Below are 288358 nucleotides of genomic sequence, written 5' to 3' on the forward strand. Positions count from 1 at the left end.
TTCGCCCGCACTCTCATCCATGTTATCCTAAAAGAGACTTTCCAAAACAATAGAACACTCTCAGTAGCAACTTACCAGGCATGCCAGAGAAACTACTAGACACCATTTTGACACTGTCTGACACACCAGGGCCCAGTTTTTCAGAAAGTATCTATTCGGATCGACTATTGGATATGATTAAATGCAAAGAAATAAATAGAACGAGAGTCCCCATTCAAGGCAATGATTTGTCCATTATATTAATTATATTTCTATACATTTCATCCTAAACGATAGTCGAAATCCAGATAGACAACTTTTGAAAAACTTGGCCCTGGAAATTCAACAGTATGAATAACAGGTAGAGCCTGATAGTAGTAGCCAGGCATGTACTTACAGTGTTTAGTTGGGAGCAGCTGTAGTTGTTGAGATGAGTTCAGGTGGCTTCGGACCTGTGTTTCTGTGAGCTGGTGTGAAAGTGTTCCTCTCTTCCCCTTTACAACAGAGTACAGAGTCTGCTCTCAGGGAGTGCCAGCTTAAAAAGAACAAACACGCTCTCTGAAATTACTTCACCGCAAGAGAAAAAGCAAGTGAGAGAGAGAGGGGAGGAGAGGAAAGAAAAGAAGGGGAGGGAAGAAACCACAGCCTTAAAAGGATATGGGCTTTTTTCCTCTCGGTTTTTCTATGAGCTTCTAGTCTTATTTCATTCTATGACACACCCTTTTTTCTTTCTCTCTTTATCCCCCTGTAAGTGTACCTCCTTATTTGGGAGCAGGACAGAGAGAATGAGGGACCACTGCCAAAGGGCTTGGTTTGGTCAGCTATAGGAATTCTCCAAATATCTCCCTCTACCACTTTGTCTAGAAAACATAAGGAGGGACCCACTGGGCGCAGACGTCAATTCAACGTCTATTCCATGTTGGTTCAATGTAATTTCACTGAAATGACGTGGAAAGAACGTTGATTCAACCAGTGTGTGCTCTGTGGGGAGGGAGAGAGGGAGGGTGAAAGTAGAGAGTACGATGGTTTAAGGGGACCAGGGGAGGGAGATGCTTTCAGTAATTAGAGAGGGTCAGGAAGGAGGCACTGCTATAGGGAAGTTGAATTTATTGCCTCTATATTAATTTTCTGTTTTTTGTTATTCATTATGTATTTTTTTTAATAAAAGATCAAATAAAATGTCTGGGAGCCATGGAATCACTTTTGTTCCATGAGATAAGTACAGTAAGATAAGTATGTGAGGGCATGAGTGAATGAGAGGAACTAGAATGCAAGCGCGTCAGCCAAAGTGCCAGTAATGCTGATTTGTTTTGCTTTGTTGGGTGTTCAGTTAAATTCCTCATCCTTTTTTTAATTTTTTTTTTTTACATTTTCCTCTTGGCTCTAAAGAACATACACCCCCTCGCATATAAACACACCCATGCCAGTGGTACATGACATCATTACATTGACAGCGAAAGCAGGGCATGCCATAGCTTGAGAGGCCATCGAGGTTAAACATTGACAACACAGATGACATCACTGAGAGGAGTCAGCATTAGAAGGAAGTAACTGTCTGACCCCAAAGGTCATTCCAATGAAAGGTATTGGGTAATGTTGTATCAGTGTCATATTAGCCTCTAGGCCATTCTGTTTATAGGTGCCAGGTGTGCGTTGTGTCTTTATTGTCAGTTGTTCTCCATCCAAGGGCACCAGACTGGACTCGTTACCCCTGGCAACAAGGATATCTCTTTAGCCACCAGACCTTGGGCTACTGAACTAGTAAACCTTAGACACACATAGCTATTGAATCTGCAGGGTTTAGTCACAACATGGTTTAATGTCCTAAACTGAATTGGTCCAATGAAAATGCACAGCTAGAGGAGAGAAGCAAAACAGTTTGTGTGAACATGGCCAACTAACCTGTGAAACTGTGTGTGGTCCCAGAGCACACCAATGTGTGTATGAGACCTGAGTCAGGGAGAAGATAGTAAACAGTCCTTTCACATACACAGTTCTTCTGAGCTGGTGGTAAAAGAGGGTTTCTGCAAGTTAATGATTCAGTTTAATGGTGAACATTTTACACAGTACATCATAATAAATCACTACAACCTTTTAGCCTAAAAACACAGCAGTCGCTTTGGTGATGACTGTGAAACTAAACAATATAAATAGTTGGATTCTGCTTCAGTGAGAAAACCTTTTTTATGAAAAAAATACATAGATTTCTTTTTTAAGGAGAATGATCAGAGTTGACTACAATTTACATGTGCTTTTAACTGTTCAGTACAGTTTTATGTCTCATTGGATGTACAATATGTCTGTTTATGTGTTTCAGCCTCCACACAGCTGTCTTCCAGAGAGCAGCTCCACGTACATCTGGCTGCCTCTGTCCAGCAGGACCAGGACGGTCTGTCTTCCGAGTCCTCCCGGTTATCCTCCCACGTGGACACCACCTCCCCGTTCCTCATCAGCTGCAGCTTGTGGTTCAGCCTTTGGTCTGCCGCGCACACTTGGAGTGAGAGGAAGCAGAGGGATGGAGTTATTGAAATGGATGAATGCATGTCCAGGATAGGACTATTATTGAGTGTATTGTCTGTGGAATATGTGTAGTGGGTTTAAGGTTGGTGTGTATGCATACCCAGGGCAGGGTTGTAGCAGTTGCCGTGGTTGAGGGAGATCTCGGTGTAGGGAATCGGCACATTACTGGTGAAGGGGCCAAAGCAGCGGCTTTTGGGACTCATGGTGGCTGTGAATGCCACCCGCATTCCTCCTGGAGAGAGAGAGAGTCAGTTATTCAGTCGGATAGAGATAACCCATTGGGCACAAACTGGTTGTACCAACGTTAATTCGCCATCTAAAAAAAGTCAATGTGATGACGTTGAGTGGAAAGGAATTTCTGGAATGCTTGTCTTTTTTATCACCCAACTTTAAATTCCAATGACATGGTTAATGTTTTGTTAATTTCATATTGAGTTCACGTTGAACTACGTGAGCTCAATCAAATGTAAATCAAAATTAGACATTAAACTGACATCTGTGCACAGTGGGAAGTACGTGTTTTGAGGCGTATATTATTAGCAGCCCTGGCCTCTGTTAGCACAGAGGTCATCCATAGAATTAGAATGAGGTCACCCCTCCCTGGTCTGTCTGTGTACCAGATATAATGTTTCTATAACGTTGGTACCTGTGACATCCTGGATGCTATTGCCCAGCTGGGACGAGCTGTGCCACAGGGTCATCATCCTGGTGGACACCTGCTCCTCCAGTTCATGGAGCTAAACGCACCCTCACAGTCCCAGCGGCCACACGGCAACACACCCTCCCACGCCACTGACCACAGGCAGGGAGAGGACAGAGAGGTGGAGGGACAAGGGTAGAGAGAGGAGGGTTAAGTACATGCAAAGTGATGAAACGTAGCTAATTCATTCATGTCAACAAATGTGTTGATTTGTACTCCTTTGTTAACGTATACAGTGATTTCAATTCAGGTTGGCATTTATTATCATGAATCTTGCCCTGGAGGCAGCTCTGCAGAGTGGTGCCTAGCTGGCACAGCCACAAATTCATACAATCTTTTTAAAAACCTAACCCTAACCTTAACCACACTGCTAACCCTAACCAAACATTTTTGTTTTCATGAATGTTTACAATATATCAAATTTAGATTTTGCAACTGGCCCATCTAACAGAAATCGCTCAGTTCTGCCTTCAGGGCAAGATTCATGACAATAAAGGTCAGACTGCGAGCAATTTCAGTACTAATATTGTACAGTGTGTATTGTAAAGGCCTAGAGTTCAGAGATTCTCGTAGGTATGAAGATGATGATGATGAATGCTCTACCTGCTGCTTCCCTCAGGAGGGAGGCATGGACTGTCACACTGAGATGCAGCGCCCCAAGAGGAACAGAGTGGACACCCAAAACTAGGTGTGAAGGCAGGATCCAGACCGGAAGGAGACGGACAGCACTTGGAAATCTGAGGGGATAAATATCCATTTTATAGCCCTGGAATACAATGTAAACTTCCTTATAATATAGAGTAGAATAGCTACTAACGCAGCATCCATTTAACATGTACAACACAACAAAAACAGTATCACAAGTAATGTTCAGCAACATTTTAATTGATCAATTGAGAGGTAATAGTCCATTTCATTTATACCATACATTATCCACTTTTTATTATGGGCATTACTTTCCATCATTTCATATATTTTACTCACCCAGTGTCCATTTTTGTTTGGTGTCATAAGGCTATTAATAATTGTATTGTGCAATCATAGTCCATCTCCTCACTCCACATCAGTAGTCCAGATAGATATCTCTGTGACAGAGATTAACTAGCTAAACAACAGCTCTAAGTACTGTACATACTGTTTTGATCCCAACTTCATATGTCTGTCATCACTGTACTCACAGTGTCAGCAAGAACAAACCAATCCTCTGGTCCACGCCCAAGTCCTCTAGCCCTCACCTCTGTAAAAGATAGGCAGCAGCAGCAAACTCCAGTGCTCAAACACTCCAACACTAACAGGAACCAGCGCTAACAGACACACAGAGAGACAGGATGTACAGTACCAGCAAAGCCAACACTCAGCTTCTTCCAGGTGAGTTTTATTGTAGGTGGACAACCCTATGGGGGTAGGGGGGATCTTCTCCGACTCACCCCGACACTGCCAGCACAATTCCCCAAACTCTCTCCCACACACAATTCCAATCCCAGGTCCCTGGGCAGGACACCCACACTAGGTGTGAAGGCAGGATCCTGCAGGGTCCACCCAGATTATCAACCCAAGTGTGTAATGTGTACATACAGCTACTGTAGCAATCTGTGTGTATTGTTAGGTCACTGGTGTCAGGTGGACTGATGGCATCAGTGAGGTTGTTTATTCTTCCTGGTTGTGTCTCTGCCCCAGTGCTCTTGGAATTCAATAGAAGACTGATAAAACCTGATCAATGGGAGGCCTAGTTTGGGCGATTGTCCTTACCCCTTCCCTGTCCTCCTCGTTCATTGTGTGGTGACATACGGTAGGTAGTGAACCTGACAGTGAAGGTGTCGTGGTGTGTGTGAGCAGGTAATCTCTCCATTGACTTTTCATCTCCTTTCTCACGGGCCATTGTAGTAATCAGTGTCACAACATCTGATTCACATCAAAACGGTTCTGAGTGACACATTGTTCTGAGATTGGGATCTTCTGAAAGCTGGCACAGCCTGCGCTAGTACAAGAATGCTTGTTCTGGGGCAAATCCAAAGTTATGGACACCAAGCTCTCTGCGCTATAATCCCCTTACCATTAACTGAGAACACAGGACAGACAGAAGAGTTGAGTCACAGGAGATTGGTTGGTGATGTCTTCTATAACCACCAGACCAAAAGCTCCAACACAGCTTTGATACCAGCTGCATCTAAGCCTGAGAAGGCAGTAAATATTGTTAATATTCCTCTATCACATGGTTTAGTCTGTGGTTTTCCAATTACTTATCTGTATATCTGATCTTTCTTGCTGGCACTGACCACAGGTCAAATAGTTCTCTGTGAACCCAAGAGTGACTTTGTTGGTGTCATCTTTCAAGGTGTAACAACAATGTGAAGTTGTGACACACTGTATAGGCCTGGTGCCTGGCCGGCTGTTGTTGTTATGGAGGACACAAGGCTGCAATGAAAGTGTTTTTGAGTCTGTAAGGAGGCGTGTTCTGGTTCATACTCAGGGTTCAATTTCAGGATATTGTGCCTAGTTTTGGGTATCTTAGGTATAATTATGTGGTTAACACTAGCCACTTTATAATTTAATGATATTGCCAGAACAATATAAAAGACCCATCACTGACATCTATCTGAAATAAACAAAAACAATTAACGCTTAAAGATTTTGTAAGTAACAATGAATCACTGTGGCCATGGTTGTGTCATTATGAGTGTTTGTAACTGAAACAGAGACAATAATGGAGCAATCAGTCTGATATTTCTCATCACTGCAATGTATTGTTGGAAAGTTGAAACCACTGCCACACATTATACATACATGACAGTAGGTCTACAGTTCCACTGTGGGTGGGTGGGTATGCAGCCACCCTGAGATGGTCACATCTACTTTTCTCTTCAGTCAGCCAGCAACCTGTATGTACTTCTACAAAACACCTGCTCTTTCCATGACATAAACTGACCAGGTGAATCCAGGTGAAAGCTACGATCACTTATTGATGTCATTTGTTAAATCCATTTCAATGAAGAGGAGAAGACCGGTTAAAGAATATTTTTTTTGCCTTGAGACAGTTGAGACATTAGGAACACCTTTCTAATATTGAGTTGCACCCCACCCTTTTGTCCTCAGAACAGCCTCAATTCGACAGGGCATGGACTCTACAAGGTGTTGAAAGCATTCCACAGGGATGCTGGCCCATGTTGACTCCAATGCTTCCCACAGTTGTGTAAAGTTGGCTGGATGTCCTTTGGGTGGTGGACCATTTTTGACACACACAAGAAACTGTTGAGCATGAAAAACCCAGCAGCATTGCAGTTCTTGACACAAACCGGTGCACCTGGAACCTACTACCATACCCTGTTCAAAGACACTTAAATATTTTGTCTTGCCCATTCACCCTCTGAATGGCACACAATTAATGTCTCAACTGTCTCAAGGCAACAAAAAAAATATTCTTTAACCGGTCTTCTCCCCTTCATTGAAATGGATTTAACAAATGACATCAATAAGTGATCGTAGCTTTCACCTGGATTCACCTGGTCAGTTTATGTCATGGAAAGAGCAGGTGTTTTGTATACTCAGTGTATTTTACTAATGATTAGTTGAAACCCCAAGTCTGGTGAACATAATTAGAGTAATATGCCGTTAACAATATTTTGAATCCCACAGGCCTTGTTGAGCAGGTGATAGAGCTAATACAAGCAGAATCTGGGACAAGAACAAAGTTAGAGAGGGAAAGACAGAGAGAGAGAGAGAGAGTGACTGTAGTCATGACGATGAGTGAGCTCCTAGTGGTCAGTCTGTGGTGTAGATCAGGAAGCTGCTGAAGTTGTTGTAGTGACTCTGGTCATCACAGAGGAAGCAGCCAGGGGGCAGGCAGACGGACACGGTGTCCCCAGGCTGCAACAGCACGGTGCTGGCTGTGTCCTCCCGGTCCTCGTGGTTCTTCTCCTGCAGTGTGGCCAGGCTCTGGCCATCGTGTTACAGGCTGCCAGCAGGGCCCCCGGGGAGCCTGCATCGCTCCACACCATCAGGGCTAGACTGTAGACCCCAGAGAGGTGTGCGGTGAACACCCCTGAGGACACGTCGTAAGCCTGGTCCAGGTTGATGAACACATGCTCGTATGCTACTGTGATTTGCTTCCTCACTGGACCCACGCACCAATGTCAGTGTGCCAACGCCACCAAAAACACTGTACGGCTCTCTAGACAGGAGAGAGAGGGAGGGAGAGGCAGGAGGGTAGAGAAATGGTCAGAGATTTACAGGGAAGAATGAGTTGTGTAGGACCTAGAGAAGCTATAATGGGTCACATTTCAATAGTTAAGTTCCCACTGAGCACACAGTGGTTGAATCAACGTTGTTTCTATGTCATTTCAACTAAATGACGTTGAACCAACGTCGAATAGACGTTGAATTGTGTCCAGTGGGTTGTTATTCTTTCTACTAGAGCAGTTACAATAGGGTCTAGTCACATTTATAGGGACTTGGATCGTCAATAATCTGATAGTAAAACACACAGATAGGTCATAGAGAAGACTAACCTTTAATGTCAATCAGTGCAGTCTGGGCTCTATCCAGGTGTTTTTCTAGTTGGGTCAGAGTAGTGTCAAACGATTGATGCAGCTGCCCTACCGGTCTCTGCATCACACAGTAGCCACAGGATGCTGGGTCTGTCATACACACTAGACACACTATACACACACACACATCCTCATTGAGACTCAAACAGACTATTCCAAACACTGAAATCATTCCAGCTAATAGAGTCATTACGAACGTGTGTGTGTGTGTGTGTGTGTGTGTGTGTGTGTTTGTGTGTGTGTGTGTGTGTGTGTGTGTGTGTGTGTGTGTGTGTGTGTGTGTGTGTGTGTGTGTGTGTGTGTGTGTGTGTGTGTGTGTGTGTGTGTGTGTGTGTGTGTGTGTGTGTGTGTGTGTGTGTGCGCGCATGCATGCGTGTGAGAAGAATACTCTTTCACATGGTCTGAATTGCTGCTCAGTGATTTATTTGAACATATACATACTCTTTTATAGCTTTTCAGAATAGAGGGAGACACAGCTAAACTGTACAAAACACAACAGGCTGTGATCAGTAGGGACAGAACAACAACCCAATAGGAGACAATGCAGTGCAGTCAGGAGGCTCCCAGTCCTCCAACAGAACAATTCATTTAGTCATTCCTCACTGGAGGAGTGGAGGAATGTCCTCATCGGTCTCTTATTCTCTCTTCATTTCTAAAGCACAGGCAAAGCACTACACTGTACAGATACAGTGTAAATCTCTTCTCATTTAGTCACCATTCATTAATCTATTACATCATCTATCCATTTGTTTATTTATTCATTCATTCATCCATTCAACTATCTATATTTACAATATACAGTTATTATAGCAGAGCAGATGAAAGCTAAGGACATCAGTAGAGAAGGCTACGTGAAAGCAGTGCATAATACCAGGGTATTAGTGTTAGTAGCAACCTCAATGATAAGGCAAAATGTGTGGTAGTAGTGTTAGAGAACTAAGAGAGTTCCTGCAGTATTAGGAGTGATGACTGAGGCTGTAGGAGGCGTTTTGGCCTGCCTATATACCATTTCATGTGTTGTATATGTTCTGTCTAGGGATGTTTTAACTTGTTTTGTACACTAGAGGGCACTAAATGTTGGGTCATGGGTCACTGGTCACAGAAAATATAAGCGCAACAGCAACAACTTCAAAGATTTTACTGAGATACAATATAAGGAAATCAGTTAATTGAAATGAATTCATTAGGCCCTAATCTATTGATTTCACATGATTGGGAATACTTTACACCTACCTACATGTACATACCTCAATTACCTCGACTAACCTGTACCCCCACACACTGACTCGGTACCGGTACCCCCTGTACATAGACTCGTTATTGTTATTTTATTGTGTAACTTTTTTTTAACTTTAGTTTATTCAGTAAACTGTTTCTTAACTCTTATTTTCTTAAAACTGCATTGTTGGTTAAGGGCTTGTAATTAATAATTTCACGGTAAGGTCTACACCTCTTGTATTTGACGCATGTGACAAATAACATTTGATTTGATAGATATGCATCTGTTGGTCACAGATACCTTAAAAAAAAGGTAGGGGCGTGGATCAGAAAACCGGTCAGTATCTGGTGTGACCACCATTTGCCTCATGCAGGGCGACACATCTCCTTCACATAGAGTGGACCGGGCTGTTGATTGCGGCCCGTGGAATGTTGTCCCACTCCTCTTCAATGGCTGTGTGAAGTTGCTGGATATTGGCGGGAACAGGAACACACTGTCGTACACGTCGATCCTCAGCATCCAAAACATGCTTAATGGGTGACATGTCTGGTGAGTATGCAGGCCATGGAAGAACTGGGACATTTTCAGCTTCCAGGAATTGTGTTCAGATCCTTGCAACATGGGGCCGTGCATTATCATGCTGAAACATGAGGTGATGGCAGCAGATAAATGGCACGACAATGGGCCTCAGGATCTCATCACGGTATCTCTGTGTATTCAAATTGACATCGATAAAATGCAATTGTGTTCGTTGTCTGTAGCTTATGCCTACCCATACCATAACCCCACCGCCGCCATGGGGCACTCTGTTCACAAAGTTGACATCAGAAAATGGCTCGCCCACACGACCCCATACACGTGGTATGCGGTTGTGAGGCCGGTTGGATGTACTGCCAAGTTCTCTAAAACGACATTGGAGGTGGCTTATGACAGAGAAATGAACATTAAATTCTCTGGCTACAGCTCTGGAGCATGTTCTTTCAAAACTTGAGACATCTGTGCCATTGTGTTGTGTGACAAAACTGCACATTTTAGAGTGGCCTTTTACTGTCCCCAGTACAAGGTCCACCTTTGTAATGATCATGCTGTTTAATAAGCTTCTTGATATGCCACGCCTGTCAGGTGGATGGATTATCTTGGCAAAGGAGAAAAGCTGCATGGCTGCGCCCCTGCCCATAGATTAGGGCCTAATGAATTTATTTCAATTGACTGATGTCCTTATATGAACTGTAACTCAGTAAAATTGTTGACATGATGCGTTTATATTTTTGTTCAGTATATATTATACACAACACATAAACAAGCCAAAACGACTCATACGGAGGCATCTAGTGAAGCTGGGAGGGATAGGGTCAGGGGTTGGAGCACTTGGGAAGCTGAATATATCTAAATATTATTCACGTTTTTATTGACATAGAATTTGGTCACTGTTTTGTTTTCTATTCAGGTTTACTCCTCACCCTTATACCTCCCCTCTCCATCATAACAACCACCACCCCAACATGCAACTTTAAAGGATATATAATACTATGACGCCCAGTGACCGACCAGCCCATCGTACCTGCGCAGTATGTACATTAATATACATTTACACAAGTTATCACTTAAATTACACTATTTGGGGGGGGGGGGGGGGGGGGGTCTTTGGGGTAAATAGTGGGGTCTGACTGAGCATATCTCTCTCTCTCTCTCCCTCTGTCCTGCCTATGCTTCCTTGACCTTATCCTCATAGGTGCCCTTGCCCTTGTAGGCACCCACATAGCCACTGGCATCTGGAATGTCTACTCGCCCGGCCTTGCCCTTCCCTTTGCCCGACTCGTCAAACCGCTCCTTGTGTGCCCCTGTGAATTTGGTGGTGTCTGTCAGTCTGTCCACCGCCGCTGCCTTGGCCACTTTCTATGAGCAGGAAAAGAGCGAGGGAAAGAGAAAGGGAAAGGGAGAACGAGAGATGGGGATACAAAGTAAGAGATTACCCACCACACAGATATGCACACACACAGTGGACACATACATGCACACACACGCTCTCTCTGAGACTCTAATATTATCAGGCTGTGTGCTGCTGACAGGTAGACACTCACGGTGACGCCCGCGTTGGCAGGCTCCTTCCCTGCTATGAGGCCGTAGAGCTGCTGCAGCGCCTCCTCCTGGCACTTCCCTTTAAAACGCTTCGGGGCCAACTCTGACAGGGCCTGGCTGAACTGCTCAAAGGCGATCACACGAGCTGTCTTCGCCCTAAAATACACAGAAAAACATTTTGAGAGTTTTACCTTTACTCATGATATGGTATTCTGAGGGCCTCTGGCCGTATTCCCTCTTTCACTAGAAAGATGACTGTAGATCTGTCAGTGTGGAGGTTTGAAACTGGACCGAGTCTCACTTGACTTTAGTGAAGACAATGTCCACATCGGTGGCAGTGACGTTCTTGCCGTCGATGACCCGGCAGTCCTTGCAGAGTTTGGCAAAGTTCTTGCCGTTCATCTCCTTCCCAGTAGCCTTGGTGTCCCCATGAATGGCAAACTTCTTGAAGGCCTTCTCCACCTCTGCTAGTGATACGGAGCCCTCTGCCATTCTGCCGTATAGATAGAGAGATGGAGATAGAGAGAGAGGTAAAACATTAAGGATGGGATGCAAGAGAAAGGCATACAGTCGAGACTGCTGTAGTTTCTCACACTAACAGCAAGTGCACTGCCATAATGTTGAAATAACATTGGTAGGACACCGAGTCCACGGAGACAGGAAATGAGGAGGTATTGGGAGAGATTGGTCATTAAGGCGATACATTCAGCACACCACATCCTCTGGGCATTTTATATATACACACACACACACACACACACACACACACACACACACACACACACACACACACACACACACACACACACACACACACACACACACACACACACACACACACACACACACACACCACACGTTCGTAATGACTCCATTAGCTGGAATGATTCCCTGCCCAAACAAGAAATGGCTGCTGTGGCCGCTGATTTATGATGGACACACACACACCCATGCCCACACACATATATTCATCCATCTCAAACTGTTACAGTTAGTTCAGCTCCTCTCTGAGAGCTACTTAATTAAATATCATTCCATTATGTATCATTACTGGAGAGCAGCCTGATGTTGGGTAAAAATATCACAATTATTTTCAGAGTAAATGAGACCATGGTAGGACATCTCACTTTCATTTATAGTGGGTTGTTTTCAATATATATATTTTTTTACATTTTATTAATTTAGCAGATGCTCTTATCCAGATCGACTCTTATCCATTCATTTTAAGATTATCCATTCATCTTAGGATACACTACATGACCAAATGTATGTGGACACCAGCTCGTCGAACATCTCATTCCAAAATCATGGGCATTCATATGGAGTTTGTCCCCCCTTTGTTGCTATAACAGCCTTCACTCTTCTGGGAAGGCTTTCCACTTGATGTGGGAACATTGCTGCAGGGACTTGCTTCCATTCAGCCACAAGAGCATTAGTGAGGTCGGGCAATGATGTTGGGCAATTAGGCCTGGCTCGCAGTCGGCATTCCAATTAATCCCAAAGATGTTCGATGGGGTTGAGGTCAGGGCTCTGTGCAGGGCAATCAAGTTCTTCCACACCGATCTTGACAAACCATATCTGTATGGACCTCGTTTTGTGGATGGGGGCATTGTCATGCTGAAAAAGGAAAGCCCCTTCTCCAAACTGTTGTCACAAAGTTGGAGGCACAGAATCAGGTCTCTCCAGAGATGTTAGATCGGGTTCAAATCCGGGCTCTGGCTGGGCCACTCAAGGACATTCAGAGACTTGTCCCAAAGCCACTCATGCGTCATCTTGGCTGTGTGCTTAGGGTCGTTGTCCTGTTGGAAGGTGAACCTTCGGCCCAGTCTGAGGAGCAGGTTTTCATCAAGGATCTCTCTATACTTTGCTAGGTTCATTTTTCCCTCGATCCTGACTAGTCTCCCAGTCCCTGCCGCTGAAAAACTTCCCCACAGCAGGACACTACCACCATCATGCTTTACCATAGGGATGGTGCCAGGTTTTCCCCAGACGTTACGTTTGGCATTCAGGCCAAAGAGTTCAATCTTGGTTTCATCAGACCACAGAATCTTGTTTCTCATGGTCTGATTTGTCCTTTAGGTGGCTTTTGGCAACCTCCATGCTGGATGTCATCTGCCTTACTGAGGAGTGGCTTCCGTCTGGCCACTCTACCATAAAGACCTGATTGGTGGAGTGCTGCAGAGCTGGTTGCCCTTCTGGAAGGTTCTCCCATGTCCACAAAGGAACTCTGGAGCTCTGTCAGAGTGACCATCGGGTTCTTGGTCATCTCCCTGACCAAGGCCCTTCTCCCCTGATTGTTCAGTTTGGCTGGGCCGCCAGCTCTAGGAAGGGTCTTGGTGGTTCCAAAAATCTTCCATTTAAGAATGATGGAGGCCACTGTGTTCTTGGGGACCTTCAACGCTGCAGAAATGTTTTGGTACCCTACCCCAGATCTGTGCCTCAACACAATTCTGTCTTGGAGCTCTACGGACAATTCCTTCGACCTCATGGCTTGGGTTTTGCTCTGACATGCACTGTCAACTGTTGGACCTTATATAGACAGGTGTGTGCCTTCCCAAATCATGTCCAATCAATTGAATTTACCACAGGTGGACTTCAAGTTGTAGAAACATCTCAAGAATGATCAATGGAAACAGGATGTACCTGAGCTCAATTGAGTGTCATAGCAAAGGGTCTGAATACTTATGTAAATAAGGTATTCCTGTTTTTAATTTTATACATTTGCAAAACTTTCTAAAAACATGTTTCCGCTTTGGCTTTATGGGGTACTGTGTGTAGATTGATGAGTAAATAGTTTAATTTTGTAAATTTTTAGAATAAGGCTGGAAAAAGTCAAGGGGTCTGAATACTTTCCGAATGCACTGTATAATGTAGCTAGGTGAGACAACCACATATCTCAGTCATAGTCAGTACATTTTTCCTCAAAAAGTAGCTATCTGCAAAGTCAGTGCTAGTATGATAAGTTCAAGAAAGGCAAGGGTGTTAGTTGTTATTGCTTTTTAAGAGGGGGGTGAGGGGAGGAGGGTGTTGTGAGATTAATCAAGTAAAGTAATCAATCAATAAAGTAATGAAGGCTTGGATCAAATAGATTAATTCAGCACACTTGCATTAATTATTAACAGACCAGAGAAAGACACTGGGCCATGCAGCATCTGATACTCAAAATGTAAAGAAACATTAACATATGTAAATTCATATTTACATACATTCCACAAGTTAAACACAAACATCATGCAATATTGCCCCATGATATATGTTGTCATGACGTTACCCTCTTTGGGTAGAGCGAGCACCATCCCCCTACCTCTCTCTCTGTTACACTCAGGCTGCTCTGGTCAGAGAGGTCGTAAATTCCTGGAGGAGAATCCTGCCTCAGGGCCAGACAGTATAGAGAGAGTGAGTTTCATAGAGAGAACAAAGGAATTTCTTCCACCTCACAGAACTGGAGGTACGAACAATATTTATGTTCTGGAGAATGTATAAAAGATCGGTGAAGAATCCAGCTACAAACTGAAACTCATGAGAGACAATACGGCCACATTACCATAACGTTGTTTCTACAATAGCCTCAGTTATGAGGCTTACATCTAATTGTTGTATAAAATGAATGAGTAAAGATGATACTATTTGTGAAATGATGTGATGCTATGTAATGATGTTGATGTGAGAGAATTGCATTTCTGTTTAAAGTTTCACTAAGTCATTGGCACGCCCCCAGGGGCACAGACAGGACCTGGCATCATGAGACAGCCCTTTTCGATGTCCCGAATAAAACCCCCACCTGGGTTTTCTATCATGAGACCGAGCTTACCTCAATTTCGAGGGGGCTAAGGGTTGAGACGAGACCAGTACCTCTATCATAGAGGGAAATAAGGTTTAAGTAGATTGCTGAATCTTTTAACCATCCCATGTGGTTAAACTCTTAGACTATCGATACCGACAGAATAAGAACAAGTCTTTCATATTAATTACTAGTCTGCAGCTAGGAATTCGGTATCATTGAACGCGAAGACCGACAACCGTCGAAACATCTATTCTATAACGACATGAATGGATGTCACTCTGAACTATCCATTCTAACCACGACAGAGAGAGAGAGAGAGAGAGAGAGAGAGGAGAGAGAGAGAGAGAGAGAGAGAGAGAGAGCGAGAGAGGGCGGACAAACTCTCCAACAGAAACGCACTTTTCAACAGAGATCCCGACGACACACTGAGCGTTAATATATATATTGATTGCAATTATTCCCGAATGAGTGAGCGTTCATGTACAAAGGATTAGCATTTCAATTGTTATAATTATCAACTTTGTAGTGTCTCTTATCTTTCGCACCCTTATCAGTCCCTCTGTCTAACAAGCCGCCATGCCGGTTTATCCCACTAGGGCACATTCCCCTATAATTTCTTTGTAACCATATCTACTTTGTTTGTTTGTGTTATGTATTTCTGTGAGTACTTAGTTAGTAAATAAATTATTTTAAGACAATTGATGTATGGATGACAAATAGTGAAGACTGGGTCACTAGCGCTTCTGGGGGGGGGGGGGGGGGGGGGCAGTGCCCCTGTCACAACAATTTTGGACCCCCTTGTGGCCCCCCTAAATGTGGAGTATTAAATCATTTCTACATAACACATTTTTGCTATTGTTCTTTTTTTACATCTGTTATTAGACAGTGGCAACGATGATGATTATGAACATGGTCTTTTGCCTGCTAATGCCTGCAATGTAGTGAAGAAAATGATATGACAACAATAACGTGTAATGTAACTGGCCCCTCTAACAGTACAACTGGCCCCAGCTTGGCCCCCCCAGTTGAAATGGTCTAGAACCGCCACTGGACTGGGTTCGTGCAGATAACAAACAATTTACGACGTTTGGAATGAGACTAACGTGAGGTAAAGAATAATTCATTAATCAGAAGACTAAGTGATCAGATATTAAAATATCTGAAAGTTATATCAGGAAAATTATAACTTTGTAATCGGAATATTTTCCTTGGTGCTTCCTAGTTAATTACAGTTACATGATTAAGTAGTTTAATCACGTAATAATAATTACAGAGAATTTTTGATAAAGATTAATCTTCAATTTAATGATGCCAAAGACACGACAATGTACAGTACATTTCAAATATAGTATGATGCAGCACAAAATAAAAGTACACCAAAAAGAGGACAGTGAGCGTAATAAATTATGTCAAATAGATGGCTTAGCTCATTTCTATGATTTGCTGTCATGTATTGTGTTTTGACCTCTTTCTTACTGGTCCATACATAGACTAAAGTACAGGATAACTTTAAGTGTAGACATGTTTACCTGTTAGGTGAAGGAATTCTGAGTGACGATGATGTTGGGGATGCCTGTGCTGATGCTGCGTGCCTTCCTCCTAGCCCTGCCACTCACACCACCTTCACAATGATGATAGCGATGTACAGAGAAGAGATGGAGAGCAGAAGGTGGGGAGGAAAAGAGCGAGCACAGACCAGCACAAGCCATGACATCATTTGCTGCCTCTCTCGTGAGCATGCGTTCTTGTTTACTCCCCCCTTTCTCTCAACCCTACCCCCTCCCTTTCTCCTCCTTCTTGGCTCCTTCCCCCTCCATCCTTTATGATTGGCTCACAGCTGGTGCTGCAGCGCCCTATCCTCTGTCTGTCCAGAGACTAAAGGCTTTTTGTATTAACGAACATGAAGAAAAGCCTATAAATGAGGACAGCATTATACATGAACAGTTAACATCTAAAAGAATTCCATGATATAGATTTCATGTTTATATCTATTTGCAACCACAGTATTTTCTGTCTAATATTCTGTACATGTCTTTGATATGAAGCATTTTTTTTTAACTCACTCATTCATAACCCTTCCCTCATGTTTGACACATCTTAGAAACAAATTGACATTATCATTGAAGAAGTGAAACCCATCAGTTCCATAAGAAAGGATGTTGATGGAAACACAGTAATGGCTAATCTGGTACTAGCACCACTAATATTGTGTCAATAATGTTCTATTCTAGAGAATTTACAGCATAACCACACATGGAGTGTTTAACTGATATTGTGACACAGAGGGCATGTTTTCCCACCAGAGGAACTTGCAGGGATTTGACTTTGCCCTTTAGGATATGTTTACTGTAAGGCCCTGTCCCCATGTTGTGTGGGTATACACCAATGACTGTATATGGTGTACACATGCTGGTGCAGTGTCCTATCTCTTATACGGAGAAGAAGCAGGGCAGGCTGTTTCGACATCATCAGCCATCATGAAACCTACTACTGCTGTGTCAACAAAAATGCTGTACCAACTTGCCTTTTCAATATACTGCAATATTAAGTTGTATCCCTGTTTACAATCACTGTTCCATTACATGCTTTCAATGAATGGCAAGTTCATCATGATGATCAACTCAAAATCAAATCATATTTGTCACATGCGCCGAATACAACTGGTGTAGACCTTACAGTGAAATGCTTACTTACAAGCCCCTAACCAACAATGCAGTTAAGAAAATACCTAAAAAAGTAACAAATAAAAAAAGGAACAAATAATTACAGAACAGTAGTAAAATAACAATAGCAAGGCTATATACAGGGGGCACCGGTTAGTCAAGATAACCGAGGTAATATGTACATGTAGGTAGTGTTATTAAAGTGACCATGCATAGATATTAACAGAGAGTACAGCAGCGTGGGGGGGGGGGGGGGGTCAATGCAAACAGTCTGGGTAGCCATTTGATTAGATGTTCAGGAGTCTTATGGCTTGAGGTTAGAAGCTGTTAAGAAGCCTCTTGGACCTAGACTTGGCTCTCCGGTACCGCTTGCCGTGCGGTAGCAGAGAGAACAGTCTAGGACTATGATCACAGACATTTCGCCAAAAGAGAACCAACCAAGAGTGTCTGTTGCTGGGTGGTATGTGGGTTCATTCCTCTATGGTCACATTCACTTCCCAGTTTCATGCAGGTTGTCTTTTCTGTTTACACTAAAACACAGCCTCGCCTTTAAATACCAGTGGAAGGGAACTGCACTCTTGCTTTAGTCTCACTCCCATTTAATACAGGTCAGTGGAGTGTCATTCTATACTTCTACTGACTGGTTATCTCCTTGTGTCTCAGTCTGACCCAGCAGGACCATGGCTGAGCCGAACTTCCCCCTGCCTCCAGATGGCTACACCTGTCTTCTGTGTGCCGATGTGCTGCGAGACCCTGTTACCATCTCCTGTGGAGACACCTACTGCCTGGAGTGCATCAAGGTCTACTGGGACCAGTATGACCACCTGGGGGTGTACAACTGCCCCCAATGCCGGGCCACCTTCACCCCTCGCCCCGTCCTTAGGCGCAACGTGCCCAACGTGACCCAGGTGCGCCGGCAGCTGCCCGAGCTGCAGCCCTTCCCTAACCTCCAGAGGGATTCGCTGTGTGACTTCTGTGTGGGCCGCCGCAGTAAGGCTGTCAAGTCCTGCCTGATGTGCCTGGCCTACTACTGCGAGACACACATCAAGCCCCACTATGAGTCTGCCACCTTCAAGAGGCACAAGCTGGTGGATGAGACGGGTCACCTGGACAGGAAGATCTGTCCGCAGCATGAGAAGGGCCTGGAGCTGTTCTGTCGCTCTGACCAGATGTGTATCTGTGTGCTGTGTACCGTCAGGGAGCACCGCAGCCACAACATCATCTCTGCTGAGGAGGAGCGCGCTGAGAAACAGGCAAGACTGCTCTTACACACTGGAACAACCTACCCTCACTAATCGCTCTAACAGTACATGACAACTGCAATGATACAGCGTAACTCATTTGAAACTTCTAAAGACAATGGGGTATTATGGCCCCTCAGTTTACTAACCATCTCTTCCTCTCCTTTAACAGAAAAACCTGTTGGTGACCCAGTCTGAGGTCCAGCACATCATTCAGGAGCGGATGAAGGAACTGCAGGAGTTGAGACACAACGTTGACGTTCTCAAGGTTAGGTCCATTTCCTAGGTCAATTTCTGGTACTTTTTATGTGACCACATCCCTTCAATTTAGCACCATAGTATCATTCATTATACATTTCTTTGGACCATATATTGCCATAGAGGCACTAAATCAATCATTACAATTGTGTTTGCAATGTTTTGTTTTTAATTATATAATAACACAATGATAATTGTGTAATTTGCAGTATCTCCCTCCCCTAACTTCAGAGCAATGCCCAGCGGGCGATGTCGGACAGTGATAAGATCTTCAGTGAGATGCTACAGGCGGTGGAGCGCTGGCATGTTGAGGTGAGCCAGCTGATAAAGGCCAACATGCAGGCAGCCATGTCACAGGCCGAGGGATACGTGGAGCGGCTGGAGCAGGAGATTCTGGAGCTGCAGCGCAGGGACGTCGAGCTGCGCCAGATCCTCGACACAGAGGACAACATCCACTTCCTACAGGTACTGGACTGGAGGGAGGAGGGACATCGGGGCTGTAGGAACCAGGATCAGTACTGATAATAGACTGGTAGAAATATGAATCTATCATTGGCATTACGATACTGATACATTTATTTTGTGCTGTGTAGAACTTCCCCACACTGTGTGTTCCTCCTGAGCCCATGGTGCCCAAAGTCCTAATCAACCCTCAGTTCTCTTTCGGAGAGGTCACCAAGACTGTCACCGGTATGAAGGAGCATCTAGATGACATCTGTAAGAAGGAGCTGAGCAAAATCTCCAAATTAGGTTAGTCTATTAATGTGACTAAGATGCCTACAACATAGCTTTTGTACAGCAAGTGTTTAGTATTGCGATAACCAACTATAATTTTACATTTACAGTAAGTGATATCCCTGTATACATACTTTCACCAAGAGGTGGCGACAAACGATTCAAAGGTACATATTTATGAAGTTAACATTGGTTTATTATCTGTGAAAAAATATCAAGTTTTTAATCTGAATATCTCTGGTGATAGAATCCATATTTTGTTCTAATACAGCTCCCACCAGGGCAGATTTTCAGGAACCCAAAACTAGAGCAGACTTCTTGAGATGTGAGTGGTCTGTTCTTGTCTGTTCTTTATACCAACTCAAATCATATAATTTTCTGATAATGCCAATAAATGTTTATTTTTTTCAGATTCCTGTCCGCTCACCTTTGACCCCAACACAGCCTACAAAGAGCTGGTTCTGTCTGAGGGGAACCACAAAGTGATGCGGAAGAAGACAGTCAAGTTTTACCCGGATCACCCCGAACGCTTCGATGGCTTCTCCCAGGTTCTATGCAAGGAGTGCCTGGGTGGGTTCAGGTACTACTGGGAAGCAGAGTGGAGCGGGGAGTTCTCCATCGGAGTGGCCTATAAGAGCATCAGCCGCAAGGGTAAGAACTCTTATAGTCTGCTGGGCTACAACGACAAGTCCTGGAGCCTGCTCTGCTCTGACTCTGGCTACTCCGCATGGCACAACAAGATGGACAAAGACCTGCCAGAGGCCCCACGGGCCACACGGATTGGAGTGTACCTGGACTACGCTGCCAACACGGTGGCCTTCTACTCTGTGTCAGAGGCCATGGAGCTAATCCACAAATTCAAGGCCCAGTTCTCTGAGCCTCTGTATGCAGGCTTTGGAGTGGGCTCCTCTGTGTCCCTCTGCCAACTAAAGGAGAACCTCCAACCTTACTGAGAACGGTGATAACAGACTGAGGGGAATCTACTCAATGTAAATAGGACTATGTAAACTACACAATGCTAATGTTGCACACAATCATTATGAATCATTTAAATTCAATCATTTTCAATAAAAATATAAAACTGTATGAGTGAAGTTAGGAATGATTCATAATGAGAATATGCCTTTGACTTCAATACTGTGACATGTGATCTTTGTAAAAATGTTTACCTATGTTGGAAATGTGTCAAAGATATGATCTTGACCAATCTGAGAAAAAATCAATATTTGTGATTAATTTTCCATCTATCCAGACAATTTTATAACATGACATGTTCATTGCAAGACAATATCTGTCAAAGGTTCTCTTTCAAAACTGTGCAAGTTAAGAAATATGCACATCCTCCAGCTATAGTATCTGCAATATACACTACTGTTCAAAAGTTTGGGGTCCCTTAAAAATGTCCTTGTTTTTAAAAGAAAAGCACATTTTTTGTCCATTAAAATAACATCAAATGGATCAGAAATATAGTGTAGACATTGTTAATGTTGTAAATGACTATTGTAGCTGGAAACGGCAGATTTTTTTTACTGAGGCCCATTATCAGTAACCATAGCTCCTGTGTTCCAATGGCACGTTGTGTTAGCTAATCCAAGTTTATCATTTTAAAAGGCTAATTGATCATTAGAAAACCCTTTTGCAATTATGTTAGCACATCTGAAAACTATTGTCGTGATTAAAAAAGTAATACAACTGGCCTTTAGACTAGTTGAGTATCTGGAGCATCAGCATTTGTGGATTCGATTACAGGCTCAAAATGGCCAGAAACAAAGAACTTTCTTCTGAAACTCGTCAGTCTATTCTTGTTCTGAGAAATGAAGGCTATTCTATGCGAGAAATTGCCAAGAAACTGAAGATCTCATACAACACTGTGTACTACTCCCTTCACAGAACAGCGCAAACTGGCTCTAACCAGAATAGAAAGAGTGGGAGGCCCCGGTGCACAACTGAGCAAGAGGACAAGTACATTAGAGTGTCTAGTTTGAGAAACAGATGCCTCATAAGTCCTCAACTGGCAGCATCATTAAATAGTACCCCTCAAAACACCAGTCTCAACGTCAACAGTGAAGAGGCGACTCCAGGATGCTGGCCTTCTAGGCAGAGTTTTAAAGAAAAAGCCATATCTCAGACTGACCAATAAAAAGAAAAGATTAAGATGGGCAAAAGAACACAGACACTGGACAGAGGAAGATTGGAAAAAGGTGTTATGGACAGACAAATCCAAGTTTGAGGTGTTCGGATCACAAAGAAGAACATACGAGAGCGACAGAAAAAATAAAAGATGCTGGAGGAGTGCTTGATGCCATCTGTCAAGCATGGTGGAGGCAATGTGATGGCCTGGGGGTGCTTTGGTGGCGGTAAAGTGGGAGATTTGTACAGGGTAAAAGGGATCTTGAAGAAGGAAGGCTATCACTCCATTTTGCAACGCCATACCCTGTGGACGGAGCTTAATTGGAGCCAATTTCCTCCTACAACAGGACAACGACCTAAAGCACAGCGCCAAATTAAAGCATAGCGCAATAACTATTTAGGGAAGAAACAGTCAGCTGGTATTCTGTCTATAATTCAGTGGCCAGCACAGTCACCGGATCTCAACACTATTGAGCTGTTGTGGGAGCAGCTTGCCCGTATGGTACGTAAGAAGTGCCCATCAAGCCAATTGAACTTGTGGGAGGTGCTTCAGGAAGCATGGGGTGAAATCTCTTCAGATTACCTCAACAAATTGACAACTAGAATGCCAAAGGTCTGCAACGCTGTAATTGCTGCAAATGGAGGATTCTTTGACGAAAGCAAAGTTTGAAGGACACAATTATTATTTCAATTAAAAATCATTATTTATAACCTTGTCAACGTCTTGACTATATTTCCTCTTCATTTTGCAACTCATTTCAGGTATGTTTTCATGGAAAACAAGGACATGTCCAAGTGACCCCAAACTTTTGAATGGTAGTATATTATATATATACACCGTTGAAGTCGTAGGTTTACATACACCTTAGCCAAATACATTTAAACTAAATTTTTCACAATTCCTGACATTTAATCCTAGTAAAAATTCCCTGTTTTAGGTCAGTTAGGATCACCACTTTATTTTCAGAATGTGAAATGTCAGAATAATAGTAGAGAGAATGATTTATTTCAGCTTTTATTTCTTTCATCACATTCCCAGTGGGTCAGAAGTTTACATTCACTCAATTAGTATTTGGTAGCATAGCCTTTAAATTGTTTAACTTGGGTCAAACGTTTCGGGTTGCTTTCCACAAGCTTCCCACAATAAGTTGGGTGAATTTTGGCCCATTCCTCCTGACAGAGCTGTTGTAACTGAGTCAGGTTTGTAGGCCTCCTTGCTCACATACGCTTTTTCAGTTCTGCCCACAAATGTTCTATGGGATTGAGGTCAGGGCTTTGTGATGGCCACACCAATACCTTGACTTTGTTGTCCTTAAGCCATTTTGCCACAACTTTGGAAGTATGCTTGGGGTCATTGTCCATTTGGAAGACCCATTTGCGACCAAGCTTTAACTTCCTGACTGATGTCTTGAGATGTTGCTTCAATATATCCACACCATTTTCCTGCCTCATGATGCCATTTATTTTGTGAAATGCACCAGTCCCTCCTGCAGCAAAGCACCCCCACAACATGATGCTGCCACCCCCATGCTTCACGGTTGGGATGGTGCTCTTCGGCTTGCAAGCCTCTCCCTTTTTCCTCCAAACATAACGATGGTCATTATGGCCAAACAGTTCTGTTTTTGTTTCATCAGACCAGAGGACATGTCTCTAAAAAGTACGATCTTTGTCCCCATGTGCAGTTGCAAACCGTAGTCTGGCTTTTTTATGGCAGTTTTAGAGCAGTGGCTTCTTCCTTGCTGAGCGGCCTTTCAGGGTATGTCAATATAGGACTCGTTTTACTTTGGATATAGATACTTCTGTACCTGATTCCTCCAGCATCTTCACAAGGTCCTTTGCTGTTGTTCTGGGATTGATTTGTACTTTTCGCACCGAAGTACGTTCATCTCTAGGAGACAGATCTCGTCTCCTTCCTGAGCGGTATGACGGCTGCGTGGTCCCACGGTGTTCATACCTGCGTAATATTGTTTGTACAGATGAATGTGGTACCTTCAGGTGTTTGGAAATTTCTCGGAAGGATGAACCAGACTTGTGGGGGTCTACAATTTTTTTTCTGAGGTCTTGGCTGATTTCTTTTGATTTTCCCATGATGTCAAGCAAAGAGACACTGAGTTTGAAGGTAGGCCTTGAAATACATCCACAGGTACACCTCCAATTGACTCAAATGATGTCAATTAGCCTATCAGAAGCTTCTAAAGCCATGGCATTATTTTCTGGAATTTTCTAAGCTCTTTAAAGGCATAGTCAACTTAGTGTATTTAAACTTCTGACCCACTGGAATTGTGATACAGTGAATTATAAGTGAAATAATCTGTCTGTAAACAATTGTTGGAAAAATGACTTGTGTCATGCACAAAGTAGATGTCCGAACCAACTTTCCACAAATTTCTTGTTAACAAACCATAGTTTTGGCGTGGTTGAAAAACAAGTTTTAATGACTCCAACCTGAGTGTATGTAAACTTCCGACTTCAACTGTGTGTATACAGTGAGGGAAAAAAGTATTTGATCCCCTGCTGATTTTGTACATTTGCCCACTGACAAAGAAATGATCAGTCTATAATTTTAATGGTAGGTTTATTTGAACAGTGAGAGACAGAATAACAACAAAAAATCCAGAAAAACACATGTCAAAAATGTTATAAATTGATTTGCATTTTAATGAGGGAAATAAGTATTTTACCCCTCTGCAAAACATGACTTAGTACTTGGTGGCAAAACCCTTGTTGGCAATCACAGAGGTCAGACGTTTCTTGTAGTTGGCCACCAGGTTTGCACACATCTCAGGAGAGATTTTGTCCCACTCCTCTTTGCAGATCTTCTCCAAGTCATTAAGGCTTCGAGGCTGACGTTTGGCAACTCGAACCTTCAGCTCCCTCCACAGATTTTCTATGGGATTAAGGTCTGGAGACTGGCTAGGCCACTCCAGGACCTTAATGTGCTTCTTCTTGAGCCACTCCTTTGCTGCCTTGGCCGTGTGTTTTGGGTCATTGTCATGCTGGAATACCCATCCACAACCCATTTTCAATGCCCTGGCTGAGGGAAGGAGGTTCTCACCCAAGATTTGACGGTACATGGCCCCGTCCATCGTCCCTTTGATGCGGTGAAGTTGTCCTGTCCCCTTAACAGAAAAACACCCCCAAAGCATAATGTTTCCACCTTCATGTTTGACGGTGGGGATGGTGTTCTTGGGGTCATAGGCTGCATTCCTCCTCCTCCAAACACGGCGGCGAGTTGAGTTGATGCCAAAGAGCTCCATTTTGGTCTCATCTGACCACAACACTTTCACCAGTTGTCCTCTGAATCATTCAGATGTTCATTGGCAAACTTCAGACGAGCATGTATATGTGCTTTCTTGAGCAGGGGGACCTTGCCGGCGCTGCAGGATTTCAGTCCTGCATGGCGTAGTGTGTTACCAATTGTTTTCTTGGCGACTATGGTCCCAGCTGCTTTGGGATCATTGACAAGATCCTCCCGTGTAGTTCTGGGCGGATTCCTCACCGTTCTCATGATCATTGCAACTCCACGAGGTGAGATCTTGCATGGAGCCCCAGGCCAAGGGAGATTGACAGTTATTTTGTGTTTCTTCCATTTGCGAATAATCGCACCAAATGTTGTTACCTTCTCACCAAGCTGCTTGGCGATGGTCTTGTAGCCCATTCCAGCCTTGTGTAGGTCTACAATCTTGTCCCTGACATCCTTGGAGAGCTCTTTGGTCTTGGCCATGGTGGAGAGTTTGGAATCTGATTGATTGATTGCTTCTGTGGACAGGTGTCTTTTTTACAGGTAACAAGCTGAGATTAGGAGCACTCCCTTTAAGAGTGTGCTCCTAATCTCAGCTCGTTACCTGTATAAAAGACACCTGGGAGCCAGAAATCTTTCTGATTGAGAGGGGGTCAAATACTTATTTCCCTCATTAAAATGTAAATCAATTTATAACATTTTTGACATGCGTTTTTCTGGATTTTTTTGTTCTTATTCTGTCTCTCACTGTTCAAATAAACCTACCATTAAAATTATAGACTGATCATTTCTTTGTCAGTGGGCAAACGTACAAAATCAGCAGGGGATCAAATACTTTTCCCCCCCTCACTGTATATATATATATATATCCTACGCATAAAACAACAAATATATAAAGCAGTACAGTACATTGTTACACAATGTTCTGATCTCTGCTGTTCTGAAGAATTAAATGAAATAGAAAAAACGATTCTGCATAATAAAGAATTATTCAAGAGTAACTATCACAATATCCAAATGCATGAAACACCTCTAACTTGGACCATGGCAGGGCATTCTACAAAAACAAAAAGCGAGCAATGAAACAAGTAATTTGAGCTTGTTTACATGGAAACATTGGAGAGATGTTCCACCAACCAGTTCACCTGTGAAATCCAAAGCAGTGTCCTCTGTTTATGGAACACGTTAACAGAAAACACTGGTAGCTTTCTCACACAAATCTACCTATTTAGGACATTTACAGAGAAAGCCATTTGACCAGTCCTACTTCAAGTCCTTGTTGTGTGCTGATTACTACGAGGCCTCCTCTCAGCCAGGTGAAGTGCTGAGTTAGCAGCTAGCTGCTAGATAGAGTATCAGGGTGAGTGAGAGAGCTGACGTGCCCCTGGCCCTGTCACTGGCCTGCTGTGGGACACCTGGTGCCTCTTCATGGTGTCTTTGAGTTTGAAGGTCTGTCCACAGTCAGTACATTGAAAGGGTCTCTCCCAGGAGTGGATACGTGTGTGTTTGTTCAGAGTGCGGCGGTGGCAGAAGGCCTTGCCACACACCCCACAGACGAAGGGCCTCGCCCCCGTATGAATGTTCCTGTGCTCCTCCAGGCTCCTTTGCTGGGTGAAGCAGCAGCCACAGTCTGGGCACTGGTGGGAGGGTGAGGGGGAGGGCGGGCGAGTGTGGAAGGAGGGTGAGGGAACCCTCGGAAGGGTCCCCCAGGTCAGCTGTCCATCTTCAGAGATAAGCCCTGTGTACCTGGCAGTGAGCTCTGTCTCGTCACTAGAATGATTGTTACTCTGCAGTCTGTCTGTCACTGGGCTGTCCTGAACATGTGGATGATAGACATCAGGAGCTAGGGATGGAGGCGACTTTGGGGAGGGGATCTGACTGGACACTCTGGGTGTTGGATGAGTGTACATGGTGGAGGAGAGAGAGTTGTGTCTGGGAGGGGAGATGTAAGGTGTGTCCACTGACATGCTCTCATGTCCTGTTGTGCTCCCATACATTTGGATAGGCTCTGGAGGAGCACTCTCCTGATGCCAGTCAGGGTCCTCCACTTCCTGCTTACACACAAAGATGGACCCTTCCTCTGGGACCACCTTATGCTCATCCTTTTCCTCCTGGTAGCTGGCTACTCCCATGTCTGGAATCTCTAGACTGAAATGGGCAGACTTAACAGTCTCCAGCTGGTTGAGAAATGACTTGGTCAAAGCATCTGGGTGATCACTGGTGCTCTGCATCTTGACACTCCTGTAAATTCAAAAAATTAGATGAATCATAGTGAATCGTTCTTGGGATCTGCATGTGACTGAACAATTAAACTAAAGACACTGAGGATGATAGAATAACTGCAGATATGATTAGTTCAATAGCTGCCACACATTAACCTACCCTTGTGTCTCTGTTGAGCCCTGTGCTGTGTTTGTATGTGTACGGTCAGGGGAAGGCGAGGAGACGGTGAAGACCCCAGACCCAAGCCGCTGCTCAGCCATGCTGATCGCTTCCTCCATATCCCTGGGCTGCTGCTTCTGCACCCAGGCACCAGCCTCCTTTGGCAAGAGGGACAGAAACTGCTCCATGGCAACACACTGCTCTACCTGTGCAGCAGTCCTTATGTCAGGCCTAAGCCAGTGCTTAGCAGCTGAGTCAAGCCTCTGCCCCAGCTCTCTGGCTCCCTTCTGGGGTTCGTACCGCAGAGACAAGAAGTCCTGCCTGCTCTGGTCCTCCACAGTCCACATCTGTCCCAGTACCCTGGTCTGGAATGCATTAGACAACCCCTGGGGTCTGATCAATTGATTCTTCTTCTGTGTCTCCTCTTGCAGCAGACCATCAAGCCTAGCACCCCATTCCTCCGGGTCTTTATCTCTCCCTGGTGTCATCCTATGCCTTCTCTGTTCCTCTACATCCTGGGGCGAAGGCCGGTCAAGGGTTCTGGTCAAACCATCCTTGACAAGCTGGCTGAGGACCTTGGCCTGGATCTCCCCCTGTCTGGTCAGCGCTTTCAGCTGTTGTTTATGCACATCCAGCAGGGACACCAGGAACTCAACCACATCCATATTGATTGCAGGTGCCTATGGTGAGGGCAGTAAAAAATACTTTTCACTAGCTGGCAGGGTCAGAATGGCCAGCTCGATCACAAAGGCATCTAATATCACTGGAAAATAATTGTTAGGTAATTATTTGAGACTAGTCAAATTTCCAGTACCATCACTGAAACTTAGCTAGTAGCTAGCTAACGTTAGCAAGGTGGACAAACGTTCCAGGACTCGGGAGTTAGCTGGGTGGGTGATTTAAAATAAAAAACGCTATCAAAATGAACAAATCTCAAAATTGATTATCAAAGAATGGAAAATAACTAATAAATGACTAGTTACCTGTTATGGTTAATTACTCGCCGTGGACGTTTCAATAGCTAACGTTAGCTAGCTACATATAATGTTTGGACAATAGACGACGGGAATGCTTATCATGTTACGCACAGCAAACTCAGACGTTGTCACAATCAAATGGTACCCCTGGAAACAACAATAAAGAAACTGTGTACGTAGCTAGCTTGCAAGAAATACAATACGAGTAAAAGACAAAAAGACGCCCAGTCTCTCGGTAAGTAACGTTATTTTTCTACCTGTGGTTTTGGTCAGCTTGATAATCACATTTTATGGTGGAATTTGTCTATTTTGCCTAGATTGTCAGCTAACGTGGCTAGCTAGCCAAGTGACCTAACGTTAGCTAGCCAGCTAGCCCTCATCCAGAGAGAAAATGAGGCACACATCTGAACGTGGTGCCAGACAGATTAACAAACTAGCTAGACGCTATAATTTAGATCATAGCTACATGTACAGCCTTATAAACACAACCTCGTGGATCACGTGTTAGAAACGTCATTGAGAGTTGGCTAACAACATATTTTATTTTCACAGGATTTATTATACACCCAAATAGCTATCTTCATTGCCAAGTGGTACTGTCATTACCATACTTTTATAATCATTTCATATTTTACAGGCCGTTGCTAGAGACTCCAAGAGTGGAACCATGGATGTGGTGCGGTTATTTACAAACCTACTAGCAGTGCACAGACAGCAGCTACAGGCCCTGGCTGTACAGGGGGAGATCCAGACTGAGGCTCTAGCACAGTTACTGGAGAAGGAGGAGCTCAGGAGAATGGAGCCAGATGTGAAGCTGGAGGAGGTGAAGGATCCTGAGGCCTACCTGCTGTTTTTGGAGGAGGCAGACTCCAACTCCAGGCTTTCTAATGTGAAGTGGGGGCTCCTTGGTGGGGAGTGCCTCAGGTCAGGCGAGCCAAACTACGAGACACTGAGGGCCAGCCTGCAGAGCCAAGTCAGGGCAGAAGAGAGCCGACGGCAGGAGGACTTCAGCTATCTGAGGTATGACCCTGAGAGAGGGCCCAGGGAGTTGGGGCAGGGACTGGAAAGTGCTGCACAGCACTGGCTTCGGCCTGAGAGGAGAACGGCTGCGGAGGTGGTGAGGTGTGTGGCCCTGCAGAGGTTTGTGTCACTCCTGCCCACACACGTTGGAGACTGTGTGCTGAAACAGTGCCCCCAGGACATGGAGGAGGCTATCTACATGGCTGAGGAGTACCTGAACAACACACCTGGGGATAAGTGCAGTGAGATGGAAAACCACACAGATGGTGAGGGATACCCTGCAGACCAACTGAGAGAGGAAGAAGCAGGGTAGGGCCAGATCATGTTTTGAGTGTTTCTTTCTTGCACATCCAAAGAGATTAAGGAAGTGCTAAATATGTTGACTACAAATAGTGTGTGTTTATTGGAATGCATTTGTTGATATGCTGTCTATTTCTGTTTATTTTCAGACCTGCAGAACATCAAGTTGACAGTGAGAAGATGAAAGTCACAGGACCAGGGTTGTTTCTGAAGAGGATAGAATTTTCTAAAGTCTGTCAGTCCAGTACTTTCAATATAGATGCCAGACATCTGGAGGACATTTACAGTGAGGAGAGGAGACTTGATGGGGAAGATGATTTGGTTGAGGAAGACAATTTTGCTGAACATGAGGACTGGATTAAGGAGGAGATAAAATACAATAACCAGGCTGAGGTAGAGGGTGAGATCAGGTCAGCCTCTGAGATGGGACAGTCTGCTGTGGCTAGAAATACTGAGAATGTTGAGAGAAGTCAGCTTAGAAACATAGCAAATCAGATGCCCGTCTTTGGAAGGGCCAAGAGAGGTGTATCTTCCCCTGTCATCTCCTCGTCCAGCCCTAACACCGCCGAGACAGAGGGAGAAACACCCTGCTGCCTGAAGCGGAAAAACAAAGAAGATCCCTTCCATAGACCAAGCCACTGCTGCCATGACTGTGGTAAGAGCTACAAACGGGCTGCTTTTCTCAGCAAACACAGTTGCAGTGCCTTCCCTAAGTTCATCTGTCCTGACTGTGCCCAAATCTTTGCCTCTCAGAAATGCCTGACCCACCACCGCAGGAGCCATAATAAGGCTCTAGGCTGCTCTGAGTGTGGAAAGCAGTTTAGGGACAAGTATAATCTGAAATGTCACATGAGGACCCACACAGGTGAGTCCCCTTATACCTGTACAGACTGTGGGGATGTCTTTGCTCAGCTGAAAGGGCTGCAGGAGCACAGGAACATCCACACAGAAGAAAGGCCATTCCGCTGCAGTGTGTGTGGGGAGGGCTTCCACCACAGCCACACCCTAACAAAACATAAGCTTCTTCATTCCCAGGAGTCTTTCCTCTGTACTCGCTGTGGAAAGAGCTTTAAACTAAATGACGACTTGCTAAGGCATCTGAGGACGGTGCATGATGAAAGCATGTACCTCAATGGAGATCAGAGTTTTCATAAGAATGGAGATATTTCACCAAGGCCCTATTGGAATTGACTCTATTTAAAAGAGTCCCCACTCAAAATCTTCAACATACTTCTTATTATTGGTGAGACTTGCGACGCAAACGTCCCAGTTTAAATCTTTGTCATAATAAGTCTCATTAGTGGGGCTTGCGAAGCATTCTTCTACATTGTTTAAGCTAGAAACATCATTCAAACTTTAAAATGTGCAGAACAGTCAGGACCAGTGTGCTTGCATTCAAGTTTTTGATATATTTTATTATTTTTAAACTAAGCTTTTTGTCCTTTTTTACTTTCATGGGATTTCTTCAACATTCTAAGTGTCCCATTGTGACATCAACTCCCAGACTTCCAGCATTCCATTTACTGTGAACAATGCAACTTTTGACACAAACCTGATACCACTTTCCCAACCATTTTGACAAAAAGTTAGAGCATATGAAATCTTCCTCTACTTCTTTGCAATTCAAATCTGAAATTCGAACAACAATCTCATACCGGTCAAACAATACAGCGTTTTACTAACTGCATCAATGACATTTCTATGAACTTTTTATAAACAACTTAAATTTGGACCACTTTCCCAACCAGTTAGACAAAAAGTTATTGTATGAAATCTTCCTCTACTTCTCTGCTATTCAAATCGGAAAAACTAAAATATCTGATACCAGTCTAACGATACAGCTGTTTTAGTAACCACATTGACATTTTTTATAAACAACTGACATTTTGACCACTTTCCCAGAACTTTAGACAAAATCTTAGAGGGTATGACATCTTTGTCTACATCTTTTGTTTTCAAATCTGGAATCAGAACAAAGTTATTTACTACTAATCAAAAGTTACAGCTGTCTGAGTTTAGAGTGATGAAAAGCAGCAAGCTAACGCCAGCTAACAGCTCTCTGTTTCGTCATTGAGCAGCCCAAACAGCCATTGCTATGGATACTTGCAAAAACTTAAAGGTTTTGATATCTTGGTCTACATCTCTGCTATTCACATTTGGAATCAGAACAGAATTATCTTCTACTCGCAAAAACGTACAGAGTTTAACATCTTGGACTCAGCTATTTAAATCTGGAATCAGAACAGAACGATCTTCTACCAATCAAAAGTTACAGAGTTACTGCAGTTTGTCAGAGTTTAGAGTGGCAAAGTAGCTAGCTAACATCAGCTAAAAGCTCTCTCATGTCTCATCATTGAGCAGCCCAAACAGAGCCGTTGCTATGGAAACCAATGCATTTCAATGGTCGAAAAAGGGCCATAGACTACAATGAAAAAAGACCTAGAATGTATTATCTCCTCTTTCACTGTTTAAGCTATCGACTCCAAATCAACGTTGAGATGTTCAGACTGACCATACTTAGATTGCTTGTCAAAAGATTTTGTATACTATATACATACATTTTTTTTTTACTATAACCATTAAATGTGCATAAATTACATTGGTTTTAATGAGAACCATAGGAATACAGAATGGTTTTGCTTTTGGCCAATTTAGCTACAAGACCAACTTTAAAACAGTCAGGCTATCCTAACTTCAAATTCTTTGAAATGTCTAACTACATACATTTTTTTATTAATTTGCATAAAATAACTATTGAACCATTCAAGCTAGAGAGAACAAACCAACTTTCACATGTTCAGGCTATCCTAAATTTTAAATCTTTGTAACTATATACATTTGCATAAAATAACCCACCAACAGTAATTATTGAACCGTTCAAGCTAGAGACATCTGTTGCTATGGATACTCACACACAGAGGAGCACATGGGGCAGCGCAGGGAGCAAAGGACAGACAGAGACAATTCTGCTATGGATACTAGCGGAGAAAGTTATTGTATTTCTAATTTCGGGTTGAGCAATCAGGCCAGGGTAGGGTAGGGCCTGAACGTCTACGCCATGGGTAGGTTTCTGCTTTTTTTTCTTTCAAACTTCTAACCACTTTCCCATCAGGCTAGACAGGAACTTAGTGTATAACATCTTCCTCTACGTCACTGCTATTCTAATATGTTCCCAGACTCTGCAAATAACATCGACGAGCTAAGTACCACCGTCACTAGCTTCATAAGGAAATGCATCGGTGACGTTGTCCCCACAGTGAATATTCTTCCCCAATCAAAAGCCCTGGATTAACACTGAGGTTGAAGCTAAACTAAAGGACAGGGCTACCACACACAGGGCTATCGCAGACAACCCTGGGGCTACGGCTAAGGACAGGAACAAGTTCAAGTCCCGCAATGATATAGTAATAAGGTGGAATCATACTACACAGGCTCTGACGCCCACAGCATGTGGCAGGGGCTACAGTCCATTACAGATTACAAAGGAAAACCCAGCCGTGATCTGCCCAACGATGCCTCTCTTGCAGACAAACGCCATGGATTTTATGCATGCTTTGACAATAACAACACTGTGCCTGAGGGCCCCCACCAACCCAGAGGACTGGGTGATCTCGCTCTCCGAGGCTTACGTGAGGACGGTCTTTATTCAGGTCAACACTCGCAGGGCTACGGGCCTGTTCGCAGAGCATGCACAGATCAGCTTGCAGGCATATTCGCAGTAATTTTCAACCTCTCCTTGTCCCAGTCTGTAATCCCCACGTCTTAAGATAACTACCATTATTCCTGTTTCCAAGAACTCTTAAAGCTTTATGCCGCAATGACTACCGTCCTGTAGCACTCACATCTGCAATCATGAAGTGCTTTGAAAGGTTATTCATCCCAGACACCAGACATACTGCCCCAACAGATCCATAGACGATGCAATCTCATTTGCGCTCCACACTACCCTCACCCACCTAGATAAGAGGAATGCCTATGTGAGAATGCTGATCATTGACTACAGCTCAGTGTTCAACACTATTGTCCCCTCCAAGCTCATCACCAAGCTTAGGACCCTGGGACTGAACACCTCCCTCTGCAACTGGATCCTGGACTTCCTGATCGGCCAGCCCCAGGTGGTGAGGGTAGGCAACATCGCCTCCTCCACGCTGACCCTCAACACGGGGGTCCCAAAGGGGTGTATGTTAGTCCCCTCCTGTACTCTCTGTTCACGTACGACTACAACACCATCATTAAGTTTGCTGACAACACGACGGCGGTAGGCCTGATCACCGGCGACAATGACACAGCCTACAGGGTGGAGGTCTGTGACCTGGCAGTGTGGTGCCGGGACAACAACCTCTCCCTCAACGTCAGTAAGACCAATGAGCTGATCGTGGACTACAGGAAACAGGGCTGCAGTGGAGCTGGTCAAGAGCTTCAAGTTCTTCTGTGTCCAAATCACTAAAGACTTAAAATGGTCCACTCACACGCACAGTTGTGAAGGAAGCACGACAGCGCCTCTTCCCCCTCAGGAAGTTGAAAAGGTTTGGCATCAAATCATCAAAAAGTTCTACAGCTGCACCATTGAGAGCATCTTGACAGGCTGTATCACTGCTTGTTATTTTACTGTAAACTTTTATTTAATCAGTGGAGCCCAATTGAGACCAGGGTTTCATTTTTAATGGTGCCCTGAGACCACAAAGCAAAAAGATATTGCAAATTACAAGTACACTACACCAGAACATCACTGACATCACAGCCATCATAAGCAGGTTACTAAATCAATCAATCAAAACAATTGCACACCTCTGTGAACTAATTTATCATCAGGGTTTTAAAATACCCTAGTGGCACCAGGGAATCCAAATGTAATGAATTTTCTAAATGCTTCCAAAAATGTGGAGCGTGAAAACTAAAAGCAGATTCACCTAATTCTGTGGAGATCTAAGGATTCTGAAGAGTTAACCAACCCTGTAAATGGGTTTGCTGTCTCATTCTTTTATACGTTAGCAACGAAGTTAGGTAAATTGGAAGCTTGTGTGGTAGGGCTTTGTGAACAAAAAGGGAGTAATACATTGATCTACGTGACTTTAATGAGGACCAGCCAATCTATTTATAAAAAAGTAGCCCACATTAAATCTTAGCTTTTTAACTAGGTCATCCGTATGCGTTTTAAACATTAAGTCTCTGTCAATCCAGGTGTCCAGATATTTGTAGACGGGAACCCGATCAATGGGAGAAACATCCAATTAATAAATATGTAGTCCATCTGAAACATTCTTGCGAGAACTAGAGAACAACATGTATTTCGTCTTGTTCGCATTAAGTACAAGTTTTAAACCAACCAGGGCTTTCTGAATGGTAACAAGGTCAGATTGCAGCTCTAATATAGCCTGTTCAACGGTATGGGCATTGGTATACATAAGTGTCATCTGCATACAGATGAATATTACATGTTTTAACAGATAGACTATTATTTAAATAAATACTAAAGAGAACAGGTCTTAGTACCGACCCCTGCGGTACACCTTGTGTAATATCCAGAAAACTAGACATAACACCACCAGAGATCACACATTGAGTCCTGTCTCAGAGATAGTTTTCAAACCACTTGCAAGAAGCTTGATCCAGGCCTATTTCAGTCAACTTTTGAATAAGAATGTGATTGTCAACAGTATTGAAGCACTTGGAAAGGTCTATAAATAAGGCAGCACAATTTAACACATCATAAACAAGTGTAGAAGCTGAAACTGCTATGTCCAGGTCTAAAACAGGATTGGTGCACATTAAAAATAGTGAGAAGTTCAAGTTTTTGCTGAAAGTTAGTCTGGGATTCTAAAACTTTGGAAAGGCAACATAATTTGGAAATTGGACGGGGGTTAACTAAGTCTAAAGGATCTCCTCCTTTATGTAGTGGGAGGACATTTGCCGCTTGCCAGATCTTAGAGATAACACCAGAAACAATTGTCAAGTAAAACATATAGGTCAGTGGTTCTGCAATAAGTGTGGCAGAGAGCTGCAATAAGAAGGGCTCAAGTGAATCAGCCCCTATGTTTTTTTTTTAGCGAAGTACATCATAGACATCAAAGGATTGAAATGAAAATTAAGTATGAGTCTATTCGTGCATCATCTCTACAATCGGTTCTGAGGTGACTAAAGAACTCCCTCTAGTGGGATGAGATGAATTTTCAGAGATGATCCTTTCAAACAGGTGGCCAGTTGAAGCAAAATGGTTATTAAAAGCATCATAAATTTCCATTTTGTCTAGAATGGGACCAGAGGCTGTCAACCTGCTGGGGCAACGAGGGTGTGGAGTTTTGTTTAAAGGATTTGACCACTTTCCAGAAGTTCTGGATTACCACCACTCTGAAAAACAATTCAAGAAATATAATGATTTAGCTTTTTTAACCAGGGATAGACATCTGTTTCTCAAATGTCTGAAGGACTGCCAATCAGATGTAGAATCAGTCATCTAACCTTAGCCCAAGTTACATTTCTTTCCTGTAATTTCTCTGACAATTCATGTGTAAACCAAGGATTACATGTCTTTTACCCTTAAACAGGGAAATAAAAAAAATGAAGGGTTAAGGGCCTGATCCACATCAGTGATATTTGACACTTTTCCCCAGTCACTCAACCCCAGCTCAGGAAAAAAAATTGCTCATTAAAATTCCTAAAATGTATCTTTATAATAATGTGAGCGATATTTAGGTAGTTTACATATTATTACAAAGAGACATTCTCGGAATTTTAATTAGCAAAATGTTTTGTCTGAGATGACAATGGCAACAACACCACCCTTGATCGAATGGTGCTACAGAGAGTGGTGTGGACAGCCCAGTACTTCACTGGGGCCGAGCCCCCTGCCATCCAGGACCTTTATATCAGGTGGTGTGAAAGGAAGGCCCGGAAAATCGTTAAAGACTCCAGCCACCCAAGCCATAGACTGTTCTCTCTGCTTCTGCACGGCAAGTGGTACCGGTTAATTAAGTCCGACACCAACAGGGTCCTGAACAGCTTCTATCCCGAAACCATAAGACTGCTAAATACCTTACAGAATGGTTACACGGACTATCTGAGTTGACCCTGGTATGTTATTTTTGTAGTCTATGCACACTCACAGGATTCTACACAGTCATTCACACTGACAGTCCAATACAAACATAACATGCACACACATTTATACTGATGCCACACACACACGCACTCCCATACAATCATAATTTATGCTGATACTACTCTGTTTATCATATATCCTGATGCCTAGTCACCTTACCCGATACCTACTCTATATAGGACCAAAAGTATGTGGACACTTTTGTGGTGGAAAAAGTACACATTTGTCATACTTGAATAAAAGTAAAGATACCTTAATCGAAAATGACTCAAGTAAAAGTGAAAGTCACCCAGTAAAATACTACTTGAGTAAAAGTCTAAAAGTATTTGGTTTTAAATATACTTAAGTATCAAAAGTAAATGTAATTGCAAAAATATACTTAAGTATCAAACGTACAAGTATAAATCATTTCACATTCCTTAAATTAAGCAAACCAGACGCCACATTTTTCTTGTTTTTTTATTTACGGATAGCCAAGGGCACACTCCAACACTCAGACATAATTTACAAACCAAGCATGTGTTTAGTAAGTCTGCCAGATCAGAGGCAGTAGCGATGACCAGAGGTGTGCCCTTGAGAAATGTGTGAATTGTACCATTTTCCTTTCCTGTCAAGCATTCGAAATGTAACGAATACTTTTGGGTGTCAGGGAAAATGTATGGAGTAAAAAGTACATTGTTTTGTTTAGTAATGTAGTGAAGTACAGATACCCCCAAAAACGACTTAAGTAGTACTCAAAAGTATTTTTTACTTAAATACTTTACACCACTGGTGGACACCAGCGAACATCTCATTCTAAAATCATAGGCATTAATATGGAGTTGGTCCCCCCTTTGCTTCTATAACAGCCTACACTCTTCTGGAAAGGCTTTCCACTAGATGCTGGAACATTGCTGCGGGGACTTGCTTCCATTCAGCCACGAGCATTAGTGAGGTCGAGCACTGATGTTGGGCGATTAGGCCTGGCTCGCAGTCGGCGTTCCAATTTATCCCAAAGGTGTTCAATGGAGTTGAGGTTAGGGCTCTGTGCAGGCTAGTCAAGTTCTTCCACACCGATCTCAACAAATCCTTTCTGGATAGACCTCGCTTTGTGCACAGGGGCATTGTCATGCTGAAACAGGAAAGGGCCTTCCCCAAGTTGGAAGCACAGAATCGTCTAGAATGTTATTGTATGCGTGGCATTAAGATTTCCCTTTACTGAGCGTTAAGATTTCCCTTTACTGGAACTAAGGGGCCCGAACCATGAAAAACAGCCCTAGACCATTATTCAAACTTTACAGTTGGTACTACGCATTCAGGCAGGTAGCATTCTCCTGGCATCCGACAAACCTAGATTTGTCCGTTGGCGTGCCAGATGGTGAACCGTGATTCATCACTCCACAGAATGTGTTTCCACTGCTCCATAGTCCAATGGCGGTGAGCTTTACACCACTCCAGCCGACGCTTGGCATTGCGCATGGTGAACTTAGGCTTGTGTGCGGCTGCTCGGCCATGGGAACCCATTTCATGAAGCTCCAGACGAACAGTTCTTGTGCTGATGTTGCTTCCAGAGGCAGTTTGGAACACGGTTGTGAGTGTTGCAACCGAGGACAGACCATTTTTACGCGCTTCAGCACTCGGCGATCCCGTTCTGTAAGCTTGTGTGGCCTACCACTTTGCGGCTGAGCCGTTGTTGCTCCTAGACGTTTCCACTTCATAATTACAGCACTTACAGTTGACCGGGGCAGCTCTAGAAGGGCAGAAATTTTACAAACTGACTTGTTGGAAAGGTGGCATCCTATGACGGTGCCACGTTGAATGCCACTGAGCTCTTCAGTAAGGCCATTCTACTGCCAATGTTTTTCTATGGAGATTACATGGCGTGTGCTCGATTTTAAACCTCCTGTCAGCAACAGGTGTGGCTGAAATAGCCGAATCCACTAATTTGAAGGGGTGTCCACATACTTTTGTATATATAGTGTATCTACCTCTATCACTCCAGTATTCCTGCACATTGTACATATGGTATTGGAACTGACCCTGTATCTAGCTTCTTACTTTCTCATGTTCTTATTTTTATTTGTGTCTTTCTGTTCTACCATGTTATTTTTAGTGCTACATTGATATTGATTACTGCATTGTTGGGTTTAGAGCTTGCAATAAATGCATTTCACTGTACTTGTGCATGTGACATTAAAAACTTAACTTGAAAAACTATAATAAAATGTTAGTTTCTATCTGACCTTGAACAGCAGACCTATGAATTTCCAACAAAACTGTTTGATCATTACATCATCATTCAACTAAAATCAAACTTCATTTACCTAGTACGTTTTAAAAAAGTGAAACATGCATCTATTTAGATGAGACCCACGGGATGAATGATTCAGAGTTGCTTTGCTTTCCTAAGTGTTATAGAAATGGAATTCATTATATTTCTGTGGTCCACATGATCCTGCCTTTTATTGCTGCCCATCTTCTGACAGAAGCTTGCTTTGTCCAACTGTATGTCTTTCTTCTTTCCATTTTCACACGCAACACACTGTAGCTCAGACATTTTGGTGATTTAACTGTCCCACAACCCAAAGTTATAAGGTTGATATACTGTAGTAGTCTATCGAAGTATTCAGACCAATTATTTTACTCAATTTAACTTTGACTATATGTAACTGCTTTGCTTTAAATAGTAAAGTAAACTTTTTTTAAACTTCTTCCAATTCCACAAAAATACTTTTAAAGCGGTAAAACAAGTCCCACAACTTTACTTCATCTAAAGTTACCATCTAGTTAAAATAATTGGTTGCAAAGAAAGTCAGTACCACGCTCAGAGTAGGAAAGGCTCTTTCTAGAGCGCCTGGTTAGATTGTGCAAAATATTATTTTTTAAATCTCAAAAATGGTTAAACTAAGAAATATGTGATTATTGAAAAAAGTCTGTGTTTGCTTCATTTACTATCATCCTTTAATTAAAGGGACACTAGGGGATTTTGTCAATGAAGCACTTTATCTACTAGAGTTAGCGCAATGGCTGGAAGTCTATGGTATCTACTAGCATGAAAAAATGCATGAAAATAAGTTGTCTCTCGTTGAATGGCAACAAACACTTCATTATGTTTCCACTCCTGCTATGAGTAGTACTGTTGACCAATAACGACGAAGGGACCTAGACTTCGGCTACCGAACTTCGACTTGCCTCAAAAATAAATCATGAACAGTTGTAAAAAAAAAACTGCCGAAGACCATAACAAACAAAAACATCACAAAATGTTGTCATAATATCTGCGCAAACTATTTTGACTGGGAAGCATACCGTAGCTTCCCAGTCAAAACAGTTTGAGCACGGTAGACATACAGTAAGCTTTACCGTGTGCATCCTACTCTAAACAGTTTGAGCATTTATTTATTTTTGTTTCGTTTTGGTCTTCGGCAGGGTTTTTTTCTGGCTGTTTGAGCACACAACCGTTTTTCTCGAGGCAAGTCGAAGTTCGGTAGCCAAAGTCTATGCCCCTTCATCGGTGATTTATCAACAGTACTACTTTTGCACATGTACAGTATGTGTAGATAGTACATTTTATGTTTAGGTTTTCAATATATGACAAACCATCACTGCATATTGGTTATTGATTTGGACACGTTAAAACCTTTTAATTGTAACTATATGCAATTTAAAATGTAATCTACGTTACCCCGAAAGTAATTACTTATAATGAGAGGACTATGAACAATAACTAGTAATGCTGCATACTCCAAGAAAGGTTCAAATCTCACCTTTCTGGTAAAAATAGTTATAAATTGCTGCGGTGTAGTGACTTTTGAGGACACAAGCTCAAGTACACAGTACAAATATGATAAAAATAGGAAAATGTGAAATATTTTATGACGTGTTTCCTTTTCAACAACTGTATGAATAAGGCTTAAAATGACTTATATTCTTTCTAAATATAGTACAATCAAATTATAAACTCCTAACTATAAGATTTCACCATCCTTATAACTGTAAAATGCATATATGTTTAGTGTTAGAGAAAATGTACATTTTTTCTAAAGGTCTCTCTTGATCAAAACACCTGCCCCCACCGCTGTGAATGTCACACAGAGCTCTGAATTCTTTAGGAACTTTCCTTTCATATCATATTATTCTTGTCCATCTAGGACAAACAGAACGTCTTTTGGGGGTCTTAAAATCTATGAATTGGCCGTGCTGCTGCTCCAGTTTCAACTGTTCTGCCTGCGGCTATGGAACCCTGACCTGTTCACCGGACGTGCTTGTTGCACCCTCGACAACTACTATGATTTTTATTATTTGACCATGCTGGTCATTTATGAACATTTTAACATCTTGACCATGTTCTGTTATAATATCCACCCGGCACAGCCAGAAGAGGACTGGCCACCCCTCATAGCCTGGTTCCTCTCTAGGTTTCTTCCTAGGTTTTTGGCCTTTCTAGGGAGTTTTTCCTAGGGAGTTTTTCCTAGCCACCGTGCTTCTTTCACATGCATTGCTTGCTGTTTGGGGTTTTAGGCTGGGTTTCTGTACAGCACTTTGAGATATCAGCTGATGTACGAAGGGCTATATAAATAAATTTGATTTGAATAATTTTTTATTAATGCAATAAAGGATTGCAGGCATGTGCTTTGTCAGTGGCTGTGACATAGGGTTCAGCCAGGAGTTGAAGGAGAGTCTGAAGAGCGAATGAAACGGTCGGAAGGACATCCCAGCGTCAAGTTGTTTCAGATTTCACACAGGCACAAAAAATATACAATACTACTGTGTCCGTGGGAACCAGGGCAATTGCTCAATGGTGTTCACAGATCGATTTATAAGTGAAAATGTTGAACGGAACTGGTACCAGAACTACGCAGGTCCCCTAAATAGGGGACTTTACATCTAAGAGGTTTTTAAAGCTGTGTTTTGACATTGGTCTATTTATCAAAATGTCTTGTCAACGGGAAGCAGCTTAAGCATAATTTTCTATTTATGTTTAGGAATATTAATAGAACTTTCAACATTAATTTCCCATGTATTGTACTTAAGCAGGTAAAAACTACTGAATGAGTCAAAAAACGTGCTGCAATTGATTCATTTTGAGGATATGCCAGAAATAAACAAATTGGGTTTGCCCTGCCTACTCAAAGCATTCCATATTTTGTAACTATATAAAACGTTTTCATCTGTTCCCAAATGTAAAAAAAAACTGTTTAAAAGGGACTTTTCGAAATTGTTGACCTTCATATTAATCTCCAGTACCACCCCAACATCCAAAAATGTATATATATTTTCACCCATCTACACACAATACCCCATAATGACAAAGTGAAAACATGTTTTTAGAAATGTTTGCAAATAAATGCAGAAATATCACATTTACATATGTATTCACACATCTGAGTCAATGCTTCGTAGAAGCAGTTTTTCTGGTTAAGTCTCTAAGAGCTTTCCACACCTGGATTGTGCAACATTTGCCCATTATTCTTTAAAAAATTCTTCAAGCTCTGTCAAACTCTAACTGTTTTTAAGTCGCTAATGGTGAAATCCCTAAACGGTTTGCTTCCTCTCCGGCAATTGAGTTAGCAATGAGGCCTGTAGCGATTGGGTGTATTGATCATCCGAAGTGTAATTTTTAATTTAACCATGCTCAAAGTTGTATTCAGTGTCTGCTTTTAAAAAATATATATTTTATTTAACCCATCTACCAATAGGTGACCTTCTTTACGAGGCATTGGAAAACCTCCCTTGTCTTTGTGGTTAAATATGTGACTGAAATGCACTGCTCGATTGAGGGACCTTACAGATAATTGTGTGTGTGGGTTACAGAGATGAGGTAGTCATTCAAAAATAATGTGAAACTAATATTTCACACAGAGTGCATGGAACTTATATGACTTAAGTAAACATTTGCTTAACCTGAATGTATTTAGGCTTGCCATAACAAAGGGGATGAATACTTATTGACTCAAGACATTTCAGCTTTTCATTTTAAATTAATTCGATATTTTTTTTTTTAAACATAATTCCTCTGATATTATGGGGTATTGTGTGTAGGGCCAGTGTAAAACATTCAGGCTAAAACACAAATTTTTACTTTACGAACTTTTGCCTGCTCATAGTGGGGCGGCAGCGTAGCCTAGTGGTTAGAGTGAAAGGTTGCAAGATCGAACCCCGAGCAAACAAGGTACAAATCTGTCATTCTGCCCCTGAACAAGGCAGTTAACCCACTGTTCCTAGCCTGTCATTGAAAATAAGAATTTGTTCTTAACTGACTTGCCTAGTTAAATAAAGGTAAAATTAAGAAAATTGTTGGTTAAAATCGCAATGCACACCAGATTATTTCAAAAGTATTTCTGATATCATCTGGCGTGCATCTGTTTTACTATAAAACATCGAAACACGCCATTTTCACAAAAATGGATGTTGGGATGATGAAAAATAGTGAAATTCTGAATTTAAATTATAGGGTGTTTGCCTGGCTTACTTTGAATGCTGCCGTTTTCAGCTAACTAAATGACAATACATTTCAACAATAAACATTTAAAAACAGGCCTGCTTGAGTGGACATGATTTATTCTCCAAATGAATCTAGAAACATTTTGAGCCAGGTTACCACACCAGCTTCCCCATAATTAAAATGTTAATAAGCACAGACTCCATTTTTGATCCAAGGACAAAAGGGTCCCTGACGAGTGTGACAAATGTGAGTGCAGGTACCATATGAGATTGTAAAGATGATTGATGATCAGAAGCAGCCGAATGGATTGTACAATAGCCTGCGAAACTGTGTCAAACACTTTGCAAGTTAAACCATGAAAGTATGCATAACGTAGCCTCGGCTTCCGGATGCTGTAACTGTATCAAATTAGTGCATGGAAGTAAAGTTAAACTACAACAGATTCAGAATCTATACTTTTGCATGTTCAGTGAGAATAAACAGCAGACACTGCATAGCCTCTTAATACTGTATTTATTTTAGTTTTAATTACAATAATCATGTAGACACCATGCTCCTGCTGACGAGCAAACACAGAGGCGTCCTAGCCTGTCAAATCACAAAGCGAATATACACCAGATTCTTTTAGACCAGGGATCTCCAACCCTTGTTCTGGGTGGGTCCCTGTGTTTGCTTCTTGTAGTTCCGTCTTTAATTGGTGAACTGTACATAAAATGGACTGAATGACGACATCACTCCAGAGACAATCAGGCCCTGGTTAGAGCACTCCTATTCAGAGATTGATTCATTACTGAAATAGTTGGATCACGTCACCCATGCGGTAGGTCAAATATCAATTCATGTAAATTTGCAGGGGTTCTCGAATACGTGAAATTATCATTTATTTTTCCGACTGGAAGCAAAGATGATTTAGTACCAATGTGTTGAGTTTGCCCCTCCTTTCTCTTTCCATCCCAAATGAACTACTTACCTTGGCATGCATTAACCTCTACCTGATGTACATTCACATCTTCCCCTAACCCTGAACTGTTAATAATGCAAACATCTCAGATAATCCAAAACCCACATCTCTTATCTATAGCCTAATTTCACGATTAGCATTGAGAAAAAAAATGTAATAAATCCATGCAGCTAAAGATCCCCATCAGAGGCAAGAAAATCATAATCAAGTGGTTATTTAAACAGAGGGAAAAGCTAAAAATAAATAAAAATAAAATTCAAAACAAGTACCCAAATGCCAGCTATATCTGCCCCTTAGCAATAGCTTGAACTTAAAACATACAGTATGGGTCATTTGAGAACTTAATCGAGCTGCAATTCTTTAGCTTATAGAGACATATTTAAAAAAATAAATAAACAAATCCAATCCAACTGGTCTGTTTTACAGCACACTGCAGTATAAATGTGTTACTGGGTATTTAGACATCAAAACCTTTTCTGAAGAGGGGTATCAGCAGCCCATCTGAGCAGTGGAGTTGAATGTGAGCGAACGGTGGGGTGGGACATGTACAAGAGATGTGGCCACTAGTGGGCGGGGCCATGATTTGAGTTTGACAGCACACAGCTGAGTCCATGGTTGGATCATTCTCCCATGCTTAGAGTAGGCAACACTAGTCTTGGCAAGCTTAGCTCCAGACAGACACTAAAACCCATGTGATCCAACTAATATTAGCTTGCCCTCTGCACAATTTAAGGGAACTAATTTGAAGCAGGAACAACTGTGATCAGCTAATTCAAACAACTTAGTTCCTGACTGGGTTGAGAACTGGAGTTCCCCAGCAGCCTTGATATATACAATTTACAGGCACACATACATACATACATACATACATACATACATACATACATACATACATACATACATACATACATACATACATACATACACGAACCACACACACAATCTACATCTATAGCTTAGCCCAACAGCAGTGCCATGACTCCATGTGGCTTAGTGTCCATGTTCATGGTTAGTGCACTCGTTGTCCATTGATAACAACGTCATCAAACTCTTCCTACAGGAGGAAAACAGAACAGCAGAGTTAATCGTCATAAAACCCAATAATAACACTTACAACCATGATAGACAATGTGTGCTCAAACATGTACAATGCTAACTGTAACTGCCCCAGACCACCCTCACATCTTCGCTCTCCCTCTCCTCTGCTTCCTCGTCCTCTTCATCCCGGACCTGTGTGTCAGAGGCCCCTCTAGCCTTGAGCAGGGCCTGTACCTCCTTGTTGGGCCTGTGCAGAGCGCAGTAGAGGGCCGTGTGGCCTGCATAGGAGGGCTGGTCTACATTGGCCCCCCCCTGCAGCAGTAGCTGCACCAGCCTGGGGCTTTGGGACTCCACGGCCCAGTGTAGAGGGGAGCGGCCTGAGCCCAGGTCCTGGAGGAGCAGGAGGGGAGAGAGGCATCATCATAACCTTTAAGTGTAATTATCTTGCTCATTAGGTAAGGGGACCTTTAATAATGAGTTTGATGGATGAAGTACTGAGGCATGTTAGAACCCAGCGGGCATAGAGGACCCACCCTGTCTTCATCAGTCTGATACAGTAACTAATGTGGGCTACTCACCCTCTGGTTAACATTGGCTCCTGCATCAATCAGCATGCTGATTATGTCCTCTTTGCCCCGCTGTACTGCCAAATGCAGTGCACTCACCCCTGAAAGAGAAGAGAGAGAGAGCAGAAGGGAGGGTGACATTACAAATAGAGAAACAAAGGTAAGCAGGGATGCAGAGTTTCTAACGGTAAAATAACTGGCTCCATGTCCTCGGGGTGATCCGTGTACCCGAGTAGTTGGTGACATGCAGGTAGTCAGTGCTCTGGCAGTTGGAGGTGATCTCTCGTACACAGTCCTGCCTCAGCTCCCTGACAGCCAGGTGCAGCGGTGTGTTCCCTCCCCTCTCCTGGAGCTCAGCGCTCGCAGCACCCCACAGCAGCCCTCGCACAAACTGGGACTGGTCCACTATGACAGCCAGGTGAAGGGCAGTCTGACAGAGGAAGAAAAGTGGACAAATAGTAACCAAAAGAGGAGATTTAAGAGGGACAGGAAAATGGAAGGTGACGTGTTAATTACATGTTAGTTTCAAGTTTTATTGTCTCGTGTGCACGCTCTTTCCCAACAATGCAGTAATCAATATCAGTAGTAAAAATAATAAAAATACTATAAAATAAAGTAGAACAAGAACACACGAGAAACATAAATAAGAACATGAGAAATAAGAACATTAATATAGAGTTGGTCACCCCTTTTCTGCAAAAAACAACCTCCACTCTTCTGGGAAGGCTTTCCACTAGATGTTGGAACATTGCTGTGGGCACTGATATTGGGCAATTAGGCCTGACTCGCAGTCAGCGTTCCAATTCATCCCAAAGGTATTCGATGGGGTTGAGGTCAGGGCTCTGTGCAGGCCAGTCAAAGTTCTTCCACACCAATCTCAACAAACCATTTCTGTATGGACCTCGCTTTCTGCACAGAGCAACATTGTCATGCTGAAAGAGGAAAGGGCCTTCCCCAAACTGTTGCCAAAGATGGAAGCACAGAATCATTTAGAATGTCAATGTATGCTGTTGCGTTAAGATTTCCCTTCACCGGAACAAAGTGGCCTAGCCCGAACCATGAAAAAACAGCCCCAGACCATTATTCCTCCTCCAAACTTAACAGTTGGCACTATGTATTGGGGCATGTAGCGTTCTCCTGGCATCCGCCAAACCCAGATTCATCCGTCAGACTGCCAGATGGTGAAGTGTGATTCATCAGTGCAGAGAACCACTGCTCCAGAGTCCAATAGTGACGAGCTTTACACCACTCCAGCCGACGCTTGGCATTGCGCATGGTGATCTTAGGCTTGTGTGCAGCTGCTCGGCCATGGAAAACCATTTCATGAAAATCCCAACAAACAATTATTGTGCCGACGTTGCTTCCAGAGGCAGTTTGGAACACGGTAGTGAGTTTTACAACCGAGGTCTGAATCCATTCTGAATGCACTGTGTGTGTGTATACACACACACTACCGGTCAAAAGTTTTAGAACACCTACACATTCAAGGGTTTTTCTTTATTTTTACATTTTAGAATAATAGTGAAGACAAAATTATAAAATAACACATGGAATCATGAAGTAACAAAGTGTTAAACAAATCAAAATATATATTGGAGATTCTTCAAAGTAGCCACCTTTTGCCTTGATGGCAGCTTTGCACACTCTTGGCATTCTCTCAACCAGCTTCACCTGGAAAGCATTTCCAACAGTCTTGAAGGAGTTCCCACATATGCTGAGCACTTGTTGGATGCATTTCCTTCACTCTGCGGTCCGACTCATCCCAAATCATCTCAATTTGGTTGAGGTTGGGGGATTGTGGAGGCCAAGTCATCTGATGCAGCACTCCATCCCTCTCGGTAAAATAGCCCTTGCACAGCCTGGAGATGTGTTGAGTCACTGTCCTGTTGAAAAACAAATGATAGTGGGACTAAGCGCAAACCAGATGGGATGGCGTATCGCTGCAGAATGCTGTGGTAGCCATGCTGGTTAAGTGTGCCTTGAATTCTAAATAAATCACTGACAGTGTCACCAGCAAAGCACCCCAACACCACCTCCATGCTTCACGGTGGGAAATACACATGCAGAGATCATCTGTTCACCCACACAGTGTCTCACAAAGACACAGCTGTTGGAACAAAAAATTTCCACCGGTCTAATGTCCATTGCTTGTGTTTCTTGGCCCAAGCAAGTCTCTTCTTCTCATTGGTGTCCTTTTAGTTGTGGTTTCTTCACAGCTATTCGACCATGAAGGCCTGATTCACACAGCCTCCTCTGAACAGTTGATGTTGAGACGTGTCTGTTACTTGAATTCTATGAAGCATTTATTTGGGCTGCAATTTCTGAGGCTGGTAACTCTAATGAACATCCTCTGTAGCAGAGATAACTCCGGGTCTTCCATTCCTGTGGCGGTCCTCATGAGAGCCAGTTTCTTGATGGTTTTTGCGACTGCACTTTAAGAAACTTTCAAAGTTCTTGAAATGTTTCCTATTGACTGACCTTCATGTCTTAAAGTAATCGACTGTCATTCCCCTTTGCTTATTTGAGTTGTTCTTGCTAGAATACGGACTTGTTTTTTCCCCCAAATAGGGCTATCTTCTGTATTACACCCCCCCACCCCACCACCTTGTCACAACAACTGATTGGATCAAACACATTAAGCAAAGATATTCCACAAATTATCAAGGCACACCTGTTAATTGAAATGCATTCCAGGTGACTACCTCATGAAGCTGGTTGAGAGAATGCCAACAGTGTGCAAAGCTATCATCAAGGCAAATGGTGGCTATTTGAAGAATCTCAAATATATTTTGATTTGTTTAAGACCTGTATGGTTGCTACATGACTCAATGTGTGTTATTTCATCATTTTGATGTCTTCACTATTGTTTTACAATGTATTAAACAGTAAAAATAAAAACCCTTAATTAGGTGTTCTAAAACTTTTGACCGGTAGTGCGTATACATTTTTTTTGTAAGAAAAAAGCTTTTAAATAATATGAATCTCAACCGTTTATCCATTACAGTGGTGAAGACATGGATGTTTCATGGTATGGTGGGGTATGCAAAATGGGTCAACTTCAACCACCTTTGTCTCTTGAATGTTGACATTCAGGTCCAAAAAGTCACTGTTCTGAGCACTTCTACAATGGGCAAATATGTATAGAAGGTTTTGTTCAAATCAAAAGGGGTGCTGTCAAGTGATTGAATTCAAATAGATTTAACCTACAGCGTTGCTCCCTATTGTATTGAGTTGCACAATAACAGTCTTTGGGAAGCCAGAAGTTAAATAAAATTCCATTTCAACTTACTGTGCCAGTGGGCAGGATGGTTGGTCATTAAAAAGGGGGGGAAAATCTGTTAAAATATCTTAAAGGAACATATTACTTAACAGACTTTCCAAATGTGGGTCTGTGGTAGACCCACTTCCTCTCTGCTTACATCATGTCAAAATAAGTCCCCCACAAGGTATTCATTGATCGTGGACTTCAGGAAACAGCAGAGGGAGCACCCCCCCTATCCACGTCGACGGGACAGCAGTGGAGAAGGTGGAAAGTTAAGTTCCTCGGGGTACACGTCACAGACAAAGGGAAATGGTCCACGCACACAGACAGTGTGGTGAAGAAGGCCTCTTCAACCTCAGGAGGCTGAAGAAATTTGGCTTGTCACCCAAGACCCTTTCAAACATGCACAATTGAGAGCATCCTGTCGGCTGCATCACCGCCTGGTACGGCAACTGCACTGCCTACAACCGTAGGGCTCTCCAGAGGGTGGTGCGGTCTGCACAACGCATCACCACGGGCAAACTACCTGCCCTCCAGGACACACACAGCACCCGATTTCACAGGAAGGCAACAACAACAAAAAAGGTAATCAAGGACAACAACCACCCGAGCCTCTGCCTGTTCACCCCGCTACCATCTAGAAGACGAGGTCAGTATAGGTGCATCAAAGCTGGGACCGAGAGACTGAAAAATAGCTTCTCTCTCAAGGCCATCAGAATTAAACAGCCATCACTAACATAGGCTGCTGCCAACATGCAGACTTGAAATCATTGGCCACTTTAATAAATGGATAACTAGTCACTTTAATAATGCCACTTTAATAATGATGTTTACATATCTTGCATTACTCATCCCATATGTATATACTGTATTTTATACCATCTTGCCTATGCCTGCTAAGTCATTGCTCATCCATATATTTATATATTCTTAATCCATCACTTTACTTAGATGTGTGTATTAGGTAGATGTTGTGGAATTGTTTGATTACTTGTTGATATTGCTGCACTGTCAGAACTAGAAGCACACAAGCATTTCGCAACACTCACAATAACACCTGCTTACCATGTGTATGTGACCAATAAAATTTGATTCGATTTTTTGTCCACATATGGCACACTTGCAGGACTTTTATTTTGACATGAGGTTAGCAGAGAAGAAGTGGGTCTACAACAGACCTACATTTGGAAAGTCTTTAATAATACGTTTCTTTAGATATTTTGTCTCAAATTTCACTGTAAATACTCCAGTGTTGCTAATGCAGCTATGTGTCCTTGTGCTTACCTGTCCCAAGTGGTTCTGAATGTCCAGGTAAGGCACCCAGCTCCTGTCCAGCGCTATCACCCCCAGAAGGTACTGTACGAAGGCCCAGTGCTCGTGGATAAGAGCCAAGTGAAGAGCCCTATGAGCAAAGGAGGTGTTTGAGATAAGTACAAACAGCCAACAAACTGCTGTTCACCATGTGAATAGTAAGGAGAGGCTTCTCACGTGTCTCCATCCTCAGACACAAAGTTCAGTGTGTTGAACATCTCTCTTCTCCGTCTTTCCTCCTCTGGGATCAGTGCTGCTTGCCTCCCACTGTCATCCACTGTGTCACTGATAACTGGTTCATTCAGGTGCATGGTCCCCAGCCCCTGTGATATACTCCCCATAGTCTCATCTGTAATTGAGTCCCCTATAGCCGAGTCCAACCTCTCTTCACCCCCCGGTGAACTACAGTCCATGGGGCGCTTGTCAGTGTCATCCAGTGATGGGTAGGAGGTCGTGTACAGAGGGGAACCGGGCCCCCATGTTTGGGATGTCTCGTTGCTGAAGGTGTCATCCAGACTCAGCGCTGCTCCACTCAGACAATCTAGCCCACTGTCGCACCAATCCTCCGGTCTAGAAGTACCCAGAGCGTCGTGTTTTTCAAGCCCGAAGTGAAGTTCAGGCCGTGTAGGCGGCTTTCCAGAATCGCACCTGGGCTGAATACCAGCCATTACGAATACCGTTGCTAGCTAGCTATGCACTTTTTTTTTATAGATTCCTCTGCAATAATGGCAATAACAGCTGGTTAAAATTAGTGTATATTTACTTTTAGTAGCTAGCCTGATAGCAAACTGTCTAAAGAAAAGTAACAAGCTAACGTTAGCTGTGCTGTCAAGCTGGCAACTGTCTGCAGTAGCAGTTGGCTAGCTTGCAAGCAAAAGTGCTAGGACCAGGCTAAGAAAACAGCGCAGCGCTGCACCTAAGCTCTAACTGATAAAGTTAATCTTTTAAAAGGTTATTTAAGGAGTAAAATAAATGTTACCGTCTTAAGTTGTTTTCAAGTCAAGGCGTCTTGCTAAAATAGTTGTCCTGGGGAATTCCCAAGCCTCTCCAGTCTAATGTTAGAAGGATCAAAATACAGTGAAAGTAGGTTCTGCGCGCATGCGTGTAATTGCATATCCGATTGGTCCTTTATTACTGTACTGCCACAGACAAAAAGGGAAACCTGGTTAGTTACCAGCAGAGCTCTAAATACTGTACACGGCCTTTTCATATGTACAATGAGATAGTCAGATAATACATTATTCATTTCATTTTTGGCTTCATTCATCTCAATAAATATATTACTTTACAGACAATTGCTGGGTTTGCTCTGAAAGCCTGCTTTATATTGCATATGTGTGTGTCTTCTTAAGCGCATAATAGTCCAAATGATCTTGATCCTTGATACCACCATCAATTCATTTGATTGCATTAACTGTTATAATCACTGAATGAACAAAGATCTGGAGTAAAAAAAAAAATAACACTAAAAGTCAGATGGATTTTAGGAGGATATCGTATCCACATCCACAGGATGGCGCCAGAGGTGTACACGAAAACCACGTTTTAATTTCTCTGTTTTATCTGTAAGCAGATCATTTCTCAGGATTCATTACTAATTGCAACTAATTTGTTGAATGCAATAACGGTATGAAATATTACATTTCAGAAAAAGGCCAAAATGAAAATAAGGAAATTCAGCAAAGAAAGATGCTACATGACATGATTATGTTATTTCATGGTTAATTTTGTGTGAAAAGGTGTTCAAAGAAACTTAAGGAATACCTGAGTGTCAGAGAATGCAGAGGGTTGTTTGAAGGTGAGTAAGGTGTGTGTGTGTGTGTGTGTGTGTGTGTGTGTATATGTGTGTGTGTGTGTGTGTGTGTGTGTGTGTGTGTGTGTGTGTGTGTGTGTGTCTGTGTGTGTGTGTGTGTGTGTGTGTGTGTGTGTGTGTGTGTGTGTGTGTGTGTGTGTGTGTGTGTGTGTGTGTGAATCAATGAGAGAGGCACTCAAATCATAACACCTTAATGAATTCTCACCTCCAGTATCACCATCCAACAGAGGTGAAAGAAGTGATAGAGCGAAAAATGACATGGTCTGACAGACATTATGTCAGTCTGAAAAAGAAAGAGGACCAACCACTGCCATAACCTGGCATGCAGGTCCTCTGTGCTGCTCCTTCTGCTGCCCGTGCTAGTGGTACTGCTAGCAGTAGCACAGGGCTGGTGGGTGGCAGCAACCTGCTGTCAGGGGCAATTAGGAAATAAGATTAGCCCGCATCTTATTTATGCAGCCAGCTTCCATCCATGTATTGATTTGGAAGGTGAATGTATGGGGCAGAGGAGGCTGGTGGGAGGAGCTATTGGAGGACAGGCTCATTGTAATGGCTGGAATGGAATAAATGTAATGGAGTCAAACATGTATTTTCCATATGTTTGATACTTTCCCTTTATTCCAATTCAGCCATTACAATGAGTCTGTCCTCCTATAGCTCCTCCCACCAGCCTCCTCTGGTGTGGGGGGATGGTTTTAGTGATTGGAGGGAAAGGGTTTAGAAAAAAATGGCAAAGTAAATGGATTTCAACCAGCTAGTGGCCCATGGAAAGGCCTGTGTACTGTATAGAGATGCTGGAGGTAGCAGGGTTTAGTTCAGCACAGCAGCATGTGGCCGTGCCAAAGATGAACTGCTGCTGCAGATGAACATATGGATAATTAGCATGGGAGCTGAACTCAGCCTAGTCGTCCTGCTCTGTATGTGAGGGGAGAGGAGGCGCTTCCCATGGGAAGCCCATGATTTGGTGCTGATGGGGGAGGGAGAGATCACCAATCTACACTACAGCAGCTCTCTGAAAAGTGCTGGCCTGTGCTCTTCTGTGGACATTCTTCAATGCTGGCAGCAGCACAAGAATCCCCTCCCCACCCACCCCTTCCCCATCCTACCTCGACCACCCTTTCCCCAGATCACTGTGGTGATCTTATTTACAGTCAGTGGAAGATCTTACAGGAGAGAGATAGTGAGGTTAAAGGAGAAGTTGACTTTATTTTAACCAAATCTATTTGCAATGTAAATGTAAGTTATATTCCATTTTGTGCAACTCGCGTGATATTTCTCTGTGTAGCCCACAATACTTTCCCTGCACAAAATTGAATATAACGTTGCTGATAAAGTTAGCATTACACAAGTTCATGTGTACAACATTTAATAAAGACCTGCATCACTATACTGAGAGCGTTGTCATTTCTTAAAATGATGTATGTGGGTGTTTTTGGAGCCTTTGTTCGTGTTTTTCTGTGCCCCTTCAATTGCTGAACAAGCATGAAGTATATTGCTGATGGGGTACGTTTCTCAAAAACAAGTGTCTGGGCACTTCTATAAACATGGCATTTACATCGAAATAGACATTTCGTTCAAATAAAGTTAACTTCTCCTTTAAGTAAGCACTGACTATTTTAACAGCAGTACTAACAGATTACTGAGTTCTACAGGGGTGCTCATCTGCTGTAACCCAATATGATGTGTGTGTGCGTGCTTGTGAGGTTCTGTTTGACCTCTCCTCTGAAACTGAATGTGATGAAGGATATATGTGCTCCTACTGTAACTGACTCTACACTGCTCAGGCCTTCTGTGTTTTGATTCATTTAGGCACTAGCAGACATGAAGATAACTCTCCAGATGTGCCTTAAATCAAGCATGGAGGACAGGAGACAGAAGGGTATTTTGGGAATCAAGACTACTTGCAAAAACAATTTTTTTCAAGGTGAGAACTTTGAGACCAGTTGTGTTGGCCCGAAGTGCTCCCTTATTGAATATCACCAAGTATACATCTGTGTATGAACGACACTACTGTAGAGTGTATTATCTGTAAGAGTCACAGTAGAAACGATCAGTGGTGGAAAAAATACTCAATTGTCATACTTGAGTAAAGGTAAATATACCTTAATAGAAAATGGCGCAAGTAAAAGTCACCCAGTAAAATACTATTTGAGTAAAAGTCTAAGTATTTGGATTGAAATGTACTTAAGTATCAAAAGTAAATGGAACTGCTAAAATGTACTAAAGTATCAAAAGTAAAAGCATAAACCATTTCAAATTCCATATATTAAGCAAACAAGAAGGCACAATTTTCTTTTTTTTACATTTTTTTTTATTGATGGTTAGCCAGGCGCACACTCCAACACCATTTACAAATGAAGCATGTGTGTTTAGTGAGTCCGCCAGATCAGAGGCAGTAGGGATGACCAGGGATGTTCTGTTGATAAGTGTGTGAATTGGACCATTTTCCTGTCAAAATGTAATGAGTACTTTTTGGGTGTCAGGGAAAATATATGGAGTAAAAAGTACATTATTTTCTTTAGGAATGTAGTGAAGTAAAAGTAGGCAAAAATATAAATAGTACAGTAGAGTACATATACCCCCCAAAAACTACTTAAGTACTGCTTTAAAGTATTTTTACTTAAGTACTTTACACCACTGGAAACTGTTATTGTATCTCTAGCAGGAGTCTAGGAAATTGATGTTGTTGAATATCTGAGCGTCTCTGCGGTAATGATATTATTGAATATTTCTGAAAGTCATAGAAGTAGGAGTATTTAGAATATTTATGAGAGTCAATGTTATTGTATGTCACCTCAGAGATAATGTACCAGGAGTCTGGGGAAATAGCTGTTATTGAATATCTGAGCATCACTGCAGTAATGATATTATTGAATATTTCTGAAAGTCACAGCAGTAGGAGTCTTTAGAATATCTATGAGAGTCACGGCAGTAGTGTGTTAGGAGCCTTATTGAATAACTGCTAGGCTGTGTTATATGTGGCATTGGGAAGCTGGTCTGTTAACAGAGTGTTTTAAACCAGCCTATGACATTTTCTTCTGGCTGTAAATCACAGCCCTGTGAGATGGACTGCCTGAGGTGGGTGTGCACTGTGTAGCTCTCTGCATCCACTAGACACACAAGCACACCAAACGGAGCAGAGAGTTGACCTGGATTAAGGCACCATGATAGATGTCTCCTACATGTCATAATCGGAGGCAGTCCAGGAATTCAACGTTAATCCAAGCTTTGTATAGCTGTTGGCATATGCTAAAATCCTTTTCACATCTTAAATACATATAATGGTATGAGGGTAGCATTTGATAATAGAATGCACACCCACTCAGTTTAAAAAAACAAAGAATCAGCAGAAATTAGCCATGACTGCTCTGATCATCCTCATCATGCAAATAGTCAGTCAATCTCTAACCACAAAGTAATGAGGAGAGACTGTTCTTTGTATGCTGCACATAGCCAGTCAGTATTAAATACACTGGCCATTTATTTGTTTGCTGTAATAGCTGTATTGGGCATAAACCAGAAGATTATGTCCACTTAATTAAACCAGACTCATTATGGATGAAGAAGTGTGTGTGTTTTACATTTTAGTCATTTACCAGACGATCTTATCCAGAGCAATTTATAGTTAGAACATTCATCTTAAGATAGCTAGGTGGGACAACCACATACAGTCATAGTAAGTACATTTTTCCTCAAAGTAGCTATTAGCAAAGTTAGAGCTAGTAAAGGTGGGAAAAAAGTGAAGTGCGAGTGTTAGTTCACAAAAGGTATTATTTTTTTGAGAAGGTGGGGGCACTGTGGGATTATTTAAGATACTCTTTGAAGAGGTAGGGTTTCAGATGTTTTCGGAAGATGGGCAGGGCGTCTGCTGTCCTAGCTTCAGGGCGAAGCTGGTTCCACCATTGGGGTGCCAGGACAGAAGAGCTTGGACTGGGCTGAGCAGGAACTGCCCTCCGTAGGGGTGGGAGGGCCAAGAGACCAGAGGTGGCAGAGCGGAGTGCTCGGGTTGGGGTGTAAGGTTTGAGTATAGCCTTAAGGTAAGGAGGGGCAGTTCATCTTGCTGCTCTGTAGGCAAGTACCATGGTCTTGTAGTCGATGCGAGCTTCAACTGGAAGCCAATGGAGTGTGTGGAGGAGTGGGGTGACATGGGAGAACATGGGAAGGTTGAACACCAGGTGGGCTGCAGCGTTCTGGATAAGTTGCAGGGGTTTGATGGCACAAACGGGGAGCCCAGCCAACAGCAAGTTGCAGTAGTCTAAACGAGATATGACAAATGCCTGGATTAGGACCTGTGCCGCTTCCTGTGTGTGAGGTAGGGTCGTACTCTACGGATGTTGTAAAGCATGAACAAGTCACTACTTTGATGTTTGCAAAAACCGACAGGGTGTTGTGCAGGGTCACGCCACGATTCTTTGCATTCTGGGAGGGGGACACTGGAGTTACCAACCGTGATGGAGAGGTCTTTGAGCAGTTAGGCCCGGGAGGAAGAGAAGCCCCGTCTTGTCGAGTTTGAGCTTTAGGTGGTGGGCCAACATCCAAAAAGAGATATCTGCCAGGCACACAGAGATGTGTGTCACCACCTGGGTGTCAGAAGGGGGGTGGGGAGGAGAAAAGTAGTTGAGTGTCATCCGCATAGCAATGATAGGATTGACCATGTGAGGATATGACAGGACCTAGAACAGAGCCCAGGGGACACCAGTAGTGAGAGTAAGTGGTACAGATCCTCTCCACGTCACCTGGTAGGAGCGACCTGCTAGGTAAGATGCCATCCAAGAGTTTGCAGATCCTCATACGTCAAGCCCTGAGAGGGTGGAGAGCAGGATCTGATGGTTCACGGTGTCGAAGGTGGACGAGAATAAAGGAGAGAGATTCAGCTTTGGCAGTGCGGAGAGCCTCCGTGACACAGAAGAGCAGTCTCAGTTGAGTGACCCGTCTTGAAGCCTGACTGGCTGGGTTAAGAAGATTGTTTTGATAGAGAAAGCAAAAGAGTTGGTCAGAGACATCATGCTCAAGCATTTTGGAAAGAAAAGGGATACCGGTCTGTAGTTGACATCAGAGGAGTCCAGTGCTAGTTTCTTGAGGGGAGTGACTCGGGCCATTTTTAATTCAGAGGGGACACAGCCAGTGGTCAGGGATGAGTTGATGAGAGAAGTGAGGAATGGTAGAAGGTCTCCAGAGATGGTCTGGAGAAGGAAGTAGGGGACGGGGGTCGGGCGGGCAGGTTGTCAGATGGCTGGACCTCACTAGTGTGACGACCCTCCCACTCTGTCTGCCGTATTCTCTCTTTGTTCTTGTTTCCTTATTAGGATGCCGGTGGGCGGAGTTGGAAGGGTCGTCAGCTAAATGGGAAGCACCTGGGCCCGGCTGTGTCCCAGGATAAATAGACCTCTTCCACAGTCATTGGGAGACTCTCTCCATGCAGACACCTTGTTGTTTTTGGTTGTGCTAGTTGTGGTATCTAATAAATATATATTTTTGATACTCCTTGTCTCCACGTTGTCTCCCTTTTGTTGCAAACTCGGAGCCGGGTTCGTAACAAGTGGGGGCTCATCCGGGATCTTGAACTTGTGTTTGGGAGAAAACATGGAGGTATGTTAAATTCTGTAGGTGCTTTGTTTGCATATTTTGTTAGTTTGAGTTTGGTGCTCAGTACTGGTTGCCTTTTTGTTTGGTTTGTGTGCTGTGTTGGAGAGAGTACATTGGTTAGTTTCCAGGCCCCTGCCCAGCCTGGAAAACGCTTGTTTTACTTGCTGTTGGGACATTGGTCTGAGGAGGTGAGTGCAATCAGCTGTGTACCTCAGTGGGAGATTTGGATAGGGTAGTGAACCTTACCACCCGGAGCTATAGCCTTTTTCCCCTGATAGGCTTAGCGATGTGTTTCATTTTGCAATATGTTGGGCATGGTTAATGTTATTTTTGTGTGGTGTCTGTGGACTGAGCAGTTGTCTCGGGAGCACATCCGTGGCTTGGTGGAATCTGCTGGGGGTTACTTCCTTGCCAGCGGGCTACAGTGCATAATTACCCACCGCAAATCTGCATGAAGACTAGGGTTGAGTTATTGTAGGTTTTGGGGAAGCTCCATATCTCATCTCTTTTCTGTGGTGCCCGGTGTGATTGTATTTTCTCTTGTTGTGGTCTGGTGTGCTCAGCAGAACCGTTGGAGTGACTATGAACCGTTGGAGTGACTGAACCGTTGGGAGATGTTTGCGTTTGTAGCTGATGCGGTCTCTTGTGTGCCCTGTTTCTGAGTGTTATGTGACTGACCATTGTTTGGTTTTGTCATGTTCTAACTTTCCTGTCTGTTCCCTCCTGGTCTTGTGTTCTTCTTTCCTCTTAAACGTTGCTTCCTGTGCACAAAGGTTGCTGAGGTCTGGGGAGAAGGAGGTTGGCTGGGGCAAGTGGAAGGTGAACATGTAACCCCTCGTCAATTTGGGACGCAGAGGGCTGTGTCAATTTGGGACGCAGAGGGCTGTGTCAATTTGGGACGCAGAGGGCTGTGTCAATTTGGGACGTATGTTGTTCCGGGGCCCTTGTTGGTCCCCGGTTTTATGGGGGAGTGTGTGACGACCCTCCCACTCTGTCTGCCGTATTCTCTCTTTGTTCTTGTTTCCTTATTAGGATGCCGGTGGGCGGAGTTGGAAGGGTGGGAAGCACCTGGGCCCGGCTGTCCCAGGATAAATAGACCTCTTCCACAGTCATTGGGAGACTCTCTCCATGCAGACACCTTGTTGTTTTTGGTTGTGGTATCTAATAAATATATATTTTTGATACTCCTTGTCTCCACGTTGTCTCCCTTTTGTTGCGAACTCGGAGCCGGTTCGTAACACAAGTCACAGGATTTCATTTGTAGAGAGAGGGGAGAAAAAGGCAAGGTGTAGAGTAGTTGTGTGAGTGGGACAAGTGAACGCAATAGACTGAGTGAATGAGGAGCGGATGTCGCCAACCTTTTGAAAGTGGTTGACAAAGTCGTCCACAGAGAGGGAGGACAAAGGGGGTGGAGGATTACGGATGCAGGAGAAGGTGGAAAAGAGTTTCCTAGGGTTAGAGGCAGAAGATTGAAATTTAAAGTGACAGAAAGTTGCTTTTGCAGTGGATATAGAGGAAGAGAAGGTAGAGAGGAGGGAGTGAAAGGATGATAGGTCCTCGAAGTGTAGTTTTTCGCTCAGCTGCCCGCAGCCTTGTTCTGTAAGCTCGCAATGAGTCACTCAGCCACGGAGCAGGACGGGAGGGCCGAGCCGGCCGGGAGGAAAGGGGACAGTGCAAGTCATAGGATCCAGAAAGGGAGGAGAGTAGGATTGAAGAGGCAGTCAGGAGACGGAGGCAGAAGGATTTAGCAGAAGGTAGAGCTGACAGGATAGAAGTGGAGAGAGAGTGAAGGTTGCGGGGTAGGGGCTGAGTGGCTAGGGTTGGAGGAAAGGGAGACAGAAGAAAACAAAGTAGTGATCAGAGACCTGGGGGGTGGCATAAGCAGTAAGATTAGTAGGCAAATAGAGGGGACTGGAAAAGGGTATTGCCTGCCTTGTGAGTGGGAGGGGACTGGAAAAAGGTTAGGTCACAATAGGCAAGGAGGGGAAAGAAAGAAATGAATCGAAGGCAGACGTCAGGAGGTTGAAGTTGCTAAGTACAAAGAGCGCGAGCCATCGTCTGGAAATTGCCTTATCAAGGTGTCAAGCTCATTGAAGAACTCTAAGGGCACCTGGTAGCTGATTTGTTGTCAGATATGTTAAGCTTGAGTGGGCAAGTGGCAGTGACACAGTGGCGATATTAGCATGTAAATCTTGGTGGGCCAAAAAAAGTGTACAGTACCAATCAAAAGCTTGGACACACCTACTCATTCAAAGGTTTGTCGTTATTTTTACTATTTTCTACATTGTAGAATAATAGTGAAGATATCAAACTATGAAATAACACATAGAATCATGTAGTGGCTCAGTTGGTAGAGCATGGTGTTTGCAACGCCAGAGTTGTGGGTTCGATTCCCACGGGGGACCAGAACGGAGAAAAAAATATATGAAATGTATGCATTCACTACTGTAAGTTGCTCTGGATAAGAGTGTCTGCTAAATGACAAAAAATATATTTTTTAAATGTAGTAACCCAAAAAAGTGTTAAACAAATCAAAGTATATTTGAGATTCTTCAAAGTAGCCACCCAAAGCCTTTATGACAGCTTTGCAGACTCTTAGTATTCTCTCAACCAGCTTCATGAGGTAGTCACCTGGAATGCATTTCAATTACTAACAGGTGTGCCCTGTTAAAAGTTAATTTGTGGAATTTCTTTCCTTCTGAATGTGTTTAAGCCAATCCAATCAGTTGTGTTGTGACAAGGTGGTGGGGGGGGGGGGGGGGTATACAGAAGATAGCCATATTTGGTAAAATACCAAGTCATATTACAGCAAGAACAGCTCAAATAAGCAAAGAGAAACGACAGTCCATCATTACTTTAAGACATGAAGGTCAGTCAATACGGAAAATTAAGAACTTTGAAAGATTCTTCAAGTACAGTCGCAAAATCTATCAAGCACTATGATGAAACTGGCTCTCATAAGGACCACCACAGGAATGGAAGACCACAGACTTCAAGTAACAGACACATCTCAACATCAACTGTTCAGGAGACTGTGAATTAGGCCTTCATCATTGAATTTCTGTGAAGAAACCACTACTAAAAGGACACCAATAAAAAGAAGAGACTTGCTTGTGCCAAGCAACACGAGCAATGGACATTAGATGGAAATCGGTGAAATAGGTGGAAATCTGTCCTTTGGTCTAATGAGACCAAATTTGAGATTTTTGGTTCCAACCCTCATGTCTTTGTAAGATGCAGAGTAGGTGAACGGATGATCTACGCATGTGTGGTTCCCACTGTGAAGTATGGAGGAGGTGTGATGGTGTTGGGGTGCTTTGCTGGTGACACTGTCAGTGATTTATTTAGAATTCAAGGCACACTTAACCAGCATGGCTACCACAGCATTCTGCAGCGATACGCCATCCCATCTGGTTTGCGCTTAGTGGGACTATCATTTGTTTTTCAACAGGCCAATGACCAACACACCTCCAGGCTGTGTAAGGGCTATTTTACCAAGAAGGAGAGTGATAAGTGCTGTGTCAGTTGACCTGGCCTCCACAATCCCCCTACCTTAACCCAATTGAGATGGTTTTGGAGGAATTGGACCGCAGAGTGAAGATAAATTAGACAACAGCATATGTGGGAATTCTTTCAAGGATTCCAGGTGACTACCTCATGAAGCTCATTGAGAGAATGTCAAGATTGTGCAAAGCTGTCATCAAGGCAAAGGAGGGCTACTTTAAAGAATCAAAAATATATTGACGTGTTTAACACAATTTTTGGTTTCTACATGATTCCACAGGTGTTATTTCATAGTTTTGAAGTCTTCACTATTATTCTACTGTAACGTCTGCTTCCAACTCACACTCTCAAACATGTAGATCCCCTGAACGCAGCTCACTCTCCAGATCCCAATCACCTGATGTCACGACTTCCGCCGAAGTCGGTCCCTCTCCTTGTTCGGGCGGTGTTCGGCATGATGTCGACTATTATTTTGTATATTTTGGTTTTCTGAGTTTTGTGAGCACTTATTAAACGACTCCGTTTATACCAAGTTCATTCTCTTGCGCCTGACTTCCCTGCCACCAGCACGCACCCATTACAGAATCACCGACCCGAACTATGGAGTCAGCAGGAGAAGGTACCCCGGCCATTGAGGTGGAGGAGCGCGTCCAGGAGCATGCAGTACTACTTCACCATTTTGGTACCGCCATGGATCGCGTTGTCCGGACAATGGACCTCTGGGAGAGACAGGAAGTTCTTCCAGCGCCTATACCAGCACAACCGGGGTCTCTCTTGAGCACCCCTTTCCCGCCTGAACCCAGTGGGATCCGTCTCTCCTTGACCCCAGGAGTACAACGGGGGGGGCTGCGAACTGCCAGGGGTTCTTATTACAATTAGACCTCTATCTGGCCACCGTTCACCCGGCTCCATCAGGCCATGAGAGGGTGTCCGCCCTCATCTCGTGCCTCACCAGGAGAGCCCTGGAGTGGGCCAATGCCGTGTGGAGAGAGGGAGATGCGGCGTTGGACCAGTTTGAGGAGTTCACCCGCCGTTTCCAGGCAGTCTTCGACCACCCGCCCGAGGGTAGAGTGGCGGGTGAGTGCCTCTACCATCTGAGGCAGGAGACGAGGAGCGCCCAGGAGTTTGCCCTGGAGTTTAGAACCCTGGCTGCCGGCGCGGGATGGAACAACAGGGCCCTGATCGACCATTACCGCTGCAGTCTGCGCGAGGATGTCCGTCGGGAGCTGGCCTGCAGAGACACCACCCTCACATTGGACCAGCTGGTGGACCTGTCCATCCGGCTGGACAACCTGCTGGCTACTCGCGGACGTTCAGATCGGGGTCTGGTAGTTCCATCCTCCCGCACCCCCTCTCCGATACCCATGGAGCTGGGATGGGCGGCACGCAGGGAGACCGGAGGGGGTTCCCGCTCGTGCACCATTTGTGGCCGCAGAGGTCACACTGCCGGTCGGTGCCGGGTTGGTTCCTCTGGGAGTCGAGGCAGCAGGCAGGGCGCTCTGGCGTCACCCCAGGTGAGCCGGCACCATTCTCATCCAGAGTCCTCTGTTGCACAGATGTTTGTGTTTGTCACGCATTCCCAGCATAAGGCGCTAGTCGATTCAGGCGCGGCTGGGGATTTTATTGATAGTGCTTTAGCCCATAGTTTAGGGATCCCCATTGTACCCGTGGATGTGCCCTTCCCCATTCACGCCTGAGATAGTCGACCATTAGGGTCAGGGTTAATTAGGGAGGTCACCGCGCCTTTGGGCATGGTGACGCAGGGGGGTCATACGGAGAGAATTAGTCTCTTCCTTATTGACTCTCCTGCATTTCCCGTGGTGCTGGGCCTACCTTGGTTAGCTTGTCATAGCCCCACTGTTTCTTGGCCCCAGAGGGCTCTCACGGGGTGGTCGTGAGAGTGCTCAGGTAGGTGTTTAGGGGTTTCCGTTGGTGCTACTACGGTGGAGAGTCCAGACCAGGTCTCCACTGTGTGCATTCCCCCTGAATATACCGATTTGGCTCTCGCCTTCTCCAAAAAGAAGGCGACTCAATTACCACCTCATCGACGGGGGCGATTGTGCGATAAATCTCCTGGTAGACGCTGCACTTCTCAGGAGTCACATGTATCCCCTCTCACAAGCGGAGACGGAGGCTATGGAAACATATGTCTCCGAATCCCTGCGTCAGGGGTACATTCGGTCCTCCACTTCACCCGCCTCCTCGAGTTTCTTTTTTGTGAAGAAGGAGGGAGGTCTGCACTCGTGTATTGACTATCGGGGGTCTGAATCAGATCACTGTGAGGTATAGTTACCCGCTACCGCTCATAGGCACAGCGATAGAGTCAATGCACGGGGCGCGCTTCTTCACCAAACTAGATCTCAGGAGCGCTTACAACCTGGTGCGTATCCGAGAGGGAGACGAGTGGAAGACGGCTTTCAGTACCACCTTTGGGCACTATGAGTACCTCGTCATGCCGTACGGGTTGATGAATGCGCCATCAGTCTTCTAAGCCTTTGTAGATGAGATTTTCAGGGACCTGCACGGGCAGGGTGTAGTGGTGTATATTGATGACATTTTGATGTACTCCGCTACACGCGCTGAGCATGTTTCCCTGGTGCGCAGGGTGCTTGGTCGCCTGTTGGAGCATGACCTGTACGTCAAGGCTGAGAAATGCCTGTTCTTCCAACAGTCCGTCTCCTTCCTAGGGTATCGCATTTCCACTTCAGGGGTGGAGATGGAGAGTGACCGCATTGTGCAATTCTGATCACCTGTTCACACACCTGTATGTCATTATAACACACTATTTAGTTCAGTTCTTTGCACCCCATCATTGTGAGGTATTGTTTGTTTTGTGACACACTTCTATCTATTCGGAGCTCTGTTTTTCCTGTGACTTAATCTTTCCGTGTATGACAGTGAGGCAGGCCAAAACTAACGATGCCTTTTGCCTATTCCCTGCCTGTACCCTATCGGATTTCCTGTTATCAACCTATTTCTTGATCTCCCGGACAACGTTACTAGCCTTTTCCCTGCCTGTACTGTTGCCTTTTTGGACCCCCTGTGTATGACCTTCTGCCTGCCCCTGGACCCAGCTTCCTGCCTCCTCCTGTGGTCCTTTTCAAATAAACACCTGCTGCGCCCTGCGATTGAAACCAGCCCTCTGTCTCCCATCATGTTCATTGAGACCAACATTTGAGCTTGCCTGTTTTGCATGTTATTTTGGCATTAATACATGTCACATATCAGCGTGCAAACATTGTAAAAAACATTTCTCTTTTGTTTTCTTGAGTAAGGGACCTCCAAAATGCAGTTGTTTCAGCCTAGCTCAGTGCTTTCTGTGTTGGTGGGGCAAGCCAGTAGAAAATACAGCGCATTGCGCTGTGATTGGCTCAGTGTTCTGTCACTTATGGGGAAACTACGTCACTGCCAAGTCTAACCGTAGGGCTTGAAAATTCTAGCCCCTTGGGTGCTGCCATAGAGTTACATTAGAAGTGCCCATCCAAGAAGCCTCAAGGTCATTGACCACAGAAAATCACATCAAATTACGTTATATCTACAGTCCCTTTGATTGGACTGATCATGTCAACATCATACTTTCAAAATCTAAACTAGCAGTCATGTATCAAGTCAACAATCTACTGGCAAATCCTTTTTAATACTTGTCATATGAAGAGAAATTATAGATAAAACGTATCGGTGCTCATCGGCCATTGGACAAACATTACACAACAAGTTGGAAATCGCAAATTCAACAATGAGTGGTTTGGAAGGAATCAGTGGCTAACTGCAAGCATTGCAAAGCAATCATTAGCCAAGTCTAAGATTAAGGGTCTCTTTTCCTAGTTTAAAATTATAAACATTCAACATGGCCATGCTGTCAATGAAGCATGATTTGTGTCGTGATCAAAACAACTTAACTCAGAACTGCAAAATATGACTTTAGTGAGTTCAGGACAACTGGGAACTCTGGTAAAAACAAGCTACGACTAGGAAATACGTTTTGATCTTTCATCCAACTCGGAATTTTAAATCGGGAACTCGGGCCTCTTTCTAGAGCTACGACCTGAAGATCACCGACGTCAACCTGATTCGACCTAGATTTTTTTAGAGTTCCCAGTTGTTTTGAAAGCACCATAAATCCAGAGAATGCCAGACTTTGATGACAAAGTTTGATGACAAAATTTGCCCACGAAGGACCGCTGCGCCACCTTCCTGTTCAAGTAAGTACAGCACAACAAGGTGAGTCCAAAAAATGTTTTGTATGCTACTACATAAATGATGTAATATGCCAGGGAGATATGTATACTCTAGCTAAGAAAGTAATACTAAGTGTATGTTGTGTAGTAAGCTGTTAGTAGCCCATGTGCCTCACCCTTAATTTTGCCTACTGTTCTGACTTGGTGGTGCACATGTTGCCTAGAGCTTTCATTGTCTGCTTATACATTTCAAAAGTGCTGAACAAATAGTTATATTGACCAAGTCCGTCGCTCATTAATGTCTTAATCAAAATTACGGATTGCCACTTATCCGCTTGTCGTCCCCTTATGACATAGTTTGTAGATCTCAATTGTCAGTAGAAACCACATTTGTTTAAGCAAGTTATCCATAACAGCTCTGTTTTTTTAAAAGGCAGTAAAAAAGGCTGAATGAACTGTTTTGCTGCCAGACATGGCTCCACTGATAGCCAGGTGTAGCAGTGGTAAGATATTGGGACTGCTGTTGAGACTCTGCTGTTGTGACAGCTTTATGTAGGCCCTAAAAGTTTGTGGGCACCATTTGTCACCGTTATAGTGCAATTAATGTATTGTATTGTTTAGTGTTGTGTTGTGTAGTGTAGTGGCTTGGCTGGCATGCATCCCCCCCAATTGTATTTTTGCTCCACCAAGATTTACATGCTAAAATCACCACTGATATAGACAGGTGTGTGCCTTTCCAAATCATGTCCAATCAATTGAAGTTACCACAGGTGGACTCCAATCAAGTTGTAGAAACATCAAGGATGATCAATGGAAACAGGATGCACCTGAGCTCAATTGAGTCTCATAGCAAAGGGTCTGAATACTTATGTATGATGATTTGTCATGATGGGGTATTGTGTGTACATGAGGATGTTTTATTTATTTAATCAATTTAAGAAAGTCTGTAACATAACAAAATGTGGAAAAAGGGAAGGGGTCTGAATACTTTCCGAATGCACTGTACATTTCACAAACAGTATATTTTACATTAGTTATGTTTTGTTTGTTTTCAGTCCATATACCGCCATATACTTTTCTGCTGTGCTGTGGTGTTTCACAAAAGTTCAGAACTTTTCTATTGTCATATTTTATACATATCGTAAATTAAAGAAAAAATGTTTTGCTAAGAGTATTATTATATTATTGATAGATTGACTATGACTTTTCAAAATCACCCAGCAGTGCTATTTGTAGAGTTAGCTCCAAGTAAATGTTGATTTTTATTCCATTCCTGAACCTGCGACCAAAAACAAGCTATATATGGGCAGTTCCAAAACAAGTGATCTAATGATTCTGTCTCTTCACAGTAAGAAGGATGGTTGTATATATATATATTCTATTGGTTGCAAGAATTGTGTATAATCATTTAAATTGAAAAACTACGTTTTGAATCCGGTGTCATTTTGTGTATCAGTTCATAAACCTGTTCATAAAATGTAATCGGTACATCAAAAATCTCCTCCCAACTATTTTGCAACCTGTATGGCGGAGCTGTACATTTTTTGGTCCTTAAATGAAACTGGTATACTTTTTTTATTTATCACAATTTTCTTTAACCAATTTTGGTCTTTAACGCAGGGCCGACAGACAAGTCCCTTACCTTCTCTCCTTTCCACTTGCCTCCTCCAGCAGGACCGTCTTTGTTTCGGCGACGGTCTTGGTTTTGCCGACAAGACCGCTGCTAACACAGCTACGGCTAAGAAAACAGGGGACACTGAAGTACTAACAATAATTTCCTTGCAGAGGGGAAGAGCACACCTCCCGATAATAATTGCTGACTGCCGAGGAGAAACCACTCCCCCTCCAATACAGCCACTGATGATGAAAACCACAACAGTCATACATTTCCCTGCCCCTTAATCCTGGTTGATGTGTCAACAATCATCTGCAAGTTATGAGCAGTCAGCAGTTCACACACCAAGTAGGCTACTGGGAAGACATGCAGCACTTAAAGTAAATGGCCATAGCTAGCAAAAAAAACAGTACTAGACAACAAATAAAGACAAAAATCATACTTGCTCTAGGATTCTTCTAGCTATATAATGTGTTAGAATGACCGATTCTTAGGCAATAGAATGGTGTGTGTGTTTAGGGTAGGCGAATGAAGATGTCGATGACCTGATGGTCAATGTCTGCTCAGGAGGAAGCAACCAATGAGTTTTAACAGCCGGATGTCTTAATTTTCTGAACTGACCAATGAATGTTTAAAGGAGAGCTAACCTGTCAAAAGCCCCCTAGCCTTTGTGGAGTTCCCTCAACAACCAGACATCCCGGTTTTCAGGGGAAATGGAAAGAGAGCCTGTGGCGCTTTTGGACGTTAACAAGACGACACTCCATCTTAACTCCTCCTCCACATTTACTAGATTGGTTGAACAGTGCAGCAGAGAACCTCTCCCGACAGATTTCGTCTGATCAAATCAAATCAAAATCAAGTCCAATTTTATTGGTCACATACACATGATTAGCAGATGTTAATGCGAGTGTAACGAAATGCTTGTGCTTCTAGTTCCGACTATGCAGTAAAATCTAACAAGTAATCTAACAAATTCACAACAACTACCTTATACACACAAATACACACAAATGTAAATGGATGAATGAGAATATGAACATAGAAATATATGGATGAGCGATGGTGTGCGGCATAGGCAAGATGCAGTAGATGGTGTAGAATACAGTATATACATATGAGATGGGTAATGTAGGATATGTAAACATGATTAAAGTGGCGTTATTTAAAGTGACTAGTGATACCTTTATTAAGTCCGTTTATTTAAGTGGCCAGAGATTTGAGTCTATATGTTGGCAGCAGCCTCTCTGTGCTAGTGATGGCTGTTTAACAGTCTGATGGCCTTGAGATGGAAGCTGTTTTTCAGTCTCACCGGTCCCAGCTTTGATGCACCTCTACTGACCTCGCCTTCTGGATGATAGCGGGGTGAACAGGCAGAGGCTCGGGTGGTTGTTGTCCTTGGTGATCTTTTTGGCCTTCCTGTGACATCGGGTGCTGTAGGTGTCCTGGAGGGCAGGTAGTTTGCCCCCGGTGATGCGTTGTGCAGACCGCACTACCCTCTGGAGAGCATTGCGGTTGAGGGCGGTGCAATTGCCGTACCAGGTGGTGATACAACCCAACAGGATGCTCTCAATTGTGCATCTGTAAAAGTTTGTGAGTGTTTTTGGTGACAAGCCAAATTTCTTCAGCCTCCTGAGGTTGAAGAGGAGCTGTTGCGCCTTCTTCACCACGCTGTCTGTGTGGGTGGACCGTTTCAGTTTGTCCGTGACGTGTACGCCGAGGAACTTAAAACTTTCCACCTTCTCCACTACTGTCCCGTCAATGTGGATGGGGGGGGTGCTCCCTCTGCTGTTTCCTGAAGTCCACGATCATCTCCTTTGTTTGGTTGACGTTGAGTGAGAGGTTCTTTTCCTGACACCACACTCCGAGGGCCCTCACCTCCTCCCTGTAGGCTGTCTCGTCGTTGTTGCTAATCAGGCCTACCACTGTAGTGTCGTCTGCAAACACCAGTCTCAACATCAACAGTGAAGAGGCGACTCCGGGATGCTGGCCTTCTAGACAGAGTTTCTCTGTCCAGTGTCTGTGTTCTTTTGCAATCTTAATATTTTATTTTTATTGGCTAGTCTGAGATATGGCTTTTTCTTTGCAACTCTGCCTAGAAGGCCAGCATCCCGGAATCGCCTCTTCACTGTTGACGTTGATACTGGTGTTTTGCGGGTACTATTTAATGAAGCTGCAAGTTGAGGACTTGTTTCTCAAACTAGACACTCTAATGTACTTGTCCTCTTGCTCAGTTGTGCACTAGGGCCTCCCACTCCTCTTTCTATTCTGGTTAGAGACAGTTTGCGCTGTTCTGTGAAGGGAGTAGTACACAGCGTTGTACGAGATCTTCAGTTTCTTGGCAATTTCTTGCATGGAATAGCCTTCATTTCTCAGAACAAGAAAAGACTGATGAGTTTCAGAAGAAATTACTTTGTTTCTGGACATTTTGAGCCTGTAATCAAACCCACAAATGCTGATGCTCCAGATACTTTACTAGTCTAAAGAATCCCCGTTTTATTGCTTATTTAATCAGGACAACAGTTTTCAGCTGTGCTAACATAATTGCAAAAGGGTTTTCTAATGATCAATTAGCCTTTTAAAATGATAAACTTGGATTAGCCAACACAACGTGCCATTGGAACACAGGAGTGATGGTTGCCGATAATGGACCTCTGTACGCCTATGTAGATATTCCATAAAACATCTGACGTTTCCAGCTACAGTAGTCATTTACAACATTAACCATGTCTACACTGTATTTCTGATTCATTTTATGTTATTTTAATGGACAAAAAAAGTGCTTTTCTTTAAAAAACAAGGACATTTCTAAGTGACCCCAAACTTTGAACAGTTGTGTATATATTTTTTTTATCCATAAAGAATGTTTTGTTATTAATCAATATATTTGAGTTTAACCATAACATTTGTTGTAATAATCATTCTACCTTTTCTGGAGGGTAAAACTGAAATTGTAACCAGCTTTATACGGCTTGTTAAGAAGGGGCGATACTTTAAACAATTTCATTTTCAATTAGTCGGAAATGAGAAGTTGTAATCTGTATAAAGGCAAAAAGGCCATTTTAAAACAAAGGATGTGCCATTTTTAATAATCTACTGGAGAACCATTTTGGGTTTAAGTATAGCTTTATACTTACAGGGGTCCTAAAATTCTAAATCAAATTGCTAAATGATTATTTTCATTACCGTCTTAAAACAATTCCATATCTTAGTTATCTTAGTAGAAATGGCGATGTAAGGGCTTAGGCCTACAGAGGATAACTGGATGTTTTTTGTTTTATTGAAGCCACTAATGCATGGCTGGTGCTGCAGGTATACAGATGTTAGACCTTAATTTGATCACTCTTTTGTTGTGGAACATTTTCCTGCACAAAGTCAAATGAGACTGAAAACCTGCAGTTATCTTTCTCTCCATGCAAGGGCAGTCAAGTCATTCAGACCAGTTCAAACGCTAAAAGCGTCAGACTGTTTTTAAAACCAAAAAAGCTGGAACCCTGACCTATTCACCGGACGTCCTACCTGTCCCAGACCTGCTGTTTTCAACTCTCTAGAGACAGCAGGAGCGGTAGAGATACTCTCAAAGATCGGCTATGAAAAAGCCAACTGACACTTACTCTTGTGTTACTGACTTGTTGCACCCTCGACAACTACTATGATTATTATTATTTGACAGGCTAGTTGTGGTAATCTGTACATGTAGGTGGGGGCGAAGTGACTGCATAGGTAACAAACAAACATCGAGTAGCAGCAGTGTACAAGGGGGGGGGGGGTCAATGTAAATTGTCCGGTGGCGATTTTTATGAATTCTTCAGCAGTCTAATGGCTTGGGGGTAGAAGCTGTTGAGGAGCCTTTTGGTCCTAGACTTGGCGCTCCGGTACCACTTGCCTTGCGGTAGCAGAGATAACAGTCTGTAACTTGGGTGACTGGAGTCTCAGACAATGTTATGGGCTTTCATCTGACACCGCCTATTATATAGGTCCTGGATGGCAGGAAGCTTGGTCACAGTGATGTACTGGGCCGTTCGCACTACCCTCTGTAGCGCCTTATGGTCAGATGCCGAGCAGTTGCCATACCAGGCGGTGATGCAACCAGTCAGGATGCTCTCGATGGGGCAGCTGTAGAACCTTTTGAGGATCTGGAGACCCATGCCAAATCTTTTCAGGCTCCTGAGAGGGAAAATATTTTTTCGTGCCTTCTTCACGACTGTCTTGGTATGTTTGGACCATGATAGTTCGTTGGTGATGTGGACACAAAGGAACTTGAAACTCTCGACCCGCTCCACTACAGCCCCGTCATTGTTAATGGGGGCCTGTTCGGCCCGCCTTTTCCTGTAGTCCACGATCAGCTCCTTTGTCTTGCTCACATTGAGGGAGAGGTTGTTGTCCTGGCACCACACTGCCACTTCTCTGACCTCCTCCCTATAGGCCGTCTCATCATTGTCAGTGATCAGGCCTGCCACTGTTGTGTCATCAGCAAACTTAATGATGGTGTTGGAGTCGTGCTTGCCCATGCAGTCATGGGTGAACAGGGAATACAGGAGGGGACTAAGTACACCCCGGTGGGGCCCCAGTATTAAGGGTCAGCGTGGCAGACGTGTTGTTGCCTACTCTTACCACCTGGGGGTGGCCCATCAGGAAGTCCAGGATCCAGTTGCAGAGGGAGTTGTTTAGTCCCAGAATCCTTACCTTAATGATGAGCTTCACGGGCACTATGGTGTTGAACGCTGAGCTGTAGTCAATGAACAGCATTCTCATATAGGTGTTCCTTTTGTCCAGGTGAGAAAGGGCAATGTGGAGTGCGATTGAGATTGCGTCATCTGTGGATCTATTGGGACGGTATGCAAATTGGAGTGGGTCTAGGGTGTCCGGGAGGATGCTGTTGGTGTGAGCCATGACCAGCCTTTCAAAGCACTTCATGGCTACTGACGTGAGTGCCACGGGGCGGTAATCATTTAGGCAGGTTACCTTCGCTTCCTGGGGCACAGGGACTATGGTGGTCTGCTTGAAACATGTAGGTATTACAGACTCGGTCAGGGAGAGGTTAAAAATGTCAGTGAAGACATTTTGAGTACACGTCCTGGTAATCCGTCTGGCCCAGCGGCTTTGTGAATGTTGACCTGTTTAAAGGTTTTGTTCACATCGGCTGCCGAGAGCGTTATCACACAGTCATCCAGAACAGCTGGTGCTCTCGTGCATACTTCAGTGCAGTTTTTTCCCTGGTTGCACATTTTCCCTGGTTGCATGTAAAAATTTGGTAAAACTGATTTAAGTTTGCCTGCTTTAAAGTCCCCGGCCACTAGGAGCGCCACTTCTGGGTGAGCATTTTCTTCTTTGCTTATGGCCTTATAGAGTTGGTTGAGAGCTGTCTTAGTGCCTGCTTCGCTTTGTGGTGGTAAATAGATGGCTAAGAATAATAGAGATGAGGACTCTCTTGGTAGATAGTGTGGTCAACAGCTTATCATAAGGTACTCTATCTCAGGTGAGCAATACCTTGAGACTCCTTTAATATTCGACATTGTGCACCAGCTGTTATTGACAAAAAGACACACACCCCCACCCCTCGTCTTACCAGAGGTAGCGTCTCTGTTCTGCCGGTGCAGAACAGTGATCCCGCCAGCTCTATATTGTCCGTTTCTTCGTTCAGCCACATCTCGGTGAAACATAAGATGTTACAGTTTTTAATGTCCTGTTGGTAGGTTAACTCTTAATAGTAGGTCATCAATTTTATTTTCCAACAATTGCACGTTAGCAAGGAGAATGGAAGGCATTGGGAGTTTGCTCACTTGCCACCGAATTCTCAGAAGAATCCCCGATCTGCCTCCCCTTTTCCGGCATCTTTTCTTCACGCAAAAGGCGTGGATCTGGGACTCTTCCAGTGAAAGCAGGATATCCTTTTCGTTGGACTCATTAAAGGAAAAAGTTTATTCCAGTCCGCTGTGAGTATTCGCTTTTCTGATGTCCAGAAGTTATTTTTGGTCATAAGAGATGGTAGCAGCAAAATTATGTACACAATAAGTAAAAAAATAAGTTACGCAAAAAAAAAACATAATTGCACAATTGGTTGGGAGAATGTAAAACGTCAGCCATGTTCTTCGGTGCCATCTCGTTCTTCAGTCAGGCTCTCGTTTTTCGAATGAGCAACAGAAAGTGGCACTTTAAGGATTTCTAGCGAACCAAAGGTTACAAATGAACTGTCAAAATCGAGATCAACAGTGGCCTGGAGTGGTCTTGCGGGTTAGAGGCGCTTCCGTCAGTGCGTACATACACTATAGGCCTACTGTGTCACCGTTCGGGCACCCACGCCCTTCTGGCACAAATCCCCTGATTGACTTGATTTAGTTACACAGTCCAGCGATATTGTAGCCCTGATCTTGATAAGAAATCAGTTGTATTTAAAATAAACAGGAACATTTTTTTATAATAACAGTAGGCTACATCAACATTTAGTTTCCATTTATACAAAGTGTCGGGTAAATTGCCACAGTAGATATGCTTGTAAATGAGGAAATACTTCATTTCTATTGTACAGAATGCTTGTCAAATAGAGAAATCTCTCTTAGTCTGTTCAAAAAGGACTAAGTTGTCCTGATAATACCGACTACATTTTACATTACATTTTAGTCATTTAGCAGACGCTCTTATCCAGAGCGACTTACAAATTGGTGCATTCACCTATAATATCCAGTGGAACAACCACTTTACAATAGTGCATCTAAATCTTTTAAGGGGGGGTTAGAAGGATTACTTTATCCTATCCCAGGTATTCCTTGAAGAGGTGGGGTTTCAGGTGTCTCCGGAAGGTGGTGATTGACTCCGCTGTCCTGGCGTCGTGAGGGAGCTTGTTCCACCATTGGGGTGCCAGAGCAGCGAACAGTTTTGACTGGGCTGAGCAGGAACTGTGCTTCCTCAGAGGTAGGGAGGCGAGCAGGCCAGAGGTGGATGAACGGAGTGCCCTTGTTTGGGTGTAGGGCCTGATCAGAGCCTGAAGGTACGGAGGTGCCGTTCCCCTCACAGCTCCGTAGGCAAGCACCATGGTCTTGTAGCGGATGCGAGCTTCGACTGGAAGCCAGTGGAGAGAGCGGAGGAGCGGGGTGACGTGAGAGAACTTGGGAAGGTTGAACACCAGACGGGCTGCGGCGTTCTGGATGAGTTGTAGGGGTTTAATGGCACAGGCAGGGAGCCCAGCCAACAGCGAGTTGCAATAATCCAGACGGGAGATGACAAGTGCCTGGATTAGGACCTGCGCTGCTTCCTGTGTGAGGCAGGGTCGTACTCTGCGAATGTTGTAGAGCATGAACCTACAGGATCGGGTCACCGCCTTGATGTTGGTGGAGAACGACAGGGTGTTGTCCAGGGTCACGCCAAGGCTCTTAGCACTCTGGGAGGAGGACACAAGGGAGTTGTCAACCGTGATGGCGAGATCATGGAACGGGCAGTCCTTCCCCGGGAGGAAGAGCAGCTCCGTCTTGCCGAGGTTCAGCTTGAGGTGGTGATCCGTCATCCACACTGATATGTCTGCCAGACATGCAGAGATGCGATTCGCCACCTGGTTGTCAGAAGGGGGAAAGGAGAAGATTAATTGTGTGTCATCTGCATAGCAATGATATGAGAGACCATGTGAGGATATGACAGAGCCAAGTGACTTGGTGTATAGCGAGAATAGGAGTGGGCCAAGAACAGAGCCCTGGGGGACACCAGTGGTGAGAGCACGTGGTGCGGAGACAGATTCTCGCCACGCCACCTGGTAGGAGCGACCTGTCAGGAAGGACGCAATCCAATCGTGCGCGGTGCCGGAGATGCCCAGCTCGGAGAGGGTGGAGAGGAGGATCTGATGGTTCACGGTATCAAAGGCAGCAGATAGGTCTAGAAGGATGAGAGCAGAGGAGAGAGAGTTAGCTTTAGCAGTGCGGAGAGCCTCCGTGACACAGAGAAGAGCAGTCTCAGTTGAATGCCCAGTCTTGAAACCTGACTGATTAGGATCAAGAAGGTCATTCTGAGAGAGATAGCAAGAGAGCTGGCCAAGGACGGCGTGTTCAAGAGTTTTGGAGAGAAAGGAAAGAAGGGATACTGGTCTGTAGTTGTTGACATCGGAGGGATCGAGTGTAGGTTTTTTCAGAAGGGGTGCAACTCTCGCTCTCTTGAAGACGGAAGGGACGTAGCCAGCGGTCAAGGATGCGTTGATGAGCGAGGTGAGGTAGGGGAGAAGGTCTCCGGAAATGGTCTGGAGAAGAGAGGAGGGGATAGGGTCAAGTGGGCAGGTTGTTGGGCGGCCGGCCGTCACAAGACGCGAGATTTCATCTGGAGAGAGAGGGGAGAAAGAGGTCAAAGCACAGGGTAGGGCAGTGTGAGCAGGACCAGCAGTGTCGTTTGACTTAGCAAACGAGGATCGGATGTCGTCAACCTTCTTTTCAAAATGGTTGACGAAGTCATCCGCAGAGAGGGAGGAGGGGGGGGAGGCGGAGGAGGATTCAGGAGGGAGGAGAAGGTAGCAAAGAGCTTCCTAGGGTTAGAGGCAGATGCTTGGAGTTTAGAGTGGTAGAAAGTGGCTTTAGCAGCAGAGACAGAAGAGGAAAATGTAGAGAGGAGGGAGTGAAAGGATGCCAGGTCCGCAGGGAGGCGAGTTTTCCTCCATTTCCGCTCGGCTGCCCGGAGCCCTGTTCTGTGAGCTCGCAGCGAGTCGTCGAGCCACGGAGCAGGAGGGGAGGACCGAGCCGGCCTGGAGGATAGGGGACAGAGGAAATCAAAGGATGCAGAGAGGGAGGAGAGGAGGGTTGAGGAGGCAGAATCAGGAGATAGGTTGGAGAAGGTTTGAGCAGAGGGAAGAGATGATAGGATGGAAGAGGAGAGAGTAGCGGGAGAGAGAGAGCGAAGGTTGGGACGGCGCAATACCATCCGAGTAGGGGGAGAGTGAGAAGTGTTGGATGAGAGCGAGAGGGAAAAGGATACAAGGTAGTGGTCGGAGACTTGGAGGGGAGTTGCAATGAGATTAGTGGAAGAACAGCATCTAGTAAAGATGAGGTCAAGCATATTGCCTGCCTTGTGAGTAGGGGGGGAAGGTGAGAGGGTGAGGTCGAAAGAGGAGAGGAGTGGAAAGAAGGAGGCAGAGAGGAATGAGTCGAAGGTAGACGTGGGGAGGTTAAAGTCACCCAGAACTGTGAGAGGTGAGCCATCCTCAGGAAAGGAACTTATCAAGGCGTCAAGCTCATTGATGAACTCTCCAAGGGAACCTGGAGGGCGATAAATGATAAGGATGTTAAGCTTGAAAGGGCTGGTAACTGTGACAGCATGGAATTCAAATGAGGCGATAGACAGATGGGTCAGGGGAGAAAGAGAGAATGTCCACTTGGGAGAGATGAGGATTCCAGTGCCACCACCCCGCTGGCTCGATGCTCTAGGGGTATGCGAGAACACGTAGTCAGACGAGGAGAGAGCAGTAGGAGTAGCAGTGTTATCTGTGGTGATCCATGTTTCCGTCAGCGCCAGGAAGTCTAGGGACTGGAGGGTAGCATAGGCTGAGATGAACTCAGCCTTGTTGGCCGCAGACCGGCAGTTCCAGAGGCTGCCGGAGACCTGGAACTCCACGTGGGTCGTGCGCGCTGGGACCAGCAGGTTAGAGTGGCAGCGGCCACGCGGTGTGGAGCGTTTGTATGGCCTGTGCAGAGGAGAGAGAACAGGGATAGGCAGACACATAGTAGACAAGCTACAGAAGAGGCTACGCTAATGCAAATGAGATTGGAGTGACAAGTGGACTACACGTCTCGAATGTTCAGGAAGTTAAGCTTACGTTGCAAAAATGTTATTGACTAAAATGATACAGTACTGCTGGATGGTGGAGTAGGCTAGCTAGCAGTGGCTGCGTTGTTGACTTTGAACGTGTAGCTGGCTAGGTAACCTCGGTAGTTTCAGTACTACACCTTGTCATGATACAAAGCAAGTTTGTAGCTAGCTAGCTAACATAACACTAATCAAGACGTTCCTTGTAGTGTATTTAGTTTCAACAATGCTGCTCGTCGGTAATAGTTGGCTAGTTGGCTAGGTTAGGAAAAATGGCGTCGCGGGGGACGGAAATAGCTGGCTAGCTAACCTCGATGGCTGGCTAGCTAACAATTATCAATTAACAATGATCAAGCTATGACAAAGACAACTAGGTAGCTAGCTAGGTAACACTGCACTAGTCAAATCGTTCCGTTGTAAAGTATTAGTAACTACAGCGCTGCTAGTCGGTAACGGTTGGCTAGCTGGCAGTGGGTTAATGATGACTAGGTGTGTTGAGTAAGTCTGGCGCCACGTCGCGGCTGGCTAGCACACCTCGATAATACTCAAACTCAAACTACACAATTATCTTAGATACAGAGACAGCAAAGACAACTATGTAGCTGGCTAACTAACACTAACGCCACACTAATCAAGTCGTTGTAATGTAATAGTTTCTGCGGTGCTGCTAGTCGGTAGAAGTTGGCTAGCTAACAGTGATGACTAGCTAGCTAGCAGCTAGCAGTGTTGACTACGTTAGGAGGACGAAGATAGCTAGCCTCGATAATTACTCAGTTACTCTAAACTACACAATTATCTTTGATACAAAGACGGCTATGTAGCTAGCTAAGAAGAATTGCTCAGATCAAACTAGAGTGCGAACATATTTTGAAAGACTTAACAGGACTAAGGTAACACCGATATCATCTTTTAGGGAGCGGTAATGAAGTGACCAATAATGGTTGATCAGCTGTGCGGGTGAATTTACAAGACATCATTTAACAAGACATCAGATTGCGATAATCTAGTGCCACCGATCGTTTCAATAGGCCCCTTGTTATTTGATTATATTCCAGTACATTCTGTATGCTACCTGTTAGCCTATCCATTGTCACATAATGAAAGGTGTGAAAACAGATATAGGCTGTTGTTTGTGTTTTCCTGGCTGATTTGGGGCATCAGTTGATTGACCGATGTAGGCCTACTGTAGAACGATAAACTTTACTCCCGTGTGGATGCTTGCCCATGTTTGATAGTTAGGCTATGTATAATTTGTTAATATAGTTATGGTCTTCGGTGTGGATGGCCCTTACATAGGTGAGATTTCCATTGCTAAGCTGTTATATTACAGGTACAGTAGTATGGGTCTACTGTACTTTAGTTTGATTTCATTATTTGAAGTCATCCTTCTTGTGATTTCAAAGCCTGTGTTGCATGGCTTTAATATTTCATTTCGTAAAGCTGTCAAGATATTTATGCATTGGAGCCTATCCAAACACAATTTCGTTAAGCTGTGATTTGAACCCATGCCAACTCTGGCATATGTGTGCCATGGTCAGCGGCTGTAACCGTTGGACCACACAGCTACTGAGGCCATCAATAATTTATTCTGCATATTGCTTGCCTTGAACATATAATAATAATAATAATAATAATACAAATAAAAAATATCCCTAACGAAAAAACATCTACCCCCTACAATTTATTATAATCCACATAAGAATTCACACAAGATGCACTGTAGCATAAACGTAGCCTGCATGTACTCTACATAGGCTCTCCGCACTGCTAAAGCTAACTCTCTCTCCTCTGCTCTCATCCTCCTAGACCTATCTGCTGCCTTTGATACGGTGAACCATCAGATCCTCCTCTCCACCCTCTCCGAGTTGGGCATCTCCGGCGCGGCCCACGCTTGGATTGCGTCCTACCTGACAGGTCGCTCCTACCAGGTGATGTGGCGAGAATCTGTCTCCGCACCACGTGCTCTCACCACTGGTGTCCCCCAGGGCTCTGTTCTAGGCTCTCTCCTATTCTCGCTATACACCAAGTCACTTGGCTCTGTCATATCCTCACATGGTCTCTCCTACCATTGCTATGCAGACGACACACAATTAATCTTCTCCTTTCCCCCTTCTGATAACCAGGTGGCGAATCGCATCTCTGCATGTCTGGCAGACATATCAGTGTGGATGACAGATCACCACCTCAAGCTGAACCTCGGCAAGACGGAGCTGCTCTTCCTCCCGGGGAAGGACTGCCCATTCCATGATCTCGCCATCACGGTTGACAACTCCATTGTGTCCTCCTCCCAGAGTGCTAAGAACCTTGGAGTGACCCTGGACAACACTCTGTCGTTCTCTACTAACATCAAGGCGGTGACCCGATCCTGTAGGTTCATGCTCTACAACATTCGCAGAGTACGACCCTGCCTCACACAGGAAGCGGCACAGGTCCTAATCCAGGCACTTGTCATCTCCCGTCTGGATTACTTCAACTCGCTGTTGGCTGGGCTCCCTGCCTGTGCCATTAAACCCCTACAACTCATCCAGAACGCCGCAGCCCGTCTGGTGTTCAACCTTCCCAAGTTCTCTCACGTCACCCCGCTCCTCCGCTCTCTCCACTGGCTTCCTGTTGAAGCTCGCATCCGCTACAAGACCATGGTGCTTGGCTACGGAGCTGTGAAGGGAAGGGCACCTCCGTACCTTCAGGCTCTGATCAGGCCTTACACCCAAACAAGGGCACTGCGTTCATCCACCTCTGGCCTGCTCGCCTCCCTACCTCTGAGGAAGCACAGTTCCCGCTCAGCCCAGTCAAAACTGTTCGCTGCTCTGGCACCCCAATGGTGGAACAAGCTCCCTCACGACGCCAGGACAGCGGAGTCAATCACCACCTTCCGGAGACACCTGAAACCCCACCTCTTTAAGGAATACCTAGGATAGGATAAAGTAATCCTTCTAACCCCCCCCCCCCCCCCCTAAAGATTTAGATGCACTATTGTAAAGTGGTTGTTCCACTGGATATCATAAGGTGAATCCACCAATTTGTAAGTCGCTCTGGATAAGAGCATCTGCTAAATGACTTAAATGTAAATGTAAATGTAAATTTACACAGGAAACTCAATTCTGATATTTTTGGACTTTTAACCAATCGCATTAGATCTTTTCACATCAGATGTTTTTCAGAGCTGATCTGAATGGTCAAAATACCAATTACCGTAACTTCCGGACTATAAGCCGCAACTTTTTTCCCACGCTTTGAGCCTCGCGGCTTAAACAATGACGCGGCTAATATATGGATTTTTCCCGCTTTCAATTTTCTTTGAAAGGAGATGACTTCAGTGGTTTCAGTGCACAGGAGGAGGAAGATAGTGACCAATGACTTTCTTGGTAGGCTACTGTTTACTGCTAATATTACATTTTTTGTTACAAGCCGTGTTTCGTTAAAGCCTATTTATTTTTGTTACAAGCCGTATTTCGTTAAAGCCTATTTATTTTTGTTACAAGCCGTGTTTCGTTAAAGCCTGTGTAAAGTTAATTTGTTTCAATGTACCGGTAGGCACCTGCGGCTTATAGACATGTGCGGCTTATTTACGTTCAAAATAAAATAAAACATTTAATTCAGTGGGTGCGGCTTATGTTCAGGTGCGGTCAATAGTCCGGAAATTACGGTAGTGGAAAAAAGATCAGAATTGGTCTGCCTGTCTAAACGCAGCCATAGGCTACTTGAACTGGTGCCGAGTGGACCTGTGTAACAGTGTAGGTTCCGTCCCTCTCTTCACCCCAACCCGGGCTCGAACCAGGGACCCTTGCACACATCAACAACTGACACCCCACGAAGCATCGTTACCCATCGCGCCACAAAAGCAGCGGCCCTTGCAACGCAAGGGGAAACCCTACTTCAAGTCTCAGAGCGAGTGACATCACTGATTGAAACGCTATTAGCGCGCACCACCGCTAACTAACTAGCCATTTCACATCGGTTACACCTGCACTCTAAATTACAATGCAGGTAGCTATGGTACTGCATTGTATACAAACACCGCTTCGAGCTGGTGATTGTAAATATTTCTTCAGATATTCAAATCCTCCTGATGCATGATATATTTTTTCCTGCAATGAAATTGGTCAAATTAAGATCCGACAACTGTAAAAGGAGATTGTAGGGCTGTGTTTTACTAAATGGCGTCCATACATCAAGATGTACAGTAAGCATGTGCAGCTCCCAAGTGGCGCAACGGTCTAAGGCACTGCATCACAGTGCTAGAGGCGTCACTACAGACCCTGGTTTAATCCCGGGCTGTATCACAAGCAGCTGTGATTGGGAGTCCCATAGGGCGGTGCACAATTGGCCGGTGTAGGCTGTCATTGTAAATTAGAATTTGTTCTTAACTGACTTGCCTAGTTAAATAGAGGTTAAATCATCCATGCTTGTCCAGAAGTCCCTGTGATGTGAAGCCATGCAGTCAGGTGGTGGTGCAGGACAATGTGACAAAGATAAGCCCTCTTCATGGTTTATAAATTGATATACAAAATGATGCTGGATTCAAAACTTTGAGTGTTCAAATTATTATACACAATTCTTGCAACCAATAGAATGTTATATATATATATATATATATATATATAGGGGATACAACCATCCCAGCTCTGCAGATTTTGCTGCGAAGAGAAAGAATCATTAGATCACTTGTTCTGTTACTGCCTATATGTAGTTTGTTTTTGGTCCCAGGTTCAGGAATGGCTGAAAAATTGCAACATTTACTTGGAGCTAACTCTGCAAATAGCACTGCTGGGTGATTTGAAAAGTCATATTCAATCGATCAATAATATAATAATACTCTTAACAAATGTGTTTATCTTTCATTTACAACCTGTAGAAACTATGAGAATATAAAGGTTCACAACTTTTGTGAAACAGCACAGTAGAAAAATATATGGCAGCTAGAACTGGATTGTCTTCACAGATAGATGGGAGGGGTTGAAGGTAGCTGAAGGCTGTAACTAAAAGCAAACAAAGGATAACTAATGCAAAATATACTGTCTGTGAAATGTATGTAGTATGTATAAGCTGGAAGTAGAAGCCTAAGTATTGTTGTCCATTAGTTTACTCCAATTAGGGGAGGGTGGCAGGGTTAGGGGAAATAATAAAGAAGGAAAAAAAAGAAATAAATGTTTACCCCTTTTTCGTGGTATCCAATTGGTAGTTACAGTCTTGTCTCATCGCTGCAACTCCCGTACGGACTCGGGTCAGGCAACGGTCAAGAGCCGTGCATCCTCCGAAACACAACCCAATCAAGCCGCACTGCTTCTTGACACAATGCCCACTTAACCCAGAAGCCAGCCACACCAATGTGTCGGAGGAAACACCGTACACCTGGTGACCATGTCAGCATGCACTGCGCCCGGCCCACCACAGGAGTCACTAGTGCGCGATGGGACAAGACATCCCTGCTGGCCAAACCCTCCCCTAACCCAAACAACACTGGGCCAATTGTGCGCCGCCCAGGGGCGGTTCTGGGGGGGGGGGGGGCCAGTGCCCCTGTGACAACAATTTTGGACCACCTTGTGGCCCCCCCTAAATGTGGAGTATGAAATAATTTTTACATAACAAATTTTTGCTATCGTTCTTTTTTACATCTGTTATTAGACAGTGGCAACGCGGAACACTAATGATTATAAACATGGTATTTTGCCTGCTAAGCCTGCAATGCAGTGAATAAAACGATATGACAACAATAACGTCTAATGTAACTGGCCCCAGCTTGGCCCCCCCCAGTTGAAATGGTCTAGAACCTCCACTGGCGCCGCCCCATGGGTCTCCCGGTCGCGAACAGCTGCGACAGAGCCTGGACTTGAACCCAGAATCTCTAGCCTTAGACCACTGCGCCACAAGGGAGGCCTGGAAAATAAATATTTGTTAAAATATATACAGTACCAGTCAAAAGTTTGGACACCTACTCGTTCAATGGTTTTTCTTTATTTTTACTATTTTCTACATTGTAGAATAACTGTAAAGCCATCAAAACTATTAAATAACACATATGGAATCATGTAGCAACCGAAAAAGTGTTAAACAAATCAAAATATATTTGATATTTGAGATTCTTCAAAGTAGCCATGATAGCTTTGCACACTCTTGGCATTCTCTCAACCAGCTTCATGGAGTAGTCATTGATGTCTTCACTATTTTTCTACAATGTAGAAAATAGTAAAAAATTAAGAAAAACCCTTGAATGAGTAGGTGTGTCCAAACTTTTGATTGGTACTGTATATATTTACCCAAACATATGGGGGATTTCTAAATGATGCAGACAATTACACTGGTAGAAGCCACAATCTATCTGCAATATTAAAGGTGATCTAGCCCCTATAAAATAAAAACAAAATATAGATAAGCCGTCCTACAGACCATCACTGTGATGAATGTTAAAATACACCCCTGGCACTCTCTGCCATTCTCCTTAACACTCCCTCTCTCTCCCTCCTCTCCCTCCATCTTTTTCTCCCCTATCTCCCTCTCTCTCTCCCTCAATCACCAGCCTTGTGCTCCTCCTCTGCCCCGCCTGTGCCTCCATCTCTCCTTCCTTCTAAACCTTTCCTTTTCCTTTTCTTTCCCTCTAACTCATTCTCTCATTAGATGTTAATGACAGGTCTTATATGCAGTCTTTGGCTGGCTTTATAGTCCAATTATCCTCCAACTTTAGTGAGAGCTCACTGATCCTGCGGTCCATGGAGAATATCTCTTCTCTTTTGAAGAAGGGGTGGTGCACTGTACCATTTGAAATATCAAACGTTACTCATTTTTTAAATGTCACACATCTTGGCTAATAGTAACACTTCACTGTCTAAATTATTACTGACAACCATGATCATCACTCTCTACCCTCTCTCAGCCAGAAGAGGACTGGCCACCCCCCGGAGGCTGGTTCCTATCTCGGTTTCTTCCTACGTATGTAGGATCTTAATTTGAGCCAGTTTGCTACAGCAGGAAAAGAATCCTGCAGCAACAGAAAATGTGAATTATTATGTGGATTATAATTCATGGACATTGTTGTAGGAGATGATGCATTTTTCGTTAGCGCAAATCAATTCTGACATTTCGAAGTGGAAATTATAAACTTTAGAAGCCTTTTTAAAACTCAAATACACTGCAAGTTTGCATTTTCCATTTCTTATTTTCAAAATAAGATCCTACATCTGGTTCCTTCCTTTCTATGGAGTTTTTCCTAGTCACCGTGCTTCTGCATCTGCATTGCTTGCTCTTGGGGGTTTTAGGCTCGGTATCTGTATAGCGCTTTGTGACAACTGCTGATGTAAAAAGGGATTTATAAAATACAATTGATTGATTGAGATAAGGAACCCTACTTAATGGGATAATAGAAGACGAACACTATGGAAAAAAATATGTTATAAAATATCACTTTGTTAGGACCACACCCTAAAACTGATGATTAGACAAGATGATCATCGTTAAATCAGCATTGGATTAGATAATGCATCTTTGAGTCATGGTATGATGTACATGATATAATGCACTCAGTTGTGTGAAAACATGCCAGCATTCTTATTTTATTTAAGAAGTTATATCACAGACATTCAATTCCCTAACTGAAATGGAATTCTGCAATCAATGCCATCACATCAGTACTCTTGTTCAAAGCACAGTAATGGCTGGAACGGAGCGAATGGAATGGCATCAAACACAAGGAACCATGTGTTTAATGTATTTGATACCATTGCACTCATTCCACTCCAGCCATTACCACGAGCCCGTCCTCCCCAATTAAGGTGCCACCAACCTCCTGTGATGCACACAAACATGCTATGACAGCACTGATGAAATGTGGGCTACATGCGGTGACTGTACTCCATTTTCTGTACATGGGTATGTGCGGTCAGCACTAAACCTGATAAAGACTTTAATGGTTGAAACATTATAATCTGTACCAGTGCAGCAAGCAACACTGCAGTGAACATTGAGTCAGTATTCATTACTATAGATTGTGGATAGTTGCGGTGGTGGTGGCCTGACCTCCCATGGCCTGTTGGAGCTAATGAAGTTCTCCGCTAAGTAATCGACCCCAGTGGAAATGATCTGAGCTGAAGCCAACATATGGTTCCTCAGTTTGATTTCACCACTGCATGCCCATGCATATTCTATCAGGCAGCATGCCGTGCGCCCGTCTGTTTCATAATGGAGATTTTACAAGATGCAAGACAAGATGGTGTGTGTTTTTCTTGTATGTCTTCCTTTCACTGTTAATCAGATTTTATAGTTCATGTACAGTCATGTGAGATCTTGGTTAAAACAACTTCGCAATATCCTTGTAGCTGGATACTCCACTAGTCACAGTATGTCTTGTCTCAGGGCTGTATAATGCTGGTAGGACTTCTGTTTAGTTCCAGAAATGTGCCCTTTACGCTCAGTTTGTACTGATGTGGGATCTTAATTTGATCACCTTGTTGCAGGAGAAGTTTCCTGCAATGCAGGACATTTTAAACTTGTAATGTATTTAAAGGTTTAAAAAGGCTTCTAAAGTTTGTTATTTCCACTTTGACTTGACTTTCCCTTACAAAAATTGTATCCCCCGCTACACAAATGTCAATTAATTATAATCCACATAATTCACTTTCCTGTTGCTGAAGGATTATTTTCCTGCTGTAGGAGACAGGCTCAAATTAAGATCCAACATCTGAATGTCAAATACAATTTGAGTTATGCAACATTACAGACTATATTGCCGACCTGTTGCTAGTAATATAGTAGAGTGTAAGAGACACAGACTGACCTGTAGTAATGTAGTGAGAGTAAGATGTAGACTGACCTGTAGTAATGTAGTGAGAGTAAGATGCAGACGGACCTGTAGTAATTTAGTGAGAGTAAGATGCAGACTGACCTGTAGTAATGTAGTGAGAGTAAGATGCAGACTGACCTGTAGTAATGTAGTGAGAGTAAGATGCAGACTGACCTGTAGTAATGTAGTGAGAGTAAGATGCAGACTGACCTGTAGTAATGTAGTGAGTGTGAGAGACTTAGACTGACCTGTAGTAATGTAGTGAGACTAGCGTACTCTCTCTGGGCTGAGCTGCTGCTCATGTGGAGGCAACATGAGCAGCCAAGTAAAACAGACTGTCTGCTCTGCTGCTTTGTTTCTCTCTCCTCCAGCACTCTACTTCTCCTCCTCTCCTGAAGGGATCTGATAACATCACTAGTGCCAATCTATTTCCCATCAATTCCCCAGGCACAAACGCTCAGGTTCATTTTGTACTCTAATTTCATGTTAACAAATGTGATTTGATTGCCCAACACTTACACTTAAACTAGAGAATTCAGACCCCAAAGCCTATCTCTTTGTAACACGATAACACCCTTACCAAGAAGGGTTAACAATGTGTGATAATTATTTAATGAGTTATTCCACAGGCTGTGATGCATGACTAGATTACAGATGCAGAAAACAGATTACACATTTGCCATCTGCTCTCTCTTCATTGATCTTCTGATTGAGGAAAGTTGAGGGCTACCTCATTGAATTTATGCCAATCAAAATGTTCATCTCCCTAGCTGAGGCAATTTCCATCATGTTTCATTTCAGTTGCATAAATACACAGAGCCCCAAAACTCTCGCTCCTGTGACTGGCTGCACACTGGGATAAATAATTGACTTACATGCTTTAATGAGTAAGCTAGTAGTAATATGGGCTTCTAAGGTACACTTTTGCAGTATGTGTTTATTATGTATTTGTTTGTTTCTGTGTGTGTGTGTGGGGGCATGTGTGTGTGTGTGTGTGGGGGGGGGGGGGGGGGTGTAGCACATGCTTGTCTGTGTGGGGGTATGTTTGTGTGTTTTTGTGTGTGCGTGCCTGTGGGTGTGTGTGCTTTTTGGCACTGTACTGTTTTCAATACAATTAGCATCTGTACATTGGGGAAGGCTCATCCCTTACCGTAGGCAGTCACCCAGCCACAGCTGAACCATACAGCTGTATCCCGCTGGTTCAGGGAGTTGTGTAGAGTGATATAAACCAGGGACAGGCAGAGAGGAAGTCATAGAGGAGACCTTGGTTTAATATAGATATTCATAAATTAGATCAACAAGGAGACACGTGTACATGGGAGCCAACTGTTCCAATCGCTTCATTCATTTGGTTACCAGTGCAGATGACTTGTCGAAGATTTATGAAGTCACTGTCTAATCCTGGTATATACATTACATGGCCAAAAGTATGTGGATACCCCTTAAAATGCGTGGATTCGGCTATTTCAGCCACACACGTTGCTGACAGGTGTATAAAATTGAGCACACAGCAATGCAGTAGAATGTCCTTACTGACGAGCTCAGTGACTTTCAACGTGGCACCGTCATAGGATGTCACCTTTCCAACAAGTCAGTTCGTCAAATTTCTGCCCTGCTAGAGCTGCCCCGGGCAACTGTAAGTGCGGTTATTGTGAAGTGAAAACATCTAGGAGCAACAACGGCTCAGCCAAGAAGTTGTAGGTCACACAAGGCTGTTAGAGTGGAGGCTGTTAGAGCAGCAAAGGGGGGACCAACTCCATATTAATGCCCATAATTTTGGAATAAGATATTCGAAGAGCAGGTGTCCACATACCTCTGGCCATGTAGTGTATCATTCTAATAAATAGGGAGAAAGCTAGAGGCATGTTTTAAGTAGTAGCAATTTTCTTTTGGTCAGTGGCAGGTATAGTTCAATGTCAACCAGAAAACTGAATAGATGTAAGATCTTAATTTGATCCCCCTGTTGCAGGATAGCTTTCCTGCAGTGCAGGAAATGCAGAACTTGTTGTGTATTTGAGATTTAAAAAGGCTTTTGAAGTTTGTAAAATCCACTTTGAAATTATTTTCCTGCTGTAGCAAACTGGCTCAAATTAAGATCCTACATCTGTAGTTTAGGTGCAGAGCTGGGGTCAGGAGAATAAAAATAACTGTTGACTCTGAATGTGATGTTGGTATTTGGAACAGTGTGGATAAGAGCTATCATTGTAAAGATGAACACAGTGAATTATTTAATGATAGAGTTTTACAAAGAGGGGAATTAGGAGGCAGTGTTGCTGTCTGAGTGCTGATACTGTACTGTCCCTCAGTAGAATAATCTCTGTGGTGCTAAACATTGTTACTGTCCTCTCTATATCTCCACAGCAACCGGCCCGGCAACCAGACTGCTAACAAAATCAAACTCAATTTAGCTTCTGTGACACATTAATCTTTTGATTAGGAGGTGGATGACTTGTGATTTGTGTTTGCTGAGGTTGTGCCTGCTTGTCTTCCGCTGTCATTGATATGATTATTATATGTTGGTTTTCAGCGCATGTACTCTGCACGTGCACACACTCCTAATATCCTCCTGGCCACGTGTCAATGGGTTCATAACAGGGCCTTGATGTGAAGAAATAACCCCTCCATTCATTACTCCTCATATTATTATGGATCAAATTGTCCACACGCCTTCAATCTTAACTGTCCCTCCTCCAATCCCACTCTTTTCCAGTGCCCTCCTGGCCTCCCCAAGGCCCGAGTCACTTGGCTGTCTCCACTGACTGGCTGAAGGTTTAATCTCACTAAAAGGCTCCACACCCTCTATCTGGACCACTCTTATTAAGGTAGCGGCAGGTAGCCTAGTGGTTAGAGTGTTGGACTAGTAACTGGAAGGTTGCAAGATTGGATCCCCGCGCTGACAAGTTAAAAAGCTGTCGTTCTGCCCCTGAACAAGGCAGTTAACCCACTGTTCCTAGGCTGTCATTGAACATAAGAATTTCTTCTTAACTGACTTGCCTAGTTAAATAAAGGTTAAAAAAAATAAACTCATCAGCAAAGCCATTAGGTCTAGGATCACTACTGCTCTTATTTCCTATCGCTATGTCATATCAGAGGTAGGATTAGGATTACAATAGATTTATCAAAGATATTGATATTGTTTTGAAAATATGTAGTTTTGTTATTTGGTGAAATGATCATGTGATGTATTAGGTTATGTCTGCTTCCTCTGTCTTACCCATATTAATCCAACATGTGATGGCGTTTGAGGAGGAGTTGAGGCCAAGCAAGTGACAGCTGTGGTGTACTGGGAGTCAGTGTGTGCGTTTCAGCAGGAGTCAGTGGGAGACTGGGGGAATCACGTGTAGGTAAAACACACTCCATTGCATTACACTACATTACACTCAACAGACTAACTGACTGCACAATGTTTCAGTCTGTTATCATAAAACCATTCAGGTCAGGAGTTTTACTTTCATATCTAGACTGAACTGGTGCAATATCAGTGATTCATAGGTAGAAACTCGATCTATACACAATAATGTAACCTAACCTCTGAGAGAGATGTATCATTTTTGTTTCTTTAATAATTGATGCTAACGCAGGTTTTGAAACTTGAAGCCAATGGATTGTTAAGTTGTCACTGTGTATTACATGAGATAAACTGCAGAGCAGAGGAGGGAGTTCAGTTTAAACATGTCCCACTCTATAGAGAGCTACTGTTGCCAGTCAGTGCATGAGTAGAGTGTACGTACAGTTAAAGTGTACATTTGAAGTAGGTTAAAACTTTTCACACATGCTGGACCAGTGATTACTAATGACAGTTGTCCATCCATGACCTCTGACCTGAGAGCCAGAAAGCTATTGAATCACCTAACCATACCAATAGGCAGATTCTGAAACCTGACCAGAGATAGCCAGCCACTCCTAAAATGTGTATAGTTGCTAATCTCTTACTGAGTTCAGTTGGAATAAACTCACCTGGGAATATCAGTGTTGGACAGGAGAGTGCTGCTGTCTGTCGGTCTTCCTGGACTGCATGAATCATAGTCTTCCTCTCTCTCACACACACACACACACACACACACACACACACACACACACACACACACACACACACACACACACACACACACACACACACACACACACACACACACACACACACACAGTTCAGTTCAGCTCACTGAATCCTCCAGTGGGGACACAGGCTATAAGCCTCCATCAAAGAGCCTTACATGAAAGCCTAAATAAAAGCACCTGGGTTGTGATTTGTGATTAGTGCTTGGGTCAATGTTTGGATTTGATGAAAGCCAGAGCCTGTCTGTGTGGAAGTCTCTGCTCTGCTGTGGACTCTGCTCATAGGTCTGCCTTATGATGTGTACTGAGTGGATTTTTGGGCCATTGCAACTAACTCTGCCTGGCTGACTTTGTTTAGTGTACTCATTCATGTTGTTTCCTTTTCATTACCAAGTAATTCATGTTTGCCTGTGGTTTGTTCATGTCTGGTCTGGGTACAGAACTTTAATCATACCCTGTTATTAAAACACAACTAACATTGTCATAAAGTATTTGCACGGAAATTCAAAGTGTCCATGCTGTATATCTAACGTTAGGAGTTCACTCAGTTTATCATGTCATCAGTGACTATAAATGGGCTGCTGTATGTTGGTATCCACTCTGTAAACAAATCCTAGTCTTTCTGCTACCCAATGTATGAAACTGTCCTCTTGATGTGATTTTAACCTTGTGCCCTCTCATAGCCTGCACACTGACATTGGGTAGAAAGCTGAGGCGTTTTGATAATTATTTATTTATTTGTAATTTTTTTACACATACATACATATATATATATATTATTGCTGCAATTCTGGAGACATTCCAATATTCGCTCCCAATATCCCCATAACAGGGTGCTATATTCATATCTGATACTTCATTTTTCATCTTAACGCATGCTGATTATTACATGTCACAGTAGCAGGATGCAAATAAATGAAACAGTCTCTTTTTTAAATTGCATGTCATGTCACAATCTATCCATTCTATGAATGCTTCAGTAACATGCCTTTTTCAAAGTCCATAGGAGAAAAAAACATACAGTTTCCATTAGAGAACAAAATCTTAACAAAGAGAACATTAATATGATATATTCTTAAAGCTGGCAGTCTATGATTAATCTCCAGCGCCACCCAAATCCCAGCACCCAACCTGACGCACGCCATGCCCCCGCCCACCTAAGCCTCATAGCTGAAAAAGTAGACTTTATGCAATTATTATTACATTAAACTATTTACAGTAACTTGGAAATATGGCACCAAATTTGGTAGTAAAGAAAACAACTTGTGGGTTACACTTTAAAATGTTCTGTGAGTAAATACTTCTGTTTCCTGTGTAATGGAAAAAGAAGTGCTTGTTGGAATTCCATTCATTCCTTTAGTGCTTCCTACTGTAGTCAGTTCTTTAAAAGAATGCATAATACAGTGAGAGAGGAGGGGGTGCTAGTGGGGGAGCGGGTGGGGGAGGGGGTGCTACTGGGGGGAGCGGGTGAGGAGAGGGTGCTAGTGGGGGGAGAGGGTAGAGGAGGGGGTGCTACTGGGGGAGCGGAAGGAGGGGGTGCTACTGGGGGGAGCGGATGGGGGAGGGGGTGCTACTGGGGGGAGCAGGTGGAGGGGGTGCTACTGGGGGAGCGGGGGAGGAGGGGGTGCTAGTGGGGATTTGGGGACGGGGAGAGGAAAGGAGGAGGTGCTACTGGGGGAGCGGGGACAGGGAGAGGAGAGGATGCTAGTGGGGGAGCGGGGGGAGGGGGTGCTACTGGGGGGAGCGGGTGCTACTGGGGGAGCGGGCGAGGAGGGGGTGCAAGTGGGGGAATGGGGAGAGGAAGGGGTGCTAGTGGGGGTTTGGGGACGGGGAGAGGAAAGGATGAAGGTGCTACTGGGGGAGCGGTCCCAGGGAGAGGAGGGGGTGCTAGTGGGGGAGTGGGAGAGGAGGGGGTGCTAGTGGGGGTGTGGGGATGGTGAGAGGAGGGGGTGCTAGTGGGGGTGTGGGGACGGAGAGAGGAGGGGGGTGCTAGTGGGGGAGCGGAGGGAGGAGGGGGTGCTACTGGGGGAGCAGTACCGGGGAGAGGAGTGGGGTGCTAGTGGGGGGGCGGAGGGAGGAGGGGGTGCTACTGGGGGAGCGGAGGGAGGGGGTGCTACTGGGGGAGTGGGGACGGGGAGAGGAGGGGGTGCTAGTGGATGTGTGGGGACAGTGAGAGGAGAGGAGGGGGTGCTAGTGGGGGAGTGGGTAGAGGAGGGGGTGCTAGTGGGGGAGCGGAGGGAGGGGGTGCTACTGGGGGAGTGGGGACGGGGAGAGGAGGGGGTGCTAGTGGGGGTGTGGGAAGAGGAGGGGGTGTTACTTGGGGGTGTGGAGATGGGGAGAGGAGGTTTCCAGTTTGTGCTGAGGTGTAGTTTTAGTGTTGATTTTTGACGTTTTTTTAAAGGTGCATCACCTCTGCTTGGCTCCTCCTTACAGTGGAGCTGCCGCAGGGAAGGAAAATAACTGAAAGAAAGTTATTTTCATTCCCTCAGCAACTCAACTTCGCCCATCATCCCTGCTCTGACTCTGCAGAACAAAGGCATATACACTCTCTCGCACACACACGTGCAGGCATACATTCTTGCATATGCACACATACATAAAGAAATTAAGGGACTATGTTTGACCGTTTGCAAAAGCAAAGGATCTAATTTTTTAGGTGAGACATTTCTTATTTAACTATCCTTATTTCATATTCTTACAGTAATTAGTCCTATGTCCTCTTTTTCCAGTGTGTTCTCTTGGAAGGCACCTAGTGTCACCTAGGATTCAGAGCACAACTCCCCCTACAGTTAAAATCTAACTTTAGTTACAGCAACAAAACTGCCCTTGACGTACTTTCTCTCTCTTGTAGAGTCCAAAAAGCTCTTCTCTCCAATAATCCTCCAATATGGCCATGTGAAGTCCCTCTGCGCTCCTGAATAATGTTGCAGTGTACATAGAGTTAGTGCCCCTTAGGATGGGGGGAGCTGGGCTAAGTGTTTGTCCTCCCCAGAAAAAGCTTGCTTGGTCCAGAAGTCCAGGTCCCCCCATGTGGAGGAACCTCTGTCAGACATAGGCTGACTCACTGGACTGAGTCCTGCCCAGGTTGGGGGCCTGGGACAGATGCGGCACGTCCTTCTTACGCACCTCACAGATGGACTTCCTGCGGGCCTGAACACCCCTGACGGCCGTCTTGATCTTCCTCCAGCCCAGGTGGTTGAGCTCGGCCAGGTTAAGCAGCACACAGATGCCGCTCACTGCAAACATGAAAATCAGGAACACCGTCTTCTCTGTAGGGCGTGACACGTAGCACTCCACCTCCTTCACACAGGGGTAGCGGTCACACTCAAACATCCCTGGTACGTTGAAGCCATACAGGAAGTACTGGCCGGCCAGGAAGCCGATCTCCAGCACGTTACGGAACACCACCTGGATGACGTAGAAGCGGGAGATGCCCTCCTGCCGCCGCACCTTGGCGCTCTTGGCCTGCGTGAGCCCCCGGGACACGTTGGGGATCTCCTTGACCTCCAGGTCCTGCTCCTCCTTGCCGCTGTCGGGGTTCTGCACCAGGATACCATTGATGTTGCGCAGCTTGCGGGCGTGGTGGTCGCCTCCACGACCGTGGTGACTTGCGTGACCGTGGTCTATGTAGGGGTGCAGGATGGAGTAACTGCGGTCACGCTGCTTGGCGGACTGGTGTACGGAGTAGGTGATGAAGCACAGGCTGGGCGTACACACCAAGATGATCTGGAAGACCCAGAAGCGGATGTGGGATATAGGGAAGGCCTTGTCGTAGCAGGCCTGGTTGCAGCCCGGCTGCATAGTGTTGCAGATGAACATTATCTGCTCATCCTCATAGACCTTTTCACCCACTATACCTACTATCAAAATACGGAAGATCACTACTACTGTCAGCAGGATCCTGGGGAGAAGGAAGGGGGGGAAGAAGAAAAATACAACATTTCAGTTATGTGTTATCAGGAGTCTAAAATGTCCCTGTAAGACATGTGTCACAGAGCAGAACAAGAATCATTGTAAGTACTGTGATACTGACAGTACACTGTATGATGTTACTGGTCTATTATAATTCAGTAAAAGTGCCTCGGCACTGTGTTTGCATGTTGGATTTGACTTTTGTTAAGTGTGAGTTAGTGACATCATTTGTCTTAAGCCAATAAAGGCTGTGCTTATGTACCTCAGCTCAACCATAGCAAATCAATTGAGACAAAAGCAGCTCTCACACCAAGGACAAGTTTTATCAGATGTGTGTAGTAGTGTGTGTAGTAGTAGTGTGTGTGTGTGTGTGTGTGTGTGTGTGTGTGTGTGTGTGTGTGTGTGTGTGTGTGTGTGTGTGTGTGTGTGTGTGTGTGTGTGTGTGTGTGTGTGTGTGTGTGTGTGTGTGTGTGTGTGTGTGTGTGTGTCCTTGCATGTGGACGAATCCCTCAGCTGCTGCAGAGTGTATGGAGGGGTGGAGTTGTTGTGCTCTAAATAGCATGCTCACGTGAACACACTACCGACTGTGCACACACTGATTGAATCAACTCAGTTCCAACGTAATTTGTCAACATATTGTGACGTGGAATCAATATAGACAATACATTGGATTTTATAAAAGTAATCAGTATGGAATCTCATCAAGGTCCAAATGTGTTGATAGCTCAGCTAAAATGAGCACAGTTGTTTCCAAAGTTAAGCAGGGTATATAGAGGTAGGCATCTGGATGGTCTCACTGAAGTGCATTACCTCTGATATACCAGTAGGAGTCACTGTTCAGGAAGAAATCGTTGGATTGTGCCTTCACATTTTATTTAAATATACCTCTTTATTTGGGTTGATAGCATGACATTGAAACAATGTTGATTTAAATATACCATTTTACGATCAACATTTGAACAAGGTAAAATAAAATATTTATAATCAAATCTAAAATTCAACATAATTTCAACCACCTAATAATTTACTGTATATATAATATAGTATGAACAATATTTTTACATTTTATGTGGAATTTTCTATGCAATTTCAACATATACATAGTTCTGATGATTATATTGAAATGAGATTGATGTAACAACCTAATAGTCAGATTAAGTCAATGTATTTACTTACATTGAAGTTTTACCCTAATTTCAACGTTTACAACGCTGTTTGAAATTAGATGAAAACATTACTGGTTGATTACTTTTTTCTAATCCAATTTTCCACATTGATTCCATTTCAACCAGTGTGTGCCCAGTGGGTATGCAAGATGAGGGGATTTCACACTCATCAACACTCCATAGCTGAATGAGAACAACACACTCACAGAAAAACTATTCAGACTTACACATTAAAATGTGTGTGTGTTTGTGTCTGTTTGCATGTGTGCGTGTGTGTGTGTGTTGCTGTGTGTGAGATTTAAGACACAAAGGAGGAAGGAAGGAGAGGATGGAGAGGATGGAGAGAAGGAGAGTCTCAGTCATTACTGTGAATAATGAACATGTGGGTCCCTGTATGAATATCCATTATGTTGCTGGCTGAGCGTAACCCCACCTGTCTCCTATCCAGCCAGCATTTCCATTCATTTTTCAACATTAGACAGATAAGAGATGAGCTCTCTCCCTCACAGCTCTGCCTTTCGAGACATGAGTTGAGAGCCTAATCCCACACCTCCTCAATCTACCCAGAACTACTACATCCACACACAGACACACAAGATCTAAACGGCATTATATTGTAGACTACTGTACTTTATCTATGCTTCCTTATGTACACCAATATGCTCCACTGGAATCAGTGGATATGTAAACCAAATGAAACCAAATCAGCTATGTTTAAAATCCACTGCTAGTGCTGCCCTGGAGGAATGCCCCGTCTCTCCTGCTCTTTCTCCCTCCCTTTCTGTGTATTTATTATTTAGCACACAATATTGGGGAAGTGTTCAATGGGACATCGATTGAGTGTGTGCACTTTATTTGGACCACTAGCCTGTAGAGTTCCTCAGAAGATGCAGACCTCCATTTCCACTGTAGCTAAGCAGCTTAGATAGCCTCCATTTACATGCCATAGGCAGCTACCAGTCAATTAAAGTCTGTAGCACTGCTGAACACGTGCTGTCATTTTCCCCCTCTCTCTCTCTCTCTCTCTGTCCCTCCCCCTCCATATCTCCTGTTCTCTCCCTCTCTCTTCTAGTTTTTTAATAGCGAAGTGTCAAAGGAGACCCTGGTGTGTCTTTAAAATTAGCCCCACACCCACTCTTCATAGCCGGTTACCACAGCAACCACCTTTTGAACCAGTCAGTGCGGAGGCTCAGAGAGAGGAGAGCAAGAGATGAAAGGAACATGAGAGTCGAGGGAGTAAGAGAAACAAGAATTGTGTGTGGGGGGGTGAGAAGTGAAATAAACCTAGATAAAGGTAAGAGACAGGCAGATTTAAAATGAGAAAGCTCAAATCAAATCTAATTATATTTGTCACATGCGCCAAATACAACAGGTATAGATAGGCCTTACCCTTAAATGCTTACTTAGAAGCCCTTAATTAACAATGCAGTTAAAGAAATATATTTAAGAAAATATTTACTAAATAAACAAAAGTAAATAAAATGTAATCAAATAAAAAAGTAACAAGCAAATGGCATAACAATAACGAGACTCTGTACAGGGGGTACCGGTACCGAGTCAATGTGTGGGGGTACAGGTTAGTCAAGGTCATTTGTAAAGTGACTATGCATAGATAATAAACAGAGAGTAGCAGCAGTGTAAAAACAAAGGGGTGAGGGTCAAAGTAAATAGTCTGGGTGGCCATTTGATTAATTGTTCAGCAATCTTATGGCTTGGGGGTAGAAGCTGTTAAGGAGCCTTTTGGTCCTAGACTTGACACGCCGGTGCCCGCTTGCTGTGCGGTAGCAGAGAGAACAGTCTATGACTTGGGTGACTGGAGTTTGACAATTTTTTGGGCCTTCCTCTGACACCGCCTAGTATATAGGTCCTAGATGTCAGGAAGTTTGGCCCCAGTGATGTACTGGGCCGTACGCACTATTGTCAGATGCCGAGCAGTTGCCATACCAGGCGGTGATGCAACCGGTCAGGATGCTCTCGATGGTGCAGCTGTAGAACTTTTGAGGATCTGGGGACCCTTGCCAAATCTTTTCAGTCTCTTGAGGGGAAAAAGTGTTGCCGTGCCCTCTTCACAACTGTCTTGGTGTATTTGGACCATGATAGTTCGTTGGTGATGTGTACACCAAAGAACTTGAAACTCTCGACCCGCTCCACTTCATCCCCGTCAATGTTAATGTGGGCCTGGTCAGAGGTCTCTGACATCTTCCCTATAGGCTGTCTCATCATTGTCGGTGATCAGGCCTACCACTGTTGTGTCGTCAGAAAACTAAATGATGGTGTTGGAGTCGTGCTTGGCCATGCAGTCATGGGTGAACAGGGAGTACAGGAGGGGACTGAGCACGCACCCCTGAGGGGCCCCAGTGTTGAGGATCAGCGTGGCAGATGTGTTGTTGCCTACCCTGACCACCTGGGGGCGGCCCGTCAGGAAGTCCAGGATACAGTTGAAGAGGGAGATGTTTACTCCCAGGGTCCTTAGCTTAGTGATGAGCTTTGTGGGCACTATGGTGTTGAATGCTAAGCTGTAGTCAATGAACAGCATTCTCACATAGGTGTTCCTTTTGTCCCATTGGGAAAGGGCAGTGTGGAGCGCGATTGAGATTGCGTCATCTGTGGATCTATTGGGGCGGTATGCGAATTGGAGTGGGTCTAGAGTTTCCGGCATGATGGTGTTGATGTGTGCCATGACCAGCCTTTCAAAGCACTTCATGGCTACTGACGTGAGTGCTACGGGACGGTAATCATTTAGGCAGGTTACCTTCGCTTTCTTGGGCACAGGGACTATGGTGGTCTGCTTGAAACATGTTGGTATTACAGACTCGGTCAGGGAGAGGTTGAAAATGTCAGTGAAGATACTTGCCAGTTGGTCCGCGCATGAGTACACGTCCCGTTAATCCATCTGGCCCTGCGGCCTTGTGAATGTTGACCTGTTTAAAGGTCTTGCTCACATCAGCTACGGAGAGCATGATCACACAGTCCGGAATAGCTGGGGCTCTCATGCATGCTTCAGTGTTGCTTGCCTCGAAGCGAGCATAAAAGGCATTTAGCTTGTCTGGTAGGCTTTAGCTCGTCACTGGGCAGCTCGCAGCTGGGTTTCCCTTTGTTGTCCGTAATACTTTTCAAGCCCTGCCACATCAGATGAGCGTCAGAGCCAGTGTAGTAGGATTCAATCCTAGACCTATATTGACGCTTTGCCTGTTTGATGGTTCGTCTGAGGGCATAGCAGGATTTCTTATAAACGTTCAGATCAGTGTCCCAATTCTTGAAAGCGGCAGCTCTAGCCTTTAGCTCAGTGAGGATGCTGCCTGTAATCCATGGCTTCTTATTGGGAAATGTACGGGCACTGTGGGGATGACTTCGTTAATGCAGCGATTGATGAAGCCGGTGACTGAGGTGGTATACTCCTCAATGCCATTGGATGAATCCCGGAACATATTCCAGTCTGTGCAAGCAAAACAGTCCTGTAGCATAGCATCTGTGTCATCTGACCACTCCCGTATTGAGCGAGTCACTGGTACTTCCTGCTTCAGTTTTTGCTTGTAAGCAGGAATCAGTAGGATAGAATTATGGTTAGATTTGCCAAATGGAGGGCGAGCGAGAGCTTTGTATGTGTCTCTGTATGTGGAGTAAAGGTGGACTACCTACTCAACAGCCAGTGTAATCCCGTGGCGCGATATTCAAATACCTCAAAAAGGCAAAACCTTCAATTTTTCAAACATATGACTATTTTACACCATTTTAAAGACAAGACTCTCGTTAATCTAACCACACTGTCCGATTTCAAAAAGGCTTTACAACGAAAGCAAAACATTAGATTATGTCAGCAGAGTACCCAGCCAGAAATAATCAGACACCCATTTTTCAAGCTAGCATATAATGTCACATAAACCCAAACCACAGCTAAATGCAGCACTAACCTTTGATGATCTTCATCAGATGACAACCCTAGGACATTATGTTATACAATACATGCATGTTTTGTTCAATCAAGTTCATATTTATATCAAAAACCAGCTTTTTACATTAGCATGTGACTAGCATGTGACTAGCATTCCCACCGAACACTGCCGGTGAATTTACTAAATTACTCACGATAAACGTTCACAAAAAACATAACAATTATTTTAAGAATTATAGATACAGAACTCCTCTATGCACTTGATATGTCCGATTTTAAAATAGCTTTTCGGTGAAAGCACATTTTGCAATATTCTAAGTAGATAGCCCGGCATCACAGGGCTAGCTATTTAGACACCCAGCAAGTTTAGCACTCACCAAAGTCAGATTTACTATAAGAAAAATGTTATTACCTTTGCTGCTCTTCGTCAGAATGCACTCCCAGGACTTCTACTTCAATAACAAATGTTGGTTTGGTCCCAAATAATCCATTGTTATATCCAAATAGCGGCGTTTTGTTCGTGCGTTCAAGACACTATCCGAAAGGGTAAATAAGGGTGACGAGCATGGCGCATTTCGTGACAAAAAATGTCTAAATATTCCATTACCGTACTTCGAAGCATGTCAACCGCTGTTTAAAATCAATTTTTATGCCATTTTTCTCGTAAAAAAGCGATAATATTCCGACCGGGAAAGCGTGTATACGTACAAAGAGAGAGAAAATAAAAACATCTCGTGCCCTCGTGCACGAGCCTGAGTCTCAGAGTACTCTGACCAGCCACTATCCAAACGCGATAATGTGTTTCAGCCTGGGGCTGCCTCGATATCATTCAGCTTTTTCCCGGGCTCTGAGAGCCTATGGGAGCCGTAGGAAGTGTCACGTTACAGCAAAGATCCTCAGTCTTCAATAAAAAGAGCCAAGATGAACAACAACTTGTCAGACAGGCCACTTCCTGTTCAGAATCTTCTCAGGTTTTTGCCTGCCATATGAGTTCTGTTATACTCACAGACACCATTCAAACAGTTTTAGAAACTTTAGGGTGTTTTCTATCCAAAGCCAATAATTATATGCATATTCTAGTTACTGGGCAGGAGTAGTAACCAGATTAAATCGGGTACGTTTTTTATCCGGCCGTGTCAATACTGCCCCCTAGCCCTAACAGGTTAAGTTTGCCTGCATTAAAGTCCCCGGCCACTAGGAGTGCCGCTTCTGGATGAGCATTTCTTGTTTGCTTATGGCGTTATACAGCTCGTTGAGTGAGGTCTTAGTGCCAGCATCGGTTTGTGGTGGCAAATAGACCGCTATGAATAATATGGATGGGACTCTCTTGGTACATAGTGTGGTCTATAGCTTATCATGAGGTATTCTACCTCTGGCAAGCAATACATCGAGACTTCTTTAATATTAGACATCGTGCACCAGCAGTTATTGACAAATAGACATACACCCCACCCCTCGTCTTATCAGACATAGCTGCTGTCCTGCCAATGCACGGAAAAGCCAGCCAGCTCTATATCATCTGTGTCGTCATTCAGCCACGTCTCGGTGAAATAAGATAGAGTTTTTAATGTCCCGTTGGTAGCATAGTCTTAATCGTAGATCATCCAGTTTGTTTTCCAATGATTGCACGTTGACCAATAATACGGAGGGTAGTGGGGGTTTACCTTAGCGTGGACTCATTAAAGAAAACATCTGCTGAAGCAGAGGGAAATAGTGATGGAACAAATTCCTAGCAGGGCAGCAGTGCAGAGGCAGACAGGGTAGAACATGTGTTACTGTGGTACAGATTAAATAGAGCAGCATGCTGCTGCAGGACTGTTCTCACACCACCTGGGCCTTGTGCGTGTGTGTGTGGGTGTTTGTGTGTTTGCGTAAGCGTGTGTTTGTGTGTGTATGTGTGTGTTTGCGTATGTGCATGTGTGTGTACTTGGATGTGTGTGTGTATAATCCATGTATATCCCTTGTTTGTGCAAGATGGCATGTGCGTCTGGCCGTTTGGAGCAGCTGTGAGTGTGTACGCTACACTACCTCTCATTGTGTTTGAAAATAAAATGGAAGAGATCTTTACGCATTTGGTGTTTCAGATGTGAAATGCATGCCAAGTACACTGTTACACACTCCCACTCTTACAATACACACGTGAATGCAGGGAATAACACAAGCAAACACATGCAGACACTCGTTTTCTCATGTACAGTCAGGTACATAAGTATTTGGACAGTGACACAATTTGCATCATTTTGGCACCACCACAATGGACACCACTACAATGGATTTGAAAGGAAACAATGAAGATGTGCTTGAAGTGTAGACTTTCATCTTTAATTGAAAGGTTTTGTCAACATTATTGTATGATCCGTATAGGAATTACAACAATTTGTACACTCCCCCACACACACACACAATTTTAGGGGCTCAAAAGTAATTGGACAAACTAACACAATCATAAATTCAATTGTGAGTTTTGATACTTTGTTGCAAATCCTTTGCAGTCAATGACTGTCTGAAGTCTGGAACCCATAAACTTCACCAGATGCTGGGTTTCTTCCCTGGTGATGCTCTGCCAGGACTTTACTGCAGCTGTCTTCAGTTCCTGCTTGTTCTTGGGGTGTTTTGCCTTCAATTTTGCCTTCAGCAAGTGAAATGCATGCTCAATTGGATTCAAGTCAGGTGATTGACTTGGCCATTGCAGAACCTTCCACTTCTTTGCCTTAAACAAAGTATTGGGTTGCTTTTGCAGTATGCTTTGGATCATTGTCCATCTGCACTGTGAAGCGCCATCAAATAAGTTTTGAAGCATTTGGCTGAATCAGAGCAGATAATATAGCGCTAAACACTTCAGAATTCATCCTGTTGCTTTTGTCAGCAGTCACGTCATCAATAATACAAGGGAACCAGTTACATTGGCAGCCACACTATAACACTACCTGCTCCATGCTTCACAGATTTGTTTTTAAATTGAACCTTTATTAAACTAGGCAAGTCAGTTAAGAACACATTTTTATTTACAATGACGGCCTACCAGGGAACTGCCTTGTTCAGGGGCAGAACAACAGATTTGTACCTTGTCAGGGTCGGGGATTCGATCCAGTAACCTTTCGGTTACTAGCCCAAAACTCTAATCGCTAGGCTATCTGCCGCACCACCACAGATGAGGTGGTATTCTTCAGATCATGAGTAGTTCCTTCCCTTCCCTTCTCCATACTCTTCTCTTCCCATCATTCTGGAACAAGTTGATCTTTGTCTCATCTGTCCATAGGATGTTGTTCCAGAACTGTACAGGTGTTTTTTTTTAAACTTAAAGAAACCTCAAATCTGGTCTTCCTGTTTTTGAGGCTTACCAATGGTTTACATCTTGTGGTAATCCCTCTGTATTTACTCTGGTGAAATCTTCTCTTGATTGTTGGCTTTGACACAGATATGCCTACCTCCTGGAGGGTGTTATTGATCTGGCCAACAGTTTTGAAGGGGTTTTTCTTCAAACAGGGAAATGAATTCTTCTGTCATCCACTACAGTTGTTTTCCGTGGTCTTCCGGGCCTTTTGGTGTTCCTGAGCTCACCAGCGCGTTCTTTCTTTTTAAGAATGTACCAAATAGTTGATTTGGCCACACCTAATGTTTTTGCTATCTCTTTGATGGTTTTTTCAGCCTAATGATGGCTTGCTTCACTGGCAGTGACAGCTCTTCAGACTTCATATTGAGGGCTAACAGCAACAGATTCAAAATACAAATACCACAAATCAACTCTATACCTTTTATCTGCTTACTTGTAAATGAACTAATGAGGGAATAACACACACCTGGCCATGGAACAGCTGAACAGCCAATTGTCCAATTAGTTTTGGTCCCTTAAAAAGGGGGGGCCCACATATAAAAAGTGCTGTAATTCCTACACTGTACACCCGATTTGGATGTGAAAACCCTCAAATTAATGCTGAAAGTTTGCACTTTCAGCTCATATTCATTATTTAATTTCAACTTCAATATGCTGTGGTAGACAGCTAAAATAATAATAACTTGGTCAATGCCCAAATATTTATGGACCTGACTGTAAGTGCTTGTCTCTTCGATGGTTTGACCGGACATGGAGGTTAGTCTATATGAAGTGATGGGTATTGATGTTTCTTTTCAGCAAGGCATTTGACAGATACTGCTAGATGAGAAGCAATTGGTGTCCTGTTCCAAAAAGCCAATGGCAAAGACCCTTATTATACCTACTGTATCTCTGGGCTTTGAAATGTGAGAATATATAGAGCTGTAGCAGATGATTGTCCTGCCAATGTATTGAATGTATAATAGAACAATACAAGCTTCTGTAGGGGATAGTGGGGTAAGTTGAGCCATTTTTACATTCAGCTTCACTCCGTCAAGGGAAATATAGTATTATTTCTAACAAAAACATCATATTTCAGGATGTTGAGTATCCCTAGAAATAATCAGAATTCATATAAACATTACAGTTTTGCAAACATAGCTTGTCCAAAAAAAGTGGTCTCTTGGAACAACCTAGCCCGGGTATGGGGTAAGTTCGCCACGGGACAGGGTAAGTTATGCCGCCTACACATTTCTGTAATGAATGAAATATTACCATGTCTATTTTTATTTCCCAAACACAATTCAACACAATATGTTTTTTGTTATTTAATAATTTAAAGCATATTTTAACACAGGCTTAACACCTAGCAAACACTGTACTTTTTTTACACCTTTTTTTACACCTTTAAACATAAGCCAGGCCCTGTTGTTACCTCATATCCCAGCAATAATGCCTTGCATTACACCTGGGAAGAAAAAAACGTACATTTTCTGAACTTGGCATTGGCTCAACCATTGGCTCCACTTACCCCATGGTCATTGGCTCAACTTACCCCAAGGCAAACATTTTGACTATATTAGCCCACACAGCTACAAGGATGCACTAGGTTTAGGACCTCATATTGAAGCTTAGAAAGACCCCAAGTGATGTATAGAATTATATATATTGGTTTAGATACAAGCATCACAATAAATTAATTTGTTTCATTTTTTAACCTAACTTTTTCCATTTCCCATGAAATGATTACCTCTTCCTAAATATTTGGTCAAATTATACATTTTCTGTATAGTTTCCTAGAAACAATGGTGGCTCAACTTACCCCTTTGGCTCAACTTATCCCACTCTCCCCTATATATCTCGACAACGGTAGAGTCTGTGTGTGAAAGAGTCTCTGCACTGTCAAGTGTTTTGCAGCAGTTCCCTTGGTGCAGCCTGGTCCAGGTCCTGCTATCACTATGAGTGATTGTCATGATTGTTCAAACACCTGCTATGTGCTGCATCAGTGAAGCAGGCCCTGCCCAGCCGTACGCATCCACACCTACACTACACTACTCAAGCTGTCTGTTCAAACTCCCACTGAATAGGACTGAATGGTTTCTATCTCCTAACCTACCTATAATCAACATGACACATGTGTTCAATTAGGCCTCAATAGGGGTTCACAGCGAAGCTATTGTTATTGTCTGAATTCTTATTATTTTAATTTTCATTGACAACATTCACCTTTTTGAGGTCATCAGAGACATTACTGTGACAAACCATGTCAAGTTCAGCATTGATATCTCCAAAAAATAAGGACACCATGAACAATAAACTTTTTTGACTATGCCTATGCTTAAAATAATCGTAAAAAATCTTCTTCTCATGGACTAAAAGTCAGATTCACTACAAATGTGGTCTTTGCACTGATCACAATAGTCCCTGAAGAGTTTAAGAAATTAAAGTTGATCCATTCAAAGATGGCCATATTATACTAGCTGATGTGTATTTGCACATACGCTAATATGCTAAAATATGCTAAGAATACTTCAAAAATCTTCTCATGAACCATATATAAATAGTTGCTGCATTCAAATATGGCTGCACTCTACCTATAGATAGATGTTAGCACATATGCTAATGCTAAACATACTCGTAAAATCTTCTCATGAACCATAAGTCAAATTGACTCCAGATGTGGTACAGTATATAGACTCAATGAATTAGCCTGTAATGAATTTGATAATGTTTAGTTGCTGAATTCAAAGATGGCCACACTACACCACTAGATGGCACCACATCAAACCCAGGCTAAAAGAACAGAACCTATGGACATGAGGCCATGAAATTTGGAATGCAAACCTTATGAACAGTACCAGTCAAAAGTATGGACACCTACTCATTAAAGGGTTTTTCTTTATTTTTACTATTTTCTACATTGTAGAATAATAGTGAAGACATCAAAACTATGAAATAACACATATGGAATCATGTAGAAACCAAACAGGTGTTAAACTAATGAAAATATATTTTAGATTTTAGATTCTTCAAAGTAGCCACCCTTTGCATTGATGACAGATTTGCACACTCTCTCAACCAGCTTCACCTGGAATGCTTTTCCAACAGTCTTGAAGAAGTTCCCACATATGCTGAGCACTTGATGGCTCCTTTTCCTTCAGTCCAACTCATCCTAAACCATCTCAATTGGGTTGAGGTCGGGTGATTGTGGAGGCCAGATCATCTGATGCAGCACTCCATCACTATCCTTCTTGATCAAATAGCCCTTATACAGCCTGGAGGGGTGTTGGGTCATTGTCTTGTTGAAATACAAATTATAGTCCCACTAAGCACAAACCAGATGGGATGGCGTATAGCTGCAGAATGGCAAGTCTCTTCTTCTTATTGGTGTCCTTTAGTAGTGGTTTCTTTGCAGCAATTCGAACATGAAGGCCTGATTCACACAGTCTCCTCTGAACAGTTCATGTTGAGATGTGTCTGTTACTTGAACTCTGTGAAGCATTTATTTGGGCAGCAATTTCTGAGGCTGGAAACTCTAATGAACTTATCCTCTGCAGCAGAGGTAACTCTGGGTCTTCCATTCCTGTGGCGGTCCTCATGAGAGCCAGTTTCATCATAGCGCTTGATGGTTTTTGCAACTGCACTTCAAAGTTCTTGAAATGTTTCGTATTGACTGACCTTCATGTCTTAAAGTAATGATGGACTGTCATTTCTCTTTGTTTATTTGAGCTTTTCTTGCCATAATATGGACTTGGACTTTTACGAAATAGGGCTTTCTTCTGTATACCACCCTTACCTTGTCACAACACAACTGATTGGATCAAACACATTAAGAAGGAAAGAAATTCCATAAATTAACTTTTAACAAGGCACACCTGTTAATTGAAATGCATTCCAGGTGACTACTTCATGAAGCTGGTTGAGAGAATGTCAAGAGTGCACAAAGCTGTCATCAAGGCAAAGGGTGGCTACTTTGAAGAATCTCAAATATAAAATATATTTTGATTTGTTTGACAATTTTTGGGTTACTACATGATCCCATATGTGCTATTTCATAGTGTTGATGTCTTCACTATTATTCTACAATGTAGAAAATAGTAAAAATAAAGAAAAACCCTTGAATGAGTGGGTGTGTCCAAACTTTTGACTGGTACTGTATATGTCCTTAGAAGCTGTGTGAATATAAAGTCACTGCAACCTTAGATGACTGCACTAGACCAGTTGGTGGCACTATAGATGCCATTGGCACCAGTGACATAGGATACTAGAGCAATAACTATTGACCGAGTGGACTTTGTCTCATCGAAATGAATGTGAGATTTAAATTATGCAGATTAACAATGGGACATATCACGAAAATAACATTGAAAATATTTCACAAATTTGAAGCATAAACCATTCATCAAATTGACCCCAGAATTGATATATAAACTCAATATATTAAGTACTGACTTTAAAAATTATTACCTGCTGCATTCAAAACCACCCTACAGCACTATACTTCACTTGTGTCATCTTTGTGGTATTGAGAGATAACCATAGTAATACTTTCACTGATTGCATATAAAGGAAGATAGTTCCTACATGATAGAGTGCTTGCTTTGTTATCCAACTGATCTTGTGTCCTTTCTGTTATCCTGTGGACCCCGTGCATTGCTGTTTACATCTATATTGTTTAATATATTATTGTATTGAATATGGTTGGATATTTCCATGTTTTGTATTTCCTTAGAAAGGCACAGGTTATTAAGTTCCCTACCATCAATTAGACTCTGTAGAATTCACAGGGTTGCTTTTCCTGCAATGCTTGACTGGGGATATGTGATGGTGGTGCACAGCGTGAGTTCTACTGCAGTACTGAACTGTTGGTTTATGCAAGTGTTGGACTGTCTGGGTGTAGGTGTGAGATGGTTTGGGATTCCGTGTGTGCGTGTGTGTGGTATTCTGCTGTGGAACAGGATAATCAGCATGGAGTAGATTGCTGCATTAGCAGAAAGCAGTGGAAGAAGGTCATCTAGAAACATCAGTGTTGCTAAACCCTGCAGAGAGAGAAAGGCCCATACATTAGAGCAAATTAAGGCAGGAAGGCCCTTGGGCCCTCACCAGCAGAATATCCGATGCCCACTGCAGATGATCAAAAAGATTTAATTATAAGTTCGCCTGCTTTTTTGAAACCTCTTCACTCAAGCCAAAGGCATAATGTACACAAGGCCATTGATTGAACTGTTTTAACTGGTCCAGAAGATCAAGGATGGGGATCCAGGCCCCACATCTACACAGTGCTTTACTACGGCATCAAAGCTCCGGCCTCAGATCCCTCACAGCAAGACCTGCTGAAAAATGATCATGTCTTACATCAGTCAATCTCACACTGGCTATGTTTAAACAGGCAGCCCAATTCTGATTCTGATGTTTTTTACTAATAGGTATTTTGACCAATCAGATAAGCTCTTAAAAAGATCTGATATGACAAAATCTCATGTGATTGGTCACAATACCAATCAGTGGAAAAAAGATCAGAATTTGGCTGCTTGGACCCACTGAGTGCCCTACAGTCTGTTCTATACCTGGTGCTAACATTCGTCCTTTGTCCTGATTGTGTCCACATCCTGAATATCTGTCAAATAATTTGCATACAGGAAGGGACCGGCCAAAAACGCCTTCATCACTGGTACATTAATCTGGACAGGCTGTTTCTATAGTAACTCACAACTGTGTATAGCACGCTGCTTGCTGTGTATACTCATTATGCGTAAAAGTCTAAAAGTATTTGTTTTTAAATATACTTAAGTATCAAAAGTAGATTAAAAAGTATGAATAATTCAAAATTCCTTATATTAAGCAAACCAGACGGCACAATCTTCTCACTCCAACACTCAGACATAATTTAAAAACAAAGCATTTGTGTTTAGTGAGTCCGCCAGATAAGAGGCAGTAGGGATTACCAGGGATGTTCTCTTGATGTGTGCAAATTGGACCATTTTCTGTCCTGCTAAGCATTCAAAATGTTACGAGTACTTTTGAATGTCAGGGAAAATGTATGTAGTACATCATTTTCTTTAGGAATGTAGTGAAGTAAAAGCAAAAGTTATCAAAAATATAAATAGTAAAGTACTGATACCCAAAAACTACTTATTAAGTAGTACTTTAAAGTATTTTTACTTAAATACTTTGCACCACTGGTTAGCGCCAGGTATAATCAAAGCTCTAGAAAGCCACAGGATTCGAAGTATATGACGAAACTATACTTTTCAAGGTCTACCTTCTCCAGATCTGCGATGCATATGTATTGCAATTGATCAGTGCTCATAATGAGTATACACAGCAAGCAGTGTGCTTATACACAGTTGTGAGTTACTATAGAAACAGCCTGTCCAGATTAATGTACAAGTGATGAAGGCATTCTTGGCTGGTATGCAATGTGATGTGAACCACCCTGCAGCCTCTAGCGATCCACCACAGCCAGGTCTCTAACTGGAGACCCAATTAGCTCATCCAGCTAAAGAGCATGTCTGATTGCAGCCCAAGTGGATAATTGAGTCTCAAAAGCTATCTTTGGATTTAGGATGACATTATAATCACAAACCGGAGCAGGCTACTAGAGCTCTTAAAGTTCTGCTGAAAGGTAGAAACAGCCAGTAAACTGAGTGTAGAGCCAGTGTCTATTGAAATATCTGCAGTGTGAAAATGGTTTATACTTGGAATGGTGTGTTGGTAATACTGCATAGCTTTGAAGACATTATATCCAATGCATTTTATGTATAGCCTCTAAATGCTCTGTAGCTGTCCTGTATTGCTTCTACAGTATATTTCAGTTTAGCTGATGTGTAGGCTGTCTAACCTGTGTGTTTATAACTCCAGTGTTAGATCCTATGGTAGCTCATGTAGTAGCTGGTGTGTTGGCTGGACATGCAGGCCCTGGCTCTCCCAGAGGCTCTCACACACATTCATCCACACAGCAGCTGTTGCCGTCAGCCTCAAGGGGCAACACCGGCCCTGAGCACTGACACCAGATGCACTGGGAAAACACACATCGCACACACACCCACACACACACACACACACACACACACACACACACACACACACACACACACACACACACACACACACACACACACACACACACACACACACACACACACACACACACACACACACACACACACACACACATCTCAAACACATACTAGCATTCACAGATAGGCATGCATGCAGACAGAACTAGCAGTAACATATACATTATGGACAGTGCACTAACACCAAAGGCACAAAAACAGAGTCACATAATGTTCAGCCGCACATACTGGACACCCAGAGTGAAAATGCCATTTAATCTCATATGGAGCATGTCTCCATAATAAGACACAGCTCATTTCTGGTGGCAGAACATAATGAATGAAGACCTGACCAAGCACAGAGATTAGAGAGCAGGATTACATTACAACACTATGGCTTTCACACTGCAAATGCATCTCTCTCTCTAGCTCTCTCTCCCTCCGTCTCTCTGTCTCTCCCCCATCTCCCCCCATCTCTCTTGCTCCCACTCTCAATTTGTGTTTGAGCTAGTTAAAATCCCATATTCTTTTCCCTAAGTATAGTTGTTTTCGGTATCTGTACTTTACTATTTAAGCATTTTTTGCAACGTTTACTTTTACTCCACTACATTCCTAAAGAAAATAATGTACTTTTTACTCCATACACTTTCTCTGACACCGAAAAGTACTCGTTACATTTCAAATGCTTAGCAGGACATGAAAATGGTCCAATTCATGAACAATAAAAAACCTGGTCATCCCTACTGTCTCTGATCTGGCAGACTCACTAAACACAAATGCTTTGTTTGTAAATTATGTGTTGGAGTGTGCTCCTGGCTATCTGTAAATAAATAAAAACAAGAAAATTGTGCCATCTGGTTTGCTTAATAAAAGTAATGTGAAATGATTTATACTTTTACACTTTTAGTTAAGTATATTTAAAACTAAATACTTCCAGAATTTTACTCAATTAGTATTTTACTGGGTGATTTTTACTTGAGTCATTTTCTATTAAGGTATCTTTACTTTTACTCAAGTATGACAATTGGGTACTTTTTCCACCACTGCATGCCACTGATAATGATAACAACCTGTGCTGCCTACTCAGATCGTCTGCACATGGAACCGTCCCCTCTTTTCCTCCCTCTCCTTCCTCCTCCTTCCTCTGTGTATTCATGCTCCAAACCCCTCTCTTTCCTCAGCCTCTGCAGCATTATCCTTTCCTCCTCATCCATCCATCTCCTCGTTTCCATTGCTTCATCTCTCCCTGATCCACTAGTCCTCCATTATCCCCTCTCGCCCCTCTTTTCGCGCCACTCCTCTCTGGCACTGTCCCCACAACAGCATTGCAGTGAAAATGATGCATCAACACACTTCCTTTCTCTTTTACCTGCAAGGTGTTTAAATCTGATTTAATACAAGAACCCCCAGGCTTATTTCTCTCCTGGAAAAGCGCATTACAGCTTTGTAAGGGAGATCACAGGTGGTTGTGTGTTTGTGTATGTGTGTGTGTGTGTGTGAAATGGAAGCAGAGAAAGAGGGGGGGGGTGTGTGAGAGAAAGGTTATAGAGGACAGTTAGTACAAACACACAGAGTATACACCACAGTGACGGCAGGAGGAAGGCAGAGACTTGATTTGAAGTCAGAAGATAATCTAGTCAACAGGATTATACCAGAACGGTCACATATACATACCTTCTAATCCCACAATGCACAGGTGACAGGACCCTGATGTATAATGAGTTTACCAGAAACACTTCTCTGAAATAGCAGTCTGACCATATGAAACACAACTTCACAGCCTTACACTAACACATTACAGTAGCTTAAATAAGACTCCTGTATGCTAGCCCGACGACACACTTAATTTTTCCGCTGCTTCGTCGTTGGCAACATACAGTACCTTCATCTGAGACTGCCATCATTGAAGTAATTTGTGGTGCCAAGGGGCACGAGGGGCGTTGTACAAAACAAAGTTAAAGGATCATCTCTAACCAATCAGAGGATCAAAGCCAATTACTGCTGTATCTGGCTCTGGCCCAGCCCATCGGTTTCTGCACTAATCAGATGGCCCTGAATGTGTTCGCATTCAGTGAAGGGTCGGGGAGGTACTCAGATCCAGTCTCATTGATGAGAAGAAACTAACTGTGGGCATACCATTTGCTGGAACAAGGAGTCTGGTTAGCCAGGCAATCTGTATACACTATGTACAGTGCATTCGGAAAGAATTCAGACACCTTGACTTTTTCCACATTTTGTTATGTTACAGCCTTTTTGTAAAATGTATTAAATTGTTTTTTTTTTCATTAATCTACCCACAATACACCATAATGACACAGCAAAAACAGGTTTTTACAAATTTTTGCTAATTTATTAAAAATAAAAAAGCTGATATTTCACATTTACGTAAGTATTCAGACACTTTACTCAGTACTTTGTTGATGCACCTTTGGCAGCGATTACAGCCTCAAGTCTTATTGAGTTTCTCCCAGTCTTCTCTGCAGATCCTCTCAAGCTCTGTCAGGTTAGATGGGGAGCATCGCTGCACAGCTATTTTCAGGTCTCTCCAGAGATGTTCGATTGGGTTCAAGTCCGGGCTCTGGCTGGGCCACTCAAGGACATTCAGAGATTTGTCCCGAAGCGTCTCCTGCGTTGTCTTGGCTGTGTGCTTAGGGTCATTGTCTTGTTTGAAGGTGAACCTTCACCCCAGTCTGAGGTCCTGAGCGCTCTGGAACAGGTTTTCATCAAAGATCACTCCGTACTTTGCGCCGTTCATCTTTCTCTTGATCCTGACTAGTCTCCCAGTCTCTACGGCTTAAAAACATTCCCACAGCACGATGCTGCCACCACCATGCTTCACCATAGGGATGGTGCCAGGTTACCTCCAGACGTGACGCTTGGCATTCAGGCCAAAGAGTTCAATCTTGGTTTCACCAGACCAGATAACCTTGTTTTTCATGTCCTGAGAGTCCTTTAGGTGCCTTTTGGCAAACTCCAAGTGGGCTGTCATGTGTCTTTTACTGACGATTGGCTTCCTTCTGGCAACTCTACCATAAAGGCCTGATAGGTGGAGGGCTGCAGAGATGATTGTCCTTCTGGACGGTTCTCCCATCTCCACAAAGGAACTCTGGAGGTCTGTCAGAATGACCATTGGGTTCACCTCCCTGACCAAGGCCCTTCTCCTCCATTTGCTCAGGTTGGCTAGGCGGCCAGCTCTAGGAAGAGTCTTGGTGGTTCCAAACTTCTTCCATTTAAGAACGATAGAGGACACTGTGTTCTTGGGGACCTTCAATGCTGTAGACATTTTTTGGTACCCTTCACCAGATCTGTGCCTCGACACAATCCTGTCTCGGAGCTCTATGGACAATTCCTTCGACCTCATGGCTTGCTTTTGCTCTGACATGCACTGTCAACTGTGGGTCCTTATATATACAGGTGTGTGCCTTTCTAAATCATGTCCAATCAATTTAATTTACCACAGGTGGACTCCAAGTCTCAAGGATGATCAATGGAAACAGGATGCAGCTGAGCTCAATTCCGAGTCAAAAAGCAAAGGGTCTTATACTTATGTAAATAAGGTATTTCTGTTTTTATTTTTTGCAAAAAAAAAAAAAAAATTAGGTGGAATTGTGTGTCGGTTAATGAGGATTTTATTTTATTTAATCAATTTTTTAATAATGGTGTAACGTAACAAAATGTGGAAAAGTAAAGGGGTCTGAATACTTTCCAAATGCACTGCATATATCTAAACACTTAGTCCCATAGCTGTAATAGCTATAAGCATCTAAGTTCAGGCAGAATGGACCAGCACAGAGATATCAGTTACCGCTAATGTCTAGAGGCTAAACAGACAGTTCTGTTGGCCAAACAGATTGAACATGGCCCAAACACTAAGGGATCATTGACAACATACCGTCATGTCCACATCAGCAGTATTGACCAAGTTACAGGAGCAACCAGAGGAATCTATCTAGGCTACCGAGGGATAAAATGTTCAAACTCCCAGACATCAAATAGGAGACCAATATCTGGGGTGCACTATAGGGCCACCCATTTCACAATTCACATTACCACTTATTTACATTTTACATTTGAGTAATTTAGCAGACACTCTCAAAAGAAAGTGTAAGTGAGTGTTAGTTCACAAAAGGCATTTTATTTGGGGGGGAGGGGGGGGGGGGTCGGTGTGAGAAGGTGATGTGGGGGGGGGGTGCTGTTGGATTATTTAAGATACTCTTTGAAGAGGTAGGGTTTCAGATGTATTCAGAAGATGGGCAGGGACTCTGCTGTCCTAGGTTCAGGGGGAAGCTGGTTCCACCATTGGGGTTCCAGGACACCGAAGAGCTTGGACTGGGCTGAGCCGGACCTGGGGTGGGATGCCCAAGAGACCAGAGGTGGCAGAACGGAGGGTTGGGATGTAGGGTTTGAGCATAGCCTGAAGGTCGGGAGGGGCAGTTCCTCTTGCTGCTCTGTAGGCAAGTACCATGGTCTTGTAGTGGATGCAAGCTTCGACTGGAAGCCACTGGAGTGTGCAGAGGAGCGGGGTGACATGGGTGAACTTCGGAAGGTTGAACACCAGGCGGGCTGCAGCGTTCTGGATAAGTTGCAGGAGTTTGATGGCATAAGTGGGGAGCCAACAGCGTGTTTCAGTAGTCCAGACAGGAGATGACAAGTGCCTGGATTAGGGTCTCCGCCACTTCCTGTGTGAGGTAGGGTTGTACTTTACAGATGTTGTAGAGCATGAATCTGCAGGAGCGAGTCACTGCTTTGATGTTTGCAGAGAATGACAGTGTGTTGTCCAGGTTTACACCAAGGATATTTGCCTCTGGAAGGGGGACACCGTGCAGTTTTCAACTGTGATCGAGTGGTCTTTGAATGGGCAGGCCTTCCCCGGGAGGAAGAACAGCTCTGTCTTGTCAAGGTTGAGCTTGAGGTGGTGGGCTCTCATTCAAGCTTCGATATCTGCTAGGCACGCAGAGATGCGTGTCGCCACCTGGGTGTCAGAAGGGGGGAAGGAGAAAAGTAGTTGAGTGTCATCTGCATAGCAAGGATAGGAGAGACCACGTGAGGATATGATGGAGCCGAGTGACTTGGCGTATAGAGAGAACAGGAGAGGGCCTAGAACCGAGCCCTGTGGTTCACCAGTCGTGAGAGTATGTAGTGCAGACACAGATCCTCTCCATGTCACCTGGTGGAAGCGGCCTGCCAGGTAGGATGCAATCCAAGAGTGTGCAGAGCCTAAGACACCCAGCCCTGAGATGGTGGAGAGGATCTGATGGTTCATGGTTTCGAAGGCAGTGTATAGATCTAGGAGGATGAGAACAGAGGAGAGAGTCAGCTTTGGCAGAGCGGAGAGCCTCCTTGACACAGAGAAAAGTAGTCACAGTTGAATGACCCGTCTTCAAGCCTGACTGGTTAGGGTAAAGAAGATCGTTCTGAGAGAGATAGCGAGAGAGTTGGTCTCTCGCTATTTCTCACGTCTGGTATAGAATGTGGGAACACCACAATGCCTTTTACACCACACATATAGATGCTACAGAGGAAGATGTGACAATTAATAAAAGGATTGACCGAAATTTAGCATGACGAGTATTAGTCTTGAAATATGTTTGATATGGGGTAAAGCCTTTCTTGTCGGGCCTGTAAAATGCATGATCAACAGCAGCGCTCAGATTAAGTATAAAAGACATGAACAGAAGTCCATGTCTGCATTAATAATGCTCTCTGTCAGACGCTGCAGACAAATTGAGAGAGTTGTCTCTGCTTCTGAATGATTGCTTCTGAATTTTTTCATTCATTGATTAATTCTGTGATTGGTTTATTCATCTTTTGCACCAGACAGGCTATCAATGATTCCAGCTGCCAAACAGAGGCTTGATCTCAACTCAAAGGAGATGTGAAGAAAATTCAGATCCCTTATCCCGTGTATCAATCGAATGGCACTCAGACACATGGAGAGATATGTATACACCAGTGGAGGCTGCTGAGGGGAGGACGGCTCATGATAATGGCTGGAATGGAGTAAATGGAATGGCATCAAACACACAGAAACCATGTGTTTAATGTATTTGATACCATTCTACTGATTCCACTCCAGCCATTACCACAAGCCTGTCCTCCCCAATTAAGGTGCCACCAACTTCCTATGCTATACACTCTCACCTATTTGGTTTTGTTGTTTGTGTGGTCTACTTGATTTGTATCTTTCTGAACTTTGATCTACTCTAGCATGACCCCAAACCATATGCACCATATGATGCTGAATAACGTGAAAGAAAATGACTATAGTGATACTACACCACAACCCTACATTTAACACCTTGAACATTATTGAGGGCGACAGCTTCATAGTGCAAAAGCACTGTCCAAAGTGAAAACCTCATAATTATCTGTCAACGTGATTTCATTTGAAACTTTTCTTAAGCAATTTGCGTTATGAAGAGGCTATTTATGTATTGCTCAGTTTCGTGGTCCCGTGTGGCTCAGTTGGTAGAGCATGGTGTTTGCAACGCCAGGGTTGTGGGTTCGATTCCCACGGGGGACCAGTACAAAAGAAGAAAAAAAATTGTATGAAATGTATGCATTCACTACTGTAAGTCGCTCTGGATAAGAGCGTCTGCTAAATGACTAAAATGTAAACTCAAGTTAAATAATCACTTCCGATTTGATTATTTAGGTGATTATGTAACTGAAGTTTAGTAAACTAAGCAATACATAAATAGTAATACATAAATATCTTCATAACGCACATTGTTGAAGAAAAGTTTCAAATTAAATGATATAGTAATACATTCAACATTATTACATCAAGAGAAATATAGTATTCTTTCTAACAAAGATATCTAGATATTTTTCAGGGTGTTGTGTATCCTTGGAAATAATCTGAATTCATGTAAACATAACAGTTTTGAAAACTTAGCTTGGCAAAAAAGTGGTCTCTTGGCACAATTTACCCCGGGTATGGGGTACATTGAGCATAGTGATGGGGTTAACATGGGGACACATTTCTAACACTTTGTACTTTTTAAAAACACTTTCAACATAAGCTCAGGCCCTGGTGTAACCTCATATCCCAGTGACAATGCCTTGCATTTCACCTGGGAAGAAAACACTTAAATTGTGGCCTAGAAGGGGGCGAACCCAACTGAAGAATAAATTTGTCATCATTTGAACTTGAGTAATCACATGAATGTGAGGTGTCTTCAAAATACTATGCATAAAACAGACAAAATGTAATCATCATTTGTATGGGGTATATTGATTAGCCATTGGCTCAACTTTCCCCTGGACAGATGGCACAATTTACCTTAAAGCAACTATTTTTACTATATTAGCCCACGAATCTACAAGGATGCACTTTCATGCTAGGTTTAGGACCTCATATTGTAGCTCAACTGATGTATAACACGTTATTTAAACTATCTACTTTGGTTTAGATACAAGCATCATGAAACTTATAACACAATACATTCATTTAACTTTGTGAAAATCAGTTTTTTGGACCTAACTTGCTTACCACTTTCCACATATGGCTTCTTCCTTCACAGACTCCATGAAATGACAACCTCTTCCTAAACATTTGGTTACTGATTTTGTGTATGGTTTCCTAGAAACAAGGGGTGGCTCAACTAACCCTTTGGCACGACTTACCCCACTCTCCTCTACTGTATATAGCCTTCTAGCCACACACTCTGATAGACATTATGTACACACACACACACACACACACACACACACACACACACACACACACACACACACACACACACACACACACACACACACACACACACACACACACACACACACACACACACACACACACACAGAGAGACGGATGGGAGAGAAGGTCAGGCGTTGCCCTAGCGGCAGGGGACTACCTGGGGTCGAGGTTAATGAGCACAGCAGTTCAGTTGGCCTCCATGCTAACACAAGTAGCCAAGCTCCCCAGCTCAACACGGAAGGACAGAAAGAGAGAGTGCACTAGATTTCTTCTCTACTGGACTGTACTTCAAATCATACAGCTATATGTTTCACTGGGTAAGCAAGCATATGGAATTGGCAATGTTGTGTGTGTGTGTGTGATTATTCCGTACAGATGGTGAGTGCAGTTTACCAGTAACTCACATTGTGGTTAATGGGTGGAAAAATCACACTTTGAATTTAACTAATCACACAGGCGAGAGACAATGAAGCAGATTTTTTACACCCCAGATAAAAAAATAATCTATTACAGAATGTTTGTCCTCAATGCATGTCTCTACTGCTAATAAGACTCCAATCTGTTCATGCATGACCTTCTGCCACTACACTGCTATAACTAGAGAACATACAAAACCAGAGACTTCACTTGACAGCCTCAATTTACACAAAAAGCAATCTCGTCTCATCCAAGTTCAGACTCATTTTTTCCACCTTCAACTCATGCTGCTCTGCTCTCTTCCACACTTCCATTTCTGTCCTCTGTCTCGGTATATCTCTCTCTCCTCTTCTACTAGAGATCCCCCAATGCCCCTCCATCAATACCAGTGCCAATAGATGAAATCAACATTAATTAACCCTAATGCCTTCTAATACCAGCTATTTATTATGTTCAATTAGCTTGTCCCTTAACTAATGATGGCCTACCAGACGAGCTAAATACCTTTTGTGCTCACTTCGAGGGAAGCAACACTGAAGCATGCATGAGAGCACCAGCTGCTCTGGATAACTGTGTGATCCCGCTTCCATAGCTGATGTGAGCAAGACCTTTAAACAGATCAACATTCACAAGGCCACAGGGCCAAACGGATTACCAGGACGTGTACTCAGAGCATGCGCGGACCAACTGGCAAGTGTCTTCACTGACATTTTCAACATCTCCCTGAGAGTCTGTAATACCTACATGTTTCAAGCAGACCACCATTGTCCCTTAGCCCAAGAATGTGAAGGTAACCTGCCTAAATGACTACCGCCCCGTAGCACTCACGTTGGAAGCCATGAAGTGCTTTAAAAGGCTGGTCATGGCTCACATCAACACCATCATCCCAGAAACCCTAGACCCACTCCAGAGGAGGGAAGGGGAGGCAAAGAGTAGAGGCTACTGCTGAGACACACACACACTTTCAATCAGAAAAACACAATCATCACACAAACATGCAAAAATTAAGAATAAAAACAACTTTTACACACACACACACACACACACACAGGTGATGAGTGGCAGGAAAGTCTTACCTCCCAATCATGGTAGAATGTTGCTGGACAGCAGCCTCGAGCAGCCGCTCCAGAATGGTCCACTCCCCCATGGTCATCGAAAGACAGGTTCAACCTACAGAGGAACCGGGGCTCTGGGGCTCTCCCCCGCTTCCTTCCCCTCCTCCTTCCCCTCTTCCTGGGCTCAGCGCTCCTGACAGTCCCCAGCCAGAGGGGGCGCATCCGCCCCCGTCCCACACCAGCTTCTCCTGACCTCTACTCGTTGACCTGGCCAATGGTTCTCTGTAGGAGTGACTGTGTGGGGGTGAACGTGTGTGTCCTCCCTCGGTCCGGTCCCGTTCTGCTCTTCCCTTTCTGGCAGAGGAGCGGTGCCGTCTGCCTCTCCTCCTCTCTCCCCCTCCCTCCCTTTCTCCCCCTCCCTGTGCAGTGAAGCTCGTCCTCCCCCTGCCGCACCACACAGATCTATACTATAGCTCACTGTATCTGACAGCCATGATCTCGCTCACTCTCTCGCTCTCCTTCTCTCCCTCCTTTATATCTCCTTCCTCCCCCTTTTTCTCCCCCTCACTCTCTCTCTTCCCTACCCCTTCTTTCTCCTTCCTCCTTCCTCCACCCAGGGCTCTCCTGGTACCTCATATGAACTCCATCCCATCAGTGCGAAGCTCTTGTCCTTGCATTGTGTTCAGTACCTTCCCTATAACCTTCCTCCTCAAACCCAGCACACTGCACCCAGCTGACCCTTCCTCTGCTCACCTCCATGCAGAGCCGTAGATACACTCACACACACAAAAACTCTATGACAACTGTCACTGCCTGGGATTCTTACTGCATTTACTACGCTAGAATGTAAAAACACATTTGCAAATAAAGCTCCTGGCATTCACAGTAAAGCTTACTGAATTGTCTTGTCACGAGAAATGGTGGCTCCTCCCCCAATCACAAGAAACTGTAAAAAGCCCACTGGCACACACACACACACTGACACACTCCCAACAAATCAACTGCCTTGCTGCATACACCGAGGCAGTGGTGCTGCAGACCTGCTGTCCTGTATCGTCCCTCTAGCTAATTCCAGCAGAGTCCTCCGCCTGGAGTCATGTCTACCGCAGAAAGCAGGGATGAGTGGCTATCCTCCTGTAAAACTATTTCTGGGTTCCATCATCTCGTTCCTCTCCTTTCAATCTCTTACTCACTTTGCTCTTTCTCTCTCCTCACTTCCTTCTTCCCCCTCTCCTTGTGTTTGTGTGTTGAGCTCACTCTCTCTGTGATTACTTATTTCTCTCTAGGTCTCACTCCTGTTCCTCCCTATCCTTTCTGCGCGCTCTCTCTCTCTGGTTCGCTCTATCAATGTCACACTCCGTAAGCATGCCACCCCCCCCCCCCCCCCCCCACCTTCAGACCTGCTCACTCTCTTTCTCTCTCGCTACCCTCTTTCCTTCTCGAGTGTGCTCGGATTGCTACCCTGATCGCTGCTTCACTTGTGCTATCAAGAATTCCTCCCTCCCTTGTGCCGTCTCTGTTCTCTCCTCCTGTACTATTGGAATAAGCGATTCTACCGCCACCTCTTCTTCCCTGCTTTTTTTCAGTAATCCTCAGTGTGGAGTCTTGGTAGAGCTATCTTTCTCTCTCACTGTCGCTCTGTCTCTCATCATCCTCTTGTACACATGGTCCCTCTTTTTTTTCTCACTTTTGTTCTTTCTGTTACACATCACCCGGCTCGTGCTTCTGTTGAGAGGATTACAGGAGAATCATGGTTCTGCACCTCCTCTCTACACCCTCCCTCCACACCTATCTATCTCTGCTATCACCTTCTCACCCTATCCTCTCGCCCCTCCTCCTCATTCACTTAATCACATTCTGTCCATTTCCCCTTCTCCATTCCATCCCCTTCTGTCTCTCTCTCTGGAGAGATGAGCACAGTATAGTATTCTGCCATGACATTGAATGCTACATTAGATTAATATTATGACAGTGTGAGACTGTATATACTGTAGGCTACCCCCACCCACCCATCTGCCCACAGATACACACGCTCTACCACACCTGTGCATAGCCAACACTAACAGCATCAAGGCGAAGATGGGCAGACAGATATATGGAGTCTTGGACCATAAGGAGAAATAGAGGGGGAGGGGGGGAGGGAGGGAGGGGGGAGGGGGGAGGGAGGGAGGGAGGGAGAGGAGTGGGGGTTGGTGTTCAGGTTGCGTGCAGGTTTGTGAGAGGTGAGTAGAACATGTGCTTGTGATGTCATGGTAACAGTGCATGCATTGTTTTTGGCATTCCCTTATATAAAAACAGCCACGGCTTCAGCAGTCAATCAGGCAAGTTCACAACCACAGACCTTACACAGCAACATCTGCAGTGAATCAAGGATTGACTTAACTAGCTCTGTGTATGTGTTTGTGTGTGAGTGAGAGAGAGAGCAGACAGGGAGGGAAGGAGGAGGGAGCATTGCGTGTGTTCAGCATCTTGGGCGAGGGGGCTTACGGTCTCACCCTCATCCAGGACACATGGTGTATCAGTCCTGTGGCAGGCAGACAGACAGAAGGCAACAGCTCTGACTGAGGTGCATCAGTAGAATATGTTTGGACCTGGTTTAGTGGTTAGTGACAGAGAGGCTCTGGAGAGCTGTTGTCAGCTGGCTGGGGATAGGGCTGAATGAGTTCAAAGCTCTAAGGCACATGAGAGAGAGACGCAGGTGTGTCATCAGTGACCTGGAACAGCCATCTTAAAACACAGACACACAAGCAAACAATGAAATACACACACAAGATTATTCATACATAAATGACCTTGGATGGCCAAATAGGAGACACCAAATTGCTTTAATTAATTAACAGGAATAGGACATCTTAGATTAATGCATATTCCAAAAATACAATTTTAAAGCTGGAATTCTTATGATTTTCTTGCCACAAAGATGCTGATCATTAATGATAGATGTTGCTATTCCCTTGTCAAAATCCTGTATTGATACTCCATATTTAGGGCTTCAAGCTTGAATGTTGAGTATGAATCAAATAAGATAAAAATACATTTAATAACCCAAAGTAAGTGTAAAGTCAGGGAGAATTATCCAGCTACTCTAGAGAACAGGGGTCACTTAACCAAAATAATAATGATAGTATATGAACTACGTAGGTCAACAGGTCTCTGAAGGGAGAAGGGGATGCAAGGTTTGGTGTGCAGCAGAATTCAGGTGTGTGTTGGTAATGTTCATCAGGGAGCGGATTTAGATCCTCAAGTTTAACACTATCACTCTCTTGTGGATTTTTCTGCTCATGGGCCCCTGGCCAGTCTTTGGAGAGGCTGCCATCTAGTGGCTTTACAGGCTCTCAGCAGGACAGTAAAGGGATGGGCTCCTGTCAGAGGCATAGTTGATTTATGCATGTCTCAACATCGTTACCCTTTCAACTTTAGGTGAGTTAAACCAAACCCAATAAGAAAATGCCAAGTCAAATTCACTGTGATAGCTGGGAGGCTGTAAATCACTAACTGATATGAGAGCTGACAAATAGTGGGCTTGTAGCATACGGGTAGGACATTGAGGTTGTCAGAAAGTGGATGCAGTGTTGATGGGGAGTGCAGGCAAGATTAGAGTATACATTCTGACTTTACCCAGTAACTTCCCTTTGAAACAGGATGGAGCCTGCCTTGACATCTAACCATACCTGACAGAAGGTCAATACTCTGACCTTCACCTTATCTGAAATGTACAGTACCATACAAAACACTCCCTCGGTCTGAGGACGACAGCTAGTTTTGTCCATGTGTCAGACTGCTTAAACATGGCCCCCTATTGACTCAAATATGTTGTAGGAAAATTATTTAGACTTTAAATATTGAATTAAAATATTTTTCACAATAACATAACACCACTAAGTTCACAGGAAATAACCAGACAACTCCCTCTTTCCAGATTGCCTTGTCTAGCATTTATCAATTTATTATTCAACCATCAAAAACAACATTTCAGTTACTAAATGCAGACCTTTCTTAGGGATGTTGATAAGACACTGATGAATTCTAGCAGTGCAAATTATGCGCTTCATTACACAGAGACGTGGCGGCGCAAAGCAGTTACAGTTTACCTCTAACATCCAGTTAAAACCATTTCAAAGAAAAAAGGTTACGAACTAAGACTACCAAAAAAAAAGTGGACTTTCCTCCCGAAAAATACACACAAAAAAAACATTGCACTGTTTTTTCTTCAGTAAAATTAGCATTTTGGGGTGGAGTAGAGGGGTAGTGATGTCACCAGAAGAGCTGGGGGACAAAATATTCTATTAGCCGTTTAGGGATCATCCCAACAACTGTAACACAAATGAAGAAACATGATCTATTTGAAATAAATATTACAAGTCATTATTAAATGAACATGTCAAATAATTATCATTAACAAAAGATCAAAACCAAACTAAAAAACAAGCAAAGAAAAAAAATAACTCTAAAGTGTCAATATTATAACAAACCTAACAAAGCTAGGAAAACCCAAAACCATGGAAGCCCTCTACAATTAACACTTTTAAAAGGCATGTCTGCATATATTATGAAGTTGGGTTTGTGTTGAATTTGATACTTATTTCAATATACAAAAATCTTTTTGTAAACACTACTGTTCTCCAAAGCAATATATTTTCATCTATGATAATAAATTGTACTCTTTAGAAAAAAGTAAAGACCTAACCAAGAGATAATAGAAAATGGCAGCCAAGGTGAAGATAGCTTTTATTCATTTGTGAGGACAAGTAAGGGACAAATTAAGGACGGTCGTGTAGTGGTAGTGAGACTGCCCTTGTGTTGTATAATGTCACGTCACTGTGGTGGGACTATGTGTGTGTGAGTTCTTGTGGTTTCCCTACATAGTGTCGTCATGCCACGTTTCTGTAAAGTGACACTGTATGGCTGCTCTGTGGTGGGACTGGCATTAGAAAGGGAGGTTGTTATGCTCAACTTTCACCTGTCACCCAGTGAGTGATATTGATTGGGGGCTGCTAAGCTGTAATAATCCGTTCAGGACCCACTTATGGCAGAAACATTCCACTCGGTATCTATGGGTCTAGGTCCCTCACAGGCTGCCATCATTTGACAACTGTGCAACCAAACATTTCGGTACTACAGAAAAATAGGATACAGTGCTTGATTTTTTGGGGGATTTTGCCAAAGTAGAGTGAAAGTTCAACTGAAATAAAATAACCTTCACATCCATACTGTGCTTGTTAAGCTTAAGGTCATCTCAGTGAGAGAGCGGGTTACCACGACGACAAGGATGATGGACAGGTAGTGTTCTTCTCTTTCAGGCTGGGGAGAAGGAGTCAGGATTCAAGGGGTTCAGAGGGAGAGCAGTCAAGCAGAGAGAAAAGGTACAGTATAGAGAGACATAGGGGCAGTGAATAAGCCAGGGTGAGAAGGATCAAGAACAAAGCGCAGGAGAGAGAGCGAACAAGTGATAAAGAGTTGAGTTAGCAGGAGCAGCCTCCTTCGCTGATGGGCTGTTCTGGGGGCTTCTCCAGCTTTATGTCAATCACTGGGGGAGGAGAGGTTAAGGACCAACTCAGAGCTCAGACAGGAACACATGAAGTCTTTTCAAACACTTCCCATCTTCTCAATATGTTTTAATAGGTTTACAAGCTACCCAATAGGTGGCTGTAAATGTTTGAGTACAATCTGTTTCTACTATTGCCACTGAAAAACATGCATAGTCAGTCACACACACGTTTCTGTGTAGAGTAAGGATACTGTCTTCTCTGCTCTTGTCCTGTGTGCTCTCCATGCCAGGGAGGGCAGCGGCCACGCGACGGAACAGCTGCAGGAGAGAGAGAACAGACCTCGTCTGTCAGAGTCAGAACACTCCAACCTTCCTGCCTTGACACCAGGCCTGCAGCTCTGTGTGCTCTCGTTCTTCTTACTACATCGTCATTGGTAGGGCTGGCCCAATTACCATATAACCGACGGTCATGAATGAAGACTGTCATGAAAATACATTAACTGTAAAAAATGTATTTATTATTTGTGGAATGAACAGCTGACTGAAAACGGGGCGGTTGGGCATTTGCATGGTTGAGTCCGTTTCTGCTGTAACATGGACTCTACAACGTGGCTCCTTGCTGAAACAAACAAGATGTTGTAAAGTCTGAGGTTGCCTAGGCAACACCCCCCTCCCTGCAGCCTAGGTTGAAGATGAAAAAAGACAAGAGGATTCTAATACCCCACAACAGGACCAGCTATGCTAGTTTATTTTCTAAAAAGCTTCCACGTGGAATGACAACTTGTCCTAACCTTTGTCATCTTCTGCTTGCAGCAGCACATGCAGTCAGGAGTGGAGGAGAGGAGAAAATGTTTTGTTTTTTTGCTATTCAAGCAGTTATTACGATGACCGCTGTCATTTGGCTGAACAATTAGTCATCCAAAATTCCATGACCAACACAACTAGTCAATACAGGAATTGAATTAAATAAATGTAAAATTGGTTTAAGTTGGACAGCAGTAATCATATACATTTCCTCCTCAGAGGTAAATACCATCCCATACCTGCTGGAAAGGAGTTTAAGATCCTGCAGATCTGATGCATTAAATAGAATCCTTTGATACTGGTCAGAGAAATTGCTTCAAATCAAACCTGGAGTGAGAATTAAAAGTTTAAAAAAAGATGTACAGTACTGTGCAAAAGTTTTACACAGGTGTGAAAAAAATGCTATAAAGTAAGAATGCTTTCAAAAATAGACATGTTAATAGATTATATTTATCAATTAACAAAATGCAAAGTGAGTGAACAGAAAAAAATCTACATCAAATCAATATTTGGTGTGACCACCGTTTGCCTTCAACAGCATCAACTCTTCTAAGTACACGTGCAGACAGTTTCTGAAGGAACTCAGCAGGTAGGTTGGCCCAAGCATCTTGGAGAACCACAGGTCGTCTGTGGATTTAGGCAGCCTCAGGTGCTTCTCTCTTCATGTAATCCCCAGGGATGAAAACTGCTGAGGGCCCAAAAAGGTGACACTTTTTTTTTTGCACTGAAACATGCAAAAATCCCTGCCAGGGGGAAATGCAGGTTTTAACTATTTTAACAAAGAATATGATCTATATGATCAGTCTGTGTGTGTAAAATAAAAAGTGGTTAATGTGAACCTAATTCACAGCAAAAAAATGTAAAGAAAGCAATCCAATGTTATTTGTTGCCTAGACTTGACACTCAAGCCTTGAGAAAAAAAGCACACACTAATATTGCAGTTAGCCATGACAGCCTTTATAATAGAACGCTTGTGACCACACTCAAATATTGCACTTGGGGAAAAAACATCTTAAAGTAGAAATAGAATGAAACAAACAGGCATTCTATTTTTGCTCTATTATAGTGGCCACTATAGACATTGATTAAGTGCACAAGGCTACGTGTGCAAAAATAACGTTTACGCAGTTAAAAGTATAAGTACTTCTCCGGACAGTAGATGGGTGTACCAGGGTCCCACTGTTTTCTGCCAATTCTGAGCTGATGGCACTCCAATTGCGAAGGGAAGTAAGCATGATGTGTCTCATCTGCTGCAGTAAGTTTCCTTGGCCGACCACTGCGTCTACGGTCCTCAACTTTGCCCGTTTCTTTGTGCTTCTTCAAAAGAGCTTGGACAGCACATCTGGAAACCCCTGTGTGCCTTGACATTTCTGCCTGGGAGAGACCTTGCTGATGCAGTACAACTACCTTGTGTCTTGTTGCTGTGCTCAGTCTTGCCATGGTGTATGACTTTTGACAGTAAACTGTCTTCAGAAACCTCACCTTGTTAGCTGAGTTTGGCTGTTCCTCACCCAGTTTTATTCCTCCTACACAGCTGTTTCTGGTTCAGTTAATGATTGTGTTTCAACCTACATATTGAATTGATGATCATTAGCACCTGTCTGATATAATTGTTTAATCATACACCTGACTATATGCCTACAGAATCCCTGACTTTGTGCAAGTGTACCTACAAGAATTGATGATGTTTTGAAGGCAAAAGGTGGTCACACCAAAAATGGATTTGATTTAGATTTTTCTTCTGTTCCTTAATTTTGCATTTAGTTAAATATAATCTATTAACATGTCTATTTTTGAAAACATTCTTAATTTACAGCATTTTTTTCACACCTGCCTAAAACCTTTGCACAGTACTGTATATCCCACCCACCAGACCAGACCGGAGGCCAAAGTGGATGGTCTGTCCCAGGGTGCCCGGGGGAACATTCTGGTCTTTAGTTATTATGGCCAACATAGGATGGAGAGTTCTGAGAATAATCCAAGGACCCCCTTTAGTGTAAAGCAAGTCAGCGTTAAGAGAGTGTGAGCACTGCACACACGCATGCTGTGCTCTACCTGTTTGACATTGTAGCCCGTCTTTGCACTTGTTTCAATAAACAGAACATTCAGCTCTTTGGCTCTCTGTTCCCCTTCCTCTGTGGTTATCTGTCTGCAATGTCCCACGACAACAGACACACACACATGAACGAGAAAACAAAAGGAAAAGACAACGTGAAGATCGTGAAGTGAAGGATGAACATGCCGTGTTTCCTCCTGCTACCACTGCTGCAGCCTCTGCTCCGTCTAAAAGTGGCCACACAGCCAGACTCGCAAACACCTCAGAGCACCAGCTTATTTCCAGGTTCAATACACCACATATGATTCAAATTAAAGGCTCTTAAATCTTAAAACGGTCAATCAATGGTTTTATAGAATGTACATGTGCAAGCAGTTTCACAAATTCTAATGACCTTACATATTCCATGTAAGGGTTGGGCTTAACTAGACCTACCCATGCTTCATTATTGTAGCAATTGACCCTAAACCTCTGACTGTGACGAGTGACCTTTTCAAGGGTGAGCCGAGGCAGCAGCAGTGGCAGCACGGACGGAGAGAACGACTCAGCCACACACACACACTCACCTGCTTGACGTTGTATCCTGCTTTAGCACTAGTCTCAATAAACATTACATTTAGCTCTTTGGCCTTCCTCTCACCCTCTTCAATAGCAACTTGCCTGTGGTAGATAAGAGGGTTAAACATGCAGAACAGCAGCTTACAGTCAGTTCAAAGAATCTAAAGCATGCCAATTATTCGAGAACACAGCCGGACAGCATCAACCAATGACAAAAAAAATTAAACGGGAATAGTACAAAGAAGTTGTTTAAAGGCATAAAAGCATTGAGGGTTATAGTGACAAACCAAGTGTTAAAATAAAAAGTGCTGTTTCATTATCACAATTGTTTGAACACACAAATGGATAAGACATCACTCAAGGGTAACGCTATGATCTGTTGAATCTCTGAATAATGAAACTAATTCTAGGCCATGCTGAACTCCAAACGCCGGTTCTGTGTGTGGACTGTTCAACCCCAGCCAGCTCTGTCTCTAGAGAGCCTGTACCAAGTGACGAGGCTAATAGGTCACTGCTTAGCTGTCCCTAGAGGGCAGTGCTTCTCTCGCTTAACACAGGAGGGCCTAAAGGTCTCAGTCAGGAACTCACTGTGGCGCCAGTCTTAATCATTCTACAGTAACAATCAGTCGATTCATTAGTATGCTCTAATGGAGAGCCCTCTAGGACCTGGTCTGATGAGAACTGAAGAGCTCTACAGGCTTACTGACATCACCCTTTAGTTATTATGTCACACCTTTTGTCTGCAAGGTCAGTCTTGTTTCCCACCAACATGATGATGACATCACTTCCTCTCTCCGTTCTGACATCATCAATCCATTTTGTGGTTTGCTGGAAAGAGTTGACGTCTGATACAAGAGGAGGGAGGGAGAGTTCAATGTTAATCTCCAAGTTGTGACAAGTACTGAATTATAGTAATGAGCAGAAGGACAGAAAGACAGTGCAAATATAGAGACAGTGACAACAAATAAGAACGTATCATTAAACTAAGTAAATCCATCTCCCATTTCCTATCCATCTAGGATTCTCTTATTATTTAGCCATATCCTTGTATTCTACCTTCCTGTCTGTCTATCCTCTTGTCTGTCCAGCTAGATGTGGTGTCTGTTTTTCTGAAGTGACAGACTTCCACTTCCAGTTAAATAGCCCTGCTGCAGCGCCATGTCTCCTTATCCTTACAGTATCCTTACAGTATCTGCCCCTAACAGTCCTCAAACACACATGGTAGGAGAGACTTGAAAAAGGAGACATCTCTGAACATTACATTGAAAGGCTGCAATATGTTATTTCATAAATGGGCAAAATAGGCCTCTGAAGCAACATCAAAGCTGCCAATACCAATTATTTGAATGAAACCAATAAGACACTTCAGACATTAAGAAAGATAGAGAAATCAAGATAAAAAGGATAGAAAATAAATGATATGTTGCTCTGTTGGGGCAAACAAGATGATTAATCTGCCATCCATGTATTCATGACCACAAATCTAGGAAACCACTAGACTACGGATTAAGTCAATGGTTCTTTAGTATTACAGATTTCACTGACTGATATTGTAGTCTAATTGGGTTGCATGTAGTATGCTACCGAACGCTTTGCACTCCTAGTATCAATAAACAGATTAGCCTAATCTTTTTCTATTTATTACAGAAACAGAGAAGCTTTCACAGACAACAAAAAATGCAAAAGGCTAACGTAAAAAAGAAAGAACGTGTCCAAGTGGACACACAAACAAAAATAAGAGTGGGTGGAAAACATCTACCTACAAGAAAAGGGGACAAAAAGGAGGAAAGATATCTGGAAGGATAAAGAGGAGGATGGGAAAACAGAAAAAAGAAGAGGGACTTGAGCCAGCGGTGAAAAATGAGGACATCTTTTTGTTTTGATCAGCATCGTTCCATCACTTTTCCATCAATAGGGGCCGCACTCACTTGTGATGTCATAGACTACCACAGCCACGGTGGAATCTCGTATGTAGCTAGGGATCAGACTCCGGAAGCGCTCCTGGCCGGCTGTGTCCCAAAGCTGCAGTCTCACCTGAGCAGCACGTTAGCACCAGCACACAGGGAGAGAAGGAGAAGGGGAGAGATGGCGGAGAGGAAGAGGTGGTGGTAAGAGAGGGGAGAACTGGACGAGGGTTGAGGAGGGGTGGGGAGGGGCACGCACGCACGTCGAGTGGGCGGGGCGCGGAGGCGAGTACCTACTTGTGATGTCGTATACTACGACAGCTGCGGCAGAGTCTCTGATGTAACTGGGGATGAGGCTACGGAAACGCTCCTGCCCTGCCGTATCCCACAACTGCAACCTGATCTGTTGCGGATGGGAGGAGAAATAAAAGAAAAGGAAAAGGAAAAAGAAAGGATGAAAGGAAATTGAGAGAAAACGAGTGCAGAAACAAAGGAAAACATGAGGAAATAAAACAAAACTGAATCAACTCATGAGAGAAAGAGCGAGAGAGAGCGAGAGATAGCGAGGGCTGCATGCAGGGAGTGTGTAACCATAGGAGTGGTGAGGGCCAGGGGAATCATGGGTACTAGGCCTCATTTCTGAAACGTTCTTCCCTCGTTCAAACTTCATGTTTAATTTCAACATGCGAATGAAGAGAATATGAGCAGATGGGAAAAAGGAAAGAAAATAATGAGTTTGTCTGGAGAAGAAAGCTGGCAGGAGGGAAGATGCAAGGTAGGCCAGGCCGGCTCTCCGGCTTCTTTAAGGTGCTAGTGTGTGCGCGCGCGTGAACCTGGGCCAGGATAAGACACTGATAGAGCAGACAGAATCAGGTCACAGGATACCCAGGATCACCAAAGTCCCAGAAACCACCAGTGGCAAGGAATCAGGGACCTGTGTCATTGGGTGGGGGTGTGTGCGTGCGTGCCAGTGAATGGGTACATCTTTATATTTCAATGAAACTGGATTGAAGGGAGACATTTTCAAAATCACCATAATGAAATTTAACATTATTCAGTAAAATTATCACATAATGCCACAGTCATGACTAACAGACTCACTTAAAAATTAACTAATTCCTCTCATAATATACTGATTATGACAAAATCAGTATGTTACCACTCAATGGAATTTAAAAAGGAGAAAGCAAAACTTACTGTTCGGTCTTCGAGGTACATGGTTTTAGACAAAAAATCTATTCCTATTGTGGCCTGGAAATGTAAAAGAATTAAGAGAATGAGAGAACATTCTAACAATTATGATGGTAGATTGATAAGGAAAGGCTTTAGTACTGTACTTAAACTAAACTGAAGAAACAAACCTATTGCCTATGCACCAAAAAAATAAAAGTAACTGGTTAAGTAACTGGTTCCAAAGCCTTTTTAAAAGTTACAAGGAGACTGCGTGGCAGGCTGACTACCTGTTACGCGAGTGCAGCAAGGAGCCAAGGTAAGTTGCTAGCTAGCATTAAACTTATCTTATAAAAAACAATCAATCTTAACATAATCACTATTTAACTACACATGGTTGATGATATTACCAGTTTATCTAGCTTGTCCTGCGTTGCATATAATCAATGCGGTGCCTGTTAATTTATCATCGAATCATAGCCTACTTCATCAAATGGGTGATGGTTTAACAAGCGCATTCACGAAAAAAAGCACTGGCATTGCACCAATGTGTACCTAACCATAAACATCAATGCCTTTCTTAAAATCAATACACAAGTATATATTTTTAAACCTGCATATTTAGTTAATATTGCCTGCTAACATGAATTTCTATTAACTAGGGAGATTGTGTCACTTCTCTTGCGTTCTGTGCAACAGAGTCAGGGTATATGCAGCAGTTTGGGTCGCCTGGCTCGATGTAAACTGTGTGAAGACCATTTCTTCCTAACAAAGACCGCAATTAATTTGCCAGAATTTTACATAATTATGACATAACATTGAAGGTTGTCAAAGTAACAGCAATATTTAGACTTAGGGATACAACCTGTTAGATGAAATACAGAACGGTTTCGTATTTCACTGAAAGAATAAACGTTTTGTTTTCGAAATTATAGTTTCCAGATTTGACCATATTATTGACCTAAGGCGCTTATTTCTGTGTGTTATTATAATTAAGTCTATGATTTGATAGAGCAGTCTGACTGAGCGGTGGTAGGCAGCAGCAGGCTCATAAGCATTCATTCAAACAGCACTTTCTTGCAATTGCCAGCAGCTCTTTGCTGTGCTTCAAGCATTGCGCTGTTTATGACTTCAAGCCTATTCAACTCCCGAGATTAGGCTGGCAATACTATAGTGCCTATAAGAACATCCAATAGTCAAAGGTATATGAAATACAAAAAAATGGTAAAGAGAGAAATAGTCCTATAATAACTACAACCTAAAACGTCTTACCTGGGAATATTGAAGACTCATGTTAAAAGGAACCACCAGCTTTCATGTTCTGAGCAAGGAAGCTTTTTTACATGGCAAATATTGCACTTTTACTTTCTTCTCCAACATTGTGTTTTTGCATTATTTAAACCAAATTGAACATGTTTCATTATTTATTTGAGACTAAATTGATTTTATTGATGTATTAAGTTAAATTAAAAGTGTTAATTCAGTATTGTTTTAATTGTCATTATTACAAATATATATATATATATATATATATATATATATATATAACAATCTGCCGATTAATTGGTATCGGCTTTTTTTGGTCCTCCAATAATCAGTATCGGCGTTGAAAAATCATAAAAATCGGTCGACCTCTAATCTCTTGATTCACGGCATACCAATCTTCCTGTTACGCCAGCATGTATGTGTCAATGACTGATTTCATCTGTGTTGCTACACTTTGTAATTCAAATGTAGTCTCGGCTCTGTTAAAAGTACACTCAAGTAAAACCATTGTATTTATCTGTCACTAGCCGGCTACCACCCAGTTACTCAACCCTGCACCTTAGAGGCTGCTGCCCGATGTACATAGACATGGAATCACTGGTCACTTTAATAATGTTTACATACTGTTTTACTCATTTCATATGTAGTGGCAAGAAAAAGTATGTGAACCCTTTGAAATTACCTGGATTTCTGCATAAATTGGTCATCAAATTTGATCTGATCTTCATCTAAGTCACAACAATAGACAAACCGTGTGCTTAAACTAATAACACAAATTATTGTATTTTTCTTTTCTATATTGAATATTTATTTTACCTTTATTTAACCAGGTAGGCCAGTTGAAAACAAGTTCTCATTTACAACTGCGACCTGGCCAAGATAAAACAAAGCAGTGCGACAAAAACAACAGAGTTACACATGGAATAAACAAGTGTACAGTCAATAACACAATAGAAAAATCTATATACAGTGTGTGCAAATGTAGTAAGATTAGGCCATAGTGGCGAAATAATTACAATTTAGCATATATCATTTAAAACATTCACAGTGTAGGTTGGAAAAAGTATGTGAAACACCTAGGCTAATGACTTCTCCAAAAGCTAATTGGAGTCAGGAGTCAGCTAACCTGGAGTACAATCAATGAGATGAGATTGGAGATGTTGGTTAGAGCTGCCCTGCCCTAGAAAATAATTCACAAAATGTGAGTTTGCTATTCACAAGAAGCATTGCCTGATGTGAACCTGGCCTCAAACAAAAGAGATCTCAGAAGACCCAAGATTAAGAATTGTTGACTTGCATAAAGCTAGAAAGGGTTACACAAGTATCTCTAAAAGCCTTGATGTTCATCAGTCCACGGTAAGACAAATTGTCTATAAATGGAGAAAGTTAAGCACTGTTGCTACTCTCCCTAGGAGTGGCCGTCCTGCAAAGAGGACTGCAAGAGCACATCGCAGAATGCTCAATGAGGTTAAGAATAATCCTAGTGTGTCAGCTAAAGACTTACAGAAATCTCTGGAACATGCTTGCATCTCTGTTGATGAGTCTACGATATGTAAAACACTAAACAAGAATGGTGTTCATGGGAGGACACCACAGAAGAAGCCACTGCTGTCCAAAAAAACCCATCTGAAGTTCGCAAAAGTGCACCTGGATGTTCCACAGCACTACTGACAAAATATTCTGTGGACAGATGAAACGACAGTTGAGTTATTTGGAAGAAACACACAACACTATGTGTGGAGAAAAAAAAAGAAAAAAAAAAGAGGCACAGCACACCAAGATCAAAACCTCATCCCAACTGTAAAGTATGGTGGAGGGAGCATCATGGTGCTGCTTTGCGGGCCTGGACAGCTTGCTATCACTGATGGAAAAATGAATTCCCAAGTTTATCAAGACATTTTGCAGGAGAATGTAAGGCTATCTGTCTGCCAATTGAAGATCAACAGAAGTTGGGTGATGCAACAGGACAATGACCCAAAACACAGAAGTAAATCAACAACAGAATGGCTTCAACAGAAGAAAATACACCTTCTGGAGTGGCCCAGACAGAGTCCTGACCTCAAACCGATTGAGATGCTGTGGCATGACCTCAACAGAGCAGTTCACGCCAGACATCCCAAGAATATTGCTGAACTGAATCAGTTTTGTAAAAGACGAATGGTCCAAAATTCCTCCTGACCGTAGTGCAGGTCTGATCCGCAACTACAGAAAATGTTTGGTTGAGATTATTAAATCCAAGGGTTCACATACTTTTTCCAACGTACACTGTGAATGTTTACATGGTGTGTTTAATAAAAATAGAAATTTACATGGTTTTTAGAGTGAAGTACATCGGAAAAAAGCAAAAGAAAACTGCAAGACTGAAGAGGAGAAAAAACAAGCAACAAACAAAGAAGATGGGCTTTTGAAAAATAACTATTTTTCATAAAATTGTAGTTATCTTAGCTAGCTGAATTGTTTACCAGTTGCTAAGCAGTTGCTAGGGACTCTTTTGGAAGAAGCTAGCTAGCTAACGAAGAACAACAAAGAATATCTAGTTAACAGAAGAAAAGAAAGAGAAAACCAGGACAGAAGAAAAAGGATATCAAAGTGAAACAGTTCTCTAAAGACACAAGAGACAATAATACAAGAAACAACACTTCTGTAGCTTGTCAACTATGTGTCTGTCTATCCCTGTTCTCTCCCCTCTGCACAGGCCATACAAACGCTTCACACCGCGTGGCCGCTGCCACTAACCTGGTGGTCCCAGCGCGCACGACCCACGTGGAGTTCCAGGTCTCCGGCAGCCTCTGGAACTGCCGGTCTGCAGCCAACAAGGCTGAGTTCATCTCAGCCTATGCTACCCTCCAGTCCCTAGACTTCCTGGCGCTGACGGAAACATGGATTACCACATATAACACTGCTACTCCTACTGCTCTCTCTTCGTCTGCCCACGTGTTCTCGCATACCCCTAGAGCATCGAGCCAGCGGGGTGGTGGCACTGGAATCCTCATCTCTCCCAAGTGGACATTCTCTCTTTCTCCCCTGACCCATCTGTCTATCTCCTCATTTGAATTCCATGCTGTCACAGTTACCAGCCCTTTCAAGCTTAACATCCTTATCATTTATCGCCCTCCAGGTTCCCTTGGAGAGTTCATCAATGAGCTTGACGCCTTGATAAGTTCCTTTCCTGAAGATGGCTCACCTCTCACAGTTCTGGGTGACTTTAACCTCCCCACGTCTACCTTTGACTCATTCCTCTCTGCCTCCTTCGTTCCACTCCTCTCCTCTTTTGACCTCACCCTCTCACCTTCCCCCCCTACTCACAAGGCAGGCAATACGCTTGACCTCATCTTTACTAGATGCTGTTCTTCCACTAATCTCATTGCAACTCCCCTCCAAATCTCCGACCACTACCTTGTATCCTTTTCCCTCTTGCTCTCATCCAACACTTCTCACTCTGCCCCTACTCGGATGGTATTGCGCCGTCCCAACCTTCGCTCTCTCTCTCCCGCTACTCTCTCCTCTTCCATCCTATCATCTCTTCCCTCTGCTCAAACCTATCTCCTGATTCTGCCTCCTCAACCCTCCTCTCCTCCCTTTCTGCATCCTTTGATTTTCTCTGTCCCCTATCCTCCAGGCCGGCTCGGTCCTCCCCTCCTGCTCCGTGGCTCGACGACTCACTACGAGCTCACAGAACAGGGCTCCGGGCAGCCGAGCGGAAATGGAGGAAAACTTGCCTCCCTGCGGACCTGGCATCCTTTCACTCCCTCCTCTCTACATTCTCCTCTTCTGTCTCTGCTGCTAAAGCCACTTTCTACCACTCTAAACTCCAAGCATCTGCCTCTAACCCTAGGAAGCTCTTTGCTACCTTCTCCCTCCTGAATCCTCCTCCCCCTCCCCCCTCTCTGCGGATGACTTCGTCAACCATTTTGAAAAGAAGGTTGACGATATCCGATCCTCGTTTGCTAAGTCAAACGACACCGCTGGTCCTGCTCACACTGCCCTACCCTGTGCTTTGACCTCTTTCTCCCCTCTCTCTCCAGATGAAATCTCGCGTCTTGTGACGGCCGGCCGCCCAACAACCTGCCCGCTTGACCCTATCCCCTCCTCTTCTCCAGACCATTTCCGGAGACCTTCTCCCCTACCTCACCTCGCTCATCAACTCATCCTTGACCGCTGGCTACGTCCCTTCCGTCTTCAAGAGAGCGAGAGTTGCACCCCTTCTGAAAAAACCTACACTCGATCCCTCCGATGTCAACAACTACAGACCAGTATCCCTTCTTTCTTTTCTCTCCAAAACTCTTGAACGTGCCGTCCTTGGCCAGCTCTTCTGCCATCTCTCTCAGAATGACCTTCTTGATCCTAATCAGTCAGGTTTCAAGACTGGTCATTCAACTGAGACTGCTCTTCTCTGTGTCACGGAGGCTCTCCGCACTGCTAAAGATAACTCTCTCTCCTCTGCTCTCATCCTTCTAGACCTATCTGCTGCCTTTGATACTGTGAACCATCAGATCCTCCTCTCCACCCTCTCCGAGTTGGGCATCTCCGGCGCGGCCCACGCTTGGATTGCGTCCTACCTGACATGTCGCTCCTACCAGGTGGCGTGGCGAGAATCTGTCTCCGCACCATGCGCTCTCACCACTGGTGTCCCCCAGGGCTCTGTTCTAGGCCCTCTCCTATTCTCGCTATACACCAAGTCACTTGGCTCTGTCATATCCTCACATGGTCTCTCCTGTCATTGCTATGCAGACGACACACAATTAATCTTCTCCTTTCCCCCTTCTGATAACCAGGCGGCTAATCGCATCTCTGCATGTCTGTCAGACATATCAGTGTGGATGACGGATCACCACCTCAAGCTGAACCTCGGCAAGACGGAGCTGCTCTTCCTCCCGGGGAAGGACTGCCCGTTCCATGATCTCGCCATATCGGTTGACAACTCCCTTGTGTCCTCCTCCCAGAGTGCTAAGAACCTTGGCGTGATCCTGGACAACACCCTGTCGTTCTCCACTAACATCAAGGCGGGGACCCGATCCTGTAGGTTCATGCTCTACAACATTCGCAGAGTACGACCCTGCCTCACACAGGAAGCGGCGCAGGTCCTAATCCAGGCACTTGTCATCTCCCGTCTGGATTACTGCAACTCGCTGTTGGCTGGGCTCCCTGCCTGTGCCATTAAACCCCTACAACTCATCCAGAACGCCGCAGCCCGTCTGGTGTTCAACCTTCCCAAGTTCTCTCACGTCACCCCGCTCCTCCGCTCTCTCCACTGGCTTCCAGTTGAAGCTCGCATCCGCTACAAGACCATGGTGATTGCCTACGGAGCTGTGAAGGGAACGGCACCTCCATACCTTCAGGCTCTGATCAGGCCCTACACCCAAACAAGGGCACTGCGTTCATCCACCTCTGGCCTGCTGGCCCCCCTACCTCTGAGGAAGCACAGTTCCCGCTCAGCCCAGTCAAAACTGTTCGCTGCTCTGGCACCCCAATGGTGGAACAAGCTCCCTCACGACGCCAGGACAGCGGAGTCAATCACCACCTTCCGGAGACACCTGAAACCCCACCTCTTTAAGGAATACCTGGGATAGGATAAAGTAATCCTTCTAAACCCCCCCCCCCCCCCTAAAAGATTTAGATGCACTATTGTAAAGTGGTTGTTCCACTGGATATCATAAGGTGAATGCACCAATTTGTAAGTCGCTCTGGATAAGAGCGTCTGCTAAATGACTTAAATGTAAATGTAATAAAGACATGAAAACATAATTGTTTATTAGTTTAAGCAGACTGTTTGTCTATTGTGACCTAGATGAAGATCAGATCATATTTTATGACCAATTTATGCAGAAATCCAGGTTTTTCCAAAGGGATCACATACTTTCTTGCCACTGTATATACTGTATATACTGTATTCTAGTCAATACCACTCCGACATTGCTCGTCTTTAATATGCATATATTTCTTAATTCCATTCTTTTACTTTTAGATGTGTGTATTGCTGTGAATTGTTAGACACTACTGCACTGTTGGAGCTAGGAACACAAGCATTTCGCTTCACCTGCAATATCATCGGCTAAATATGTGTACGCGACCAATAAAATTTGATTTGATAATTTCTAGTAGAATTAAGATATGAGACAAGTTGAGCAAATGCATTATTTTGAGTTAACTGAATTTTTGCCTGTTTTCTTAAGTTGGAGCCAAGTTTGGGTCAACTAAACATGTTAAATTCATGTAACACTAACCGAAAAGTTATTATTCTTTTTTAAAAGGCTGTGGAACCAGTCAGTTAATAATATGAATTTGTTTAAACTATATATTTTTTTTACAGCGTAGTCAAGTCCAGCACTACCACACCGGACTCAAATGGCTAATCATAAAGACTGACTAGCTGAATCAATTGTGTTGGTCTGGAGCAAAAGCCTGCCCACTCTGTAGTAGGACCAGGACGAGGGTTAGGCATTGAGACCAATGATGTAATAAACCTAGCCCTAACTATCATATCCACATTCAACTCTGTATGTGTGGTCTAGCCTCACCTGGTAGGTGTTGTCGAAGCTGTCGTACATGAACCTGGTAATCAATGATGTCTTCCCCACTGAAAAACAAGACAGGCTCATGTTATGACCAACATTTTTATAACCCCATTAATCTGTTTAATAAAACATATACTACAGTCTTGAAGGGCAAGTAACACACCAGTAAGGCTGGCAGATAGTACTGACAAGTGTCATTTCACATAGCCAACACAGAAATAGAATAAATCATTCCATTTCTATGAACTAACATGTTCCAGCCTGATTTGATGCAGCAAATCTCCAGCAACTCCTCAGTCAATTTGCAGGCCACAGCTCAGCACAACTCTATGACTTGACTCCACCAACCAACCATCAAGAGGCCTGGAGTAAGAGTCCATGAGGAGCTGTCTGAGTCTGCATGCTCGCCATAAGAAACCCAACACCACAATATAAACTGCAAATCAAGAAAGGATTTCTGAGTGAAAAATAAGCAAAAATGACATAAAAATCATAAAACGGTTTTTGAATAAACTTGGAAAAAAACCCTCTAAGGACTGCTGGGAGATTGTTAGTGGCGGTGCCGGCCCAGACCTGGCCCTCTGACACCAACACTCCCTCGCCCTGCACTGGCATGTGACAACACTCCAAGGGAAATTAGAGGGAGATTAAAAAAACAGGGAAGAGGCAGAGGAAAAGCAAGAAGAATGGACAGCATTTTGTTTCATTGCTACAGTCTACCACATTGTGGAATGCACAAGTATTCATTTCCAGTACAACCTCCCTCTCCCTACTCCCTTCTACTGCTTCCATGTATGTCTCACCCGGCCCCTCTATCATATTACTGCTATGTCACTGTTGAACCTGGCTGGGTAGGCCTCAAGTCACGTATCCTGAGCAGAGCTCTCAAAAACACGGGAGCAGTGTCCAGAATCACAGTACACACAGCAATCTGTACCATCGATATACCACTACACTAAACAACAATACTGGAACGAATGTGTGTAGGATTTGAGCACTAGGGACAGGCAGTAGTCTATATTTTGCTACATTTAAATAGGCCTACTAGCTAGGGGAGATTGGGAAACAGTGGCTCAGCCTGACCGTATGGTCCTGTCATTCATTCGGATGATGAGACACACCATTACACAAGGTTAGGTTAAGCAAAGTTAGAGGGCCAGAGGGGAAGCACTAAAGACCTTCAAGCATCTTCTCCCACGCCATTCTCTTAAACTCAGTGTAACTGACTGGACATTTAGTAATATATACTTTGTTTTGTGACAAGCCAAATAAAAAATTATTCGACAATGCATTCCTCAGTCAATTTAGAGTATGCCTAATCTGTCTATGCCTGATTATCTTCCTGATAACCAATAGCCAATCAAATAACTTAAATACAGACAAAGCTGAGCCTGCCCATTGTGTGACCTCTAAAATACACCACGGTCATTATGCGTGGCCCTTTGGCCAGGGTGGGAAATTAACGTTTGGGTCCACCAGCAACTGTGGCAGGTAGATACGTTTACACACACAAAACAAACTCGGCAACAAAAATAAACGTCCTCTCACTTTCAACAAATTTTTAGCCCTCACCCCCCGATCAAACAGGTCCCAGACGTTCTCAAAGGAATTGAGATCCGGGCTCTTCGCTGGCCATGGCAGAACATTGACATTCCTGTCTTGCAGGAAATCACGCACAGAACGAGCAGTATGGCTGGTGGCATTGTCATGCTGGAGGGTCATGTCAGGAAGAGCCTGCAGGAAGGGTACCATATGAGGGAGGAGGATGTCTTCCCTGTAACGCACAGCGTTGAGATTGCCTGCAATGACAAGCTCAGTCCGATGATGCGGCGACACACCGCCCCAGACCATGACGGACCCTCCACCTTGATACCGCTCCAGAGTAGAGGCCTCGGTGTAACGCGCATTCCTTCGACGATAAACGCGAATCCGACCATCACCCGTGGTGAGACAAAACCACGACTCGTCGGTCCAGCCTCTCAGCCTATTGCGGACAGTCTGAGCACTGATGGAGGGCTTTGGTGTAACTCGGGCAGTTGTTGTTGCCATCCTGTACCTGTCCCGCAGGTGTGATGTTCGGACGTACCGATCCTGCGCAGGTGTTACACGTTGTCTGCCACTGTGAGGACGATCAGGTGTCCGTCCTGTCTCCCTGTAGCACTGTCTTAGCAACTCGCAGTACAGACATTGCAATTTATTGCCCTGGCCATATCTGCAGTCCTCATGCCTCCTTGCAGCATGCCTAAGGCACGTTCACACAGATGAGCAGAGACCCTGGGCATCTTTCTTTTGTTTTTCAGAGGCAGTAGAAAGGCCTCTTTAGTGTCCTAAGTTTTCATAACTGTGACCTTAATTGCCTACTGTCTGTAAGCTGTTAGTGTCTTAACGACCATTCTACCGGTGCATGTTCATCAATTGTTTATGGTTCATTGAACACGCATGGGAAACAGTGTTTAAACCCTTTACAATGAAGATCTGTGTAGTTATTTGGATTTTTACAAGTTATCTTTGAAAGACAGGGTCCTAAAAAAAGGGACATTTATTTTTTGCTGAGTTTACATACAGTTGAAATCGGAAGTTTACATACACTTTAGCCAAATACATTTAAACTCAGTTTTTCACAATTCCTGACATTTAATCCGAGTAAAATGCCCTGTCTTAGGTCAGTTAGGATCACCACATTATTTTAAAGAACGTGAAATGTCAGATTAATAGTTGAGAGAATTATTTCTTTCAGCTTTTATTTCTTTCGTCACATTCCCAGTGGGTCAGAAGTTTACATATACTCAATTAGTATTTGGTAGAATTGCCTTTAAATTGTTTAACTTGGGTCAAACGTTTAGGGTAGTCTTCCAGAAGCTTCCCACAATAAGTTAGGAGGAATGGGCCAGAATTCACCTGTCAGAGCTGGTGTAAATGAGTCAGGTTTGTAGGCCTCCTTGCTCGCACACACTTTTTCAGTTCTGCCCACATATTTTCTATGGGATTGAGATCAGGGCTTTGTTATGGCCACTCCAATACCTTGACTTTGTTATCCTTAAGCCATTTTGCCACAACTTTGGAAGTATGCTTGGTGTCATTGTCCATTTGGAAGACCTGTGGTAAAATTATATTGATTGGACATGATTTGGAAAAGCACACACGTCTATATAAAGGTCCCACAGTTGACAGCGTATATCAGAGCAAAAGCCATGAGGTCGAAGGAATTCTCCATAGAGCTCAGAGACAGGCTGCAGCATGGAGGTCGAATGCACAGATCTGCAGCATGGAGGTCGAAGAATACAGTGGCCTCCATTCTTAAACTGAAAAAGTTTGGAACCACCAAGACTCTTCCTAGAGCTAGCAGCCTGGCCAAACTTCGCAATCGGAGAAGGGCCTTGGTCAGGGAGGTGATCAAGAACGCAAATGGTCACTGACAGACCTCCAGAGTTCCTATGTGAAGATAAGAGAAACTTCCAGAAAGACAACCATCTCTGAAACAAGATTCTCTGGTCTGATGAAACCAAGATTGGCCTGAATGCCAAGCGTCACATCTGGAGGAAACCTGGCACCATCCCTACGGTGAGGCATGGTGGTGGCAGAACCATGCTGTGGGGATGTTTTTCAGCGGCAGGGAGACTAGTCAGGATCGAGGGAAAGATGAACTACAGAGAGATCCTTGATGAAAATCTGCTCCAGAGCCCTCAGGACCTGACTGGGGCAAAGGTTCACCTTCCAACAGGATAACAACCCTAAGCACACAGCCAAAATAACACAGGAGTGGCTTTGGAACAAGTCTCTGAATGCCCTTGAGTGGCCCAGCCAGAGCCTGGACTTGAACCCGATCTAACATCTCTGGAGACACCTGAAAATAACTTTGCAGCGATGCTCCCCATCCAACCTGACAGAGATTGAGAGGATCTGCAGAGAAGAATGGGAGAAACTCACTAAATACAGATGTGCCAAGCTTGTAGCGTCATACCCAAGAAGAATCGACGCTGTAGTCAGTGCCAAAAGTGCTTCAACAAAGTACTGAGTAAAGGGTCTGAATACTTATGTAAAATGTGACATGTCCGTCCTTCTCCCCCCCCCCCCCCCCCCCCCTTGTCATTATGGGGTATTGTGTGTAGATTGATCAGGGGGGAAAAAACGATTTAATCCATTTTAGAATAAGGCTGTAACGTAACAAAATGTGGAAAAAGTCGAGGGGTCTGAATACTTTCCCAGCGCACTGTACAGTGTAGCAAATTGTTCTACCATCTAAACTGCTGTGAAATATATTTTCCATAACCAAAAATATTTACATTTTCAGCTGGTGTACAAAATCGAAAGTAAGAGGCAAAAACAAAAATGGGAAGCATTGAAATAAAACAGATCTACCGCTTCTTACTTGCTTTTAACTGAGAATGACAGATCTAGAACTCACATTGCTATGTGAATTTGGTCAAGTCTCCCAAAAAGATATATATATATATATAGCAACTTCAACAAAGCTAGCCCCTTGAATCATTCAGAGAAGATTACTGTTTCGGCTGGGAAGAATGCGGACGCCTTTACTGTCGTGTAAAAATGGGTACAGAAAAACAGCTGACCCACTAGGAAGGTGCAACTGACACTTCAGCGTGAGAACGACCCTTATCAAGAGAGCTAGTGCCACCCATTCCCCTTCTCTATAGCGAGCCCTTCTTCTGGCCCACTGAATGTTAACCTCAGCCCAAAGAGAGGATACGAGAGCAGAGGGAGGGTGGAAGACAAATGACACAGAAAGGAATTTGTTAAAAAAAAGAAGAAAAAAAAAGGGAGTTGGCCTCAATTCTCCTCAGCCTTAAAGCTCCCCTTTCTCTCACACCTGTTTTAATTATTAATATGCTCTGCTGGCAATCTATGTGCCTCAGTGTGGGTGAGTGTCTGTGTGCCATACCTCTTTTTAAACAGGTCAAATATCTTCCTTAGAAGACCGATCCTAAAACTCACATATCCTCTTCTCCCAAACCCCTCATCCTTCCCAGACCCTCCCAAACCAGCAGGTTCACCCCTCATGGTAGGACATCCCGCCCCCCCGGACACAAGTCTCCTGTCAGCTCTATCCCCCTATACCCGTTCCCACTCCTATTGTTCTGTAGTCAGTGCCAGTGGGAAGACAAAGGCGGTCTGCATTTGGGAAAGTTCAAAAGAATGTTTAATGAGCCAAAATGCAGAGGCCCACCACTTCCTAAATACAAAATTGTATTTGGTCTTTCATTGAATAGAAACACAAGAGAGTTGTTTGTTTTTAACACATTCTTTTTACTTACCAGGTAAGTTGTCTAATCAGTGGGAACACTTTATAGCAACAACCTGGGAAAGAGTTGCCGTGGGAGATGACAGTTGGAAGCTGGGGATGATTAGGTGGCCTGGGTAATATGATGTCCATCTGGCGAATCAGCCAAGACACCAAGGTAAACACTCCCTCCCAACTCGTCAGGACCTCGATTTAACATCTCATAATTATAGGGAAGGGTAGGCCTAACTTGGTAGGGTCTGAGTTTAGGGTCAGGCCATCCTCTCAAACATGTTTTTACACTAATAAAATCTAATTCAGAAAAAAACCTGGAAAGTAAAGCAGAGGAGGCTGGTGGGAGGAGCTATAGGAGGATGGGCTCACTGTAACGGCATAAATGGATGGTACCAAAACAAGAAAAATTGAAACAACGTGCCTGACTCCGTTCCACTGAGTGTTCCCACCAGCCTCCTCCGATGCAAAGTCACTTCAAAATCTATACTCAGCTTAATGGGAGTCTGTGGACATTACATCAGACAAAAATCTGAGTGTGAAGTGTATTGTTTGCGTGCGTTTCCCAGCGGTGAGGGATTTAGACTGACCAGGCTTGTGTGCACATGAAAAGGCAGTAGATAGTTCGTCACCCTGATCCAGTGTTAATCTCTCACGCCAGTGCAGAAATCCCCATTTACATAAATGTCTGTGGGGTGAGAGGTCAGTAGAGGCGGGACGTTATCAGTATCGCCATACTCGTTAGTATCATCATTTACTTCTTTAGCACCGGTTCTAGTGGCATGCATTCAAAATGAGTGGCTTTCTGAGCTTTTCTTTTGCAAAATTACTTTGAATTAACTAACTTATTTTGAAATAATTGTCAACATATAAACATCAAATTAAGGTGTGGGACGTTCACTGTATTACAAGGAACAATAGCAGGTGTATTTCGCTCCAGTAGCTGGCATATTCTGTCCGTTCATAATTCACTTGTGGGAACATGGCGGCTCTCAAAACCCAACAACAGAAAGTTGGCCAATACCATCCGAGAGATTGTTTGGGAGGAAATTACCTCAGCCCTCGAATTGCAATTAAAAACAAATTAATCCCTTGTACTGCTCACTTCTAAAGTGGATACAGTACATTCAGAAAGTATTCAGACCGCTCGACTTTTTCCACATTTTGTTAGGTTACAGAATGATTCTAAAATGGATTAAATAGTTTTTCCCCTCATCAATCTACACACAATACCCCATAATGATGAATCAAAAACAGTTGACATTTTTTGCAAAAATATTTTCAAAAATACAAAGAAATACCTGGAAATATCACATTTACATAAGTATTCAGACCCTTTACTCAGTACTACCTACACAAATAGCTAGCTAGAACAAAGTGTTAATAAGATAAAGTCATTAAAAAGATTTAAAAGCAATACAAATAAGTTGTCCAGTAGGCATTATATTTGACTACATTTACTCCACTACATTCCTAAATAAAAGTATGTACTTTTTATTCCTTACATTTTCCCTGACACCCAAAAGTACTTGTTACATTTTGAATGCTTAGCAGGACAGAAAATTGTCCAATTCACACACTTATCAAGAGAATCCCTACTGCCTCAGATCTGGCAGGCTCACTAACATAATTTACAACCTATGTGTGAGTGTTGGAGTGTGCCCATGGCTATCTGTAAATAAAAAAACAAGAAAATCGTGCCATCTGGTCTATTTAATAAGGAATTTGAAATGATTTATACTTTTACTTTTGATCGTTAAGTAGATTTAAAACCAAATACTTTGACTTTTACCCAAGTAGTATTTTACTAGGTGACTTTCAATTGAGTAATTTTTTTTATGAAGGCATCTTTACTTTTACTCAAGTATGACAATTAGGTACTTTTTCCACCACTGATCCTGACTAATCTCCCTGCCGCTGAAAAGCATCCCCACAGCATGATGGTGCCACCACCATGCTTCACCGTAGGGATGTTGCCAGGTTTCCTCCAGATGTGATGCTTGGCATTCAGGCCAATGAGTTCAATCTTGGTTTCATCAGACCTCAGAATCTTGTTTCTCATGGTCTGAGATTCTTTAGGTGGCTTTTGGCAAAATAAGCGGGCTGTGATATGCATTTTACTGAGGAGTGGCTTCCATCTGGCCAATACCATAAAGACCTGATTTGTGGAGCGCTGCAGATATGGGGGAACCTTCCAGAAGGACAACCATCTCTATAGAGGAACTCTGGAGCTCTGTCAGAGTGCCCATCGGGTTCTTGGTCACCTTCCTGACCAAGGCTCTTCACCTCCGATTCCTCAGTTTGGCCCGGCGGCCAACTCGAGGAAGTGTCTTGTGGTTCCAAACATCTTCCATTTAAGAATGATGGAGGCCACTATCTTTTTGGGGACCTTCAATGGTGCACTCACATAATCTGATCCACGCACAATCCTGCAGCGTAGCCAATGGCTGTGATGCTGCCCTCAGCACAAGACAATGATGAGAACACCCCCTCAATTGGGTAAAAGGAACACATTATTATTGCTGAACATTGGACTTCATTATTATATTGCCTATGTTCAAGGACATTTAGACAATGACTCTACACCAACGAAAGAGGTACAGACAATATAAAGTGCATTCGGGAAGTATTCAGACCCCTTCCCTTTTTCCACATTGTTACATTACAGCCTTATTATAAAATGGATTCATACATTTAAAAAAAATTGCTCAATACCCCATAATGACAAAGCGAAAATAGGTTTAGAAATGTTTGCAAATGTATTACAAATTAAAAACTGGTCTTATTAAGTATTCAGACCCTTTGCTATGAGACTCGAAATTGAGCTCAGGTGCATTCTGTTTACATTGACCATCCTACAAATCTTTCTACAACTTGATTGGAGCCACATGTGGTAAACTCAATTCATTGGACATGATTTGGAAAGGCACACACCTGTCAATATAATGTCCCACAGTTGACAGTGCATGTCAGAGCAAAAACTAAGCGATGAGGTCGAAGGAATTGTCCGTAGAGCTCCGAGACAGGATTGTGTCAGAGGCACAGATCTGGGGAATGGTACCAAAAAAGATATATAATATTCAGCAGCATAGAAGGTCCCCAAGAACACAGTGGCCTCAATCATTCTTAAAAATGGAAGAAGTTGAAACCATCAAGCCTCTTCCTAGAGCTGGCCGCCGGGTTAACTGAGCAATCGGGGCCTTGGTCTGGGAGGTGACCAAGAACCCGATGGTCACTCACAGAGCTCCACAGTTCCTCTGTGGAGATGGGAGAACCTTCCAGAAAGAACCATCTCTGCAGCACTCCACCAAATCAGGGCTTTATGGTAGTGGCCAGACAGAAGCCACTCCTCAGTAAAAGGCATGAGAGCCCTCTTGAAGTTTGCCAAAAGGCACCTAATGGACTCTCAGACCATGAGAAACAAGATTCTTTGGTCTGATGAAACCAAGATTGAATGCCAAGCGTCACATCTGGAAGAAACCTGGCACCATTCCTACGGTGAAGCATGGTGGTAGCAGCATCAAGCTGTGGGGATGTTTTTCAGCGGCAGGGACTGGGAAAATAGTCAGGATCGAGGGAAAGATGAACAGAGCAAAGTAGAGAGATCCTTGATGAAAACCTTTCTTCCAGAGCGCTCAGAACCTCAGACTGGGGCGAAGGCTCACCTTCCAAACAGCTGTGCAGCGATGCTCCCCATCCAACCTGACAGAGCTTGAGAGGATCTGCAGAGAAGAATGGGAGAAACTCCCCAAATACAGGTGTGCCAAGCTTGTAGCGTCATACCCAAAAGACCTGAGGCTGTAATCACTGCCAAAGGTGCTTCAACAAAGTACTGAGTAAAGGGTCTGAATACTTATGTAAATGTGATATCTGTTTTTATATTTTAATACATTTTCATTATGGGGTATTGTGTGTAGATGAGGGGGGAAAACAATTGAATACATTTTATAATAGGGCTGTAACATTACAAAATATGGAACAAGTTAAGGGGTTTGAATACTTTCAGAATGCAATGTATTGAAGTGCCATACAGACTGAGGTTGCTTTCTTGTGCGGCTACAGCACATTCTATCCCTATGGGCTAAACTGTTGAGGATAGATGGCCAGTCCCATATGGGCTTCCACACAATTCCCCCCATTTTATCATTGATTTCCCTTCATTACATAATCCAATTCATCTGGTCTGCAAACTGACATTTAAAGGTCTGACAAGGTAAATGGTGACTTAGTTTACGCTTTACTTTTATTTATTTCTCAACACCTTAAGACCATTAAAAAAAAATAAGATGCATAAGAGATTTCATAGGTAAGGCTGCCACTCATCGTTATACTGCAACTCTGTAATGATAGTGCAGGGCGGGGGGCACCGGGCGGGGGGCACCGGGGAGGGAGGGCTGCTGTTGTGGGTGAGGGCAGGGGACTGGGGAGAACCTAATGGGGTTAATCAGGGGATGATGGTGGGAGGGAGACTGATAAGGAACCTTGGTTGCGGGGTAGGATAGGAAAGGCATGCTTCTTTGGGTTGGGGAGGATGGGGACTGAGGGGGTGAATGGTTTGGGTTATCTTTGTATGCATTTACTTGATTTGTTTTTGTACCTGTAACAAAAATGACAAATCTGAATAAAAAAGGTTGGTCACAAAAAAAAGGAAAACAGCCCTAATGTTGGAAACAAACATGTCATCGAGAGTCGCATAAATATTGCGATACTGGTATTGTCACAGCCCTAGAGGTCAAGCGTCATTCCTCTTGGGCAGAAAGCAAACTAAATCACAGCAGTATATCCTCCAAATTACTACTCCCCTCCCCCAATCTCAACAGAAACACATCACACAGGCTTGTCAACAGCAAACAAACACATACATATATTTGAAGTGTAGCATGGGTTCTGGTTAAAGGAGGGGGATGTTTGTCGCTGACAGTGGTATATAGGATAGACTACTTTCTAGCCTTGCCTACGATGAGAGGAACAGATTGAAGTACAGCCCACCTCCATACCATCCCACCCCCTCAGCAGTGCTGTGATCAGGCTGGTCACCCAGGCTTCACAATGCATCATTCCAGTCCTTGGTTCTCCCTCAATGCACTTTCATACTGAAAACCACAGGCCTTAAATCAGGGTGGTTCTGTCTGCAATGTATGTTGTAGGAAAGTTGGGTTTCAGGTATGCCGGATCCATCCAGCATATACAATAGCTCAAATTCTCTGAATCAGAGATAGTCAGATTGTTTCATAAGAATGGTGATGCTTTTTAAAATCACAATTGCCACCACATCATGAGAATGGAGAGCTGATGAAATGTACAATATGAAGTCCCCACATCAGAGAAAAAGACAGTGCTGGCTGGCAGGCAGGCATGAGCCTATAAATCAACCATATAACGTTGATACTTGGTTTGACATGCAATGAGACGTCTTTCTTGGCACAGAGGCTGTCTTTGGCAAGAGTGACGACTGAGATGTTTAGCACCGGAAACTTTACAGCCGCTCTGAACACCAAAGACAAATCTGACATCTCTGACTGAATAAACACACCAGAGCAAACCCTAGCTATAGTTATAAAATAGCGGCTAGTTATTGTAGTCGTAGTATGTAGCATCTAGCTAGGTTAGTGGTTCATGTTTTGATTGATTTTAGCTGACGTTACAAACCGACTGCTGACTAGAAACAATTAGTCTCCCAACAACAGTTTGTTAGTTTAGTTAGCTTGCTATTTAGGCTAGCAAGTTCCCTGACCTGTGTCGAAAACATTAGTTAGAATAACTGACTTACACTGCCAAATAGTTAGCTAACTAACAATAAATTCATTAGCAATGTAAACATTTGATATCACCTTAAGGTTAAATATCACTGATCGGTAATCGTAGGTAGCTATATAACTGAAGCGCCATGGTCTCAGTTGTATGGCAGTCGGTGGATATCGATTAAAAAAAGAAAGACTCGCCCAGGATGAACAGGGCTGGCATTAGCTAGCTAGCCAGCTAAAAGCTAAGTTAGCAAGCTATTGATCACATAGCTAGCTATTTAGCGAACTCCGTGTTTAAAATATATCCCATCTTCAACCTAGGCTAACGTTACACCACACCGTTTTCAGTTGTACACTTACCGCTCTGCTCGCCAAGAAATACTAATTTAAATTTCCTTAGAGGGTTTCCAAAATCTCCTGCCGCGGACATGACTGCAATATAGTTAGGCAGGCAAAGGCAAGTTGTAGACTGTGGGAGAAACACTAGGGCCCTACTTCAGTGAGCTAGCTAAATCGCTAGCTAGCCAGTTCGTTAGCTACCTAGCATTAAGCAATGCTCCTCTAGTGCAGTATATTGGCCAGACTGGCAGTCGGTGAGTTTAATAGGTAATTGGCTAGCTAAACCTCAGCACTCCCAACAGTGTGTTGTGAGCAACATTAGCGTGATCAACAATAGTGGTATCGGCGGTTCGTCTTCAAAATAAATGTCACTAATTGATCATGCAAACGGATTTAAAAAAAGATTATAATCATGCCAGAATTGGCCTATATAATGCTAAACAAGGTTGAAAAAGACAGTTATTAGTTAAGTCACTAATATTAGTGTAAACTCTACATAGTTGTGTGAGTGTCACTCAGTAGGCTGATACCACATTTCATGGGTGAACAATCCATAGATTAGGCAGTACAGTGCAATATGAATGTTCAATGCACATAGGTTGACTGGTGAGCTTAATGTTGCTAATTTCAGTGGTTTTAGAGTTCTGCAATAAGAGCTAAGACACTAATATCTGTGGAAACTCTTCACATTTGTGTTCTGTGAGTGTCACTGAGTAGACTGATACCCAATTTCATGGGTGCACAATCTATAGGTTAGGCAGCTACAGTGCAATAAGAATGTCAAATACACACAATAGACTGAGTAGAAAGGTGACTTCCCACAGTCAAAGTCCTGCACTAAAATGCTAATATTTTGGAAACTCTACATAGTTGTGTCCTGTGGCTGTCACTGAGTAGACTGATAAACCATTTAACCATTTCATGGATGCACAATCCATAGGTTAGGCTGATGCCACAATGGTATGCCCCAATGGAATTCTGAATTCAAATACATCCACTTTTATTGCAAAATATTTGTACATGTTTTTTGTCAAATTAACTAGTAATTGTCATTTATATCCCAACCTTTAGCATTATCTAGTCCAGTTGTGGCATCGTTCCACTAGTTTTATCCGTTTCCATCAGTTTCCATGGATTACTTTTATTTTGAAGGCAACCTGCCGATTCAATTATTGTTGCCCACTCTAACGTTGTTCACAACACACTGGTAGCACTCCCACTCGCTAGCCGTATCAGAGGAAGTTTGTCACAACCTAATTTTTATGACGACTGACACGGCTCCACCAATACAATGCAATTGAGGCATTTCATGCAGTGGTGTAAATTATGTCATTATGGCCCACAAACCTTCCAATATATGATATATCCGATATTATAAGCTGGGCGGTTCGAGCCCTGAGTGCTGATTGGCTGACAGCTGTGGTATATCAGACCGTATACCACGTGGACGACAAAACATTTAATTTTACTGCTCTAATTACGTTGGTAACCAGTTTATAATAGCAATAAGGCACCTCGGGGGTTTGTAGTATATGGCAAATATACCACGGCTAAGGGCTGTATCCAGGCACTCCGTGATGCGTCGTGCGTTAGAACAGCCCTTAGCCTTGGTATATTTATTGGCCATATACCACACCTCCTCGGGCCAAAATGCTTAAATATATTTCTTAATGGGGACCTGTACATTAAAACGTGGCTTGCTACTTTTGTGTTTTGTTCTCGCGTCCTAATTTTGCATATTTCATTAAATTCCATTTATTATTTGGGCCAGGGAGGAAGAGGCGAAGTTTTTGCATGGGAATGTAAATACACATCCGAGAATGTCTCTGTCACAGATGAAAGGGGAGTTGATGCAGTGGCTCTTGCCGTGTTCAAAACAACGGAAACTCGTAAATCTCCGACTTCAGTGCGTTCAAGACAACCTCGAACTCGGGAAAAAAATGCGCTCCGACAGAAAAAAAATAGTGGTGTAAAGTACTTAAGTAAAGATACTTTAAAGTACTACTTAAGTATTTTTTTTTGGGGGGGGGGGGGGTTTATCTGTAATTTATTATTTATATTTTTACAACTTTATTTACTTCACTACATTCCTATTTCAATTTGAAATGATGTATTATTATTTTAAACCAAATACTTTGACTTTTACTCAAGTGGTATTTTAAAGGGGTAACTTTCACTTTTACTTGAGTAATTTTCTATTAAGGTATCTTTACTTTTACTCAAGAAAATGAAAATTAAACACAAGAAGCAAACAAGGATAAAACACATTTGAAAGCGGAACAAAGATATTATCGTTATTCTGACACTAGGCGGACCAACCGGAAGCGTTTTTCTCAGAACCTCTTGTGTACATGTGCAACAACTAGCTACAGCAAAATCTAAAATAAGTTCGAGATTTATGACGTGATTACTTCAGTTTAAAATTAGAGCAATGAATCCTGTCATTCTCAAGGTAATGTGTCTTCTACCAAGAAATGGCATCTTTGACACAGGTTGTAGTTAGCTGGCAAAAAGGAAGGTCAAACATGTTAGTATATCACATCAAAACACTTGTATGATAGATTATTTGTTTGTCTTCTATCCAGTTACAGGCCTCATTGGCCCTTCATTCACATACATTGGACCGAGCAGCATTGTTATTAAGGTAAGTTAGTTAAAAGCATAAGCCTATAAGAAGTCAATTGTTGGTTGGTCCAGGATACAATAATCACCAGGTCATGTTTCATTCAATGGGGTGGTAGCACAGAGATAGATACTCTAGTGCCCAAAAGCCTGTTTTAGCATATGGGCAGCGCCATTGAGGGATTTCATCATTTTGCAGTAGTCAACTGGGTGGGAATTCTGATGGGTTAAGGAATGATCACATAATTCCATCCAGGTCACATGAGGGATCAGCCAATGAATTATACCTGTGAGGAAACATTCCATAACTGCAGGTGGCAGTAAATCACCAACCATGGCTTTATACCTGTTCAAACACACTCCAGGTGTCAGTATGCACCCGTTCAGTTTGTTTGCCAACTCATAGAAGTATTAGAAGAAAATTGACTACTCCCCCCAACCCCCCCCCCCCCAAAAAAAATATATTATTTAACCTTTAGGCAAGTCAATGGTGCTGCCAGACTCCATAATAGGACAGATCCAATAATGCAATGTCTAAGTCTATGGGTAGTAGCTAGCTACCTCTTGATGTCTGTTTCTTTTATTTTAAGGGCATCAGTATCAGTTAAACATCCGATTCAGGGTAAGTCCTCCCCCAATAACAATAATAAGTTACTATTATGTGTATACATTTAGACTTTACAGGAAAGCCTTAGGAAGGGATTATATTAGTGATGGGGAACCGAGGATTTCTGAAGGCTTTCGGCGCTTTCACCAAATTGTGCCCGAAAAAGAGTTCATTACTCTGAGCTTCTTTATCTGTTCACAATGCACATTAGTGACATCTGTTGGTTAGCAATAAATAGCAGCGTGTGACTATCAGAGCAGTTTTTTTAACACTGTTTTCAATAAAACTGGTGCAGCGATAAGTCGTTGGCTTTAGTAGCCTATAATCAGGTGAAATACCAGGTTCACATATTACATCATGCTTGCCTTTTTTTGCCTTCAAGTTTACTATTTTTCAAACACTGAATCTATGGCATTATTTAGGGTGCTTAAGACAAAGCTTATACTGAATTAAAATATTTGAACAACAGTGCAGAAATTGTGGTTTCACAAAACAATTTAAAATAGTGTGCTTTCAACAGGATTTTACCTCATACCCTCAAGTCCCTGACTGTTCCCAACTCTACCTGCTAAACTACCGATCAGGTGAAACTTTTTGTACAAAATCCTAACTATATTTGTAAATTTGGTGTCTGAAAGCAGTTTTTAATCTAGGAAAGCACCAGAACCACGGCGAAATCTGTGGTATCTCGAAAAAGCAGTGATCAAATGAAGCTTCGGACATCATCGATAACTGACTTCTGATAAAGTGATACACGCATCAGCACACTTCTTTGAAGTTAGCTGTTTAGCGATTTCAACACATGCCTCGGTGCTCCGGTATCAAACGTAACATCGCTAGATTATATCCTGATAGTGATATTGCCACTTTATAATTACCTAACTGTATCTAGGCTATCTGTTTGACTGGATAACTGTTTTCTACAGGGAGTCTGGCTTTTCCCAATGAGAGACAATACAGGACCAGGCCTACCCATGGGATTGGCAAATATAAGCACCTGTTAACCAAAGAAGCGGTAAGACTGTCCTTAGTAGATCACTTGTATATACTTTCTAATACTGAAGCCACCAGCTTACACTCTTACCATATCAGCTTTCTAATAAAACGTATGGTGCCTTCAGCCAAAGAAAGAGAGACAGCAGATGAAGGAGATTAAAACGGCAACAGATGCAGAGTATGGGACTCTGAACGTGAAAGTGTCTGGGTATGACATGATCCTAGTGGAACACTACTCTCAGTACATCCACAACCTCTGCAATCGGCTAGGTGTCAAAGTGGCTGAGAGGTAGACTTGGCTGAGAGGTAGACTTTAAGATACTGTGTTACTGGCCTCACTCAGTGATTTTATGGCCCAAATATCCATGTCTGTTGCAAAGTGCATAATGCTTCCATAGGAGGCACATATTTGGCCCTCTTGCACAGCATGGGCTTACATCATCCAAGGTCTTTTATTTATTGATTAATTAACAAACCTTAAAGGGATGAACTAACTATTCTCTTCATCTCAGCTATGCATTGCCCACTAAGAGCACAGAAGTCATGGTCATGCCGGAGCAAGGGACCAAGATGTATGTAGACGCCATCCTCAAGACCCATGAGCGAATTGTTCAGGTAATGGAGTGTTTTGAGTCTTAGTAATGTGTTCTCTGAACTTTCGGCAGTTGCATGACATAACTTTTCACTCTAGAGCATTGGTAAATGTTTTGTTTACAGCTCAGCCAACTAAACGCCACATTATGCCCCATCTTTATGGAGGTTATGTTGAAGAATCAGCCAGAGGGGGTTCAACTCTCTGTAAAGCCAGTGAGCATATTCCGTCTGTGTTGACCTCTGCATGACTTTTCTTTTGCACATAGATCATATCCTATATCTATGTAAACTTATTTTGTTACTAACTGTTCAATATCATAACACTTGCTTTTCTGTTTCCCCTAGCACACAGAGGCAGATTACCAAGCCCGTTTCAAGGCACGTCCAGAGCTAGAGGGACTGATGGCACAGATTACCTAGTGAGAGCAGACTGTTCACCCCACCCTTTTACCTCAACTGTCATCATACTTTTTCTGACATCTACTGTTTCATCTTTTTTTCCATCACATGTTTTTTTTTTAATATAAATAAATTTTGGATGAATGTAGGACATATACATTGCTTTTGTAGCTTCAAATAAAATATTTAATCTAAAATCCAACTGGTTGGTTTATTCTTGGTGTAGAAATGGCTTCATCGGATGCTAAAAACAAGAATAAGGTAAATACATGTTTTCAGTACATTGATTTATCAATGGATTAACGGTGGTTTATTGTCTGATTGGATAGATAAAGCACAACCAGATGGCTGACAGTGCTTCGGTACGTGTTGTGAAAGAGTTAGAGGCGAAGGTGCACGGTGACTACAGGGGTTGTAACCTTTGATTTGGCGCCATCCATCGGCAACTCCCAATAAATACATTTGGAGCGTCGCGCATCTATGGCAACCAAATCCAGAAACCACAAACAATTGTCCATCCCATGTTTTTATTTTCTTACCGTAGGACCTAGCTAACAGTAACGTTAGCTTTCTATATTTGTTTCGCTTTTCATATTACATGTTCATTTTTTTTTGATCGACTATGGGGAGGGATTATTATGCAGCATTGGAGATAAATAGAAATGCAACAGATGCAGACATAAAAAAATCGTAAGTTTAGTTACTTTTTATCTTTGTCTCAAAATGACACACGCTAAAACATTGTTTACATACATTACATTAGCTAGCCTACTAGATACGTTTTCATAAAAACAACCATGCCTAGCTATATTTTTTTGCCCCTGTAGATACCGACGACTTGCCTTGAAGTACCATCCTCACACAAACAGCAAACCGGGTGCCTCTGAAAAATTCAATCAACTTGCCGAGGCCTATGATGTTTTGAGTGACCGTAAGTAAACGTTACAACAATCATCAGTGTAGCCGCTGCCACTATCAGTTCAGTGCTGCTTGGGGAAAGCTTCAGAGACGTCAGGTCACATAAAATGATAGGCCCACAATATTTATTTTTCAGCTCGAAAAAAGGCAACCTATGACAAGTTTGGAGAAGAGGGTCTGAAAGGAGGTATCCCACTTCAGTCTGGGGAGACTGGAGCTTGGACATCAGGATACATCTACCATGGAAACCCAGACAAGATATTCAGGCAGTTTTTTGGAGGTGACAACCCATTTGCAGGTAGGAAAAAGAACATTCAGTATTTTCTTAATATAAGTTTTACTTGTTTGATTTATCTAAATGATCTCCATAGTAATGACAACTCTTCCTGTTCTTGCATGATAATGCTTCCCTCTTCAGACTTCCACATGCAAGATGGGAATGAAGTGGCCATTGGGTTTGGAGGCCTGCGAGGAAGAGGAGTGAAAACACAAGACACCCCCATTGAAAGGGACCTTCACTTGGCCTTGGAAGACCTCTTCTATGGATGTACCAAAAAGATCAAAATATCTCGTAGGGTAAGATGGGATCATAATGCCTGATGAGTGTTGAGATGTCCTTCAATCAACATACCTATAGGCCTATATTGAGTAGTTAAAAAAAGAAAAGCTCTAACTTTAAACATTGTTATTCTGTTCAGATGCTGTACTGCTTACTTCAGGTAACCACTATCAGATTCAGTGTAAATTTGCTCAACCTCTGAACCAGGTCATGAATGAAGATGGACACACATCCAGTATCAAGGACAAAATATTGACTATCATTGTAAAACCAGGATGGAATGAAGACACTAGGATAACATTCCCAAAGGAGGGTGATCAGGTAAGAGAATCATCACCCACTCAGTGCTTAAATTACATCTTATTGTGCTTTTTAGCTATGCGTTTTACAGACGTTAGTTCCGTCAAGGGCTCCAACCTGCCACACTGTTTGTACACATAAATATCTAGTCGTGCGGGGAGTGTCTGTGTTTCTCTTCAATAGATATAACTTAGCCACCAGTGTTGGGGAGTAGTGATAGCTTGGTGGTAGTTGAACACAATTCAAATCTAGATAGTGTTTAGTAGGCAATCATTTCCTTTATTTTTTGGCATCAGACCTGCCTAATTCTCACTCGAAACATTATTTGTCTTTAATAGGCATTCTGTTAACACATGACCCCAAACTGATCTGTTCTTGCATCAAAGTTGTCTTTGAAATATCCGATATACATATAATTTCATGAAGTAGTTTTGATGTAGTGAACTACTTTTTCAAACTAACTTTAGTTAAATAAACTATGTTTTTTTACACTAAAGGGTAGCTTTAGTGTAGCTTAACTTTTTACATTGTGAAGAAATTTCTTGCTTGGTAAACTACACTGAACAAAAATATAAACGCAACATGTAAAGTGTTGGTCACATGTTTCATGAGCTGAAATAAAGATCCCAGAAATTGTCCATACGCACAAATAGCTTATTTCTCTAAAATGTTGTGCACAAATTTGTTTACATCCCTGTTAGTGAGCATTTCTCCTTTGCCAAGAAAATACATCCACCTGACAGGTGTGGCATATTAAGAGACTGATTAAACAGCATGAGTATTACACAAGTGCACCTTCTGCTGGGTTCAATAAAAGGCCATTCTAAAAGGTGCTGTTTTGTCACACAACACAATGCCACAGATGTCTCAAGTTTTGAGGGAGCGTGCAATTGGCATGCTGACTGCAGGAATGTACACCAGATCTGTTGCCAGATAATTGAATGTTAATTTCTCTACCATAAGCCGCCTCCAACGTCGCTTTAGAGAATTTGGCAGTATGTCCAACCAGCCTCACAACCGCAGACCATGTGTAATCACGCCAGCCCAGGAACTCCGCATCCGGCATCTTCACCTGCGGGATCATCTGAGACCAGCCACCCAGACAGCTGATGAAACTGAGGAGTATTTCGGTCTGTAATAAAGCCCTGGCTCCAAAGTGGGTGGGCCTATGCCCTCCCAGGCCCACCCATGGCTGCACCCCTGCCCAGACATGTGAAATTCATAGATTAGGGCCTAATGAATTTACTTAAATAGACTGACTTCCTTAAATGAATTGTAGCTCAGTAAAATATTTGAAATTGTTGCATGTTGTGTTTATATTTTTGTTCAGTGTACATAATATTAAATTGTCTTTATATTTAAATTGTCTTTATATTTCACTAGATTGTAGGTCCTCCATGATGTCCCAACACATAATGACATGAAAGTGAATTCTGACAGTGTAAAATGCCCTTAGTTCAAATCAAATGTTATTTGAATACAACAGACCTTACCGTGCTATGCTTAATTACAAGCCTAACAATGCCATTTTAAGAAAATAAGAGTTAATAAGAAAATATATACAGTACCAGTCAAAAGTTTGGACACACCTACTCATTGAAGTTTTAGATTTTTTTTTTTTTTACTATTTTCTACATGGTAAAAATGATGGTGAAGACATCAAAACTATGAAATGACACATATGGAATCATGTAGTAACCAAACAAATCAAAATATATTTTAGATTCTTCAAAGTAGCCACACTTTGCCTTGATGACAGCTTTGCACACTCTTTGCATTCTCTCAACCAGCTTCATGAGGAAGTCACCTGGAATGCTTTTCCAACATTCTTGAAGGAGTTCCCACATATGCTGTGCACTTGTTGGCTGTTTTTCCTTCACTTTGAGGTCCAATTCATTCCAAATTCCAGGTCGGGTGATTGTGGATGCCAGGTCATCTGATGCAGCACTCCATCACTCTTCTTCTTGGTCAAATAGTGCTTACACAGCCGGGGGGTGTGTTTTGGGTCATTGTCCTGTTGATAAACAAATGATAGTCCCACTAAGCGCAAACCAGATGGGATGGTGTATTGCTGCATAATGCTGTGGTAGCCATGCTGGTTAAGTGTGCCTTGAATTCTAAATAAATTGCCGACAGTGTCACCAGCAAAGCACCATTGAGTGGATAGCCCAAGATGACCGTGGTGGTGAGTATCTTCTTTAATACTTTGAACGCCTCCTGGCACTCTGGCGTCCACCGGAAATGAGCATGCTTCTTTGTAAGCTCATGAAGGGGCTTGGCTACAGCAGCAAAATGTTTGACAAATCGTCAGTAGTACGAGGCCAGGCTGACGGACTTCTGAAACGCAGGTAGGCTGGGACCATTCTTGGACATTCAGAATTTTCTGGGATCTGTGGCAATGCCGTGTTTGGAAAACAATGTGTCCAAGGTAGGTTACCTGTCGGTGGAAGAGACCGCACTTGGAGGGTTTCAATTTCAGGTTGGCTTGGCGTAGCCGATCGAACACTTGTGCCAGGCGTTGGAGTATCTCTGTGACATCCCTTCCCAGGATGATGATGATGATGTCATCTAGATTTACTAGGCAGGTCTCCCATTGCATTCCGGCCAGGACGCGGTCTATTAGACGCTGAAACGTCGCTGGTGCGTCGCAGACCCCAAAAGGAATCACATTCCACTCAGAGGCACTTCCTGCTGCAGAAAGCGTCCGCCTACGGTCCCTGGGAGTAAGCTCTACCTGCCAGTAACCTGACGCTAAGTCCAAAGTGCTAAACCATTTGGCCGTTGACAGGGTATCTAGAGGGTCTTGGTTACGAGGAAGTGGATATGCATCCTTAACAGTACGCTCATTTAGAGCCCTGTAGTCCACACATAGACGATATGTCTGGTCCTTTTTGCATACCATGATAACGTTCGTCTGCACTTAGCGCAATAGAGCTCTCCATATACACTGACTGTAAGTGAGCAGGAAACGCTGGGGAGATGAGACTAGTTTGTAGTGACATGGAAGAAATATCAGTGGCCTGATCAACATCTGCTGCCTGTGGGAATCCGGCGATAGCACCATTCTTTACTTTCACTGACTCTGTTCCTGGGTTGTAGAGCCTGATGGGGATTTGATTATTGGCGATGCTTCTCAATTAATCCTTTAGTTAGGCTCAGCACCACATCATCCTCTGACAGGTTCACGGAAGTGTGTGTTCCCCGGCACGATGTTCTCACACCATGATTCAAGACGGCTGTGCATGCTATTCTTATGACAGGCACCTTTGGTCTGTTCTTTGGGTTGAAGTAGGGCACCTGATCACCAAACAGTACAATCCTCTGGCTGCCAAAATCAAGGCGTGCCTGTGACTGCTCCAGGAATGGATGACCGAGGATGTCTTCGGTGTTCTCCGTGTTAACACTCACTGTGCTGGTACCAACCTGAATGGACAGGTGAACTTCTCCAAAGACTTTGACATTTACAGGACCAATGCCCTGCAGAGACTGCACAGTCGATAGCTGGAGTGGAGGTTTAACGTCTGGGTGAATGGTGTCGTAACTGTCCTAAAGAGCACATACGTCCATGTCGTAGAATAGTAGGTGGATACACATTTCGGGACCTGTGCCCTTGACACTGAGAACAGCAGGTGTGTTTTGGCTTTCGGTGGAATTGGGCGATTCAGGGACTTAGCTGGCTTCCTTGGCAATGGACAGCTCCTTTTTATGTGTCCAATGCCTTGGCAGTTGTGGCATCTGATTTCGTTCCAATTTGTATTTTTGCACTCACCAGTCTTTGGTTTGTGTGGCTTGAAGCTGGACTTTGGAGGTTTCTGACTCCACTCTACAGGTGGTGTGATCCAACTCTCACCATCTTCGCTGTGGTTGATGCATTCCCGTAGGGTAGCTGCTCTGGCTCTCCACTCTGTAGTTCGCACACCAGACTGCATTAGTTGAGTAACACTGTTAGCTGCTCGCTTGGTGGTTTCGTACCTGTGGGCGACCTCATAGCTGTCCTGCGACTGTGAGTGGTGGTTTTCCACAGGAGGCATGGCTGGAGTGGAGGGCAGAGCTGCCGGCATCCTGCGTGGGTAATGGGAGTCAGCAGCATCTACAGGTGTACTCGCTGCATAGAGTCTATGGTTGGCAGAGTTGAAAGGGTTAGTGCATGGAGTATACAGCATTTCAGTAGTTGGTTGAAACACATTTCCAGAGATAGCATTTTCAGGTGAGCATCTAGCATGCCAGCTGGCATAGTTTTGGTTGTGATTTAGCTATGATTCGATTCCACTGTCACCCACATTTCCATTTTTTACGAGACTTGAATGGATTAAATTCTCTCCTTGGCTGTTGAGGAGACGTCTATGACTCGGCACGAGTCAGCCATATTAGCTGCAGCTGGCTGCATATTAGCTACATCTGAACTTGGAATAAATTAATTGCAGTTACTGTTAGCATTTGCAACATCAAATGAATGTATCCAGTTGGCTAATGAGATTTGTGATAGCAGTCTACATTCACTGTAGTTAGCGACATGAATGGGTTTCAGTAGCACGTCGAATCCTCAGGCGGATTCTTTCTCGTAATAACAGATTTCCTGTGTGCAGCCGCCATTTCACAACTTTAGGTAGAACGTCAGCCACTACTCGGACAATGATGATTAACTTCGTTAGCCATTCCTTTGTGAAAGTCCTTTTTCCCCCCGTTGATTTCTCTTTGATATTCTGGTAGAATGTGAATAACTCACTGATGCAGGCAGGATAAATCCCGGACGAGACCCAAGTGTTACCTTTCCTTCCTCGCCTCCAGACCGTAGTCGCGACAGCTCAGGGGAGCCTTCCTTGCTAGCTCCAGGGCCAGAGCAATTTGCTCTGGGGTAATTCCCACATTTGGGGATCTTATCCGCTGCTAATGACGAGTTAGTCTGGAATTGACATTTATTAAACTTGTACACCATGTGAGGTAGTCTGAATGACAAAATGAAAGTGGGCTAATGGAGCAAAAAGGGCGTGGCTCACAGTTCGGCTACATTACCACCACCACAACAATTAAAGCAAAAGTTAATCTACTACGTTACCCATAATGCACTTTAGTGTTTTAAAGCTATACCACTACTTTACCAACACACGGCAGGAGTCGAGGGATGTTAAAATAATTCCCACTGTCAGCGGCTTCTCTCTACTACTTGCCACGGTAGGTCTGGGCTGAGGTAGTTCGTTTCACCTCTCTGCCTATGTCGTGTGCAGAGTTTCCCGTTGGACAGAGTGGTGAATGGATGCACTGCTAACAAGGCAAATCTACTGCAGAGTTGGCCTGCAGAGTTCTGTCTTACTATCCAGGTCTGTGCCCAAACAATTTGAGCTTCTACTTTTAAAAATCCACCTTTCCAGAAACAAGTCTCTCACCGTTGCCGCTTGCTGAAGACCACCTTCTGCCCCCAGCTGTGCCCTGGACACCATATGTGAATTGATTGCCCCCCATCTATCTTCAGAGCTCGTGCTGATAGGTGACATAAACTGGGACATGCTTAACACCCCGGCCATCCTACAATCTAAGCTTGATGCCCTCAATCTCACACAAATTATCAATGAACCTACCAGGTACAACCCCAAATCTGTAAAAACACAGGCACCCTCATAGATATCATCCTAACCAACCTGCCCTCCAAATACACCTTTGCTGTCTTCAACCAGGATCTCAGCGATCACTGCCTCATTGCTTGCGTCCGTAATGGGTCTGCGGTCAAACAACCACCCCTCATCACTGTCAAACGCTCCCTAAAACACTTCAGCGAGCAGGCCTTTCTAATCTACCTGACCCGGGTATCCTGGAAGGATATTGACCTTATTCTGTCAGTAGAAGATGCCTGGTTATTCTTTAAAAGTGCTTTCCTCACAATCTTAAATAAGCATGCCCCATTCAAAAAATGTAGAACCAGGAACAGATATTGCCCGTGGTTCACTCCAGACCTGGCTGCCCTTGACCATCACAAAAACATCCTGTGGCGTACTGCATTAGCATCAAATAGTCCCCGCGATATGCAACTTTTCAGGGAAGTTAGGAACCAATATACACAGGCATTTAGGAAAGCAAAGGCTAGCTTTTTCAAACAGAAATTTGCATCCTGTAGCACAAACTCCAAAAGGTTCTGGGACACTGTAAAGTCCATGGAGAATAAGAGCACCTCCTGCTAGCTGCCCACTACACTGAGGCTAGGAAACACTGTCACCACCGATAAATCCACAATAATTGAGAATTTCAATAAGCATTTTTCTATGGCTGGCCATGCTTTCCACCTGGCCACCCCTACCCTGGTCAACAGCCCTGCACCCCCCACAGCAACTTGCCCAAGCCGCCCCCATTTCTCCTTCACCCAAATCCAGATAGCTGATGTTCTAAACGAACTGCAAAATCTGGACCCCTACAAATCAGCAGGGCTAGACAATCTGGACCCTCTCTTTCTAAAATTATCAGCCGAAATTGTTGCAAACCCTATTACTAGCCTGTTCAACCTCTCTTTCGTATCGTCTGAGATCCCCAATGCTTGGAAAGCTGCCGCGGTCATCCCCCTTTTCAAAGGGGGAGACACTCTAGACCCAAACTGCTACAGACCTATATATATCCTACACTGCCTTTGTAAGGTCTTCGAAAGCCAAGTTAAGAAACAGATCACTGACCATTTCGAATCCCATCGTACCTTCTCCGCTATGCAATCTGGTTTCCGAGCTGGTCATGGGTGCACCTCAGCTACGCTGAAGGTCCTAAACGATATCATAACTGCCATCAATAAGAGACAATACTGTGCAGACGTATTCATAGACGTGTCCAAGGCTTTCGACTCTGTCAATCACCACATTCTTATCGGCAGACTCAACAGCCTTGGTTTCTCAAATGACTGCATCGCCTGGTTCACCAACTACTTCTCAGACAGAGTCCAGTGTGTCAAATCGGAGGGTCTGTTGTCCGGACCTCTGGCAGTCTCTATGGGTGTGCCACTGGGTTAAATTCTCGGGCCGACTCTCTTCTCTGTATACATCAATGATGTCACTTTTGCTGCTGGTGATTCTCTGATCCACCTCTACGCAGATGACACCATTCTGTATACTTCTGGCCCTTCTTTGGACACTGTGTTAACAAACCTCCAGACGAGCTTCAATGCCATACAACTCTCCTTCCGTGGCCTCCAACTGCTCTTAAATGCAAGTAAAACTAAATGCATGCTCTTCAATCGATTGCTGCCCGCACCTGCCCGCCTGTCCAGCATCACTACTCTGGACGGTTCTGACTTAGAATATGTGGACAACTACAAATACCTAGGTGTCTGGTTAGACTGTAAACTCTCCTTCCAGACTCACATTAAGCATCTCCAATTCAAAATTAAATCTAGAATCGGCTTCCTATTTCGCAACAAAGCATCCTTCACTCATACTGCCAAACATACGCTCGTAAAACTGACTATCCTGCCGATCCTTGACTTCAGCGATAGTCATTTACAAAATAGCATCCAACACTCTACTCTGCAAATTGGATGCAGTCTATCACAGTGCCATCCGTTTTGTCACCAAAGCCTCATATACTGCCCACCACTGCAACCTGTATGCTCTCGTTGGCTGACCCTCGCTTCATATTTGTCGCCAAACCCACTGGCTCCAGGTCATCTATAAGTCTTTACTAGGTAAAGCCCCGCCATATCTCAGCTCACTGGTCACCATAGCAGCACCCACCCATAGCACGCCCCCCAGCAGGTATATTTCACTGGTCACCCCCAAAGCCAATTCCTCCCTTGGCCGCCTTTCCTTCCAGTTCTCTGTGGCTTGTGACTGGAAAGAATTGCAAAAATCACTGAAGCTGGAGACCCATATCTCCCTCACTAATTTTAACCACCAGCTGTCAGAGCAGCTCACAGATTACTGCACCTGCACATAGCCCATCTGTAAATAGCCCATCCAACTACCTCATCCCCATACTGTTATTTATCTTTTTTTGCTCCTTTGCACCTTAGTATCTCTACTTGCACATTCATCTTCTGCACATCTATCACTCCAGTGTTTAATTGCTAAATTGTAATTATTTCGCCACTATGGCCTATTTATTGCCTCACCTCATGTGCACACACTGTATATCGATTTTTTCTCTATTGTGTTATTGACTGTATGTTTGTTTATTCCATGTGTAACTCTGTGTTGTTGTTTGTGTTGCACTGCTTTGCTTTATCTTGGCCAGGTCGCAGTTGTAAATGAGAACTTGTTCTCAACTAGCCTACCTGGTTAAATAAAGGTGAAATAAAAAAATCTGGGAGAGTAGGCGAACATAACGAGCATACATGAATCACTCACGATTCCACTCGTTCGCAGAGGTAGGCGTGATTAGAACTCAGATCAAGAAACCTTCTGAGCATTGATCAACGTTGGGAACGCAATAAGTGGGTAACGATAATTAGCTAAATAAAAAGGTGTATAAACTCTATTTCACAAATAAAAAGGTGCGTAAACGGCGTTTATCCTCCACCACACCCCTTGGGTCTGACAAAACCCATTCATAAACATCAATATCCTCATTCATTAACATCAATATCCTGCCAGTCTGAATTTAATCTACATTTGACCAGGCATTTTAGCTATCGATGTGACGTTTGGTAGCGCCTAATCAGTGAGTTATATACCTGCCTGGCTGAGTGGCAGTATGGGTGGAATGAGCGAACTCGCCTGGCAACCAGAGCGCGAAACACGTGAGGAAGGAAAACTCGGTAGTCTGCCTGGAAATGAATTCCAAGACCAATACATTTCTCAAATATTTTTCATCATTTTCTGTTCTCCTCTCATTTTAATTCAAGTACTTTTGAAGTAAACTTGAGAAATTGTCTGATTTTCAAGGGATTTCAGTAGTTGAATTTAAGAGTGCCAAATTCAAGTATTTTAAGCACCCCAAGCAACTTGTGGGAATCCTGTTATGGTAAGGGCTGGCATAAGCTACAGACAACAAACACAATTTTGTATTTTATCGATGGCAATTTGAATGCACAAAGGTACTGTGATGGGATCCTGAGGCCCACTGTCATGCCATTCATTCGCCGCCATCACCTCATGTTTCAGCATGATATTGCAGGAACCCATGTCGCAAGGATCTGTACACAATTCCTGGAAGTTGAAAATGTCCCAGTTCTTCCAGACTTGTCACCCACTGAGCATGTTTGGGATGCTCTGGATGGACGTGTACAACAGCGTGTTCCAGTTCCTGCCAATATCCAGAAACTTCGCACAGCCATTGAAAAGGAGTGGGACAACATTCCACAGGCCACAATCAACAGCCTGATCAACTCTATGCTAAGGAGTTGAGGCAAGTGGTGGTCACACCAGATACTGACTGGTTTTCTGAACCCCGACCCTTTTTTTTTTTAAGGTGTCTGTGACCAACAGATGCGTATCTGTGTTCCCGGTCATGTGAAATTCATAGATTAGGACCTAATTTATTTATTTCAATTGACTGATTTCCTTATATGAACTGTAACTCAGTAAAATCTTTGAAGTTGTTGCATGTTGTTTATATTTTTGTTCAGTGTACATTTTCAGAGTACCCTCCCCAAGACATTTAGCAACATTGTGCTCATTCAAGTCTTTGAGCTGGTTGTTTCCCCCAGGGACCCAACAGTATTCCTGCAGATATTGTGTTCATTGTGCGGCAGAAGAGTCATCCCCGGTTTGCAAGGCAACACAATGACCTGGTCTTTACAGCCCAGATCTCTCTGGACAAGGTGAGAATGTCCAAGTCTGACCCTGGAGGTAAAGTACAGAGAACATGTTTCACTCAATAGTCTGCTTTGTTTAACTCACTTCAAGTCCCTACAAAGAGTCACCTGATGCTTTGTCCAGGTCAAAATGGGTCACTAAAGAATCATTTATTGCAGATACACTGTGGAACGATTATGTTTCGACTTGGTTACTAAGTCTTAAGCATGTTCTCAGCAATAGTAGCAAGGGCATTCTAATGCCAGTTGTGGTTTAATATTACAATTTTGTAGGCAAAATGTCTCCCATGTTGAGTAGAATGTATATTTCTTCCCAAATACTTTAGCCATTAAATCTGCATTGAGGTCTTTCACCCACAATTAGTATATTCCTCCTCCCACAGGCTTTGACTGGATTCGCTGTTGAAGTGAAGACACTAGATGACAGGATACTCAATATCCCCATCAATGACATTGTGCAGTGAGTAGTGCTTTTACTACTGTATGGGGGGGCTTCTTGTATATGATTGTAAGACGCTTTCACTACATTAGTGTCAAATAGAATGAATAGAACAGGCATCCACATTCAGGTCAATGATGGCATAATGTATGGACTGGCAGTCATTGAGTGTACCCATGCCTAGGTTGAAGACAAACAATTCCACACAAGCGTTCGATAAACAAACTCAAGAGACCAGCGCCGTTGCTGGATTCGACCGGATTAGCATTGAAAACGTGACCAGCAATAAAGTGGCTGTAGATGATAAGTAAAGCAGTTATGCCATTTGTTCGCTGAAAATCACTACGATTTAGTTTCACTTTGTGCTGCTACCATTCACACCGTCATGCCGAATGCGGAAACTGGCCCCTTGTTGAATAGTCGCAAAAAGTGATGGGATGTTTTAACCTGTATATTTTGAACCTAGACCCATGCCAGGAAGTAAAATTAGGAATTGTACCCTTCGATCTGTGCTGTATCGCATTAGTGGAAACCAAGACTGCTCAGGGCAGGTCTGCCGGTTTTGACTGGTGACTCATTTGTAGCAGGTTAGAAGTTAAGGGCAAGCTAAACAATTGAATTTGACGAACATCACACTACAACCAGGCCTGCCCTGAGAAGTCTTGTTTCCGCTAATGCAATGAGGCATGCTTTGTTGACCCAACTGACGTTACAAAAAAAGTTATTTGAATGAAGTCTACATTATCATGGCAATCCAGCATTAGTTGATAGAACATTCTGCATTACAATACTAGGCAGCCATTGAGTACCAGTCAAATTGCCAGTGTTGAGCTTCCAAGCCCGTTCCATTTGTGATTAGTGGATGCTACTACAGACTCGCAACTACCCTGCTTGTTTTAAGATTAAAACAGCATGATCATGGTTCAGTAAACTAGTTACAGGATGTAATTCATACAGGGATGTACACTTGCACTTTTGTCTAGTCATGTATGTCAAAGTTTCAAATTACTTATGCTAAAATTCTCACTTCCCCACCCAGTCCAAAATACAGCAAAGTGGTGTCTGGAGAAGGCATGCCTCTGTCCCAGGATCCCTCCCAGAGAGGAGATCTCATCATCCAGTTCGACATTCACTTCCCTCAAAAGCTCTCGGCTGAGAACAAACACCTGATCAACCAAGCCCTTGCTTTCTGAATAAACAGCCATTAAATAAAGCCTGATTGGAAATCTCCTTCCTTGGACCCCTATTTGAGAATGGTGTTCTTTACCAGTAGAACTAGGTGAGATTCTTGTGAAGTTATTTGCATAAGAGAAGCCACTTAAAAATATCAATTTTATTGTCAGAAGTTAGTACTTAAAAAGACAGAAAGAACAGCTTTTCAGTCTCAGAAACACTTCAAGTGAAAGGTGAGTGAAAAGTGGTTTAAAAAAGGAAACTACATGGGCCACATTTTTTGTTGTTGAACAAAAGCAACCACATCAGCACAGGGTCACCCTCTACTGCAGCCAATGGCCAGGTCTACAGAGGAGTGGTGTAGTTTTGGCGGGCAGCCATAATGGCACGTTTCAGCTGCTCATATGTAACAAACATCACCACGTTCCACGAGCCCAGTCGGAGAAAAGAGGGCATGAACCTGTAGGGACAGAATTGAGACAATTCAGAGCCAGGCAAAAATTCAAATAAACCAGAGAAGGGGGAAAAAAACAACCAGGTTGTTAAGACATTCATGAATGTTACAAAGCAAGCAGCAACAGCGAATAAACCGCTAAAGCACTGATTGAGAAGGTGTTGCAACCCAATCCAGGAGACTACTCCCTAGCAACTAAAACACATGGCTTACCCTTTGTAGAAGGCAAGGGGTCCCTCCTTGGTCACCATGGCAATAGCGCAGTTGAGGGCGCCGCTGTACTGGCCGAGGGCCGAGTTCATATATCTCGTCTTCACCACATCCACAGGAGAGGCAATCACAGTGGTGCAGAATCCTGCACCGAATGCAGATGTGAAGTGGCAGGGGAGGTCATCTATTGGGTGAATGGAATGGGTTTAGGGGAGGCATCACAATACCAGAGGGAAGCGTGACAGTTAAAAATCAGTCATTCTGCACAATATGTGGCAAGGCAATGGCTCACCAGTCAGAGGTGTGTTTCTAATAAGTAGGTCTTTGATGAGGTCATATGTAACCAGTTCAGTGCAGTTCACGATAGCATTGCGGGCAATGTTTGGGCCAGTACCTGCAAGGTGGGGATGGAAATGTTGGCAATACTGCTGACAAAAACATTTGACAAAGGCACAAATGATCCTTGTGATCAAGCAAACAACCACCTCTCCACAGGCCACGGATTCCCTCTTCCTTGGCGATGGTCTTGTAGGCCTCCATGGTGCCATGGTAACGCCGGTTTAGCCCAGAGGAACTAGTCTGTGCCTGAAAGCGCACCTTCACCACATCTGTGGGTTGGGCTAATGCGACTGCCATGGCTCCAGTGGTACAGCCCGCCAGCAGACGACTGCCAATCCCTACATCTGTAGAGAGAAATGGGCAGTCAGAACAGTTGGAGTAACATTCAATAGAGAATAAGTATCGATTTAGAAGGTTGAGGTTGGTATACAGTATGTGACATGTACTCACGGTCAGAGCCTTTGGTGTAGAATGACTTGACGGAGTCGTAAAGGCCAATGCGGACAGAGGCGAAGCTCATCTGCCTCTGGAGCCCTGCCACCAGCCCGCTGTAGAGGCTCCTGGCACCCTCTGTACGCACCATGGTGGTGATGGTACCAAACACGCCCCGATACCGCACTGCCGTGCCATGACTAGCTGCCGCACCTTTCCCCTCTCCCTGGATCTGTGCGGAACGAAAGGGGCATGGAGACTTAACACAGACACTGGGGAGGGAGCACTGGCGGATGTGGGAGGAGAATCCAGCCACAAGTGTCCACAATGCTAGGTCCAGGACCTGCCAATTCCTAGGGCTTAACCATCAACTCCTGGGCCACTTAGTTGGGGGAAGGAAGTCAGGAGGGACAAAATTGAAAGAAATAGTCAGTTTTAATGTTGGCAAAATAAGGTGAATACAATTAACCAAAAATGAAAGGGGTCATCTTGGGTCAGTAATGGATTTGGGTATCATTTTGTGGACCAACCAAGTTCCCAAATGTGGACCCATGACAGTAATAATGAGTTAGAGACAATATGATTGATGCAGCAGTAATCTCTCAAGCATCCCTTAATCCCTTTTAGTATGACGGCTCACCACATTTGACCTGTCAAATGAGTTCCTTCACATGATTTCATAAGAGAAACGATGACCAGTTGTAACCATCCTGGGTCCCCAACAGCTAAAGGGGGCAATGCTTGGATTCTCCATTTAATGATGCTACAACAGAGGACCCCACAGTTCATTTCAACAAAGAACACATGCTCCTTAGGCTTACCTGTAGCCGGACTTTGGCTGTGTCCAATGGAAAGGTGAATAAATCAGCAATGCAGGCCGCTGTTCCAGCACCAATAAACTTCACAGCAGCGGTTGGGGGCACATCCGCAGGTCTGAATCCAACCATTTTATCAAGATGAATGGAATGTGAAGATTTAAGAAGACTGACGAGGTGAAGACGAGACAGGGAACTCTACCCAATTCTGAAAAGGGAGGGACAACACAATTTTACAACGGCAATATTCATAATGTTGTTCACTGACATGTTGCCAAATCACAATTGTATGTTGACTCAAGTGACTAGACTATGGGGGCCTACAGTTAAACTAAGAAAATACTGTCCTTAAGGGGCCAAAACACGTGAAGGAGGGGCAGCAAAGTTGTTTCAACACTTTGTGGTCTACTCAATTTGCGGAACTGCGAGGAGACACCGCCTGTTGCCATATCAGTAGTGCTTGACAGGAAATAACTAGTTAAAGGGAGAGCTGTAACCTGTTTATGCGATGCTGAAGCAGACAATGAGTAACCCATTTAACCAACACTGTGCGTGCAGGGATAAAATGTAGCGACCAGAAAATTAACCAAGAATGCCACAACTTCAAAATATCAGGCAAGCCTATATTAAAAATGTTGAATTATAATACAATTAAAGTTGAAGACCTTTCAACATATTTATCTTTAAAAGAAAAGAAAAAAAAAGTGGCCATTACATCTGGAGATCGGGCGAAAGAAATAGCTTTATACAACCGGTTCTTTTTAAACAATGTTGCACTTGAAGTTAGCATTATCCAGTTCCTGTATAGTATGAACACTACCTTCACTTAAGGGACCCAGGACTGTGAAGGCAGATCAGGATTCTCTAAAGGCGTCTCTCTGGTCGAAATTACTTTCAACTATGATTTGATTGCCTTTTTCTTCCATAGAAAGACGTTCAAAAACGATGTATCCAAAAAACATACTACAAATTCTGAAAAACAAGACGGCAACAGGTTAGTCAACATCTCATAACACCAACCAGTATACAAGAAAATAGCACTGTATCAAAGCATAACCAGTGACATCAATTTAACTTTACATTCTCCATCAGTAAACTTTTGACAGGCCTATGAACATAAGTTTACCTTAAATAAAATAGTCAAAATTGGATCAGGAAAAACGGTGAAATCCTTTTGTGTTGATGCCTCGTGATAACACGTGAATTCCTCGTCGATACAGCGGTAAAAGAACAACAGCAGTTTGTTTTATAACCCTGTCACGTCATGAGAAGGCAACAGTGTTTGATCTCAGCAAATGCTGGTTGTCGGATACGAGCCAAACTGGCCCTGCCCTGTTCTCGCGTACACCTTATAGCTGCTTGTGATTGGCCCATTCAATTGCCACACCTCTACCATTCCACACCACGTCCAACCAAATATGTAATGTGTTTTATTATATAAACTGGGTGGTTTATTATAAACTGGGTGGTTCGAGCCCTGAATGCTGATTGGCTGATGGGTATGACAAAACATGTATTTTTACTGCTCTAATTATGTTGGCAACCAGTTTATAATAGCAATAAGGCACCTCTGGGATTTGTGATATATGGCCAATATACCACAGCTAAGGGCAGTGTCATAGCACTCTGCGTTGCGTTGTGCATAAGAACAGCCCTTAGCCGTGGAATATTTGCCATATACCACACCCCCTCGGGCCTTATTGCTTAATTATAAACTGGGCGGTTCAAGCCCTGAATGCTGATTGGCCGACAGCCGACAGACTACCTGTATTACTGGAATTGTTTTTTTCCTGCTCTAATAAAGTTGGTAACCAGTTTATAATAGCAATACTTCCGGCGCTGACAAGAGATGGCCGCCTCGCTGCATAGGAAACTATGCAGTATTTTGGTTTTTTATTTGTTATTTCTTACATTGTTACCCCAGGTAATCTTAGGTTTTATTACATACAGTCGGGAGGAACTATTGGATATAAGAGCAACGTCAACTCACCAACATTATGACCAGGAATATGACTTCCCGAAGCGGATCCTCTGTTTTGCCCACCACCCAGGACAATGGATCGGATCCCAGCCGGCAACCTAATACAATGACGCCGTAGATGGGGCAGACGGAGCGGTCTTCTGGTCAGGCTCCGTAGACGGGCACATTGCGCACCGCTCCCGAGCATACTACTCGCCAATGTCCAGTCTCTTGACAACAACGTAGACGAAATCCGTCCAAGGGTAGCCTTCCAGAGAGACATCAGAGACTGTAACGTTCTATGTTTCACGGAAACATGGCTCACTCGAGACACGCTATCGGAGTCGGTACAGCCAGCTGGTTTCTTTATGCATCGCGCCGACAGAAACAAGCATCTTTCTGGTAAGAAGAAGGGCGGGGGTGTATGCCTTATGATTAAAGAGACGTGGTGTGATCATACCATTATACAGGAACTCAAGTCCTTCTGTTCACCTGACTTAGAATTCCTCACAATCAAATGCCGACCGCATTATCTACCTAGAGAATTCTCTTCGATTATAATCACAGCCTCATATATCCCCCCCAAGCAGACACATCGATGGCCCTGAACGAACTTCATTTGACTCTATGTAAACTGGAAACCACATATCCTGAGGCTGCATTTATTGTAGCTGGGGATTTTAACAAGGCTAATCTGAAAACAAGGCTCCCTAAATTCTATCAGCATATCGATTGCGCTACCAGGGCTGGCAAAACCCTAGGTGATTGTTATTCTAACTTCCGCGACACATATAAGGCCCTCCCCCGCCCTACTTTCGGAAAAGCTGACCATGACTCCATTTTGTTGCTTCCAGCCTATAGACAGAAACTACAACTGGAAGCTCCCGCACTCAGGTCTGTTCAACGCTGGTGCGACCAATCGGATTCCACGCTTCAAGATTGCTTCGATCACGTGGACTGGGATATGTTCCGCATTGCGGCGAACAACAACATTGATGTATACGCTGATTTGGTGAGCGGGTTTATTAGCAAGTTTATCGGCGATGTCGTACCCACAGCGTCTATTAAAACATTCCCAAACCAGAAACCGTGGATTGATGGCAGCATTCGCGCAAAACTGAAAGCGCGAACCACTGCTTTTAATCAGGGCAAGGTGACCAGAAACATGACCGAATACAAACAGTGTAGCTATTCCCTCCGCAAGGCAATCAAACAAGCTAAGCGTCAGTATAGAGACAAAGTAGAGTCGCAATTCAACGGCTCAGACATGAGAAGTATGTGGCAGGGTCTACAGTCAATCACGGACTATAAAAGGAAAACCAGCCCCGTCGCGGACCAGGATGTCTTGCACCCAGACAGACTAAACAACTTCTTTGCTCGCTTTGAGGACAATACAGTGCCACTGACACGGCCCGCTACCAAAACCTGCGGGCTCTCCTTCACTGCAGCCGACGTGAGCAAAACATTTAAACGTCGCAAGGCTGCAGGCCCAGACGGCATCCCCAGCCGCGTCCTCAGAGCATGCACAGACCAGCTGGCTGGTGTGTTTACGGACATATTCAATCAATCCTTATCCCAGTCTGCTGTCCCCACATGCTTCAAGAGGGCCACCATTGTTCCTGTTCCCAAGAAAGCTAAGGTAACTGAGCTAAATGACTACCGCCCCGTAGCACTCACTTCCGTCATCATGAAGTAATTTGAGAGACTAGTCAAGGACCATATCACCTCCACCCTACCTGACACCCTAGACCCACTCCAATTTGCTTACTGCCCCAATAGGTCAACAGACAACGCAATCGCAATCACACTGCACACTGCCCTAACCCATCTGGACAAGAGGAATACCTATGTGAGAATGCTGTTCATCGACTACAGCTCAGCATTTAACACCATAGTACCCTCCAAACTCGTCATCAAGCTCGAGACCCTGGGTCTCGACCCCGCCCTGTGCAACTGGGTCCTGGACATCCTGACGGGCCGCCCCCAGGTGGTGAGGGTAGGTAACAACATCTCTACCCCGCTGATCCTCAACACTGGGGCCCCACAAGGGTGCGTTCTCAGCCCTCTCCTGTACTCTCTGTTCACCCACAACTGCGTGGCCATGCACGCCTCCAACTCAATCATCAAGTTTGCAGACGACACTACAGTGGTAGGCTTGATTACCAACAACGACGAGACGGCCTACAGGGAGGAGGTGAGGGCCCTCGGAGTGTGGTGTCAGGAAAATAACCTCACACTCAACGGCAACAAAACAAAGGAGTTGATCGTGGACTTCAGGAAACAGCAGAGGGAGCACCCCCCTATCCACATCGACGGGACAGTAGTGGAGAGGGTAGAAAGTTAAGTTCCTCGGCGTACACATCACGGACAAACTGAAATGGTCCAACCACAGAGACAGCGTGGTGAAGAAGGCGCAGCAGCGCCTCTTCAACCTCAGGAGGCTGAAGAAATTCGGCTTGTCACCAAAAACACTCACAAACTTTTACAGATGCACAATCGAGAGCATCCTGTCGGGCTGTATCACCGCCTGGTACGGCAACTGCTCCGCCCATAACCGTAAGGCTCTCCAGAGGGTAGTGAGGTCTGCACAACGCATCACCGGGGGCAAATTACCTGCCCTCCAGGACACCTACACCACCCGATGTCACAGGAAGGCCAAAAAGATCATCAAGGACAACAGCCACCCGAGCCACTGCCTGTTCACCCCGCTATCATCCAGAAGGCGAGGTCAGTACAGGTGCATCAAAGCAAGGACCGAGAGACTGAAAATCAGCTTCCATCTCAAGGCCATCAGACTGTTAAACAGCCATCACTAACATTGAGTGGCTGCTGCCAACATACTGACTCAACTCCAGCCACTTTAATAATGGAAATATTGATGTAATAAATGTATCACTAGCCACTTTAAACAATGCCACTTTATATAATGTTTACATACCCTACATTACTCATCTCATATGTATATACTGTACTCTATACCATCCACTGCATCTTGCTTATGCTGTTCTATACCATCACTCATTCATATATTTTTTTATGTACATATTCTTATTCATTCCTTTACACTTGTGTGTATAAGGTAATTGTTGTGAAATTGTTAGGTTAGATTACTCGTTGGATATTACTGCATTGTCTGAACTAGAAGCACAAGCATTTCGCTACACTCACATTAACATCTGCTAACCATGTGTATGTGACAAATACATTTTGATTTGATTTGAAAAGGCACCACTGGGGTTTGTGGTACAGTGCATTCGGAAAGTATTCAGACCTCTTCACTTTTTCCACATTTTGTTACGTTTGAGCCTTATTCTACACACAATACCCCATAATGACAAAGCAAGAACAGTTTTTTTGCTAATACATTTTTTTACGAAATATCACATTTACATAAGCATTCAGACACTTTACTCAGTACTTTGTTGAAGCACATTTGTCAGTGATTACAGCGTTGAGTCTTCTTGGGTATGACGCTACAAGCTTGGCACACCTGTATTTAGGGAGTTTCTCCCATTGTTCTCTGCAGATCCTCTCAAGCTCTGTCAGGTTGGATGGGGAGCATTGCTGCACAGCTATTTTCAGGTCTCTCCAGAGATGTTTGATCGGGTTCAAGTCCGGGCTCTGGCTGAGTCACTCAAAGACATTCAAAGACTTGTCCCGAAGCCACTCCTGCGTTGTCTTGGCTGTGTGAATAGGGTTGTTGTCCAGTTGGAATGTGAACCTTTCTCCCAAATATGAGGTCCTGAGCGCTCTATAGCAGGTTTTCATCAAGGATCTCACTGTACTTTGCTCCGTTCATCTTTGCCTCGATCCTGACTAGTATCCCAGTCACTGCCACTGAAAAATATCCCCACAGCATGATGCTGCCACCACAATGCTTCACCGTAGGGATGGTGCCAGGTTTTCTCCAGACATCACTCTTGGCATTCAGATCAAAGAGTTCAATCTTGGTTTCATCAGACCAGAGAATATTGTTTCTCATGGTCTGAGAGTCCTTTTGGCAAATTCCAAGCAGCTGTCATTTGCCTTTTACTGAGGACTGGCTTCCGTCTGGCCACTCTACCATAAAGGCCTGATTGGTGGAGGGCTGCAGAGATGGTTGTGCTTCTGGAAGGTTCTCCCATCTCCACAGAAGAACTCTGGAGCCCTGTCAGAGTGACCATTGGGTTCTTGGTCACCTCCCTGACCAAGGCCCTTCTCCCCCGATTGCTTAGTTTGGCCGGATGGCCAGCTCTAGGAAGAGTCTTGGTGGTTCCAAACTTCTTCCATTTAAGAATAATGGAGGCCACTGTTTTCTTGGGGACCTTCAATGCTGCAGACATTTTTTGGTACCCTTCCCCAGATCTGTGCCTCGACACAATCCTGTCTCGTAGCTCTAAGGAAAATTCCTTCGACCTCATGGCTTGCTCTGACATGAACTGTCAACTGTTGGACCTTATATAGACAGGTGTGTGCCTTTCCAAATCATGTCCAATCAATTTAATTTACCACAGGTGGACTCTCTAATCATGTTGTAGAATCAATGGAAGCAGGATACACCTGAGTTCAGTTTCGAGTCTCGTAGGTCTGAAAACTTATGTAAATGTAATAATTCATTTTTTTACATTTACTTTTGCTAAAAATTCGGAAAACCTATTTCTGCTTCGGCATTATGGGGTATTATGTGTAGATAGATGAGGAAATAAAAACAATTTAAGAATAAGGCTGTAACGTAAGAAAATGTGCCAATAGTCAAGCATTTTCAAGTCTTGACATAGATTTTTAAGCAGATTAAAGTCAAAACTGTACCTCGGCCATTTAGGAACATCCCCTGACTTCTTGGTAAGCAACTCCAGTGTAGATTTGACCTCGTGTTTTAGGTTATTGTCCTGCTGAAAGGTGCATTCAGCTCTCAATGTTTGGTGGAAAGCAGACTGAGCCAGGTTTTCCTCTAGAATGTTGCCTGTGCTTGGCTCCATTCAGTAGATTTTTTTATCCTGAAAACTCCCCAGTCCTTAACGATTACAAGCATACCTATAACATGATGCAGCAACCACTATGCTTGAAAATATGAATAGTGGTACTCAGTGATAGGTTGTATTGGATTTGCCCCAAACATAACCCTTTGTATTGAGGACCAAGAGTGAATTGCTGTGCCACATTTTTTGCCGAATTACTTTAGTGCAATCATGGTGAAATCCCTGAGCGGTTTCCTTCCTCTCTGGCAAATGAGTTCGGAAGGACGCTTGTGCCTTTGTAGTGACTTGGTGTATTGATACACCATCCAAAGTGTAATTAATAACTTCACCATGCTCAAAGGGATATTCAATGCAAATAGTCTGGGTAGCCATTTGACTAGATGTTCAGGAGTGTTATGGCTTGTGGTTGTGAAATCGTGTGCACGTGATGCAGGCTACATTACAGTACAGTATCGTTAGCATGCTACAGTAGTTTATTTTCGGTTCCAGTGTATAGCACAGGTTTATTCAACATGTATCTAGCGGTATCAGTCATGTATTAGCTAATACATGTATTATGTTAGCTAGTTTAATGGTGTGAAAATTGTGATATTTGCCTTACATTTCAATCTACATATGCATATGGGTCTGCTATGTTTGGTAGGCTATTCAATTCCCTTGACATTTCGCAAGCATGAGTACTTTACAATAAGGGTAGATATGCATTGTGTTAATCTTACTATTTGCCCATTAGATCTGACATGCATTGAATGCTAGACAACTTTACATGCATGCTTTCCATAAATGCAGTGTGTACTTTGCAAAGATGAAAACCCTTCCGCGATGATTCTCTCTTCCTGTATCTGTCAAATAGGCGTATGCATTCTTTGTCCTATAGCTACAGCTACATAACTAAATATAGTAGCTGTCACTTACCTTTGATGCCACGGCTTGGCTGTAGATTTGCTCTCATGGTGCTGAGAATGCTTAATACCGTAGCTGTCACTTATGTATTCTCTACATGCATATGTATGAACCCCTGGACGTACAGGTACCTCCAGCGCTCCCTCCTGCCTCATGTTCGGCCTGTACCTGGTAATCTACCCCAGGCTTTTGTCCTTGCCCCGGTGGGGCGAAGACCAGCAGAAGAGGGGGATGTCCTTCCTGCCTCCAAAACATATCTCGGAAAGTGCTGAGATTATATTTTTTTTAAATAATAAATGACAAGCTTATAAATGGTAATTTTAATATTTGCTAATGTTGGTAGTTTAACTCTGTCTTTCCCTTAAATGCAGCTGGTGATTCCAGAGACCTGGCGGGCAACTCTCAACAAGAAACACCAGCAGTGGATTGACCGGATGCTGTTTACCCAAGTTGGACTCAGAGTTGACCAAAGTTACCTTGCTAACTCCTCAAACCTGATGGCTCCAAAAACAGATTTTCATCAACTCAAATTGAATTGACATTGTTAAAGGTTTCATGATGCTTATATCTAAAGTCACCATGTCCTAGAGAGATTTACACGGGTATCAAAACGTCACGATGCTTAAAATTATTAAAATACACAAAAGTGATTGTTGTTGTGTTGAATTGTGTTTGGGAAATATTTAAATCAATACAGAAATGTGTAGGCGGCTTAACTTACCCTGTCCCGTGGCCAAGAGATCACTTTTTTTGGACAAGCTATGTTTTCAAAACAGTAACTTTTACATGAATTCTGATTATTTCCAGGGATACACAACATCCTGAAATATGTGTGGATATCTTTGTTAGAAAGAATACTGTATTTTCCTTGACAGAGTGATGCTGAATGTAAGAAATGGCTCAATTTACCCCACTCTCCCTACCCTGTCCCTATGTTCAATTTACTCCATATCTGGGGTAAATTGTGCCTAGAGACCACTTTTTTTGGACATGCTCTGTTTTCAAAACAGTTGTTGTTTATATGAATTCTGATTAGTTCCAGTGATACACAACATCCTGAAATATATGTAAATATCTTTCTTATAAAAAATACTATATCTCCCTTGATGTACTGATGCTGAATATAAAAAAAATTCTCAACATACCCTACATACAGTATGCATGTGGTACATTGACAAAAAAGTGATGTGACGGCCCCTCCCTGCTCTGTCTACTGGGCTTTGCTGCGCTTACTTCCTGCAGGAGATTGATGGGCGGAGTAGGGTTGTCAGTGCTGATGGGGCACACCTGTGTAAGCTCAGCTGTGGCATAAAGCCACTGCTTCCCCATTCAGCAGGAGATTCCTCTCTCTATGCATACTGTTGGTTGTTTTGTTGTGGCTTGGCAATTGATGCGTAATTTACTGACCGTCATGCCTCATCTGATTATTGTTGTGAGTGTTCACTTTACTTATAGAATACATTCATTTTGTTATTCCTTTACTGAGTGTGTGGCTTCCCCTTGTTTGTTACAATCTTGAGCCAGGTTGTAACAGTGAATGCTGTGATACTGTGAAATGGGTTCCTCGGAGGCACATTAGGAATTTGGTTGTTCCATGTGAAAATCTGATTCTATAAGCTTGATAGAGCTTTTCTTGTGTGTAAGTACTAGTCTAACTACTAGTCTAAACAGCAGACACTGCTGAGTTATATCAAAACTGCATAACACACTATGACAACATTTTACATTTACATTTTAGTCATTTAGCAGACGCTCTTATCCAGAGCGACTTACAGTAGTTAATGCATGAAATGTTTGTACTGCCCCCCCCCCCCCCCCCCGTGGGAATCAAACCCACAACCCTGGCATTGCACACACCATGCTGGCGTTGCAAACACCATGCTCTACCAACTGAGCCACAGGGGACAAGATGTAAAGAACAGAATGTCCTATTCAAACAACTTCCTCCTTTAAGAGTGGCCCTTTAAACACTGCAGATAATCACACCTGACAGACGAAAGACTTCTTGTGTGAAGCGAGCAAGAGGGCGTGCATGTGTTTGTCTGTGCTCAACAATACTCTCTAACCACCTATGTCAAGTAAACAGTACCAGGAAGTATTCAAACCACAGCTTTACTTTGCACTCTCTATCACGTGAATGAGCAAAAACTTCAACACATGGTATGTCTGCCATGTTATATGGAAGCGGGTGTTATATGTACTGTATGTGCAGTGTAGTGGTGAACCGTGAATGCTCATTTGTCATTACTCTGTCAGTTGGTTCCTGAGAGAGCTCTCCAGCTTGGGTAGGCAACTAGTTTTTGCTGTGGGCTGATTTTTGTCCGCATGGATGGTTGGGTGGCCTGAACATAATTATAGTAATTTGTACACTGCAAATCGACCACTTGATTACATTAAGACACAATCACATTGTCTCTCTTTTTATTTGTGGGAATACTTGGGAACATATTTCCTAAATGAAAATATAAATTTTTAGCAGAATTCATGGTGATTTTTACAGTCTTTTATGACCAAAAACGAAAATTCAAATTGTATTTTTACTAGAATCTTTTGGGGCCCCCACAAAAAACGCCTGTTGTCGACCCCTGCTCTACAGGGTTATATTGGTCTGTAGTTGTGCTCTGATGTTATCTCCTTTATTGCCCTCTTGTGGAGCTTTGTTGCAGTGAAGGATATTCTCTAGTAGTAGGATTCACTCAGGTCATCCACTCTGTTTGCATGAATGACAGTTTGCATACTTTTAGGAATCAGGATAGAGTGTAGAAGGTTAACACAATGACAGCAGAAACCAGGGTTATTGCCTGCGTTCTTCATGATTACATACTGTAATATGTGTGCTCGTGGCATTCTGCGCCTCAAAGGGGAATCTCAGCAGTATCAAACTCCAGCCTGGTCAGGGGGGAAGGGAATGATGGGGGGATTGAAGCGATGATGATGTCATGGTGAAACAACCCCTGCTGCCACGGACACACAAGAACATACACAAATCCTTACACATGTCAGTATTGAGGCTATTTCTAAATTGATTTGAGTCAGAAGCTGTGTATAAAAAGTAGGAAACTGTTCATCTCTGTCCTGCTTCACACTGGCCTCCACTGGTTACTCTATGGTAGTGCTCCTCTGTAATATGCTTCACCTTACTCACTTGCACAGCTTCTTGCACACTTTACAATGAACTGATGCTTTCTACCCATAGAGGTATTATATAAACTTTTTGTATTGCTAGGTATTACTGCACTGTTGGAGCTAGAAACACAAGTATTTCGATGCACCTGCGATAACATCTAAAAATCAGTGTACTCAACCAATAAATCAACTTTCATTTAATCCAATGGAATGGGACGATGATGATGATTAGGGTCCAGTTATGATTGTTATTCTTGTTATGACTACGATTAACCATTGCCATTGGCAATATAATGATGATTATAATTTTTCTGTAATACATTTTTCTGTAATCAACACCGTCTTGCTCCCGGACAAGCTAAACACCTTCTTCGCCCGTTTTGAGGAAAACACAGTGCCACCGACGTGGGCCCCTCCCGAGGACTGTGGGTTCTCATTCATCATGGCTGACGTAAGACATTTAAGCTTGTTAACCCACGCAAGGCTGCCGATGCAATCACCATTGCACTGCACACTACCCTATCCCATCTGGACAAGAGGAATACTTATGTAAGAATGTTATTCATTGACTACAGCTCAGCCTTCAACATCATAGTACCCTCCAAGCTCATCATTAAGCTCGGGCCCTAGGACTGAACCCCACCCTGTGCAACTGTGTCCTGGACTTCCTGACGGGCCGCCCCCGGGTGGTGAATGTAGGAAACAACACCTCCACTAAGCTGATCCTCAACACAGGGGACCCACAAGGGTGTGTGCTCAGCCCCCTCCTGTACTCCCTGCGTGGCCATGCATGCCTTCAGCTCAATCATCAAGTTTGCAGACGACACAACAGTAGTAGGCCGGATTTCCAACAATGACAAGGCAGCCTACAATGAGGAGGTGAGGGCCCTGGCAGAGTGGTGCCAGGAAAATAAGCTCTCCCTCAATGTCAACAAAGATTAAGGAAATGATCGTGGACTTCAGGAGACAGCAGAGGGAGCATGCCTCTATCCACATCGACGAGGCCGCAGTGGAGAAGGTGAAAAGCTTCAAGTTCCTTGGCATACACATCACTGACAATCTGAAATTGTCCACCCACACAGACAGTGCAGCGAGGAAGGCAAAACAGCGTCTTTTCAACCTCGAGGCTAAAGAAATTCAGCTTTGCCCCAAGACCCTTTCAAACTTTTACAGATGCACCATTGAGAGCATCCTATTGGGTTGTATCACCACCTGGTATGGCAACTGCACCGCTTGCAACCGCAGGGCTCTCCAGAGTGTGGTGCAGTCTGCCCAACGCATCACCGGGGGCACACTGCATGCCCTCCAGGACACCTACAGCAACAGATGTCACAGGAAGGCCAAAAAGATCATCAAGGACATAAACCACCCGAGTCACGGCTTGTTCACCCCGCTATCATCCAAAGCGAGGACAGCACAGGTGCATCAAAGCTGGGACCAAGAGACTGAAAAACAGCTTCTATCTCAAGGCCATCAGACTGCCATCACTAGCCGGCCTTCACCCAGTACCCTGCCCTGAACTTAGTCACTGTCACTAGCAGGCTACCCCCTGGTTACTCAACCTTGCACCTTAGAGGCTACTGCTCTGTGTACATAGACATGGAATCACTGGTTAGTTTAATAATGTTTACATACTGTTTTACTAATTTCATATGTATATACTGTATTCTAGTCAATGTCATCCTATTCAACTATTGCTATATACTATTCTATCCTACATATTATATTATTATTATATTATATATTTTCACAACAATACACACACATCTAAAAGTAAAAGAACAGAATTAAGAAAAATATAAATATTAGGACGAGCAATGTCAGAGTCCGGAATATAAATATATATCTGTGGAATATACATATATAAATAAATAAATATATATATATATATATAAATATATATCTGTAGAATATATATATATATATTTATATTCCCGGACTCCGACATTGCTCATTGTATTGTTTTGAATAATTAGATATTAGTGCACTGTTGGAGCTAGGAACACAAGCATTTCGTTACACCCACAATAAAATCTTCTAAATATGTGTATGCACCAATAAAATGTTATTTTATTTGATTACGTCATTTTCTTTCTTTTTTTTACCAAGATTAAGGTTCTACATTTACACCATGTTTTCTGGGAAATATAGTTTTTCTGTGAATATATCTTGATGGTTTAGTTGAGAATAGTGAGCAGTATGCAAACATATCCCAGAGTGCAATGTGGCAATTGGCAAACGGGTAATGTTGTGGGAGGATAAACACATTTTGCGGTTGTCAATTTGTAGTTGCTAATAGCTGACCGGTGCTGGAAGAAAATCGTATGGTTCGAAGGAGGGGGAAGATTTGGTATTTGACTGAACGGCCTTGGCCCCGCGTTCGACAGCATGGAGAAACAGTTGCATTTGAATGTGTTAGCTTCCAGACCTCCCGTGTCAGGAGGCTTGCAGTCGCGGTCTAAAATGAGAATGGGGTGAGTTCAAAGCTAGTTTTGAGATGGTTGGCGAGGCTATAATCAGATAGTTGTCTGGCTCTTGTTGCTAAGCCCTACAACTTGTGAATTCATAACTAACCTGAGCCAACAACAGTCTTTTCCTCTGTTTAACTTTTGTGTTAAAGCTAGTTAGCTAAGTTCAAAACATTGCTAGCTAGCTAGCAAGCAAGCTAACTAGATAACGGTTAAATATATCTGACAGCTGACATTAGGTACTGAAACTAATACAGCTTTTCAATCCTATTATCTTGTGAACAATGCTCCTATTCACGTGTTGTTTAATTGTTCCATTCAAGTGCGAAAGCCAGCTGGTTTTGACCTAATTTGGTTTTGACAGGTCAGTACATTAGGAGCATCATCAGTTATGTCCCAGTCAACAAGCTACCGTGTTATGAAATAAATTAGCTTGATAGCTACGAATCTTTTATGGATTATGCTGCCTCCATATTCTTCAATATTAGTGTTTCATATGGGTCGTTGATGGTTCAATTTATGAACCGGTATAGCTAAAATGATGCCTCCCTCTTTGTTGTGTGGGTATCCCTCCCCCCTTCCTTCTCTTTCATCAGAGCTGCTGTCATAGTCCCTCCTGTGTCACGACCAATGGTTTATTATATAAATCACTGGTCATGACTCAATTTCTTACTTTATAGTTAAGAAGTCTCTCTCACAGGTCATCACTATTTGATCACTAAGGTCTTTCTGCTTCATGTTATTTGAATGGTTTCATAATTATTGGTATACAACATCCACTGATTAATTAACCATACATTTGATGGCATGCCCCTGAGTGTATATGAGATAACATGACATATACAGCTTGAACTAAGGGTTAATGTAGGACTACACTGGGGTAAATCCATTTTAATTAAATCCCTTTTTGTCTGCATCCATTTTGATTTATACATAACTTTCCATACTTTTTATTTATTTTTTATTTCACCTTTATTTAACCAGGTAGGCTAGTTGAGAACAAGTTCTTATTTGCAACTGCGACCTGGCCAACATAAAGCATAGCAATTCGACACATACAACAACACAGAGTTACACATGGAATAAACAACACATACAGTCAATAATAAAGTACAAAAAATACACGTTTGCCCATGAATGAAGTGGTTGGAAAGTTGACCCATTTTGCATACCCCCACCATCCATGTCTTCATCACTGGAAAATATAAACGGTGGAGTTTGATATAATTTAAAAGCTTGCAAACAAGGCTTAAAAAATATTTCATAATTTGTTTTTTAATATATAAACATTACATTTTTAAACCTCTAGTGTAAATTATCAAAAAATGCTTAAACTATTTTTATTTATTTTTCATATTTGCATATTTTGTAGCTTAAACCCTACTTTACATCATCTGAGGTTTTTGTGATGTTCCAGACTTCTTTTGAGACATATGCTATTGAATACAGGGTGGGTGTCATTTCAATCATAGAAATATAATCGACCTATTCTTCCATACCACAGCAATTTAGCTGGTACACCATTGAAATGTAAATTGAATTAACATTTTTACTTCTAATTACTACCACAAAGATGACCACCGTCAAATGTCAACTTAAATGGTCATGTCTATTTTATTATCTATATTTCTATGATTTCAATAGGTTTCCTATAAAGAATTGACAGTTCAATTTCATCTATTCCCATTCAAGTTAAAGTTCTCTGATTTGTGGACTTCTAATCGTCTTTGTGGTCCCATTTGAAAGTTTACATATAAATTGTATTCCCATTTTAGTACATTTATTAGCCAAAACATGACACCCACCCGGTATTCAAGAGCATCTTGTCTCAAACAATGGCGGGCACAACATAAAAACCTCAGATGACGTAAAATAGGGTTTAAGCTACAACATATGTGAATATTAAAAAAATTAAGAATTCACGCATTTTTAGATAATTGACATTTAAGGTAAAAAAAAATGACAAACTGTTTTTTAATAAAACTTTTTCAAGAAATGATCAAATATTTAAATTATATCAATCTCAACCATTTATCCTTTCCAGTGGTGAAGACATGGATGTATCATGGTATGGTGGGGTATGCAAAATAGGTAAACTTTGAGCACTTTTATCTCTTGAATGTTTTGGCATTCAGGTCTAAAATGTCACTTTCTGAGCACTTCTACACTGGGCAAATATGTATGGTAGGTTTTGTTCAAATTAAAAGGGGTGCTGTCAAAAAGTGATTGAATTCAAATGGATTTACCCACTGTTTAAAATCCTCTTTCTGTTTGCTACTCAACCTGGCTAACACACAGACCTGGACGGAAGAGAGACTTCTCCCCTCTGTCCTGGAGTGAATACTTTGAAGCGATGGAAGATGTAGAAGTGGAAAACGATAACGCCAAAGATATATCCTTTACTGTGGCTCCCATAAGTGTGCTAATGTTCATCTACACATGGAATTGAACCATGAATGATGTATCATATTTTTGAAACACTTACTGAAGAGAATTCATTTTATACAGTGTAATATTGAACTCCTGATCCAGTGCATCATAAGCATATCTCCATTGTGAATGTGTCTATACTCTATATTCCTTGACTTCTCTGCACACGTTCAGAATCTACTGCAGCGGCCAGCATGGTCCTGTGCTGCTCCTGCTCCATGGAGGAGGCCACTCTGCTCTCTCCTGGGCTGTGTTCACTGTGAGTAATACTATCAAATACCAGGTACCACACTCTATGTACACACACTACCATCACAACATGTCCTGCATTTACAGAGCCTTCAGAAAGTATTCATACCCATTGACTTATTCCACATTTTGTTGAGTTTAGAGCTGTGGTGGTCATTACATTTTGTCAGCTGGTTATTGTCATGCAAAAGACTTCCAGTCTGACCGTTAATTAACATAAAGATGTTTAGCATCTCCAGGCATACAAGCCACTGATATGCGCCTTCAAAAAAAAACAAGACAAATAAATACATTTTAAGATAGTCTAATAAATCTATTTAACTAGATTTAGAATGGCCCATTATCAAATGGGCAGTGGGATAAAGATGTGTCATCATTATGCACTCCAATAGCGAATGGAGGCCGCTTTTCCGGCTGGTTCGTTTTTCAATCCTATGCTGGGTAGGCTACTCCGGATATTTCACTCCATGCATCAACCACTGTTTAAGGAGCATACAGCCTCTTGCTTCGCAACAGGTGATATTCCGCCCAAACTCTGTATGCCATGGGATCTCCAACCCTGTTCCTGCAGCTACCCAGTGCTTAATTTGGGAAACCAAGGGAAATCTTTTCGGGAACATTGATAGTAACATGTTTTCACAACAAAACATATTTCATTAAACTGTTGACAGCCCATCTCTCTGCACGCCCGAGAAAGGAATTAAGGAGAGAGGAGGAGATGGAAATGCACGGTGGTGAGATTCTGTAGCTAAAGGTAATGTCAGCCTATTAATTATGAAAATATAAAAATGCCCTATTACTAGGCTATTCAAAATCAAATACAAATTCACTAATTATAGGCTAACTCTGTAAGCCGCCCTGCACAATCAATGAACCAACAGCATCACCTAGGCCTATATGTTCGCTCCCAAACTCATGGATAGAAAGTTTGGAGCGTAGCATAAGGAAACCAGTCCATCCACTATGCATAATAATACAGTCCACTCAAAGGTGGTTACTAGAATAAAACTTTTTTGGGGTAAGGCTAGACCAATTATGTACCAAAGACATTTGAAATCTTTTTTCTCTATTTTTATATTTTTCTGCCCTGCATAGTATGCGGTAGGCTATATTCTATAACAGCAGAATCATTATTTTAATTCAGGATATTTTTGGGGGGCTTGGGCTCATATATAGGCCTATGCATATGTGTGGTTTGAATAATCCTCACCTTAGAAAGTGCTATCCATTTTGTTGTTATTCTTAGAAACAACATGCACAACGTCCATATTTTCTTCAAATCAATCAGTTAGGTGAGTTTTTTTTAAAGCGTGATACTGTTTTGATTGTGATTTCGAATCCATTTGCATTGATGTCAGAGTGGTTAGAGGGACAACAGAGCCCTGACTACTAGGCCATTAGCGAGTTGGGTACTACCAATGCATGTCCAGAGTGCATAAAAGGAGATTACCGTGACTCAATGGTCACTTGGAATTTTACTGCAGTCATGACTCATGACTGGTGGTAATATGGTCACCGCAACAGCCCTAGTTGTTACAGCCTGAATTCAAAATGGATTAAATTGATTTTCTCACACATCTACGCACACTACCCCATAATGAAAAAGTGAAGAAAAAAAAACATTTTAGACATTTTTGTTACAAGTTACAATTCACTATGCAGAAATCGCTCCACCTTTTCCTTGTTGCAAAAATTTTAATAGTTTGCTTAATTTCAGTTTGTGACAAAACAAGCAAATATAGTGTAGAGCAGGGTTCCCCAACTGGCAGCCCACGGGCCGAATTTGGTCCGCGGTTTATTTTATTTGGCCCTCCAAGTTTCCTGAGCCAAAAAATTATAATTTTATTTATTTTTTTGCATTTTCATTGTTGGATATAAAAGACTGTAAAAACACCAGGAAATCAGCTCCAAGGGATTTTAATTTAAGAAATCTATTCCCAAGTATTCTCACACATCGTATACAAATGTAAGCAAGGTCTGAAATTATTATGTTTTAGTCAAACATTATATATGTTTGGACTTTTTGCGGTTAATTTGCAGTCTACAAATGATTACTAATTATCTTCCGACCATCCGTTCAGGAGAAAATTGTCCCGCGGCTGAATCTAGTTTGTGATCCCTAGTGTAGAGAATCATTGTACCATCTAAACCACTGTGAAATATGTTTTACATTACCAGAAATATTGTGTTTTCAGCACTTTGAAGCTGGTGTACAAAATGGAAAGTAAAAGACGCAAAAACAAAACTTAAGAACTGGAAGAAATAGAAATGAACATAGAACATATCTACCGCTTCTTAGACTTGCTTTCAATGAGAATAGCAGATCTATACCACACATTTCTATGTGATTTTAGGTCGTGTCTCCCAAAAGGTTACATTATTGCAGCTTTAAGCAAATGTTTACTTCTGAACTTAATTAGACTTGCCATAACAAAGGGGTTGATTACTTATTGACTCTTAAGACATTAAAGCTTTTCATGTTTAATTAATTTGTAAAAATTTCCAAAAACATAATTCCACTTTGACACAACAAAATATGGAAAAAGTTAAGGAGTGTGAATACTTTCTGAAAGGGCACTGTAAGGTTGTATTGAGTGACTGTTGAAGATTATTTAATTTTTTTATAATAATTTCCCCTTTATTTGACCAGGTAGGCCAGTTGAGAACAAGTTATCATTTACAACTGGCCAAGATAAAGCAAAGCAGTGCGACACAAACAACACACATGGGATAAACAAACGTACAGTCAATAACACAATAGAAAAATCTATATACAGTGTGCAAATGTAGTAAGATTAGGGTGGTAAGGCAATAAACAGGCCATACTGGTGAAATAATTACAATTTAGCACTGGAGTGATAGATTTGCAGAAGATGAATGTGCAAGTAGAGATCATGGGGTGTAAAGAAGCAAAAAAAATATGGGGATGAGGTAGTTGGGTGGGCTATTTACAGATGGGCTGTGTACAGTTGCAATGATCGGTAAGCTGCTCTAACAGCTGATGCTTAAAGTTAGTGAGGGAGATATAAGACTCCAGCTTCAATGATTTTTGCAATTCGTTCCAGTCATTGGCAGCAGAGAACTGAAGGAAAGGCGGCCAAAGGAGGAGTTGGCTTTGGGGATGACCAGTGAAATATACCTGCTGGAGTGCGTGCTATGGGTGGGTGCTGCTGTGGTGACCAGTGAGCTGAGTTAAGGCGGGGCTTTACCTAGCAAAGACTTATAGATGACCTGGAGCCAGTGGGTTTGGCGACGAATATGAAGCGACGGCCAGTCAATGAGAGCATGCAGGTCGCAGTGGTGGGTAGTATATGGGGCTTTGGTGACAAAATGGATGGCACTGTGATAGACTACATCCAATTTGCTGAGTAGAGTGTTGGAAGCTATTTTGTAAATGACATCGCCGAAGTCAAGGATCGGTAGGATAGTCAGTTTTACAAGGGTATGTTTGGCAGCATGAGTGAAGGAGGCTTTGTTGCGAAATAGGAAGCCGATTCTAGATTTAATTTTGGATTGGAGATGCTTAATGTGAGTCTGGAAGGAGAGTTTACAGTCTAACCAGACACCTAGGTATTTGTAGTTGTCCACATATTCTAAGTCAGAACCGTCCAGAGTAGTGATGTTAGATGGGTGCGGCCAGCGATCGGTTGAAGAGCATGCATTTAAGAGCAGTTGGAGGCCACGGAAGGAGTGTTGTATGACATTGAAGCTCGTCTGGAGGTTAGTTAACACTGTGTCCAAAGAAGGGCCAGAAGTATATGGAGGCCAGAATGGTGTCGTCTGCATAGAGGTGGATCAGAGAATCACCAGCAGCAAGAGCGACATCATTGATGTATACAGAGAAAAGAGTTGGCCCGATAATTGAACCTTTTGGCACCCCCATAGAGACTGCCAGAGGTCCGGACAACAGGCCCTCTGATTTGACACACTGAACTCTGTCTGCGAAGTAGTTAGTGAACCAGGCGAGGCAGTCATTTGAGAAACCAAGGTTGTTCTGATTGACAGAGTCGAAAGCCTTGGCCAGGTCGATGAATACGGCTGCACAGTACTGTCTTTTATCGATGGAGGTTATGATATTGTTGGGACCTTGCGCGTGGCTGAGGTGCACCCATGACCAGCTCGGAAACCAGATTGCATAGCAGAGAAGGTACGGTGGGATTCGAAATGGTCGGTGATCTGTTTGTTAACTTGGCTTTTGATGACTTTTAGAAAGGCAGGGTAGGATAGATATAGTTCTGTAACAGTTTGGGTCTAGAGTGTCTCCCCCTTTTGAAGAGGGGGATGACTGCGGCAGCTTTCCAGTCTTTGGGCATCTCAGACGATATGAGAGGTTGAACAGGCTAGTAATAGGGGTTGCAACAATTTCGGCTGATAATTTTAGAAAGAGAAGGTCCAGATTGTCTAGCCCTGCTGATTTATAGTTTTCCAGATTTTGCAGCTCGTTCAGAACATCAGCTGTCTGGAGTTGGGTGAAGGAGAAATGGGGAGGCTTGGGCAAGTTGCTGTGGGCGGTGCAGAGCTGTTGTCCAGGGTAGGGGTAGCCAGATGGAAAGCATGGCCAGCTGTAGAAAAATGCTTATTGAAATTCTTGATTATCGTAGGTTTATCGGTGGTGACAATGTTTCCTAGCCTCAGTGCAGTGGGCAGTTGGCAGGAGGTGCTTTTATTCTCCATGGACTTTACAGTGTCCCAGAACTTTTTGGAGTTTGTGCTACAGGATGCAAATTTCTGTTTGAAAAAGCTAGCCTTTGCTTTCCTAACTGCCTGTGTATATTGGTTCCTAAAAGTTGCATATCGCGGGGGCTATTTGATGATAATGCCGTACGCCACAGGATGTTTTTGTGCTGGTCAAGGGCAGTCTGGTCTGGAGTGAACCAAGGGCTATATCTGTTCTTAGTTGCTCTATCTGTTCCTGGTTCTAGATTTTTTGAATGGGGCATGCTAATTTAAGATGGTGAGAAAAGCACTTTTAAAGAATTTCCAGGCATCCTCTACTGACGGAATGAGGTCAATATCCTTCTAGGATACCCGGGCCAGGTCGATTAGAAAGGCCTGCTCGCTGAAGTGTTTTAGGGAGCGTTTGACAGTGATGAGAGGTGGTCGTTTGACCGCGGACTCATTACAGACGCAGGCAATGAAATAGTGATCGCTGAGATCCTGGTTGAAGACAGCAGAGGTATATTTAGAGGGCAGGTTGGTCAGGATGATATCTATGAGGGTGCCCATGTTTACGGATTTGGGGTTGTACCTGGTAGGTTCCTTCATCATTTGTGTGAGATTGAGGGCATCTATCTTAGATTGTAGGATGGCCGGGGTGTTAATCATATCCCAGTTTAGGTCACCTAACAGTACAAACGCTGAAGATAAATGGGGGGCAATTCATTCACATATGGTGTCCAGGGCACAGCTGGGGGCTGAGGGGGGTCTATACCAAGCGGCAACGGTGAGAGACTTATTTCTGGAAAGGTGGATTTTTAAAAGTAGAAGCTCGAACTGTTTGGGCACAGACCTGGATAGCATGACAGAACTCTGCAGTAGATTGCAACTCCACCCTGTTTGGCAGTTCTTTCTTGGCAGAAAATGTTGTAGTTGGGGATGGAAATGTAAGAATTTTTGGTGCCCTTCCTAAACCAGGATTCACACAAGATGGAGCCGTATGTTTGTGAGCATGCCTTATAATAACACAGACTGACACTGAATTCTGGCCAGAGTTAAGTTAACACAGAGTGGGCTTGTGTTTGCAGGCGGTGATATACAACAGAATTAACTGCCGGGTGGTGGCTATGGACCTCAGGGCCCATGGTGAGTGGCTAACTCTCCCTCATGATAACACACGTTCCTTCTGGTTACCTCATATTCATGGTCTCAATAGTATTATTATTTATTTTTTAAACTATTTTCTTTCCAAAAAAGGTGACACCAAAGTAAAGAATTCTGACGATCTCTCAGCGGAAACAATGGCCAAGTAAGTTGTCAGGAATGTTTTCTCTGTCATCATTCAGAGATGAGTGTTAAACAGGGTGTGTGATGGGGAAGGTATTGTGTTGTTGAGATGGGAGGGAACCGGACAGGACCTGAGGCAGTGGTGGAGAGAACCTGTTGGAGAGCGAGGAGAACTGAGTCAGATGAGCTATCGGCTGCTGCTGTCTCCCATTGAGACACTGATCTGCTGTTTGATGCAAGGAGAGAAAACAGGCTTGCTGCAACCCCCAGAATAGTATTGTTTACATTAACAAAGTGCCAGTGGAAGAAACTGACATCTCTTTCTATATTGTCTATCTTCTGTTGGGTGTGATTGTTTGAGGAGCTGGATTAGGCTGGTTTGGATGGGTGAGATTGTTCTAGCAGTTGATTTATGCTGGTTTTGTCTCATCTTTCCACCAGGGACATTGGCAAAGTGGTAGAAGCTCTCTATGGAGAAAACCCACCTCCGATCATGATGATTGGACACAGCATGGGTGGAGCTATAGCAGTTCATACCGCTGCAGCAAACCACGTGCCGTCTTTACTTGGCCTGTGTGTGATTGATGTCGTGGAAGGTGATTATGGTATTTGTGTTTGTTTGTCTCATGATCGGGACTTGTCATTTGATGATCAAACAAGCAGCAGTTGAGGAGCTGACAGAAGATTAATTGATGTATTAATTGTTTTAAACTATAATGTTACACACTGTGTCATTAATTCATTGATTGAGTGATTATTTCATAAAATTTCCGCTATTGTGTTTATTCAGGCACAGCAATGGATGCATTAAACAGTATGCAGAATTTCCTCAGGAGTCGACCAAAGACCTTTAAGTCTGTGGAGAATGCCATTGAGTGGAGGTGAGATGCTGTCCATACACACAAGTGTAAAAATACTCAGCAAATGCTTTACTAATAGAGCATATTCCAAGTCATGTGTTCTCTGATCTTGTCCCTCCCCCATCAGTGTGAAGAGTGGACAGATCCGAAACGTTGAGTCAGCCCGGGTGTCCATGGGAGGCCAGGTGAAAAAGTACGTCTGGACCTGAGAAAAATGGGCTCAGAGGGCAAATACCTTTTTAAATGAATCAACTTCAAGATGTGACTTTTCAGGACCTGTAACTAAACACAAGTTTTGACCTCCTCCGTAGATGTGAGGAACCCCTCAACAGTCCAGGCGTCTCCAAGAGCATCAGTGACGGCATCATTGAGGAGGAAGAGGAGGAGGAAGAAGAAGAAGGAGAATCCAACCACAAAAGAAAGAAGGAGGATGACCAAGAGGTTAGGGATGGGATGATTGCGGGGAAAATGTAATGTTTATTTTTTACAATATATTTTATACCTATGTATTCGGGTGTGTTTGTATGCGTGGGTCTTCTTAGGCATTAGTAGTTGGTGTATACATCTGGGTGCGTATGTCATCTTGGGGAAGTGTGTATGTCATTTCCCACCTTTACACAGTCTGTTGTAATGTGTACATGAAGTGTAAATTTAACTGTCTCTTGGCTTTCTTCAGGTGAAGAAGGAGACCCTTTATACCTGGCAGATTGATCTGTCAAAGACAGAGAAGTACTGGGAGGGCTGGTTCAGTGGCCTGTCTGCCCTCTTCCTTTCCTGTCCTGTGCCAAAACTGCTCCTGCTCGCTGGTGAGTCCCTCGATTCAGTACATTTTAATCCACATGATTTTTACACTTGTGTGTTTTCAATATAATTCAAATACATCTGTCTTTGACATTGGACTACAGCACACATTGTTGTGTATAACATTTTTCCCTTTACAGGTGTGGACAGGCTTGACAAAGATCTCACAATTGGACAGATGCAAGGTGAGGACGGCCTCAGATTAATGTTTGTTAGGTTGGTTGTTGTTGACAATTGTGGTTCTGATGGTGACTGTGACAATCCACTGTACATCGTCCCCCACTCCCTGTGGTTTTACTGTAACATCTTCTAAATCCAATGGAAGCATGTTGCACATAAAGATTCGTGTTCCATTTGTGGTCAGGGAAGTTCCAGATGCAGGTGCTCCCTCAGTGTGGCCATGCTGTCCATGAGGACGCCCCTGAAAAAGTGAGTGTGTTTTAAACTTCTGGGTATGAGGCTGAACAACTGCTTGTTAAATGTGTCGTTGTTTCCCATTTTGTTGCGATAGTAGTTTCAGGCCAATATGTAAATAATATTGCACACAAAATACTATTCTCAATGTCTGGGAACTAAACCGACATTGCTCTTGTTTCCCCAGGTAGCAGACGCTCTGGCCTCATTCATGGTCCGTCACAAGTTCACTGAATTTAAGGAGGGTTTCCTGTGGTAAGACTAATTTTACACGGATAGAAACACATTGTTTATTACCTTTAAGTCTGCTTCTCCAGTAATCATTGTAAAATCTCATTGTGAAGACCTACATAAGCACGTATCGCTTATCTGCACTGTTAAATGTTAAAATCACATTATTTGTGGACTAACGGTTAGTGCTTCCGCCTATAAGCACACATGCTTGCCGGTGTCGGCGAGGGTTCGAATCCGGCTCACTTCCCTTGTGACTCACTATCTGTCTATCTTTCCCACTGTCTCTTCTCAGCCCAATAAAATGGAACCCTCCCCTAAAAATATACACTAAGTGTACAAAACATTAGGAACACTGTCCTAATATTGAGTTACACCCCCTTTTGCTCTCAGAACAGCCTCAATTTGTCGGGGCATAGACTTCAAAGTGTCCAGCATTTCATATGGATGCTGGCCCATGTTGACTCATTTGACATTTTTACATTTGTGTAATTTAGAGTGGTTTACTGTTAGTGCATTCATCTTGAGATAGCTAGGTGGGACATCTTGAGATAGCTAGGTGGGACAATCACATCATAGTAAGTACATTTTTCCTCAGTAAAATAGTAATCAGCAAAGTCGGCTAATAAGGGGAAGGGGAAAAAAGTAAAGTGTGAGTGTTAGTTCACAAAAGGCATTATTTTTGTCTTTTCTTTTTTGTGGGGGTCGGGGTGAGGAGGAGGGTTGCGAGCAGGTGAGGAAGGGGTGCGAGCGGGTGCTGTGGGATGATTTAACATACTCTTTGAAGAGGTATGGTTTCAGATGTTTTCGGAAGATGGGCAGGGACTCTGCTGTCCTAGGTTCAGGGGCGTGCCAGGACAGAGAAGAGCTTGGCTTGGCCTGGGCTGAGCGGGAGCTGCCCTCTCATAGGGATGGGAAAGCCAAGAGACCAGAGGTGGCAGAATGGAGTGCTCGGGGTGAGGTGTAGGGTTTGAGCAAAGCCTGAAGGTAGGGCGGGGCAGTTCCGCTTGCTATTCCGTAGGTAAGCACCATGGTCTTGTAGTGGATGCGAACTTCGACTGGAAGTCAGTGTAGTGTGCGGAAGAGCGGGATGAAATGAAAGAACTTGGGAAAGTTGAACAACAGGTGGGCTGCTGCATTCTGGATAATTTTCAGGGGTTTGATGGCACAAGCGGGGAGCCGAGCCAACAACGAGTTGCAGTAGTTCAGACGGGAGATGACAAGTGCCTGGATTAGGGCCTCTGCCGCTTTCTGTGTAAGGTAGGGTTGTACTCTACGGATGATGTAGAGCATGAACCTGCAGGAGCGAGTCACTGCTTTGATATTTGCCGAGAACGACAGGGTGTTGTCCAGGGTCACACCAAGGTTCTTTGCACTCTGGGAGGGAGACACTGGAGTTGTAAACCGTGATGAAGAGGTCTTTGAGCGGGCAGGCCTTCCCTGGGAGGAAGATCAGCTCCGTCTTGTCGAGGTTGAGCTTTAGGTGGTGGGCCGACATCAAAGTTGAGATATCTGCCAGGCACGCAGAGATGCGTGTCGCCACCTGGGTGTCAGAAGGGGGGGAGGAGAAAAGTAGGTGAGCGTCATCTACATAGCAATGATAGAGACCATGTGAGGATATGGCAGAGCCGAGTGACTTGGTGTATAGCGAGAAGAGGAGAGGGCTTAGAACCGAGCCCTGGGGTACACCAGTTGTGAGAGTACGTACTGCAGACACAGATCCTCTCTACATCACCTGGTAGGAGCGGCCTACCATGTAGGATACAGTCCAAGAGTGTGCAGAGCCTCAGATGTGAGAGGGTGGACTCCAATGCTTCCCACAGTTGTCAAGTCGGCTGGATGTCATTTGGGTGGTGGACCATTCTTGATACACACAGGAAACTGTTCAGCGTGGAAAAACCCAGCAGCGTTGCAGTTATTGACACACTCAAACCGGTGTGCCTGGCACCTACTACCATACCCCTTTCAAAGGCACTTAAATATTTTGTCTTGCCCATTCACCCTCTGAATGGTACACATTCACAACCCATGTCACAACGCTTAAAAATACTTATTTAACCTCTCCTCCCCTTCATCTACACTGTTTAAGTGGATTTAACAGGTGACCTCAATAAGGGATCATTGCATTCATCTGATCAGTCTGTCATGGAAAGAGCCAGTGTTCCTAATGTTTTGTACACTCAGTGTATGTGTATATATAATTTTAAATAAACATAAATAATGGACATCATACAATAATAAGGTTTTGTAACAATTGCTGCCACCAATATTGGTAGTTATTGTATAAGGTCTGTTCTGACACGAGTAACACTTTTTTTATGTCAAAATGGGATGCTAACTGGTACAGGCAAACCAAAAAACATTTGTTTGTGTTCGTGTTTTACTTTTTTTTTATTGTAACAGCTAATGGGACCCAAATAAACAATAAACTACATAGACAAGTGCCAGTTTTGTCCTGGATCCATCCAGCAGTCATGGAGGAGTTTCCTGGAGCCTCATGGACACCATCTTCTGCCAATTACTCCCAACTGTGATAAAATAATGTTCATGAGCACTATACAAATTTCTCAGCACTTAAATCGGTAAAAGATATAATTTAAATGTATTATTATTACTACTACTAATACTTTGACACTTGTGGTTTTGCCCTTTTTTTTGAAAGCAGGGATTTTGTTTTACCCATCCCACTCAACCTTTTTTATTTTAATTTCCTGTGATGCCTTGCCTGTTTCTTGTTACATTTTGGCTAACTGCGTCTTGTTATGATATGTGTTTAATGTTGTTGGATTTTAAGAATGATGAATAAAAATGGAAAAATAATATTTATCCCAATTGATGCACTATTTATTTCCATGATGAACACAGACACCCATTATGGAGTATTTTGCAAGTGTACAAAACAGGGTCTCCCCAATGTGCAAAGCTGTCATCAAGGCAAAGGGTGACTACTTTGAAGAATCTCAAATATAAAATATATTTTGATTTGTTTTATACTTTTTACTTCATGATTCCATGTGTTATTTCATAGTTTTAATGTCTTCACTATTATTCTACAATGTAGAAAATAGTAAAAAAAATAAAGAAAAACGCAGGAATGACTATGTGTGTCCAAACTTTAGACTGGTACTGTATGTGTAAATGATGCGAGACAGAGCTTCAAAGCAAAAAGGATTGAACCCCGAAACACTTGCATCTACCACAAATCAATTAATAACTTCTGCTGTGTGCAAAATATTGGGGTAACAAAAAAAAAAACGGTTAAAGGGTTCAGGTTACGGTTAATGGAAGGGTTAGCTAACATGCTAAGTGCACTGAACAAAAATATAAACGCAACAATTTCAAAAATCTGAGTTACAGTTCATGTAAGGAAATCAGTCAATTTATATAAATTCATTAGGCTATGAATTTCACATGACTGGGAATACAAATATGCATCTGTCGGTCACATACCTTTTAAAAAAAAAAGGACAGCGGATCAGAAAACCAGTCAATATCTGGTGTGACGACCTTTTGTCTCATGCAGCGCAACATCTCCTTCGCATAGATTTGATTGTGGCCTGTGGAATGTTGTCACGCTCTTCAATGGCTGTGTGAAGTTGCTGGATATTGGCGGGAACTGGAACACGCTGTTGTACACATCGAGCCAGAGCATCCCAAACGTGCACAATGGCTGACATGTCTGATGATTATGCAGGCCATGGAAGAACTGGGACATTTTTAGCTTGAGGGAATTGTGTACAGATCCTTGCAATATGTGGCCGTGCATTATCATGCTGAAATATCAGGGGATGGCGGCAGATGAATGGCATGACAATGGCCCTCAGGATCTCGGCATTGAAATTGCCATCGATAAAATACAATTGTGCTGGTTGTCCGTAGCTTATGCCTGCCTAAACAATAGCCCCACCACCACCATGGGACACTCTGTTCACAAACTTGACATCAGCAAACCGCTCGCCCACACAACGCCATACAAGCTGTCTGCCATCTACCCCGTACAGTTGAAACCGGGATTCATTCGTGAACAGCACACTTCTCCAGCATGCCAGTGGCCATCGAAGGTGAGCATTTGCCCACTGAATTCGGTTATGACGCCAAACTGCAGTCAGGTCAAGACTCTGGTGAGGATGACGAGCATGCAGATGAGCTTCCCTGAGACGGTTTCCGACAGTTTGTGCATAATTTCTTCGATTGTGCAAATACAGTTTCATCAGCTGTCCGAGTGGCTGGTCTCAGACGATCCCTCAGGGAAAAAAGCCGGACGTGGAGGTCCTGGGCTGGCGTGCTTACATGTGGTCTGAGGTTGTGAGGCCGGTTAGACGTACTGCCAAATTCTCTAAAATTACTTTGGAGGCGGCTTATGGTAAAGAAATTAACATTCAATTCTCTGGCAACAGCTCTGGTGGACCTTCCTGCAGTCAGCATGTCAATTGCACGCTCCCTCAAAACTTGAGACATCTATGGTATTGTATTGTGTGACAAAACTGCACAGTTTAGAGTGGCCATTTATTGTCCCCAGCACAAGGTCACTTTAATAATGTCACTTTAATAATGTTTACATATCTTACATACTCAACTCATATGTATATACTGTATTTTATACCATCTATTGCATCTTGCCTATGCGGCTCGGTCATCGCTCATCCGTATATTTATATGTACATATTCTTATCCCTTCCCTTTAGATTTGTGTGTATTAGGTAGTTGTGAAATTTCAGATTACTTGTTAGATATTACTGCACTGTCGGAACTAGAAGCACAAGCATTTCGCTACACTTGCATTAACATCTGATAACCATGTCTATGTGACCAATAAAATTTGAATTTGAAGGTACACCTGTGTAATGATCATGCTGTTTAATCATCTTCTTGATATGCCACACCTGTTAAATGGATGGATTGTCATGGCAAAGGAGAAATGTTCACTAACAGGGATGTAAACAAATTTGTGCACAACATTTTAGAGAAATAAGCTTTTTGTGCATATGGAACATTTCTGGGTTATTTTATTTCACGTCATGAAACATGGGACCAACACTTTACATGTTGTATTTATATTTTGGTTCAGTGTAGTTGCAAAGTAGCTAAAAAGTAGTAAGTCGTTGCAAAGTTGATAAAGTTGTCCGTGATGAGATTCGAACACGCTCTATACATTCGGGTTATATGACCACCCACCCACCCCCTACTTTCATTTTAAGTAACCTTCTGTATAATATAACCATACCAAACGTAACATATCATACTAATATCAATGTCCTGGATTTACGTTTACTATTACGTCTAGTCTATGAGACCAGGCTGGGAAAAAAATGGGATCCTTTGTGGAATAAAGAACATAAATTATAAGATTTATGAATACAACAAACCAGATGACAGCAAAGGCAATGCTATGCCGTAGAGGAAGGCAGATGGCTGCATAGCATTCTAGCGACATCACAGCCAGGTTGAGTGGGGCAACACAGGACATGCCACTGCCAAACTTGACAAACAGACAACACTGACAACCTTTACCAATTGTAGATAAGCCAAGGCAAACACATACAGAAGGCAGCTGACCAGAAACTCCATGGAGTCATTAAAGAGTGTATGTGTGAAGAGAATGTAGCAGGAGTTTCCTTAAAAGTCGTCCTGCTACTCATAGCAAAAATCATCACGCAATTTATGTCGAACAAAAATACGGCCATTAGGATAGCCACCGTCACTTTAACCATAGTCCTCCCATTCATCTTGATTATTATCATCTGTTCATATACAAAAAAGTATCCTGAGGTTTCATTGGTTACTGCCACACACGGAGTGCCTTTGGAAAGAAAAAATTGATTCTTACAAGCAACTAAAAACATTCATGTTTATCTGATTAACATTATTCAAAATGTTAACACTTGGTTATTTATAGAAAAACGTATTTAAGGCGGCATTTGTGTTCTAATTAGTCATTCATAAAGCCGTACACCCGAAATCTGAAATACAAACCTTTGTGATCGGTAAGACTGAGGGAGCCTGCCTTTGCCTCGGGCTGTAGTTGTGCTGTTGAGCTCTGTATTTATAAACGGACAGAGGACAGCGACATCATAGTATCATTGACCCTAAGGTAAACGCACACACACAGTGAGATTGGTGCAAATAGTCCCCAAGAACAGAATGGTAACTTCTTGATCATTATCCCTGTCTACTGCAGTAGCTCCGTATAGGTTCAGAACAAGTATATATTGAAATATAGGGTGGTCAATTCCAATTGCATCTACATGTTCTGGACAAATAAATTGGTACCTTTACACTTTTCTTAATTAATTCCCTAGTTCTTCTTGTTGCCATCAATAAGCTTGTTGCACCTTTATACTGGCAATTTGGCCCACTTTTCAGTAGCAGCTGCTCTAATTACTCAATGTTTGAGGGGTGCCCACCACCAGCTGCTGTTTTCAGATCTCACCATAGGTTTTGGATGTGATTCACATCTGCACTATCCAGAACATCCAGAACATAATATAAAATATATTTTCCTCCTTTATTATTTTCCCTAACCCTACCACCCCTCCCCTAATTGGAGTAAACTAATGGACAACAATACTTAGGCTTCTACTTTCAGTTTATACAGTGCACTCGGAAAGTATTCCACATTTTGTTAGGTTACAGCCTTTATTCTAAAATGAATTACATTTTTAAAAAATGACTCACCAATCTATGAGAGGTTAGAAAAATTATCTAGATCCTCTATGAGGCTGTGCAGGGATCCAAATTGCAGATTTAAAAGAAAACATGAATAGTCAGCGTACAATAACACCTTTGTTCTTAAGCCCTGGAGTTCTAGCCCCTTGATATTAATGTTGGATCTAACAATAGCTAACATTTCGATGGCCATAATAAATAGATATGCCGATTGTGGACAACCTTGTTTTACTCCCCTTGACAATTTAATACTTTCTGTGAAGTAGACATTATTTACTATTTTACACCTGGGGTTATTATACATAACTTTAACCCATTGTATAAGAGATTGTCCAAAATTCAAATAGTCCAGTCGTTTATTTATACAGTGCATTCAGAAAGTATTCAGACCCCTTCCCTTTTTCCAATTTTTTGTTACGTTACAGCCTTATTCTAAAATGGATTAAATTGTTTTCCACCCTCATCAATCTATACACAATACCCCATAATGACAAAGCAAAAACAGGTTTTTAGAAAAGTTTGCTAATTTATAAGAATAAAATTTAATATCACATTTACCCCGATGTGCGAATGCTTATACATTTTGGCTGTTTAAGAAGGCATGCCAAATTAAGCAGGAATGGGAAGATTTGATTAACCAATATCTAGTCCTAGCTGATGGTTCCCCGTTCCCAAGCACCTCTATCAAATCAAATCAAATTTATTTTTATATAGCCCTTCGTACATCAGCTGATATTCTCAAAGTGCTGTACAGAAACCCAGCCTAAAACCCCAAACAGCAAGCAAAGCATGTGAAAGAAGCACGGTGGCTAGGAAAAACTCCCTAGGAAAAACTCCCTAGAAAGGCCAAAAACCTAGGAAGAAACCTAGAGAGGAACCAGGCTATGAGGGGTGGCCAGTCCTCTTCTGGCTGTGCAGGGTGGATATTAAAACAGAACATGGTCAAAATGTTAAAATGTTCATAAATGACCAGCATGGTCAAATAATAATAATCATAGTAGTTGTCGAGGGTGCAACAAGCACGTCCGGTGAACAGGTCAGGGTTCCATAGCCGCAGGCAGAACAGTTGAAACTGGAGCAGCAGCACGGCCAGGTGGACTGGGGACAGCAAGGAGTCATCATACCAGGTAGTCCTGAGGCATGGTCCTAGGGCTCAGGTCCTCCGAGAGAAAGACAGAAAGAGAGAAAGAGAGAATTAGAGAGAGCATATTTAAATACACACAGGACACCGGATAAGACAAGAGAAATACTCCAGATGTAACAGACTGACCCTAGCCCCCCGACACATAAACTACTGCAGCATAAATACTGGAGGCTGAGACAGGAGGGATCAGAAGACACTGTGGCCCCATCCGATGATACCCCCGGACAGGGCCAAACAGGCAGGATATAACCCCACCCACTTTGCCAAAGCACAGCCCCCACACCACTAGAGGGATGTCTCCAACCACCAACTTACCGTCCTAAGACAAGGCCGAGTATAGCCCACAACGATCTCCGCCATGGCACAACCCAAGGGGGGGGGGGGGGGGGCGCCAACCCAGACAGGAAGACCACGTCAGTGACTCAACCCACTCAAGTGACGCACCCCTCCCATGGACGGCATGGAAGAACACCAGTAGGCCAGTGACTCAGCCTCTGTAAAAGGGTTAGAGGCAGAGAATCCCAGTGGAAAGAGGGGAACCGGCAAGGCAGAGACAGCAAGGGCGGTTCGTTGCTCCAGCCTTTCCGTTCACCTTCACACTCCTGGGCCAGACTATACTTAATCATAGGACCTACTGAAGAGATAAGTCTTCAGTAAAGACTTAAAGGTTGAGACTGAGTCTGCGTCTCTCACATTGGTAGGCAGACCATTCCATAAAAATGGAGCTCTATAGGAGAAAGCCCTACCTCCAGCCGTTTGCTTAGAAATTCTAGGGACAATTAGGAGGCCTGCGTCTTGTGACCGTAGCGTACGTGTAGGTATGTACGGCAGGACCAAATCGGAAAGATAGGTAGGAGCAAGCCCATGTAATGCTTTGTAGGTTAGCAGTAAAACCTTGAAATCAGCCCTTGCCTTAACAGGAAGCCAGTGTAGGGAGGCTAACACTGGAGTAATATGATCAAATTTTTTGGTTCTAGTCAGGATTCTAGCAGCCGTATTTAGCACTAACTGAAGTTTATTTAGTGCTTTATCCGGGTAGCCGGAAAGTAGAGCATTGCAGTAGTCCAGCCTAGAAGTAACAAAAGCATGGATTAATTTTTCTGCGTCATTTTTGGACAGAAAATTTCTGATTTTTGCAATGTTACGTAGATGGAAAAAAGCTGTCCTTGAAACAGTCTTGATATGTTCTTCAAAAGAGAGATCAGGGTCCAGAGTAACGCCGAGGTCCTTCACAGTTTTATTTGAGACGACTGTACAACCATCCAGATTAATTGTCAGATTCAACAGAAGATCTCTTTGTTTCTTGGGACCTAGAACAAGCATCTCTGTTTTGTCCGAGTTTAAAAGTAGAAAGTTTGCAGCCATCCACTTCTTTATGTCTGAAACACAGGCTTCTAGCGAGGGCAATTTTGGGGCTTCACCATGTTTCATTGAAATGTACAGCTGTGTGTCGTCTGCATAGCAGTGAAATTTAACATTATGTTTTCGAATGACATCCCCAAGAGGTAAAATATATAGTGAAAACAATAGTGGTCCTAAAACGGAACCTTGAGGAACACCGAAATTTACAATTGATTTGTCAGAGGACAAACCATTCACAGAGACAAACTGATATCTTTCCGACAGATAAGATCTAAACCAGGCCAGAACTTGTCCATGTAGACCAATTTGGGTTTCCAATCTCTCCAAAAGAATGTGGTGATCGATGGTATCAAAAGCGGCACTAAGATCTAGGAGCACGAGGACAGATGCAGAGCCTCGGTCTGACGTCATTAAAAGGTCATTTACCACCTTCACAAGTGCAGTCTCAGTGCTATGATGGGGTCTAAAACCAGACTGAAGCGTTTCGTATACATTGTTTGTCTTCAGGAAGGCAGTCAGTTGCTGTGCAACAGCTTTTTCTAAAATTTTGGAGAGGAATGGAAGATTCGATATAGGCCGATAGTTTTTTATAATTTCTGGATCAAGATTCGGCTTTTTCAAGAGAGGCTTTATTACTGCCACTTTTAGTGAGCTTGGTACACATCCGGTGGATAGAGAGCCGTTTATTATGTTCAACATAGGAGGGCCAAGCACAGGAAGCAGCTCTTTCAGTAGTTTAGTTGGAATAGGGTCCAGTATGCAGCTTGAGGGTTTGGAGGCCATGATTATTTTCATCATTGCGTCAAGAGATATAGTACTAAAACACTTTAGTATCTCCCTTGATCCTAGGTCCTGGCAGAGTTGTGCAGACTCAGGACAATGGAGCTTTGGAGGAATACCCAGATTTAAAGAGGAGTCTGTAATTTGCTTTCTAATGATCATGATCTTTTCCTCAAAGAAGTTCATAAATGTATTACTGCTGAAGTGAAAGCCATCCTCCATTTGCGAAGGCTGCTTTTTAGTTAGCTTTGCGACAGTATCAAAAAGAAATTTCGGATTGTTCTTATTTTCCTCAATTAAGTTGGAAAAATAGGATGATCGAGCAGCAGTAAGGGCTCTTCGATACTGCACGGTACTGTCTTTCCAAGCTAGTCGGAAGACTTCCAGTTTGGTGTGGCGCCATTTCCGTTCCAATTTTCTGGAAGCTTGCTTCAGAGCTCGTGTATTTTCTGTATACCAGGGAGCTAGTTTCTTATGACAGATGTTTTTAGTTTTTAGGGGTGCAACTGCATCTAGGGTATTGCGCAAGGTTAAATTGAGTTCCTCGGTTAGGTGGTTAACTGATTTTTGTCCTCTGACGTCCTTGGGTAGGCAGAGGCAGTCTGGAAGGGCATCAAGGAATCTTTGGGTTGTCTGAGAATTTATAGCACGACTTTTAATGCTCCTTGGTTGGGGTCTGAGCAGATTATTTGTTGCAATTGCAAACGTAATAAAATGGTGGTCCGATAGTCCAGGATTATGAGGAAAAACATTTAGATCCACAACATTTATTCCATGGGACAAAACTAGGTCCAGAGTATGACTGTGGCAGTGAGTAGGTCCAGAGACATGTTGGACAAAACCCACTGAGTCGATGATGGCTCCGAAAGCCTTTTGGAGTGGGTCTGTGGACTTTTCCATGTGAATGTTAAAGTCACCAAAAATTAGAATATTATCTGCTATGACTACAAGATCCGATAGGAATTCAGGGAACTCAGTGAGGAACACTGCATATGGCCCAGGAGGCCTATAAACAGTAGCTATAAAAAGTGAGTGAGTAGGCTGCATAGATTTCATGACTAGAAGCTCAAAAGACGAAAACGTCATTGTTGTTTTTTTTTTTGTAAATTGAAATTTGCTATCGTAAATGTTAGCAACACCTCCGCCTTTGCCGGATGCACGGGGGGTATGGTCACTAATGTAACCTGGGGGTGAGGCCTCATTTAACACAGTAAATTCATCAGGCTTAAGCCATGTTTCAGTCAGGCCAATCACATCAAGATTATTATCAGTGATTAGTTCATTGACTATAACTGCCTTGGAAGTGAGGGATCTAACATTAAGTAACCCAATTTTGAGATGTGAGGTATCACAATCTCTTTCAATAATGGCAGGAATGGAGGAGGTCTTTATACTAGTGAGATTGCTAAAGCGAACACCGCCATTTTTAATTTTGCCCAACCTAGATCGAGGCACAGACACGGTCTCAATGGGGGAAGCTGAGCTGACTACACTGACTGTGCTAGTGGCAGACTCCACTAAGCTGGCAGGCTGGCTAACAGCCTGCTGCCTGGCCTGCACCCTATTTCATTGTGGAGCTAGAGGAGTTAGAGCCCTGTCTATGTTCGTAGATAAGATGAGAGCACCCCTCCAGCTAGGATGGAGTCCGTCACTCCTCAACAGGCCAGGCTTGGTCCTGTTTGTGGGTGAGTCCCAGAAAGAGGGCCAATTATCTACAAATTCTATCTTTTGGGAGGGGCAGAAAAAAGTTTTCAACCAGCGATTGAGTTGTGAGACTCTGCTGTAGAGCTCATCACTCCCCCTAACTGGGAGGGGGCCAGAGACAATTAATCGATGCCGACACATCTTTCTAGCTGATTTACACGCTGAAGCTATGTTGCGCTTGGTGACCTCTGACTGTTTCATCCTAACATCGTTGGTGCCGACGTGGATAACAATATCTCTATACTCTCTACACTCGCCAGTTTTAGCTTTAGCCAGCACCGTCTTTAGATTAGCCTTAACGTCGGTAGCCCTGCCCCCTGGTAAACAGTGTATGATCGCTGGATGATTAGTTTTAAGTCTAATACTGCGGGTAATGGAGTCGCCAATGACTAGGGTTTTCAATTTGTCAGAGCTAATGGTGGGAGCCGTCGGCGTCTCAGACCCCACAACGGGAGGAGTAGAGACCAGAGAAGTCTCGGCCTCCGACTCCGACTCGCTTAATGGGGAGAACCGGTTGAAAGTTTCTGTCGGCTGAATAAGCGACACCGGTTGAGCATTCCTACAGCGTTTCCCTCCAGAAGCCATGAGAAAGATGTCCGGCTGCGGGGACCGTGCGAGGGGGTTTATACTAACGTTACTATCTGTACTTACTGGTGGCACAGACGCTGTTTCATCCTTTCCTACACTGAAATTACCCTTGCCTAACGATCGCGTCTGAAGCTGGGCTTGCAGCACAGCTATCCTTGCCGTAAGGCGATCGTTCTCCTGTATATTATAAGTACAACGACTGCAATTAGAAGGCATCATGTTAATGTTACTTAGCTTCGGCTGTTTGAAGTCCTGACGAACCATGTCCAGATAAAACCTCCGGGGATGAATGAAAAAAGTTGAGTGAGGGAAAAAGTAAAAATATACGGTATACGGTAAATATGCAGTCAGACCGTTCAATTATTCTGTGCCGCCAGGACCACAAAAAGATGCTCCCTCTCTGATTGTCCAAGCGTGACTCCCTCCCCATGGGCTACTGCAGCCAGTGTTGCCAGCACTGCTACGACCTGGGTGGGGTACTCCACCAGAATTCCCTCCGGCTAGGTACGAGGTCATCAAGGTTCTCATTAGCAGCTTTGAGAAAATCCTTGTATATTATGCGCACCCATCAGGGGGCTTTGGCTTTTGGACCTATTCTGCCAGGCAGGCTCAGACTTTTGAGGGGACGGTGCTGCTTTAGTGGGTCTCTGACCTCGTTCACCTTTCTGTCATGGATGCCTAGGCTACTTGCAGTAAGCATATAAAAACGGATAAGGACTTCTCCTTAGTGGTTGGGTTGCTCAGGTGGGTGTCTAGGATATAGGGTTGGCACTGTTCCATAATGATAGGAAAAAAATAAACAAACGATATATTTGTACGTTAAAATGTATATGCTATATCTGCGCAAAAGTGAAGACTCTCGCTCTGTCACCACTCCTGCTCGCAGACACACATGGGCTCTGGCATTTGCAACCATTTTCCTTACTCACTCACTTAAATCATCACATAAAACACACAGGCACCCCATCTTCCAACACACCCGCACTCCCCTCACATATACACACGTACATACCCACATACTGTGCCTTTTATGTCCTCTTGTTTTATTTCTACCTTGTTGATTCCTGCCTAATTTTTGGCTTTGGGTACTTTTTGTGTTCCAGTTCCTTGTATTTGGGAATGTATTATTTAATGAATTGTCCTATCTTTTATCTATTTATAAATACTATACTTAAAAAATGTAATACAAATTATTTTACAACATTCCCTAACTTAAATAGTGTCATGACGTTGGCCTCTTTGGGTACAGGGAGGACAGTTGACCCCCTCCCCTTTGTACCATCCCCCAACCTACCTTCCCCCCAACCCAGGCCCTGTGTGAAAGGGTTGTAAAAACTCTAAGAGGAGAATCTCCTACCACATGTTTCATAGAGAGACAAAGGAAATTCTTCAAACTCATAGAATTGGAGAACCGAACGACATTTGTGTTCTGGAGAAGGTATGGAAGATTGGTGAAGAATCCAGCTACGAACTGGTCCGCTTGGTACAATTTTGTGATACTCAGAAGAGACAATATAGCCATATTACCATAAAACTGTTTATTTAATAGCCTCAGCGATGAGACTTGCATCATAATGGTTGTATAAAATGTATTAATAAGGATAAAGCTATTTGTAATACATTGAGATGCTATGTACTGATGTTAATGTGATAGAATTGGATTTCTGTACCAAGCTTAACTCAGTCATCGGCACACCCCCCAGGGACACAGACAGGACCAGGCGTCATTTGACAAGCCTGTTCTAGGGTCACCTATAAAACCCACCCTGATTTACATTTCTTTAGACCAGGCCTCCACTCCATGGCCAATAGGTTTTACCATCCAATTCCTCTACTGAAAGTGAACTATACCACGTGGTTAACTTTTAGACTATTGATACCGACAGAATAAGAACAAGTCTTTGATATTAATTATTAGTCTGCAGCTAAGTAAATTATATCATTGAACGCGAAGACCAACGAAACATCCATTCTATAACGACATTAATGAATGTCGCTTTGAAAGATCCATTCTAACCGAGAGAGAGAGAGAGAGAGAGAGAGAGAGAGACAAAACTCTCCACAGAACGACGCTCCAACAAGGATCCCGACGACACACTGAGCGTAAATATATATTGATTGCAATTGTTCCCGAATGAGTGAGCGTTCAATTGTCAATTGTTAATATTAATGAACTCTGTGTACCTCCTCAGCTGACCGTTTATGATCCATTGTCTAACAGACCAGCCATGCCTGTTAGCCATTAGGGCACATTACTCTACCAATCCTTTGTGACGATAATTACTGTTTGTATGTTTTCTGTTAATTACTTAGTGTAGTAAATAAATGATTTTAAGACAATTGATGTATGGATGATTTTAGTAAAGACTGGGTTCGTGCAGATACAACAATTTACGACGTTTGGAATGAGACTGGACGCGAGGTAAAATACACCATTTAAACCAGAAGATAATCGGCCTATATTATAATATAGGAAAGTTATATTAGGAAAATTATAACTTTGTAATCTGAATATTTTCCTTGGTGCCCCGATCTCCTAGTTAATTACAATTAAACGATTAATCAGTTTAATTGCGTGATAATAATTACAGGGAGTTAATTGATAAACATGTCTTCAGTTTAATGGTACCCCAAAGACACGACAATAGTATAGTGTATTTGTGACCGACCGCCTCGATTTGGTCTTATGTACCAACATTTTAAATTGTGTTTTTTTTACATTGGATAAAAGTAGAGACTAGAAAATGATATATCATACACTGCTGTTGAGGAACAATGGGAAAGTAATTCTGATTTGAAAGTTGATAAACTTGTAATCCCACTTTTGAGAAAATGGCCCTTGAATATTTTGGTACATCTACTGGAGAGCTCTTCTTTGTCTACACCCATTCAGCATCGTTCACACCCTCTTAAACCTTAGCCCCACCCATGTCTTTAAGGATTCACATGTGAGGCCATGTGGTAAACACATGCCATATCAAATATGTTTATTTGTTACATGCACAGGATACAGAAGGTGTAAACGGTACACTGAAATGGTTACTTGAATAGCAGCAATATCGAAAACAAAAAGTTACCGACACACTTGTCTAAATTGATGGATCATGTGAAGGAATTGCTATAACCACCCCCCAGCCACATCTAGCTAAGTGGAGAGGTCACTATTGTCTAGACATGTACACATGTTCATGAAATACAATAGATGGCCGTAATCACCCCCAGACACACCTGGTTAATTTGATGGGTCAATGTAATAATCCAGCCAAAGTGGAGTCTTTTGTTTAGACATGTAGCTAGCTAGGTAGCTAGCTATCTAGCTAAACAATTTACCGGCATAATCCCAACTCATACTAATCAAAATGAAATCAAACTTTATTTGTTACATGCGCCGAATACAACGAGTGTAGACTTTACCGTGAAATGCTTACTTACAAGCCCTTAACCAATAGTGCAGTTCAAGAAGAGTTAAGAAAATATTTACCAAGTAGACTAAAATAAAAAGGAAAAATAAAAAGTAACACAATAAGAATAACAATAACGATGCTATATACAGGGGGCACCGGTAACGAGTCAGTGTGCGGGGGTACAGGTTAGTTGAGTTAATTTGTATATGTAGATGGGGGTGAAGTGTCTATGCATAGATAATAAACAGTGAGTAGCAGCAGTGTACAAAAGGGAGGGGGGGCGGGGTCAATGTACATTTTCCGTTGCCGATTTTATTAATTGTTCAGCAGTCTTATGGCTTGGGGGTAGAAGCTGTTGAGGAGCCTTTTGGTCCTAGACTTGGCGCTCCGGTACCGCTTGCTGTGCGGGAGCAGAGAAAACAGTCTATAACTTGGGTGACTGGAGTCTCTGAAAATGTTATGGGCTTTCCTCTGGATGGCAGGAAGCTTGGCCCCAGTGATGTACTGGGCCAACTGCCGAGCAGTTGCCATACCAGGCGGTGATGCAACCGGTCAGGATGCTCTCGATGATGCAGCTGTAGAACCTTTTGAGGATCTGGGGATCCATGCCAAATCTTTTCAGTCTCCTGAGGGGGAAAAGGTTGTGTCGTGCCCTCTTCATGACTGTCTTGGTATGTTTGGACCATGATAGTTTGTTGGTGACGTGGACACCATGGAACTTGAAACTCTCGACCTGCTCCACTACATCCCCATCGATGTTAATGGGGGCCTGTTCAGACCACCTTTTCCTGTAGTCCACGATCAGCTCCTTTGTTTTGAGGGAGAGGTTGTTGTCCTGGCACTACACTGCCAGTTCTCTGACCTCCTCCCTATAGGCCGTCTCATCGTTGTCGGTGATCAGGCCTACCACTGTTGTGTCGTCAGCAAAATTAACAATGGTATTGGAGTCGTGTTTGGCCATGCAGTCGTGGGTGAACAGGGCATACAGGAGGGGACTGAGTGTTAAGGATCAGCGTGGTGGACGTGTTGTTGCCTACTCTTACCACCTGGGGGAGGCCTGTCAGGAAGTCCAGGATCCAGTTGCAGAGGGAGGTGTTTAGTCCCAGAGTCCTTAGCTTAGTGATGAGCTTTGTCGTCACTATGGTGTTGAACGCTGAGCTGTAGTCAATGAACAGCATTCTCACATAGTTGTTCCTTTTGTCCAGGTGAGAAAGGGCAGTGTGGAGTGCGATTGAGATTGCATCATCTGTGGATCTGTTGGGGTGGTATGCAAACTGGAGGGGGTCTAGGGTGTCCAGGAGGATGCTGTTGATGTGAGCCATGACCAGCCTTCCAATGCACTTCATGGCTACTGACGTGAGTGCCACGGGGCGGTAATCATTTAGGCTTGTTACCTTCTCTTCCTTGGGCACAGGGACTATGCTGGTCTGCTTGAAACATGTAGGTATTACAGGCTCGGTCAGGGAGAGGTTGAAAATGTCAGTGAAGACACTTGCCAGTTGGTCAACGCATGCTTTGAATACACGTCCTGGTAATCCGTCTGACCCTGGGGCCTTGTGAATGTTTACCTGTTTAAAAGTTTTGTTCACATCGGCTACCGAGAGCGTTATCACACGGTCTTCTGGAACAGCTGGTGCTCTCATGCATGTTTCAGTGTTATTTGCCTCGAAGCGAGCATAGAAGTTGTTTCGCTCATCTGGTAGGCATGTGTCACTGGGCAGCTCTCGGCTGTGCTTCCGTTTGTAGTCTGTAATGGTTTGCAAGCCCTGCCACATCCGACGAGCATCAGAGCCGGTGTAATACGATTCGATCTTAGTCCTGTATTGATGCTTTGCTTGTTTGATGGTTTGTCAGAGGGTATAGCAGGATTTCTTATAAGCTTCCTGGTTAGAGTTCCGCTCCTTGAAAGAGGCAGCTCTTGCCTTTAGCTCAGTGCGGATGTTGCCTGTAATTCATGGCTTCTGGTTGGGGACGATGTCATCGATGCACTTATTGATGAAGCCAGTGACTGATGTGGTGTACTCCTCAATGTCATCGGAGGAATCCCGGAACATATTCCAGTCTGTGCTAGCAAAACAGTCCTGTAGCTTAGCATCTTGCAAGATCAAATCCCAGAGATGACAAAGTAAAAAATCTGTCGTTCTGCCCCTGAACAAGGCAGGGGCCTAGGCCGTATTTGAAAATAAGAATTTGTTCTTAACTGACCTGCCTAGTTAAATAAAGGTAAAACATATATATATATTTTTAAATCTGCTTCATCTGACCACTTTTTTATTGATCTAGTCACTGGTGCTTCCTGCTTAAATTTTTGCTTGAAGCAGGAATCAGGATAGAATTATGGTCTTTGTATGTGTCTCTGTGTGTGGAGTAAAGGTGGTCCAGAGATTTTTTTCCTCTGGTTGCACATTTAACATGCTGATAGAAATGAGGTAAAATGGATATATGTTTCCCTGTATTAAAGTCCCTGGCCTCTGGGTGAGCGTTTTCTTGTTTACTTATGGTGGAATAAAGCTCATTCAATGCTGTCTTAGTGCCAGCCACTGACTGTGGTGGTATGTAAACAGCTACAAAAAATACAGATGAAAACTCTCTAGGTAGATAGTGTGGTCTACAGCTTATCATGAGATACTCTACCTCAGGCAAGCAATAGCTCGAGACTTCCTTAAATATCGTACACCAGCTGTTATTACAAAAATACATAGTCCGCCGCCCCTTGTCTTACCAGACGCTGCTGTTCTATCCTGCCGGTGCAGCGTATAACCAGCCAGCTGTGTGTTGATAGTTTTGTCGTTCAGCCACGACTCCTTGAAGCATAAGATTTTACAGTTTTGAATGTATCGTTGGTAGTTTAATGTTCCGCATATGTCATCTATTTTATTGTCGATTGCACATTTGGTAGCAGAACGGAAGGAAGTGGGGGTTTATTCGATCGCCTACAAATTCTCAGAAGGCAGCCCATCCTCCGCCCCCTTTTTCTCTGCCTCCTCTTCACGCAAATCACGGGGATCTGGGCCTGTTCCCAAGAAAGCTGTATATCGTTCCCTTCGGGCTCGTCAGACTCGTTGAAGGAAAAAAAGGATTCTGCCAGTCCATGATGAGTAATCGCAGTCCTGATGTCCAGAAGTTATTTTCGGTCATAAGAGACGGTAGAGGCAACATTATGTACAACATTTAAATTGTTACAAGAAACACAAATAAACGAACAAAAAAACACCATCAGTTGGGGGCATGTAGGACATCTGCCTTATTCTCCGGCGCCATTTCCACCGGTCTAATGTCCATTGCTCGTGTTTCTTGGTCCAAGCAAGTCTCTTCTTCTTATTGGTGTCCTTTAGTAGCGGTTTCTTTACAGCAATTCGACCACAAAGGCCTGATTCACGCAGTCTCCTCTGAACAGTTGATGTTGAGATCTGTTACTTGAACTCTGTAAAGCATTTATTTGGGCTGAAATCTGAGTTGCAGTTAATGCTAATGAACTTATCCTCTGCAGCAGAGGTAACTCAGAGCTCTTCCTTTCCTGTGGTGGTCCTCATGAGAGCCACTTTCTTGATGGTTTTTGCGACTGCACTTGAAGAAACTTTCAAAGCTCTTGAAATTTTCCAGATTGACTGACCTTCATGTCTTAAGGTAATGATGGACTGTCATTTCTCTTTGCTTATTTGAGCTTTTCTTGCCATAATATGGACTTGGTCTTTTACCAAATAGGGCTATCTTCTGTATACCACCCCTACCTTGTCACAACACAACTGATTGGCTCCAACGCATTAAGAAGGAAAGACATTCCACAAATTAACTTTTAACAAGGCACACTTGTTAATTGAAATGCATTCCAGGTGACTACCTCATGAAGCTGGTTGAGAGAATGCCAAGAGTGTTTTTTCATAGTTTTGATGTCTTCACTATTATTCTTGTCATGACTTCCACCGAAGTCGGTCCCTCTCCTTGTTCGGGCGGCGTTCGGCGGTTGACGTCATGTGTTTTCTTGCCATCGCCGCTCCACCTTTCATTTTCCATTTGTTTTGTCTTGTTTTCCTGCACACCTGGTTTACATCTCCTCATAATTACTATGTGTATTTAGCCCTCTGTTCCCTCCATGTCTGTGTGGGGTATTGTTTATTGTCAAGGTTGGCACGCTTCCGGCTGGTTTGCGCCGGGTTTTGTTTTGTACCCGTGCTTTATGGCAACCGGTACTTTGTACTTGGTTGTTGTACTTTGTGCTGCCTCACTTGTTCTTTGGGCATTTGTTTTTGTGACACGGTTGCGTTCTGTTCTAAATATTGCCTCAGTAAAGTGCTTTGTCCACTCATCTCTGCTCTCCTGCACCTGACTTCCATGCACCAGCTACACCCACCGTTTGACAGAATACCCCACCACTATGGAGTCAGCAGGAGCAGGTACCCCTGTTATAGGGGGAGAGGAGCGCGTCCAGGAACACGCAGTGATGCTCCTCCATCTCGGCGCCGCCATGGACCGCGTCGTCCAAACAATGGACCGCTGGGAGAGACAGGGAGTTCCTCCAGCACCTCCACCAGCACAAAAGTGGCCTCCACTACTCGCTCCCTCTGCACCCAGTTCCAGTGGGATTCGTCTCTACCTCCCCAGGGAGTACGATGGGACGGCTGCCCGATGCCAGGGTTTCCTGCTGCAGTTGGAGTTATACCTGGCGACCGTCCACCCACAACATCAATACTGCCTTGGGAATAAACCTAAGTGAGTGCCAGATATAGGGGAGGTAATGAGTGAGGAAATGGAGTCCAGGTGTGCCTCAACATGAGGAGCTGGTGCGCATAATGATTGATATCAGGTGTGCATAATGATGGTTGCCAGGACCGGTGGTTAGTAAACCGGTGATGTAGAACGCTGGCGGGGAGCAGGAGTAGACGTGACATGTAAGCAATAGGGTGAATGCACTTTGCAGTAAATCTCAGCTCTGTTAAAAGTACACTCAAGAAAAACGATTTTATTGATGATAGTGATTCAGGAGTATCGTTAAAACAGGTTAACATGTCCCAACATCATTAGACAACTGTACTGAAAGCACTTACATTTCTGAAATACATTAATATTGTAAGGGACTGTTCTCCTTACTCTAATGCCAAAACATGCTAAGAAGTTTTTTTGGAAGGTTTTTGCTAACATATATAGAATGTTCCCCTAACTAACAGAAATCTGGACACTCAAACATTAGGGGAACATTACGTGTAACATTAGAAGAACATTATCTCTCCCTAGACTACAGCTGGGATAGTAACCATTCATCATCACTCCCATCTATTTCATCTTATTTTAATTAATTCTGATATTCATTAAACAATGTATTATCTGCATTATACACAATACTTAGATTCTCAGAGGTAAAATTATAGAGCATCCATCTGAATTTTGTGAATTAGTAGATAATTATTCTAACTACATAATCATCAGCTCCCCTGGTTCTACTTTACATGTATGAGAAAAGCGACTCTACTGCCTTGTTCTATGGAACTCAGTGATTTATTCACTGTTGTTGGCAGACCTGTGAGCAGAGATATCTGCCTGATCCTTTCATTGTTATGCTTCCTGTGTTCTGGTATGATATTTATACTAATGGTTATAAGGAGGGCCTTGATTTACTCCACATTATTGATCCTAGGCAAAATTCACAATATGCAATCCTAGGATTGACCATAGGCAATGCACCATAGGCTCCGGTGTGTTTGATTGGTCACAACAGTGTGGTGCCCTGAGCAGGTGAAAGGTAAATTATATGCACCGGAGCTTATGATAGGTCGAGAAAGTGAGGTGCACCCGAGCAGGTGAAAGTACAAGAAGTTGTAGTCCTGATCATGAGAGTGTGATGCCACACAAGAGTATGTATTGCAGCAGGCCTTGGTATCTGTCTGTCTGTCTGTCTGTCTGTCTGTCTGTCTGTCTGTCTGTCTGTCTGTCTGTCTGTCTGTCTGTCTGTCTGTCTGTCTGTCTGTCTGTCTGTCTGTCTGTCTGTCTGTCTGTCTGTCTGTCTGTCTGTCTGTCTGTCTGTCTGTCTGTCTGTCTGTCTGTCTGTCTGTCTGTCTGTCTGTCTGTCTGTCTGTCTGTCTGTCTGTCTGTCTGTCTGTCTGTCTGTCTGTGGTGCTGTGCTGTGCTGTGCTGTGCTGTGCTGTGCGAGGAGGGAGGGAGGGAGCTGCTACTGCTGCAGAGCTCCAGGGTGCCAATCAGGAATATCCCCTGCGCCCTCATTAATCCACATATTAATATTTAATGTGATGATTTAAAGTGTATACCATCATTAATGCTCTGTTAATAATTACATCATTAATGTCTGATGTGTTTGTGTTTACTGGGAGCCAGAGCTCCTCTGTGGCACTGGGACTGCTGACCTCTCTTAGGGCTCAGAGGGGACAGACAAATGGCAGATAGGCCTCTGTCACAGACATCAGGGTCACTGCACAATATCTACAGTATCATCTATAACTCTGTGCACATAATTCTATGGAAACGGATTGTATCCGAAATTCAAATAATAAACAACCATAAAAGACCTTGTCTACCGTAAATTCCTGACTATAAGGCTTTGAACCTCGCGGCTTAAACAATGACGCGGCTAATATATGGATTTTTCCCGCTTTCAACTTTTTTTTCTCCAAAAAAACACATTCTGTGACGTGCTCAGTTTTTTGCCGGCATTAAGCTTTCATTAGACCAATGAAATTGCCGAACGGGTTAAGGTCAAACAACTTTTTTGTTTACTGTTTAGATTAAATAGAGCGCTCTCAAACTTCCCATCATTCTGATTACGGTAGTCATTTTGTCACCCTCATCATGGCAAAGACACGGAGAAATGCATATGATGCAGCTTTCAAGTTGAAGGCGATTGATCTTGCTGTTGGAAAAGGAAATAGAGCTGCTGCACGGGAGCTTGGTCTTAATGAGTTGATGATACGACGTTGGAAACAGCAGTGTGAGGAATTAACTCAGTGCAAAAAAACAACTAAAGCTTACTGCAAATTTTTTATTTTTTGTTACAAGCCGTGTTTCGTTAAAGCCTATTTATTTTTGTTACAAGCCGTGTTTCGTTAAAGCCTATTTATTTTTGTTACAAGCCGTGTTTCGTTAAAGCCTGTGTAAAGTTCATTTGTTTTAATGTACCGGTAGGCACCTGCGGCTTATAGACATGTGCGGCTTATTTATGTTCAAAATAATATATTTTTTTTAATTCAGTGGGTGCGGCTTATATTCAGGTGCGCTTAATAGTCCGGAAATTACGGTACTCTATATGTGTGTAACAGGGTTGGTTATGTTTCTACTTGCCACTGCAGAAATATGTATTCATTGTTTATGAATTTCTATTGGTTGGTTCAAGTCAGATGTCAGTAAGGTGTTATGTCATTGGCTACGCTTGCAGATAGGGGGAGATCGTGAATGTCAATTCTTCCCAGTCTGATATTGACATGCAAGCGGTAGGTCATAATCTCAAATAGTGCTTTCTATTTATTTATTTACAATGTGTATGAGTTCACTATGTACATGTGCAGGTGACGAAATAGAGAAGCATAGAATGCTGAGCCAGCCACCAACAGCTATTGGTGTTATGATAAGTATGGGCTGATGCAATAGTAATTAGATACATGTATGATGATTTTTAAGAAGGGACAGCTTTCGCTGGAACTGTAGCACGATGCATGTTTTAAAAGATGGTTAACACCAACAGTCTTAGAGGCTCATGCTCTATTTTCTAAACACATCCAGTAATGTGGATTTGAGATTATGGATATGAACTAGGATCAAGAGGTCATGGGTTTGAAACCATTAAAAAACTGTTTGTAAAGTAACTAAGTAAAAATACTTGAAGTACTGAGTATTTTGGGGGGGTATCTGTACAATACTTTACTATTTACATTTTTGACTACCTTAACTAAAGAAAATATGTACTTTTTACTCCCATACATTTTCCCTGAGACCCAAAGGTACTCGTTACATTTTGAATGCTTAGCATGAAAGGAAAATGGTCCAATTCAGGCACTTATTAAGAGAACACATGGTCCCTACTGCCTAATGAGAACACATTGATCCCTACTGCCTAATGCTTTGTTTGTAAATTATGTCTGAGTGTTGCAGGGTGCCCCTAGCTATCTGTACATTTTAAAAACAAGAAAATCATGCTGTCTGGTTTGCTTTATATAAGGAATTTCAAGTTAATTATATAATTTAGTTTTACTTTTGATACTTAAAGCTTGAATCTGTAGTTTCTACATCCATTTTTGGACTTATAAATTAATTATATACAGTACCTTCAGAAAGTAATCACACCCCTACAGCCTGAATTTAAAATTGATTAAATTGGGATTGTTTGTCACTGGCCTACACACAATAACCATAACGTAAAACACAAGGCCAAATCTACACTGGAGTTGCTTACCAAGAAGACAGTGAATGTCCCTGAGTGTCCATGTTATAGTTTTGACTGAAATCTAATTGAAAATCTATAGCAAGACCTGAAAATGTTTGTCTAGCAATGATCAACAATCAATTTGACAGAGCTTGAAGAATTTTGAAAAGAATAATGAGCAAATGTTGCACAATCCAGGTGTGGAAAGCTCTTACAGACTTACCCAGAAAGACTCACAGCAAGTGGCGATTTTAGCATGTAAATCTTGGTGTGGCAAAAAAGAAAAACAAGTGGAATGCATGCCAGCAAAGCCACTACACTACACAACACTAAACAATACATGAATTGCACTATAAAGGTGACAAACGGTGCCCACAAACTGTTAGGGCCTACATAAAGGTGTCCCAACAGCAGTCCCAACACCTTAACACTGCTACACCTGGCTATCAGTGGAGCCTTGTCTGGCAACGAAACAGTTCCTTCAGCCTCATTTACTGCCTTTTAAAAAAACATCGCTGATATGGCTGACTTGCTTAAACAAATGTGGTTTCTAATGACAATTGAGATGTACACAACTATGGCACAAGCGGATAAGAGGCAATCCGTAATTTCGATTAAGACAATGAGCGAGCTAGGATGGACGTAACGTTAGTCAATATAACTATTTGTTGAGCACTTTTGAAATATACATTGAAGGAATTCAGAACATGAGCCGTTCTTACAGTGCTCTCCCTGTACACCAAGTTAGGACAGTAGGATAAATAAAGGAGACATATAAACAGACAATGAAAGTTCTTACAATATTTGATCATTACATTTCTCTAAAACAGGTTATAGGCTAGTGTAGAACAGTCAGAACAGTAGGTGAAATTAAGAGGGGTAAGTAGACCAAATTATTAGGGTGAGGCACATGGACTACTAACATCTTACTACATAACATACACTTAGTATTAGTTTCTTAGCTACAGTATACATTTCTCACTGGCATATTACATTATTTATGAAGCAGCATACAGTACATTTTTGGACTCACCTTGTTGTGCTGTGCTCACTTGAACAGGAAGGTGGTGCGGCGGTCCTCCGAGTTAACAGTTGTTTTGAGCACGGCACAAATCATGCTTCATTGACAGCATGGCCACTGTTGAATGTTTATCATTTTAAACTTGGAAAAGAGTCCCTTAATCCCAGATTTGGGACCACACAGCCACTGTCACTGATTCCTTCCAAACCACTCGTTGAATTTGCGATTTCCAACTTGTGTCATGTTTATGTCCAATGGCCGATGAGCACCGATACATTTTATCTATCATTTCAAATCAAATCAAATTGTATTATTCACATGCACCGAATACAACAGGTGTAGAACTTACAGTGAAATACTCACTTACAAGCCCCTAACCAATAATGCAGTTTTAAAAATATAAATAAGAATAAGAAATATAAGGAACAGGTCATTAAAGAGCAGCAGTAAAATAACAATAACAACAGCGAGACTATATACAGGGTGTACCGGTACAGAATCAATGAGCGGGGGCACCGGTTAGTTGAGGTAATATGTACATGTAGGTAGAGTTATTAAAGTGACTATACATAGATAATAACAGAGAGTAGCAGCGGTGTGGGGGGAGGGGGCAATGCAAATAGTCTGGGTAGCCATTTGATTAGATATTCAGGAGTGTTATGGCTTGGGGGTAAATGCTGTTTAGAAGCCTCTTGGACCTTGACTTGGCGCTCCGGTACAGCTTGCCGTGCGGTAGCAGAAAGAACAGTCTATGACTAGGGTGGCTGGAGTCTTCAACAATTTTTAGGGCCTTCCTCTGACACCGCCTGGTGTAGAGGTCCTGGATGGCAGGTAGCTTAGCCTCAGTGATGTACTGGGCCGTACGCACTACCCTCTGTAGTGCCTTGCAGTCGGAGGCCGAGAAGTTGCCATACCAGGCAGTGATTCAACCAGTCAGGATGCTCTCGATGGTGCAGCTGTAGAACCTTTTGAGGATCTGAGAACCCATGACAAATCTTTTCAGTCTCCTGAGGGGGAATAGGTTTTGTCGTGCCCTCTTCACGACTGTCTTGGTGTGCTTGAACCATGTTAGTTTGTTGGTGATGTGGACACCAAGGAACTTGAATCTCTCAACCTGCTCCACTACAGCCCCGTCGATGAGAATGGGGGCATGTTCGGTCTTCCTTTTCCTGTAGTCCACAATCATCTCCTTTGTCTTGATCACATTGAGGAGAGGTTGTTGTCCTGGCACCACACTGCTAGGTCTCTGACCTCCTCCCTATAGGCTGTCTCGTCGTTGTCTGTGATCAGGCCTACCACTGTTGTGTCATCGGCAAACTAAATGATGGTGTTGAAGTCCTGCCTGGCCGTACAGTCCTGTCTGAACACGGAGTACAGGAGGGACCTGAGCACGCAGCCCTGAGGGGCCCCTGTGTTGAGGATCAGCGTGGTGGATGTGTTGTTACCTACCCTTACCACCTGGGGGTGGCCCGTGAGGAAGTCCAGGATCCAGTTGCAGAGGGAGTTCTTTAGTCCCAGGGTCCTTAGCTTATTGATGAGCTTTGAGGGCACTATGGTGTTGAACGCTGAGCTGTAGTCAATTAATAGCATTCTCACATACAGTAGGTGTTCCTTTTGTCCAGGTGGGAAAGGACAGTGTGGAGTGCAATAGAGATTGCATCATCTGTGGATCTGTTGGGGCGGTATGCAAATTGGAGTGGGTCTAGGGTTTCTGGGATAATGGTGTTGATGTGAGACATGACCAGCCTTTAAAAGCACTTCATGGCTACAGATGAGTGAGTGCTACGGGGGGGGGGGGGGGGGTAGTCATTTAGGTAGGTTACCTTAGTGTTCTTAGTCTGCTTGAAACATGTAGGTATTACAGACTTGGTCAGGGAGAGGTTGAAAATTTCAGGGAAGATACTTGCCAGTTGGTCAGCGCATGCTCGCAGTACACGTTCTGGTAATCCGTCTGGCCCCGCGGCCTTGTGAATGTTGACCTGTTTAAAGGTCTTACTCACATCAGCTGCGAAGAGCCGCTCAGGCCCCTCCTGTACTCCTCATTATTTATTTTTATATGACAAGGATTAAAAAGGATTTGCCAGTAGATAGTCGACTGGATTCATGATGATGACTGCTAGCTTAGATTGTGAAACTATGATGTTGACATGATCAGTCCAATCAAAGCTACTGTACATATAACATGATTTGACGTAATTTTATCTGTGGCCAATGACCTTGAGCCTTCTTGGATGGGCACTTCTATGGCAGCAGCCGAAGGGCTAGAATTTGCAATGTCTCCTCTTACACTTGGCAGTGACGTAAAGTCCCCAAGAGTGACAGAACACTGAGTCAATCATGGCGCAACGCTCCGTATTTTCTGCTGGCTTGCCCCAGCAACACAGAAAGCACTGAGCTAGGCTGAAACACCTGCATTTTGGAGCTGCCTTACTCAAGAAAACATCAAATAAACCATGTTTGTATGCAGCTTAATTAACAAAATGATATATATTATTTTTACAATGTTTGCAAACTGATATGTGACACGTATTAATGCAAAAATAACATGCAAAACAGCCCATGTTTGCTAAAAATGCGGGGCTCAATACTCTGCCCCACCTACTCTGAATGACGGGTCAAATCAATTCAAATTTCTCAAATCAAATTTATTTATATAGCCCTTCTTACATCAGCTGATATCTCAAAGTGCTGTACAGAAACCCAGCCTAAAACCCCAAACAGCAAGCAATGCAGGTGTAGAAGCACGGTGGCTAGGAAAAACTCCCTAGAAAGGCCAAAACCTAGGAAGAAACCTAGAGAGGAACCAGGCTGTGAGGGGTGGCCAGTCCTCTTCTGGCTGTGCCGGGTGGAGATTATAACAGCACATGGCCTAGATGTTCAAATGTTCATAAATGACCAGCATTGTCAAATAATAATAATCATAGTAGTTGTCGAGGGTGCAACAAGTCAGTAACACAAGAGTAAGTGTCAGTTGGCTTTTTCATAGCCGATCTTTGAGAGTATCTCTACCGCTTCTGCTGTCTCTAGAGAGTTGAGTCACCTCTGAAAGTTGGGTCACCTCTGCTCACAGCTGTAATCGCTGCCAAAGGTGCTTCTACAAAGTATTTGATTTGATTTTAGTAGGATCTCTTTTAGTCCTCAGTTGGACTAATCTTCCAAGAGTCCTTAAACATTAAAATACAATTTATAATACGATCACATTTTCACATATAACACACTGTTACAAACAGACGTAATACACTAACATATTGACCAGATAAATAGTCTAACAGTCTAAAAAGATAGATTGATTGTAACGATGTGCGCTGAGAGTTGGGAAGCAAGTTCAGGGAGTGAGTGTTTTAATAAATAAACGGAACATAATACAAAACAAGAAACTCAAACAGCACACAGACATGAATCTGAAACAGAAACAATGACGCCTGGGGAAGGAACCAAAGGAAGTGACATATATAGGGCAGGTAGTCAAGGTGGTGATGGAGTGCAGGTGAGTCTGATGACGCGCAAGTGTGTGTAACGATGGTGACAGGTGTGCGCCATAACGAGCAACCTGATGACCTAGAGGCCGGAGAGGGAGCACACGTGACATTGATTCTTCATCTACCATAGTCCAGAACAACTTTCCTATGTATTATATTTAAATGGTTTTAAAGTACTGTTTGAATTTATATATTGAAAGGTTTCTGGTGTGCTCAGATAAATTATTCAATTTCAGTATTGCTCTAAATCGAAATGTTCTTTCGCCTATTTCTCTTTTCTGTCTGGATAACACATAGATGGTGGACAATCTATTCCTAGTATTTACTGAATGTCTGTCTCTTACCAACTGAATACTGTTGTGAATAGAGTTTGGCCATTTTAAATTGTGTATATTATGAAATAAAATAAGCATGTTTTTTTTTAAATGATCTTGTTAATTGATGACCAACCAAGAGCATTGCGCATGACTACAACAGAAGAACCATATCTCCACCTTAAAACAATCCTTGCTGCTTTGTTCTGTGCAATCTGCAGCCTCCTAATTTCACTTGCTGATGCTTTTCCCCAGACCACAGAAGAGTAGTTCACCTGACTCCCAATTAATGCTAGGGGTTATTTGCTTAAGAATCTTTCCTGGTAAATATTTAGCTATCCTTCTGATCATGCATGCAGTTTTAATATTTTTTTTCATAGATTAGTTATTTGAGACGACCATGATAAGCAGTTGTCTAGCTGCACTCCTAGTCGTTTGGTTTCTGCCACTTCCTCAAGTTGTACTCCCCCATACTTAATTGTATCCCATGATGTGTTGGCCTTTTCCTGGTGGAACAGACCAACATAACTTTGGTTTTCTTGGTGTTTAAAATAAGTTTGTTCCTGCAAACCCACTCCTTGATATTTTCCAAATCTACTTGTAGAGTTTGCTGTACCTGTTGAACTGATTCTCTTGCTGTAGAAATTGTAGTATCATCTGCAAATATCGTAACTTGTGTTTCAGATAAGCATAAGGAAGGTCGTTGGTATATATTAAGTAAAGAAGTGGCCCAAGGCAGCTGCCCTGCAGTATTCCACAGTTTAAAGCATGAGGGGAAGAAAATGAACCATAGATATAGGTGGACTGTTTCCGATCAGTTAGATATGACTGTACCCAATTCAATGCTACCTCCTTAAAACCATAATGCAATAATTTTGTCAAAATTATTTCATGATCCACTAAATCAAATGCTGCACAAAAATCTAAAAATAGTACACCCACAAACATGCCATTATCCATAGCGTTGAGCCACTGGTCAGTCATGTCAACCAATGCAGTGGTAGTGGAATGGTTTTTGCAATAAGCATGCTGATTGGCTGTAATCAGATCATTCTTTTCCATGTACTCCCATATTTGTCAACTCACAATACCCTCCGATATCTTACTGAGTGAAGGGAGTAGACTAATTGGTTGACTATTGGCAGGAGTAATGGGTTCTTTGCTGTCTTTCGGAATAGGACACAGTTTAGCATGCTTCTGTACATTTGCAAACATCCCCTTTTCCAGTGACCAATTAAATATGTATTTCAGTGGAGCTGCAATCTGGGGAGCAGCATAGCGAAGTCAAAAATTGTCCATAAGATCATGACCTGTAGATTTACCATCAGGTAATGATTTCAATAGGTTTAACACCTCCTACTGACACCATTTGTAGACTAAAAGAGCAGGTTTTGTTGCTCATAATATGATCATCAATCCATTGGACAATAGCTTGTTTGGAAGAATGGGTGTTTACATTATCGCTCAGTAAAACTGTATTCCATACATTTTTTTAAATAATGTTTACAATCAATAAAAGCCTTTTTGTAAAATAACGTTTCTTTGTTACAATTTCATTTAACTGCATAATTACGTAGTGTTCTATAATTTTGTTGATCAATTTCTAGTTTAGATTTGGCTGCTAAAACTTTTCCCATATTTCTTTGAGAAAAAGCCTCACCCAGTTCATCATCCATCCATGGAGATGGACGAGCCTCAACTCTACTCTTTCCTACTGGTCCATTACGTCAGTGAGCTAATCAATTAAACATTCTGTAGCGTGATACAGTAAGTATATTTAAAACCAAATACTTGTATTATTTCACTCAAGTAGTATTTTCCTGGGTAACTTTCACTTTTACTTGAGTCATTTTCTATTAAGGTATATTTACCTGTATTCAATTGGGTACTTTTTCCACCTGTGTTTGAAATTCAAGTTGATCACTAATGCCCTGTCTAGGTGTCTAATACTGTATCTATAAATTTTTTGTGTGCATCTTATTACAGTCCACTGCATGTTTTGAGGGAGCTTTACGATATATACTGCTCAAAAAAATAAAGGGAACACTTAAACAACACATCCTAGATCTGAATGAAAGAAATAATCTTATTAAATACTTTTTTCTTTACATAGTTGAATGTGCTGACAACAAAATCACAAAAATAATCAATGGAAATCCAATTTATCAACCCATGGAGGTCTGGATTTGGAGTCACACTCAAAATTAAAGTGGAAAACCACACTACAGGCTGATCCAACTTTGATGTAATGTCCTTAAAACAAGTCAAAATGAGGCTCAGTAGTGTGTGTGGCCTCCACGTGCCTGTATGACCTCCCTACAACGCCTGGGCATTCTCCTGATGAGGTGGCGGATGGTCTCCTGAGGAATCCTCCCAGACCTGGACTAAAGCATCCGCCAATTCCTGGACAGTCTGTGGTGCAACGTGGCGTTGGTGGATGGAGCGAGACATGATGTCCCAGATGTGCTCAATTGGATTCAGGTCTGGGGAATGGGCGGGCCAGTCCATAGCATCAATGCCTTCCTCTTGCAGGAACTGCTGATACACTCCAGCCACATGAGGTCTAGCATTGTCTTGCATTAGGAGGAACCCAGGGCCAACCGCCCCAGCATATGGTCTCACAAGGGTCTGAGGATCTCATCTCGGTACCTAATGGCAGTCAGGCTACCTCTGGCGAGCACATGGAGGGCTGTGCGGCCCCCCAAAGAAATGCCACCCCACACCATGACTGACCCACCGCCAAACCGGTCATGCTGGAGGATGTTGCAGGCAGCAGAACGTTCTCCACGGTGTCTCCAGACTCTGTCACGTCTGTCACGTGCTCAGTGTGAACCTGCTTTCATCTGTGAAGAGCACAGGGCGCCAGTGGCGAATTTTCCAATCTTGGTGTTCTCTGGCAAATGCCAAACGTCCTGCACGGTGTTGGGCTGTAAGCACAACCCCCACCTGTGGACGTCGGGCCCTCATACCACCCTCATGGAGTCTGTTTCTGACCGTTTGAGCAGACACATGCCCATGTGGCCTGCTGGAGGTCATTTTGCAGGGCTCTGGCAGTGCTCCTCCTGCTCCTTGCACAGGTAGCGGTCCTGCTGCTGGGTTGTTGCCCTCCTACAGCCTCCTCCACGTCTCCTGATGTACTGGCCTGTCTCCTGGTAGCGCCTCCATGCTCTGGACACTACGCTGACAGACACAGCAAACCTTCTTGCCACAGCTCGCCATCCTGGATGAGCTGCACTACCTGAGCCACTTATGTGGGTTGTAGACTCCGTCTCATGCTACCACTAGAGTGAAAGCACCGCCAGCATTCAAAAGTGACCAAAACATCAGCCAGGAAGCATAGGAACTGAGAAGTGGTCTGTGGTCCCCATCTGCAGAACCACTCCTTTATTGGGGGTGTCTTGCTAATTGCCTATAATTTCCACCTGTTGTCTATTCCATTTGCACAACAGCATGTGAAATTTATTGTCAATCAGTGTTGCTTCCTAAGTGGACAGTTTGATTTCACAGAAGTGTGATTGACTTGGAGTTACATTGTGTTGTTTAAGTGTTCCCTTTATTTTTTTGAGCAGTGTATATATCTCAAACACAAGGTTAACTTTTACTTTAACTGTTATATTATACTGTCCAAACAATACATATCATTTACAAATACATTTCTGACGTAGGTAGATTTTTTTTTACACAATGGTATCATCTTATTTAGTGACAGATAAAATAATTATCCCTAAACTATTTAAGCGTAGCAACAGGTATCAAATTATATATGCACATCTTTATTTTGTTCTCAAGTTTGTAAAAAGAAAACATAAAATGATACATGACTGATTTCCAAATATAATCATAATCTACAACATAATCTTTCTGTTATTTCTTAGAAAACAATCACTCAAGGTACAAGTGACTGAAAAGCACCTACAGTACATACACAGATCTCTGTATCTTTGCAGTACATCATGATACAATCACCACTGGCTTTACTGTGTTTCTGAAGCCGAAGGTAAAATAATATTTGAAGATGTGTTTGAATGTTGGGTCTCTCAGGCCATATATGAGGGGACTCAGACACCTGGGGAAGATTATGAGGCCTAGAAACAGAACATACTGAATATGCATCCCTACCACAGGGTCCAAGTGCCAGCGAATCAGGGTGTTAATTGTGTTAAAGAGGGTGGAGGAGAGACACAGGCCCAGCTGAATCAGGTGTAGGAACACTGTTTTGTGGGCCTTACTGGCTGAAGTCTTGTTAGAAGAAACAGACCTAGCTGTGACCAGGATGGCGATGTACGTGTAGATAATGATGACACCTACTGTCACAAAATTCAAAGTGGTGAAAGCTATGTTTAACTCTATATAAATCTGTTGTGTGTATAGACTGTACCTGCTACAGAAAATCTGCATAGTAAAAGGTGTAGACTCAATTGTAACAAACACAAAGACTTCAATGAGAGAGTTTAAGGAGCCCAGGACCCACATCACAGCGATGGCCACATGTGTCCTCCTGCAGGTGGCAATCTGAGCGTGTCTCAGTGGGAAGCAGATGGCCACATACCTCTCCAGTGACATCACAGCCAGGTTGAAAGGGGAGATTATTGAAATGATTCCCGCAGAACCAGAAAGAACCATACAAACATAGCTAATCATCTTCAATCTGGTCACAGCAAGCATATACATCACCATACTCATAGTAAGGTGGAGAGAATCAGAGAAAAGCAAATGGCCAAATAGAATGTAGCGAGTGGTTTCCTGAAAGACAGGGTTACTCATCAAGGTGAACAGCATGACACCGTTTACATAGAGGAAGAGAAGACATGGTGTCATGTACAGGACAGCCTTCACAGGTATCCCATACAGCCTCTGAAAGGTAGCTCCTGTTGTATTATACATGGTCTCAGAGTGATGTCATATCTGTAAATGAATAACACAGGTTAAGTGTAATATAAGTCCAGCAATGTATGATCTAGACTTGCAAACATAAATGTAGCCATACTCCTTATAGGAAACAAAACAGATCAAATCTAAAGATACACTCAAGATGTAATCAACACACATCATATTGTAAATGCATTTCTTTTAGGATAAGTCTATATTGAGAGAAGAAATCCTAACAATGAGTGTTTCGCTGAGTTTCGTGGAGTCAGTGGAGTGAATGGTGGATTTGCCAGTCCTCGTCTTCATATAAGGCGTTCACACAAACACAACATAACACCATCACGTGTCCATCTAGTTACCAATCACAGGACAACAAGGTGATCTGGTCTCTTGGCAACTACACGTGAGGGTTACAGCACGTTGTTCATTGTCAATGTTGGATGTGCCCATAAATGTTGTGTTTTCCTCCTCCTTTTTTTTATCATTCCCTTATGCTGCAACAATTGGAAGAGCCTCCTAATGCATGTATCATTATCATGTACTATTCATTTCACCCAGCTTGACAAACTGGTAGCCTCCAAGTGAGATAACACTACAGCTCACATCCCTCTCTCTTTGAATGACCTTAGTCTGCTGTGTCTAAGTGGGTCTTTATACAGTGTTACCACTTGCAGTATATGTGCAATGTGGGTCGTCTAAAGGGGACCAAGGCGCAGCATGTATAGTGCTCATATTTACTTTTAATTAATATAGTTGAATAAAACAACAAAACGACCGAAACCAGTTCCGTCAGTTGACATACACTAAACAGAAAACAACTACCCACAAAACCCAGGAAGAAAAACCCCTACTTAAATTTGATCTCTAATCAGAGGCAACGAGGATCAGCTGCCTCCAATTAGAGATCAACCCAAACAATCCCAACATAGAAATAGAAAAACTAGAACTTAAACATAGAAATAGAAAACATAGAACAACCCAAAACACCCCCTGTCACACCCTGACCTACTCTACTATAGAAAATGACATCTTACTAGGATCAGGACGTGACAATATGTTTCTCAAACTAGACACTCTAATGTACTTGTCCTCTTGCTCAGTTGTGCACCGGGGCCTCCCCCTCCTCTTTCTATTCTGGTTTGCACTGTTCTGTGAAGGGAGTAGTACACAGAGTTGTACGTGATCTTCAGTTTCTTGGCCTATTTTTCGCATGAAATAGCCTTAATTTCTCAGAACAAGAATAGACTGACGAGCTTCAGAAGAAAGTACTTTGTTTCTGGCCATTTTTAGCCTGTAATCGAAACCACAAATGCTGATACTCCAGATACTCAACTAGTCTAAAGGCCAGTTGTATTGCTTCTTTAATCAGCATAACAGTTTTCAGCTGTGCTAACATAATTGCAAAAGGGTTTTCTAATGATCAATTAGCCTTTTAAAATGATAAACTTGGATTAGCTATAACAACGTGCCATTGGAACATTTCTAAGTGACCCCAAACCTTTGCACGGTAGTGTACATACAGAAAAATACAAATTGCTTTGAGAAGTAGGTTGTGCCTACTTACAACTCCTGCTGTAACACCCCTACCGCTCTGTGTAATGTCAACAACATGGCAGTAGGATTGTTTACAAGTCTTTCCATTTGGATGACAGTAAATTACATTTAAGGTCAGGTGGAAGACAGGATATGCTAGACAACTGTACCTTTCCCAGTGGGTAAATTTTTTTTTGCCATTGACCCCTGATTCCTGACAAGCAAGCATGTTGAAAGATTACAATAAACCTTGTTCCTCCACAGAAATACAAGCAGGATGATACAACAACAGTACCACACTTTATTACACTTCCATTTACCAACCCAGGCCATTGATTATTAATGTAGGACTATTTGATTTCAGAAAACAAATGCTTTACCATTTTCTTTAACCTTTGACTCTTGTTTTCTCACATAAAGGCAATTAGGATATGTCATTACTCAAGTCATTACAGAGAGTTCATCAATAATTCACAACAGAAAATAAGATTGCAGCACATCCCAGGGACCACATTACTCCTAAGGGAAAGAGAGAGCCCACAAACAACAGAAAACAGACAAACAAGTCAGGGACATTGCACTACCCAAATTAACTCATGCTGATATCACTGACATTGACTCAACTTTAGCCTAAAGTCTACACTTCGTGTTCTGGGTAGATATATAGTGCATTCAGAACGTATTCAGACCCCTTGACCTTTTCCACATTTTGTTACGTTACAGCCTTATTCTAAAACGGATTAAATTACTTTTTTTCTTCATCAATCCACACACAATAACCCATAATGACAAAGCGGAAACTGTTTTTATTTTATTTTTGCAAATGTATTAAAAATAATAAACAGATATACCTTATTTACATAAGTATTCAGACACTTTGCTCTGAGACTAGAAATTGAGCTCAGGCCCATCCTGTTTCCATTGATCATCCTTGAGATGTTTCTACAACTTGATTGGAGTCCACCTTTGCTAAATTCAATTGATTGGAAGGCACACACCTGTCTATATAAGGTCCCACAGTTGGCAGTGCATGTCAGAGCAAAAACCAAGTGCTAGAGGCGTCACTACTGACCCTGGTTCGATTCCAGGCTGTATCACAACCAGTTGTGATTGGGAGTCCCATAGGGCAGCGCACAATTGGCCCAGCGCTGTTAGGGTTTGGCCGGAGTAGGCCGTCATTGTAAATTAGAATTTGTTCTTAACTGACTTGCCTAGTTAAATAAAAGTTAAATAAAAAAATATATAAAGCCTGTATAAAGGAATAGAAGCTTGGGCCTAACCCCAGAACTATAGAGATATGCCAGTGGCAATCTACAACACCGACATTCATATCTTTATGTTAGATGGCTACTGCGTCTGCTATAGACGTACAGAAGGAGGCTAATTTGTTAATTTTCGATCTGAATATTTTGTATAAAGCTAAGCATTGTATTGTTAGATTATAATAGAATCCCTGGTGGGCCTGAAACAGACTTCCACCCTCAAGTTCAACTGTCGGAGTCAGTTGGAGCATTAGGGCGCACCAGGGCGAATCATAGGCCTGAAGAAGCAACTGTAAAGTTTAATAATTGCCACACCATAACAAACCTTCACAAACGTTTCTCAACTTTATTCAGGGTAATATCAAAAGTAAGTCAAGCCATTTTTTATAGGGAAAATACGAGCGGAAGAGTGAATGTAAACCTGGGAAAAAATGCCCTACGCTGCCCTGTGCCCAATAAAAAAAACACACAACCCACCCAAAGCAAAAAACAAAGTTTTACAACCCTCCCCTATTTTGGACCACCCCTGCCCCCCAGTAAATGTCGATCTGTCACTTACTAACATCACTACTGCACAAGATCTACACAAAACCTACTGGTTTTACTACTTGTTCGCTGTAGACATGTGTAGCAAACCAGCAGTGATTTATGTACTAATTTAAGTAGTAATGAGTGATAAATCGGGATGTTTCCCTATTGGTGAACACTATATTTTATATTAAAATCATGATATAATTCTCCCTTAATGACTACTGTGTAACTACTGAGCCTTTGGGTATCTACTACTTAAAACCTGCACATAACTACACAATTCCTACATGTTCACTATTGAATTACTATGTAATGCCTACACATTACTGCTGAATGCCTACTCAATGTTTATTGAATTACTACTGACATTTGTGTGTTTAGTGTTGTGTCAATACTGATCACTACTAAATTGCTCCTGACACTTAATTTCATACATAAACCATTTTGAATTACTATTGAAAACTGTCACATTTAGTACAGTTTGCCTATTCAAAATCACAATTGACATCTTCTTGTTTCACTACTGTGTCCCTACTACGCTAGTGCAGGTGTTATTTCCTCAAGATTCTTAACTGTAGTTATATCATCAAACAATACAACTCCTGCTGTAAAAAAAAGAGACAAAAAAAAGACAAACTTAATAAGATTAAGTGATAATAACCAAGCATTGTGTTTGTTTGGTCTGAAATGGCCCCCCTATTCTCTACAAAAACAAACTGTGGACTGTCCTTTTAAGAAAGAAGAGCAACCAGAGCTCTGGAGAAACAATGCTTCACAACAGCAAAAAACATCCAAATATATCAAAAACGTTTCTCAATCTAAAAACACTTTTCTATTGCTACCCTAGCTTATACAAACGTAATTGCATTTTTCCCCCCCAATGAATTACATATTAAATTACATATTTTCACTTTTGTTAATCCCTTTGAGGTCTTATTTTAGTTAAGTCAAAGCTGAATGATCTTCAGATCCTCTATTTTGTTGCAGCCATTTTCTCCACCACATAACCTTTTAGAAAATAAAGACAAGCACAAGAGACAACCAATTATAAGCCCCTAAGACCCTCACAAATTTTTACAGATGCACAATTGAGAGCATCCTGTCGGACTGTATCACCGCCTGGTACGGCAACTGCACTGACTGCAACCGCAGGGCTCTCCAGAGGGTGGTGCGGTCTGCCGAACGCATCACTGGGGGCACACTGCCTGCCCTCCAGGACACCTACAGCACCCGATGTCACAGGAAGGCCAAAAAGATCATCAAGGACATCAACCAGTTAAATAGCCATCACTAGCTGGCTACCACCCGGTTACTCAACTCTGCCCAATATACAGTGGAATTCCTGACATTTAATCCTCTGAAAAATTCCCTGTCTTAGGTCAGTTAGGATCACCACTTTACTTTAAGAATGTGAAATGTCAGAATAATAGTAGAGAGAATGATTTATTTCAGATTGTAATTCTTTCATCACATTCCCAGTGGGTCAGAAGTTTACATACACTCAATTAGTATTTGGTAGCATTGCCTTTAAATTGTTTAATAACTTGGGTCAAAGGTTTTGGGTAGCCTACAAGCTTCCCACAATAAATTGGGTGAATTTTGGCCCATTCCTCCTGACAGAGCTGGTGTAACTGAGTCAGGTTTGTAGGCGTCCTTGCTCGCACACACTTTTTCAGTTCTGCCCACTAATTTTCTATAGGAAGAGGTCAGGGCTTTGTGATGGCCACTCCAATACCTTGACTTTGTTGTCCTTAAGCCATTTTGCCACAATTTTGGAAATATGCTTGGGGTCATTGTCCATTTGGAAGACCCATTTGTAACCAAGCTTTAACTTCCTGACTGATGTGGAGCGAGTAGTCGTGCTGCACTTCGCTCCGCAGGTAATATTACATTTCATTACATTACAACGGTCTGATTTGTTTGATCTGAGCAATTTTTTAGCTAGCTACATAGCTGTCTTTGTATCAAAGATAATTGTGTAGTTTAGAGTAATTATCGAGGTTAGCTAGCCAGCTATTTTCGCCCGCCACGCCGCGACGCCGTTCACCTTAGTCAACACTGCTAGCTAGTCAACTTCTACCGACTAGCAGCACTGTAGAAACTAATACATTACAACGGAACGATTTGATTAGTGTAGTGTTAGCTAGCTACATAGTTGTCTTTGCTGTCTTTGTATCTAAGATAATTGTGTAGTTTAGAGTAATTATCGAGGTTAGCTAGCCAGCTATTTTCGTCTGCTGCAACGCCGTTCCCCAGACTTAGTCAACACACCTTGTCAACATCAAACCCCCTGCTAGCTAGCCAACCTTTACCGACTAGCAGCACTGTAGAAACGAATACATTACAACGGAACGATTTGAGTAGTGTAGTGTTAGCTAGCTACATAGTTGTCTTTGTCATAGTTTGATAATTGTGTAGTTTAGAGTAATTATCGAGGTTAGCTAGCCAGCTATTTTCGTCCCCCGCGACGCCATTTTTCCAAACCTACCCAACTATTACCGACGAGCAGCATTGTAGAAACTAAATACATTACAAAGGAACGTCTTGATTAGTGTTATGTTAGCTAGCTACATAGTTGCCTTTGTATCATGATAAGGTGTAGTACTGAAACTATGGAGGTTACCTAGCCAGCTACACTTTCAAACAAAGTCAACAACACCAGCCAGCAGTACTGTATCATTTTAGTCATTTCATTCAATAAGATTTTTGCAACGTAAGCTTAACTTTCTGAACATTCGAGACGTGTAGTCCACTTGTCATTCCAATCTCCTTTGCATTAGCGTAGCCTCTTCTGTAGCCTGTCAACTATGTGTCTGTCTATCCCTGTTCTCTCCCCTCTGCACAGGCCATACAAACGCTTCACACCGCGTGGCCGCTGCCACTCTAACCTGGTGGTCCCAGCGCGCACGACCCACGTGGAGTTCCAGGTCTCCGGCAGCCTCTGGAACTGCCGGTCTGCGGCCAACAAGGCAGAGTTCATCTCAGCCTATGCTACCCTCCAGTCCCTCGACTTCTTGGCGCTGACGGAAACATGGATTACCACAGATAACACTGCTACTCCTACTGCTCTCTCCTCGTCTGCCCACGTGTTCTCGCATACCCCGAGAGCATCTGGCCAGCGGGGTGGTGGCACTGGAATCCTCATCTCTCCCAAGTGGACATTCTCTCTTTCTCCCCTGACCCATCTGTCTATCGCCTCCTTTGAATTCCATGCTGTCACAGTTACCAGCCCTTTCAAGCTTAACATCCTTATCATTTATCACCCTCCAGGTTCCCTTGGAGAGTTCATCAATGAGCTTGACGCCTTGATAAGTTCCTTTCCTGAGGATGGCTCACCTCTCACAGTTCTGGGTGACTTTAACCTCCCCACGTCTACCTTTGACTCATTCCTCTCTGCCTCCTTCTTTCCACTCCTCTCCTCTTTTGACCTCACCCTCTCACCTTCCCCCCCTACTCACAAGGCAGGCAATACGCTTGACCTCATCTTTACTAGATGCTGTTCTTCCACTAATCTCATTGCAACTCCCCTCCAAGTCTCCGACCACTACCTTGTATCCTTTTCCCTCTCGCTCTCATCCAACACTTCTCACTCTGCCCCTACTCGGATGGTATTGCGCCATCGCAACCTTTGCTCTCTCTCTCCCGCTACTCTCTCCTCTTCCATCCTATCATCTCTTACCTCTGCTCAAACCTTCTCCAACCTATCTCCTGATTCTGCCTCCTCAACCCTCCTCTCCTCCCTTTCTGCATCCTTTGACTCTCTATGTCCCCTATACTCCAGGCCGGCTCGGTCCTCCCCTCCTGCTCCGTGGCTCGACGATTCATTGCGAGCTCACAGAACAGGGCTCCGGGCAGCCGAGCGGAAATGGAGGAAAACTCGCCTCCCTGCGGACCTGGCATCCTTTCACTCCCTCCTCTCTACATTTTCCTCTTCTGTCTCTGCTGCTAAAGCCACTTTTTACCACTCTAAATTCCCTAGGAAGCTCTTTGCCACCTTCTCCTCCCTCCTGAATCCTCCTCCCCCCCCTCCTCCCTCTCTGCGGATGACTTCGTCAACCATTTTGAAAAGAAGGTCGACGACATCCGATCCTCGTTTGCTAAGTCAAACGACACCGCTGGTCCTGCTCACACTGCCCTACCCTGTGCTTTGACCTCTTTCTCCTCTCTCTCTCCAGATGAAATCTCGCATCTTGTGACGGCCGGCCGCCCAACAACCTGCCCGCTTGACCCTATCCCCTCCTCTCTTCTCCAGACCATTTCCGGAGACCTTCTCCCTTACCTCACCTCGCTCATCAACTCATCCTTGACCGCTGGCTCTGTCCCTTCCGTCTTCAAGAGAGCGAGAGTTGCACCCCTTCTGAAAAAACCTACACTCGATCCCTCCGATCTCAACAACTACAGACCAGTATCCCTTCTTTCTTTTCTCTCCAAAACTCTTGAACGTGCCGTCCTTGGCCAGCTCTCCTGCTATCTCTCTCAGAATGACCTTCTTGATCCAAATCAGTCAGGTTTCAAGACTGGTCATTCAACTGAGACTGCTCTTCTCTGTGTCACGGAGGCGCTCCGCACTGCTAAAGCTAACTCTCTCTCCTCTGCTCTCATCCTTCTAGACCTATCTGCTGCCTTTGATACTGTGAACCATCAGATCCTCCTCTCCACCCTCTCCGAGTTGGGCATCTCCGGCGCGGCCCACGCTTGGATTGCGTCCTACCTGACAGGTCACTCCTACCAGGTGGCGTGGCGAGAATCTGTCTCCACACCACGTGCTCTCACCACTGGTGTCCCCCAGGGCTCTGTTCTAGGCCCTCTCCTATTCTCGCTATACACCAAGTCACTTGGCTCTGTCATATCCTCACATGGCCTCTCCTATCATTGCTATGCAGACGACACACAATTAATCTTCTCCTTTCCCCCTTCTGATAACCAGGTGGCGAATCGCATCTCTGCATGTCTGGCAGACATATCAGTGTGGATGACGGATCACCACCTCAAGCTGAACCTCGGCAAGACGGAGCTACTCTTCCCCCGGGGAAGGACTGCCCGTTCCAAGATCTCGCCATCACGGTTGACAACTCCATTGTGTCCTCCTCCCAGAGTGCTAAGAACCTTGGCGTGACCCTGGACAACACCCTGTCGTTCTCCACTAACATCAAGGCGGTGACCCGATCCTGTAGGTTCATGCTCTACAACATTCGCAGAGTGCGACCCTGCCTCACACAGGAAGCGGCGCAGGTCCTAATCCAGGCACTTGTCATCTCCCGTCTGGATTACTGCAACTCGCTGTTGGCTGGGCTCCCTGCCTGTGCCATTAAACCCCTACAACTCATCCAGAACGCCGCAGCCCGTCTGGTGTTCAACCTTCCCAAGTTCTCTCACGTCACCCCGCTCCTCCGCTCTCTCCACTGGCTTCCAGTTGAAGCTCGCATCCGCTACAAGACCATGGTGCTTGCCTACGGAGCTGTGAGGGGAACGGCACCTCCGTACCTTCAGGCTCTGATCAGGCCCTACACCCAAACAAGGGCACTGCGTTCATCCACCTCTGGCCTGCTGGCCCCCCTACCTCTGAGGAAGCACAGTTCCCGCTCAGCCCAGTCAAAACTGTTCGCTGCTCTGGCACCCCTATGGTGGAACAAGCTCCCTCACGACGCCAGGACAGCGGAGTCAATCACCACCTTCCGGAGACACCTGAAACCCCACCTCTTTAAGGAATACCTAGGATAGGATAAAGTAATCCTTCTAACCCCCCCCCCCCCCCCAAAAAAAAAGGTATAGATGTACTATTGTAAAGTGGTTGCTCCACTGGATATCATAAGGTGAATGCACCAATTTGTAAGTCGCTCTGGATAAGAGCGTCTGGTAAATGACTTAAATGTAAATGTAAATGTCTTGAAATGTTGCTTCAATATATCCACATCATCTTCCATCCTCATGATTCCTTCTATTTTATGAAGTGCACCAGTGCACCTGCAGCAAAGCACCCCCACAACATGATGCTGCCACCCCCGTGCTTCACGGTTGGGATGGTGTTCTTCGGCTTGCAAGCATCCCCCTTTTTACTCCAAACATAACGATGGTCATTATGGCCAAACAGTTCTATATTTGTTTCAATCAGACCATATGACATTTCTCCAAAAAGTATGATCCTTGTCCCCGTGTGTCACGACTTCCGCCGAAGTTGGTTCCTCTCCTTGTTTGGGCGGCGCTCAGCGGTCAGCGTCGCCGGCCTTCTAGCCATTATCGATCCACTTTTCATTTTCCATTTGTTTTGTCTTGTCTTCTCACACACCTGGTCTCAATTTCCCTCATTACATGTTGTGTATTTAACCCCCATGTCTTTGTGCGGAATTGTTTATTGTAAGTGTATGTGCACGTTGTCTCTGGTGCGCGATGGGTATTGTACCCATTTTGTTTGTTGTTCTGGTTACCGGTGGTTTTTATAATAAAACTGCTCCGTTGATTACCCAGTTTTGATCTCATGCGCCTGTCTTCCCTGCCACCAGTTACGCACACCCTTACACCGTGTGCAGTTGTAAACCATAGTCTGACTTTTTTATGCCGGTTTTGGAGCAGTGGCTTCTTCCTTGCTGAGCGGCCATTCAGGTTATGTCGATATAGGACTCGTTTTACTGTGGAAATAGATACTTCTGTACCTGTTTCCTCCAGCATCTTCACAAGGTCCTTTGCTGTTGTTCTGGGATTGATTAGCACTTTTTTCACCAAAGTACGTTCATCTCTAGGAGATAGAACGCTTCTCCTTCCTGAGCGGTATGACGGCTGCGTGGTCCCATAGTGTTTATGCTTGCGTACTATTGTTTTTACAGATGAACATGGTACTTTCAGGTGTTTGGAAATTGCTCCCAAGGATGAACCAGACTTGTGGAGGTCTACAATTTTTCTTCTGAGGTTTAGGCTGATTTCTTTTGATTTTCCCATGATGTCAAGCAAAGAGGCAGTGAGTTTGAAGATAGGCCTTGAAATACATCCACAGGTACACCTCCAAATGACTCAAATTATGTCAATTAGCCTATCATAAGCTTCTAAAGCCATGACATCATTTTCTGGAATTTTCCAAGCTGTTTAAAGGCACAGTCAACTTAGTGTATGTAAACTTCTGACCCACAAAGTAGATGTCCTAACCTACTTCCCAAAACTATAGTTTGTTAACAAGAAATTTGTGGAGTGGTTGAAAAACGAGTTTGAATGACTCCAACCTCAGTGTATGTAAACTTCCGACTTCAACTGTACATAGGCATGGAATCACTGGTCACTTTAATAATGGAACACCTGTCACTTTTATAATGTTTACATACTGCCTTACTCATTTCATATGTGTCATGACGTTGGCCTGTAGGTAAGATTTATGACGCCCTCATAAATACCTTTCTCCCTATCCAGTCTAACACACAACGAAGATACTACAATGTATACAATTTACCACCAGAGACATTCTTCCGAAGACAGGAAGATCTGTGTAGGCCAACACGGCCAGCATCTACAACCAACCTACCGAAGCGCAGCTCAGAGTAAATATTTATTGCATTTCCCTTTTCCAAATGGGCGGTAATTTAGAATGCATAAGATACTGTATTTACGATAGCAGAGCTTCTCCCTTTGTTCCTAAGTCTTCCCGCTCTTTCACTCAAACCCAACAAGGGGTTGTGTAACCAGACGTCATGTCGTCTCCGTCCACCAGGGATGTTTTCTGTATGACATAATTTGCATTCTGTGTATATGTAATTCTGTGTGATTAGTTAGGTATTTAGTAAATAAATAATTAAGCCCAATTTTGTATTGCTGATTCAACTTGTTAGCCAGGGTTCGTGAAAATAACCAAGAATTTACAACTTTCAGATGAGACTGAAATAAGGTGACGATTAATATTGACTGCTATTGATAAAATATTACTAGGTCTTTCAGAGTTTATTCGGAAGATAACAGCTCTATAAACACTCTTTCGTGGTGCCCCGACTTTCTAGTTAATTACATTTACATGATTAGCTCAATCAGGTAATATGAATTACAGAGAAAGGATTTTATAGAATAGCATGTCATATCACTTAATCTGGCATAGCCAAAGACACGACATATGTATATACTGTATTTTATTCTACTGTATTTTAGTCAATGCCACTCTGACATTGCTTGTCCTGAAATGTATATATTTCTTAACTCCATTGTTTTACTTTAGATTTGTCTGTATTGTGAATTGTTAGATATTATTGCACTGTTGGAGCTAGTAACACAAGCATTTCACTACACCCGCAATAGAATCTGCAAAATATGTGTATGTGACCAATAAAATGTGATTTGATTTGATTTATTAGCTAGCAAGACGAAAACAGAGGCTACATATATACATTTCAATGGGGCTAGCATACAATTAGGCTACACAATAGTACATTTTGGCTAGCAATCTTTTTGAAGTGGTAAAAAGTTATATAAACGGCTAAACAACGACCATAAATTATTCATAAAACATAAAGTAAATTTCAACTTAGAAATGGTGCCAGCATAAGGGCAATGAAAGATGGGATGACGAAGTATGGAAGAATACATTTGTGATTGTCAAAAACAGTAGCTAGTGTCACGACTTCCGCCGAAGTCGGTCCCTCTCCTTGTTCGGGTGGCGTTCGGCGGTCGACGTCACCGGCCTTCTAGCCATCGCCGATCCACTTTTCATTTTCCATTTGTTTTGTCTTTGTCTTACACAACTGGTTTCAATCCCCCAGTTACTTGTTCATTATTTAACCCTCTGTTCCCCCATGTTTGTTTGTGAGTAATTGTTTGTATGTTATACGGCCCGTTATGTGGGCTTGCTTTATTGTATTGTATTTGCCTATTTTGAGTAAATTACGTCCTGCGCCTGACTCCTCTACACAAGCTACACACAGACCTCATTACAGAATTACTCACCTGAAACGGAGTCAGCAGGAGCAGACGGCCCCCCTTTCTCGGTCGAAGAGCGCGTCCCACAGCACGTGACCTTGTTACAACGTCTGGGGACCACCATGGATCGCGTGCTGCAGACGATGGATAGATGGGAGAGAGAAGGAGGTTTTCCAACGCCTCCACCAGCCCCACTACAGCAGGCTCCACGGTCCACCCCTCCTTCACCCGGTCCCAGCGGGATTCGGGCTCGCACTCCCGAGGGAGTATGATGGGACGGCTGCCGGATGCCGGGGTTCCTACTCCAGCTGGAGCTCTACCTGGCGACCGTCCACCCAGCTCCTTTGGGACGTGAGAGCGTGTCCGCCCTCGTCTCCTGCCTCTCAGGCAAAGCCCTGGAGTGGGCCAACGCCGTATGGAGTGAGGGAGACGCGGCGTTGGATCATTACGCAGAGTTCACCTGCCACTTTTGGGCAGTGTTCGACCTCCCGCCTGAGGGTCGAGCGGCGGGTGGATATCTGTTCCACCTGAGGCAGGGGACGAGGAGCGCGCAGGATTACACTTTGGACTTCCGGACCCTGGCCGCCAGTGCGGGATGGAACGACAGGGCCCTGATCGATCACTACCGGTGCAGTCTGCGGCGAGAACGTCTGTCGGGAGTTGGCCTGCTGAGACACCACCCTCACGTTGGACCAGCTAGTGGACCTGTCCATCCGGCTGGACAACCTGCTGGCCACCCGCGGACGTCCGGATCGGGGCCTGTCAGTTCCATCCCCAAGCACCTCTGCTCCGATGCCCATGGAACTGGGAGGTGCTGCGCTTAGGGCGACCGGAGGAGGGGCCATTCTCTGCACCATCTGTGGCTGCAGAGGGCACACTGCTGGTCGGTACTGGGGAGGTTCCTCAAGGAGTCGAGGTAGCAGGCAGGGCACTATCGTGTCACCCCAGGTGAGTCGGCACCAGGCTCACCCAGAGCCCCCTGTTGCTCACATGTATGTGTTTATTACATTTCCTGAGTTTTCCCCACATTCCCAGCATAAGGCGCTCGTAGATTCAGGCGCAGCTGGGAATTTTATTGACCGTTCATTTGCTCATCGTTAAGGGATCCCCCTTGTTCCTGTAGATATGCCCTTCCCTGTGCAAGCCTTAGACAGTCGACCATTAGGGTCAGGGCTGATTAGGGATGCCACCGCTCCACTAAGCATGGTTATGCAGGAGGGTCACAAGGAGAGAATCAGTTGATTTTTATTGATATTGATTCTCCTGCGTTTACCATGGTGCTGGGCCTACCCTGGTTGGCCTGTCATGACCCCACTATTTCGTGGCAACAGAGGGCTTTCAAGGGGTGGTCACGAGAGTGCTCAGGGAGGTGTGTGGGAGTTTCCATCGGTGCGACTACGGTGGAAAGTCCAGACCAGGTCTCCAACGTGCACATCCCCTCAGAATATGCAGATTTGGCTCTCGCTTTCTGTAAGAAGAAGGCACCTCAATTACCACCCCATCGACGGGGGGATTGTGCGATAAATCTCCTGGTAGACGCAGCACTTCCCAGGAGTCACGTTTATCCTCTGTCACAGGAGGAGATGGCGGCTATGGAAACATATGTCTCCGAATCCCTGGGGCAGGGATACATTCAGTCCTCCACTTCACCTGCCTCCTCGAGTTTATTTTTTGTGAAGAAGAAGGATGGAGGTCTGCGCCCGTGTATTGACTATCGGGGTATCAATCAGATCACAGTGAGGTACAGCTACCCGCTGCCTCTCATTGCCAGTGGGATCGAGTCAATGCACGGGGCGTGCTTCTTCACAAAACTGGATCTCAGGAGCGCTTACAACCTGGTGTGTATCCGGGAGGGGGACGAGTGGAAGACGGCATTTAGTACCACCTCAGGGCACTATGAGTACCTCATCATGCCGTACGGGTTGATGAATGCTCCATCAGTCTTCCAGGCCTTTGTCGATGAGATTTTCCGGGACCTGCACGGGCAGGGTGTAGTGGTGTATATCGACGACATTCTGATATACTCCGCTACACGTGCCAAGCATGTGTCCCTGGTGTGCAGGGTGCTTGGTCGACTGTTGGAGCATGACCTATACGTCAAGGCTGAGAAATGTCTGTTCTTCCAACAGTCCGTCTCCTTCCTAGGGTATCGCATTTCCACTTCAGGGGTGGAGATGGAGAGTGACCGCATTTCAGCCATGCGTAATTGGCCTACTCCCACCACGGTAAAGGAAGTGCAGCGGTTTCTAGGGTTTTCCAACTACTACCGGAGGTTTATCCGGGGTTTTGGTCAGGTAGCGGCTCCCATTACCTCACTGCTGAAGGGGGGACCGGTGCGACTGCAGTGGTCGGCTGAGGCGGACAGGGCTTTTGGTCACCTGAGGGCTCTGTTTACCTCGGCTCCCGTGCTGGCTCATCCGGATCCCTCTTTGGCATTCATAGTGGAGGTGGACGCGTCCGAGGCTGGGATAGGAGCCGTGCTCTCTCAGCGCTCGGGCACGCCACCAAAGCTCTGCCCCTGTGCTTTCTTTTCGAAGAAGCTCAGCCCTGCGGAGCAAAACTATGATGTGGGGGACCGGGAGCTGTTGGCTGTTTTCAAGGCTCTGAAGGCGTGGAGACATTGGCTTGAGGGGGCTAAACACCCTTTCCACATCTGGACTGACCACCGCAATCTGGAGTACATCCGGACTGCGAGGAGACTGAACCCTCGCCAGACAAGGTGGGCAATGTTATTTACCCATTTTGTTTTCACTCTGTCCTACAGACCAGGTTCCCAGAACGCTAAGGCAGACGCACTGTCCCGGCTGTATGACACAGAGGAGCGGTCTATGGATCACACTCCCATACTTCTGGCCTCTTGCCTGGTGGCACCGGTGGTGTGGGAGCTGGACGCGGACATCGAGCCGGCGTTACGCACAGAGCCCACTCCCCCTCAGTGTCCAGCTGGGCGCCTGTACGTTCCGTCTGCTGTCCGCGACCGTCTGATCTATTGGGCCCACACGTTACCCTCCTCTGGTCATCCTGGCATCGGTCAGATGGTGCATTGCCTTAGTGGGAAGTACTGGTGGTCCACCTTGGTCAATGACGTGAGGGTTTTGTTTCCTCCTGCTTGGTGTGCGCCCAGTGCAAGGCTCCCAGGCACCTGCCCAGAGGGAAGTTACAACCCCTACCCATTCCACAACGGCCGTGGTCACACCTGTCGGTGGACTTCCTGACGGATCTTCCTCCCTCACAGGGCAACACCACGATCCTGGTTGTTGTGGATCAGTTTTCTAAGTCCTGCCGTCTCCTCTCTTTGCCCGGTCTCCCTACGGCCCTACAGACTGCGGAGGCACTACGGGGTGCCTGAGGACATAGTCTCTGATCGGGGTCCCCAGTTCACGTCCAGGGTCTGGAGAGCGTTCATGGAACGTCTGGGGGTCTCGGTCAGCCTCACCTCAGGTTTTCACCCCGAGAATAACGGGCAGGTGGAGAGAGTAAACCAGGATGTGGGTAGGTTTCTGCGGTCATATTGCCAGGACCGGCCGGGGGAGTGGGTGGCGTTCATCCCCTGGGCAGAGATGGCCCAAAACCCACTCTGCCACTCCTCCACTAACCTCTCTCCCTTCCAGTGCGTACTGGGGTATCAGTTGGTTCTGGCACCTTGGCATCAGAGCCAGATCGAAGCTCCTGTGGTGGACGAATGGTTTAAGCACTCGGAGGAGACCTGGGACGCCGCCCATGGCGGCAGAAGGAGTGTGCCGACCGCCACCGCAGTGAGGCCCCGGTGTTTCGGCTCTCGACCCGAAACCTGCCCCTCCGCCTGCCCTGCCGGAAGCAGGGTCCGTGATTTGTGGGGCCATTCAAAGTCCTGAGGAGACTGAATGAGGTATGCTACAGGTTACAGCTTCCCCCAGATTACCGTGTTAATCCCTCGTTCCATGTGTCTCTCCTCAGGCCGGTGGTGGCTGGTCCACTCCAGGAGTCTGAGGTGCGGGAGGTTCCTCGGCCCCTCTGGACATCGAGGGAGCCCCGGCGTATGCTGTTCGAGCCATCCTGGACTGGAGGCGTCGGGTGAGGGGCCTTCAGTACCTCGTGGAGTGGGAGGGGTACGGTCCGGAGGAGAGATGCTGGGTGCCGGTGGAGGATGTTTTGGACCCTTTGTTGCTGCGGGACTTCCACCGTCTCCACCCGGATCGCCCTGCGCCTCGTCCTCCGGGTCGTCCCCGAGGTCGGTGTCGGCGCGCTGCTAGAGCCGCGCGTCAAGAGGGGGTACTGTCACGACTTCCGCCGAAGTCGGTCCCTCTCCTTGTTCGGGCGGCATTCGGTGGTCGACGTCACCAGCCTTCTAGTCATCGCCGATCCACTTTTCATTTTCCATTTGTTTTGTCTTTGTCTTACACACCTGGTTTCAATCCCCCAATTACTTGTTCATTATTTAACCCTCTGTTCCTCCATGTTTGTTTGTGAGTAATTGTTTGTATGTTATACGGTCCGTTATGTGGGCTTGCTTTATTGTATTGTATTTGCCTATTTTGAGTAAATTACGTTTATTTACTCATATCTGCTGTCCTGCGCCTGACTCCTCTACACAAGCTACACACAGACCACATTACAGCTAGCTACCAACAACCAACTACTTCATGTTTTGTCTTCTTCTGTGGTCGCAAAAAGCCGGTGTAGTCTGGATGTAGTGTTCTGACTACTTATTTACAACCAACATCAAGAAGTAAAAACTCTACCTAATTACTATTGATATACAGAATACAGGGTTGGGTAGTTTACTTTCTAAATGTAATCCATTACAGTTATTAGTTACCTGTCCAAAATTGTAATCAGTAACATAACTGTTGGATTACCCAAACTCAGTAATGTAATCTGATTACATTCTGTTACTTTTAAATTAAGAGGCATTAGAATAAGACAAAAATGTATGTTACCAATTGAACAACATCTACTGCAGTATAAATCAATGTTAAAGTTTGCATAGCTGGCCATATATGGATGTTAATGTTACATTTTACTTTATGGGTTGGTTATGTAGGCTTCTTCTAACCCATAGCTTTCTACTACATATTGTAACAACCCTGGGTTTATAAGCGTGGATATCGACTCCGCTCGAGCATGATTTTGGGGCACAGTTGAGGGCGCGTTGGACTTCAGGCCAGAAGGTTGAGGGTTTGTGTCATAGAATAAGTCATACTCATCCTTAAAAATGTCGTACTGGAGAGAAGAGGACCAAAACGCAGCAGGTATGTGTATGCTCATCGTGTGTATTTATTTACAGACTAAATGAACATCAAAACAACAAAACGAACTCACGAGAATGAACGAACAACCAACAGTCTGGCAAAGCATAGGCTCAACACAGAACAATTCCCCACAACCCCAAAGACAAACACACACACCTATATAGGACTTCCAATCAAAGGCAACTATACACACCTGCCTTCAATTGGAAGTCCCAATCATCAACCCAACATTTAACAAACACAAACCCCCTGCCACATCCTGACCTAGACTAAGCAATACGCCCTCTGCTGGTCAGGACATGACAGTTTGAGACCTGCTCCCTGCCTGTTTCATTACAATATAATAATACCATTAAATTATATTTTTACATTAAAAACCAAAAGTTTATCATAATTCCACTAATTCCAATAAATGTTATACCCCTTGATCTTCAAGAATAGGACTTGGAAATATGGAAGTATAGTTTAGCCAAATAGTTTTACTTGAGCATAACCCCAAAACTAAGGATTTATTAGCCAGCCCTACTCTGTTGTTTATGATTTTGTTGTCATGGAGGACTGATTGGTCTCATTGATTCGAGGTGAAAAATAAATGCTGCGGTCATGGAATGGCATGCTTTGAGCACTACTGAAAAGTGCTATTTACATGTGAAAGATGAATGTCATATGCTGCATTTGCTATAGGCCTTTTATCTACCTTTTTGTTGTTGACACTTTGATATCTTGATAATATTCAGCTGTTTAAGTAAGCCTGGGTATAGCTTCATATCAGTATGTTTCATCATAGAAAGAGATACATTCTATTATGGTTTTCTTGGTAGCCTATTGGTTTTTTCGTTCCTGTAAATGGAACTATGCGTATTGAAAACTTGTTTATGGTTAGCTGGAAATGCTTAATTGATTACGTGGGTCGAATTTGCAATGCAAATAGTCTGGGTAGCCATTTGATTAGATGTTCAGGAGTCTTATGGCTTGGGGGTAGAAGCTGTTTAGAAGCCTCTTAGACCTAAACATGGCGCTCCGTAAAATAAATCAAAATATTACCTCTCACGTATTATATATGAAGAGTTCCCTGGAGTGCACACAAAAAACATGATTTAGGATAATAAATACAAACAGAGATATCTGTTTTTGCAAAATCCGCAGCGCTGGTCCTCAACACGGGGGCCCCTCAGGGGTGCCTTCTCGGTCCCCTCCAGTACTCACTGTTCATTCGTGACTTAAATGCATTTAATAAATAAAGATGTTTATGGTTACGGTATATTTTGGAGTGTTATACATTTTCATAAACAATGTGGGATGGCAGTATCTAATGTATGTGAATATGTTGTACAGTTTAATCGGGAATCATATTTAATCGGATCTGTAATTATAAAACAATACTTGCCTGTTATGAAATGTATTCTCATAAATAATAAGGTGAACAGTAGGACAAATTACGTTTACACTGATGCCGTTTTCGATGCCTCAGTCGGGCAGATACGAGTGCACAGTTTCATATTTTGTTATCACATGTTCGTTGTGTAGAACTGTCAATGTGATAATGGGCCTGTTATTGTCAGTTACAATCAGGGTAATTACCACACCTGAAGGTGTTACGCAATTGGGTAGCTTTGACAATCAAATGGGTGGGTATGAAAAGGCATACAATTACAATGCGTAATGATGCACAATGGCTGCTTTGGCACTGTTGCACAATGGCTGCTTTGGCACTGTTGGAAGATTTGGCGACTGGAAGAATTCGCAGAGAGCGAATTTTCAGAGACCAGACAGATTTACTGGCCAATGATGATGAGTGGCTTATGAGCCGGTTCCGATTACCAAGAGCTGTTTTCTTGGCTCTCTGTGCAGTAGTGGGCCCAGCTTTACAGAGAAGCACCCGCAGAAACCAATCCATGCCTCTCCCTTTTCAACTCCTTTGCAACCTCGTCAATAGCGTCGATGGTATCTCTTTGCGTTTGCAGGACTGCATCTGTGAGGACACAGCCACTGGAGGGTTGTGACACACGAGGTGCAGTGGAGGTGCCACTCAGCTCCTGCTCAGCTGCAGCACCACCAACCCTGTGACTAAAAACAATAGAAAATGTCAATTGTTTGTGTAAATAAATGTTTATACACAACTTCAATGCATTTAGTTTACTCTTTTCAAACGAGAGAATACTAACTACATACGGTGTGTCTTGCATGTCTGTGTCCCCCTCCACCTCAATCACTACTCCACTCAGGAGGGATTCCCCTATAATACCGGCAAGTCGCTCATCAAGGGGGTTGAGCTCCGGTGTCCCCTTTCCCCGTTTCACCCGCATGTGGCACAAACACTTTGTCTGTGCAAGGCTATGCGCCTTTTGGCCCCCACTTTTATCTCGAACCACTTTTTTATTTCTGAGAGGGTCCAAACTTCTGAGCCAGCAGCATTCACAGTGTCCACCACATGCTGCCACTCTAACACATTTTTGGCATTTGTAATGCCCACACTGTGTCCACCCAACAATATATTTTTTCTTGCTCCAACCTCCCCTACAAGAAATTCCATTTCACACTGGGTGAATACATTTTTTTGGGGGCCTTTCTGTCGGGATTTGCTGTTATTGTCGTCATGCAGTCAGTATGGAAGAATATTAATTAGGGGCGTTTCACTGACTATTTATAGGCGACGATGGGCGTTTAAAGGGTGGGACAAGACGCTCGCTCACGCACGCCAAATTTCAAGTTGATTGTGATTTATAAAGGGAAACCGGGAACTGTGTTATAAGTCAGAATATTTTTGTGCGCAAGCACTTTCTGTGTTTCGTCCGAACGCCACCTTTTGACGTGAATCCTCCACACAGTTTTATAAATGAGGCCCCAGGTGTCTGTGACAGCACAGAGCAGCCTCCAGGTGGCACAGTTGCCAGATCAGACAGCTCTCTGGAGGCAGAGAAGAACCTAAAGGACAGCCAAAGGATCACGCTACCTGCTGCCATGGAGAAGGAAGAAGACATCCCATAGGCATATCTGCGAGTGGATTAACTTTAGATTTTTACATCCATTCTCACACCTTTGAACCATTTACACTGTTGTCCACATCACACTGTTCATAATGTGACTCTCTACTAGGCCATATGGATTGATGCTGCCTGTATGGAAGCCTAGTGTGAAACTGAACTCTAATGGTGATCTGGTTATAGAGTGAAAGGGATTTCCTTGGTATGACCATGATCAAAAAGTTGTTACTCAAAATCATTGGTATCAAATTGTAGCACCAATACTGCAATTGTTAATATTGCAGTCATGAGCTTGTGTGCATTTAAGCAGAAAAGTCAAATGTGAAATTACAGCTCTAACGCTGTCTTTTTTACATCATGTATAAAATGCATGAACATACTTTTTACAAGGGGGTTGATACAGTTGAGGTCGGAGGTTTATATGCACTTAGGTTGGAGTCATTAAAACTCGTTTTTCATCCACTCCATACATTTCTTGTTAACAAACTATAGTTTTGGCAAGTCGGTTAGGACATCTACTTTGTGCATGACACAAGTAGTTTTTCCAACAATTGTTTACAGAGAGATTATTTAATTTATAATTCACTGTATCATAATTCCAGTGGGTCAGAAGTTTACATACACTAAGTTGACTGTGCCTTTAAACAGCTTTGAAAATTCCAGAAAATGATGTCATGGCTTTAGAACATTTTACTTTTTTTTTTTTACATTTTAGTCATTTAGCAGACACTCTTATCCAGAGCTACTTACAGTAGTGAATGCATACATTTCATACATTTTCTTTCTCCGTACTGGTCCCCCGTCGGAATCGAACCCACAACCCTGTGCCAGCCCCACGCATCAGGCCTCCAGTGCGCCTGCCCAGTCCGGGGTGTCCTGTTCCTGCTCCCCACACTCGCCCTGAGGTGTGTGTTACCAGTCTGGCGCCACCTGTGCCAGCCCCACGCATCAGGCCTCCAGTGCGCATTCCCAGTCCAGAGCTTCCGGCGACAGTTCCCAGTCCAGAGCTTCCAGCGACAGTTCCCAGTCCAGAGCTTCCGGCGACAGTTCCCATTCCGGAACCTCCTGAGACGGCCCGCAGTCCGGGAACCTCCTGAGACGGCCCGCAGTCTGGAACCTCCTGAGACGGCCCGCAGTATGGAGCCTCCAGTGATGGTCCGCAGTCCAGGGTCTCCAGCGGCGGTCCGCAGTCCAGGGTCTCCAGCGGCAGTCCGCAGTCCAGGGTCTCCAGTGGCGGTCCGCAGTCCAGGGTCTCCAGCGGCAGTCCGCAGTCCAGAGTCTCCAGCGGTGGTCCGCAGTCCAGAGCCTCCCGCGATGATCCACAGGCTGGTGACACGAAAGCGGAGGGATCAGCCACCTCCTCCCGAACCGGAGCCACCTCCTATGCTGATGGATAAGCAGGATGAGAGGGTTCTTCGTCCCGCACCAGAACCGCCTCCGATGCAGTAGGATCCGTGGGATGAGAAGGTTCTTTGTCCTGCACCAGAGCCGCCACCAACATTAGACACCCACCCTAACCTTCCCTGTTTTTTTTTTGTTGTTTAGGTTTTTGCGTTTGGAGTCTGCACCTTTGGGGGGTGGGGGGGGGGGGGGTACTGTCACGTCCTGACCATAGAAAGCTTTTATTTTCTATGGTAGAGTAGGTCAGGGCGTGACAGGGGGTTTTGTCTAGTTTACATTTTCTATGTTGGGTGGTTCTAGTTTCTGTATTTCTATGTTTTTTGGGGGGTGGATGATCTCAAATTAGAGGTCATATTTAAGTTGTTGTTTTTCCCACTAGGTTTTGTGGGAGATTATTTGTTAGTGTATGTTGCACCTCTTCGTCATGGTTTGTTGTTTTGTTTATTCATTTATTTGTATGTCTTGCATAGTTTCACAGTTATAATAAAATGTGGAACAATACACACGCTGCGCCTTGGACTCCTTCATCATGCGACAAACGTGACAGTATCAGTTATGTTGTCACTTTAAATGTATACCGAACAAAAATATAAACACAACAATTTCAAAGATTTTACTGAGTTACAGTTCATATAAGGAAATCAGACAATTTAAATAAATTCATTAGGCCCTGATCGATACATTTCACATGACTGGGAATACAGATATGCATCTGTTGGTCACAGATAACTAATAAAATTAAATATATGGGCGTGGATCAGGAAACCTGTCAGTATCTGGTGTGACCACAATTTTCAGCGCGATACATCGCCTTTGCATAGAGTTGATCAGGCTGTTGATTGTGGTCCGTGGAATGTTGTCCCACTCCTCTACAATGACTGTGGAAGTTTCTGGATATTGGCGGGAACTGGAACACGCTGTTGTACACCTTTATCCAGAGCGTCCCAAACATGCTCAATGGGTAACATGTCTGGTCGGTACGCAGGCCATGGGGTCACGTGACTTGTCTGACGGTAACTGGTACTGGTTTTAAAAAATGAATGGAAGGATGAAGGTAGTTTTGTAAACACATTTTTGCACAACATTTGAGATAAATAAGCTTCTTGTACATATGGAACATTTCTGGGATCTTTTATTTCAGCTCAGGAAACATGGGACCAACACTTACATGTTACGCTTATATTTTTGTTCAGTGTAAAAAAAAAAAAGGATTTCTGATGTAATGATTCTTGATTATATTTGTTACTAGTACATAACATGCCAATAGAATAGCATAGGATTTGGTCTGGAGTGAAACTTGGTCTGGTATCAATTTCTTATGCACTCAGGGACTTGAGATAAAATGGGTGAATATTTCCTTTAAGTCAACAAATGATGTCTTAAGTCCATGTTTTATTGACTTAAGTCCATGTTAAGTCTTATCTCAAGTTTGAATCGGGCCCCCAATGAAGAGCAGTATGCTAGATGTGTTACCAGTGTCACACAGTTACCAGTGTGAATTCTCTATTATGGCCTGCAGATGTCGATGTAGGTTCAAAAATGGTCCTAGCTGTGCAGCTCTCGACTATGAATCTACTCATGCATGATGAGGTGTCATCTTGGGAGGAATAAAGCAGAAATCCAGTTGAAGGCTAGGCCCTAGTGAATGAATGCACAACTTTATGGTGGTTTTATTAACATGTGCTCACCTTAGATAGTGGTCTTTCCCTCACTCAGTCAGAATGTATCTCTTTCAAATGGTGCCTATCTTTCCTATTCACTGAAGCATACAAGTTGATGCTCTGGGATGTGAGCTCATCTTGATATTAGAGTGCTGTTGAGGTTTGAAAAGCTCTGACACTTTGAATCTGGGGTAAACTAAATTCATGGTCTTTTCCCTGACTGTAATTGTGTGAGGCTTTAGCCACAATTAAAGTCCTAATTTAACACCTGATTTACATAACAAATGGCACGTCTCAATAGGTGGTCAAGATATGACATGACATGGCATACATGGGGGGGGGAGGCCAATGACATTACATCAGACCAACTGGCATACATGGAGGTCGTCTTTAAATTCTCTTTGGTTTAGCCTTCATGGAAAAAGCAGAATGAAATGGTCTAGAACTCCAAAAGTAACCCGGTCCGAACAGAGTACTGTACAGAGTATCCTTTTCCCTGGGAAAACATGTTGTCCATTGAAAAACCCTTAGCTATACAGACAGACTGCAGACAAACGTGCATGCATGCATCCATCCATCCATCCATCCATCCACTGACCCTGGCCTGGGAAACTGGACGATTGAGAGTGTAGTTCCCTCTATTTCCATCATGACTTATTATGCTCCATAGTCCCAGGCCTGGCCACAACCCAGACAGACACTTGTGTATGAGACAGGACAGGAAAGAGAGAGAGATTTATGTGGGTAAACACAGAGGGGAGGAGGAGACCCACAGAATAAGAGGATAAAGAAGACAGAAAGAGGGGGACTTGCACTTATTTGATCTTCACTTCGCCAGCAGCATTCACCAGCCCCACTCCAATCCCCCCTGGCCCTCACTGAAGAGCACTTGAGGCTTACATAACATTCCTCAGAGAGACAAAGTGCTCTGTGAAAGAGAACAACGTGAACACGAAGAGATGTTTGTTGTCCATGCCATAGGACAGCACAACACAATTTTAAACAGACTCCTCATATCCTACATCAAACGTTGTCATCATGGATATTGTTCAAAGTGAAAGTTGTGTTACACAGCTCCTTTTCCTCCTCTGTTGCCCTCGGCTTCAATTAACTGCTTCATTTAATTCATGATGTATTATAACAGTTGTGTTGTGGTTCCACAGGAGAATTTGTGAGAAAAAAATGTGCCCTCTTGTCTGACAATGGAAGTGCTAATGATTTTACGTCTCTACCTTTCTTTAAATAATTATGCTGCCTCTCTCAAAACAAACCATTAATTTCCTTGCTAAAGATATGCAGATGTATTTTAACATGGAGCAGAGTGCAAAGCATTCATCTAAGATTAACAGGACAGGACCTTAACTGTGCAGGTTCTGTTGCCATTTGTGAGTGTGTATGTGTACAAGCGTGTGTGTGTGTGCTATATGCCCTATTCAGGCTGTCCAGTGTAAAGTCTGCTGGGTGCGTGTGTTTGTGGTAATTAGGGGAAGCACTTGTGAAATGGGAAGATCAGGAGAAGAGGACTGCAGTCTGGTTCCAGATTATTCACATGCCATAGATTTCTATGTCTCTATAATGATATAGAGGGGCACATGCAAGCAGAAATATGACACCCTATTGATTTTCAGTCACACATAAACAAGTTCTATAGACTTATAAATGGAGTTAATGTGGTAGATCATCTGAGATTGACAGTTACTGGCAAGGCCAGCTTCTCTTTGGATAGTGTCAGTTGGTGAAGAAATAAACACACTGCACTGTAAACACACAATAATGAAATACATTTTATTTGAGATATTGTGTACTTGACTGCATTATGAAATCCTAATATCACATCATCACTGTGTGAATGAAGATATTGCATCAGTGGGAAAGGCTATGTAGGAAAAAGTGAAGACACCTGAGGGATGACAGAGTAAAAAAGGAGAAAGTTCAGAGTTTGAGACAGCTAAGAGACTATTTATGCTTGATCCGAAAATGTGGTCGGAGGCGCCGTAAGATGGTGTGACGCAATTGCGAAGCCTCCGGAGGAACGCAGAGGCCAAACTGAGCTCCGTACCATATCGCCGTGCGCCTCTCAAATGTTCTAACAACGTGGAAGGCTACGTATGCCTCTGCATTTACATGCTTGGTTGACGGTAGGTGAGAGCAGAAGGTAAATCACCATAAATGCTGCACGGCCAACGCAGATGTCGGAATGACTATGCAGCGCCTTTAAAAGATAAATAGATTGAAATACAATACACTGTCGAGTTTCAGGTCTCAGTTGATCTAAACATTGGCAGATGACAAGGGCTTGTCCAGAGCTGAGTGAATGCCCCTGCTCTCAGGCACATCGAGGCGAGGGCTCCCAGGGCTCTGCTGCTGGGGCCACCGACAGGCAGGACGCTCATGTTATGACAGCCACTCACTGCCCCGTGGTGAGGGGTTGTGGGAGAGTTTTGGGAAACTTTGAAGTCATTTTATTTTGATGAGGTCATGAGTGTGGTGTAACCAATGATGTATATATAAATCATTGGGTGTAACCATAGATCATACAATGATCATAAAATGAAACAAATGAAGCATGTACAGTATTTGTTCCACTCTCTCTCACCATCAAAACTGTCCAAGACTCCCTAACAATAGGACTCTGTACCATCTGTAAGCCTGCATCCGTGCAAGGTGTAATGACTCTGGGTCTGGCTGACTGGTATATAGCCAAGTAGCCTGTTGCTAGATCATTGCTTGTTGTAAGTGTAACCGATGTGAAATGGCTAGTTAGTTAGCGGTGGTGCGCGCTAATAGTGTTTCAATCAGTGACGTCACTCGCTCTGAGACTTGAAGTAGGGTTTCCCCTTGCGTTGCAAGGGCTGTGGCTTTTGTGGCGCGATGGGTAACGATGCTTCGTGGGTGTCAGTTGTTGATGTGTGCAAGGGTCCCTGGTTCGAGCCCGGGTTGGGGCGAAGAGAGGGACGGAACCTACACTGTTACATAGATGATCACAAGCGTCTTTTTTCACATACTAGGATATCTGTGTCTGAGCTCTTTGTAGCCCCATTATTAATGTCATTTCATCACTAATCTGACAAGGTATCTCTGAGATTCTAATACCCAGATATTGTGATTTCTTAAAAAAGTCTCTATCAATGTTGTGCTCAGAAAAGTATTCGTAGCATTGACAATGGCTAGGGCACTCTTTAAGATATATTTTTTCCCCCATCTCATTAATTAGACAGAAAGACGTGCAGAACACATCCCAACACACACACACCCTGGGTTGCCTCACACTGTGCCAGGGTGTGGATGAATAGGGTGGCATGAGAGTAATTGTGTCCCTGGTGGCTCTTGAGAAGACATAATACGAGACTCAAATTAAAGCACTGACCTGGTTAGCTTCCAGCCAACAGGAGGGGCGCCCCCCATAATTGCTGTTTGCAAGGATTAGCTAGTTAATTTGTGAACGCCCCAATTAGACTTGGGGTGGGGTGGTGGGGGTGCTCTAGTTGTTGAATAGCGGCAGGGGGTCGGATACACAGATTGGGTTTTTGGAGATAGGATATGGTGGGGGATTACCAGTGGGGTACAGGGGGTTAAGGTTGATACTGGTCCTGTATTAACTTGCCTTCAGAGAGAGGTGAAACATGCACAGAAGAGGAATTAATTCGTACATGGGGAGCAGAGATAGGCCTACAGCAATGGATGATTGTGGACACAAACACACTGGCACATGCGCTACACTCATTGTGCTGCATTCTCCATGCTGTACACAGCAATGTGTCTGAATAAAACCTCCACTTGGTGAGAATATGTGTCAAGGCCAGAGTGTTACTCAAAACATGTCAATCATATTGATCTTCAGAAAAGCTTTATTCATTCTTCAGTTAATGTATTATAATCATGTGTTGTTTTTCACTTATCACGGGGAAATTAAACCCGGTTAAAAACACAGCACGCATGCTTTATTTCATACTCAGTAGCTAAATATGTCCCGTAGCAACACAATTTAAATCAATATTTGCAATAAGGATGACGTAATCTAACTATTTCTTTCTGAGGTGGTGTGGTGGAAGATTGCCTCTCATTTGACGGTATCGCTGGAATCAGGTGAGCTCCCCTTATCGCTGCTCTAGTGGTACAGTCCAATCGCAGTTTGGAGTTGTTGCTGAGGAGGTTTCATGGTCCGGCGGACAGACAAACGTGTTCGGTGAAAGACGGATCTACTTTCAAAATGTTCCTGCCTTGCCTCAGGATTTACCCGCTTCATAAGAGACAGCATGCTGTATTTATTTTTCTTCTGTACAGCTTGACAGGTATGTTATCCATTATGCCCGCTCGCTCTGTAACATTAGCTAATGTAAAATATTTGGAGAAGTTCTGAGTGCAGCCAACGAGAGCGAGCCAGAAAGCCGAGTGTTTCGCGCGACTCTGACTACTTGTATGGGGCTCCTCTACAGTCTGAACAACATTTGTTTTAGTAGTTCATTTTAGATTTGGACTGTATTGTTTCTATAAGAAAGGTTGACTTTACCATTAAGGACTGGGCAAGGCAGGCGTCCTTTTGTTGAGAAGTTTAGTGTTGGAATGGTGCCGCTGCCGATGATTGTGTGATCCGCGGCTGCCATGGAAACATTATTCATGTAGGCATTATTCACAGGAAACCACTGAGGAGCAACAGTGAGGTGCTCTTTAGTGGTGAGACAACTTTGAAGAGCAACACGGTCGCACAGCAACTGCACTCACCTTTACTAGCTTAACTGAAGACGTCTGATCCAAACAGCCAATACTTAGTTGTTGTATTTAATTGAAGTTATGATTCACAATTGTATTTACACCGCTCAAAACTAGGCCTCTTTTAGAGACTCGTTTTGGAGAGTGGGGACTGTGGGTGCTACAGCAAGGAGACCCCTGGCTGCTCCTACCACAAATTCCATAATAGAAGGTAGTCACTCACCTGTGGTGTTAGGTGCTTTTAGCAACACAGGTGTTTATACTGAACAGAAATATAAATGCAACAATTTCAGCAATTTTACTTAGTTACATTTCATATAAGGAAATCAGTCAATTGAAATAAATAAATTAGGGCCTAATCTATGGATTTGACATGACTGGGCAGGGGTGTAGGCATAGGCCCACCCACTTGGGAACCAGGACCACCCACTGGGGAGCCAGGCCCAGCCAATCAGAATGAGTTTTTCCCCATAAAAGGGTGTTATTACAGACATAAATACTCCTTAGTTTCATTTGCTGTCCGGGTGGCTGGTCTCAATTCAATTCTCTGGCAACAGCTCTGGTGGACATTCCTGCAGTCAGCATGCCAATTGCACACTCCCTCAAAACTTGAGACATCTGTGGCATTGTGTTGTGTGACAAAACTGCACATTTTAGTGGTCTTTTAGTGACCCCAGCACAAGGATCATGCTGTTTAATCAGCTTCTTGACATGTAAACTAATTTGTGCACAAAATTTGAGAGAAATAAGCTTTTTGTTCATATGGAACATTTCTGGGATCTTTTATTTCAGCTCATGAAACATGGGACCAACACTTTACATGTTGCATTTATATTTTTGTTCAGTATACATAGCTACAGTAGCGTTGCTTTCAATTGTGTTGGGTTGCACAAAAACAGTCCGTTGGAAGCCAGAAGTTAAATGCAATTCCATTTCAACTTACAGTGCCGGTGGGTGGAACTGTTGGTCATTATTCCTCTCTGCTTACCTCATGGCAAAATAAAAGTCCCCCACGAGTTATTCCTTTTTTGTCCACATATGGCGCATGTGCAGGACTTTTATTTTTACATGACATAAGCGGAGAGGAAGTGTGTTTACAACAGACCCACTTTTGGGAAGTCTGTACTATTAAACAATCTTTTAGATAATTTGTCGGAATTGCCCACCCTGCTTAATGAGCAAGCATCCTGCCCACCAGCACAGTGAATTGAAATGGAATTGTATTTAAAGGTAGATTCCACTAAATTGCATTGCCACGAGCAGCACAGGTGATATTGAGATGAGCTAGATGCAACACTTAGCGCTCAGACAGTCACAAATAGTATCTGCGTGGAAGGGAAGCCACAGGCTTTTGACCCACTATGATGTTGTTTACTTTCTGCATCTACGTCATCTCGCTGAGTCTACCTTTAACTTCTGGTTTTCACGGAATGTATTTGTGCAACCAAATACAATTGAAAGCAATGCTAGTGTATCTAAGTACACCCGCATTGATAAAAGCACCTTCCGTGGTGTCTGTGTCCTAGAAATAGGAACTAGGGAATATCATTGTTCATTTTGGCACTCTTTTTGATATTTAGTCTTTTGACAAAAATGTAATTGTCTTAGTAACATTTTTGCCATTTTAATTATGATTTAGTCTAGTTATTGTCAAAATGACAAACAGTGGGCCATTTTACTCAACTAAATGCCATTTCATTTTAGTCATCACATTTTTATTGCCTCATTAACCTATAGTAAAAATAAATCACAGATTTTCATGTGCACAAACATCCATAGCCATGTTCTACCAACACATTTTTCTACATAACTTCCTATCGCATGATTCTCTTCCCAACAGCCAAATTGGCAGAAGAACACATTACTCTGCAGCAGATTAAAAATCACACCCCTTGACAGGGCTCCAGACTAAAATTTTCCCCTATGATTTGGTCGCACCAATTTTTTTCTGCGGTAATGTAAGTGCTTGATTTTGGACTGAAATAGTATGTGGACACCCATTCAAATTAGTGGTTTCAGCCACACCTGTTGCTTACAGGTGTATTAAATCGAGCACAGCCATGCAATCTCCATAGACAAACATTGGCAGTAGAATGGTTCATTCTAAAGAGCTCAGTGACTTTCAACGTGGCAACTAGAGGTCGACCGATTTAATCGGAATGGCTGATTAATTAGGGCTGATTTCAAGTTTTCATAACAATCGGTAACTGGTATTTTTGGACACCGATCATGGCCGATTACATTATACTCCACGAGGAGACTGCGTGGCAGGCTGACTACCTGTTATGCGAGTGCAGCAAGGAGCCAAGGTAAGGTGCTAGCAAGCATTAAATGTATCTTATAAAAAACAATCTATCTTAACATAATCACTAGTTAACTTCACATGGTGGTTGATATTACCAGTTTATCTAGGTTGTCCTGCGTTGCATATAATCGATGCGGTGCCTGTTAATTTATCATTGAATCATAGCCTACTTTGCCAAATGGGTGATTTAACAAGCGCATTCACGGAAAAAGTACTGTTGTTGCACCAACGTGTACCTAACCATAAACATCAACGCCTTTCTTAAAATCAATACACAAGTATATATTTTTAAACCTGCATATTTAACCTGTATATTGAATGCAAGAGAAGTGACACAATTTCCCTAGTTTAATATTGCCTGCTAACATGAATTTCTTTTAACTAGGGAAATTGTGTCACTTCTCTTGTGTTCTGTGCAACAGAGTCAGGGTATATGCAGCAGTTTGGGCCGCCTGGCTCGTTGCGAACTGTGAAGACTATTTCTTCCTAACAAAGACAGCCAACTTCGCCAAACGGGGGATGATTTAACAAAAGCGCATTTGCGAAAAAAGCACAATCATTGCACGAATGTACCTAACCATAAACATCAATGCCTTTCTTAAAATCAATACACAGAAGTATATATTTTTAAACCTGCATATTTAGTTAAAAGAAATTCATGTTAGCAGGCAATATTAAACTAGGGAAATTGTGTCACTTCTCTTGCGTTCATTGCGCGCAGAGTCGGGTATATGCAACAGTTTGGGCCGCCTGGCTCGTTGCGAACTAATTTGCCAGAATTTTACGTATTATGACTTAACATTGAAGGTTGTGCAATGTAACAGGAATATTTAGACTTATGGATGCCACCCGTTAGATAAAATACAGAACGGTTCCAAATTTCACTGAAAGAATAAAAGTTTTATTTTCGAAATGATAGTTTCTGGATTTGACCATATTAATGATCTAAGGCTCGTATTTCTGTGTGTTATTATGTTATAATTAAGTCTATGATTTCATATTTGATAGAGCAGTCTGACTGAGCGGTGGTAGGCAGCAGCAGGCTCGTAAGCATTCATTCAAACAGCACTTTCGTGCGTTTGCCAGCAGTTCTTCGCAATGCTTCAAGCATTGAGCGGTTTATGACTTCAAGCCTATCAACTCCCAAGATTAGGCTGGTGTAACCGATGTGAAATGGCTAGCTAGTTAGCGGGGTGCGCGCTAAAAGCGTTTCAAACATCACTTGCTCTGAGACTTGGAGTAGTTGTTCCCCTTGCTCTGCAAGGGCCGCGGCTTTTGTGGAGCGATGCTTCGAGGGTGACTGTTGTCGATGTGTTCCTGGTTCGAGCCCAGGTAGGGGCGAGGAGAGGGACGGAAGCTATACTGTTACACTGGAAATACTAAAGTGCCTATAAGAACATCCAATAGTCAAAGGTATATGAAATACAAATGGTATAGAGAGAAATAGTCCTATAATTCCTATAATAACCTCAACCTAAAACTTCTTACCTGGGAATTTTGAAGACTCATGTTAAAAGGAACCACCAGCTTTCATATGTTCTCATGTTCTGAGCAAGGAACTTAAACATTAGCTTTTTTACATGGCACATATTGCACTTTTACTTTCTTCTCCAACACTTTGTTTTTGCATTATTTAAACCAAATTGAACATGTTTCATTATTTATTTGAGGCTAAATTGATTTGATTGATATATTAAGTTAAAATGAAAGTGTTCATTCAGTATTGTTGTAATTGTCATTATTACAAATACATTTGCAAAAAATCGTCCGACTAATCGTTATCGGCTTTTTTGGGCCTCCCAATAATCGGTATCGGCGTTGAAAAATCATAATCGGTCGACCTCTATTCTCAAGTCATTGGCAGAATATGTAGAGTTGTAGGAAATTAGCTTTAAAATGGCAAAATTCTCTCAGCTGGATGGCACCTTTTTTTGAATTGCAGGAAATTGGCTTAAAAATGCTAACATTTCTCTACAGTGCCAAGATGGGGGGCCTCTAAAATGTAGCCCTGCCGATGGCCGACCACGCTCATTGCTATGCCCCCTGCCACACCCACCACCTAAGCCCTTTTTTGATCCAGAAAAAACCCTGAAATATAATACCCGCTGCAAGTAGTCATGTATTAATCTAACAGTACATTTTACTAGGCTTTTTTTTTTTTTTTTTTTGTACCCCCACTTTGGTTCTGAAATCACCATCATTGATTGAGCTAGTAATGTATCAATATTTCTAGTTTACAAATTAGCAATGAATATATAGCACAACTTTGGATATCACCTCCAACTCAAAATCGAATGGCATTGACCGTTTGGAAGTTTTTAGTGAGGTCCTTTTCTCCTGCTTTGGACAGGCAGTGTGCCTCGCAAAGTGTTTGCTGTCCTCAATATGAAATGATCAACTTGACCCTGTATATCTAAACATGAGCAGCCGTCTTCATCGACCTGGCCAAGGCTTTCGACTCTGTCAATCACCGTATTCTTGTCGGCAGACTCAATAGCCTTGGTTTCTCAAATGACTGCCTCGCCTGGTTCACCAACTACTTCGCAGACAGAGTTCAGTGTGTCAAATCGGAGGGCCTGTTGTTCGGACCTCTGGCCGTCTCTATGGGGGTACCACAGGGTTTAATTCTCGGGCTGACTCTTTTCTCTGTATATATGATGTCGCTCTTGCTGCGGATGATTCCCTGATCCACCTCTACGCAGACGACACCATTCTGTATACATCTGGCCCTTCTTTGGACATTGTGTTAACTATCCTCCAAACGAGCTTCAATGCCATACAACACTCCTTCCGTGGCCTCCAACTGCTTTTAAACGCTAGTAAAACCAAATGCATGCTTTTCAACCGTTCGCTGCCCGCACCCGCCCGCCCGACTAGCATCACTACCCTGGATGGTTCTGACCTAGAATATGTGGACAATTACAAATACCTAGGTGTCTGGCTAGACTGTAAACTCTCTTTCCAGACTCATATTAAACATCTCCAATCCAAAATCAAATCTAGAATCGGCTTTCTATTTCGCAACAAAGCATCCTTCACTCACGCCACCAAACTTACTCTAGTAAAACTGACTATCCTACCGATCCTTGACTTCGGCGACGTCATCTACAAAATGGCTTCCAAAACTCTACTCAGCAAATTGGATGCACTTTATCACAGTGCCATCCGTTTTGTTACCAAAGCCCCTTATACCACCCACCACTGCGACCTGTATGCTCTAGTCGGCTGGCCCTCGCTACATATTCGTAGCGAGGGCCAGACCCACTGGCTCCAGGTCATCTATAAGTCTATGCTAGGTAAAGCTTCACCTTATCTCAGCTCACTGGTCACCATAACACCATAACAATCCCCAAAGCCAATACCTCCTTTGGCTGCCTTTCCTTCCAGTTCTCTGCTGCTAGTGACTGGAACGAATTGCAAAAATTGCTGAAGCTGGAGACGTATATTTCCCTCACTAACTTTAAACATCAACTATCTGATCGCTGCAGCTGTACATAGTCCATCTGTAAATAGCCCACCCAATCTACCTACCTCATCCCCATATTGTTTTTATTTACTTTTCTGCTCTTTTGCACACCAGTATCTCTACTTGCACATCATCATCTGCTCATTTATCACTCCAGTGTTAATCTGCTAAATTCTAATTACTTCGCTACTATGGCCTATTTATTGCCTACCTCCTCACGCCATTTGCACACACTGTATATAGACTTTCGTTTTTTTCTTCTTTTTTTCTATTGTGTTATTGACTGTATGTTTGTTTTACTCCGTGTGTAACTCTGTGTTGTTGTTTGTGTCGCACCGCTTTGCTTTATCTTGGCCAGGTCGCAGTTGTAAATGAAAACTTGTTCTCAACTAGCCTACCTGGTTAAATAAAGGTGAAATAAAAAAAAAGAGCATGTACACTGATTGTTTAAAGCAAAACTACCAAACCTATCGCTGATGGTGAACCTTAACTATCGAAATAAAATCTGTTGTAAGCCCTGTTCAGCTGGTAGCCTATAGCCAGATGAGAGTTGTCTCTGGTAGCTTACTTTTATTCCAGTAAAATACCATTTAACAGTGCATAGTTCACAATAACCTAGTAAATTACAAGTTTGTCACTCAGCTAATAAAGCCTAATATCGCGCAAGCCATTTTAGCATTTGAATGCTGAATGTGCCATGCAGATGTGCAAGATCAGGAAGAGGCCGCCTAGCTCGTGTTGGTTAGCGTGCGAAGCTGGGTACAGTGCGCAGTTTGACTAGGCTGCTGATATTCCCTCCGGTTGTTCGGCATGGAAAATGACTTGTAGATCAATGATTGTCAACAACGTTACATGCAGTTTGACACTGAAGGAGAGGACACATCATTTGACACAAAATAGGAGGAATTTTCGGAAGGTAGAAAGAAAGTAATATATAATGTTAGTGAATTGGCGATTCGTAGCGTTTGATTCGATTTTCTGACTGATGCATGTTACATTTTGGATCGGTTTGGGGTCCGCGGACCGATTCAGTTGTATCTTAAACATTTGAATCGGGACTGATGCGTGTTGGTGAATCGTTACATCCCTAGTTGCTTCCAAAGCTACTGTATATATTTCCCGCAATTTGATTTTGAAATGTTATACAGCCAGAAGCCTTTTTACTCTATCCCAGAGCAGGAGGCTCCAGCGAAACAGGTCTGGGCTGGGCAGACCCTTTCATTACAGGAATCATGAGGATAATGCACTTTGATCAAATCATAGTTTTAGCTGCCAAAAAATAGGATGTTTTCTAACTTGTTAGTGAGGTGACCATGTAATAAATGTTTAGCTCACATTGTGACCATCAAAAAATGTAACTCGCACAGCCAAGTCAAAGGGTCACAAAATGCAACTAAATGGTCGCATTCTGGAGCCCTGCCATTTGACATACTGTGGCTAAATTGTACTCAAAGTTCTGTCATCCAATAACAGCATTGCAACATTTAGAAAGAGAGAGCCTTACAATTCTGCTAATCTCATGCATGCTTTTGATTGGACTAAACAAATAACACTGAAAAGCTATCAATCTCTCCAAAAACTCTTGTCCAGTCCATTTACTGGTCAGTTTTTAGTCACTGAGATTATTTAGTTTCATCTCGTTTATCGTCAACCAAAATGAAAAATCATTTTCATTTAGTTACATTTTTTTCTGTGTCAAAACTTTTGTCGGTTATCATCTCGTCAATTGACACTGAAAAATAGCTGTTTGACAAATATTTTCGTTGACTGGGGATTATCTGATATATGTAGTAGGAGGTGGTAGAATTTGAAGACCGGTCCAGAAGGCATCAACATGATGGTCACCGATTATCTGTTTACTGTTGTGCGCACTCAGTGCTTGATATTGAGTTTGTTTGTGGACATCTGTCTCCATTTACTAGACTGACGACGATCAAACAATAGTCTAAAGGTGGTCTCGCTAGCCATGACAGAAGATGAAATAAACGCATGGCAAATTGGTCCAATTGGTGTGCCATACGCAGCACCTGTCGCTAGCATTGAAACGTTTGCTGTCAGGCAAGTGAACATTAGTTGATTGATTTGGGGTAGGTGTGTCTGTGCAGTTTAATCTGTTTCTCCTGTCCTGAAATGATTGAGATGCATTTTTTTGTTGTCAGTTCTTTATTTTGTGTCATATTATTATGCTGTACAGCAGGTGCTATAAAGATGGCTGTCGACTTCCCAGGAATTGGTGAATCCATAAAAGTCTCTTTAGGGAGATCAACGATGCTCCAATAGACACGATGGTCAGTAGGCTAGTTCTGTGGTAATTTATCTTACGTCTCAAACATTAGAAATGGTGGGCCATGTTGTTATTGTTGCCTGGTTTAGCAGGGGTTTTCATGAGACTCATGCTGTTTCTGTTGTCTGTCTGGTTAAAAGTCAATTATTTATGTAGTGATGATTTAAAAAAATAATGCAGTCGATCCTGTTGTTTAGAGATCAATATTGCCTCTCTCTTTCTTTCTCTCACACACAAACACACCACACACACACACAGAGAGGCGTCTCCAGCCAGTGTATGACCTTGGGTCCGGTAAGGTGGAACATAGCCCCCCAGGTGGCCCATGCATGGCCATTAGCTGCTGTGTTTGGACTGACTGATGGCAACAGGGGAAGAGGAGGAACAGTTAAAATACCACAGGGGAGCGGGGGATTACTGCTGGCATTCCTCCTCTAACATCACTGGTGACTGCTGTGTCTCTGTTCCCTCTGTTCTACACTCTTAGAAAACAAGGAGCTATCTAGAATTCCCCCCCTCCCCCTGCTGTCCCCACTGTCCCCATTGGATAACCATTTGAAGAACCCTTTTTGGTTCCATGTAGGACCCTTTCCACAGAGGGTTCTGCATGAACCCAAAAGGGTTCTATGTGGAACCAAAAAGGGTTATTTCTAAGAGTGTAGGAGGATCCTCTCCTCCTCATTTCCTCCTCTACCCTTCATTCTGTAGTCAGCTTCTATCTATGTCTTGGCTCCTTCCTCTTCTGTCAGTATGTCTTCCTGCTTATTGCCTTCGATCGATGAAGGCACTGATGTGACTTGGGAATTGAAAGTAGCTCAATGCTTTTACTGAACCCACACCCACCTTCTCAATGCATCACTGTTGTCTCTGCAAAATATTTGTATGTCTTTAACAGCACTGGCATAATAAGACAACAGACACAATGTTAGATAGAATTGTATTGTTTGACCTGTAAGGTTGTGACGGTTATGGAATTTTGGGTAATGATTAATTGTCATGCAAATGGCCATGGTTATTGACGTCATTGTAATTTTTGTTAAAATGTTTTGAGCTTGTAATGCATCTTTGAAATGAGCTACAACATAGGCCTACCTAATGAATACAAAACAGCTTTAGTGACACCCCTGTCTCAAAACGAATGTTTTAGGACCCCTTGGAACTTTTGGAAATGAAGCTTTTCCTCCCAACCGTGCCATTTTGCTCTTAAAATGATTATGTATTAAGACGATTTTGCAGATTACTAATTTTAGTCAACGGTTATTTTACATAATTGTCGGTTACATGATTATACGATTATTGTGCCAGCCCTATTGACCTGTAATAATGCTATGAGAGCATTGTGTTGATGTTAGGCTGTGCAGGGCAGGCCAGAGGCTACAAGAGAGAAAGAAGGAATGCTGAATAAATCATGTTCTCTTCAAATCAAACTTGTATTCGGCGCATGAGACAAATAAACAGGTGTTGGTAGACCTTACCGGGAAATGCTTACTTACAAGCCCTTAACCTCTTATGGCTAGGGGGCAGTATTTTCACGGCTGGATAAAAAACGTACCCGATTTAATCTGGTTACTAATCCTACCCAGTAACTAGAATATGCATATACTTATTATATATGGATAGAAAACACCCTAAAGTTTCTAAAACTGTTTGAATGGTGTCTGTGAGTATAACAGAACTCAAATGGCAGGTCAAAACCTGAGAGATTCCTTTACAGGAAGTGGCCTGTCTGACCATTTCTGGAACTTCTTTGCCATCTCTATCTTTTACAAAGGATCTCTGCTCTAACGTGACACTTCCTACGTCGTCCATGGGCGCTCAGAGCCCGGGAAAAACCTGAATGTCGTCATCCCAGCCCCAGGCTGAAACACATTATCGCCTTTCTCAAGTGGCCGATCAAGGGACTGTGGGCTTAGGCGCGTGACCTGGCCGCCCCCGTCTTTGTGTTTTTTTTCCTCTGTTTGCCGAAAAGGAGATTACCGGTCGGAATATTATCACTTTTCTACGAGAAAAATGGCATAAAAATTGATTTTACACAGCGGTTGACATGCTTCGAAGTACGGTAATGGAATATTTAGAATTTTTTTGTCACGAATTGCGCCATGCGCGCGACCCTTATTTACCATTTCGGATAGTGTCTGGGACGCACGAACAAAACGCCGCTATTCGGATATAACGATGGATTATTTTGGACCAAACCAACATTTGTTATTGAAGTGGCAGTCCTGGGAGTGCATTCTGACGAAGACAACAAAAGGTAATCAAACTTTTATAATAGTAAATCTGATATTGGTGAGTGCTAAACTTGCCGGGTGTCTAAATAGCTAGCCCGTGATGGCTGGGCTATGTACTTAGAATATTGCAAAATGTGCTTTCACCAAAAAGCTATTTTAAAATCGGACATATCGAGTGCATAGAGGAGTTCTGTATCTATAATTCTTAAAATAATTGTTATGCTTTTTGTGAACGTTTATCGTGAGTAATTTTGTAAATTATTAGCAAATTCCTCCGGAAGTTGTATGCTAGTTCTGAACGTCACATGCTAATGTAAAAAGCTGTTTTTTGATATAAATATGAACTTGATTGAACAAAACATGCATGTATTGTATAACATAATGTCCTAGGTGTGTCATCTGATGAAGATCATCAAAGGTTAGTGCTGCATTTAGCTGTCTTCTGGGTTTTTGTGCCATTATATGCTAGCTTGAAAAATGGGTGTCTGATTATTTCTGGCTTGGTACTCTGCTGACATAATCTAATGTTTTGCTTTCGCTGTAAAGCCTTTTTGAAATCGGACAGTGTGGTTAGATAAAGGAGAGTCTTGTCTTTAAAATGCTGTGAAATAGTCATATGTTTGAAAAATTTTAGTTTTTGTATTTTTGAGGAATTTGTAATTCGCGCCACGCCTATCATTGGATATTGGAGCAGGTGTTCCGCTAGCGGAACGTCTAGATGTAAGAGGTTAATGAACAATGCAGTTTAAGAAAATATTTACCAAATAAAGTAATAAATAATAAAAAAGTAACACAATAAAATAAAAATAACGAGGCTATAAACAGGGGGTACCGGTACCGAGTCAATGTGTGGGGGTACAGGTTAGTTGAGGTCATTTGTACATGTAGGTAAGGGTAAAGTGACTATGTATAGATAATAAACAGCGAGTAACAGCAGTGTCTTGGTGTGTTTGAACCATGTTAGTTTGTTGGTGATGTGGACACCAAGGAACTTGAAACTCTCAACCCGCTCCACTACAGCCCCGTCAATGTTAATGGTGGCCTGTTCGGCCCGCCTTTCCTGTAGTCCCCGATCAGCTCCTTTGTCTTGCTCCCATTGAGTGAGAGGTTGTTGTCCCACACTGCCAGGTCTCTGACCACCTGTCTCATTGCTATCGGTAATCGGGCACTGTTGTGTCGTCAACAAACTTGATGGTGGTGTTGGAGTCGTGTTTGACCACGCAGTCGTGGGTGAACAGAGAGTACAGGAGGGGACTAAGCACGCACCCCTGTGGGGCCCCATTGTTGAGGATCAGCATGTCAGATGTGTTGTTGCCTACCCTTACCACCTGGGGGTGGCCCGTCAGGAAGTCCAGGATCCAGTTACAGAGGGAGGTGTTTAGTCCCAGGTTCCTTAGCTTAGTGATGAGCTTTGTGGGCGCTATGGTGTTGAATGCTGAGCTGTAGTCAATGAACAGCATTCTCACATAGGTGTTCCTTTTGTCCAGGTGGGAAAGGGCAGTGTGGAGTGCAATAGAGATTGCATCATCTGTGGATCTGTTAGGGTGGTATACAAATTGGAGTGGGCCTAGGGTATCCGGGATGATGCTGTTGATGTGAGCCATGACCAGCATTTCTAAGCACTTCATGGCCTCAGACTTGAGTGCTACGAGGCAGTAATCATTTAGGCAGGTTACCTTTGCTTCCTTGGGCACAGGGACTATGATGTTCTGCTTGAAACATGTAGGTATTACAGACTTGGTCAGGGAGAGATTGAAAATGTCAGTGAAGACACTTGCCAGTTGGTCAGCGCATGCTTTGAGTACACGCCCTGGTAATCCTTCTGGCCATGTGGCTTTGAATGTTGACCTGTTTAAGCTCTTACTCACATTGGCTACCAAGAGCATGATCACAGTCATCCGGAACAGCTGATGCTCTCATGCATGCTTCACTGTTGCTTGCCTCGAAGCGAGCATAAAGGACATTTAGCTCGCCTGGTAGGCTCGCGTTACTGGGCAGCTCGCAGCTGGGTTTCCTTTTTGTAGCCGTAATAGTTTTCAAGCCCTGCCACATCCGACGAGAGTCAGAGCTGGTGTAGTAAGATTCAATCTTAATCCTGTATTGACGTTTTGCCTGTTTGATGGTTCTTTTGAAGTCGTAGCGGGATTTCTTATAAGCATCAGGATTGCTGTCCTGCTCCTTGAAAGCAGCAGCTTTAGCCTTTAGCTCGATACAGAGGTTGCCTGTAATCCATGGCTTCTGGTTGGGATATGTACGTACAGCGCTGTGGGGACGACGTCGTCGATGAAGCCGGTGACTGAGGTGGTGTACTCTTCAATGCCATTGGATGAATCCTGGAACATATTCCAGTCTCATCTAGCACAACAGTCCTCTAGCGTAGCATCTGCATCATCTGACCATTCCTGTGTTGTGTGAGTCACTGAGAGAATTAAGGTCAGATTTGCCAAATTGAGGGCGAGCGAGAGCTTTGTGTGCGTCTCTGTGCGTGGAGTAAATGTTTATTTTCCCCTGGCTGCACATCTGACATGCTGGTAGAAATGATGTAAAACAGATTTAAGTTTGCCTGCATTAAAGTCCCTGGCCACTAGTAGCGTTTTCTTGCTTGCTTATGACCTTATACAGCTGGTTGAGTGCATCGGTTTGTGGTGGTAAATAGACTTCTGCAAATAATATAGATGAGAACTCTTTTGGTAGATAGTGTGGTCTACAGCTTATCATAAGGTACTCTACCTCAGGTGAGCAATACCTCTAGACTTCTTTAATATTAGACATCGCGCACCAGCTGTTATTGACAAATAGACACACTCCCCTGCCCCCTGTCTTACCAGACATGGCTTCTCTGACCTGCCGATGCAAGGAAAATTCCGCCAGCTCTATATTATCTGTGTCGTCGTTCAGCCACAACTCGGTGAAACATAAAATATTACAGTTTTTAACCTGTTGGGGATAGGGGGCAGTATTTGCACGGCTGGATAAAAAACGTACCCGATTTAATCTGGTTACTACTCCTGCCCAGTAACTAGAATATGCATATAATTATTGGCTTTGGATAGAAAACACCCTAAAGTTTCTAAAACTGTTTGAATGGTGTCTGTGAGTATAACAGAACTCCTATGGCAGGCCAAAACCTGAGAAGATTTCAAGCAGGAAGTGGCCTGTCTGAGAAGTAGTGTTTCATCTTGGCTCTTTTTATTGAAGACTCAGGATCTGTGCAATAACGTGACACTTCCTACGTCGTCCATAGGGTCTCAGAGCCCGGGAAAATGTTGAACGATATCGAGGCAGGCTCTGGCTGAAACACATTATCGCTTTTGGCAAGTGGCCACTCAGAGTACTATGGGCTTAGGCGCGTGCCCGCTTCGACCGAATGGTTTCTTTTCCTTTGTCTGTTTATCTAAACGCAGATTCCCGGTCGGAATATTATCGCTTTTTTTATGAGAAAAATGGCATAAAAATTGATTTTAAACAGCGGTTGACATGCTTCGAAGTACGGTAATGGAATATTTAGAATTTTGTCGTCACGAATTGCGCCATGCTCGTCACCCTTATTTAGCCTTTAGGATAGTGTCTAGAACGCACGAACAAAACGCAGCTGTTTGGATATAACGATGGATTATTTTGGACCAAACCAACATTTGTTATTGAAGTAGAAGTCCTGGGAGTGCATTCTGACGAAGTCAACAAAGGTAAGAACATTTTTCTTATAGTAAATCTGACTTTGATGAGTGCTAAACCTGCTGGGTGTCTAAATAGCTAGCCCTGTGATGCCGGGCTATCTACTGAGAATATTGCAAAATGTGCTTTCACCGAAAAGCTATTTTAAAATCGGACATATCGAGTGCATAGAGGAGTTCTGTATCTATAATTCTTAAAATAATTATGCTTTTTGTGAATGTTTATCGTGAGTAATTTAGTAAATTCACCGGCAGTGTTCGGTGGGAATGCTAGTCACATGCTAGTCACATGCTAATGTAAAAAGCTGTTTTTTTATATAAATATGAACTTGATTGAACAAAACATGCATGTATTGTATAACATAATGTCCTAGGGTTGTCATCTGATGAAGATCATCAAAGGTTAGTGCTACATTTAGCTGTGGTTTGGGTTTATGTGACATTATATGCTAGCTTGAAAAATGGGTGTCTGATTATTTCTGGCTGGGTACTCTGCTGACATAATCTAATGTTTTGCTTTCGTTGTAAAGCCTTTTTGAAATCGGACAGTGTGGTTAGATTAACGAGAGTCTTGTCTTTAAAATGGTGTAAAATAGTCATATGTTTGAAAAATTGAAGTTTTTGCATTTTTGAGGTTTTTGAATAACGCGCCACGGGATTACACTGGCTGTTACGTAGGTGGGACGATTTGGTGCCACCTACCCTAGAGAGGTTAAAGAAAAAAGCTTATTCCAGTTTGAGATGAGTAATCGCTGTTCTGATGTCCAGAAGTTATTTTCGGTCATGAGACGGTAGCAGCAACATTATGTTCAAAATATGCGAAACAACTAACAAAATAGCACAGTTGGTTAGGAGCCCGTAAAACGGCAGCCATCCCCTCAGGCGGCATGGAGCCTGTCATCTTCTTATGTGTCAACGTTCCCACAAGCATGCCGCCCACACACACACACGCCACACACACGCCACACACACGCTTTGCTTGCATGCACACGCTTGCTTGTTTGTATTGCATTTTGGAACAGTCAGATTTAGTGTAGTTTGGTGTTGTTCTTTCAGGTGTCCCTGCCGTTGCTGGTTGGATAGTAATAGGCAGGTTGATCTGTTAAAGTTGCTTCCTGTTCGTTTCTGGTATCAGAACAAAATAGTCAGCACATAGTAACTTCTGATTTATTTGTACTTTAATTAATGCAAACACGTGTATGGTAAATATGTCGTTCGTATACGGTCTCTCTGTTTTACCTCGCTGGGCAGACAGAAGAAGAGGGCGTCACATTCTATTGTTCTCTCTTTTATGCTCTGACAGAGAGAGTTCCCGCTCAATGCTGGCCTGTCAGAGGGAGGAGGAACGTGGTTTAAACTTGCTCCTCCTGTCGTCGGCGTGCAGGCTGATCCCAGCGTCGTGACGCACTTCCTGTTGCCGGTTGTAGTTCTTCTTGTTGATTTACAGTTGATTTACCCTTATTTTATATACTTAACATTGTAGCATAGCTTCCCCAGTATATTATATAAGTTATGCATACAAATAGTCAGTTCAACCCTAACAGATCCCACTCTGAGCCATATGAGCCACATGCTGGCGTTGCTCCTAGACAGTGCTCTAATGGTTGGGTCATGGGATCAGGGTGGTCCTCATGAAGAGGGTGGGATTGTATCAATCCAAAACCCAGAGACTCACTTTGATCAGTTAAAGGCTCCCACATACCCACACATCCACTCTCCCACCGCTCTACTCCTGCTGCCTCTCTACATCAAAGCCATCAAACATATCAAACATGGGACTGTGGTCGACTCTGACTGAAAGAGAGAGAGGGAAACGCAGAGGCAGGGCTGCCTGTGTTGAACTCATTATGCTCCACTTCTTACCTGTGTTAAACCTATCCAACTCCCACTGTTGTGCTGCTGCTGCCTCCACTGTGGTAAATCTGAACCTGACCAAGCTCAAATGGGACGATGCCAAATTCCTTCATTCAATAATGAGAAACTGGCCAAACATTCTGAGAGATTTGAGTCAGGCCTGACTTGTGCATTTTGTTAGAATCTGCTGCTTTTGTGTTATCCATTTGACACCCTATATGTAGGCCTGCTGTATTTGTCTGTGATTTCCTGCCTCATGTCAGATGTGTGTTCAGAAACCGCTCTTCTCGGGGGTTTATGTAAAGCACGTACACAAACACACAGGGACACCTGGCTAACACATTGGTATTCTCTGGTGATCCCCAGGTCTTCGCTCAATGCCACTACAATGTCGTGTCAAGATTGACTAAAGTGTAAACTCAGCAAGCCTGCTTCTCCTCCTACTCTTCAGCCTCCCTCACTCACCTCTGCTTTTTACTCTGTGCTGTTGCATCTGACCCGACCTTCACCCTGACAGAGAGGAGGAGAGGGGAAATGGGAGGGAGGGAAGCAGCTTAAGCATGCTCGTTCTCTCTTTGAGGAGGGCCGACCTTCACGACAGTTAAACACACACACACTCAACCTGGCTCAGTATAATAATATCTCAGGCGTGCATGTGTGTGCGTACGTGTGTGTGAGAGAGAGCGAAGTGTGGTAAGCATTTTTTGCTGGAATGAGAAATTCCATTGTAGAAACTTTGCAGGATTCGGGGAACATGAGGTACTTTTATTGATTTGATAGTATTTAATTAAAAACGTGTTGTTCTTAATCATCTGAAGGGACTCTTTTTGTTAACTGTTGTGCCGTTCTGCCAGCGGAACCCCTAGCCAACAACCAATGGAATCGTATGGTGCGAAATACAAAAACTAAAATACCACAATTCAATTTTCTCAAACAATCAACTATTTTACACCATTTGAAAGATAAGACTCTCGTTAATCTAACCACATTGTCCGATTTCAAAAAGGCTTTACAGCGAAAGCAAAACATTAGATTATGTTAACCTCTATGGGCTAGGTGGGACCCTAGCGTGCCACCCGTGGTGCACTCCATCAACAGCAGGTGCATTTCAAGAGCGGCAAATTTGAATCCAAATAAATGTCAAAATTCACATTTTTCAAACATACAACTATTTTACACCCTTTGAAAGATAAACATCTCCTTAATCTAACCACGTTTTACGATTTCAAAAAGGTTTTACGGCGAAAGCATAAATTTAGAGTATGTTAGGACAGTACATTTACAAGAGTTGTGTGTAATGTTTTGTCAATTCAAAGACCGGGTCACCAAAACCATAAAACCAGCTAAAATGATGCACTAACCTTTTACAATCTCCATCAGATGACACTCCTAGGACATTATGTTAGACAATGCATGCATTTTTAGTTCTATCAAGTTCATATTTATATCCAAAAACAGCGTTTTACTATGGCATTGATGTTGAGGAAATCGTTTCCCTCCAATAACCGGCAGTCAAGTCAGCGTCACAAATTAAATAATTAAAATTAGAAAACATTGGTAAAATATTATATTGTCATTTAAAGAATTATAGATTTACATCTCTTGAACGCAATCAACTTGCCAGATTTAAAAATAACCTTACTGGGAAATCACACTTTGCAATAATCTGATCACTGCGCCCAGAAAAATACGCGTTGCGATAGACTAGACGTCATGTTGGGGAGATCTAAAATCGAAAATACTATGTAAATAATCCATTACCTTTGATTCTCTTCATCAGATGTCACTTCCAGGTATCACAGGTCCATAACGAATGTAGTTTTGTTCAAAAAAGCTCATCATTTATGTCCAAAAATCTCTGTCTTGTTAGCACATGATCTAAGCCAGCCGGACTTCTCGTCATGAACGAGGGGAAAAAATATATTTACGTTCGTTCAAACATGTCAAACGTTGTATAGCATAAATCATTAGGGCCTTTTTTAACCAGAACATGAATAATATTCAAGGTGGACGAATGCATACTCTTTTATAACGTATTGGAACGAGGGTACCCAACATGAACTCGCGCGCCAGGTGTCTAATGGGACATCATCGTTCCATGGCTCTTGTTCGGTCAGATCTCCCTCCAGAAGACTCAAAACACTTTGTAAAGGCTGGTGACATCTAGTGGAAGCAATAGGAAGTGCCAAAATATTCCTCAGCCCCTGTGTTTTTCAATGGGATAGGTTTAAAGGTAATACAACACATCAGGTATCCACTTCCTGTCAGAAAATGTCTCAGGGTTTTGCCTGCCAAATGAGTTCTGTTATACTCACAGACACCATTCAAACAGTTTTAGAAACTTTAGAGTGTTTTCTATCCATATATAATAAGTATATGCATATTCTAGTTACTGGGTAGGATTAGTAACCAGATTAAATCGGGTACATTTTTTTTATCCAGACGTGCAAATGCTGCCCCCTAGCCCTAACAGGTTAAGAGAGTACATAGACCAAAATAATCACACAGCCATTTTCCAAGCAAGCATATATGTCAATAAAACCCAAAACACAGCTAAATGAAGCACTAACTTTTGATGATCTTCATCAGATGACACTCCTAGGACATTATGTTATACAATACATGTATGTTTTGTTCAATCAAGTTCATATTTATATCCAAAAACAGCTTTTTTACATTGGCGCGTGATGTTCAGAAAATGTATTCCCACCAAAAACTTCCGGTGAATTTACAAAAATACTCATCATAAACGTTGACAAAATATATAACAATTATTTTAAGAATTATAGATACAGAACTCCTTTATGCAATCGCTGTGTCATATTTTAAAATAGCTTTTCGGCGAAAGCACATCAATATTCTGAGTACATAGCTCGCCATCACGCCATCTATTCAGACACCCGCCAAGTTCGGGGCAACATAAACTCAGAATTATTATTAGAAATATTGTATTACCTTTGCTGATCTTCGTCAGAATGCACTCCCAGGACTGCTACTTCCACAAGAAATGTTGTTTTTGTTCCAAATAATCCATATTTATGTCCAAATACCTCAGTTTTGTTCGTGCGTTCAGGTCACTATCCAAAGGGTAACGCATGAGCGCATTTCGAGACACAAAAAGTCAAAATGTTCCATTACCGTACTTAGAAGCATGTCAAACGCTGTTTAAAATCAATTTTTATCGTAAAATAGCGGTAATATTCCAAACGGACAATAGTGTATTCATTCAAGGAGGAAAAGAAAAAACAGCGTGCTCGCGGGAACGCGCATATCCAATCTCTTTGTCCCCAGGCAGACCACTCAGAAACTGAGCTACTATAATCTGCCCAGAGACAGGAGAAGGCTCAATCCGCTTTCTGAAGGCTTTAGACAGCCAATGGAAGCCTTAGAAAGTGCAACGTAACCCCACAGATACTGTAGTTTCGATAGAGAATCAAAAGAAGAACTATAATTCTCAGACTTTCCACTTCCTACTTGGAATTTTCTCAGGTTTTTGCCTGCCATATGAGTTCTGTTATACTCACAGACACCATTCAAACAGTTTTAGAAACTTCAGAGTGTTTTCTATCCAAATCTACTAATACTATGCATATTCTCGTTTCTGGGCAAGAGTAGTAACCAGTTTAAATCGGGTATGTTTTTTCATCCGGCCGTGAAAATATTGCCCCCTATCCTAAACAGGTTTTAACAAGCTATTGTTGGATATGCTAAAAGTGTGTGTGTCAATGACTGAGTGACGTTACATGCACACAATAATGTGATTATTGCGGATAGTCAAATTAATATTATAGTTTGATTAAAATGTTTACATGCTTTGCAAGAAGAACGATTTCCCAAATAATTATTTTTACATGGACACCTCTGAAATCAGGCTACCTGATGTCACTCGCCATTAAAAACAAAAATTGGCAGTCAAAATGAACGTTCTACCACAGCGAACATGTTCTTTTTAGGAAGAATATTTGATTCTGAGTTTGGACATATAACGTTTGTATGTGAACTACTTCTAAGACACATACATTGTTGTTACAAACTTACTTCACTCACACTAAAGAGGGAGGCTCGCTCGGCTGGTGCTAGCACATGCGCAGATCAAATATACTGCTGGTAGGCCAATTAAGGTGTTTACATGTCCTAATAATAATTCTACAGATTGCTCACAAAACCAGGTGTTTTAATCGGCGTATGCTTACTTTGATTTTGACCTTACGCCGATTTAAGATAAGCAGAGTAAGGTGTTTACATGATTGTTGCATAATCTGCCTACTGTCATAATCCGTTTAATATAGAATTATTAGCGTGCATGTAAACATACTCATTAAATGTGAATGCACAAAGCCATCGATCGGGTGATACCTTTTTATTCCTATGTGAAGATTCAGTCTGCAGTGTGGAAGTTCAGCTTTACAGTGTGATTGAAATTTAAAGGTAATGTACCCGCTTTAGCGGAGACTGCATTCACGGCAAACGCTGCATATGTCGGCTCATTCAGAAATACCCTTTAAACTTACATTGCGGAATCTGTAACGCTTTAGTTTTACAGATTGAGTAGAGAGCCCTATATAGCACATTTGAAGCGAAGGAAGTTGGTTAAGATGTTGTCTTATGGAGACATAACATGCACAGTTTGAGTTACTCCAGGAAGTGATGTTGCAGGCTACCTGAGTGCTGCCCCCTCTCATTGAGTATCACAAGTTGAATTCCGCCTTTGAAACTGCAGGCTGCCATTAGCAACTAAATTATCCTGATAACTTATTCTGTGTGCGATTTGTAAAATAATCAGTTCAAGGGCATATACGCCCGGTGTAATAGAAGCAATTATTGGTACCATGATTGTCTTCTATTAATTGTGTTTTTTACACAATGGGGGACCTGTTTTCTGAAAGCAATGCCTGCAGTACTGCCGCGGTCGGCCTTGAACTTCTGTGGCTTCAATGAGATGGGGCAGTCGTTCTTCCAGTGTGTGCGTGTGCGCGCTCATGCATTGGGGGGGGGGTCACTGGGCAGGCTGTCTAATGCAGTGACCCGGCACAAGCTTTGTAGGATCTGTCTTTTGTTAGCTCTTTAGAGGATTAGATTGATGCTAGGTTTAAATGCTTGTGTGTTGTGGCTGAATGAAGAGAATATGACGGGCCATGTTGATGTCTGTTTTTGTTTGTGTTGATTTGATATCAATCTAAGTGATGAGACCCTGACCTCCCAGCCGGACATAGCCTATCTTTTTCTAATGTGTCCCCTCCCTCTCTTGAAAGGAGTTTAGTATCAGACTACAGAGTACTACAAGATGCAGTTGTTTTTAATGGTGTTGTTTTCAAAAGGAGACAACCTGAGAAATGTACATGTACTCTGTATTTGACCTTGTACAGTGGCATTATACAGTGCCTTCAGAAAGTATTTACACAACTTTACTTTTCCACATTTTGTTGTTACAGACTGAATTTAAAATGGATTAAATTGAGATGTCACTGGCCTACATACAATACCCCATAATGTGAAACTGTACTCAGATGTGAGTGCTACGGGGCAGTAATCATTTAGGCAGGTTACCTTTGCTTCCTTGGGCACAGGGACTATGGTGGTCTGCTTGAAACATGTTGGTATTACAGACTCAGTCAGGGACAGGTTGAAAATGTCAGTGAAAACACTTGCCAGTTGGTCAGCGCATGCTCGGAATACACGTCCTGGTAATCCGTCTGGCCCTGCAGCCTTGTGAATGTTGACCTGTTTAAAGGTTTTACTCACATCAGCTACGGAAAGCGTGATCACACAGTAGTCCGGAACAGCTGATGCTCTCATGCATGCTTGAGTGTTGCTTGCCTCAATGCGAGCATAGACGTAATTTAGCTCGTCTGGTAGGCTCGTTTCACTGGGCAGCATGCGGCTGTGCTTCCCTTTGTAGTCTAATAGTTTGCAAGCCCAGCCACATCCGACGAGCTTCGGAGCCTGTGTAGTACGATTCAATCTTAGTACTGTATTGACGCTTTGCCTGTTTGATGGTTCGTCGGAGGGCATAGCAGGATTTTATATAATCGTCCGGGTTAGAGTCCCGCTCCTTGAAAGCGGCAGCTCTACCCTTTAGCTCAGTGTGGATGTTACATGTAATCAATGGCTTCTGGTTGGGGTATGTACGTACAGTCACTGTGGGGACGACGTCATTGATGCGCTTATTGATGAAGCCAGTGACTGATGTGGTGTACTCCTCAATGTCATTGGAAGAATCCCGGAACATACTCCAGTCTGTGCTAGCAAAACAGTCCTGTAACTTAGCATCTGCGTCATCTGACCACTTCTTTATTGACCGAGTCACTGGTGCTTCCTACTTTAATTTTTGCTTGTAAGCAGGAATCAGGAAGATGGAATTATGGTGAGATTTGCCAAATGGAGGGCGAGTATGCCATCTGTAAATACGAATAAAACTGTTAAATTACAAGCCTAATTGGGTGAGCTGTTCAGTATGTGAAGTAGGTAATCCTTTCTAATGCTGTTTTTTTAAAGATATCATGTGTAAAACGGCATGTGTTCTCCACTTTCTGGAGGACAGAGTTTTGAAATCAGTGGAATTAGAGTATTGTAGCTAAGGAGATGGAGATTACATCTCCGGATTACATCTTCAACCTAAGGGCAACCATGGCATCCGTGACAGAGGGAGAAGCGTCCATTCATGTACACCACCGTTCAAAAGTTTGGGTCACTTAGAAATTGTTTTCCTCTGTCCAGTGTCTGTGTTCTTTTGCCCATCTTAATCTTTTCTTTTTATTGGCCAGTCTGAGATATGGCTTTTTCTTTGTAACTCTGCCTAGAAGGCCAGCAACCCGGTGTCGCCTCTTCACTGTTGACGTTGAGATCGGCGTTTTGCCGATACTGTTTAATGAAGCTGCCAGTTGAGGACTTGTGAGGCATCTGTTTCTTAAACTAGACACTCTAATGTACTTGTCCTCATGCTCAGTTGTGCACCGGGGCCTCCCACTCCTTCTATTCTGGTTAAAACCAGTTTGCTCTGTTCTGTGAAGCGAGTAGTACACAGCGTTGTACGAGATCTTCAGTTTCTTGGCAATTTCTTGCATGGAATAGCCTTCATTTCTCAGAACAATAATAGACTGACAAGTTTCAGAATAAAGTTCTTTGTTTCTGGCCATTTTGAGCCTGTAATCGAACCCACGAATGCTGATGCTCCAGATACTCAACTAGTCTAAAGAAGGCCAGTTTTATTACTTCTTTAATCAGAACAATAGTTTTCAGCTGTGCTAACATAATCGCAAAAGGGTTTTCTAATGATCGATTAGCCTTTTTAAAATGATAAACTTGGATTAGCTAACACAACGTGCCATTGGAACACAGGAGTTGCTGATAATGGGCCTCTGTATGCCTATGTAGATATTCCATAGAAAATCTGCTGTTTCCAGCTACACTGTATTTCTGATCAATTTGATGTTTTTTGTTGTTGTTTTTACCCCATTTTTCTCCCCAATTTCGTGGTATCCAATTGTTAGTAGTTACTGACTTGTCTCATTGCTACAACTCCTGCACGGAGAGAGGCGAAGGTCAAGAGCCATGCGTCCTCCGAAACACAACCCAACCAAGCCGCACTGCTTCTTAACACAGCGCGCATCCAACCCGGAAGCCAGCCGCACCAATGTGTCGGAGGAAACACCGTACACCTAGCGACCTGGTCAGCGTGCACTGCGCCCGGCCCGCCACAGGGGTCACTAGTGCGCGATGAGGCAAGGTTATCCCTGCCAGCCAAACCCTCCCTAACCCGGATGACGCTAGGCCAATTGTGCGCCTCCCGGTCGCGGCCGGCTGCGACAGAGCCTGGGCTCGAACCCAGAGTCTCTGGTGGCACAGCTGGCACACTTCCCTCTGCCACTTCCCTTTGTCCACCAAGCCGTCATATCGGCTTAGCCCACTAGGAAACCTCCCATATAATTTCCTTGTAACCATATCTACTGTTTGTTAATGCATTTCTGTGATTATTTAGTTAGTTAGTAAATAAATGATTTAAGACAATTTGGTGTATGGATGATTCATAGTAAAGGCTGGGTTCGTGCAGATAACCAACAATTTACGACGTTTGGAATGAGACTAACGTGAGGTAAAGAATAATTAATTAATTAGAAGACTAATTGATCAGATATTAAAATGTCTGAAGAGTTATTTTAGGAAAATTATAACTTTGTAATCTGAAGATTTTCCTTGGTGCCCCAACTTCCTAGTTAATTACATTTACATGATTACTTTAATCACGTAATAATAATTACAGAGAATTGATTTGATTAAATAAGTCTTCAATTTAATGATGCCAAAGACACGACATCTGTGTTGTAATATTATTCATATCTCAGAGCCATTTGCTCTGCTAGTTATAGCCTACCTGCAAATTCATGCGGGGTAGTAACGTCATGAGTTGGGATTATGGTTAATTGTTTAGCTACCTAGGTCAGAGCTGTTCTCTCATTTGTGTCTGGATGTAGCTAGCAAGCTAGCCAACGTTAGCCAGTTAGTTTGGGCGCTTGACAGCTGTTAGGACAGAACGCTCCTTAAAGAGATGGGTGGGGCTAAAGCTTAAGAGGGTGTGAACGATGCTGAATGGGTGTAGACAAAGAAGAGCCAAAACATTCAAGAGACATTTTCTCAAAAGTGAGGTTACAAGTTTATCAACTTTCAATGCAGAATTACGTTCTCATTGTTCCTCAGCTGTAGTGTATGATATACCATTTTCTAGCTCAGAGTCTCTATTTTATCCAATGTAAAAAAACACAATTTCTAATTGTGCTACATAAGACCGAATCAAGCCGGTCGGTCACATATACACTGGAGTTGCTTTCAAAGATGACATTGAATGTTCCTGAGTGGCCTCAAATGGCTGTCTAGCAATGATCAACAACGAACTTGATAGAGCTTGAAGAATTTAAAAAAGAATCATGTCCAAATATTGTACAATCCAGGTGTGCAAAACACACAGCGACTTACCCAGAAAGACTTACAGCTGTAATCACTGCCAAAGGTATTTCTCCAAATCATTGACTCGGGTGGGAATATGAGATGATGAGATGGATATTTCTGTATTTAGTTTTCAATAAATTTACAAAAACGTATTAAAAAAAAGAGTTTTTACTTTGTTATTATGGGGTATTGTGTGTACATGGGTGAGAAAGAAAAAAAATTCATCCATTTTGAATTTTGGCTTTAACACAACAAAATATGGAATAAGTCAAGGGGTATGAATTCTTTCTGAAGACTCTTTATATGCTCTCATTTCCGCTCTTATACTATTTTGTAGTTATGGAAACTGAGATTTGCCGACGTGGTTTAAGATGAAGAGAGAGACAGCAGGAGCGGTAGAGATACTCTGAATGATCGGCTATGAAAAGCCAACTGACATTTACTCCTGAGGTGCTGAACTGTTGCACCCTCGACAACTACTGTGATTAATATTATTTGACCCTGTTGGTCATCTATGAACATTTGAACATCTTGGCCATGTTCTGTTATAATCTCCACCTGGCACAGCCAGAAGAGGACTGGCCATCCCTCATAGCCTGGTTCCTCTCTAGGTTTCTACCTAGGTTCTGGCCTTTCTAGGGAGTTTTTCCTAGCCACTGTGCTTCTACACCTGCATTGTTTGGGGTTTTAGGCTGGGTTTCTGTACAGCACTTTGTGACATCAGCTGATGTAAGAAGGGCTTTATAAATACATTTGATTGAGCGAGAAAAAGCAGCGTTTCAGTGGGCCTAGACTATTCTCATTGTTGATCACATCAACCCGCAAAAGCATTTTAATAGGAAAAGCAGCCTTGGAAAATGACGTCTTTAACCTCAGCCAGAAAATGTGCAGCCAGTTGAGGAAATCTAGGACTGGGAGATGTTTTAATGCAAATGTAATTATACCATAAAAACCAGTCCTGAGCGAAAGAGCTCACTCCTAGTCTCCTACCCCCTCATATTAAGCTCCTCTACTGACTCTCCTTCTGTCCATCTCTAACCCGTTCCCCTCCTCTCTTCCTCCCTCCTTTTCTTGTACATGACCTGCAATGCCGATGGCAGATAGCAGCACTTGTCATCTGTTATTCATCATTTGTGGTTGGTTAAGTCTGATGATGCAGAGCTGGAGGTAGTGACTTCTTCACCCTGGTCTCCAGCCACAGTCCTGCTAAGGAGGAGAGTTTACACTGACTGGTCTCTCCTCTTTATGCAACAAACTCCTAGTCAGCACAACAGGCCAGGAAGGAGGTTGGATAAACCTGACATCTAACTTCCTCTTCTTCTCCTTTTATTCCACCCACCTACTCTCTGTCGTTTCCTGAGATCTTATTTCATCCAGCTCACTGTAGACCTACATTAAATTATACTTTTTGTTGTTGAATTATTTATATTTCTGGAAACAGGAAAGGCATCTGTAGGGGTTAAAATACCACCAGCGTTTTCAGGTAGAGCTGAAGTTGACTGTATAAGACACGACTGTACTGTTCGTGGGTTTGTGGGTTTGTGGGCAGACTTGTGAATGACGTCTCCACATAATTATCTAACTGGTGCATCACTCTGGCTTGACGTAGGTTACTTTTTCAGATCCCCCTTGTCTATGAGCTGTCTGTGTGGGCATGGATTTACACTGCTAAGGGAATGTGTGGGGATGGCAGGGAATTGGTAACCAAACGGTTGTGGAGTCCCTCTGGGGGATGTTGTAGGCCTGTCCATTCTGCCCCAGAGCTGAATCACTTAACCTCAGCTAGTGAGACTGTTTTAAAGTTGCTCTTACTGTAACTCCCACCTACACGCAGTGCAGAAAAGAGACTGGCGCAATGAGAAAGTAGGGCACTTCTCATTAATGTGCCAAAGGGATGGGTGGGTTCATGCACAGCATGTGTGCCTGTGGAGCCGTGTTTCCTCTTCCTCCCTGCAGTATGAGCCTGTGAAGGTCTGTTTTATTATTATAAGCCAGCCTATTTCTCAGTGCAACTAGAAGGCTAGAAGACATGTTGGATGACGAGTGTATTGCTGATGGGCTGAGCACAGTGTGCTGATGTGTGTAGCCTAGCTTGTGCAGAGTGGTGAACACACTTCCATAACAGCAGCCCTTCAATTATGAATGCACAGCACTTGGTAACATTTGTTACCCTTATACAAAGTGTTTTAATGCCATTATGACCCAGTGTAATCTCCCACTGCTCGGCTATTGTTTCCTGTTGGGGAACTCGGATTGGGACTGCAAGGGGCTCATCTGTGTTGTCATATTCTGCCCAGTGCTAGTGGAGGTTGTTCCCGCCCAGTGTGGTTTCTCTGCAGTCAGACAGTGACTGAGTCTCTGACAGCGACCAACCACCAGGCCACTGTGCGGTGGGTCTGTGGCGTTCACTGTCAGCCCTCACCCTGTCTTTGTTTCTGCCCATGGCCCTGGAAGGCTTTAATGAAATATTGGCACCGGAGGACCAGCTTAAAGCCTACTGTTTATCTGTGTACACAGCATGTTTGTGTGTTTTACCACTTAGCCTGAACAGAGTTATAGACGGGTAGTCTGTCTTTAATAGAGGATTTTCAACCTCTACTTTGAGGTGGTTGAGCGAGGGCATTCCAGGCCGTGAGCACCTTAGCCTACATTGAGGACTTATTGCAGATCATGGGGTACGTTCTATGAGCTCCATATACACTAACACAAGGCCTGTTGGTTGCCAGAAAGGGAAGGCTGCTGGAGATACTGTATGACTCACAATGACCAGAGTAAACAACACTTTATAACAATTCAGTCTGTAGGCTGCAAGGACAGGGAGAGTCATACTGTGTTTGAGCCCTCTGTTTTCAAACTACTCAAACAATAACTTTGTTCAAAGACAAAACTGAAACTAGGATGAGGAGGGAAAAGTTTATCATTGGGTGGTATGTCTCAGGACTAACCACAGTTCAAAACAACTTGTTTTCACAAAACCGAGATGCACATCAGAGACAGTTAAAACCGAGATGCGCATCAGAGACAGTTAAAACCGAGATGCGCATCAGAGACAGTTAAAACCGAGATGCGCATCAGAGACAGTTAAAACCGAGATGCGCATCAGAGACAGTTAAAACCGAGATGCGCATCAGAGACAGTTAAAACCGAGATGCGCATCAGAGACAGTTAGGCTATTATTACTATTTCAATTTTTTTGCTTTGCCGACATTGACTCACTCTTGTCTTGTCACTTTGTGGCATTGCCAACAAAGCTTGTTTTAGTTAGGATTTGCTGTTAAGTAAAGGAGCCAGAAGAGCCAGAACGAGAGAGGGAGGGTTGTTGAAGTGGAAACCTCTCAGTGACTCACAGAATGCTGCCTGGTGTTGTGCCACATCCCTTCAAACTACATTTAGCTCTCTCTCTCTTTCTCACACACACACACACACACACACACACACACACTTGTAATTACTGTGGCTCTCCTGGCGACAGGCGTCTGTCCGCTGCTCTATAAACAAGCTCGAACCACAGCCAATCAGACCAGCTCATTCACCCCCAGACCCACCAATCAACCACTCTCAAGGCCTGAGGGTCATACAATTATTTATTTTTTCTTAGGGGGTAGATCAGCTTTAATATAGCAGATAGATTGTAGTTTCCATCAATGTAATTGTCACTTCCCCCCCCATATTTTTTTGCAAATATATACTCTACCGTTCAAAAGTCTGGGGTCACTTAGAACTGTCCTTTTTTTTTTATTCAAAAAAACAATTGTCCATTTAAAATAACATCAAATTGATCAGAAATACAGTGTAGACATTGTTAATGTTGTAAATGACTATTGTAGCTGGAAACGGCAGATTAAAAAACAATCCATTAAAAATCAGCTGTTTCCAGCTACAATAGTCATTTACAACATTAACAATGTCTACACTGTATTTCTGATCAATTTGATGTTATTTTAATGGACAAAAAAATGTGCTTTTCTTTCAAAAACAAGGAAATTCATAAGTGACCCCAAACTTTTGAACTGCGGTGTAAATACATATACATACATGTGTGTGTATATACATATCTTTTTTAAAATGTATTTTCCAACCCTACCACCCCTCCCCTAATTGGAGTAAACTAGTGAACAACAATGCTTAGGCCTTTACTTCCAGCTTATACATTCTATATACATTTTATGGACACAGTCTGTTTTGCAATAGTTCAGTTTTGTTTGTTTTTGCTCCTGTTCTTCCTCAACCTCTCCCATCTGTTCCTGATGTCCATCCGGAATGTTTTCTATATGCCATAGCTTTCAAACTGTGCTCTTTCGCAAACGTTCTTAACTTATATACATACAAAACTTTAGCAAACTATATTCCCTCTTGCCTTGCTGTTGCAGAAACAAAACGTAAGAACGGGAAGCATAAAAATAGCACACAGAATGTAACGATCGTCCAAAGGATTAGACCAAGGTGCAGCGTGGTGAGTGTTCATCTTGATTTTAAATCGGAACACTTAAACAAAATAATAAACACAAACGACCGTCCCGTCTTGCAGGCTAAATACCAGCAGTACAAAATCAAGATCCCACAAACACAGGTGGAAAAAGGCTGCCTAAGTATGGCTTCCAATCAGAGATAACAATAGACACCTGCCTCTGATTGGAAACCATACCCGGCCAAAACATAGAAAATAACACATAGAATGCCCACCGCACACCCTGACCTAACCACATAGAGAAACAAACCCTCTCTCTCAGGTCAGGGCGTGACACAGAACAGATCGACCACTTCTTAGACTTGCTTTCAATGAGAATGAAAGATCTATAAATAACATTTCTATGTGAATTTGATCAGGTCGCCTAAAAAGTTACATATTGCAGCTTTAAAACGCTACTCCTCTGGTTCCCGAATGACCGATCTGCACGAAAACTTGATATGTGGTATCTATAGACAAAGGTCTACCTACTCAATATTTTCCAAACTAGTGCCTAAAACAACATGGCCGCTATTGACCAATACAAATTCATGTGGGCGTGGTCTGGCACATAAACCCTTTGCCTGGGATTGCGTCATCATCAAGTCCCTGTTTTCGTCCCCTATGGATATACAGAGCCTCAGCGTCCCTCTTTCTCCATCTTTAAACCAGAGCTGTTCAATTCCGGTCCAGGAGGGCCGAAACACTTTTTTTTATTTCCAACTGGTAGTTAATTGCACTCACCTGGTGTCCCAGGTCTGAATTAGTCCCTTATTAGAAGGAGAGGATAAAAACCAACAGTGTTTCGGCCCTCCAGGACCAACATTGAACAGCCATGCTTTAAACTCTTTACTGACCAAGCATATGTCTCTTATCTGATCATTTGGCGCTAGATTTTTCCACAGATAAGTTCAATGTTCGTGTCTGAGAGGGAGTTAATGGGAACTGGGAATGGTGTTTTGAAGGGGATTTTCCCTCCATGCTAGACCGTTTTGTGTCCTTGGAGTCCATTGTCTTATAGGAGCTTAGCATTGTGTGTTTTTAGGCATGCAGGCCATGTTGGCTTGGTGCAGTCCTGACATTTCCTCACTGTGTGAATTTTTCACTGCTTCACACGCTGGGTGTGTCCCCTACCTCCTTAGCATGGGACTGTTTATGTAGGCCTGTGCACTATCCACAACTGTTTTCCTGGCTGTCCTATTGCTCCAACCCAGTAGTAGTGCATGTCTGTCTCTAGCTATCCTGCTGATGCTCTATCAACACGGATCCGTCCTCCTGTCTGCCCTGTGGTTTAGGACCCTTGTATTCTCTCTCACTCCAGTGTCTGACGTGGAAGAGACAGGGAATGTGATAAATATTAGGCCTATACTGAGTGACAGGAAACAACCTATTAGCAACAGCCTGCTCTTCAATATCCATTCAGGCTCTACCACATGTCATTCATTCAATACAGAATAAGGGTCTGTGAATGCCATGGCGGTATGCTTATGTGAATGACGGGGGAGTGAATTGAAAGGGAGGAAAGAGAGAGATACATACTCTTCTTTATAGGTGTTAATTAGGCCGCGCTTCGAACTGTGGTTTATTGTGATGATGATAACTCCATGAGTCGTTCTCCCGAAGCCACTCTCCCTCCGTATGACCAACCTTTTATATAAACATTATGGAATGGTTTTCCCAGTGTACCTCAACGTTATTACGGCATAAGAAAGGCTTTATGACTCCATTAGCAGAGTGCTGGTTACCACAGCCTGAGCCCTGAGTTATCATGGCCATGGTATAACCTCAGCACTAGCAGGTCTGGTTTCTCCATCACCCAGCAGAGACAGACATACTCCCCTGTCTGGTACCGGAGGCCTGTGGGGGATGACCCCTCATCCTCCCCCTCGCCCAGACACAGTTAACCACCTCTGGAGAGTTAAGGGGTCTGCATGCTAGGTTCGGTTTGCTCCTAGTAAAACTCAGCTAGGTGAAGTCAACATCTGTGCCTCGCATACTCCCTTAAAAGACTTTTGCTTGATAAAGGGCAGGAAAAAATTGTCAATAGTACTGTTTGTCCCTCTTGAGATGCCTTAGCCAGTATACATTTCCTCAAAATAGTCAGACTTAATCTAAGATGACTCATTAATTTACGTTGTTTTCCGATGAGGTGTCAGTCACAGAATTTTACATCTAATAAAGATGCTTGGTACAGTATTTCTCAAGTGAAAATTTTGCATGAACATTTAGTCATCAACAAACACTTCATTGAAGAATCCCTAATGTTGACCAATCATTGACGAAGGATGTAGACTTCGGCTACCGAACTTAAATTGCCTCAAGAAAAAAAATGGTGTGTACGAACAGCCCAAAGAAAAAACTTGCAGGAGACAAAAAACAAAAACTTTACAAAATGTTGTCATAATATATGCACAAACTATTTCAAACTGTATCGGGTGGAAAGCATGCAGATGCCTTTAGAGATCGCTGGGACATTTATTTTTTATTTGGGGGAAGACTTATTTTAAGTCCCATGTGCATTCCAGTGCTCAGAATTCAGGCAGCTGAGAGGTGTCTCTGTGTCTCTGTGTGTCTGTGTGAAAATGGGGATTTGTGAAACCTGATGCCTTTGGAGCTGTTACTGTGCACAAAGTAATGATCTGACCTTGTGTGTTATTGTGTGTAAAAGTACACACGCACACAAACGCATTAATGACTAAACCTTCTGTCCCTGTGTTCAATGCTTGTGTGTGTGTGTGTGTGTGTGTTTAGTGTCTGTGTTTGACATGCACAGATGCAGTCAGTGTTAAAACCCCAGTCTTTTCACTCTGCCTAGAACACCTGCTCTCTGCACTAACTGAAGTGGCTCTCCAACCATGTCACCCTTTAACTTCTAACTTTACACACACCACACAAAATAGTAGTTATTTTTAAGTTTTTAAACAACTAATTGACCAACATCCATTCAATTATTTTAATTCCATTTCATATTTTTTTTTCTGTGGGTTCAATGAGCA

At 43.3% G+C, this 288358-nt stretch overlaps 14 protein-coding genes and 1 pseudogene across 21 annotated transcripts in view; 6 read left to right on the forward strand and 9 right to left on the reverse strand.

Moving 5' to 3' along the window:
* Positions 1–673, reverse strand: part of LOC106567831 (transgelin-2) — a 13071-nt gene extending 12398 nt beyond the window's left edge. Inside the window, exon 1 of the mRNA XM_014137600.3 lies at positions 377–673. The gene's annotated coding sequence lies outside the window, so the exon portion shown is untranslated. The remainder of the gene's footprint in view (positions 1–376) is intronic.
* A 6105-nt stretch (positions 674–6778) lies between these two features.
* On the reverse strand, positions 6779–7317 carry LOC123726167 (complement C1q-like protein 4; annotated as a pseudogene).
* Positions 7318–8145: 828 nt separating this feature from the next.
* LOC106567830 (tubulin polymerization-promoting protein family member 3) lies at positions 8146–16512 on the reverse strand. Its single transcript, XM_014137598.3, has 4 exons — positions 16355–16512; positions 11343–11534; positions 11044–11197; positions 8146–10858 (listed from the first exon to the last, which is right to left on the reverse strand). The coding sequence occupies exons 2-4, from the start codon at positions 11531–11533 to the stop codon at positions 10667–10669; spliced, it is 537 nt and encodes a 178-aa protein (XP_013993073.1). The 5' UTR covers position 11534; positions 16355–16512; the 3' UTR covers positions 8146–10666.
* Positions 16513–18081: 1569 nt separating this feature from the next.
* LOC106567828 (tripartite motif-containing protein 16) lies at positions 18082–20963 on the forward strand. Of its 2 annotated transcripts, none has more exons than XM_014137596.3 (7): positions 18082–18741; positions 18902–18997; positions 19219–19452; positions 19581–19737; positions 19833–19889; positions 19970–20047; positions 20134–20963. In XM_014137596.3, the coding sequence occupies exons 1-7, from the start codon at positions 18169–18171 to the stop codon at positions 20673–20675; spliced, it is 1737 nt and encodes a 578-aa protein (XP_013993071.3). In that variant the 5' UTR covers positions 18082–18168; the 3' UTR covers positions 20676–20963. The 2 variants fall into 2 exon arrangements, with proteins under 2 accessions (XP_013993071.3, XP_013993072.3); XM_014137597.3 differs by having other exon boundaries at positions 19994–20047.
* A 4745-nt stretch (positions 20964–25708) lies between these two features.
* Positions 25709–29203, reverse strand: LOC106567827 (uncharacterized). Of its 2 annotated transcripts, none has more exons than XM_014137594.3 (3): positions 29147–29203; positions 27476–28155; positions 25709–27334 (listed from the first exon to the last, which is right to left on the reverse strand). In XM_014137594.3, the coding sequence occupies exons 2-3, from the start codon at positions 28138–28140 to the stop codon at positions 26449–26451; spliced, it is 1551 nt and encodes a 516-aa protein (XP_013993069.3). In that variant the 5' UTR covers positions 28141–28155; positions 29147–29203; the 3' UTR covers positions 25709–26448. The 2 variants fall into 2 exon arrangements, with proteins under 2 accessions (XP_013993069.3, XP_013993068.3); XM_014137593.3 differs by lacking the exon at positions 29147–29203 and adding an exon at positions 28459–28580 and having other exon boundaries at positions 25711–27334.
* On the forward strand, positions 28550–39028 carry LOC106567826 (uncharacterized). The gene is made up of 3 exons (XM_014137592.3): positions 28550–28687; positions 29090–29781; positions 29922–39028. Exons 2-3 carry the CDS (start codon positions 29120–29122, stop codon positions 30961–30963), a joined length of 1704 nt encoding a protein of 567 aa, XP_013993067.1. The 5' UTR covers positions 28550–28687; positions 29090–29119; the 3' UTR covers positions 30964–39028.
* A 4763-nt stretch (positions 39029–43791) lies between these two features.
* LOC106567825 (NF-kappa-B inhibitor alpha) lies at positions 43792–51522 on the reverse strand. The gene is made up of 7 exons (XM_014137591.3): positions 51413–51522; positions 50611–51150; positions 50407–50524; positions 46089–46290; positions 45873–45961; positions 45439–45684; positions 43792–45310 (listed from the first exon to the last, which is right to left on the reverse strand). Exons 2-7 carry the CDS (start codon positions 51099–51101, stop codon positions 45266–45268), a joined length of 1191 nt encoding a protein of 396 aa, XP_013993066.3. The 5' UTR covers positions 51102–51150; positions 51413–51522; the 3' UTR covers positions 43792–45265.
* Positions 51523–91982: 40460 nt separating this feature from the next.
* On the reverse strand, positions 91983–119631 carry LOC106567824 (gap junction delta-2 protein). The gene is made up of 2 exons (XM_014137590.3): positions 118266–119631; positions 91983–93630 (listed from the first exon to the last, which is right to left on the reverse strand). Exons 1-2 carry the CDS (start codon positions 118340–118342, stop codon positions 92775–92777), a joined length of 933 nt encoding a protein of 310 aa, XP_013993065.1. The 5' UTR covers positions 118343–119631; the 3' UTR covers positions 91983–92774.
* Positions 119632–122154: 2523 nt separating this feature from the next.
* On the reverse strand, positions 122155–149655 carry rab6a (RAB6A, member RAS oncogene family). 4 transcript variants are annotated; one of them, NM_001139936.1, is given in 8 exon segments: positions 122155–123771; positions 123984–124050; positions 127159–127252; positions 127884–127995; positions 129079–129184; positions 130252–130305; positions 138009–138067; positions 149361–149551. In NM_001139936.1, coding segments are annotated over 8 exon segments (627 nt in total). In that variant the 5' UTR covers positions 149431–149551; the 3' UTR covers positions 122155–123706.
* A 3472-nt stretch (positions 149656–153127) lies between these two features.
* Positions 153128–154658, forward strand: LOC106568055 (large ribosomal subunit protein mL48). The gene is made up of 6 exons (XM_082959708.1): positions 153128–153152; positions 153495–153583; positions 153690–153772; positions 154077–154179; positions 154282–154371; positions 154504–154658. Exons 3-6 carry the CDS (start codon positions 153711–153713, stop codon positions 154576–154578), a joined length of 330 nt encoding a protein of 109 aa, XP_082815834.1. The 5' UTR covers positions 153128–153152; positions 153495–153583; positions 153690–153710; the 3' UTR covers positions 154579–154658.
* A 370-nt stretch (positions 154659–155028) lies between these two features.
* On the forward strand, positions 155029–178391 carry dnajb13 (DnaJ heat shock protein family (Hsp40) member B13). Of its 2 annotated transcripts, XM_045692299.2 has the most exons (9): positions 155029–155247; positions 155385–155488; positions 155612–155773; positions 155894–156051; positions 156242–156355; positions 165951–166064; positions 166442–166518; positions 177869–178006; positions 178113–178391. In XM_045692299.2, the coding sequence occupies exons 1-9, from the start codon at positions 155180–155182 to the stop codon at positions 178117–178119; spliced, it is 942 nt and encodes a 313-aa protein (XP_045548255.1). In that variant the 5' UTR covers positions 155029–155179; the 3' UTR covers positions 178120–178391. The 2 variants fall into 2 exon arrangements, with proteins under 2 accessions (XP_045548255.1, XP_013993062.1); XM_014137587.3 differs by lacking the exons at positions 177869–178006; positions 178113–178391 and adding an exon at positions 167537–167768.
* LOC106567822 (dicarboxylate carrier UCP2) lies at positions 167816–171236 on the reverse strand. Its single transcript, XM_014137588.3, has 8 exons — positions 171047–171236; positions 170741–170892; positions 169927–170128; positions 169124–169337; positions 168820–169017; positions 168627–168728; positions 168338–168518; positions 167816–168130 (listed from the first exon to the last, which is right to left on the reverse strand). Exons 3-8 carry the CDS (start codon positions 170050–170052, stop codon positions 168016–168018), a joined length of 936 nt encoding a protein of 311 aa, XP_013993063.1. The 5' UTR covers positions 170053–170128; positions 170741–170892; positions 171047–171236; the 3' UTR covers positions 167816–168015.
* Positions 178392–183097: 4706 nt separating the features above from the next.
* LOC106567820 (protein phosphatase methylesterase 1) lies at positions 183098–197089 on the forward strand. The gene is made up of 14 exons (XM_014137586.3): positions 183098–183341; positions 185634–185727; positions 185932–186024; positions 191759–191816; positions 191928–191979; positions 192399–192553; positions 192748–192838; positions 192945–193010; positions 193129–193258; positions 193494–193623; positions 193759–193803; positions 193983–194047; positions 194220–194287; positions 196667–197089. Exons 1-14 carry the CDS (start codon positions 183256–183258, stop codon positions 196668–196670), a joined length of 1137 nt encoding a protein of 378 aa, XP_013993061.1. The 5' UTR covers positions 183098–183255; the 3' UTR covers positions 196671–197089.
* A 29952-nt stretch (positions 197090–227041) lies between these two features.
* On the reverse strand, positions 227042–227974 carry LOC145860010 (odorant receptor 131-2-like). Its single transcript, XM_082959746.1, has one exon. The coding sequence runs from the start codon at positions 227972–227974 to the stop codon at positions 227042–227044; it is 933 nt and encodes a 310-aa protein (XP_082815872.1).
* Positions 227975–255377: 27403 nt separating this feature from the next.
* Positions 255378–288358, forward strand: part of LOC106568037 (nectin-3-like protein) — an 86130-nt gene continuing 53149 nt past the window's right edge. The window contains exon 1 of one of the 2 annotated variants that reach the window (XM_045692301.2): positions 255378–255740. In XM_045692301.2, the coding sequence (XP_045548257.1) occupies positions 255659–255740 (82 nt within the window). In that variant the 5' untranslated portion in view covers positions 255378–255658. The remainder of the gene's footprint in view (positions 255741–288358) is intronic. The other variant, XM_045692300.2, reaches the window with a different exon arrangement.

The sequence above is a fragment of the Salmo salar genome, chromosome 13 (assembly GCF_965601325.2).
Source record: "Salmo salar chromosome 13, fSalSal1, whole genome shotgun sequence".
NCBI classification, from domain to species: domain Eukaryota; kingdom Metazoa; phylum Chordata; class Actinopteri; order Salmoniformes; family Salmonidae; genus Salmo; species Salmo salar.

Excerpts from the sequence above, each read along its gene's own strand:
- LOC106567830 (XM_014137598.3), bottom strand. The coding sequence starts at position 11,533 with ATGGCAGAGGGCTCCGTATCACTAGCAGAGGTGGAGAAGGCCTTCAAG. Across the intron at positions 11,198-11,342 it reads ATTGTCTTCACTAAAGTCAA|GGCGAAGACAGCTCGTGTGA; the intron begins GTGAGACTCGGT and ends TGTGTATTTTAG. Across the intron at positions 10,859-11,043 it reads CTGCCAACGCGGGCGTCACC|AAAGTGGCCAAGGCAGCGGC; the intron begins GTGAGTGTCTAC and ends TCCTGCTCATAG.
- LOC106567828 (XM_014137596.3), top strand. The coding sequence starts at position 18,169 with ATGGCTGAGCCGAACTTCCCCCTGCCTCCAGATGGCTACACCTGTCTT. Across the intron at positions 18,742-18,901 it reads AGGAGCGCGCTGAGAAACAG|AAAAACCTGTTGGTGACCCA; the intron begins GCAAGACTGCTC and ends CTCCTTTAACAG. Across the intron at positions 18,998-19,218 it reads ACAACGTTGACGTTCTCAAG|AGCAATGCCCAGCGGGCGAT; the intron begins GTTAGGTCCATT and ends CCCTAACTTCAG.
- LOC106567827 (XM_014137594.3), bottom strand. The coding sequence starts at position 28,140 with ATGGATGTGGTTGAGTTCCTGGTGTCCCTGCTGGATGTGCATAAACAA. Across the intron at positions 27,335-27,475 it reads GGCTCAACAGAGACACAAGG|GAGTGTCAAGATGCAGAGCA; the intron begins GTAGGTTAATGT and ends TTGAATTTACAG.
- LOC106567826 (XM_014137592.3), top strand. The coding sequence starts at position 29,120 with ATGGATGTGGTGCGGTTATTTACAAACCTACTAGCAGTGCACAGACAG. Across the intron at positions 29,782-29,921 it reads CTGAGAGAGGAAGAAGCAGG|ACCTGCAGAACATCAAGTTG; the intron begins GTAGGGCCAGAT and ends GTTTATTTTCAG.
- LOC106567825 (XM_014137591.3), bottom strand. The coding sequence starts at position 51,101 with ATGGCTGGTATTCAGCCCAGGTGCGATTCTGGAAAGCCGCCTACACGG. Across the intron at positions 46,291-50,406 it reads TTCAGAACCACTTGGGACAG|ACTGCCCTTCACCTGGCTGT; the intron begins GTAAGCACAAGG and ends TTCCTCTGTCAG. Across the intron at positions 45,311-45,438 it reads AGGAGAGGGAGAGCGAAGAT|GAAGAGTTTGATGACGTTGT; the intron begins GTGAGGGTGGTC and ends TTCCTCCTGTAG.
- LOC106567824 (XM_014137590.3), bottom strand. The coding sequence starts at position 118,342 with ATGACCATGGGGGAGTGGACCATTCTGGAGCGGCTGCTCGAGGCTGCT. Across the intron at positions 93,631-118,265 it reads CATTCTACCATGATTGGGAG|GATCCTGCTGACAGTAGTAG; the intron begins GTAAGACTTTCC and ends CCTTCTCCCCAG.
- rab6a (XM_014137414.3), bottom strand. The coding sequence starts at position 149,430 with ATGTCCGCGGCAGGAGATTTTGGAAACCCTCTAAGGAAATTTAAATTA. Across the intron at positions 127,253-127,883 it reads ACTGACCTTGCAGACAAAAG|GCAAGTTGCTATTGAAGAGG; the intron begins GTGTGACATAAT and ends TATCTACCACAG. Across the intron at positions 124,051-127,158 it reads CAGGATACAACGTCAAGCAG|CTGTTCCGTCGCGTGGCCGC; the intron begins GTGAGTGTGTGT and ends TCTCTCCTGCAG.
- LOC106568055 (XM_082959708.1), top strand. The coding sequence starts at position 153,711 with ATGAAGGAGATTAAAACGGCAACAGATGCAGAGTATGGGACTCTGAAC. Across the intron at positions 154,180-154,281 it reads CCCATGAGCGAATTGTTCAG|CTCAGCCAACTAAACGCCAC; the intron begins GTAATGGAGTGT and ends TTTTGTTTACAG. Across the intron at positions 154,372-154,503 it reads TTCAACTCTCTGTAAAGCCA|CACACAGAGGCAGATTACCA; the intron begins GTGAGCATATTC and ends TGTTTCCCCTAG.
- dnajb13 (XM_014137587.3), top strand. The coding sequence starts at position 155,180 with ATGGGGAGGGATTATTATGCAGCATTGGAGATAAATAGAAATGCAACA. Across the intron at positions 156,052-156,241 it reads AGATCAAAATATCTCGTAGG|GTCATGAATGAAGATGGACA; the intron begins GTAAGATGGGAT and ends CCTCTGAACCAG. Across the intron at positions 156,356-165,950 it reads TCCCAAAGGAGGGTGATCAG|GGACCCAACAGTATTCCTGC; the intron begins GTAAGAGAATCA and ends TGTTTCCCCCAG.
- LOC106567822 (XM_014137588.3), bottom strand. The coding sequence starts at position 170,052 with ATGGTTGGATTCAGACCTGCGGATGTGCCCCCAACCGCTGCTGTGAAG. Across the intron at positions 169,018-169,123 it reads CTACACCAAAGGCTCTGACC|ATGTAGGGATTGGCAGTCGT; the intron begins GTGAGTACATGT and ends TTCTCTCTACAG. Across the intron at positions 168,729-168,819 it reads AATCCGTGGCCTGTGGAGAG|GTACTGGCCCAAACATTGCC; the intron begins GTGGTTGTTTGC and ends CCCACCTTGCAG.
- LOC106567820 (XM_014137586.3), top strand. The coding sequence starts at position 183,256 with ATGGAGAAACAGTTGCATTTGAATGTGTTAGCTTCCAGACCTCCCGTG. Across the intron at positions 193,624-193,758 it reads AAAACTGCTCCTGCTCGCTG|GTGTGGACAGGCTTGACAAA; the intron begins GTGAGTCCCTCG and ends TTCCCTTTACAG. Across the intron at positions 193,804-193,982 it reads CACAATTGGACAGATGCAAG|GGAAGTTCCAGATGCAGGTG; the intron begins GTGAGGACGGCC and ends ATTTGTGGTCAG.
- LOC145860010 (XM_082959746.1), bottom strand. The coding sequence starts at position 227,974 with ATGTATAATACAACAGGAGCTACCTTTCAGAGGCTGTATGGGATACCT.